Here is a 288,358-nt window from a genome sequence, read left to right as displayed (position 1 = left end):
AGCCAAGGGAAGTTCACTCCCTTACAGTCTCACTATTTTCTATCTTGGGAGTTGCAATGAGAAGCAGCAGGGGTCTTTCTAGCTTTGGGCACATGACCAACCGCTGTGCAGAGTTTCTCTGAAGCATCTGTATAACAGATCAGTGGGCGGGCAGTACATTGGCTTGGAATATTGGGTGTCTCCTGCGGAGCTGAACTTTTCTGGAGGCGTGGAGTCATAAAGGATTGAAGCAGGCTGTTGTCCCTGCTGATCAAGATGCCCCTTTTGCCCATATCCCTCTAAACCTTTCCTATCCATGCAATGTCTAAGTGTCTCAGACAATCTTAGAATGATGGGAGGGTTGGGGGAAGGGTCCGATCCCTACTATGGGTGCTGTATGTATGGAGTTTGTACGTTCTCCCCGTGACCGCATGGGTTTTCTCCGAGATCTTCCTCCCACACACCAAGACATACAGGCCTGTAGGTTAATTGACTTGGTTGGCTTGGTATAAATGTAAATTGTCCCTAGTATGTGTAGGATAGTGTGAATGTGCGGGGATTGCTGGTTGGTGTGGACTCGGTGGGCTGAAAGGCCTATTTCTGCTCTGTATCTCTAAACTAAACTAAAGTGAACCAAATGAGCTTGCCTGTGCGGCTGGTCAACTCTGCCTGATTTGAGGAACCTCCATCTCCACAACCCAAGCTCTCTCAGGTGATAAAGCGGTCAGTGCCAATCATTCTCTGAGTCTTGAGTTAAAATTCAGGACCAACGTTCATGTTTGCACGGTACTGAGAAGCTCTTGGAGTGGGTGTGTTCGTTATCACGATACCCAATAACCTGGGAAATAATCAAAGGGCTGTGGTAAATGAGTAACTGATAGCCATCAAACAACTGCAATATTTTACATCTTCTATTTGGCCCACGTTGCTTTCACTTTTTTTTCGTCTAACTTCATAAAATTTGGAATCCATTTTCGAAGCATCATTTTGGAAAACCACAGGTAGCAGAACAAAACTCAGCCTAAACATCCCCAGAATCTCCCAGCACAAGAGCTCGTCCATGCCTGAGAGAAATAGGAAAGGAGCACACTGTCCCTCTACTCACGCCCCACCTCACCCCCATTCTCTTCCTACTCATTCAGCTATGATCACCTTTGTAGAATCTATGTACAAAATGGTCGCTGTCAGTGCAGCGACGGCACAGGGTACTGGCACCTTTAGAAGTGTAACATTTTGTTTTTAACTTTTGAAATATTCCCAAATAATGGCTAAATTAAAAAAAAAAAATGTTTTTTTTTAATCAGGCAGTCATGCTCTTAAATAGCAAGTTGCTTAAATGACAATGAGCCACCATTTATACCAAAAGCAAGGATAAATATGCATTACAGGCACATTTTTGGCCCCCCCCCCCTCCCCAAAAAAGCACTGGCTGTTGTGATAATTCAGTGCCCGAATATCATAACAACCTCATTTATTTTAAGGAATGTGAAAGTCGCTAACTAAATGCAAACCTTTTCCTTACACAGCCCCTCTAGCTTTTTCCTTTCTGTGCACTTCCATGTGTCCCATTCCAGTTTGAAAGTTGCCCTTGAATCAGCTACTTCAAGACAACAAAAACATTCATTTGAGCTAATCCTTTCACCAATTACCGTAAATCTCTATTTCCTGGTTCCTGTCATATCATCCAGTGCGGACGGTTGCTTCTCGTTAATTTAGGGCTGATAAGCCTGTTTATTGCGTTGTTAAGTGATAAGAGAATACCAAGATTTTTGAATCGACCAATGGTAATTGTTTTTCTTTATCACCTTTATTGATGCAGTTTCGAATATTCCCATTGTGTTCCACTCTCAGGTCTGGCCTCTCCCTATCTCTGGACGTACCTTCAATCTGATCACTATACTCTTTCGATTGTGATCCCATGCACTCCCCTGGTGTCTATTTTCTCCCCATTACTGATGGAACATAGAACAGTACATCACGGGAACAGGCTCTGGCCCACAATGTCGAAGCCCAACATGACGCCAAGTTAAACTAATCTGCTCTGCCTGCATGTGATCCATATCCCTCCATTACCTGCATAACCATATTATGCTTGTCTGGTAGCCTCAGCCACTATGGTATCAGCTTCTATTACCACCTTCCAGGTACCCACCACTCTGGGAGTAGAGAAATGGGTATGTCCAGGTGATGCACAGGGTAGGGGGATGGGAATGGAAGAAAAGGTTGCTTGTAGATTAGTTAACTACAATTGGAGAATTCAATGTTCATACCATTAGGTGTAAGCTACCCAAGTGGAATATGAGGTGCTGATCCTCCAGTTTGTGTGTGGCCTCACCCTGGCAATGGAGGAGGCAGAGGACAGAAAGGTCAGTATGGGAATGGGTAGAGGAGTTATAACAGTTAACAATCAGGAGATCCAGTAGGCCATGGTGGACCAATAGCGAGTGTTTGGCGAAACAGTCACATAGTCTATGCTTGGTCTCGCCGATGTAAAATAGGCTACATCTGGAAAACCAAATGTAGCAGGTAAGGTTCGAGGAGATGCACGTGAACCTCTGGGATGGGAAGATGTGATTACTGGCAAGATCACATTGAATGTGGTGGAAATGTTAGAAAATGATGTGTTTGAAGCAGAGGCTGGTGGGTTGGTCTAGCGGATGCGGCAGAGGCAGAGAAATTGAGAGTAGGAATAGCATTTTTGCAAGAGACAGGGTGGGAGGAGGTGTAGTCCAAATAACAGTGGGTGTCGGTGGGTTTGTCCTAAACATCAGTTTATAGTCCCTCCCCTGTAATGGAGACAGAGATCAAGAAAGGAGAGAGTGGTGTCAAAGTCCAAATGATTGTAAGGGTAGGGTGGAAGTTCGTGGTAAAGTTAATGAAATCAACGAGTTCAGTATAAAGAAGGGTCTCGACCCGAAACAACATCCATTCCGTCTCTCTAGATGCTGCCTGTCTCGCTGAGTTACTCCAGCTTTTTGTGTCTATCTTGAGTTCAGTATAGATGCAGGAGACAGCCCTGATGCAGTTGCCGATGTGGTGAAGAAAGAGTTGGGGGATGGTGCCAGGGTACGTATGGAACAAGGATTCTTGGACATAACCAGTAAATGGCAGGCATAGCTGGGGCCCGTGCGAGTGCCCATGGCTACACCTTTAACTTGATGAAAGTGAGATGAATCAAGAGAAGTTGTTGGCAGATGAGGACAAGTTCTGCCACGTGGAGCAGATTATTAGTTGTGGGAAATTGGGTTAATTTATAAGGGTGTATGTGGAATGAGCAGTTTTGAGAATGGAAGCCACAAACTCAGGACTGCTAAAAGCTTTTGTCTTTAAAGTGCACATTTTCTTTCACCCTTTTCAAAGCATATGTGGAGCTTTTTGAAGGGAAAGTCTTTTCACAGCAAAGCTGAAGTCCAGGATTATCTCAGCCTTTTGACAGGATGAGGTCAGAGCAGTCAGTGCTCTGATGTGGACCGTCAGCCAATCAGCTTTGTGGGATGGGTGGGGCAGTCAGTGAGGGAGGGAAGGAGGGAGGGAATGAGACAGAGAGAGAGAGAGAGAGGTTTGTGGGTGGAATAGCTGTGGGATTGTCACTTGAGTGAATCATTCCAGCAATTCCAGCCCGCTGTAGAAAACGTGCATTGTGAGCTCGCTGCTCTGAAGCGAGGGGTTGAGGTTAAGTGTGTTGTCAAGAGACTTCTCTGACTTAACACTTCAGAGTTGTGGAAACTTCCTGCTGAGCTTGTAATTTGCCCAACAGAAGAGGGTAAGTTCCCTGTGATAGTGATTTTTCTGCATGCTTTTCAATTCCACATTGCTATTTTAGAGTTGCATTTAATTATATTTCGAATCTCTCAGTCACAGAGTGCTGTTTAGTGGCTGGTCTTTCTGAGTGCACAGCTAGTCCCTAGGAGTGGGATTATCTCTTCAGTCATGCTCCACTTCTTGTCAGGGTCTGAGATGGAGCAGGAGGGGTGGACGGGCATCTTGCCCCCCAGTCTCAGCTCCAGCTTTGAGATGTAAAGTGCAGAGAGTGAAGAGGCCAGGTCTTGCTGTAATCTTGTCTGGATTATGGTGGATCCCAGGTGTGAACGAGGTGGGTCATGGTCAGGTAATGTTTCGGGTAATTCCTTGCTCCTGGAAAAAATCCCAAAGGTGTGTGGGTTTGTAGGTTAATTGGCCTCTGTAAATTGCCCTGAGTGTGTAGGGAGTGGATCTGAAACCGGCATAATGTAGAACTAGTGAAATGGTTGGCATGGACCAAGGGCCTGTTTCCATGCTGTATCTCTAAACTAAACTAAATTAAACTGCTTTTAACATCCCATTGGATGGGAAGCAGTACTAACATGTTATTTGTTGGGAAGTCAGGTGACCTGAACCTCTTGTCATTAATACCTCACTTAAGTAGTGCCACCCTTCATGGTTGTACCCATCCATTGGCAACCATGCCCCCACACTATCCGCAGACGCAGCCCCAAGCTCTGCCACTCCCCTTTTAAATTTCACTGTTGATTTTAAAGGTGTTCTTTTCAAACCTCCCTCTGTGACTGCTCCGTGTACCTCTGGGCTTGGGGTTGGATCTTGTTCAATGACATTCTTCTTTGGGACATTCTGCTACCTTGATGCAGTCAAATCTAAGCTGTTTTTATGTTTGTGAAGTGTTAGAAATTTCTGCCAATGTTTTGCTAAGTGCTTTTCCATGCCTTTAAAGTAGGTCAGGACCATCTTGCTGTAACACTTTATCAATACAGTACAAAGAGCTGTAGTGTGTGAATTGGATTGTTCCAGTATCTGTAAATGTTAACTTAATAGCCAATTTAGGAGCAGGAGTTGGCCATTTAACCCTTCAAGGCAAGACTGCCACTCAATAAGAACATGGTTTTGGTCTCTGAATAACTTGTATTCAGGTCTTTGACATTACATTCAAGCTGTCAGTGAAGCCCGAGACCCACTCTGGAAGTCCCAAGGCTGGGTGGATGTGTGTGCAAGACTGAGAGAGTCAGAGCTTTTTCTTCCAGAGTCTCGATAACCCGGAACGTTTCGTAAATTACTGTCTCCTTGGCCAAGTCTAGAGAGATGACTGACATAACAGTGGAAAGCGCACACCACAAGATTGTGTTGTGGTTATATTGCTGGACTAATAATGCCGGGAATGCGAGTTCAATTCCCATCTTGGCTTTTGGAAAATTTGACTGCAATCCTAATGCTATTTGAAATGAAAAATCTGAACTTGGTAATGGCATTGGGGAGCTGGTGGATTGATGCACGGCTAATATCTGTTGAGCCAGCGAGCTGCTACCATAACCCAGTCTGGGCTGCAAATGATTCCATTCCTGCACCAGCGTAGTTGATTCTTAAATGCATTCTGAAGTGTCAGAGAAAGTTACAGCTAGATCCGCTGCTATCTTCTCAAGCTGACCAAGGAATGGCAAGCATTATGCCAATTAGCAGACAAAGTTGCAGCTGAAAACTGTATCAGTCAGCAAGTTACATGTGGGTTAGGATATTTGACAAGAGTCACACCACTTCATGTGCGCTTGAAGGCAGAGTCGGTTAACTCAGTCAGACTGGAAGACAAAGTTTGTGAAAGAAACTATGGCGGTGCTGGCTCGAAGGGCCAAATGGCCTGCTCCTGCACCTTTTGTCTATTGTCTATGGCAAACATCTTGCAATCCAAGCCAGGTATTTTCATAAGGAATGTAGGGAATGGATGATAGTCACACACAAATGACGCGTTCCAGTTCAATCCCGGTGATCTGCAGTGATGTGGTCAGCAAGTTTGCAGGTTAGTGGACTAACCCAGTCATATCCACTCTGTTGTGGAAGAACATTGTCACTACTTGCACAGTAGAGGTGAATACATGAAGCATAAGGATTGTAAAACACGAGCAAAGTCAAAAGATGGTGAGCAAGTGTTGGCTCCAGTGGGCGAAGGTAGTGGAGGAGGAAGGGAGTGGAAGTGACACTGAGCCGAGAGAGAGAGAGATGGCTGAGGTGGGAGATAAACAGGGAGGCAGCAAGGGCAATACATGTGCACAATAGAGAAGGGAAAAACTACAGTGTGGAAGAACAAAAGGGCAAACTTAGCAAAAATAAGGGTGAAGGGAATAAGGAGGATGTGAGGAAGATGTGGTCAGTTAATAGTTAGAGAACTGAGGCTTAATGAAAATAATTGTAAGCAACAAAGCACAAGATCATTTTTACCAGTGAGAGAAGCAAAGATTCAACCTGGGCCAAGAAGGAGGAATAGTTTTTGAAGTTTGTTTGTCTGCCAGTTGAAGTATGCAAAGGGAGTGTTACTCTGTGCACAGACCTGGCCAGCTCTCATTATAGACAAGATCAGTGTAACATGCTGAATCTGAAATCTGCATTAAAACACATAGTAACAACAATGTTTACTTCCATCACACCTTTAACCTTCAAAGGTTGACAGCAATGGGCAGAGGAGAGTGAGTCTGGTCATAGACGGAGATATGGACAACAGCAGAACGGATAGGGGAATGGCGTTTGAAGGGCAAGGGTTGGGACTGAGGGAACGCCTGACAGCAGTGGAGCCACTGGAATCCAGAAATGTTGGAATTGCAGGAGTGTGGGTGAGGATGGGGTTATGGAAGGGGTCGGGGGAGGACCTTGATCAATTTCAACTCAAAGCCAGGAATTTTAAGTGTAAATGTATGGGGATAGAATGGATAGGAAGGAACTGCAGATGCTGGTTTACACTGAGGATAGACCCTGAAGAAGTCTGGAGAAACTGTAAAAACATCACCCATTCCATATCTCCAGAGATGCTGCTGGTCCTGCTGGGTTACTCCAGCATTTTGTGTCTATCTTCGGGGATAGAATGGAGTGCAGGGGGTGGTAAATGGGCAAAGCAAGGATGGGGGCAGGGCGGGTGGGGAGGCCCTGTGTGCGGGGGGCAAGGATGGGGGCAGGGCGGGTGGGGAGGCCCTGTGTGCAGGGGGCAAGGATGGGGGCAGGGTGGATGGGGAGGCCCTGGGTGCGCGGGGCAATGATGGGGGCAGGGTGGGTGGGGATGCCCTGGGTGCGCGGGGCAATGATGGGGCAGTGGATGATGGGTGAGTGGGTCAAGCACGGGCATGCGGATGCAGTAATGATGGAGGTGATTGGTGAGTGGGGCAGGCATGCAGGGATGTGGGGAAGGTGGGGACACACAGTGCAAGCTTGGCCGCGGTTTATGCTACAGCTCCAGCAGGACCCACAGTGGAAAGGGACCATGCCATTAGGGATCATGACACTGGGAAAAGAGGATCTCTTTAAACTATTGCTCGGAAGGCAATTCTATTGGAACGTTTAGTATGTAACCCTGTGCTTGCTGGGCGGTGGCCTGAGTGAAACCCTGTTCTCAAGTGATCAACAATTTATGTCTTTAGCTTGCCATTGCCGTAGGTAGTGTTAAATTATGTGTTGTATAGGTAGGCCCAGAGGTACCAGGACATATTAAATATCCTGGCCAAAGGTAGGCACAAAATGATGGAGTAACTCAGCGGGACAGGCAACATTTCTGGAGAGAAGGAATGGGTTACGTTTCGGGTCGGGACCCTTCTTCAGACTGATATCAAGAGAGTGGGTAGGACATAGATAGAATGTAGTCGTAGGCAGACAATAGACAATAGGTGCAGGAGTAGGCCATTCGGCCCTTTGAGCCAGCACAGCCATTTACTGTGATCATGGCTGATCATCCATAATCATCGGGAACATGTTTCCTGCCTCTAGCGTGTCTAATCCCTTAATAATCTTATATGTTTCAATAAAATCTCCTCTCATCCTTCTAAATTCCAGAGTATACAAGCCCAGTTAGTTGCTCCATTCTATCAACATATAAGTCCTGCCATCCCGGGAATTAACCTCGTGAACCTACGCTGCACTCCCTCAATAACAAGAATGTCCTTCCTCAAATTTGGAGACCAAAACTGCACACAATACTCAGGTGTGGTCTCACTAGGGCTCTGTACAACTGCAGAAGGATTTCTTTGCTCCAATACTCAACTCCATTCAGATAATAATCTGCCTTCTTGTTCTTGCCACCAAAGTGGATAACCTCACATTTATCCACATTAAACAGCACCTGCCATGCATTTGCCCACTCACCTAACCTGTCCAAGTCACCCTGCATCCTCTTAGCATCCTCCTCACAGTTCACACTGCCACCCAGATTTGTGTCATCTGCAAATTTGCTAATGTTACATTTAATCCCTTCATCTAAATCAATTAATGTATATTGTAAATAGCTGCAATCCCAGCACCGAGCCTTGCGGCATCCCACTAGTCACTGCCTGCCATTCTTAAAGGGACCCATTAATACCTACTCTTTGTTTCCTGTCTGCCAACCAATTTTCTATCCATGTCAGTACCCTACCCCCAATACCATGTGCTCTAATTTTGCCCACTAATCTCCTATGTGGGACCTTATCAAAGGTTTTCTGAAAGTCCAGATACACTACATCCACTGGCTCTCCCTTGTCATTTTCCTAGTTACATCTTCAAAAAATTCCAGAAGATTAATCAAGCAGGTCCTTCGTAAATCCATGCTGACTCGGACCGATCCTGTTACTGCTATCCAAATGTGCCGCTATTTCATCTTTTATAATGGACTCCAGCATCTCCAGAAGTAAGACTGGTGGGAGAACTGGGAAGGGGGTGGATGGAGAGAGAGGGAAAGCAAGTAAGAGAAGTCAATATTCATACCGCTGGAGTGAAAGTGAAATATGAGGTGCTGTTCCTCCAATTTGCGCTGGGCCTCACTCTGACAATGGAGGAGGCCCAGGACAGAATGGGTCAGATTGGGAATGGGAGGGGGAGTTAAAGTGCTGAGCAACTGGGAGATCAGGTAGGTTAAGGCGGACTGAGTGGAGGTATTCAACAAAACTATCACGTTGCACCTCTGCTGCAGTTAGTTTGAATGTAAGACAAACACAAATATCCTGGCCACTGGATTATGGAGGGGGAAAGGGTCAGAATACTAGCCCTGATCTCAAATCAAAAGTGACCCTGAATTAATCTGCCTTCTGTTGAATAGCCAAGAGCTTTGTGAATATGGAGGGCATATTTTAGTCCTTGGGCTTAAGCATGTTGGCAGTGGGTATCGACTGAATCTAAAGGGTCAGGGATAGCTTACAAAATATATCTCTTGCCTGCCTGTAGAGTGCCAGAGGCTGCCGTAGCCTTTGCACTGTTTCAGACTATGCAGTGTGTGTGTGCACCTGCTTGCAGTAAATCTGTAAACACCCACCCTGCATTGTGAATATGATAATGTGAAAGTTAATGTTTAATTTACTGGATCAGAGGTGTACATGCGAGAGTAGTCGTGCTCGTGAGCCTTGGTTTTCCAAGGTCACCTTCCAGCATGACGGGACTAAGTCACTCAGTAACTCACAGCGTGGTCTCAGCACCTCTGCGGCAGTCAGTTTGAATGTAAGACAAACACAATTATCAATGCTCCATCTGTCTCACTCCCTCTGCCTCTGCTGCTGTGTAAAATACCGATGGGCTTGAAGCTGCGCCACAAACGCTGACCTGGGAACCACATGATCTTACTGTGAGGAGACTCCCTGCCCTAGACTGCCAAGGGCAATCTCCTAACCATAATTGCTAACTTGAGTTTAGAGTCTTGTCTTGTGTTTAGAAGGAAGAGGGGTAAACCTAATTGAAACTTACCGAATAGTGGAATTGGGTGCATGGATAGGGTGCATGTGAAGAGGATGTTTCCACTAGTGGGAGAGTCTAGGACCAGAGGCCATAGCCTCAGAATAAATGGACATACCTTTAAAAAGGAGATGAGGAGGAATTTCTTTAGTGAGAGGGTGGTGAAACTGTGGAATTAATTGCCGCAGACAGCTGTGGCGGCCAAGTCAATGGATATTTTTACAATGGAGATTGACAGATTCTTGATTAGTACCGGTGTCAAGGGTTATGGGGGAGAGGGCAGGAGAATGGGGTTGAGAGGGAAAGATAGATAAGCCATGATTGAATGGCAGCGTAAACTTGATGGGCTGAATGGCCTAATTCTGCTCCAAAAACATATGATGCTTTGGGCACTCTGCATGCTTGCCACCATTCGCAAAGCTGTTTAATTGTTAGGTTAGGTTAATTGGCGACTGTATATTGCCTCGAGTGTAAGTTAGTGGTGGGATCAGGTGAGGAGTGGGAGGATGGGAATGTGGAGAAAATAAATTGGCATTCATGTAAATGAGTCAGCGTGGACTAGGTGGGCCAAAGAGCCTGTTTCTGTGCTGAATGTAAAAGCTCTGGATATCTTGCAGGCGTAACGAATTCAGGTTTCCTTTTTTCTCTGTAAAACAAAATTGGGAAATATGGAAATATCTTTTGCATGGTGTTCATGTGGCAAATATCATCTGTACATTGTGTGTCTCTAAAATGTAAATGTGTTTAAAATTAGAGAACAGTTGACTATCTCAAACAAAGCTTGTCTACCTTCCTACTCTCTGGCTACTTTCCAGATCCGGGGTGGGGGGATGAGGAGGAGAGAGGGGAGAGTAGGGCAGTTCACCCGCAAAGGGTTGGTGGTGCAAATGATGGGACACTGGGCTGATCTTTCCTGACCGGGAGTTATCAGGCTTTGTTGCTGGGAAAGCCTGTGGGGAAATGCTGAGTGATCTCCCCTCCCCTCGATCCTGTAGAGTCAGCAGGAATTAGAGATTAGTCTCCTGGATGTTGCGGTGAGCAACCTCAGCCCAAATGTTCAATTAAAGGAGGAAAAGATGTTTGACTGACTGCCAAGCTTAATCCAATTGGCAAACAGAAGAATGCTTGGTTTCTTGTTGGCCCAGGATGGTGAATATCTTGGCAATGGGCTTGTCGGATGACCAGTAACTGGGAAGTTGCTGGGAAAATGCCTGGCCATCAGAGTTATTGGTTCTGCCTGGCATCTGGTTCAACACCAGATATGGGCATTGCATTTGGCCTGAGATGTAGAAGACCAGTGCAACAAATAGACGGCATGTTCTCTAAATAAACATGTTGGGCAAGACAATGATGACACACGAGGATGATGTTGTTGGTCTAGTCAGATGGACAGGAAGGGTAAAGTAAAGGATTTGGGGAAGTGTACTCAGGCAGGGAATGGCAATCAATGGGAGAGTACATAGGAACAAGGATAGGATTATTAACTTTGGCGTGTACGTCTGTCGATCCTCAAAGACAGCAGGATGGGTTAACAAGATGGTCAAAGAGCAAAAACCAAATTGCTGGTGGAACTCAGTAGGTTGAGCAGCAACCCAGGTGAGGGGAAATAATGGTTGACATTTCCAATCAAAACCCTGTATCAGGACTCCTGCAGGGTTTTAACCTTTTACCTGTCACCACTTTGCTGGGAAAATGTGATTGGATTGGAGAGAGTTCCGAAGGGATTCATGAAGATGTTGCCAGCACTGGAAAACTGTAGCTATGAGGAAAGATAGAAGAGGTGGTTTCCTTTGGGGCAGAGAAATCTGAGTGAAGACTTGCCTGAGATGCATAAAATCATTGGGGACCTAAGAGGCAATAGGGACCTTGGGATATGCTGAAAGTGAATGGTTAGAGGGAAGAAGAAGTGTTTCTTCACTTTAATGGTGATGGGAATCTGGAACACTTTACAAACAGGCGGTACAAACAGCAAGTCTCATCACATTTAACAGCATCGGTGAATGTGAAGAGTGGTGCACTAACCAAGTACTTGAAGGTGGGATCAGGAAGGCAACTCATTCTCCACCGACTGAATGGCCACTTTCTGTCTCATATGTCTCATATGTCTATGTTCAACCCAGTGATAGCATGATAGCACTCCCAGCCCTGGGGCCGAATACTCAAGCCTTCATCCAGAAACTTCAGCACATAATTTCGGCAGGTTCCTTTGATTTTAGATTTACAGCGTGGAAGCAAGCCCTTCGGCCCACCAAGTACGTGCCAACTAGTGATCAGCACGTACACTAGCACTATCCTGCACACTAGGGGCAATTGACAATTTACAGAAGCCAAGTAACTTACAAACCTGTATGTCTTTGGAGTGTGGGAGGAAACTGGAGCACCTGGAGAAAACCCACGTGGTCATGGGAAGAACGTACAAACTCTGTAGTCAGGATTGAACCTGGGTGTCTGGCTCTGTAAGGCAGCAACTCTACCACTACGCCACTGTGGCTCCCCCTTTTGCACTGTTGCAGACGCTGACATTTGGACGCAATATTAAATCAAGGGCTTCTCTGGTCCTTCAGCAAATCCCATGGCCAGGATTTGAAAAGCAGAGTAGTTCCTCCAGGTGACTGGTCAATATGCATCCCTCAATTTTTCAAGCTGGTTAACCTCAAAGGATAGTCCCTGGTCCACGGCCTATATCTGAATTACCAACTATGTTTCTGATGGAAGTGATGGAAAACCACTACAGGACTTGCTGAGGTTCTTAAAGATGCTTTATAAATTGGTTGTGTTTGTTGTCGTAATTTTTTTTTTTGAAGAGGCACAGGCATGTTGAAAAGCTTGGAAACCTGATAGCTTTGTAAATGAACCTCACTCTTTTTGGTTATTTCACACTTCACAGGTCCTTTCCATTGGGTGCGACTGGCTCTTGGAAGTATCCTTTCTCTCTCTTCTCCTTCTGAATTGTAAGATGTGCACAGCATGTTGCATGCGATTGAATGCAGCCCTGTCTCAGTCAGAATGCTGGGCTCAGTCCCCTCTTAACTCCATTTGCATGCACCATGTGACACCTGACAGAATTGTTGTTACTCTCTGTGCTCTGCGTTCTGGAGTTCCCCAGTGCTTTGACCGGTTTAGTGGACGCCATGTATCTAAACCTCATTTGGAGCATGCAGAGAAAATCTAATGAGTCCTCCGCCTCACCCCAGAGTCGTGTGGAAAAGATTAGTTCAAGGGAACTTATTCAATGCTGCACAGAAAACAAAACGGCAACGTAACATCAAAACTTTCCCAACAGCAAAATGTTCAGCCTCGTTAGAGGCAGTGGGAAGATACATTTTACAGCTTTTGTTTATTGTCTGTGATGTGTTACTAGTCAGATCAGAATGGCCACTGGGAGTTTACAAGTCTGAACACCTCATTAGTGCAGGCAATGGACACTGCAGCGTTATCAGCATGACCTCCATCACTCGCCCACCCCTTTCCCCAGACAGCTCTCCCATCAACTATAAGAGAGTAAGTGACTTGAGTGTAGTTCAGTGGTTCAATGGTTTCTTTATTATCATGTGTACCAAGGTACAGTGAAAAGTTTTTTTGCATATAGATTAGCAACACTATCACCATACATAAACACAATACCACAGTCAGTACAGAATGAGTCCATATGCAAGAGGCGCCATTTTACAGTCCTAGCTGCAGCTCATTACAGCCGTCGCCTCCATTCCGCTCAACAAGGGCTGAAGGATATCGAAACAAAGAATTGCAAATGCTGGTTGATACTCAAAAGGACAAAAAGTGCTGGAGTTACTCAGCAGGTCAGGCAGCATCTCTGGAGATCATGGATAGGTTACATTTTGGGTTGGGACACTTCTTCAGACTCTTCTAGGAAGAGCTGTGTTTCGGGCGAGATCCCCTGTTGCCTGCTGGGGTGGATGTAAAGGATTGCATGCACTATTCAGGGAAGAGCAGTGGAGATCAATAGGTGCCCCGAGCCACCTTGTTCTCCAGTCGATGTATTTAAAGCAAGTTCTCTCAGGTGCACTCAGCAAATCCATCAGCTTTTAAGTCAAGTCTGATTCTTCTCATCGACTTACCAGTGCCTGTACACTGACACCCATGAGCTGAGTCTCTCCTGCTGTCAAAAAACCAGGCTCAGGGCAACTCTGCAGAGTTCAGTTAACCTTGCAGGCATGGGTGGGTGTGAACAAAGCAGCTGATGTAGTCTTGGCTCAGACAAGCTGAGTAGGTTTTGAATAGATGAAGAATGTGGAGCACAAAGACTTCTCATTGTACTTCATCCTTTGCTTATGTCAGTTAATGGCCAGGAGAAGGCAGGCAGTCACAACTCGCAACTACACCAAAGGACAGACAGCCCAGTTGTTTGTAAAATTGAGCACTGATGTAGAGGTATCTTGCTGCATATTGTTTCCACAGGAGGAGCGTAATGAACAACAAATTAAGAGGCCGGTCATTTACAAGAGTGTTTTATTGTCATATGTCCCAAAACAGAACAATTAAAGTCTTTCTTGCAGCAGAGGTGTACTGTGGTGCATAAACATGTCTCCTCTTGGAGGATACAGTCACGGGATTCTCTGCACCTGAGGGTGGTGGAGTCTGGATTTTAGGCACATTTAGGTGGAGATATTTGGAAAAAATATATATTTGAAGAATTGAGGGTTCTGACCATCTGGCCCAGAAAGGCCGTTGAGGCCAGCATAGACTGGTCATGATCATCGGTGGGGCAGGGTTGAGGGGTCCGGTGGACTAATCCTGGTCCTATTTGCTTGTGTTCTTGTGCAACTGCACAAGGTTTGGTAAGAGTACAACGTCCAGTTTTGGTCGTCTCTTTTGGAAAGGTGGATGTACGTGGGGTTAGTGAGCAAAGTTCACTGGATTGACTCCTGGGACAAGTGGGCTGGATCTGTGCTCAATAGATCTCACTGAACATGGCCGGTAGATGCTGAGGGGGTGATTCTCTCAGTCAAATGCATCAGAATAAGGGCTCACTCATCTGAGAAGTGCTGGAGAAGTTTCTCATCTGTCAAGGGTTGTGACTCTTTGGAATCCTCCTCAGGGTTAAGTCAGTTTTACCCTTGAGGGGAATCGAGGGTTATAAGAACAGGAAGGAAATGGAGTCGAGGCCAAGATCAGGTCAGACATAACATTATTGAAGATAGGTATGGCCTACTGCTATTTCTATGTTCAAAGATATGCCAGTGCATTATTTAGTGGAGAACAGGGTAATTATTGCAACTGAAATACAAACGCACAGATTCAGAGTAGGAGTTGGACTCTGCTAACAGATTGCGGATCTTCTGTCTGTAGCTTCAACTCCCATGCTTCGCCTCCCCCTGGTAATCTTTCACCCCCCCCCCCCCATTGCTTATCAAGTGTCTACTTACCTCTGCCTTAAAAACATTTTTTTTAACTGCTTCTCTTGTATACAAAATAAAAACACAAAGTGCTGAAAATACCCATAGGTCAGGCAGAGTTTGGTGACTAGAGAAACAGTGCTAACGTTTCTGATCAACAACCCATGCCTTTCAATTACTGAAGTATATTTGGTTATTGCTGTTTGTGGCAGCTTGCTGTGCATGCATTTTTTTTCTATCTTTGGCATGCAGGAGGCTGAAGGGTGACCTTATTGAGGTGTACAGGATGATGAGGGACATGGATAAAATGCTTACCCCTGAGCAGATAATTCCAAAACTAGAGGCGAGAGATTTAAGTGGGACCTCAGAGGTAACGTTTTTCATTCAGAGGGAAATCCATATCTAAAACAAGTTGCCAAAGTAAACTATAGAAACAGGTACAATAAAGACATTTAATTGACGTTTGGACAGATAAGTGAATAGGAAGGATTTAGAGGGACATGGGACAAATACAAGCAAAGGGGATTTGCCCAGAACTGCCCAGAATGCCAACTTGGTTGGCAAGAACAAGATAACCTATTTCTATGCAGTGCACTCTTTCACGCTGTAAATTGTTGCCCATATTTCCTTCATGGGGACTAAACTATATGTGCACGTGTTGGCTGTAAAGTGCTGTATTGAGGCTGTGTGAGATGCTGCAGAAATCTACCTTCATTCTTCCTTTCCATCTCACGGTACATGAGATGTGTGTGAAGACAGGATTGCAGGCCCTGTTGTAGATTTTGGCACACAGACCTGTGGCACTAACCCGCCTGGTTTTGGAAACAGCCTAGTGAGCTTGCAGTGCAGATTCCAGCTTGTGTTTCAGGGACAGTGTTCCAGGCCTGACTGCTGGTGCAATCATAGTTATACAACACAGAAACAGGCCATGGCTTAACTCATCCACGCCTACCTAGATGCCCCATCTAAGTTAGTCTCATTTGCCCGAGTTTGGGCCATTTGCCTCTAAACCTTTGCTCTCTGTATTACTTGTTCATTTGAAAGACATCTGGACAGATACATTGAAAGATTTAGAGGGATATGGGCCAAATGCAGGCAAATGGGCTAGCCTGGATGGGGCATGTTCATCGCCTGGACGAGTTGGGCTGAAGGGCCTGTTTCTGTGCTGTATGACTATGAATGCACCAACCATCAGGCTTGGAATGCTATCCCTGAGACACAAGCTGGGTTCTGCCTCAGTTTCCAAACCCAGGTGATGGTGGTGCCTTGGGTCTGTGTTCCAACATCTCTGACAAGTCTTTGACCCTGTCATCAGGCAAGTCACTTGACCCAAATCTCCAGCTCTGCTCCTTCCCCCTGCAGGTGCCACCAGACTTGGAGGTGTTCTGCAAAGCTGTCACTCAGAGTGTGTTCGCTTTTTCTTCAGTAGATGAGACCGTATTGTGAGTGACAAAACCATTGAAGATTGTTTCAATGCCATTTTCATGATCAATGTGTAGAAAGATTATTGCATTATCTGTATTGAAGATGCAGCGATGCTTACAGAAGATAACTGTGATCCTTACGTTAGCCATGTATGATCAATATGGAATGGTGCTAAACCCTTTGATATGTTCCACTGTTTGAACCGTTCAAGACATGTCCTGCACCCAAACTCCATCTGTAATGAGCATGTGACAGTGGAGACATTTGTTTGGCTTTACTAAAGAGCTGTCATGGACGCGATGGGCCAAACGGCCTCCTTCTGCACTCCCAAGATTCAGTAGATAATCTTCAGTGCGAAACTTTAATTAATTTTAATGATCTGTTTTTGGTTGTCAGGCACCTGGATTCTGCGAGCTTGGAGAATAACTCGGAGGGACGGCATTTCCAGTTGGAGACAACGTGTGAGGAGGCCTGGTCGGAGAGGAATGCCCAGAGGAGTGAGCATCTGCCTCAGGAAAGACATGGCCATCCAGTCGGCATGATGAGCAGGCACCACTATCCCGAGGAGACCGAGGTCCAAGGGGGAAGGCAGGCTGAGGCGGACAGTCCGGAGTCCTGCCCCAGAGGCCGGGACCTGAGCAAGAACTGGTCAGCAGCCGAGGATCCGGAGGACCCGCCGCCGGCCAACAGGAAGCGAGGGGCCCAGACGAGAGCGGACAAGTGCCGGCAGCAGGACCTCCCGCCTTCGGGGGGAGCCGCAACGCCCCAGCCAACGATGATTCTGCCCGACCAGACGTGGGAGGGAGCGGCCCAGGCCTCAGCCGACTGCACCGGCCTGGTGCCAGGCTGTGTGACAAGCGGTGGGAGTGACGGGTCGGGGACTGGGCTGGCCGAGTACTCCAGCCGCTCTGAGATCGCACAGGGCAAAGTGGACAGCGCTGAAACCTCTGCATTTCACTGTCCGCACAGGCCAGTGCTGGATACACCTCGCTCTCCCTCTCCGCAGTTTGCACCGCAGAGACTGACCGATAAACCACCAGTAACTCTGGAGGACGACGGCCTGACCAGGTGAATGTTCATTAACCACTTGGGTAGAATTCATTTACAGGGGTCAGTGCTGACATCCATTGCTGGCACCTTCATGAGCTGCTGCTGTCCTTATATTGAATGTCCTTGCTTGGTGGGTCCACGACTTCCACAGCTGCGACGCTGTGGTGATCTGTTTCCACGATGGAAGGACTTGAATAGACACAAAGTGCGAGAGTTTAACTCAGTGAGTCAGGCAGCCTCTCTAGAGAAAAGGAATAGGTGACATTTCAGGTTGGAATCCTTCAGACTGAAGGGTTCCGACTTGAAACGTCACTTATTATTTTTCTCTAGTGATGCTGCCTGACCCGCTGAGTTACTCCTCCATTTTGTGTCTAGCTTCGGTATAAACCAGCAATTCTTTCCTACACATGGAAGGACTTGGATACTGTGGCGTGGGGGGGTAGATGGGTGGCTTTCCTGTACACCCACTGCCCTCCCCATACAGCACAGAAACCGGAAGGTACAGTCCAGAAAACCTTGCTTGGGTCCATCTCAGAGATGGTTAAAGGCGCTCTCTGGTTCTCTGCCCCTTTTAGCTTGGGGAAAATCTTGTGAAATACTTTAGGATATTTTGGTGTTGAGAGGGTCATGAGGAGATGTGGGTTAGGTTGCCCCCTAGTGTGTAGATGAGTATTAGAACCTGCAGGGAGTTGATTGGAAGGTACACAAAATTGCTGGAGAAACTCAGCGGGTGCAGCAGCATCTATGGAGCGAAGGAAATAGGCGACGTTTCGGGCCGAAACCCTTCTTCAGACTGATGGGGGGTGGGGGGGAGAAGGAAGGAAAAAGGGGAGGAGGAGGAGCCTGAGAGCGGGCGGGTGGGAGGAGACAGCTAGAGGGTTAAGGAAGGGGAGGAGACAGCAAGGACTAGCAAAATTGGGAGAATTCAATGTTAATGCCATCCGGACGCAAGGTCCCCAGGCGGAATATGAGGTGCTGTTCCTCCAATTTCCGCTGGTGCTCACTCTGGCAATGGAGGAGACCCAGGACAGAGAGGTCGGATTGGGAATGGGAGGGGGAGTTGAAGTGCTGAGCCACCGGGAGGTCAGGTTGGTTATTGCGGACTGAGCGGAGGTGTTCGGCGAAACGATCGCCCAACCTCCGCTTAGTCTCCCCGATGTAAATCAACTGACATCTAGAGCAGCGGATGCAGTAGATGAGGTTGGAGGAGATACAGGTGAACCTTTGTCGCACCTGGAACGACTGCTTGGGTCCTTGAATGGAGTCGAGGGGGGAGGTGAAGGGACAGGTATTGCATTTCTTGCGGTTGCAACGGAAAGTGCCCGGGGAAGGGGTGGTGCGGGAGGGAAGGGAAGAATTGACGAGGGAGTTGCGGAGGGATCGGTCTTTGCGGAAGGCAGACATGGGGGGAGATGGGAAGATGTGGCGAGTGGTGGGGTCACATTGGAGGTGGCGGAAATGGCGGAGGATTATGTGTTGTATTTGCCGGCTGGTGGGGTGAAAGGTGAGGACCAGAGGGACTCTGCCCTTGTAGCGAGTGCGGGGATGGGGAGAGAGAGCAGTGTTACGGGGTATGGATGAGACCCTGGTGTGAGCTTCATCTATGGTGGCGGAGGGGAATCCCCGTTCCCTGAAGAACGAGGACATTTCCGATGCCCTGGTATGGAATGTCTCATCCTGGGAACAGATGCGGCGTAGGCGGAGGAATTGGGAGTAGGGGATGGAGTCTTTACAGGGGGCAGGGTGGGAAGACGTGTAGTCCAGATAGCCATGTGAGTCAGTGGGTTTGTAATGTATGTCGGTCAGGAGTCTGTCCCCTGCGATGGAGATGGTGAGGTCAAGGAATGGTAGGGAAGTGTCGGAAATCGGTCCAGGTGTATTGGAGTGCCGGATGGAAGTTGGTGGTGAAGTGGATGAAGTCAGTCAGTTGTGTGTAGGTGCAGGAGGTGGCCCCAAAGCAGTCGTCAATGTAACGGAGGTAGAGGTCGGGGATGGGGCCCTGGTACGTATTGAACAAGGATTGTTCAACGTACCCGACAAAGAGGCAGGCGTAGCTGGGGCCCATGCGTGTGCCCATAGCTACGCCTTGTGTTTGGAGGAAATGGGAGGAGTCAAATGTAAAGTTGTTGAGGGTGAGGACCAACTCCGCTAAGCGGAGGAGAGTGTCAGTGGCTGGGTATAGGTTGCTCCTCTGGTCGAGGAAGAACCGGAGGGCTCCGAGGCCATCCTGGTGGGGGATGGAGGTGTAGAGTGACCGGACATCCATGGTGAAGATGAGGGGGTGAGGGCCCAGAGAGTGGAATGCGTGGAGGCGGCGGAGAGTGTCTGAGGTGTCTAGAACATAGGTGGGGAGGGATTTGACCAAGGGGGATAGGATGGAGTCAAGGTATGTGGAGATGAGTTCGGTGGGGCACTGACTGGAATGTGGGAAGAACGAAATGAGATCAGTGTAAATACTGTTGATGCTTGATGGTTGGCATGGACTTGGTGGCCCAAATGGCCCGTTTCCAAGCTGTGTGACCTAATAATTTTAAGGAACTGTGTTGACCGGCCCTCGGCCTGATAATTAGGGAGATGCAATGCCTGGTTTTGTAATTTCAGAGCCCAGATTTGCATAGGATGCCAAATTCAGAAGGCATTTGTGTAATGCCGAACAGGTGCCTCTGAAACATTGACTTTTTATATTTTCACAGATGCTGCCTGAGTTTACCCATTGTGTTTTGCCTTACATAATTGCACTCCATTTGATTAAACTAAAATTGCTGCTTAACAATGTCAGTGACCAGGGTTCGATCCTGACTATGGGCGCTGTCTGTACGGAGTTTGTACATTCTCCCGTCTGGGTTTTCTCTGGGTGCTCTGGTTTTCTCCCACATTCCAAAGACGTGCAGGTTTGTAAGTTAATTGGCTTCTGTAAGGTGCCCCTAGTGTGTTGGATGCAAAACTAGGATAACACAGAACTAGTGTACGAGTGGTCTGTGGTCAGCGTGGACTCAGTGGGCGAAACAGGACCTGTTTCTACGCTGTGTCGCTAACCTAAATTAAAAAATCTAAAAGGTCTTAACAGATGAGCTCCCACGCCATGCACAATTCCTCCAGGGTGCTTTTCAATGAGCCCTGGACTTGCCATCACAGAGCTTCTGCATATAGAAAATTATTCCAGGCTACATAAGTTATCACCTCACTCTCAGCCCTTTGGCTTAAATGAATTTTGGTTCATATCAGTTTTATATCTGATACATTTTTAGAGGATAGCACAGTGACACAGCAGCAGCGTTGTTGCCTTACAGGTACCTGGGTTCGATCTTGGCCTCGGGTGCTGCCTGTACAGACTTTATACAGACTGTTTCCATGCTGTTCCAGGTCCTGTTTCCACGCTGTATCTCTAAACTAAACTAAAAAATAACTAGGCAAATGTTGGCACCCCTTCACCTGCGAGGATATCAGGGCAGATTAGATTGCGTATTATGAGCACAGGACCAACTAGAGTTGCTCTCTCATGGCTGGCTAGTTTGTTTTCAATCTCAGAGCATCTCTAAGATCTGCCAATAAAGGCATAGAGCGGTCGCTGTTGCTAAATACCAAATACAGCAGCATGTTTGCTCACAGGAAGCTGCTGCCAACGTTCATAAAATAGATGGCCAGGTCAGCTTTTTCCACCAATGGTGTTTTGGGGTAAACATTGGCAGTGGTAACGGAGAGGGCTCTCTGCTCAAGGTTCAGTGCTCATGTGCAAGTCTCTGCCACTGCTGAGGTCCTTATCTCCGGTGAAATGGCAAGTTTCAGGGCTTGAGTCTCAATAGCAAGAACTCTACCTGAGCTGAGGAGAGGGTACTTGCATTCAACAGCCTCTTTAATAACGACAATGGGGTTGTCTGGAATTTCGCAGGTTCACAGAGGCCCGGATTGTGTCTGTAAAGCTGCTAAAAAATACAAATTTAATTGTTCCATTCCCAATTCATATGTCAATTAAATATTCTTGACTTTGAGGAATCCCACGGTGAACATATTTTCTCGGAGTTCTCCAGTGTGTTCCTGGAGTTTGGCGAGTTAGGCCATAAAATGAGCACCTTTAGTTCATTGTCCTTGGGGAAAATGTCCTTTTAAAATCAGCAACCTTCCTGTAACCTCTCCAAAAGGTGAGCTGCCCTTTTATCTTTCATGCATTCTTCACATTTCCATTTATCCCACTCTATCTGCTCACCATTCAGCAGATAAGGATCTTATCTGTGGACTCTGCCCACAATGGTTATTCATAATGTTAATGGTTAGGGTTTAGCAGCTAATCACAGCAAAGAACCAGGTGTCCTGAGTGGCCAGTCAGTTTGTAGGTGGATCTGCATCAGAAGGATTTGTGCATTTTACTGTGGAGTGGAGCCAGTTGGATGGTTTTCACAGCTTGTTCTTTCTGACGTGCTCCCTTCTGCTTCCTTTCTGATCAGCAGTGCTTTCCTTTTTCTCCTTGATAGGATCGAGAAAGTGACTGAAAACAACAAGACGGTCAAGAAGGTGCCGATTAAGATAGTACGGTCGGAAAGCCAGACTGAGAAGGAGAGCCGACACAACCTCCTGAACAACGTAGACCTCGTCGGCTACCCCAAGAAAGAAGAGCAGCCCAAAGCCCTCGGGAGCCGCGAGCATCCTTACTCCCTCTTTGCCGCGTATTCCCGGCAGGAGCAGGAGCAGCCGGCTGAGGCGGATTGGAGGGCCAGTGAGCACACAGGGGCAGGTGACTCGGGGCCCGGTGAGGAGGCCTCTTCTGTGTCTGATTGCCCAAACTCGAGGGAGAAGAGCGTGGAGGACATCAAGTCTGAAGAACTGGTGAGGGAGATTGTCGTCAAAGACCGATCCCTGGCTGACATTTTGTACCCTAACTCTAAAATGAAGACCACCATGGACCTGATGGAAGGGATATTCCCCAAAGATGAGACCTTCATGGAAGAAGCCCAGCAACGCAGGAAGCTGCTTCCTCGACCGCACTCGCCCAGGGTCACGGAGGAAAGGTAAGATCGCCTGTTTCACGGTAAAGAGCAGGAAAAGACCACGAGAGGTGTGTCTTTTAGTCCCCTAGATTATTGAAATGGGCAGAACAGCAACGACCTCCAGAGCCTCCTCCCACACCTTGTGACACAACCTTGTCATTCCAACAATAACTGGAGTTATTTGTTTACTATTGTAGTCTTTTATCCTATTCTATGTTTTTTTTTTAAATTAAGGACAAACCTCAGATACCAGGGATACGTGTACCAGACTGGGGTTGGGGACATGTCTTGAAATATACAAATTGGGCTCCAATCATCCTCTACCCCCCCCTCCATCCCCCTCCTCCTTACATAAACTCCCAATTTAATCAGAGGCTAAAACGAAGAGAAATATTCCCAGGCCCTTCCACCCACACCAGCCCCCTCACCCAGCTCAGTGTCAGAAGAGGTCCAGGCAAGGACAGTTTCAAAGAAGTATTGTTGCGGCTCCCTTCAGTTTCCCACTGAATAGCCCTGCGACACTGACATAGACACAAGACCCCAGGAGTTTGTTGGCGACTCAGACAGAACAATACCCCTCTGCAATTAAACAGCTACCCCTGTGGCTCTGGTGAGCTGCAACCGGGGAGGGTGCCTACTATGATGATGTGCAGGCTTGGAGATAAATGCATGTTAGGTCTCAGTGCTTCGACCAACCTCAAAACATTAGAGATCTGCCTAAGTGCAGTCAGACCTTTGCTGCTGTTGATGGTCAAGTACTAACATTGCTTACTTATCATAACACAGGAGGCGGCTCAGACCTTTAGGTCCCTGCCCGCGCCTTCCAGCAGAACAATTCCATCATTTCTATTTCCCTTCTCCTGATTTTCAGTAATTCTCTCCCACATTCTCTCTCACGTGCACATCAACGTTCTACCCTCTCGCTACTTTTTGTCTCCTACCTGCTCTGTGGCTATTTCTGTGAGGCGGCTAACCAACCTGCAAGCCAGGAAGAAACTGGATTGTCTGGGGGAAACTCACTTAAGCCTCAGGGAGAAGGTGTAACCTTCACACAGACAAGACCAGAGGCCAGGATTGAACCTGGGTCACTGGAGCATTGAAGTTTAAAGACCGCATGGATGAATTCCAAAAATTGTTCATCCCTGTCTGGCAAAAAAATAAAACAGGGAAAGCTGCTCAACCATGGCTAACGAGAGATATCAAGGATAGTGTTAAATCCAAGGAATAGGCATATAAATTGGCCAGAGGAAGCAGCAAACCGGAAGATTGGGAGAAATTTAGAACACAACAGAGGAGGACAAAGGGATTGATTAAGGGGGGGGGGAGAGCATGAAAGACAGCTTGCGGAGAATATAAAAATGGACTAAACGGTTCTCTAGATGTATAAAAAGGAAAAGATTAGTGAAGACAAGTGTAGGACCCTTACAATCAGAGGCAGGTGAATTTATAATGTTATAAATACTGTTCCATTGCCAAGATAGAAACATAGAATATAGGTGCAGGAGTAGGCCAATTGGCCCTTCGAGCCTGCACCGCCATTCAATATGATCATGGCTGATCATCCAACTCAGTATCCTGTACCTGCCTTCTCTCCATACCCCCTGATCCCTTTAGCCACAAGGGCCACATCTAACTCCCTCTTAAATATAGCCAATGAACTGGCCTCAACTACCTTCTGTGGCAGAGGATTTGGATTTTCGAGAACTTGATAGTTGTAGGAAAGTAGCTGTTCCTGGCCCTGGAGGTGTGGACGTCAAGTATCTTTACCTACTGCCCGCAGTGAGAAGAGGGTATGCGGATGGTGGGGAGGGCTGGGGAATCCTTGATGATAGATGCCAGTTTCTTGAGGCAGCACCTCATGTAGATACGTTTGATGGTGGGGAGAGTTATGCTCGTGATGGACTGGGCTCCACTCCTGAAACAAGAATCTTGGTCATAATGTTCATCTATGATGGTGTGGATTGATGTGTGGAGAAGCAGCTGTTTAAGACGAGTGGCACGCTTGGACTAGCCTCAGTCTCCACTCTCATTGATGTTGACCAATCTTACACTTTCCCAGCTTATACATGAATGGGTGCTGGCCCACTGTAGGCCACAAAGCTCTCAACCCTTGACTGATAGTGATTCTGTCAGGTAGTAGTGATGGGGAGAAGCCCAGCAGCACACAATGGCTGCATTTTATATCGTAGGACTTCTGCCGTTGACTCAAGGTCATTTTGAGTACTGGAATAACTCAGTGGGTCAGGCCGTATCCCTGGATGACAAGGATAGGTGACGTTTCGTGTCGTGGCCCTTCTTTCAGAAATGCGCCTCCAGAGATGCTGCCTGACCTGAAGAAGTCTGAAGCAGGGCCCTGACCCCAAACTTTGCCTATCCATGTTCTCCAGTGATGTTGCCTGACCTGCTGAGTTACTCCAGTACTTTGTGTCTTGTTTTTTTTGTAAAGCAGCATTTGCAGTTCCTTGTATCTTCATTTAATTGCTAAGTTAGTTTGCTTGTGGTGCTCAAGTACTGTAATAATTCTAGGCCATGTTTCACCAGGGAAGAGACCATACCCATTGGAGTGTCCCTAACCACAAGCTCAATATACTACAGCACATCTGCCCCAAAGGCCGAGTTGCTGAATAAGATGAAGGACATGCAGCAGCAAATGGAGGAAGTGGAGGACTCTGAAGATGAGCTGAACAATGACCTCACCGAAAAGAAGGTAATCCAGTCAAAGATAGACAGACACAAAGAGAAACACAGTTTGCACGTTCTCTGGGGTTTTTTTCAGGTGCTCTGGTTTCCTCCCACACTTCAAAGACATACAAGTTTATAGGTTAATTTGCTTTTGTAAAATTGTAAATTGTCCCTAGTGTGTAGGATAGTGTTAGTGTGTGGGATGATGGTGGATGGCGCTGACTTGGTGGGCCGCAGGCCCTGTTTACCCGCTGCATCTAAAGTTTAAAGTCTATTTTGCAGTTTGCGATCAGCTGTGATCTCAGTGAATGGTGAGACAGACACAAAGTCACATCTTGCTTCTACATTATACATATGGTCTTTTATTGAGGAAACAAACCAGCTGCTCAGTGGCTCGAACTGGAGAGTCATAAGCTTCTGCATCCAGCTTGTAAAGAATCACAGAATGGTAACGGGAAGAAGAGGCCATTCAGCCCATTGTTTATAGCTGCCCCATGCAAGAGCTATACCACTTCTACACTATCCACATCCACCCTGACAATTACTGACTTTCCTATCCAGCTTCTTTTGAACACAACAAAGGAAGTAATGCATTCGGGACCATAACCAGACAGAATGTAAACAAAGATTGTCCATGTATTTGCTGATTCCTTTGCCAATTTATCCCCTCTCGTTCTTGACCCCACCACCAATGGGAAGAGTGTCTCTTGTTATTGCCCTGGGGAGTGCCCTGTGAGCCGGATTAGATGTGACAAAATGTTCCCTTTCTAAAATGAAAAATGGTGTCAATCCCCTCCCCCATATTCAGTAGCCCAGTGCGATCCAAAGATAGTCACTAACCAGCCACATCTGTGGCCACCACGACAATGTGTCCACTAATTTTAATGGAACCTCCCTTGCACAGCCCATATAAATATTGAGATCACAACCGAAGGTATCTATGAATGGTTGCTTATTGAATTGACCAGAAATTCAGTTGGCAGTACCTGGATTCCCAGTTGGTGGCTGTTGGTTAAAGTATTGGTTTAGTTTAGAAACGTCCGATATGAAATACATTAAACCAGATGATAAAACTGGGCCTGATGCATTGATAATAGATGCCAAACTATTTTCAGTATGCCTCTTTCCCTGTAACCATAAGGATTTTGGTTTAGGGTCTGTCAGCCCCAAGGTCTCTAATACTTTGGTCCTGTTTGTGTTCCCGCAGCAAGAGCTGATCGACAGTATAAGCAAGAAGCTGCAGGTGCTGCGGGAGGCACGGGAGAGCCTGCAGGACGACATCCAGGGCAACAACCAGCTGGGCGACGAGGTGGAGGACGTGGTGAAGAAGGTCTGCAAGCCCAACGAGTTTGACAAGTTCAGAATGTTCATCGGAGATCTGGACAAGGTGGTCAACCTATTGTTGTCGCTGTCTGGCCGGCTGGCCAGGGTGGAGAACGCCCTCAACACCTTGGAGGAGAGCGCCTCTCCCGACGAGCGGGTACGTGGCTTTGTGTTCTTCTGCCCCACACATCTCTGTACACCTGAGCCAAGTCTGGCAAGCACCATGTGATTGGATGCAGTGCTTGTGATACTGGGCTGATGGTCCAGGGCTTTGACTAATAATCCAGGAGCCATGTTCCCATTCTGTCCAGTTGGTTTATTCAAATTTAGTTTAAAACAGCTGAGGCTGAGGGAGATCTAAATATGCAGGACTGTAATCTTGGTGATTTTGTCATTTGGGCAAGTAAACTGACCCCTCAAATCTCACCTAAACAAAAGGCTCAGCAGGTCTTGCTTTGGACAGGATGCAAAGATATTTTTACTGCCGATGGTACTTTGCTCATTGACTTCAGTCAGCATTATTCATTCAGCTAAAAACAAAGTGCTGGAGGAACTCAGCAGATCTGGCAGTAACTGTGGAGGTAAATGGACAGATGACATTTCAGGTCAGGATCCTCCTTCAGACTGATCAGCCTGAAGGCAGATACCGACCTGAAACATCACCTGTCCATTTTCTTCCACTAGTGCTGCCTGACCCACTGAGTTCTGCCAGCAATTTTTTTTGCTCAAGATTCCAGCATCTGCAATGTCTTCTGTCTCCATTGTTCCTTTAGCCTGTGTGCCTGACGGCCCAGCAGGTAGTTCTGCTGCCTCACAGGTTCAGAGACCCAGGTTTTATACAGATCTTGGCTGCTGTTTGTGTGGCCTTTGCACACACTTGGGCCGTGTCCCTCCCCCCCCGTGCTCCACTTTCCGCCCGCAACGGCATGCTGATGGGCCGTTTAGCCACTGTAAATTACCCCTTGTATGTGGAATAGACAAAAGAACTAAAAGGAGGACAAAAGAGATTGCATAAGGTGGGATCTTGAACGAGGAACTCAGTTTTAAGCAGCAAGATGAAACAGGAAGTCGGGTCGATTTTTTAAAAATCCGTATTTTACACGCAAATCCGTACATCTGTATTCTTATCGCATTTTCTTACAAAATACGGAAAATCCGTACTACTTGGCAGCTCTGCTAATGGCCTTTGATTAAAATCAGAATGTATGTAGGCAGATAGGTGGCACTGTGGACAGCTAGTGGAGCCACTTGGAAACACTGTCAGTGATCCAGGTTTAATCCTGACCTCTGATGTTGGCTGTGTGGAGTTTACACGTTCTCCCTCTGACTGCGTGGGTTTACTCCAGGTGCTCCACTTTCTTCCCACATCCCACTGACGTGCAGCGTGTTAGATTAATCAGCCACTGTATATTGCCCAACAGTGCATAGATGAGTGGGGGAAATCTGGTGGGAGATGATGGAAGTGTTGGACACAACAAAACAATGAGATTTCTAGTGTAAACGGGTGGCTGATTTGATGACTCAAAGGGCTTGTATCTCACTATAACCTGAGACGACAGGTGAGTTTGTGCAGTGCGTTCAGATGGAGGGGATTTACCTGGTGTAGGAAGGAACTGCAGATGCTTGTTGAAACCGAAGATAGACACAAAAAGCTGGAGTAACTCAGCGGGACAGGCAGCATCTTTGGAGAGAAGGAATGGGTGACGTTTCGGGTTGAGACCCTTCTTCAGACTGATTTACCTTGTGTTTGTCTTTCTCAGCGGACCCTCACTCAAAAGCAGAAACTCCTCACGAGGCAGCACGAAGACGCGAAAGAGCTGAAGGAGAACTTGGACAGGAGGGAGCGGCTGGTGTTTGACATCCTGTCCAGCTGCCTGACCGACGAGCTCCTCCAGGACTACGAACATTTTGTGAAAATGAAATCGGCCCTCACCATTGAGCAGAGGGAGCTGGAGGACAAGATCAAGCTGGGGGAGGAGCAGCTGAAGTGCCTGCTGGACAGCCTACCCCTTGACTGCAAACCAAAGTAGAATCCAAAGGGTTAACCCTAAATGGACATTGAAGTGCTTTCAGCCTGTGTTCCCCATTTCCTGCCGGTGTGAGTGGTATAGCTGGATCTGTACACCCGGGGAGCTGAGAGCTCGCGACTAAATGCCTGAAGGACTGAGATACTGAGTTGAAGCTTGAGACCCTGTCATTGAAACTGTAATGTTCATAAGCTTCTGGGTGTTCAGTCACAAACACTAAAATTCTCTATTCTGTTTCCACCTTCCCTCCAAAATTGACCAAATCTTGAATTGAAAAGAATGCAAAGAACATCTTCGTTATGACTGTCGAACAAGAATCTGGTACTTTGTCACCCTGTATTCTAATCGGTACAGGATGTTTCCTTTACGTAAATATTACACATTCATTAAATGATGTGACGACTGAATTGTTTTTAAAAAATGTGCATAAAATTAATTTATTGTGGCAAAACTAAATAAATAGGTGGTTACAGAAGCCAACAGTGTTGCTTTAGGGTGTAGTTATTGGAACAAAGCATTTTATTTTGTTTTCCTTGGTCTACAGATTCTTATACTCTGACAGAGCAGACGATGTAAGGTTATTGATTCTTTTTGTCTCGACTGTTCTGACTTTCATGAACTCTGCTTGGGTTTCAGACCACATTTTTAATCCTGAAGATGAAAGCTCAGCTCTTGAAGGAACTGGATACGCGTTGAGTCTCAAAGAGGTTCAGCTTTCATTTCTAAAATGCGTTTGATCTTGTGAAGAGTGGGAGAGCAAATTAACTATGTTATCAGCCGACCACTGATCAGGATCTGCTTGCACCCAGATGTTGAAGAGAAGGTTTTACTTTCAGTGACTTACAATATACTGCCAGGAGTTTTGCAATGCTCTCGAGCAATCTTGAGCCGATAGACAATTTGGATTAAAAAAAACCCAGAATGAATGATGGCTGATGCTAGTCTGTTATATTTCAGAATTCTGTTGACTCCATATAGTGAGACATTTTGTTTTGGTGCTTGGTGTGATTATGTGCATACGTGCAAAGAAGCTGCACCCAGCATTTATGCAGAATTTTAATTCTGGGAATGATCCAAGTTGAGAGAAGCATGGATATCTGATGGAACGGAGGAAGGAAGGGCTTTTATTTGTACATGGCTTCTCTTTGCATTAACAAAGGCCCTTTAAGTATATGGCAGCTGTTTGGTGGTAGGGAGCCCCCACATACACCAGTGACCAAACACAAGATATCAATGTGGATTCCTCTTGAGAGATTACAGAAAATGCAGCAACTAATTTGCCCACAAAACATTGCTACAGATGTGTATTAAATGTGAGAGGGTTAAATTTCAACCACAACACTTTTGGTCCTCTTCAAAATAGTGGCATGGAGTCTATGGCCAGTTCAAACAGTGGGCTCGGATTCTGCAAAAGGTGTCCCGACCCGAAGTGCAGTCTGTCCATTTCCTTCGTCCGATGCTGCCTGAACTGCTGAGCTCCTCCAGCAGTTTGTTTTTTGCTCATAGGGCCGGCAGGGGGGTTTAATGTTTCATGGGAGTGACCTGCAGGGCGGTGGGTTAATTGGTCACTAAATTGCCTCGAGTGTGTAGATGAATGGTTGAATCAGTAGTGAGGAGTTTGATGAGAATGAAAGAGTATTGGTATAGTTAGTGTTACGGGGGGGGGCTTGATGATTGGCACGGATCCATTGGGATGAAGGGCCTATATATGTAAAGTATGGCTCCATATAGAATTGGAAAATACAATGTAACCTAACAGCGCAACCCTGTGGCTGCAATAAAATCTGCAAACATACGTCAATGTTACTGGAGCCACCTGCCTATACCGGATTTCATGGGTTAATAGCTGTACAGTGGCGAGCATGGTACATTAAAGCGGTTCATTAGTCTCATCTCCTTCATGGTTGCCCTTTAAAAGCTCCTATTGTTCAGCCATAACGTCAATAACGTAAACTAAATTGGAATTAACATATTGAATGCATGTTAAATCAAATGAAATTTTAATATTTGGAGAAGTCGTAGTTTGAAATTGCTATGTCTCTAACAATCTAATAAATTTCATTGAGATTATGGTATTCGAGTGGGATTAGAGGGAGGAGATGTTGTCCTTGTGAGGAAATGAGGCTGAATCCGACCACTACCACTGTGCCATCCAAGCACTGGGATGTTTGCATTCAGAAAAACTCCCTCTCTCCCTTCTACTCATAGTCAACCAGGCGAAATAGTGAGGGTGCCTTGCAATGCACTAAAGAGGCTAAACCGGAAGATTCAGAATCATCTTGCGGCATTGCTTTTAGAGAGCACAGTGGCACAGTTAGTAGGGTCTCTGCCTCAGAGCCCAGAACCAGAGTTCAATCCTGATCTTCGGCGCTGTCTGTGTGGAACTTGCACGTTCTTCTTGTGATCACCTGTGCTTCCTGGCTTCACCCTTCATCCCAAAGAAGTGGTGGTTGGAAATTTAATTGTAAATTGCCCAGAGTGTGCAGTGAGTGGTTAAATCTTGGGGGGGGGGATGAGAATATGGAGAAGGTAAAAAATTGGATTATTGTAGGACTCGTCAGCATAGACTCAGAGGGCCTGTTTCTGTTCTGTATGACTCCATGTGAAGGAATTAAAGCGTTAATCGCTCCTACTTTAGGGTAAAGGGGAAGTAGTTAGTAGCTGAGGTACTTTGGAGCTACAGGCAGTGAACCTCAGGAACTCACAACCTAAGCGGGTGGTGGAGGCTGGATCATCAGTTTCAACAAACAATTAGATTCATTTTGAATAATCGAGGGATTGAGAGCTCTGGGGTATTGGCTCAGAAGAGGCGACAAGGCCAGAGGCAGATCAAGCAAAATCGTATAGAATGGCCTGAAGGGCTGTGGCTTGCTCCTTTATCTCATTTTATAGCTAATATTCTCTAATCCAGGCAGCATTCTGGTAAACCTTCTTTGCACCTCTCCAAAACCTCCATATCCTATAATATTATGACCAGAACTGCACTTAATACCCAAATGTGTCCGGTGCTGGGCCCGTTACTGTTCGTCATCTACATCAATGATTTGGATGAGAACATTAAGGGCAAGATTAGCAAATTTGCTGATGATACAAAAGTGGGTGGTTTTGCAGATAGTGAAGATGGTTGTGAAAGATTGCAGCAGGATCTGGATCGATTGGCCAGGTGGGCTGAGGAATGGTTGATGGAATTTAATACAGAGAAGTGTGAGGTGTTGCGTTTGGGGACATATAACAAGGGCAGGACCTACACAGTGAATGGTAGGTCAACTCTAGATTGTGGGCAGTGGGTTTACTTTTCTTTTATCTTTTAAGTTTCCCCCCAACATCTACTAGCCTCTCAAGTCACCCCCCTCCCCTTCCTGCCCATCACCCTAACTCATTTGTTTCCACTTCCGCCTCACCCCTGCCTCTCACTTCTTTCCATTGTCTCTTTTCCCTCTGTACTCTCTCCTGTTGCAGGGTCCTGATGTAAGCTTTTGTCTCCACACAGGCTGCTTGACCCGCTGAGTTCTTCCAGCAGTTTGTCCTATTGCTCCAGATTCCAGCATCTGCAGTCTTGCGCCTTCGTCATCTATGGATTGTTCAATGTTCGGATGAAGCAAATGTCGGTCATTAACTTGGTGAAAGGCGCTCTCTGGTGCACCTGGAACATTTTGTCTTCCAGTGCAAGGTGATGCCTAAAGAACTACTTGGAATTGCCGACTGCACCTTCCTGGTATTAGGACCACATCCTTGCCAATGTGACTCAGTAGGCAAGGTGCTTCATGCCCTTCAAAACTGTCCTATGGAGTATAGTAGGGGGCTGAGAGTGCATCCTTGCAGGGCACCAGTGTTGAGGATTATTGCAGAGGATTATTTGTCACATATCCTCACTGATTGTGGTCTGTTGGTCAGGAAGTCGAGGATCCAGTTGCAGAGGGGAGTGCTGACTCTATGTTTCATGAGTTTGGAGATGAGCGTGGTTGGTATAATGGTATTAAAAGCAGAGCTGTAGTCCATGAATAGGAATAGTCTGAAGAAGGGTCTTGACCCGAAACATCACCCATTCCTCTCTCCAGAGATGCTGCCTGTCCCGCTGAGTTACTCCAGCATTTTGTGTCTACCGTCTAAATAGGAGTCTGATGTGGGTGACCTTCATATCCAGGTGTTCCAGGGATGAGTATAGGACCAGGGAGATGGTATCACCTGTTATGGTGGCAGGCGAACTACAGTAGATCATGGTTGTTTGTTAGGCTGGATTGAATGTGTATCATAACCAGCCTCTTGAAGCACTTCATGACGGTGAATGTCAAGGCCACTGAACAGTGGTCATGAAGGAATGAGATCTTACTTTTTTTTGGCACCAGGATGATAGTGGACTTCTTGAAGTAGGTGGGAACCTCAGAACGGAGTTAGGAGAGGTTAATGATCTTCGTCAACACTCTCGCTAGTTGGGCCGCGCAGTTCCCAAGGACGCGGCTTGGGACTCCGTCCGGGCCTGTTGCTTTTCATGGGTTTACCCTCGGAAAGGCCAATCTATATGCTGCAACAGCGACCCTGGGAAAAGGCACATTCGAGTCTGACGGGATGGATGTCAACACCCTGTTGACCTTCTGCTCAATGCGAGCATCAAATGCAATAAATTCATCAGGTAAGGCTGCACTATCGCCAGCGATGCTGCCTGACTTTGCATTGCAGCCAGTTATAGTATTCAGACCATGCCACAGTCTGCAGGTGTTCTGGCCTGCTGGTGGGACATGTGACATGCTGATAGTATTTTGGTAGTATGCTCCAGAGGTTGACTTGATTGAATCCCTGGCAACAATGACCACGGCTTTGGGATGTTTTGCATCTAGGCTATTGATTGTGGAGTACAGTTCATTCAGAGCAAGCTTAACATCAGCATGGGGAGGCATGTAAACTGCTGTCAGGCTAGCTGAGGTGAATTCCCACGGCAGGTAAGTCATGATGCAGTTTCATAAGATTTTTGTTAGGCTGCATTTAGAGCCATAGAGTGATACAATGTGGAAACAGGCCCTTCAGCCCAACTTGCCCACACCGACCAACATGTCCCAGCTACACTAGTCCCACCTGCCTGCGCTTGGTCCATATTCCTCCAAACCTGTCCTATCCATGTACTGTCTGTATCTTAAACGTTAGGATAATCCCAGCCTCAACTACCTCGTCTGGCAGCTTGTTCCATGCACCCACCACCCTTTGTGTGAAAAAGTTACCCCTCAGATTCCTATTAAATCTTTTCCCCTTCACCTTGAACCTATGGCCTCTGGTCCTAGAATCCTCTACTCTGGGCAAGAATCTCTGTGCATCTACCCGATCTATTCCTCATGATTTTGCTCTCCAAGGAATAGAGACCCAGGCTACTCAACCTTTCCCTCTAGCTCACACCCTCTAGTCCGGGGAACATCCTCGTAAATCTTCTCTGAACCCTTTCAAGCTTGACGATATATTTCCTATAACATGGTGCCCAGAACTGAACACAATATTCTAAATGCGATCTCACCAACGTCTTATACAACTGCAACATGACCTCCCAACTAATCTATACTTTATGCACTGACTGCTGCAGGCCAATGTGCCAAAATCCTATATGATCACCTAATCTACCTGTGACTCGACCTTTAAGGAACCATGCACCTGTACTCCTTGATTCCTCTGCTCTACAACACTTCCCTAGAAATGAGTCAACTCTAGGTTGTGGGCAGTGGGTTTACTATGCCTCTAGCCAGTTTGTGGTCATGTTTAATATTCCCTCTAATGCTTCTTCAGTTTCACAAAATGGACCAGTCCAGTGCCCAGGGCAATGGAATCCAGGTTACTTAAGGAAGTGGCTCTAGAAATCGTGGACTCAGGATCAGTTCCTGTGGATTGGAGGGTAGCTAATGTTATCACACTTTTTAAGAAAGGCAGGAGACAGAAAACGGAATTATAGACCAGTTAGCCTGACATCGGTGGTAGGGAAGATGCTGGAGTCAATTATAAAAGATGAGATAGCCGCACATTTGGATAGCAGTAACAGGATCGGTCCGAGTCAGCATGGATTTACGAAGGGGAAATCATGCTTGACTGATCATCTGGAATTTTTTGAAGATGTAACTTGGAAAATGGACAAGGGAGAGCCAGTGGCTGTAGTGTACCTGGACTTTCAGAAAGCATTTGATAAGGTCCCACATAGGAGATTAGTGGGCAAAATTGGGGCACATGGTATTGGGGGTAGAGTGCTGACATGGATAGAGAAGTGGTTGGCAGACAGGAAACAAAGAGTAGGGATTGACGGGTCTCTTTCAGAATGGCAGGCAGTGACTAGTGGGGTATCGCAAGGCTCGGTGCTGGGACCGCAGCTATTTACAATATACATCAATGATTTGGATGAAGGGATTCAAAGTAACATTAGCAAATTTGCAGATGACACAAAGATGGGTGGCAGTGTGAACTGTGAGGAGGATGCTATGAGAATGCAGGGTGACTTGGATAGGTTGGGGGAGTGGGCAGGTGCATGGCAGATGAAGTTTAATGCGGATAAATGTGAGGTTATCCACTTTGGTAGCAAAAACAGGAAGGCGGATTACTATCTAAATGGGGTCAAATTGGGAAAATGGGGTCCTTGTTCATCAGTCTATGAAAGTAAGCATGCAGGAACAGGAGGCAGTGAAGAAAGCGAATGGCATGTTGGCCTTTATAACAAGAGGAATCGAATATAGGAGCAAAGAGGTTCTTCTGCAGTTGTACAGAGCCCTAGTGAGACCACACCTGGAGTATTGTGTGCAGTTTTGGTCCCCTAATTTGGGGAAGGACATTCTTGCTATTGAGTGAGTGCAGCGTAGGTTTACAAGGTTAATTCCCGGTATGGCGGGACTGTCATATGCTGAGAGAATGCACAGCTGGGCTTGTACACTCTGAAGTTTAGAAGGATGAGAGGATATCTCATTGAAACATATAAGATTGTTAAGGGTTTGGACACGCTAGAGGCAGAAAACATGTTCCCGATGTTGGGGGAGTCCAGAACCAGGGGCCACAGTTTAAGAATTAAGGAGTAAGCCATGGAGACGAGGAAGCACCTTTTCTCACAGAGTGGTGAGTCTGTGGAATTCTCTGGATGCTTTAAAGAGAGAGCTAGATAGGGCTCTTAAAAATAGCGGAGTCAGGGGATATGGGGAGAAGGCAGGAATGGGTTACTGATTGGAGATGATCAGCCATGATCACATTGAATGGCGGTGCTGGCTCGAAGGGCCAAATGGCCTACTCCTGCAGCTATTGTCTATTGTCTATTGAATCATTTTGTACACAAGCCTTGAGCTGAGAAGCAGGCATTTTGCTCCATCCATTTCAGTGTTAGTGCAGAAGTTCCAAACAATGACTGTAGAGTTAGATTGGGAAACACAAACATTTAGTGTAACAGTAGATCAGTGATTGCTCAGATTATAATTGCACCACAGTATCGCAGGGCTGTACTTTGAAGCTAGGCAGGGTTGGTGTCCAGCATCAAAGAGCTTACAGTGTTACATGGGCGCTTGACCAGGGACAACATCAATCCTCCCCTTTGTTACCTCGAAGGTGATGTCATGTGATCTCACAGTTAGAAACCATGGTAACCCAGAGGCAAGAGACCGTCACCACTTGTTGAGGTTCAAATGTTGGAAACAGCTCAAGGAGGAAGCCACAGCTCAGCTAATACTCCAGACATGGCAGTGGGCATAACCTTGAGGGGATAGGTGGAACTCCCTACCCATTTCAACCTGGTGTGAGGTAATGGATGTGATACAAGTCATAACCCCTCACACTCTAGTGGACATTTTTTAGAAAGGAGATGAGGGATTTCTTTAGTTAGAGGGTAATGAATCTGTGGAATTCATTGCCACAGAATGTGGTGGAGACCAAGTCATTGGGTATTTTTAGGTGGAAATTGACAGATTCGTGATTAGTAAGGGTGTCAAGGCAGGAGAATGGGGTTTGAGAGGGAGAGATAGATCAACCATGATTGAATGGCGGAGTAAACTCAAAGGAGCAAATGGCCTAATCCTGCTCCTGTGACTTATGGCAGGCAAAAATTCCTGGGTGTATTCTCCAAGGAGGAAACTCGAGTGCATTGGCACATCGTATGTGAATGACTTGTTTATTGGCACCATGAAGGTTGGGGAAGATGTGTTTCAACAGTACTGCCTGTATATATTATGAATCTATTTTTGTAATAGAAGAGATTAGGGTGGCACAGTGGCGCCGCAGAAGAGTTGCTGCCTTACAACGCCAGACACCCAGGTTCGATCCTGAGTATGGGTGCTGTCTGTATGAAGTTTGTATGTTTACCCTGTGACCAAGTGGGTTTTCTCTGGCTCTGGTTTCCTCCTACAATCCAAAGACTTGCACGTTTGTAGGTTAATTGGCTTCTGTAAATTGTCGCTAGACTGTAGGATAAAGCTGGTGTACATGGGCACTCAAACGGGGACAACATCAACCCTCCCCTTTGTTACCTCGAAGGTGATGTCATGTGATCTCACAGTTAGAAACCATGGTGACCCAGAGGCAAGAGACCGTCACCACTTGCTGAGGTTCAGATGTTGGAAACAGCTCAAGGAGGAAGCCACAGCTCAGCTAATACTCCAGACATGGCAGTGGGCATAACCTTGAGGGGATAGGTGGCCACATATCCATCTTCAGTGTAAAGCAGCATCTGCAGATCCTTCCTACACATATCCTTTGTGGGCATAGCTCAGTTTCCTATATATCGGCAACTAGCGTTCATCACCGCTTGCCTCCAGAATTCAGAGCACAAACTGGTCAAACCTCTCCTGGTCAATGTCACCCAATGAACCTTCCGGAAAAGGGAAGCAGGGAGAGATGTAAATCAACGAAAAAATTGGAGTGAGATTACAGGGAAAAGAGTAAGGTAGTGCGGAAGATTATATCTGAATGACGTGGAGAGATCAGCAACAGAACACGAACCAGCTGAAGGTTTGAAGAGATGGGTGAATGGTGAGTTTTGCAGGATTCCTCTCCTGGATAGGTCAATGGGATACATTGCAGTAAAGATCTAAAAGGCTGTAACTCCAAATGACAATTAATGTGGCTGCTTTCTCACTGTGGTGACACAGTTAGGCAGGGTGGTGAAGAAAGCCTTTACTATGTTTTTCTTCATTGGTCAGGTGCACTGGGTACAGGAGTTGGAACAACATGTTACTGCTCTCTGTACAAGACATTGGTGGGTTCACGCTTGGAATATTGAATGCAGTTTTGGCCACCCAGTTGTAGGAAGGATGTTAATTAAGCTGGAAAGGGTGCAGAGAAGAATGGCATGTACTGTACGTCACCGGGACTGGGGAGCTTGAGTTAGAGACTGGATAAGCCTGGCCATTTATCCCTACAGGGTAGAAGCTTGAGGGGTGGGTGATCTTACAGGTATGCAGGCATGTAAAATCATGCAGGGCCCATAAAAGGTGAATAACAGAGTTTTTTCGCCTGGATAGGGGAGTCAAAATCCAGAGGGCGTAGGTTTAAGGTGAGAGATAAGATTTACAAGGCACCTGAGGTGGGTACGTGGAGCGAGCTGGCAGAGGAAGTGACATAGATTGTACAATCACAAGTTTAAAAATACATTTTTGACAGGCTCAAAGTTTAGAGTGATATTGACCAAACACAGGTAAATGGAACTAACTTGGGTAAGCAACTTGGTCGGCATGGCCAAGTTGTGTTAAAGGAGCTATTTCTTTGTTGTATAACTAACTATGATTTTACTTCGGAGTCACGTGAGTGACTATGTGAAGAACCCCGCCACGACACATGCGTGTCATATCGCTTCACGCTTGCGAAACGACAGGCGGGGTGGAGTGTCCCCCGCAGCGGTAAGTTTGAAACCGCGACCTGCAGGTAAGTGATTTACTCTGCGGTAGTTTTTGTCCCCGCGCTGTTTTTACACGGGGGGAAGCTGGACAAAATAGTGTCCACAAGTGCTGCGAGTAAAGCTGGCTGGGGAGGACCGCGAAGTTGCGGGAGCCAGCAGCAGCTGAAGGCACAAGCCCCGTAAGGGATCAGCTGTGCCGACTTTTGGTCCCGCGCCGGTCAGAACACCACGGCCGGGCGGGAGACTATTCAAATGGGGCCGTCGACTTTTTGGACAAGTCGAAAACGGCAGGAGACGGGGTGGAACGACGTTCCCCCGTAGCGACAATTTTAACTTGGACCTGCAGGTAAGAGCTGCGGTCTTTTTGTGTTTTTACCATGCTAATTACAGGTGGAGAAACCAACGGGCTGCGACAAAGCTGGTGGGCTAGATGGGATCAGCTGTGCCCAATGTCGCCTCCGCACCTGCCAGATCCACTCCACGGCAGTAAGGACAAAGCTGGTGAGGGAGGACCGCGGAGCAGCGGGCAGCCAACGGCACTCGGATCACCGATAGTCGGATCAGCTGTGCCCGATGTCGCCTCCGCACCGGCCAGATCCACGCAGCCGGGCGGAAAGGCTAGACACAAAACAAACAAGGTCGTGGACTCAGAGGAGTCCAACTTTGAACAACCGCGGGCGGCCAGCGACCGAGAGCGCTGGAGCCGGTTGGAGCGGTGTGTGGAGCATTTGCTCCAATGTGACAGACTCCGGGAGATGGAGTCGGGTCACTGTGGGCCCTATGATAAACCCACAGCAGTACCTCTTGAAGGGCTGCACAGTGCATCTACCTCATCAGAGGGGAGCACTGCGGGTCAGTTCTGGGCTGACCTGGAAGAGGGGTCCGCAGAAGGAAAGACAAGTGTGCAAGGGGTGCAGGAACAAGAGAACCTACTGGACTAATAAAATGGACTCCAACAAACACTACAGCCAAAGACAGCACCCCTACGCACCCACCAGCAGAACTGGTGAAAGCTCGAAGGCCCGGTATTCAAAACATGAGTCTTTTTAAGCCATGGCCCAGGCCGGCCTTCTTGGAAGATGCGGGGACCTCCAACGCCAACCAAACCGAAAATCCAGACACCAGCGCAACAACAGCAGCGAAGAACCTACAAAAAGAAGTAAACCTGCCACTGGTAACTATGGAGGTAGGTGGGTCTGGTTCCCTACAAAATACAGGGAGCATGGAGGTTGGGGGGAGACTACACTCTTTTCTGAATGTATGGAGCATGTTAACAACCGATACTTACATCTTAAGCAGTATCCAGGGATATACAATAGAATTTATACACAAGTACAGCCCTCCAGTTCAACATATACCAAACCGAATGTTCGTGCCTTCTGATAAAGAAAAATCAAAAGCGCAAGCTGAACTGGAGCGGCTTTACATAAAAGGTGTAATTGAGAAAACTCAACACGAACCATTAGAATTCGTGTCCAATATATTTATCAAAAACAAAAAAGATGGTGGTTGTCGCATCACCATAGATCTGACAAAATGGATACCTTTGTTACTGCTAAACAATTAATTTCCAAAGGTTACTTCATGGCCAGCATCGATTTAAAAGATGCTTACTATTCAGTGCCTATACGAGATGACCACAGATGTTACTTAAAATTCAACTGGATGGGCAACTCTGGCAGTATAAAGCACTGCCAAATGGGTCATCAGCCCCAGGCTGTTCACAAAAAATTTGAAACCAGCCCTAGCGTTTCTACGGAAACGTAAACACATGGTCATGGCATATTTAGATGACATACTCATTGTGGGCAAAACTTTGGAATTGGCCAAACAAACTGTAACAGCCACAAAACAGTTATTTGAAAAACTGGGATTTATTATCCATCCAGTTAAATCTAAACTAACGCCTTCCACTACTATGAACTATTTGGGGGTTTCACCATTGACTCAGTTCACATGTCGGTGACTCTGCCTAAGGGAAAGGCTAGAGATTTAATAGAGGCTTGCATAACCTCATTGACATCAGCAAACCATCCATCAGATTGGTAGCAAAAGTAATTGGCAAATGGTGGCTGCCTTTCCAGCCACACAATTTAGACCTCTACATTACCAAAACTTACAGAGAGCAAAAATACAAGCACTCTAAATTAATGCAGGTCACTTTGACAGACCTATGAAACTACCAATCGAGCTCAAATGGAATAAAATGGTGGATAGATAACATCTGGCTTTGTTCCAATCCAATCATTGTCAGTAACCTTTCCATGGTACTACAAACTGATGCCAGTGCACTTGGGTGGGGAGCCACCAATGCCATCACCAGCTGTGGAGGTAGATGGACTGCTCAGGAGGCATCATTATTACTCACACTGGGCATAAACTACCTGGAAATGTTGGGTGCATTCCATGACCTAAAGTCATATTGTACTGGATCATATCACCAGCATGTTAGACTACATGGGTGGAAACAAATCGACATCATGTGACAATCTGGCTAATACAATTTGGCAATGGTGTATCCAGAGAGATATTTGGATATCAGCCACTTGCCTACCAGGAAGACTAAATTAAGTGGCAGACACCAGGTCACGCAAATTTAATGAAAACACCGAATGGATGTTGAATAAAAAAGTAATTGCTGATATTACAGCAAAATATGGAACACCAGATATCGATCTATTCGCATCCAGACTTAACCACCAGTTATCAAATTATGTTTCATGGGAACCAGACCCTGGGGCAGCGGCGACAGATGCATTTTCGCTGCATTGGGGGAATTGTTTATTTACGCATTCCCTCCTTTCTGCCTCATCAGTCGGGTATTAAGAAAAATACAACAAGACTCTGCGTCTGGTATTGGTAGTACCCGATTGGCCTGCTCAACCATGGTTCCCAGTGGTATTAAACATGGTATTAGAACCATGTATCACCATCCCACATAGACCAGATTTATTGCTACATCCAGTAACAAGGGATAGCCACCCATGCCATAAACATTTGAACTTATTAATTTGTAGAGTTTTAAAAACACCTCTACTACAACTGGGACTGACGGACCAAACAGTGAACATGATCTCGGCGGCCCAAAGACAGTCAACCAAAAAACAGTATCTGGTCTATATCAGGAAGTGGGCGATGCACTGCCATAAAAACAACATCACCTACAGAGACATGAACATCCCGTCTGTTCTGGAATATCTGGCAGGCCTCCACTATGATGAGGGGCTCAGTTACAGTGCCATCAACTGCGCCAGAAGTGCCCTATCGACTTACCTATGGCAGGGGACAGAGCGTTACTCTGTTGGGACTCACCCACTGGTAACAAAACTTATGAGGGGAATTTTTAATACTAATCCCCCAAGAACCAGGTACTCCCAAATATGGGATGTAAGTATTATCCTGAAGATGCTCAGGAATTGGTCTCCATCAACAGCTCTGTCCCTACACAGACTGACATTAAAAACAGTCATGCTAATGGCATTGGTCACGGCACAGAGGGTACAGTCATTGCATAAACTAAGACTGGACAACATGACTTCCTCAACAGAAAATATTACGTTTCATATCTATGAGTTAGTAAGCAGAACAGACAGGGATCAGCAGGCCTCAATATACAATTTAGGTCATACCCAAACAGATGACCGTCTGTGTATAATAAGACATCTGTCGTTATACATGGAGAAAACGAAAATCCTAAGAGGCAATGAGAAGGCACTTTTTGGTCAGCCACTAGCAACCACACAAAAAAAGAGTGACGGTCCAGACCATCTCAAGATGGCTGAAACAGGTGCTAACACAGGCTGGGGTGGATACTAATATTTTTTAATCTCATTCCACCAGGGCTGCAGCTACATCGGCAGTGATACAGTTGGATGTACCAATGGACCAAATCCTCAAGGCAGCAGGATGGTCTGGGGGGAAAAAACATTCCAATTATTTTACAATAAACCAGTATTGAAACCTGGAACGTTTGCAGAAACAAATTTAAGTTCTGTAAATTAATTTAAACCCATAAAAAGAGGTTATAAATTTGTGTTAATAAATTTTATGATTTCAATGTCGAATTCATGTCCAAATTATGTTAACACAATTCCTCCTACAATCATCAAGGCAGACGTGATGCATGGACTCGTTTCCACGGCATGAAATCACAGAGCTTTAAAATCTTCACGTAGTCACTCACGTGACTCCGAAGTAAAATAGTAAGATTAAACGAGAACTTACCAGTTTGAAGTTTGATCTGTATTTTATGAGGAGTTACGATGAGGGATTACGTGCCCTCCGCTCTCACCCTTGATCATATACTTAACTGGTATCTCTTCTTTAATCTTACTATGTTTAGTCATTACAGTTATCTGTGATTTCACACCGCTGCTTTGAAGAATGACACGCATGCGTCCTGGCGGGGTTCTTCACGTAATCCCTCATCGTAACTCCTCATAAAATACAGATCAAACTTCAAACTGGTAAGTTCTCGTTTAATCTTACTATTTAATGGCGCATCGATCCAGACCACATTCATCTCATGTCTCACCAGGGGCCCTAATTTTAGTATAAGGGGTTGTACATTTAAAGAACAGATAAGGAGAATTTTTGTTTATCCCTGAGAGTCATGCAACTTTGGAATTTGCAGCCAGAGAGCTGGAGGCTGTGTTATAAGTACGGTCATGTTAGAGATAAACAGGTTTGTGGACTACTGGGAGATCAAGGGATGTGGAACTTGTGGGGATCATATGACCAACTCGCCTCCTATTTGTGATGCCATAATGCTTATGGTGACCCGGCAATGCAAAAGCATTGGTAAGGATAACATGGTCAGCCAGGGTCAATGGCCAAATCGAGCTGGTACTGACCCCACTCACGAGCCCTGAGATGCTGGAGAGAAGAGCTACATAAGTAAGCTACAGATTTAAATATTTTTAATTGTTTTACTTTTAATTAATTTAAATACATTTATTTCATTGAATCGCGGCCCTATAAAGGATTGAAACAGGCCATTTGGCATTAATCATCCATGCCATCCTGTGGGCACCTGTCTGTATATGTCCCATTGCCCAGCACTTGGTCCTTAGCCCTTTATTCTTTATGGTTTGAATTTTTGATATTTTCAAGTATTTATGTTTTTTTTATTGTATTTCAAATGTTTCGATCAGGGACACTTAAAAGCAGCTCAAAAACCTTTCATAATGATGAGCTGCCAAAGACTATCAATGGGATATCAAGGAGATGTGAGAGAAAATGGTGAGGGAGAGAGAGAGGAGCGGGAAGGGTGAGGGGCAAGGTCTAGAGAAGGAAGGTGGGCCGAGAGGATAGACACAAAATACTGGAGGTAACTCAGTATCTCTGGCGAGAAGGAATGGGTGAGACCCTTATTTGAAATATCATCCATTTCTTCTCCCCGGAGATTCTGCCTGTCCCGCTGAGTTACTCCAACATTTTGCATTTATCTTCGGTTTAAACCAGAATCTGCAGTTCCTTCCTACACAGGGTCTAGAGGTGTTGGGTCCAGGATGTCTTGGTGTGGCTGCAGAACATTCTGAAGGGCCACATATTAGTGAGGGCATAATTAGAAGGACAGGCCAGATGAATACATGGCTGAGGAGCGGGACAGGGGTACAGGCTTTTGGAACATTGAGATCTTTTGGGGTCAGAGGTGACCTGTATAAGATGGATGGGCTGCAGCTGTATTGGAGAGGAATCAATATCCTGAGAGGGAGATTACTGGTGCTCCCAGGCAGGGTTTAAAGTGGATTAGCGGAGGGGAGGGTCACAGAGCAAACAGGTGAGAGGGTGGTGTCAAATATTGCAGCCAAGGAGAGCAACTTGCCTATGCCATCCAAGATGCCCCAGCTACACTAGTCCAACCGGCTCACATTTGACCCATATCCCTCAACCTTTTCTATCCATGTACCTGTCCGAATGTCTTTTAGATTTTGTTATAGTCTCTTCCTCAACTACCTCCTCTAACAGCTTGTTCTATATACCCGCTACCCTCTGTGAAAAGGTTTCCCCTCAGGTTCCTATTAAATCTTTCCCCTCTCACCTTAAACCTCTGACCTTTGGTTCGAATCCCCTGCTCTGGGTAAAAGTGTGCATCTAAACTATCTATTCCCCTTGTACACCTCTATAAAATCTTATCCCCTTGTACCCCTCATCCCCCTGCTTTCCAAGGAATAAAATCCTACCCTGCCGAACCCCTCTCTTATAGCTCAGGACCTAAAGTCCGGACAACATCCTTGTAAATCTGTTCAAGAAGGAACTGCAGATGCTGGAAAATCGAAGGTACACAAAAATGCTGGAGAAACTCAGCGGGTGCAGCAGCATCTATGGAGCGAAGGAAATAGGCAACGTTTCGGGCCGAAACCCTTCTTCACACTGATAGAGGGTGGCGGGTAAATCTTCTCTGCACTCTTTCTAGCTTAACATCATCCCTCCTCTAACTGGGTGACCAAAACTAAATTCCAAATGTGGCCTCACCAACATCTTGTACAACTGTAACAGAACATCACCCACAAGCCTTTATAACGCATCTATACTTGTAGGGATGGGCAATAAAGGCTTGTGGGGTGGGTGATGCTCAGATTCAGGAAAATGAATAAATAATTATTTCTTGACATGAATACATTGTACTAAATGACTTCCTTCAATGATTCAATGGCAAATCAGAGACAAGGTGTTGTGCTGGTGAGGTGGATCTGAATGCCTCAGTGTGTTATATTATAGATGATGCATTGGATTAATTGCATATTATAATAATTTGGGCCTGTCACTTGTTGTGGTCGCTGTTACCCTCTTTTGGCCATTATCAAAGTGTGAAGCACAGCAATGCCCTTGATGTGTGGAAGAAATTTCTCCCGGAGGTCCAATTTGTCCAAGACCAGTTTGGATCAGTCACTAAGTTGGAGCCACATGGGTCACACCCACCCATATCCCTGAGTTTGAAGGAAGCCAGCAGACAACACACAAATGCCCAAACCCTGACTCATATACACAGTAAAGACTAGTTGATGACTGCTGATTGTGGGGATTGAGCTTGTCACACCAACCCTGTCTGACAATGAGCAACAAAATCAGGGGCTTGACTGCAGACGTGGTGTGTGCAACAACATTTCTATGAGACACCAGGAGCTCCAGATGCTGTTTTACACAAAGAGACACTAAGTCCTGGAGTAACTCAGCAGGCCAGGGATGCAGAGCATGGATAGGTGAAATTTCGGGCTAGGACCCTTGTTCAATCTGCAGAAGTCTAAAGAAGTTCGATAGTTCCTATTATCACCACCAGACTCAAATATTTATGCTTATAAGGTGCTTTCTGAGGTGTGCTGACATTTGCAAAGTAGGGGCCATTGAGACCAGGTGGTGGTAATAGAAAGAAAAATCCAGTGACAACTCACCCACCCTGTGAATGGTGGCATGGAACACCCTCCATTCCCCTGGAGGGCCGCAGTCCTGGCCGTATCCTGAAGATGGCGCCTCTGCCAGTGCCACATACGCTGGCAACTGCGCGGGCAGGCAACCCCTGATAACTTTGTGTCTTGGCCTGTCTTTTGGGCAGCAGGGAATTAGACTGTACACAGCAGAAGGAATTAGGCTGCTGGATGAAAGACATGCAGGCAGCTGGGATGCAGCCCTGTTGGGAGAAGAGGTGAATGGAGGGCCATGGACTGAAGGGAACATATAAGCAGGAATTATAATAAAAATAATAAATAATAATAATAAACTTTATTACAGACTCAAGGTCCAGACAAGGGGCAACATTACATTAAAAATGCATTGCATATGAAATATCATAAATATATATAAAATCATGGTATCTATCTTCTATCTATCTATCTATCTATCTATCTATCTATCTATCTATCTATCTATCTATCTATCTATCTATTATATAAAAGTCTCGCCCCATCCGTCCGGCTGGCGTCCGGATCCCTTCCTGCCTTTCGATTCGTTCCCGCCGTGCGATGTCACAATGCCCGATGCTCGCAGACGTCCAATCGCGATGCCCGACGCTCGCGGACGTCCAATCGGAACGGATCCATTTACATGTACGGCTTCCGGCCGCATTTCTTCCTTTGATTCCCTGCAACTCCGAAACCGGACGCAGAATCGCCGACGTCTTTTCCATTTCGGTAGAGATTTCACTTTTCTTTCTAAGTATCCGCACCTCATTACATTTCGTCGTGTTTAAGTACACGTTTTTAATCAAATCCTCCCCCCCCCCCAAAATTTCAAAACTAAACTGGCTTCTCACCCACAGAAGCTTCACCAGCCCCAGCCCCTGCTGAACGTTCCATCGTGTGATGTCACAATGCCCAATGCTCAAATACATCGTTGCCACAAAACTGGCTTCTCACCCATACAAGCAGCCATTTCGGTAGACATTTCACTTTCCCTTCCAGCTATCCACTCCTCATTACATTTCGTTATGTTTATGTCCATTTTTTTCATTAAAACCTTCTCCCCCCCCCCCCTCACTCATTTTGTCGCCTCCTGCTGGCCAGCGACCATAACGGCTGCTGGCGCCCGCAGCACAACCTCAAGCGACGCCATTTAAAAACGGCCTTTCGGGAACGGCTCTACTTCGAGGACCACGTCTCCCGTGGGGGCTGCGGGTAGGCAACGGCTGCGTTGGGGCATTACACTTTTAAGGCTCTGTGTGTGGGGATGCTTCGTGTGTGTGATGCCGCCCCGCCCCGTGGTCTTCGAAGTTGGGGGCTACAGGTAGGGAACGGTGTTTATACACTTTTCCAACTCTGTGTGTGGGGGGTGGTTAGTGTGTGTGATGCCGCCCCCCCCCCCCCCCCCCCAGTGGGGGCTACGGGTAGGGAACGGCTGCGTTGGCTAAAGGGATCAAGGGGTATGGAGAGAAGGCAGGTACATCACTCTCCCTACCCCTCCCTCCCTCCCCACTCTTCCACTTCTCTCCCCCTTCCCCTCCACTCTCCCTCCCCACTCTTTCCCCTCTCTCCCCCACCCCTCTCCCTCCTCCCCATCTTCCCCATCCCCCCTCCCCGACATCTCTCTCCCCATCTCTCACCCCCTACCCCGCTCTCCTTTCCCTCCCAAATCTATCCCGTTTCCTCCTCCTCCTCTCCCCTCCCTCCCCTCTTCTCAACCCCCCCCCCCCCCGCAAACGCCATTGGGGAAACAGACCCAACGGGTCTGCACTTGGTCTAGTTATTCTATAAAACTCTCGCCCCATCCGTCCAACATCCGTCCGGCTGCCTTTCTGCCTTTCGATTCGTTCCTGCCGGGCGATGTCACAATGCCCGATGCTCGCAGACGTCCAATCGCGATGCCCGACGCTCGCAGACGTCCAATCGGAACGGATCCATTTACATGTACGGCTTCCGGCCGCATTTCTTCCTTTGATTCCCTGTAACTCCGAAACCGGACGCAGAATCGCCGACGTCTTTTCCATTTCGGTAGAGATTTCACTTTTCTTTCTATGTATCCGCTCCTTATTACATTTCGTCGTGTTTAAGTACACGTTTTTAATCAAATCCTTAACCCCCCCACCCCCAATATTTCAAAACTAAACTGGCTTCTCACCCACAGAAGCTTCACCAGCCCCAGCCCCTGCTGAACGTTCCATCGTGTGATGTCACAATGCCCAATGTTCACATATGTCCAATCGGAATGGATTCATTTACATATGCCTATGCAGGAGCCCCAGCCAATGGTGAACGTTCCATCGTGTGATGTCACAATGCCCAATGCTCAAAGACATTGTTGCCATAGTGACAGTACAGAGAAGGTTCACCAGGCTGATTCCTGGAAATGTCAGGACTTTCATATGAAGAAAAACTGGATAGACTCGCCTTGTACTCGCTAGATTTTAGAAGATTGAGGGAGTATCTTATAGAAACATATAAAATTCTTAAGGGGTTGGACAGGCTAGATGCAGGAAGATTGTTCCGGATGTTGGGGAAGACCAGAACAAGGGGTCAAAGTTTAAGGATAAGGGGTAAAGCAGAATCGCCGACATCTTTTCCATTTCGGTAGAGATTTCACTTTTCTTTCAAAGTATCCGCTCCTCATTACATTTCGTCGTGTTTAAGTACACGTTTTTAAACAATTCCTTCTCCCCCCCCCACCCCCCAGTTTGGCTTCTCACCCATACAAGCAGCCATTTCGGTAGACATTTCACTTTCCCTTCCAGTTATCCACTCCTCATTACATTTCGTTATGTTTATGTCCATTTTTTTCATTAAAACCTTCTCTCTCTCCCCCCCCCCCTCACTCACTCATTTTGTCGCCTCCTGCTGGCCAGCGACCATAACGGCTGCTGGCGCCCGCAGCACAACCTCAAGCGACGCCATTTAAAAACGGCCTTTCGGGAACGGCTCTACTTCGAGGACCACGTCTCCCGTGGGGGCTACGGGTAGGCAACGGCTGCGTTGGGGCATTATACTTTTAAGGCTCTGTGTGTGGGGATGCTTCATGTGTGTGATGCCGCCCCGCCACCCCCCCCCCCCGCGTTGCCGAGACGGACCCGACTTCGACGACTTCAAGATACGCTATTTTAAGACGGCCGGGACCCAACTTCGACGACCACGTCTCCGCTGGGGGCTACAGGTAGGGAACGGTGTTTATACACTTTTCCAACTCTGTGTGTGGGGGTGGTTAGTGTGTGTGATGCCGCCCCCCCTCCCCCCCCAGTGGGGGCTACGGGTAGGGAACGGCTGCGTTGGCTAAAGGGATCAGGGGGTATGGAGAGAAGGCAGGTACATCACTCCCCCTACCCCTCCCTCCCTCCCCACTCTTCCACTTCTCTTTCCCCCCCATTCCCCTCCACTCTCCCTCCCCACTCTTTCCCCTCTCTCCCCCAACCCTCTCCCTCTCCCTCCCTCCTCCCCATCTTCCCCATCCCCCCTCCCCCACATCTCTCTCCCCATCTCTCACCCCCTACCCCGCTCTCCTTTCCCTCCCAAATCTATCCCATTTCCTCCTCCTCCTCTCCCCTCCCTCCCCTCTTCTCACACCCCCCCCCCCCCCCGCAAACGCCGTTGGGGAAACAGACCCAACGGGTCTGCACTTGGTCTAGTATCACATAAAAACATCATAATTTATATTTAACAAAAACCCACAATACTTAAGTTAAAAATCCAGATTAAAAGATGATCAATGTCCTACAACGAGACAACGATACCAGTATCTCCACAACTGGGATTCGTAGTGTGTAGTGCTAACCCTTATGTTTGTCAAGAACACAATAAGCACATTTACACAAGAGCAATGGGTGATGTATGATAATAACACAGCAGTCAACCTAATGACCAGCTTCTACCTTCCATCAATGACCCTGCCACCCACCTCACCGATGCAGATGGCTTCCTAACATGCCATAGTAACACAATGAGCAAGAACTCACAGCAGTCTGATATCTTGCGTAAATAATTGATGGTCACATGTGGTGACCACACTGTGGACATATATGGGTGTAGTGTAAGCACCGCATGGTGTACTGAGTCAGAACAGCCTCAAGTCTACAATGTGGCGAAAATCTCTCCCCCACCAACCTAGATGACAACATTATCCGGGACAAAGTAGCTCATTTGATTCCCCCTAATCATTCTCTCTAGCACAGACGTGCAGTGGCCACAGAGTGCACTGTTGACCAAAGGCATTGCAGTCACTTGCTCGGCACCGCCCAGGAGAGTACCATACAGATGCACCATACCTCACCTCTACCGTCGAGAAGGAGTAGGGCGTGAGATCACCACCGCCTGCAGATTCCCCTTCAGGTTACACACCATCCTGATATGTAAATCTATCACGGTTCCATCATTATTATGAGGTCTAAGAATTTTGTTGGTTTGTTTCAGGACATATAACACTAAAACACTCTTGACATTTAATGTTGTGGGGACAGCATAAGAACTATAACGATTCAAGAAGGCAGTAGTTCACCACCACCAAGTGCAATTAGTACATAGTGGAAAATAAATGCTGAATTTTGCAGTGACGTCCAGATCTCCAAAAGTGAGACAATAAAAGGAACTACCAGAACTGTTAGAATCTCCAGAGTTCTGCCACTATTACTTTGCACAGAACTTTGTTACACTCCAGTATGTGCAAAACCTGTGCTTTTTTTTAATAAGAGAGTAATTGACAGGATAAAGTCAGATCTGCAGGGGGTAGTACATGGATGCCGGTGTGCATGGACTTGGCTGAGTGAAGATACCCACCCTCCCTCACTGATAATGGCGCATGCAGGATTGTTCACTAAAACCCTTGGCTAGATTGGAGACCACAACCTTTTCAAAGCACCTTTCACCAGAGGAGAAACACTGAGAAGCCGCCTGCAGAATCAGAATTGCCAACCTCACCCAGCCAGTGTCAGTCTTCAGACTGAAGATAGACACAAAAAGCTGGAGTAACTCAGACAGGCAGCATCTCTGGAGAGAAGGAAAGGGTGACGTTTCGGGACCCTCTTGAGACTGCGAACTGCTGGTACCTCACTGTGGCAGTGAGCCACAACCTTTCTTCCCTTTCAGCCACCACCACTTGGCTCCCAGACTGGAATTCCATTGACCCCCACTCAGTCCTTCCAGGACAAGTGGCCTTGCGCCTTCACACACAGGGGTTGCCAGCTCTCTCGAGTTATCCTGAAGAAGCGGTGCTCTATTTCCTACACACACCCAGCATTGGAAATCCATCAGCTGACAGCAGAGGTCAGGGACATAGCCACTGAGAGCAAGGCTTACATGGTTCCCGAGGCACCAATCAGAACAGCCGATGGCCAAGGTGTAGGAGCTCGGAGTGTCAGCTCAATATGCCACAAGATGGCCGACTGGCATATTCCTGATATGTAAATCGATCATGGCTCCATCATTATTGTGTGGTCTAAGAATTAATGTAAGAATTTAATTGGTCTGTTTCCCAGTGACATCTATCTATATTATGTTACTAAATCTCTCATCTTGTTTGTTTGTATGCGCGAGTGTGTGTGAGATCCCAAAACCCTGCTAAAAGTACAGGATAGCGCTACAATGTTTGGCCCACCTTATTCACCATTGACCTGTGATGTAAATGAAACAAGTTTCAGATTGATGTTATATTTTACATTTTAAACTTTACAAAAATCATTTTTTAAACCACTTTTCAACTTGCCCTGCCCATCAGCCGCGTTCGATGTCACAATGACGTCACAATGGGATCCCATTCGCCGTCACAATGACGTCATAATGGGATCCCGAATCTCATTTACATTAAAAAATCGCGATTTTCAAAAAAACTCAGTTTTAATCAAATTACGTTTTCATTAACAACTAACATTGTGTTCAGGTTACTTTAAAGAAAAAACACGATTTTCATTGAGAATTTCATTTTTTTTTTTTTAATTGCGATTTTCATTCTGGGGGTGGAGGAGGGCTGGGATAGATTAGATTATACCTTTAATAATCCTTTACAGGAAATTACAGTGCCACGACAGCTTCAAGACAGACATAACACCACACATTTCCTCAAATGGCTTCCATACTTAACAAGTTAAAATACAAGTTAAAATACAAGTTAAAATACAATTAATTTAAAAAAAAAAAGATAGGAGGGAGGTTTCATTAAAAAATGCGATTTTCATTGTGGGGGGTGGAATAGGGGGAAGTGAGGAATGGGGGGGGAGCAGGGGGATAGAGGGAGAGGAGGGGGTAGGGAGAGGGAGGGGAAAGTGGGGGAGGTGAGGAGGCAGAATGGGGGAGGGGGAATAGAGGGAGAGGAGGGGGGAATGGGGGAGATAGGGAGTGGAGGACAGAGGGAGAGGAGGGCAGTGGGGGGGTGAGGAGGGAGAGTGGGGGAGTGGCATAGGGGTGAGGTGAGGAGTGGGGAGCAGGGAGATAGGGAGAAGCGTAGGACGGTAGGGGCTATGGGGGTAGAGAGGGAGTGACTGATGGTAGGGGAAAGGAGAGGGAGGGAGAGGTGAGGGGAGGGAGTGGGGGAGTGGGGGAGTGGAGGAGGAGAGGGGAAAGAAGAGGGAGGGTTGCGGAGGGAGAGGGTGCTGGGGGATGAGGGGAAGGGTTGCCATGACTCGCATCACAACGGGGATCTCTGGCATCACAACGGGAACCCCTCAGCCGCAGTTGGGGGCTATGGGTCAGTGGTGGAATATTACCTTGGGAGAGACGGGCTAAACGGGTCCGCACCTGGTCTAGTATGACAATAAAACACTTTTGACATTTAAATCCTGGAACTCCCTACCAATTTCAACCTGGTGTGAGGTAATGGATGTGATACAAGTCATAACCCCTCACACTCTAGTGGACACTTTTTAGAAAGGAGATGAGGAGGAATTTCTTTAGTTAGAGGGTAATGAATCTGTGGAATTCATTGCCACAGCATGTGGTGGAGACCAAGTCATTGGGTATTTTTAGGCGGAAATGGGTGCTGTCTGTATGAAGTTTGCATGTTTACCCTGTGACCAAGTGGGTTTTCTCTGGCTCTGGTTTCCTCCTACAATCCAAAGACTTGCAGGTTTGTAGGTTAATTGGCTTCTGTAAATTGTCGCTAGACTGTAGGATAAAGCTGGTGTACTGGTGATCGCTTATCAGCATGAACTCGGTGGTGCTGCATAACTAAACACAAACTAACTTTATGCTAATGCACTGACATGTGCTCTGACCCCCAAACACACCTGCTCGCTTGTGTGCACCCACACACACACCCACACACACGAACGCACGCACGCATGCGCACACACACATGCGCATGCACGCACGCGCACACACACACACACACACATGCACGCACGCGCACACATACACACACACACATGCACGCACACACACATACACACACACATGCACGCATGACGCACACACACACACAGACACATACACGCGCGCACACACACACGCGCACACACACACGCACACACATACACACACACACACATATACACACACACACGTGGGCCTTCCCATTCTTTGTCACTGCCTTGGTGTGGCCCTGAATCCGCCCAGAGGCCAGACCAGGAGGGGACATCTCATCTCTTGGCGCGTTGCCATTCGGTGCAAGGTTCGTCTCTTTGCGCGTTGCCATTCGAGTTCAGATTAAGATTCTCAATCTGCATCTGAGCGGGATCCGAACCGTGGATGGTTAGACCAGGGAGACAATGGCTGCACCCTCCCACTCTTTGCCTGCCCTTGTCCGCCTGGCGTTAAGGGTCTGTCCCACCTCCACGACCTATTTCACGACCTCTGCCGAGTTTGCCCTTGACTCATACTTGCAGCATGGTCGTCACAAGGTCGTAGGAGGTCGTAGGAGATCGTAGCAGGCCGTGATGCTAGTAGTAGGTACTCGTGGCATCAAGTAGGTCGGGGCGTTTTTCTGGCATGATGAAAAATGTCCACGAGTAAAAAAGGTTGTGAATTAGGTCGTGAAAGTGGGATAGGCCCTTTAGGGAAAGGCAGGGAGCAGCAGCTTCAGTTTCACTGCTCCTGTCCCTACCCTTTGGGCTCATGTAGCCAGAGTCAAGCACGAAGTTGTGTCAGGTTGAAGATAGATACAAAAAGCTGGAGTAACTCAGCAGGACAGTCAGCATCACTGGAGAAAAGGAATAGTCTTTTTCTCCAGCTTTTTGTGTCTCTCTTCAGTTTAAACCAGCATCTTCGGTTGTGTCAAGCTATCCGGTCAGGCCAAGGCTGCTCCGCACAGCTGAAGGGAACTCTGACTCCCACCAGCCTAACAGGTCCCTCAGCTGTTTGAAATGGGCTGTACAATTTGGCATGAAGGGGACCGGCCATTATAGCATGGCAGAGCACAGGAAGAGCCTGTCATCTTCAGAGAGGCAATCGTCCAATGGAGCTCCAGTCACCTCCTCCATCTGCCAATGGTTCCTGTCAATGGCTAAATGGTCTTTAACCTGTTGTTGACATCCCCACCCAAGCTCACCGCCTGAACCTGCTTCCACCAGACCTATGGCCTGGGCTGCTGCTTCATATGGAGGGAAAGCCTGTAATTTGCCACCACTCATTGTCATGGGTGCGGCCACAACACCAATACCAGCTTGAGAAAACAAGAGGCAGCATTAACAAAGCTCTGTGCGGTGGGCGGTACATGTTTGTAGCGTTTCCAGGCAACCCGCAGCTTAGCATTCAGCCTGTAACTTCTCAGGTTGTTCCAGCAGTGAACCGGCATCACCACTCCTGCTCGCTCTGTCGCCGGGTTGGTGTGAATCCAGGCCTCTACGACCCTCCCCTCACCTCCCCTGCCTGCTGACCTCCAAGGTCATGGGTCAGCGGCCCAGCGGCGCCCCGATCCAGCTGGTGGGGTTTGTGCTGGGAGCGTTGGGCTGGATCGGAGCCGCCATTGCCATGGGGCTGGTCCAGTGGAGAGTGTGGCACGTGAGGTCGACGGAGGTTGACTCGGGCGTGGCCTGGGTGGGCATCTGGAGGGCCTGCCTCTGCAGCAACCGGCTGGCGTCCCCGCCACTCCGCCTGATGTCCTGTCAGGCGATGGGCGCAGGAGAGGCCTTTGTGCCGTGGGAGATCGCCGCCGCCCAGCCGCTGATGGGGACGGCCGTCGTTGCCGGTGCTCTGGGGAAGGCGGCGGCTGTCTCTGGCCTGTGGAGCGTCTACATGGGCAGAGGGTGGGCCGGGCTGGCCATGAGGGCCGCAGGGTGCTTCCACCTGTTGGCTGGAGTCTGCGCCATCATCCCTGCCAGCTGGAACCTCAGCTCCGTGACTGGCAACCGCTCCATCACCTTCCCGCCGCGGTTCGGCCTGCCCAGCTCCCCACAGACCCAGGATGTGGGTGCGGGCATCTACGTGGCCATCTTCTCTTCCGGCCTGCTCCTCCTGGCTGGTCTGCTGCTGCTCAGTTACAAGACTCCTGCGTTCTTATCCAACAACAAGATCCACCCTTCCACCCTGGATCCATGGGATAGAAACAGCCTGGTCTCTGGGGCCACCATTTTAACGGAAAACCGCTTGCATGCAGACAGTTTCTCGGAGTATTCCCTGGCCAGCTGTGGAACGGACAACCCGGCATTCCGGACTGAGGAGTGCTGAGGAGGTTGGAAAGCCCCAATGAAAAATGGCAAAGCCTCACAATTCCTACACCTTGTGCAGTATCTGCACCAATGAGGCGGCCTGAAGGAAAGGTTGAGTTACCTGTTCAGACCAGAACACCTGAGACCTTGTGATCTGTTGGCTGGTGGTCGAAGGCGGGCCACGTGGGACTCGGAGGATGTGCCGCAGGGAACAAAGGAGGACCCAGCGTGGTGGGACTTCCGTGAGAAGTGGGGGGGGAAGAACATTGGAGGACTGGTGGGGAGAACATACAGTCGGTGGATCCGGTGCAGGATACTTTATAACTTTGTCAGCGTCTTTTATGCGGTGACTTTCAAATAATTTTACTGTGACTTGTCACATGTAACAATAAAGTATTCAATTCAATTCAATTCAATTCAATTGTTGGATTGGACAGTGCTGATAAAACGTGCTTGATAAACTGTGGCTATTTTGTTTGTAATCAAAGGTAAGAAGGATTTTGAAGGGGCAGGTGTGGAAAGATGATTCCATTTATGACAGAAGGAGTGGAGAGTAAAAGCCCAAATCATAGCTGCAAGTAGTTAGGACTAAACCCGATAGGGGATGGGGGGCAGTGGACATGATCCCCATATTGCGTGTTTGTGGAGAAGCCGGGTAAACATTTGTAGGCAGAAGGCAGCAGGGGAAAATAAAGATGTAATTCTTCTGAAAAAGACTCAATGGATCAGATCAGGAGAGAGAACTGGACTCAGGAGCACAGTAGGCGTGCATTAAATCAAAGTAATTGGTGTGGATAATGTATTTAAATAAAAATTTCCCTCATGTTTTGTAGAAGAAAGCCAATGTTTTTTTTTGAATAATGTTTTTTTGACCGGGTTTGTTTATTAACTTGAAACATATAATTCAGTTGGTTATTTAATTGAGCACGACAGCTTGGAGTTGGAGGTCTTGAGGTGGAACCACCTGGGCTGGTGACTAACGTGATGCCCCCACAATCCAAGCAGCGAGCAGGCAGCTGGTTTCCTGTTCCGTGCCTATGTTGTTCCACTCTCATCCACTAGAGGTGGCTCTGGAGTAGCATGAATACAGATTGATGCCTGAATATGATGTGGATTACAAACCAGACCAATTTTGCAGTGGGGTTGATCCAAATAATAAAACGTTATGTTGTCCTTGGACATCTCAGACTTTTTCAAATGTGGATTAAAAACAGGGAATCTGGTGAAAATGAGTGCCTCAGAGGCAGGGCTTTTCAGTTCAAGTTTCTCAGGCTGAGTCCCACAGAGATTGTTATCCATCCCCTCTGTAGCTACTCCGGTATCCTGCACCCAGGACTTACTTGACAACTGATGGTGTTACAGATGATAGACACAAAAAGCTGGAGTAACACAGCAGGACAGGCAGCATCACTGGAGAGAAGGAATGGGTGACGTTTCGGGTCGAGACCCTTCTTCAGATACAGATGACCTCCCCTGCAGAGGTGTGACCTGCATTTGTCAATGAGATCAATGGCAGGTTTCCAATGCCCCCCCTGGGAAGCACCTGAAAACCATCGTTTGGTTTGAGCAGACATTTATAATGCCATGTTGCTTTAACCTCTCAAAATGATAATTCATTGTCATAGTCTGTCGATGATTTCCATAACTTAATTAATCGTGAATATTCTAGCTGGGTGCAGAAAGTGACTTGCATTTCTTCCTCCATCTTCCAGAGGTTCTGATGCTCCTCAGAAATCATTGTAACCTTTGTAATCCCATTAATTACCACTTCTGCTTACTCCTAACCTGACCTCATCTGACTCATTCATCCACACGATTGCTCTGGCAGACAGCAGCTGACATATGCATAGAAGAATCCCAGCAATGATGGTTAGCCGAGCCAGCATGAACGGAGGAGAATTTTAGCAGGGGTTCATGCTTCTACCCTTCCCAACTCCATCACAAGATCAGTTGAGAGGCGATTATGCAGGACCTCGGGAATGGGGGGATGGAAATGTAGACAAGTGTAGACGCTACATCTTGAAGATATGAGACTCGTCTTAGCAGGAAAATCAGCAATTTTTAAAGATATGGTCTCCTTTTATTGATTCATTACAAGTATAGTATGGTGCAACACAACTCTAGAATTAAACCGATTCACAAACAGGGTGATGGGTGTGGTGAGAAATGAAGCAGGTATATCAACACATAAGGGTCTCTTTTTTTTTCTTTCTTTGTTCTTCTATAGGCTTTTACTCGTTCACTCCTGGACTGCACTATGCTAGTCTAGGGGTTTACACATCACTATTTCTTTCACTCTCTCTCTTTTTCATTCTTTCTCCCTCGTTCTATTTTTCTCTTGTTAAATTAAAAATAGAAGATGTACATTAAATGTATTTTGTCATATGCCGCACTGCTAATAAAAATACAAATAAAAAAATATTAAAAAAAGGAAATGTAGACAAGGAAGAAAAGGTCTTGTTCTGGGTGAAACTAAAAAACACTAGTAGGAGTAGTTTATGGGGTTCCTGATGGTATTTGTAACGTTGGGCAGAGCGTTTATTAGGAAACCAGAGAAACATAATAAGCGTTATACAGTAATCGCAGGGTGCTTAATTTTCCTGTCAGCAAACAAACCAAATTTGCAAAAATGTCGTGGCTAGTGCTCACAAGAAGGCACTCAAGTTAGTTTTCAAAATCAGTAGATTAGAGATATGGTGTGGAAACAGGCTCTTTGGCGCTCTGTGATACTGCGAGGTTAAATATGAAATAGGTCTTTTTTAATCGTTATGTATATGAAAGGGTTAATGAATAACATTGTTAGGTGATCATAGCGTGATAGAATTTCGAGGGTAACCTTAGTAGTTCAAAATTAGAGCCTTACAATAGAACAATGAAAATTCTGGGATGAATTCTTAAATCCTCAGCATGATGATTCTTTTTCAAAACATTATGACCATCCTCATTCACTCTAGTAATAGTAATACCTAATATTTCACTAATCACAGTTGTATCATCTTGTTTCCCACAGGATTTTTATTCCTTAAATCTTGTTTATAGAAAAATATATTTTTTAATGTTTGCCTTTCCTTATCTGTCATTGTATCTTTTCATCTAACTCTAACCCTAACCTCATCTGCATATGTGCCTCCAGATATGAAAGGAATCTCTAATCTTCAAAAAGTGTACATTCCCCTCAGGAGTAAAGATCCCCTGGGAAATGGATGAGGCCATGGCAAGTAAAGTATCAGGTGCATCATAGGACTAGATCAAAGAAGGAGCTAGAAATGTCATTGAAAAGGTTACACCAAGGACTGTGATGATTACGGAGTGTATAAGTATGATTGACAAATTGATTAAAAACAAGAAAATGGACCATGAGAATAAACATGTATTAGTCATAAAAACACAATGTAAACATTTATTTTGTTATTTAAATAGGAAAGGATTAACAAAAAATGTGGACCAATCTTTCACCAACTGGTCATTATGTGGAACCCTGCACATCTCCTCCTTGAGCAATGGGCAGACCTACAGTGTAGCACAGTCTGCCCTTCACCACAGTTGTATGTGTCGGGTATTCACACAGAGCCCCATTTTACCATTACCCATCAACTTGTGTAGGGGGTGGTTGGAATCTTCTATATCCTCCTTTTTCTATCGGGCTAGCACAGTGATGTGGTGGTAGAGTTGCTGCCTTACAGTGCCAGAGACCCCAGTTTGATCCTGACCACAGGTGCTGTCAGTATGATGTTTGTACGTTCTCCCTGTGACTATGTGGGTTTTCTCCGGGTGATCTGGTTTCCTCCCACATCCCAAAGATGTGCAGGTTTGTAGGTTAAGTGGGTTCTGTAAATAGACCCTCGTGTGTCGGACAGAATTAGTGTATGGCTGATCGCTGGTCACCGTGGGCACGATAGGTCAAAGAGCCTGTTTCCACACTGCATCTCTAGAACTAAACAGTGTGTCCATTTGCCCTCTGACTCTGAAGGAAACAGCAAGGTGATTGATTGCACGTGTAAGTCGCACCTTCCACCGCACCTTGTGGGTGGGTTCAGTGGAAGTGCCGGCTCCCTGTTTGGTCCTGAGCAACTACAAGTAGTTTTCCGCTGTGATGTGACAGTGCAGAAGCATGTGCCATCCTCAATGCTGCTTCCTCTCACCCTGGCTGACCAATTTTCTGCTGTGATAGATACACTGATGAGATGCAGACATTGTTGGGTTAAGGTACCCAGCGATGATATCATGGCTTCACTCAGCACTGAGTGAAGGAACGGATAAGAAAACTGCAGAGATACTTGACAAATATTTTGTGTGTTTCTTGGCAGGAGAAAGCATGGACATCATTCAGGAAAGAGCAAGGCACCAAGAGTACAGTGAAGCCGAGGAACCAAAGAAAAAATTACTATCAGTGGTAAAGTAGTACTGGAGACTAAAGCCAACTGGGTACTTGACCACACGTGAAAGGTGGGCTCACCAGATGCATAAGGTTCGATCTTCCAGAATTCTGTAGATTTTCAAATGACCCATAGTATGAAAAGAACAAATCTAGCAGTGTAACATTTTCAAGAAAGTTGGGAGAGGGAAGGCAAGTAACCAGAGGATAGTGAACTTGATACCAGTAAGAGAGGAGATGTTTGGATGAAGTATGAGAAAAATGATGATAAGGTATGTGGAAATTCTAACATGATTGATACATCCTTTCTTCATTATGTTGGTGCTCCTGAATTGTCCAACAGTGAAAACGTTCCAACCCTCGAATCTATGTGTGGCCAAACGTATGTGTGACCTGGACCTTGGTTAGTAGAGATACTTCAGTCTCATGGTGGAGCCCAAATCGAGCCACCTATATCATCTTTATATCATCTTTTGTAGACAGGAAGAAAGAGCAGGACATTCATCTCATCCACTGTGGCATTCTGTTACATCATTGCTGATCTGCCGCTTGCACAGCACCATCCAGGACTAGCCCAGGCTGCTCCGACACCACCCCCCAAACCTGTGGCCACCACCAAAGGCTGTAGATTCATGGTACATCATCACCCACAGACTCCAAGTCATGCACCATCCTGATTTTGAAAAGTGTAGACGCTTCTTTATGAATGAATGAATGAATGAATGAATGAATGAATGAATGAATGAACGAATGAATGAATGAATGATGCGTTATTGTCATATGTGACAAGTCACAATGATATTCTTTGTTGTCAATGGGTATAAATATTGGAAGGTACCAAGCAATAGCACTTTGGGACAGTCTTCACCAAAAGGGGTGAAGCAGTTCAAAAAGGTACACGACCATCACCTTCTGAAGGTGGTCTATCACAGTGAAGTCCAATGCTGGAGTCCCATAGTCACAGGGTGAGCGCTTGGGTGGGAGAGTGATACTTAATTAAGTATATCTTGAGTTAATAATCAAACCCAGTATTTTTAAATAAAACCAGATTAAAATACTCAACAGGTCAGACTGCTTGTGTGGGAAGAGAAAGAGTTAACTGACATTTTTGCTTAGTTTCAGTGGATTGGACCAATGTTGTTTGCGGGTGCAGAAAGGGAGGCAGAGACACATGACAAGGTTCTTCTAAGTGGATCTAGGAAGATGGGTTTGATGTGTGCATATTATGACGTTACATTTTTCCTAATGGCCAAAGCTACTAATATTTCCACTTAAATCTTTACTAACTGTTTTCTTTAATTGAACCTTGCTGTTTGGGGGTAAGCAGGGTAAACACAGTATCTTGAATGAGGACCTCCCAACTCCTTGGTAAGTGAACTTGTGACCTTTGCAATAGATGTCAATTAATTAATTTCAGCTGATTGGGCCAACAGGATAAAAAGGAAGGCACATTTATTTTTCACAGCAGATCTCAGAGAGTGTGAGGCCTTGGTGGGGATTGTCTGTTACATTGTCACAATACTGGCCTTTGGTTGTGCTGTGTGATGTTGGTGCCAGCCAGCAAGGTAGGTAGGTGGTGGGTCAGTATGTTCACTGTTTTATTCTTCATATAAAGTAGGAACAGATTGAAGGGGTGCTCTCAAAATTAAAAGTGTGGCAAGTGAGCTCAGTCCTGGATGTTTTATTGCATGGGAAAATCCTGGGATGCCCCCTATGGTCTGGATGACTATCTATGACTGGTGTCTCCAGCTTGCGCAACAGGTTTCTGAGCCTGAGTGTTGGCTGGAGGAACTGTAATAAAGGTACCTGGATAGCAGGTGTTTACAAGTTGTCACCTTGCAGCTTACAGTGGGTCAGGGAACAAATGTGTGACCACCAGACAAAGGAAGGAAAGCGGGCAAATTGCCAGGAAAATGTTTGAGTGCATCTTGCTCCAAAACCATTTCTCTGGAAAAGGTGGAGGTGAATATCCCAGAGGAATTGAGCCAGAACTAAGATCACAGCATTATTGGAGGAAAGATGTAAATCTCCAATAGTGGTAGGAGAATCAATAGTGGTGTTATAGATGTGCTTCTGCATTAGTTGTGAATCCATTATGGCATGTTGCCTTCCTGATGCCAGAGACCAGAACGGGTGTAGGACATTCTAAATGGAGAGGGCGATCAGAGGCTGTAGTCCACATTGGTAAACAAACGACATAGGTAAAAAGAGGGAGGAGGTCCTCTTCTTTCCATAACCAACAGGAAATTTATGGTTACATTCAGAGAGTTTTTTTGACTGATAATGGGAGCATTACTGGAGCTAATTCTAAGGAATGTAGCTGGGCAAGTGGTTGGAGTGTCAATGGGAGAACATTTTGGAGATGGTGACTATAAATTTCCAGTTGGTTAAGGAAAAAAATAAGGATGATCTGAGAGTTAATATCCTGATTGGGAGAAGGCTAATTTTGATATTGCATCACAGAACTGGTAACAGTAGACTGGAAAGATTGAGGGGGGATCTTATAGAAACTTACAACATTCTTAAGGGGTTGGACAGGCTAGATGCAGGAAGATTATTCCCGACATTGGGGAAGTCCAGAACAAGGGGTCACAGTTTAAGGATAAGGGAGAATTCTTTTAGGACCGAGATGAGAAAATCATTTTTTACACAGAGAGTGGTGAATCTGTGGAATTCTCTGCCACAGAAGGTAGTTGAGGCCAGTTCATTGGCTATATTTAAGATGGAGTTAGATGTGGCCCTTGTGGCTAAATGGATCAGAGGGTATGTAGAGAAGGCAGGTACAGGATACTGAGTTGGATGATCAGCCATGATCATATTGAATGGCGGTGCAGGCTCGAAGGGCCGAATGGCCTACTCCTGCACCTATTTTCTATGTTTCTATGAAACATCTCCCCAGCAACGACTAATTGACTTTCAGTGCATGAAGCTTTTTGGATCGGAGAGTTTCACACTTCCACTATCTCTGGGAGAATATTTCCTGATTTTCCTCCTTTTAGCTTTCTTCATTTAAGATTGTGCCAATTCATCAGTAACTCCAGCACTAACAGTAGTAGTTCCTCTGCCTCTACCTTTGGAATACTTCCTGTATTTTAACCATCTGGATTAGCTGATTGCCCAATCGGCTATATGCAGTGTTAATATGATGCATATTGTACTGCACTTTAAAGCATTCTGTTTGGGGTAAATATCTTTTCACTGTTTTCCATTTTCACTGTTTCCTCGCTGGCAGGAGATATTGGCACAATATGAACATTTGGCATTGTTGGGTCCCTTGCATCTATGCATCAAGAGCACCCCAAAGCCCTGTGTATACAGCAGAGGCAGCACAACACTGCTTACCCATTACTCACCCACCTGCCCCATCTGTGGAAGAATTTGCAGTTCCCTCGTCAGTCACCTCAGAACCCATAGGACTAGAGTGGTTGTTGCAAGCTATCATTGATCCCGAATGACTGCATGAGAAGCAGGTTGTGGATTCCAACCAGAACCTTCAATACTGAGCTCAAGTCTACAACTCTCAGCACTGTGAATGGGATGTTACATCAAGACCGAGCTTATTCACTCTGGTGGATGTAAAAGATTGTATGGCAGCATTTCAAAGAAGAGGATGTTGTCCCCATGAACCTTGACAATGAACCAGTCTTATCACATTTGCAGTTTGTAGGAGGTTGGTGTGCACAAATTGATAGTACAAAATAAATACAAAAATATTTAATTGTGTTGCTCTGCCTCCAGTTTGTGCAAGGTTCCATGTAGATGTAGAGTTTTCTTTATTTCATTCAGTAAAAGCTCAGTCATCCCACCGGTCACACCTAGCCTGCTGGTTGTGTAAGCGTAAATACCAATCTTTCTCTATCACATACTAGAAAACTAATCCTGGTGCTTTGTAGATAGAGACACTAGGTGTGCTTCATCAATATTTTTACCACCGCATCCAATTGCAAAACCCTTTTTGGTTGCAGAAGACAAAAATAAATTTGGGATGTGTTCGCTTTCCTCGAAGGATATCCTGCAGGCTAGAGAGGCTAAAGAACCTGGGAAGATAGAGTGCTGGAGTAAAGTCAGGCAGCATCTTAGACAACATGGATAGGTGATATTTCAGTCTGCAGACTGATTGTAGGGGTGGTGGAAAGAAACCTAAAAGAGAGGGAGGGGCAGTACAAAACATGCTGGGTAATAGGCTGGCGCAGGTGAGGAGGGGTATTTGATCGGCAGATTATTGGCAAAAACCATGGATGAAACAACAAGGTTTTTGACAATAGGATTGAAGAGGTGCAAATTGTGAAGCTAGAGGTAGCAATGTAGCTGGGAGAGAAAGATGAATGGTCCATGTGGAGCCTTGGAGGAAGGAGAGGGGGACAGTTAATGTCGTTACCTAAAATTGGAGAATTTAATGTTCATACAGTTGGGTTGTAAACTACCCAAGCAGGATAGGAGGTGCTGTTCCTCCAGTTTGCATGTGTCTTTACGGGCAATGGAGGAGGCTCAGAACAGTAAGGTCAGTATGGGAATGGGAAGAGAAGTTTAAATGGATAGCAACTGGAAGATCCTGCAGGTCTTGGCAGATAGAGTGTAAAGGGGCTGTCCCACTGCGGCGACCGAATTGGCGAGTTTAGAAGAGTTTGCCCTCAACTCATACTTGCAGCATGGTCGACACAAAGTCCTAGGAGGTGTTTGTAACTCTCCTTCATGCTCAGATTCAGATTCAGATTCAGATTCAAATTCAACTTTAATTGTCATTGTCCGTGTACAGTACAGAGACAACAAAATGCATTTAGCATCTCCCTGGAAGAGCGACATAGCATATGATTTGAATAAATATTTACATTAGCATATATACAGACATAGTGTTTTTCCTGTGGGAGGAGTGTCCGGGGGGGGGGGGGGGGGGTTTTTGGCAGTCACCGAGGTACGTTGTTGAGTAGAGTGACAGCCGCCGGGAAGAAGCTGTTCCTGGACCTGCTGGTCCGGCAACGGAGAGACCTGTAGCGCCTCCCGGATGGTAGGAGGGTAAACAGTCCATGGTTGGGGTGAGAGCAGTCCTTGGCGATGCTGAGCGCCCTCCGCAGACAACGCTTGCTTTGGACAGACTCAGTGGAGGGGAGCGAGGAACCGGTGATGCGTTGGGCAATTTTCACCACCCTCTGCAATGCCTTCCGGTAGGAGACAGAGCAGTTGCCATACCATACTGTGATACAGTTGGTAAGGATGCTCTCGATGGTGCAGCGGTAGAAGTTCACCAGGATCTGAGGAGACAGATGGACCTTCTTCAGTCTCCTCAGGAAGAAGAGACGCTGGTGAGCCTTCTTGATCAGAGTTGAGGTATTGTGGGTCCAAGAGAGGTCATCAAAGATGTTAACACCCAGGAACCTGAAGCTAGAAACACGTTCCACCTCCGTCCCGTTAATGTGGATGGGGGTGTGCGTGCCGCCCCTGGACGTCCTGAAGTCTACAATGAGTTCCTTGGTCTTCTTGGAGTTAAGGGCCAGGTTGTTGTCAGCGCACAATGCTGCTAAGTGCTGGACCTCCTCCCTGTAGGCAGACTCATCGTTGTTGCTGATGAGGCCAATCACCGTTGTATCATCTGCATACTTGATGATGGTGTTAGTACCATGTACAGGTGTGCAGTCATAGGTGAAGAGGGAGTAGAGGAGGGGGTTCAGCACACAGCCCTGTGGAACGCCTGTGTTCAGGGTGAGGGTTGAAGAGGTGTGCTTGTCTAACCTAACAGACTGTGGTCTGTTGGTTAGAAAGTCCAGTATCCAGTTGCAGAGGGAGGGATCGATGCCCAGGTTACCGAGTTTGGTGATCAGTTTAGATGGTATAATGGTGTTGAATGCTGAGCTGTAATCGATGAACAGCATTCTTACGCAAGTGTCTCTGTTGTCGAGGTGGGAGAGGGTGGAGTGAAGTGCCGTTGAGATGGCATCCTCCGTACTCCTGTTCTTGCGGTAGGCAAACTGATAGGGATCCAGTGTGGGGGGTAGGCAGCTTTTGAGGTGTGCCAGGACCAGCCTCTCGAAGCACTTGGTGATGATGGGGGTAAGTGCAACTGGGCGAAAGTCGTTGAGGCTTGCCGCAGTGGAGTGTTTTGGCACTGGCACGATGAAGGTGGTTTTAAGGCACGTGGGGACAACTGCTTGGGCAAGTGACAGGTTGAAGATGTCAGTCCAGACGTCTGTCAGCTGCGCAGCACAGGCCCTGAGCACGCCCCCGGGGATGCCGTCAGGGCCAGCAGCCTTACGTGCATTAGTCCTACTCAGTGCCACGTATACGTCGTAGGGGGTGAGTGTGAGGGGTTGGTGATCGGCAGGGAGCACAGCCCTGATGGCTGTCTCTAGATTGTCCCTGTTGAAGCGGCCATAGAAGTGATTAAGCTCCTCAAGGGAGGAGGCGTCGCTGGATGTGGGGGTGGTGTTGGAGGGTCTATAGTCCGTGATGGCCTGGATGCCTTGCCACATGCGTCGGGGGTCGGAGTTGTTGTTGAAGTGCTCCTCAATCCTGAGCTTATGGCAGTGCTTGGCCTTCTTGATGCCCCTCTTCAGGTTAGCCCTGGATGAGCTGTAGGCTCGAGCATCGCCTGACCTGAAAGCGGTGTCCCGTGCTTTCAGCAGTAGCCTGACCTCGCTGTTCATCCATGGCTTCTGATTCGGGAATATGGTCACCTGTTTGAGGGAGGTGACACTATTGATGGTGGAGTTTATAAAGTCCAGAATAGAGGATGTGTAGGAATCAATGTCCGTGTGGGAGTCAAGGGTGGCCTGGGCTGCAAACGCCTTCCAGTCAGTGTTTCCAAAACACTGCTGAAGTGTGAAGTCCGCTTCCTCTGACCAGACTTTAACTGTCCTCACAGTTGGTTTAACCCGTCTGATGAGTGGGGAGTACTTAGGGAGCAGGAACAATGAGACGTGATCAGACTGACCAAGGTGGGGGAGGGGGATGGCTTTGTAAGCTTCAGCCATGTTGGTGTAGACTTTGTCCAGTGTCTTGTCTACTCTAGTGGGGAAGGAGACATGTTGGTGGAATTTGGGGAGTACAGTCTTCAGGTTAGAGTGATTGAAGTCACCCGCAACAATGAAGGCTGCCTCGGGGTTGTGCGTCTGTTGATTGCTAATGGAAGTATGCAGCTCTTTCATTGCAAGCTTGGCATTAGCATCAGGAGGGATATAGGCTGCAGTCACAACAGTGGAGGTGAACTCTCTGGGCAGATAGAACGGTCTGCATCTAACCAAGAGGAACTCAAGGTTAGCTGAGCAGTGACTCTCGATGATGGTGGAGTCCGTGCACCATGCTTTATTTACATAAATGCACGGACCCCCACCTCTGGTCTTACCGGAGTCTGATGTCCTGTCCGCTCGGAGTAAATGACGCCCCGTTAGCTGGATGGCGCTGTCAGGAACGTCAGTGTTGAGCCAAGTTTCCGTGAAGATCAGGATGTTGCAGTCTTTGATCCAGTTGTGGGAGGTGATCCTTAGCCGGAGTTCGTCCATTTTGTTTGCCAGTGAGCGCACGTTGGCGAGGAAAAGGCTAGGAATCGCCACCCTGTGTGGGGCTAGCTCTAACCTGGCCTTTAACCCACCTCTGCGTCCCCGGCGGTGCTTTCGTACGCGTCGCCGTCTGTTGGTGCTTCTGGTCGGCCGAGCTGGCTTGGTGCGCGCTGGTGTTCTGCCGCTCTGTTGCTCCGCATCTGCGTCTCCGTGGCTCCACAGGCGTTCTACAGCCCCGCAGCTCTGCTGATGGTCTCGAGCCCCGGGGCTCACCTGGCGTTCTCCAGCCCAGCGGGTCGGGTGGCGTTCTCCAGCTTCGCGGGTCGGGTGAGCTCCACGGGTCGGGTGGCGTTCTCCAGCTCTGCGGGTCAGGTGAGCTCCATGGGTCAGGTGGCGTTCTCCAGCTCCGCGGGTCAGGTGAGCTCCACGGGTCGGGTGGCGTTCTCCAGCTCTGCGGGTCAGGTGAGCTCCATGGGTCAGGTGGCGTTCTCCAGCTCCGCGGGTCAGGTGAGCTCCACGGGTCGGGTGGCGTTCTCCAGCTCCGCGGGTCAGGTGAGTGCCACGGGTCGGGTGGCGTTCTCCAGCTCCGCGGGTTGGGTGGTGTTCTCCAGCTCCGCGGGTCAGGTGAGCTCCACGGGTCGGGTGGCGTTCTCCAGCTCCGCGGGTCGGGTGGTGTTCTCCAGCCCCGCGGGTCGGTTGAGCTCCGCGGGTCGGTTGAGCTCCGCGGGTCGGGTGGCGGTCTCCAACCCTGCGGCTCACCTGGCGGTCTCCAGTCGGGTGCTCTGTTGCTCTGATGAGCTCAGACGGAAGACGGAGATCGCCCAAAAAGTTGTTGCAGCCGCAGGAACCGAAGTCCAGAAGTTCCTGTCGACTGTACCAAATGGATACAAGGGGAATCGTCGCTATTTTTCCCATTTTTGGGAGACACAGGGCGTCGCGATGTGCCCGCGCCACCGCCGTTTTAAGTTTTGCTCGAGAGTAGTCCCCGCCTACTCGAGGCCTCAGCTAGGTCATGGCGTATTTTTCAACATGCTGAAAAATGCCCGCGAGTAAAAAAAGGTCGCCATGGAAAAAAATCTATATTTTTTTTACTCGTAGGTTTAGTCGAAGTAGGTCGTCGTAGGTCGGCATGATATTCGTAGGTAATCGAGGGTAGTTGAAGGTAGTCATAGATAGTCTTCAACATAGTCGAAGGGAGGTCGAAGGAGATCGAAGGAGGTCGTCTTCACTCTCCACTATTCGGTGTCTAATTTTCCCTAAGCTAGTCTTCAACATAGTCGAAGCTGGTCTTCAACATAGTCGAAGGAGGTCAAAGGAGGTCTTCTACAGTCGAAGGAGGTCTTCAACATGACACTTTTCAAACTTGCCTAAACTCTTCTAAACTCGCCAATTAGGTCGCTGCAGTGGGACAGCCCCTTCAGAACAAGGGGTCACAGTTTAAGGATAAAGGGGAAATCTTTTAGGACCGAGATGAGGAAAACATTTTTCACACAGAGAGTGGTGAATCTCTGGAATTCTCTACCACAGAACGTAGTTGAGGCCAGTTCATTGGCTATATTTAAGAGGGAGTTAGATGTGGCCCTTGTGGCTAAAGGGATCAGGGGGTATGGAGAGAAGGCAGGTACAGGATACTGATTTGGATGATCAGCCATGATCATATTGAATGGTGGTGCAGGCTCGAAGGGCCGAATGGCCTACTCTTGCACCTATTTTCTATGTTTCTATGTTTCAGTGTTTGGTGAAATAGTCATTGAGTCTACGCTTGGACTCACTGATGTACAGGAGGCTACATTGGGAACACCGGATGGATTAGATGAGATGCATCTCCAATATGATCCCACCACCAGTCACATCTTCTCATCGCCACTCTTCTCCGCCTTCTGCAGAGATTGCTCCCTCTGCAAATCCTTGGTTCACTTATCCCTTCCCACTAAAACCACTCCGGCCCCAGGTACTTTCCGCTGCAACTGCAGGAGATCATGAGATGTAACATCTATCCCTACACCTCCCTTGTCTCCATCCAGGGACCCCAGCATTCCTTCCAGGTGAGACAGATGTTCACTCGCACCTCGTCTAACCTCACCTACACCATTTTCTGTGTCCAATGTGGCCTCCTGTACATCCGTGAGACGAAGCATAGACTCCATGACCATTTTGCTAAACACTTGCTCTCAGTCTCCAAGGCCTGCAGGATCTACCGGTTGCTATCCAATTTAAGTCCTCTTCCTATTCCCATACTGACCTTTCTGTCCATTTCTTCCACCCCCCTCCACTTACATCTATTAGAAATTAGAAAAGCTAAAAGAAGATATGAGGTTGCTTTGGCAAGTAAGGTGAAAGTAAATCCAAAGGGTTTCTATAGCTATATTAATAGCAAAAGGATAACGAGGGATAAAATTGGTCTATTAGAGAGTCAGAGTGGACAGAGAAGAGATGGGGGAGATATTGAACAATTTATTTTCCTCGGTATTCACCAAGGAGAAGGATATTGAATTATGTGAGGTAAGGGAAACAAGTAGAGTAGCTATGGAGACTGTGAGATTCAAAGAAGAGGAAGTACGGACGTACGGAAGACATATTTTGAAAAATATGAAAATGGATAAGTCTCCAGGTCCTGATAGGATATTCCATAAGAGATTGAGGGAAGTTAGTGTAGAAATAGCAGAGGCTATGACAGAAATATTTCAAATGTCATTAGAAACGGGAATAATGCCGGAGGATTGGCATACTGCGCATGTTGTTCCATTGTTTAAAAGGGGTTCTAAGAATAAACCTAGCAATTATAGACCTGTTAGTTTGACGGCAGTGGTGGTGAAATTAATGGAAAGGATACTTAGAGATAATATATATAAGCATCTGGATAAACAGGGTCTGATTAGGAACAGTCAACATGGATTTGTGCCTGGAAGGTCATGTTTGACTAATCTTCTTGAATTTTTTGAAGAGGTTACTAGGGAAATTGATGAGGGTAAAGCAGTGGATGTTGTCTATATGGACTTTAGTAAGGCCTTTGACAAGGTTCCTCATGGAAGGTTGGTTAAGAAGGTTCAATTGTTGGGTATTAATACAGGAGTAGCAAGATGGATTCAACAGTGGCTGAATGGGAGATGCCAGAGAGTAATGGTGGATGGCTGTTTGTCAGGTTGGAGGCCGGTGACTAGTGGGGTGCCTCAGGGATCTGTGTTGGGTCCACTGTTGTTTGTCATGTACATCAATGATCAGGATGATGGTGTGGTAAATTGGATTAGTAAGTATGCAGACGATACTAAGATAGGTGGTATTGTGGATAATGAAGTAGATTTCCAAAGTCTACAGGGAGATTTAGGCCATTTGGAAGAGTGAGCTGAAAGATGGCAGATGGAGTTTAATGCTGATAAGTGTGAGGTGCATCTTGGCAGGCCAAATCAAAATAGGACATACATGGTAAATGGTAGCGAATTGAGGAATGCAGTTTAACAGAGGGATCTAGGAATAACTGCGCATAGTTCCCTGAAGGTGGAATCTCATGTGATAGGGTGGTAAAGAAAGCTTTTGGTGTGCTGGCCTTTATAAATCAGAGCATTGAGTATAGAAGTTGGGATGTAATGTTAAAATTGTACAAGGCATTGGTGAGGTCAATTCTGGAGTATGGTGTACAATTTTGGTCGCCTAATTATAGGAAGGATGTCAACAAAATAGAGAGAGTACAGAGGAGATTTACTAATTTTCAAGTCTTGCCAGAGATTCTCAATTGGATTTAGGTCTGGACTTTGACTGGGCCATTCTAACACATGAATATGCTTTGATCTAAACCATTCCATTGTAGCTCTGGTAGTATGTTTAGGGTCATTGTCCTGCTGGAAGGTGAACCTCCGCCCCAGTCTCAAGTCTTTTGCAGACTCTAACAGGTTTTCTTCCAAGATTGCCCTGTATTTGGCTCCATCCATCTTCTCATCAACTCTGACCAGCTTCCCTGTCCCTGCTGAAGAAAAGCATCCCCACAGCATGATGCTGCCACCACCATGTTTCACAGTGGAGATGGTGTGTTCAGGGTGATGTGCAGTGTTAGTTTTCCGCCACACATAGCGTTTTGCATTTAGGCCAAAAACTTCAATTTTGGTCTCATCTGACCAGAGCACCTTCCTCCACATGTTTGCTGTGTCCCCCACATGGCTTGTGGCAAACTACAAACGGAACTTCTTATGGCTTTTTTTCAACAATGGCTTTCTACTTGCCACTCTTCCATAAAGGCCCGATTTGTGGAGTGCACAACTAATAGTTGTCCTGTGGACAGATTCTCCCACCTGAGCTGTGGATCTCTGCAGCTCCTCCAGAGTTACCTTGGCTGCTTCTCTGATCAATGCTCACCTTGCCCGGCCTGTCAGTTTAGGTGGATGGCCATGTCTTGGTAGGTTTGCAGTTGTGCCATACTCTTTCCATTTTCAGATGATGGATTGAACAGTGCTCCATGAGATGTTCAAAGCTTGGGATATTTTTTTATAACCTAACCCAGCTTTAAACTTCTCCACAACTTTATCCCTGACCTGTCTGGTGTGTTCCTTGGGCTTCATGATGCTGTTTGTTCACTAATGTTCTCTAACAAACCTCTGAGGCCTTCACAGAACAGCTGTATTTATACTGAGATTAGATTACACACAAGTGGACTCTATTTACTAATTAGGTGACTTCTGAAGGCAATTGGTTGCACTGGATTTTATTTAGGGGTATCAGAGTAAAGGGGGCTGAATACTTTTGCACGCCACACTTTTCAGTTTTTTATTTGTAAAACAATTTGAAAACCATGTATCATTTTCCTTCCACTTCACAATTATGTGCCACTTTGTGTTGGTCTATCACATAAAATCCCAATAAAATACATTTACGTTTGTGGTTGTAACGTGACAAAATGTGGAAAAGTTCAAGGGGTAGGAATACTTTTGCAAGCCACTGTATATGGACGGGAAAGGAATGGAGGGTTATGGTCTGAGTGCAGGTAGATGGGACTAGGGGAAAATAAGTGTTCGGCACGGACTTGAAGGGCCGAGTTGGCCTGTTTCCGTGCTGTAATTGTTAGCAGCGGCCTCTGCAGTCCGTCTGCGTTTTTATTATTTTATGTCTATGTTTTTATGTAGTTTTTGTTATTTTTTGTTGGGGTATGTGTGTGGGGGGGTGGGGGGTGGGGGTAACTTTTAAATCTCTCCCTGCACGGGAGACCCGACCTTTTCTTTGTCGGGTCTCCGTTGTCGTTGAGGCTGCAACGAGGAGCGGCCTCCAACAGGAAGACCGGGGGCTCTGGTGCCGACTACTCACCTCACCGTCGCGGAGCTGGCCGAGTCCAGAGCGGGTGGAGCGGTGGTGGACGCTGCTGCAACCCAACCCCCGGAGATTCGGAGGCTGCAACTGCGGGTCTGGCGGACGGCGGCACCGGGAGCCCGCGGGTCCCTGGAGGGAGACCGCTTTTCAGGGCTCCCGCAACGGCGACTTCTCCCGCCCGAGTTGCGGGGTTGAAGAGCTCCTGGAGCGGGGCCTTACACCATCGCCCCGCGCGGCTTGGAATGGCTGCGGGACTCTGCGAGCGCCCGCAGGGGGCTCTAACATCAAGAACCCGCTGCGCGACCTTGCATCACCCGGCGTGGCTTTAATGGCCGCGGGACAATCGCCATCGCCCGCCGATGGCTCTGACTTTGACTCTGACATCGGGGGGGAGAGTGCAGTGGAGAGATAAGTTTTTTTGGCCTTCCATCACAGCAATGTGATGGATGTTTATGTAAATTATGTTGTGTCTTGGGTCTATTTGTTTGTAATGTATGGCTGCAGAAACGACATTTCGTTTGGACCTCAAGGGGTCCAAATGACAATAAATTGAATTGTATTGTATTGTATTATATGGTTATGTTCCTTTCCCTGGCTTCACAATTTGCACCAATCCTTTTGCCTCACACCATCTGTCTTTTTATCTCTGATCTTTGTTCACCCATCTCCCTATCAAATAACCCTCCTTACCTGTGACAGCCTATTACCTGCCAGGCTTTGCCCTACTCCTTCTAGTTTTCTTCCCTCCCCCCCCACCTCACCCACCCCACAATGGGTTTGAAGAGGGATACCAATGTGAAACATTGCCTATCCATGTTCTCCTGAGATGCTGCCTAACCCGCTGAGCTGCTCCAACACTTTGTGTTTTCTTTTGTAAACTATCAACTACAGTTCCTTGTTTCTACTCTGAAGAACGTGGAGCCTTGGGTGTTGAAGGCATAGCCTCCATTAACCAGAGGAGGCTGAGGGGTGATCTTATAGAGGTGTAAAAAATCATGAAGGTAATAGATAGGGTGAATGCACAATCTTTTACCCAGAGTAGGGGAATCAAGAACCAGAGGGTATGGGTTTAAGGTGAGAAGGGGAAGATTTAATCGGAACCTGGTGCAACATTTAGTTGGTGCAGTGATATATGGAACAAGCTGCCAGAGGAGGTAGTTGAGGTAGGTACTATAACATTGAAAAGACATTTGGACAGGTACATGGACAGGAAAGGTTGAGAGGGAAATGACCAAATGCAGGCACATGGTGCATGATGGTCAGCATGGAGGAGTTGTGCAGAAGAGCTTGTTTCCGCATTGTATGAATCTATGATGGTGTGACTATAGCTAGGGATCGTCTGAGGATTCACCACAACACAATAAGGGTTGGAGCACCACTTTCAAAATGGCCTTGATATGGCCAAAATAGCTGTGATGTAGAAAAGTAACCAAAGGTGTTTTGCTGGGCCATTATAAAATGAAGTAGCAAGATATTGGGTCAGATCATCAAAGGAAAGAAGTATGAAGGCAACTATTTGTTGAGGGAACTCTATTAAAGAAACACAAAGTACCAGAGGGGGTGGGAGATTGCAACCACCACGTGGTCCGCCCTGTGTCTACAAATGCAATCAACCTGGTATGCACAATCAAGTAAGATCAAATAGAACAAGAAAGTACCGTAGGAACCCAGTGAGTCAGGCAACATCAGTGGAGTAAATGGATACCTGATGTTTTGGGTTAGAACTCTCGAAACAGTGCCTATCCGTTCTCTCCACAGATACTGCCTGACCAGTTGAGTTCCTCCAGAATCTTATATTTTACACAAGATTCCAGCATCCGTAGTTCCTTTAGGCTTCCAGATTTAAAGAATTTGGCAGTAAAGGTTCAGCCACCGATGGTGGAGTGATTAAACGTGAGGATGCTCAAATTTGGAAAAATAAAGATCTGATTGTGGTATTTACAATGATAACTGAGTCTAATAAGGGTAACTAGAGGATGACTATTGCCTCCTGATGGGGGGAATCCAGAATAAGGGGAATCCAGGTCATTTAGAATGAATTCAGCAAGCACATCTTCAGTCTGTAGTGCAGTGCATCAATTGTAATGTTAAAGACGGAGCTCAATTGATCATCTTTATTGAAGACCCAAGATTTACGTAGGATGAGTAGCCTTTCCATACACATACCTAATCTTAATTTTTTCCCATCTCTTCGACAGTAACATATCCTCGTGACATTGAAATCGCAAATGATCACAACAGCTTGTATTTGTGCATGTGCACAGGTAGTTAGTAATGCTAATATGGGTGTAAGGTTGCAAAAGAGTATTACATTATTGGTTCTGGGTCATAAAGGAAAAGATTCAACTCCCAAGCACGACAATGCTGGTTATTGTAAGAGCAGAATGTAACAAATAGCTTCAGTTTGTTGCTGTGCTGTACCTGTCTGAATGTTCTGAGAATAGATTAACAAGCAAAGTTTGGCACAGAACAGATTTATAGTGAAAAAGGGGGGGGGGAAAGAGTCTTTTTGTTTTCAAAACATTGCAAACCATTTGAAGCACGGATCAAACCAAGAGCAGTTCTATCAAGTGTGTTTTCCTGGAAATGAAATCACATCACATTGTTCTGCATTGTATAATACAATTTCTGTGAAATTTAAGATGACAATGAAAATCAAAAACAAACAGCATGGATTGCTAAATCTGATATTTCTGTTTTGGATTACACTATATGGTTAACCTGTAACGCACAGAAAATCACAGACAAATAGAATGGCGTCCAATGGTGTGGAACACTTGTCTGGGTGATGGTTTTAGGGGCTACAGTCATGATGGAATGGTCCCACAGAAATATGTTTCCATAGTGCTTGGGACCTGCTCTGCTGACTTGGGTACCTCTCTGAGCCATGTCCCAGGCTAAATCTCAGAAACTAACTCAGTTAGGTCCTCCTTAGGTTATTTAATGAATGGCTCATCTTCAGGCCTTCCACATAAAGCCCTCCCCACCCCCCACCTCGCCAATGGCACTGACCACAATACACCTCCAAATTCATGCCCACTGCAAACACCCATTCCACGAATCGACCAACCTGATCCACAGGCGGTAGGCACTTGGCACCTGACCCCTCTCTCTGCCCCCACACACTGATCACATGACCACCAACCTCACCCCCAACCTTCCAAGTGGTGATTGTAACCCCTAAATCTGCCAATCCACACCCTCAAAGAGCAAGAGCAGGGTTCCCACACCAATTGGACTGCCGTCAACCAAACCCCTCACTGCTGGTGCTTGGCCTTCATCTTTGCACCCTCCCCCCCCCACCCCACACCACCCTCCCCCCCCCCCCCCCCCACCCCCCCTTCCCCTCACTTGGATCTCTCTCTCCTGCAAATGCCTGGGCCTGGACAACATTTCCAATGCACTGGGGAAAAGAACTTACCTTGGATAGGGCCAATTCAGTAGCGTCCGAGGCCTTGGAGCTCGGGTGCTATTGAATGTCCAAACGGTGGTCGGCCCTGTGACAGTTTAATATGCTGTCACAAACTAAGAGGAAGTTTAGGCTAACTGCATTGTAAAGGAGACCACGTTTACACTTAGACGTACTCCACTTTATACCACAGTTGTCTCCTTGCAGTTTGTAATGGTGGCTTCAGTTGAAGCTTGCTCTTGGGTTTTCTGAAGCAGCACTGGGCAATGATCAGCAAAAGACCACCGAGCGACAGGAGAAAGCCACCAGCCCAACCAACAAACAAAGCCTGGCCAAACTCCCAACGTGGGACAAAATCGGGAATGTCAGTATTCCAGAACTTCAGCACTGTCAAGTGCGCTACGTAGGACACCGGGATGAGGGTCGTAACTCCAGCCAGAATAGCGAGGACTCCACCGCAGACCATTAACCTCCCCTTTTTGGCATCATCACCACAGCAGGTGACAGATGTCGACCCGGACAGGGAGAGCACCAAGCTCAGCAGGCCAAAGGCAATGGACGTGCACATGAAGATTCGAGCCAGTTGAATGTCCTCTGGTAGTGTGAAGATACTATCGTAGGCCTTGCACTGGACATTCCCTTCCTCTTGAGCAACGCACGCCTCCCAGATGCCAATGAAGAACTCCTCTGTCACCAGTAAGTCGTTGTTCATTGACATCCAATCGCGTAGAACCGTGGTTGCCAAAGAGCACATCCAACCAAGGAACGATAGGCAAAATCCTACACATTGAAATACACAACTTCTTGACTTCATCCTGTTGTCCCCATCTTCAATTAAAGCATTTTTAGCTCCTGCAAGGCATGGCTCAACGACTGTGTACATCCGCTCCTTATTAGCGGACAGCTCTTCTGAAACTTGAACCCGAGGAGGAGGACTGAGGTCGCTGCGAGCTCTTGACATTCCCTCTTTACTGCTTCTACTGTACGTACACATGGTGCCTCTTCGAGGGGAACTTGGAATGGAATACCTGCAATCAATAGCAGACATTAGTTTTAAACAATGCTTTTGGTTAATGTAACTTTATAAGATTAATCATGAACACTAAAGAGAGACAGCTCAATATCTGTGCGGTATGAAGTTGTCCAAATTGGGAATTGTGTTCGAAAATTTTAATTGACTTACCAGACATTGTATTATTTATACTTCCTTAATTTGAAGTATCAATTTCAAATGAGTTTAATAGAATAAAAATAACTGTGCACACATGTCGAACCATGGTTTCAAAGGGCATACCCAACCAAGGAACAACAGGGAAAACCCAACATGTAACTTCTTTACTTCATCCTGTTGTCACTGTGTTTGTTGAAATACTCCTGCTAGCTGTGCCGACCAGCTAGCAGTAGTATTCACAGACATATCCTCTAAACATAAAACCCTCCCTAAATATTTGGGTTCTTTCAATTCTGGCCACTAGGTCATCCCTTAACAGTTCTTAAACAGTCCCTGATCTTAAACAGCTTGTCCCCTCAGTTGCTAAGGACCTAAGCTCTGGAATTCTCTTTACAAACCTGCACTCTACTTCACCTTTCTCAGGACTGACTTTTTTGGCCAAGAGCTTGATAATCCGGTATTTCCTGATGTAGCTCACTGTTCAATTAAAAGGAAAATAATCTCTATGAAACACCGTTGGACTTCATTGCTTCACATTAAGAAATCTGCAAATATATTCATTGATTGTATGTAAATCCCTTTGAGACGCTTTAGAGCAAGCTCTTGAACTAAAGTGGGATGGTTTCATACTCGGTTGGGTAAGTGAGATAACATACTGGAAGCTGAGGTGCTAAGCAGGAGGTAATTGTGGTTTATCCATGAAGTGAACCTTGGAGGGTCAGGAATCTGTGCTGAAAAGTTTCAGAAAGTTGTCCTTGCACTTTGTCCATGAGGAACATAAGGCAGAGTTAAGATCCAGACTTGTGTGTCAAAGACCCTGGGAATGTCAATGAAATGGAAAACAATAGTGGAGAGTTGGCAATTATGCAATGAGAATAATGCATGACTCATTGCCACTGCTCCTGCCTCTGACTCAGAGGATCTAATTATTTCATTCATGGGTTGAAGCTTCACTGATGAAACCAACAATTGCTGGAAATCCTTAGCAGCCCTTGAACAGAACATCTTGCTGGACCACTTTAGTCAGCAGTTGAGTCAATCATTCGGCTATATTGAAGAGCAGGGTGGCAGGTTATGAGTGAAGCAGATGGGTCTTCATGACAATGCCGATCACTTTCTCCAACTAGATGCAAGGAACTGCAGATGCAGGTAGATCTCTGCAGTCAGTCTGATGCTGCCAAACCCACTGAGTTATTCCAGCACTTTGTGTTTTGTTTTACCTACCTTCTCCAATGATAGTCTTTCATTAACTCTGTTTACGTTTCCCAATTGCTGTGGTTTGAACCCTCGCCCTTGGGTTACAAGCTCATTCACTTTTATACCATATCTCCCAAGATCAAGCCCTGGAATGGGACTTGCTGACATGTCAATAAGCTTGCACTTGAGTGCAATCCTGTGGAAGTGCTGTGGTGTCACCCTTCAGGTAACTTCATAAGTCATAGGAGCAGAATTAGGCCATTCAGCCCATCGAGCCTACTCCTCCAAGGCTGATCTATTTTTCCTTTCCAATCCCATTCTCCTGCCTTCTCCCCATAACCCTTAACATCCTTATTAATCAAGAATCTGTCACTTTCCGATCAGATGCAAGACTGAGATTCCATGGGTCTTGAGCCAACCAGAAAAGTGAAGCCAGATTGGGGAGATCAGTGAGCCGGGGATACACCTCATCAAGGCCTTAGTCTGACGCAGGAATTAGTAAAATCCGGTCCTTATCAATGGAGAGCAACACGTCTCCTAGAAATTCAAGCCAAGCCTTTACTACTTTCTGCCCCATCCCCAGTGGTCAAGCAAAGACACTGAAGGGAAGACATTAAAGAGAAGGCGGATGTGTGAAAATACTACTCTTAAGCCATAAATTGGGAGCAGGAGGCCATTTGGTCTGTTGAGCTCTGCCATCTATCTAAATCACGCCCAATGTGCTTCTAACCTGTTTCCCATCTACTTCTGGTAGTCTTTCACCCTTTTATGAAGAACGTGTCTACCTCTGCGTTAAGAATATTCAGAGAGACTGCTTCCTTTCATGAAGAAAATTCTAAATGCTCATGATCCGTTGAGAGGAAAAAAAAGTATTATCTCAGTCTTGAAGAGGTGTATCTAATATTTTTAAACAGTGATAGCTAGTTACAGATTCTCCCTCGAGAGGAGATCCATCTTCACATCTACCCTTCAAAGCTGCTCAGGATCTTATTTCTTTTCATCAAATCACTTTTTACTATTCTCTTCTTCAAACGAATACAAGCCCAGCCGATCTAACCTTTCTCTATTAGACAACTTACTTATTATGAGCATTGGTCGAGTGAACATCTCCTCCATACCTATCCTCTTAATACCTGTCTTATATCTTTCAACCAAGTCTCCTCTCACTTTTCTGAAACCTGTCCCTTCAAACCTTTCCTCATAAGGCACCCATTCCAGATATTAGTTAAGTAGAGGATTTCAATTCCACAAATTTAGACGAGAGACACTCAAATGTACGAGGGACAGAATTTGCTAATAAAATGCCTAACTGTTTAATGACACAGACCCATCAAATGTTGTGGTTCAGCTTTTGTAATTGTCTCTCCATTATGTAATTGCCCCTTCTAGACTAAAGAAGAGAGAGGCAGAGACATCGCCAGGTGTCTGCAACCATAAGATAAACTACGTAATATAATATTAGTTCCATCCTTGCTTGGGCCAAGACTTGGGTATATGATTTATAAAGTACAATCATAAAAAAGGCAGCAGGAAGAGATAAAGCAGATCAAAGGAAGAAAGTTGTTTGGCAAAACCTCAATTAAAAGTGTAAATGGAATAACTTCCAAAGCCCTTTGTTTAAGTGAAGGACACATGGCTTTCAATAGAGATGTTCAGCATCATGGATGGTTTTAATAATTAAGGATAAATTGTTTCCAGTGTCAGAGGGATTGGTAACCAGAGAACATAGAATGACTGGAAATAGAATCGGGGAAACATGAGGAAATACTTCTCCTACAGAGTAAGTTGTTGTGGAGTGTGCTGCCTGAAAGGGCAGTAGAAGGAGATTCAATAGTGGTTTTCAAGACAGAACTGAATAAATACTTGACAAAAAATACGAGGATCAAAGAGCAAGGGAATGAGATTCATTAGATAGCTTGTGCCAACAGCGATGTGAATTGGGCTGAATGGGCTCCGATGTTATTTGATCCATTGATTCACAAATTTTGCTTTAAAGTCGTGCAGGGAGGTGAGTATTAAAATTCCACGTTGGCAATGGTGCCCAATTAAGTGCCCAATTATCAGTTGGCGTGGATCATGTCCGACCAAACCCCGTCAAAGCTAAAACTCGTGCTCATACTTTCAAAGGGGGGGGTATTTTCAACACAGTGATACTTGGCTTTGAGTAACCTTTGATTGGCAGGTCCTCAGATACAGAATAAAGAGCAGAGACTAAGACATCCGCTGAAGCACCAGCAATATATTTTAGGGTTCAATCCTGGTGAATGATAACTTAGACCTCATGATAAGAAGGACCTTTGCATCGGGAGAGAATTTGCAGCTTGTGATATACTCCATATGCCATCTGCCCTTGTCCTAATAGAGAGTATGCTTTAACAATCCAAATCTCGAAATGGTGGAAAGACTTTGGGAATTCAGGCGGTGAGTCATTTAAGGAGTCATTTCAGTACTGTACACAGGCTCTGATTTGTTTTTATAGCCATAGTGTTGAAGGTTCTGGTTCATGTAATCCTTAGGATGTGGACAATGAGGAATTTGGTAATGTCAACTGAAAGTATTCACTCTTGTTTACAGGAGCTGGTTATTACTTTGATTTTGTGTCGTGTGATTGTTGTTCTGATGAGCAAAAGAAAAGTGCTGGAGAAATTTGGAAGGTCATGCAGCATCTGCGGAGAGAAATGAACAGACAATGCATCACTGGGACCGACTGACAGTGTCTGAAGGGTCCTAGTCTGAAATATTATCTGTTCATTTTCAACTACAAATGTTGGCTGGCCTGCTGAGTTCCTCCACCAGTTTGTTTTTTTGTTCAGAATTCCAGCATCTGCAGTCTCTTGTGTTTCCAAATAAATTATGAATTTGCTTTAAGCAGTCAGGGTTGATTGCAAGAGGACTTTGAAAGTTTCCAGTATGAACTGAGAGAACATATTTAAAAAATGCCTTGATTTTTTCCCTCAAGGGTGGAACAATTTTTTTTCATGTTATCACAGATGTTGAAGATGAGTGTAAAATTTACATGACAATCAAAACATTTTAAAGATTATTTATGACAGCTATGAGTGCCAGGGAGAGAGATACATACTGGCAGAATGAGAACTGTGAACATTTAGCTCTGCAGATTTGAAAATGTCAATTGTTCCACCATGAAATTTACAAACGGTTCTGATATTTGAAGAGGTGAAGGGAATGTAAAACTTATTATCCCTCCACATGTGTTTACAATTGTGCCAGATGTTGAGTTTTGCATAACAAATAGGTCTGGATCATGAGCTATCTCCATGCCTGGAGAATCTTTAATCTGATCTGGCTCACCATGCAGTGTGTTTGAAATTTGCTGGTAGAATTGCAATTGCAGAAAAAAGTACAAGGATTTACAGGTATAGTTTGAACCAAAATAATACCCGAAAGTTGGGCTGTGTATACTTTGCAAGTCTCCATTATTAACACCACTACTTATCCGGGCAATATACCAGGCTCTTTCCTGCTATCAACACTATCATGGTGAAGATCACAACCTATGCTCCATCCCTCAACACTCTATTTTGGATCCAATAACAACATTCTCCAGTTAACCTATTTCTTGAATCTCTTAGTATTCTATAAGTGATCCAGTCGGTCTCACAACATTCCACAATGAATCCACTCAATATTCTAATATTCCACTCAATAAGATAGAGATCAGCCCCCTCATCCAGCCTAAGCACCACATTTTCAGGGGGACTTCCTGGGGGGAATTTCAAGTGTGCTCTCATAATTTTGTCCTGATTAAAGGAGGTGCCAGACCATCAATTAAACATAGAAACATAGAAAATAGGTGCAGGAGTAGGCCATTCGGCCCTTCGAGCCTGCACCGCCATTCAATATGATCATGGCTGATCATCCAACTCAGTATCCTGTACCTGTCTTCTCTCCATACCCCCTGATCCCTTTAGCCATAAGGGCCACATCTAACTCCATCTTAAATATAGCCAATGAACTGGCCTCAACTACCTTCTGTGGCAGAGAATTCCACAGATTCACCACTCTCTGTGCGAAAAATGTTTTTCTCATCTCAGTCCTAAAAGACTTTCCCCTTATCCTTAAACTGTGACCCCTTGTTCTGGACTTCCCCAACATCAGGAACAATCTTCCTGCATCTAGCCTGTCCAACCCCAATTGCCGGAAAATCGGTGGTGGACCTGCATTGATTTTCAGAATGTGATTGTAGCTGACAAGGCTGATGTTTAAGGTCATCCCGAATTCTTCTTGAAACTGGTGTGTTTTTCGTTCACTTCAGAGGCATGTCAACATCAACCATGTTGGTGTGAGACTGGAGTAACACAGAAGCCTGAGGACAGCATGTTTCTGTCCCTGAAGAATGTAAGTGAAGCAATTAGGTTTTATGACTAACTAGACCAGGTGTGACCTGTTGGGCCCTGTCCCCCAACGTGGGGGGGGGGGGGGGGGGGGCGCGCGGCGTCACAAGGGAGGGTTGGTCCCCGAACGTGGCGTCGGAGCTCACCCTCCGCGGAGACAGGCGCTCCCCGGAGCCAATCACCCCCCTCACCCGTTCCCCCAACGTAACCCATTCGCCCAACGCAATATTCCACCATTCACCCATAAGTCCTAACTGCGCAGGTGCGGCTCATTTCCCCTCATCCCCTAACACTCCCTCTCCCTCCTCTTCACCCTCCCTCTCATCTCCCCTCACCTCCTCCCCTCCTCCACTCCCTCCTTCACCTCTCCCTCCCTCTCCTTTCCCCTACCCTCAGTCACTCCCTCCCACCCTCCATAATCCCTCACCCCTCCCTCATCTCCTGACACATTGGGCTCTGTTTTCCCAACACAATATTCCACCACTCACCCGTTCCCCCAACACGACCCGTTCCCCCAATGCAATCAATCCTTCCCACGTGGGGGGGGGGGGGGGGGGCAGTAGGCGGTTCCCGGAGCCTATGAATGGACTCGAATTTTGGGTCGGCGTCGGCACTCCCTGGAGCCAATCAATCCTCCCCAAGCAGGGGAGGGGGGGGGGCAAAAATCTCACTCTCTTCTTACTCCTCTTGAAGCTGCTGATCCCATTGTCCCTCTGTCACCTCTCCCTCCCTCTCCTTTTCCCTACCCTCAGTCACTCCCTCCCTCACCTCTCCCCTTTCGCACTCCCCCACTAAAGACAATGTTTAAATAACATTTCTTCTCCTCCCATCTCCCACTCGGTCAACTCTCATAGCTTCTGTATTGGCAGCAGAGATCACATTGTGATGTCATTTTCGGGTGTCGGAATGTTCACTGAAGCTTGTGTAAATGAGATCCCATTGTGATTGGACGACTGTGAGATGCTATTGTGACATCATCACTGGAAGCTGCTAGAAAAGTCTCACTCTCACAGGCAGTTATTATTTTCAAAGTTGGCTTTTTTTAAACTTTAAATATAACTTGTGAAATATAACATCAAATGTGAAGAAACTTGATACTAATGACCACGGGAAAAAGTTGAGTAAGATTCTGCAAAACGTTTGCGCTATTGTGTACTGTTTTGGCATCGTTCCTTGATCTCACAGACAGTCAGACAGACAGACAAACAAGATGAGACTTTTAGTATGATATAAATGGACAGGTTAATTTAATGGATACCAGATTGAGTTTCTAAATTTAAAAAAAAAACTAAGTTTGAAATCCCAAACTGTTGCAGTGGGAAATTGGACTCAACATTTTCTGGATTATTAGTCAAATAATTTCAGACTGACGGACAATGACTGGAAGTACGTTAGAAAATATTGATGGAGATTGGGCAGAAGAGTGGACGAGACCCAAAACAGCCATGATACATGGAGTTAAGCTCAAGAGGACACCTGGCCTCCAGCTGTGTCTCTTTCGAGTGTTCATATAACTGCTACAGCATTGCACGAATGACAGGATCTAGAATGGAGTGAATAGAATTGGGTGGGTTTTGCAATACAGGTGGAAATTATAACAATACGGTACAGAAGTCTGACATTCCATGCCACCAGGATCAGGAACAAATTCTTACCTACAAATATCAGGTTCTTGAATCAATGCGCACAACCCTAATCCAACTTCGACAACGGAACACTACTTACTATCTTTTGCACTGTCGTGGACTTTTCACAAATGTCCTGTTTTTTCACATTGTCTTTTTTTCTTTTTACTGTTGTACAGAATTTTAAATGTAATTTATGGATAATTTATGTTTGCTGTGCCTGTGATACTGCTGCAAAGATTTTCAATGTACCCGTACTTCACCTGTACTTGTGCATAAAACAGTAAACTTGACTTGACTAATGCCCATTATCCAAGTGCTTTAGTACAGGCAATAGATCCATCACACTTTTTCTACAGTACATTAAGCCAGTTTTCCCTCTTCATCCTACCAGGCTAGAGCAGCAAGGACTGTATAGACGCCAAGATCAAATTCTATGTTGGGTTCTATCTGCGGTTGAATATAATAGTTAGAGATGCAAATCTAAGCCAATTATCAATGCATTGCCACATCGAATGCTTTGGGATCAGATGGATTCTCGGTAGGGGAACGGATGAATAGAACCAGAAATAATGAGTTAATTCTATCAGGAAGAATAGTAAAAGGCTAGAAGTGTAAAGAAGCTTGGATTGTTTTTTGCTGCTGTCGTTAATAATATAAAACAGGTTGCATTCTGAGCCACATGGTTGATATCAAGATGATCATATGTCATCAACCAACTCACAGTGTCTCACCATTGTGTAAACAAGAGTTTCTTTCTATTTAGGATCTTCCATTCTCTCTAAGTTTACATTGAGTTTTGGAACTTCAATCAACCTGTGGGTAAGTATTGAACAAATCATAAATATAACATGGCTATTATTTAAATATTTAAGAGGAATTCCTTTTCACAGGCTGACTATGCTGTTTGAGCATTAAGTAGATCAGAAATTATGAATTTATAGGAAAGGTTGCAGAGGACAAAAGGAAATGGAGGGGGAGAGTGGGGGTAAAATAATTGTGTTTTAGAAGATAAACACTACATGGTCTAGATGAGCTGAATGGCCTGTTTCTCCACTGTGGATTCATTCCGTAAAACATTTACCGTGATCTACTTAAATATTTGTCTAAAATACATTAGTTGGGGAACCCGCCATCTTTTAATTGTCTGTAAAATTTGCACCCTCTTTTAAAGAATCTAAAATTAGCAAAGGACTTTTGGAACGTTTTGTTTTGCTTTACAGATTGAATGTCTGAATGGTAAACATAATTTAAAAAATCTAATGTTTACTTTTATTATTTAAAGTGCTTTAGATTTAGAAGAAACAGTAGTGGGAAGATTGAGAAGATCTACTTGAAGCAGGTAGGAAGCATTAGATTTTGTCCGATTATCCTTAACAGGCATTGAGATCTGAATGCTGATCTTGAATATATGTAAAGCAGTGAAGTGGGAGTAATTGGACAGTTCTGATAAAGAGGTTGTACAGATATGATGGGCCAAATGGTAAACTCATTCTGTTTTTGACATGATACGATAAGCTTGTGCATCTCATAATAAGCTATGCATTGCTTATTGAATCTTGCTTCATGTTCATAACTCAAAATAAAATTGCATCTACAGATCCACATAATAAAATATAAAAATAACAATTCAACTATCAGTCATATTTTTGACCCAAATCTGTATATACAGCATTATCGAGTCAAATCATTCCTATCATGAAGATTTTCTTCCATCAAACAGAAGTTACTTCTTTCATTGTTTGAGAAATTCAAAAATTAATAACTACAATGTCAAAGATAACCAGAGACAATTCAACCCTTCCATTCTCTTCACTCTAAGCAGATACCTTCCCATCACCCGTGAATGGGTTATGCCTGCTTTATTTTTGTCAGTTCAATTTTTACTTTGAAATGAACAATCCCACACTATTTTTTGACAGAATGTATCCTTTCAATGTACTACGTAAGGGTGCATTAGCCAAGTCCTTGTATGTAGAAAGGTACCTTGTAAATTTGGAAAATTAGGTTTCCTCTCCTTGGAAATCTGTATGTGGAAAATCATGCACAGTTGTCCCATGATACTTTAATGCCTGCAAGCATTATGTCAGGAATATAAGAAAGACTGGTATTCCTCCTTTCACAGCCTCGGGGTTTCCCAAAGGACTTTACAACCAATGAAGCACTTGTGAAGAGTAGTCACCATTGACAGCATGATACATGGTGGCCAATTTGTCACAGAGCTAACTCCCAATACAACATAAGATCGCCTGTTTCAGAGGTTGAAGAATACATGCAGGGGATGTGATCTTTGCCATTGTGAAACAGGGCTCCAGATTGATGTGCCATGCCGACAATGGCACCTCTATGCATTGTACCCTGAACCCTGCACTGGAGTATCAGCTTGGGTTATGTAACCAGGTCCTTTAAGATGTGATTGAATAAAACCTACTGGTTTAGAGGCACGAGTGATATCGCCCACTCACAGGAGGCAGCTTCCCTTTGTGGAAACACTTGAGTTCAGATTTACCCTGCAAAGATTTTTGCACGTTTAGCAGATGTGATGGAAGACAAAATTCTAACCCTAATGTCAGTAGTAAATCTAGACAAATGCATCTGTGAGATTGTACGGCACTGTTGTCTCACTGCTGTACAGAGGCTTTGACAGACTAGGCGTACATGGGACAGCACAAGAGCTGCTGCCGCACACTACTGTGACCTGGATTCTATCCTGACCTTGGGTGCAGATTGCACGTAAAGTTGACATCATTGTTTCCTTACTATAACTTTCTCTTCCTCCCCCTGCCTGTGAACATTTTTCTTTCTAGTTCTCCCACTCCCATCACACAGTTACCTTCCCTTCCTCTACCTCTTCCTTCCACTCATCTCCCTGCTCCGTCCTCTATTTTTCTCCTCGACCTCCCATTCCTTTCTTGCTACCATTTCTCCCTCCGGTTTTACATTTCACTACACATCTTCCTTTCTTATCAGCTCCAATGATCTTCACCCTTTCTTCTTCAGCCTTCATTATTATCCCCACCCTTCACTCTCCCACCTGTCTCACCTATCAGTCAATCCCTCCATCTTCAATCACCTATCACTTACCAGTTCTTTTCGCACCTCTTCCCCTCACCAGTTTCTAGCAGCCTTTCCTCTCCTGCTCCATCAGAAAGAGTTCCCCTAGAATTTGTATTTTTTTTCCTCAAGATTTTACCTTCTGCTCTCATTTTTTAATCTATCCTCAATTTCCTCTGAACTAAGCAGCTTGCTGAGCCATTGAAAGCCAACAGCGTTGCTGTAGGTTGGAATTTAATATATGCTAGACAGAGTAGGGGTGTCAGATTTCAATCCCAAAGAACATTCATAAAGCAGATGGGTTTTTTAAACTCTCCAGTAGTTTCATAGACACTACGGTGGCACAGCAAGACAGTTGCTGTGCCACCCGAGACCTGGGTTCGATCTTGACTATGGGTGCCGTCTGTACGCATTTTTTACATTCACCCTGTGACCGAATGGGTTTTCTCCAGGCACTCCGGTTCCCTCCCACATTCTAAAGACGTGCAGGTTTTTAGGTTAATTGGCTTCTGTAAATTGTCCCTAGTGTGTGGGATAGAACTGAGTGCTCCTCAGTCGATGCAGTCCCGGTGGGCCAAAGGGCCTGTTTCCATGCTGTATCTCTAAAGTAGGTTTTTATTGCTCACTAGACCAAGTGGGACCCATTGGGCCCCGTCCCCCCCAACGCAATATTCCACCACTCACCTGTTCCCCCAATGCAACCCGTTTCCACCACTCACCCTGTTCCCCCAACATAACCCGTCCCCCCCAACGTAATATTCCACCGCTCACCCATAGCCCCAACTGCACGGGCGCGGCTCATTTCCCCTCATCTCTCCCCTCTCCTCCTCCACTCCCTCCATCACCTCTCCTTCCCTCTCCTTTCCCATACCCTCAGTCACTCACTACTCTCAGTCACTCCCTCCCATCCTCCATAACGCTTCTCCCCTCCCTACCCCCCTGACCTGTTGGGCCCCGTGCGAAGCAATATTCCACCACTCACCCATTCCACACTGATGTCTAATAGTGTATTTTACAAATGTAACAAGTAAATTTATATTTTGAATATATTTCACCAGACATTAAATAATGTATATATTTACCTAAAGCTTAAAAAAACTAGAACCATTAAATGGGGAGTGTGATTTATAGACTAGAATTAATAGTGCTTATTACAATTGGTGAATAATTAATGACACCTGGAGTATTTTGCAATCTGATTTCCCACTGAGAGCAATTTATGGGTCTGTAAGGCTCATGAGTACAAATGTGTGTTGGCACACACCCAAGTTACTGTCAAAGTACACAGCTTAAGTCCTACAGCCTGGATATGATTCCTCAGACCCATGGTTATTGAATAACTGGATTTGCTTACGTATAAAAATAAAGATCTACTGATGTACAATTGCAAAGGTAAACTAAGGTCACAGAATTCTGACAGAGTAGGGAGGCGGATACAGGGACGTTTGGTCATAGTGGGGAAATGGGAGTGAAAGATGGATGCAACAAATCACTGCCATAGTCATTCTCTTCTCCATAATTTTCAAAGGTAGTCTTTCATTTGCACCCCCTAACTCTAAACTAGATGAGGCAGAATTATTGGGAAATGGGGGGGAATGTTGTGATGGGGGTATGAATTGAGACTTTTTCATTTCTACTAAGCCTGCTATCCAAATTTGAGTTCTCCTTGGTTATGCGTCAGGTTGCAGGTGCTAACCCTGACCTTAGATCACCTCCCAGTGGAGGCTCAACACTGCTTTAAAGAGCTTCCACAGATTATGAACACCCCATTTATGTACAACCCACACGTATGAATAAGTGTTTGGAAGTCCGGAGGGAAGGATTTACCAGCTGCTGTGGGACTGCAGACATCTTCTGCTGTGTAGGAACTCGGTTTGTGGCATTCTGTCCTTGATTGGCCTATGTTCTCCCTAAGGTTATTTCCACAATGACCGCATTTCCGTCGTGAACTATTCGGGTTACAATCAGTTCTCGGGAACGGAACTCCGTCGTAACCCGGGGAGGACTTGCATACAGTTTTGTGGCAGGTACACAAAAATGCTGGAGAAACTCAGCGGGTGCAGCGAAGGAAATAGGCAACGTTTCGGGCCGAAAACCCTTCTTCAGTCTGAAGAAGGGTTTCGGCCCGAAACGTTGCCTATTTTCTTCGCTCCGTAGATGCTACTGCACCCGCTGAGTTTCTCCAGCATTTTTGTGTACCTTCGATTTTCCAGCATCTGCAGTTCCTTCTTAAACAGTTTTGTGGCATTTGGATGGCTTTTGTGGTAGTGGGTGCTACACTACACTGCAAGGTTTCCTCCTAAGGGTTTAAGGTTCCTGGGCAATTCTGCTTGCAATGTTGTTTCTGTGAGAAATGTAGCACTGCTGCATACAAAGCTGTACACTCACAGAACCGCTGGGCCAATTCTTGCCAGCCCACTTCCTTCTCCTGGAACCATTGATCCCCCGGCCTCCCAGCTCCCAGTGTCTGTGCCTACCTGGCTGGTTGGGCTTAGCCAAACTCACTGGCCTGACACCTTCAGGCCTCCAGTTGCAGTTGTGGCTGGAGTGCCAGCCATGAAACAGAGATACCAAAATGCTTTGAAAACTTGGGCAGCCAACATTGCAGATCATTGACCATAAAAGCTGTGATTTTAAAAATTGTGTTGAACATCTCTGATATTTAAAATTATAGACATTTAAAAGGAATAAACACAATTCCAAATAATATGAAAGTTCACTAAATAATACTTAAAACTACAAAGTAATTAAAAAAATATTAAAATAAAGAAAAATAATTTAAGTTACCTTCCCTTTTTGCACATTTGTCCAGCACGACAATCCCTATTGTTATCAAAAGGGTTTTGCGTTTTTTAAATTGTTCCCCTACTGCCTTCCCTCCCTCTGTTTTGGGTGTTATAGACCTCCATAATCACTGGCAAAGAACAGCCTGAACTGTTCTTACAAGTGAAGTTGTTCTTCATTAATTTAATATGTTCCCAAATCTGAGGAAGGACATTATTGCCATAGAGGGAGTGCAGAGAAGGTTCACCAGACTAATTCCTGGGATGTCAGGACTGTCTTATGAAGAAAGACTGGATAGACTTGGTTTATACTCTCTAGAATTTAGGAGATTGAGAGGGGATCTTATAGAAACTTACAAAATTCTTAAGGGGTTGGACAGGCTAGATGCAGGAAGATTGCTCCCGATGTTGGGGAAGTCCAGGACAAGGGGTCACAGCTTAAGGATAAGGGGGAAATCCTTTAAAACCGAGATGAGAAGAACTTTTTTCACACAGAGAGTGGTGAATCTCTGGAACTCCCTGCCACAGAGGGTAGTCGAGGCCAGTTCATTGGCTATATTTAAGAGGGAGTTAGATGTGGCCCTTGTGGCTAAGGGGATCAGAGGGTATGGAGAGAAGGCAGGTACGGGATACTGAGTTGGATGATCAGCCATGATCATATTGAATGGCGGTGCAGGCTCGAAGGGCCGAATGGCCTACTCCTGCACCTAATTTCTATGTTTCTATGTTTCTATGTCATTAAGAGGATATCTGCTGGCAGACACTGCAGAGCAATTGTAAACAATTATAACCAAGTACATACTTCTTCCCAGAAGTCAGAATATCTGGGTGTGGAAATGACTATCAAATAGTCCAATAGCATTTCACTCACATGTCTATTTGCCTATCTGACAGAATTCGTGCCATGTTTAAAGTTCTGAAAAGCACACAGATACAATAAAAAGTTCTTACCTCCACTGTAAGTAAATTATACGGCTTTAAGGGAAAATCGGAAAATTAGAAATGGAGCTAATAAATGGGCCTAATAGCCACTCAGCACTGTGAGATTGTGTTATATGAGTGTCAATTATAATATTTCAGAGGGATGTATACCTCTCCACTTTGTTTCATAACATGCACACTATGGAGATAAAGCAAATATTGACTGTTATAATTGGAAAGTGATATTGCAACTATTACCACAGAGTCTTCAAGTATAACAAACAAACTACAATGAATCTGAGATACTGCATAGTTTTATAAAAATAATTATTTTTCAGATGAAAATTTCCTGAACAAATACTGCAATGAACACCAATCAGACACCTTCTTCGAAAGCCACATAATCTCTGAGTCTCAGTCTTTCTCCATAGCTGATATCCCAGCGTCAGATCTCATAAGGTCATAAGTGACAGGAGCAAAATTAGGCCATTAGACGACATATCTGGTTGAGACCCTTCTTCATACTCAGAAATATATTTAATTGTTAACAACTCGGGAAAATGGAAATATTTTTAAAAATATCAGAAAACATTTAAAATCCATTCAATGCATTTAAATTAACAGAAGGAGAAAATTGTAAATTACTTGATACTTACCAAGTCTACTTCACCATTCAATCATGGCTGATCTAGCTCTCCCTCCTAACCCCATTCTCTTGCCTTCTCCCCATAAACCCTGACACCCGTACTAATCAAGAATCTATCTATCTCTGACTTTAATTCTGGACAAGAGAAGTTGATGAATTTTGCTGGATTAAATGCAAGAAGAAAGTGCACAGTAAATAACAGAACCCTTGGGATCATTGATGCACAGAGGTATTTTGTGGTGCAAGTCCACAAAGTCAGACTATGGCAGAAAATGTCAAATATTAGAGGACATATGTTTAAGGCTTCAAAGAGAAAGTTGAAAGGAGGCGGCATTTTTTCCCCCCTAGAATGGAAGATGTCTGCAACGAGCTGCCTGGGGAGATGGTGCAAGGAGGTAAGAAAGAAATGTTTAAGGGACATTTGACAGACACACGAATAGGGACGGAATAGAGGGATGTGGACTACGTGTAGGCAGGTGGAATGAGTTAAATTGATATCATGGTCTTATGGTCAGTGCACATATGGTGAGACAAAGGGCCTGTTACTTTGTTGTACTTTTCTATGTAAGTCTATAAATATGGCAAGGGGTGGGGGGATGATGATGGGAGATGTCAAAGACTTCCATGTGAATGTGTCGAAGTGCAATAGTTCTTAACATCAATGGTTGACCAGCACCACCTCTACTGCACTTCGACACTGGAGTCTAGTGGTGCAGCATTAGCTTCTCAGTTTCTGAGCATCTGTATTGGGGAATCTGCCTCCTGAGCAGTGTTCACTTAAACCATGTGCAGGTTCAGTGACTTTGTTCATTTCAATGGAGATGAATAGTTGGAAGAGAGAATGGTAAGTTTCAAGTAATTTACACTTTTCTTCTGTTATTTTAAAGTGCATTCAATGGATTTTAAATATTTTCTAGTACTTTAAAAAATATTTCCATTTTCCCGAGTTGTTAAAAATATTCTTGAGTATGAAAGAGGGTCTCAACCCAAAACTTTGTCTATCCATGTTCTCCAAAGATGCTGCCTGACCTGCTGAGTTACTCCAGCACTTTGTGTCCTTACCCATTTTTAATAGGTTCTGTTGACGAACAGCTCTTGAAATGTTGAAATTGATTGATAGTTAATTCAACCTGGGGCATAGTTTAGCAGGTGATTATAGCCAATTGCTACTCTGGGAGTCTTGTCCAATATTGCTCGAGCTGTTTGGATTGAAGGCCATTTCCTTGTCGAAATTTGTACCAGCCTGGAATTCCGGATTTACATCTATCACTTACAGTAAATCAAAGAAATTTCTTTGATTACTGTTTGATAATTGGGAAAAAAATCATATTGAAATTTTGGAAGGGAACATTATCCCCCACAACCAAAATGTGGGCAACAGAGATGATGGAGACGTTACATCTGGAAAGAATTAGATTTGTCCTATTGGACAAGTATAATTCTTTTGAACAGATATGGTCTCCATATATACAGTATTTAGAGAAGTAGCTGTTCTTGGCAACACAGCTCGGCGTGCACCCTGCGGGATTTAGTGAGAATAATTCATTTTTATATTGGAATTCACATATATGTCTTTATTGATACTATCACTTGTAGTAGTGTTATTAATAATACATTTTGTGGTTTATCAATTTTTTTTTTTTTTTTTTTTTTTTCGTTTCTCTTTTCTTTCTTATATATAATCAAATTATTATTTAATCACTCTCTTAATGATTTATAACTGTTCTATTCTTTCTCTATCATTATTTCTAAAAAAAATAGTAGATAAGTATTACTAGTGTTTTACTTAATGCAAATTGAATTAATTTGATATAAAGTTGTTTGAAGCATTGTAATTGATTACCTTTAATAAAAAAATATATTAAAAAAAATAAATTTGTACCAGCCTATCCACTCCAGGTAAACTTTGATTGGTGAGCAAGGGCAGCAATTGTGGGCCATTACTGGCTATTGACTGAATACCTTAATGACTATCTTGATCACTGCTGCTCAGTGGTTAAATATATTTCACAGCGAATCCATGAAGCTTGGCCTTCTCCATTGCAAGAGAGAGGGCAAACACATTGTAAGAACAACATCTTATATTCCGCTTGGGTAGCTTATGACACAATGGTATGGACACTGGGAAAATAGAAATTTTAATTTATTTTAAAATTCTAATTAGAAAAATAGAAATTTCTCATTTCAGGTAGCCCACATCTATGTTCTTTTCCCACACACAACCACTTGTTCACCTTGGTTTCTTCTCCCTTTCTTCACCTTTCCCACCCTGTCCCCCCCTTTACCACCTGGCTCCATCTGCCCATCATCCACCCCCACCATCTCATCTGATTCTACCCAACACCTACCAGCCTCTGTCCATCCTCCCCTCGCATGTCTGTATACTGGCAACTTTTCCTCATCCCAGCCAGTCCTGATGTGGATACGTATCGTTTCCCTGCAGATTCTGACTGATCTGTTGAGTTTGTCAAGCGTTCTGTTTTTTGTGTCAGCAACCGCAGTTTCTTTAGTCCAAACTCCTAGATTTCCTTTTTACGTCTTCCTTAGCTATTTGAGCTAAATATGAAAATGTATTTTATTTATTTTGTTCTTCTGATGTGTGGGACTTATACTGGTAAATTCCATCTGCCATTGTCCTGCCCACTTGCATTCCTCAATACATTTTGTAAATGTTTTTAAACCACCTCCTCTTACTCCATGGCATATATTCCCTGCAAATATAACCACTTTCCATGGAGTTTCCAAACCAAGTAGTGCAGATTTAATGCTACCCTATCAGCTGCAGTGGAAAACTAGCATGCGGCTGCTTTCAACACAGAACAGCTTTTGTAACTATACATCTCCTAATCATTTTTTATTTTAACCCATAAGATTTTGCATGTAGTTGAGTGTCCACGTGAATTAGTAAGTAAGTAAGTACATTTTATTTATATAGCACGTTTTAAATCAACTCCCGTTGAAACCAAAGTACGTTATATAGAAAAAAATTATTAAAGTTTCCGTACATCCATAGAAAAATAAAAAATAAAAATAAAAATGACACAACACATTATAGAATTCAACATGAACGTCCCCCCACAACAGAATCAAATTTTTCCACTGTGGGGAAAGGCATCAGAACGTTTCAGTCCTCTTCCTCTGTGATCACCCGAGGTCGGGGCCTATTTGTGGCCTCCGCAGCCAGTCCAATGTTTTCAGGCCCTCTTGCCGGGAAGATGGAACTCCGGCGTCGGGTGAACAGTCCTCAGCGGCTTGGAAATGATCCGGTGTCTTATTAATTTGTGCAGATGTGGATCCAGTAATGTCAGTCAGTCGTTAAAGAGACTCAGTCTAAAACATTGTCTCATGAGGGTTATAAGAAGCAGGACTGGGAACACTGTAGTCTTGTCTGTCACTAACCCCTTCTATGTCAGATGGGCAGCTAAAGGCTTCCTGACCTTGGCCAGTCTGCAAGTGCTCTGTGGCCTATTCTGGGTTGGAAGTATACAAACAGCAAATAACTGAGGCCCCTTGGACTTCTGCCATTGAAATCCCCAAGCCTGAAAGTTAAGTTAGTAAGTGCTCTTGTCCTGGCCCTCACCTATATAATCAGCTTCAGGTTAAAGCTAATCTCAATAAAAATCATAATTAATTTGACACTATTATCCACTCCGAAGTAACATGGCATCATCGGTGGTCACTCGAAACGATTATGACTGCCCACTTTTGGGAGGACGCCTGTGCGTGACTTGGTTTAACGTGGGGAGACTGATGCATAGACAGCCACCACATGGTTCTTGACAGATCTGGGTCAGGATCTAGTGGCATGGAGTCCAAGACGTCCGGGGGGACCCTTTTCTGCTGCAGCCTTCATCCGCCTTCCCAGCCGTTGTGACGCTCCATTAAAGTCAGCCATCATCCCCCGCCTGTTCCACCGTTGAGATCTTGGTTGGATTGCTCTTTGTCAGGGACCTCTCCCTCCCTCCCTCTCCCTCAACCTTACCACCATGTGGCCGGGTTGAAGAAGGGTTTCGGCCCGAAACGTCGCCTATTTCCTTCGCTCCATAGATGCTGCTGCACCCGCTGAGTTTCCCCAGCAATTTTGTGTACCTTCGATATTCCAGCATCTGCAGTTCCCTTTTGAACACCATGTGGCCCTACCAGGAGCATAGCTCCAGACGGCATCGCTCTCAGGATCTCAGGACCACACAAGCTTCTCCACCATGACAAGGTGACAAGCTGGTTAGTCTGAAGAATGGTCACGCATTCCTTCTCTCCAGAGATGCTACCTGTCCCGCTGAGTTACTCCAGCATTTTGTGTCTCGCCCCAGTTTGATGTGTTTTGTTCAGAAGCAGTGGCACCTCCAACAATAAGGCAGAGCTCAGGTTATATGCTTGGACCAGAGACTTAAAGGCAGACACGATTTCAGTGGTTATTGAGCTTCATTATATGCTCACAGTGAAAGCAATGCAGCAACTGTTATAAAGCAGGAAACACAACATCCACAGAAGCATTGAGATAGATTACCATACAGTATAATATGTTCAACAATTAGCTGAGAGCCAGACACACACAATGCTGCTCCTGCTTTTATTTGAATGTAACTCTGGCATCCTTTGTGTCCACCTGAGAGGCCAGATGGAGCTTCAGATTAACATCCTATAATCAGAGAACCAGTTCCTGTCTCTGTTGTAAACTGTCTTCAGAACTGCTCCTTGCAAAGTGGGTACATAGAACATTGCAAGATGGAGTGTTAATGTCATCTTTCTGGCAAGGAGTGTCATTTCAAGAGAAAAAAAACATGTTTGAATGTACGCCTGCAAGGACTCACGTCAGCAGTTTGTCCCTGCTAAATTTATTTTGCATTTTTCTCGTCTGCTTGATAACTCAGTGATTATTTAATGAGGAATTGCATTGCCAAGAGGTTCCTGTCTTAGAAATTCTTTACCGCCACAAAAGGTATGTTGAATTGCACAGCACAGGAAGCCCACACCCATAGTTGTGCTTGGCTGCCTGCCAACTATTCTATCACAGGCAAGGTCCAAGACTTTTCCATTGAAGAGCAAGCAGTGGAGAACTGTTAGCCCTTAGATAGCAGACAGGAAGGTTGGGTGTTGTGTGGGAGGATGGGGAGGTGTTGGGAGGGTCCTTTGGAATGGAATGAGCAGTCACACCCGTTGGGACTGAGTAGTTTGGAACATCAAGGGTTGGGTCAAACCTCTAAAGGTCATGGACATGACTGGGTGGGGATGAGCATAGTGTGGTAGTAGGTTGTGCCACTGCTTCACAGCTTCATCAGCTCCCATTAAATCCTGAACTCTGGGCTGTGTGCATTGAGTTTGCACGCTCTCCCTCTGATCACTTGAGTTTGCCCCAGGTGCTCTAATTAGTTTACTTTAGAGATACAGCACGGAATCAGGCCCTTCAGCCCACCGTTCACTGACCAGCGATTCCCGCATATTAACACTATCCTACAAACACTAGGGACAATTTACACAAATTCCAAGCCAATTAACCTACAAACCTGTTTAAGAGGGAACTGCAGATGCTGGAAAATCGAAGGTAGACAAAAATGCTGGAGTACGAAGAAGGGTCTCGACCCGAAGTTGCCTATTTCCTTCGCTCCATAGATACTGCCTCACCCGCTGAGTTTCTCCAGCATTTTTGTCAACCTACAAACCTGTATGTCTTTGGAGTGTGGGAGGAAACCGAGGATCTCGGAGAAAACCCACGCAGGTCATGGGTAGAACGTACAAACTCCATACAGACAGCATCCATAGTCTGGTTTGAACCCGGGTCTCCGGCACTGCAAGCACTGTAAGGCAGCAACTCTACCGCTGCGCTACCATGCTGCCCCTAATATTAATATTAGGAAATAATATTATCCCATATTCCAAAGACATGATATGATGTTTGATAGATAAATTACCCCTAATGTAGGTGAGTGGTATGGGAATCAGGATGTTAATAATAATATGAGACGGTGATTATAGGAAAATAAGTGGGGGAATGGGGTTGAAGGAATTGCTTTGAGATCAATAATGGACGAGGGTCCGAATAGCCTCCTACGTTCTAAAAAATATAATATAAAAATATGAAATTATGGTTTAAGCTTCTTTGGTTCCTGAATTCATACAATGCTACGTGAAGTTTATGTGATGCATGTGTTTGTATGTGGGATGATGCAGTGTCATTACTGTATGGCTCTTCAGAACAGAGGCTCAAAGACCTCATCAATTCCAAGGTAGTGGGCCTATTTCATTGTCCTTAAGTTAAGGATGACTTTTAATGCCTCGGGAAATGCGGTGGTGGTACTGGGCATAAATATTCTCAATGCTCAGACTCCAAGAATTCATAATTTGGGCAACAGCATCAATTTAAATTTGTTCTATTCTTAATGATTATGCACTATATTATTTTAATGTGAAAACATAAGAGCCTTTGACCCCATCTCAAGGTAGCTAATTCGGTCCAGCTTTGCCACCACTCCTGAGTGACAAGCAGTCAAGAGGACCATATCCTATCTGAAAAATAACAGGGCCTTAGGAGCAGACAGGAAACTATCTCAAATTCTAAAACTTAGCAGCGAAGTGCTTCGGGCACAAATTCATTGTTCATGTCTGGGAAGAGGTGGGTAAATCAAAGGGATTCAGAGATGCGTTAATTGTCTGGCAAAGGGAAAGTCCGGCTGAACTGCCTTCTCTGGGTATGAAGTTTCTCTTTGAATCAAAGAGGTAATCTGTACACATTAGGCTCAGTGAACATGAATTTTACTAAGCAACAACTCCAAGAGGATTGCAAACCGCAATACTGGCCAGTATACATGGCCCTTCTCAATCACACTACAGACTTTGACGTCGTCAACCAGACGATATCATAGAGCTTTCAAACCGTGTAGCCCAGAAAATTCATCTCCATCTTACATTTGTTTTGTCAACCTACAAACCTGTATGTCTTTGGAGTGTGGGAGGAAACCAAGGATGGCATATGAACCACAGCCATCAGGCTATTAAACTTGGCTCAGACAAAACTCTGAACATTAATAGCCCATTATCTGTTATTTGCACTTTATCAGTTTATTTATTAATGTGTGTATATATTTATATAATGGTATATGGACACACTGATCTGTTTTGTAGTCAATGCCTACTATGTTATGTTGTGCTGAAGCAAAGCAAGAATTTCATTGTCCTATCAGGGACACATGACAATAAACTCACTTGAACTTGAACCCTGATCCTCACCAATGGCTCTACAATGGAGACAATCTCATTGAAGAGCGGTGGGCATTTCTTTACCCATACTTGTCTCAATCTTTCCCATTGCAAGTTGCACCACACCTTCTGATCGTGCTGATCGTGGACTTTAGGAGGGCACATCATCCGAGGACGTACACACCATTGAGGATAAATGGGGATCCTGTGGATAGGGTGAGCTGTTTTAAATATCTGGGCGTCCACATCTCTGAGGATATGACATGGACATCACACGCCGCAGCACTCGTGAGTAAGGCAAGGCAGCGCCTTTACCACCTCAGGCAATTGAGGAAATTCAGAGTGTCTCCGAGGATCCTCCAGTGCTTCTACGCAGCGGCTGTGGAAAGCATCTTGTCCGGTAATATTACCATCTGGTTTGGGAATTGCTCTGCCCAGGACAAGAAGGCTCTGCAGAGAGTAGTGCGTTCGGCCGAACGCACTATGGGAACTTCACTCGCCCCCCTGCAGGAACTATACATCAGGAGGTGCAACTCCAGAGCCAATAAAATCATGGGAGACCCCTTCCACCCATGCAACGGACTGTTCCAGCTGCTACGGTCAGGCAAACGCCTCCGTTGCCATGCAGTGAGAACGGAGAGGTTGAGAAGGAGTTTCTTCCCAGAGGCCATTCGGACTGTAAATCTCACCAGGGACTAACTTTACTGAACATTTTTCCTTCCAATATTCAATATGTAAAAGAATATGTGTGTGTTTATGAGTGTGTTTATAGTTTGTTTGTTTGTCTTTTTGCACAAAGTCCGCGAGCATTGCCACTTTTCATTTCACTGCACATCTCGTATGTGTATGTGACGAATAAACTTGACTTGACTTGACCTCCAACCAACCTCCTCTGGTGAGCCAATAATAGAGCTACAGCAACAGGAAGAGAAGCCACAGAGGGTGATTGCCTGGCCTAGATAATGTAGGCAAGGATGGAACTAATTCCACTCAGCTGGACAACAGTGGAAAGGCAATAGAGGAGAAAATGTGTAGGAAAGAACTGCAGATGCTGGAAATGGGTGACCCTAAACATCACCCATTTCTTCTCTCCAGAGATGCTGCCTGTCCAGCTGAGTTACTCCAGCATTTTGTGTCTACCAATGGAGAAAGTTCTATTCAGAAGTTCCACACTGGTTAATGAGGGAATGATTACCGTTGTAACAATCGGGCAGAATATCATCAGTGACTAAATAAGAGACTGTTTGGAAACAATGGAAGACTAGAAACCCGATCGAAGGAATTCTAACAAACTGCTTTGGAAAAGGGAACTATTTCCCTTTGTGCTGACACAATAGCCAGGATTGGGATTGGTTGCTCAGCTAGTGGAGAGGAAATGGAACTTGAATCACCGGTCTGCACAATTTTACAAGGGTTAAGAACATCAAAATAGGAGGACACCAACATGGAGATGATACTGTCCAATTAATATTTGCACGGCGTGCTTTGAGACTCTTCAAAGGCATGAGCGTGTTCAGAGGGGTTGAATGATTGATCAATGTTGAACTATGTGTAACTTCCCCCTTCTTGCCATGGGAGCATTCTGGGTCAACTCAGAGGAAACTAGAAAGATGGCTCCCAGGGCAGTGCTGCAGTCCCTCAGTGTGGACTGAAATAGAAAACATAGAAACATAGAAAATAGGTGCAGGAGTAGGCCATTCGGCCCTTCGAGCCTGCACCGCCATTCAATATGATCATGGCTGATCATCCAACTCAGTATCCTGTACCTGCCTTCTCTCCATACCCCCTGATCCCTTTAGCCACAAGGGCCACATCTAACTCCCTCTTAAATATAGCCAATGAACTGGCCTCAACTGCCTTCTGCGGGAGAGAATTCCACAGATTCACCACTCTCTGTGTGAAAAAAGTTTTCCTCATCTCGGTCCGAAAAGATTTCCCCTTTATCCTTAAACTGTGGCCCCTTGTTCTGGACTTCCCCAACATCGGGAACAATCTTCCTGCATCTAGCCTGTCCAACCCCTTAAGAATTTTGTACGTTTCTATAAGATACCCCCTCAATCTTCTAAATTCTAGCGAGTACAAACCGAGTCTATCCAGTCTTTCTTCATATGAAAGTCCTGAAATCCCAGGAATCAGTCTGGTGAACCTTCTCTGTATCCCTCTATGGCAAGAATGTCTTTCCTCAGATTAGGAGACCAAAACTGTACGCAATACTCCAGGTGTGGTCTCACCAAGACCCTGTACAACTGCAGTAGAACCTCCCTGCTCCTATACTCAAATCCTTTTGCTATGAATGCTAACATACCATTCGCCTTCTTCATTGCCTGCTGCACCTGCATGCCTACTTTTAATGACTGGTGTACCATGACACCCAGGTCTCGTTGCATCTCCCCCTTTCCTAATCGGCCACCATTCAGATAATAATCTACTTTCCTGTTTTTGCCACCAAAGTGGATAACCTCACATTTATCCACATTATACTGCATCTGCCATGCATTTGCCCACTCACCCAGCCTATCCAAGTCACCTTGCAGCCTCCTAGCATCCTCCTCACAGCTAACACTACCCCCTAGCTTCGTGTCATCCGCAAACTTGGAGATGTTGCATTCAATTCCCTCGTCCAAATCATTAATATATATCGTAAATAGTTGGGGTCCCAGAACTGAGCCTTGTGGTACCCCACTAGTCACTGCCTGCCATTGTGAAAAGGACCCGTTTACTCCTACTCTTTGCTTCCTGTCTGCCAGCCAGTTCTCTATCCACATCAATACTGAACCCCCAATACCGTATGCTTTAAGTTTGTATACTAATCTCTTATGTGGGACCTTGTCGAAAGCCTTCTGAAAGTCCAGATATAACACATCCACTGGTTCTCCCTTATCCACTCTACTAGTTACATCCTCGAAAAATTCTATAAGATTCGTCAGACATGATTTACCCTTCATAAATCCATGCTGACTTTGTCCAATGATTTCACCACTTTCCAAATGTGCTGCTATCCCATCTTTAATAACTGATTCTAGCAGTTTCCCCACTACCGACGTTAGACTAACTGGTCTGTAATTCCCCGTTTTCTCTCTCCCTCCCTTTTTAAAAAGTGGTGTTACATTAGCTACCCTCCAATCCTCAGGAACTACTCCAGAATCTAAAGAGTTTTGAAAAATTATCACTAATGCATCCACTATTTCTGGGCTACTTCCTTAAGTACTCTAGGATGCAGCCTATCTGGCCCTGGGGATTTATCGGCCTTTAATCCATTCAATTTACCTAACACCACTTCCCAGCTAACCTGGATTTCACTCAGTTCCTCCATCTCATTTGACCCCCGGTCCCCTGCTATTTCCGGCAGATTATTTATGTCTTCCTTAGTGAAGACAGAACCAAAGTAGTTATTCAATTGGTCTGCCATGTCCTTGTCCCCCATGATCAATTCACCCGTTTCTGACTGCAAGGGACCTACATTTGTTTTAACTAATCTTTTTCTCTTCACATATCTATAAAAGCTTTTGCAGTCAGTTTTTATGTTCCCTGTCAGTTTTCTTTCATAATCTATTTTCCCTTTCCTAATTAAGCCGTTTGTCCTCCTCTGCTGGTCTCTGAATTTCTCCCAGTCCTCTGGTAGGCTGCTGTTTCTGGCTAATTTGTACGCTTCATCTTTTGTTTTGATACTATCCCTGATTTCCCTTGTTATCCATGGATGCACTACCTTCCCTGATTTATTTTTTTGCCAAACTGGGATGAACAATTGTTGTAGTTCATCCATGCAGTCTTTAAATGCCTTCCATTGCATATCCACCGTCAACCCATTAAGAATCAATCGCCAGTCTATCTTGGCCAATTCACGTCTCCTTGGCCAATTCACGTCTCAAAAGTGTTGTATTATAAAACCAGCACAGTAGCCAGAATATTTAGTGTTTAAGAAGGAACTGCAGATGCTGGAAAATCGAAGGTACACAAAAAAGCTTGAGAAATTCAGCGGGTGCAGCAGCATCTATGGAGTGAAGGAAATAGGCAACGTTTCGGGCCGAAAGCCTTCTTCAGCCAGAATACTTAGTTGCTGGAAATAACACAAACAGCCAGAATAAAGCAGCAAATCTATCAAATAAATTTAAAACCAAACCCCAATGATATGCCCTGGTTTCCCTTCCCTAAATGGCATTGCAATTTCCAGACAAGACACGCTCCAAATTCCAACTTTTTTTTTTTGTTTTCCTTCCAAAATGAAGTCTTTTTTTTTTTTTTGCTGTTAATAATCACAACTTTGTGTCCAAGGATAATTTAAGACTACACAGGAGAATGGAAAAGATGCATTTGTCAGAAGAAAGGCGGTTTAACAGGAGGCTTTCCTTGCTTTGGGATTGGCTCTGGCAGGCTAACATATTAATAATTAATTACCTCACGGAGCGAGAGCGAGAGAGAGGAAAAAAAAGTTTTATGCAAATAGCCATACCAATAGGGAATGAGGCAACGATCCCGGCCCGACAGCGACCCAACATGGAGGAGCAGGGGTAAAGAGCCATGAAAGCGGCGTCGGGCGCCTGGCGAGCGCTGAGTGCAGCCTCGAGAGCCGGCGGTTGGGGCCGAGGTGATTAGGGGGGGCAGCGAGATGCCGAGGAGGAGGTCGAGCGGCGAGCTGCCCCTGCCCAACGGCTGGGAGGAAGCCCGCGACTTCGACGGCAGGGTCTTCTACATCGACCACAACACCCGGCTGACGAGCTGGATCGACCCGCGGGACAGGTAGAGGCGGTGGCGGGGAAGGGGTGGGCTCGGCTCGAGCGAACCCCGCGACATGGGACAGGGGGGGGGGGGGACACGGGGCTAATGTCACCTAAAGTTGAGGTGTCCACAAACTAGGTATATGGGGCGGCGGGGTTCGTACACGCCAGCGATCGGCTCGCATTGACAACTCCCACCCAGGCTGTCACTGTCGGCCGCTGTCTCTTTAATAACTTCTTTTCCAGCCAGACTTCCATTACATTTTTGTTGTTTGGTCACTTTCTGTCTCTCTGTCTGTCTTTCTGTCTCTCTGTTTCTCTGTCTCTCTGTCTATCTGTCTGTGTCTGTCTATCTGTCTGTGTCTGTCTATCTGTCTGTGTCTGTCTATCTGTCTGTGTCTGTATCTGTCTGTCTCTCTCTCTCTCTCTGTCTGTCTCTGTCTGTCTGTCTCTGTCTCTCTGTCTCTCTCTGTCTGTCCCTCTCTCTCTATCTCTGTCTGTCTGTCTCTGTCTGTCCCCCTCTGTCTGTCCCCCTCTGTCTGTCTGTCTCTGTCTCTGTCCGTCTTCCTCTGCGCCTCTGTCTGCCTCTCTCTCTCTGTCTGCCTCTCTCTCTGTCTGCCTCTCTCTCTGTCTGCCTCTCTCTCTGTCTGCCTCTCTCTCTCTGTCTGCCTCTCCCTCTGTCTGCCTCTCTCTGTCTGCCTCTCTCTGTCTGCCTCTCTCTCTCTGTCTGTCTGTGTCTCTCTGTCTGTTTGTGTCTCTGTGTGTGTGTGTGTCTCTCTCTCTCCCTCTGTCTCTCTCTCTCCCTCTGTCTCTCTCTCTCCCTCTGTCTCTCTCCCTCTGTCTCTCTCCCTCTGTCTCTCTCTCTCCCTCTCTCTGTCTCTCTCTCCCTCTGTCCTCTCTCCCTCTCTCCCTCTGTCTCTCTCTCTCTCCCTCTGTCTCTCTCTCCCTCCCTCTGTCTCTCTCTCCCTCCCTCTGTCTCCCTCCCTCTGTCTCTCTCTCTCTGTCTCTCTCTCTCTCTCTCTCTCTCTCTCTCTCTCTCCCCCTGTCTCTCTCCCCCCTGTCTCTCTCTCTCACCTGTCTCTCTCTCCCCCTGTCTCTCTCTCCCCCTGTCTCTCTCTCCCCCTGTCTCTCTCTCCCCCTCCCTCTCTCCCCCTCTCTCTCTCTCCCCCCTCTCTCTCCCTCTGTCTCTCTCTCTCTGTCTCCCCCTGTCTCCCCCCCCCACTCTCTCTCTCTCTCTCTCTCTCTCCCCCTCCCCCCTTCATTGGCATTTGGCTACATCACCCTTCCCTTCTAACACTAACTTCTCCCTTCACTTTGGTACAAATGTTTCTAATTGTTCGTGGCGATTAGCCTCTCTGCCCACTTTTTTAACAAAAAAATAGTTTCTCTTCCCTGTTGAACAAGTTTCAAATTTTGCTGGAATTACCCGTTATCACGTTGTCTGATCTGTTCTGCCATTGCTGAGTATTGTTTGAAATTTTTCCTCTTCCCCACTACCCACCCAAATGGAGGAAATTCCACATCCACATCCTGCTATTTAAATTTGTGTGTGTTTATTTTCTCCCCCTTCTGAATTCTGTGCTATTCATATTCAGACTGGTGACAAAAGTTGTAATGGGATTAGAATATTCTGCAGTCTTTATTGGGAGAAAGATTGGGAATGGCCCACAACAACTCGGGCACATTCTCAGCCTGTCCGTTCATTGTTAATTTTTGGATCTAAAACAGATTTAAATTCTTTATGCTGCTTACACTGGCCAGTTTTTTTCCTGTGGGGTGCGGTGGGGTTGTGCAGAGATTTCCTGTGGTAATCCAATCTTCGGGGCTGTCTGCAAGATTCCTGCTATCTGTGTAGGTGCAGATTCCATTCCTGACAGAGAGAATTTATTGCAAAACTGAAGAGAACTATTTGTTCAGAGAAACCAAAGTTATGAACAGTGTGTACAAATTGTCTAATGTACATGGAATACTTTGAACAATGGCAACCGTCCAGCAGATGTTTTCATATCAGTTATTTCATGTTGTCAGCTTGTCAGCATGTAACATGGTACAATGGAATGGTATGTTTAAAAAAATAACAAATAAAAATAAAGGACGTTTTATCGTTCAACGTGACCTTGGGATGGCCTACAGCTCTTAACAGCGAATTATTTTTTTTAAGTATGTTTAACTTTTTCTCATTTGTTGTTAAATGGGGCATGGGATTTTATTGAGAGTTCATATTTAGTTAAATTCATTTACAGAAGCTGCCTTTCAATATTTTGGAGGAGGTTGTGATTGTTTTCAGCAAGCATGCTGAATTAGTTTGTGCATTTTCTCCATTTTAGAGCATCATATAATTTGAAAATTAATTTGTTAGATTTGGGATGACTTCAGGTTGTGAAAGTTATGGTGCAATAAAATTACTTGAAAATATAACAAAAATACAAGTTCAAAATAATTCTTCAATTTGCAGCATTATTATAACAACCATTCATTATTGTTGCGGACCTATTTCAATGGAAACTGAGGACATTATATACAGTGACCAAAGACTGTTGTCAAGTGGAAAATATATTTTAAATGTTATCCCTGATGAGAACAAGTTGTCTCTCTTGCTCATCTCATGGGAAATCCTAATTAATTGGAGATAAGTTGCAGATAGACTTGGAAAGAACATTTAAATTTAGTTGTTGTATTTTTGTCTAACTTTTCTGAGTTAAATACAGCTTTATCGATTCAATTAGTCTCTTTCTACATGCCATCAACTATAATCAAAAAGGGATCTGAACGAATTATTCAGATCAATAACTTACCTAAACTTAGAAATGATCCTATATTACATTTCAAAAAGCAGATAAGCGGTTTGTTAAAAAACTGTGTCCCTATTTAGCAATTTAAAAATAATACATTAACCCAATGCTTCTACCCCTTTTGATCATACATATTACATCTATAAAAAGAAACATAAGATAATACATGTGTGTAACATGCAATGAATTGTGAAATTGTATCAAATTACATTCAATTGTTTTGTGAGTTTATTGGTATTTGTTTAGCTCTACTGAACAGAAATAAATTTCCATCACATTATTAACTGTATTCAATAGACAATAGGTGCAGGAGTAAGCCATTCGGCCCTTCGAGCCAGCACCGGTGATCATGGCTGATCATCCCCAATCAGTACCCTGTTCCTGCCCTCTCCCCATATCCCCTGACTCCACTATCTTTAAGAGCCCTATCTAGCTCTCTCTTGAAAACATCCAGAGAACCGGCCTCCACCGCCCTCTGAGGCAGAGAATTCCACAGACTCACAACTCTCTGTGTGAAAAATTTGTAATGAATTATGTTTTTCCAAGATGCATTAATAAACAGTTTGAAATAATTTGGGGATGTATTTTTACGGAGGGTTTTGCATGTCACATGAGTGCTGCCGGGTGGATGGATCGTGGATCTGTAGTGCCGGGAGCAGGATATAAAGGCCTTGAAGGGGCAACATTGGCAGGGCTTGGGCTCTTTCCAGTTTTGGCTTGAGGAAGCAGATGGGTAAGATGGCTTCTGGACCAGTAGCAGGCAATGTAAACTCACTGTGGTTCAGGCTTGTTTGGAGGAAGGAGGTAAGCGGGTGATGATGTGTTCACAGAGAATACTGGTTAAATTTGGGACCTAAGGGACGATTGAAACTCTGGTACTGAGGTGGAGAGGGTGAGGAAAGGGGTTTGCATTCTGTACTGGCCTAGTTGAAAGTGGTTAACCAAGCAGCAAGGTCCAGAACGACCAGAAGGGTTGATGAGCGGGCTCAGCAAGCTGGCTGGGAGTCTCCCCGGTTCCTGATCTGATTGGTTCCAGCTGACCGTGCGGCTGATGAGATTACACACAAATTTGTCAGCAAAGCCCAAGGGGGATCCCTGGTGTGGGACACAGATACACATTCCAACTGGCGAAAGACTTTCAAAAGAACCGATCTGCCCGGAACCCCTGTGCTGTAATTTGGAAGTTATCAATAGTCTGTTGAAGAATTTGTGAGGAATTACCCTTCATTACTTTGCAGGGTAAAAACACAATGTTGGATGGTGTCTCCCTTTCCATGTCACTTTAGTAGGTGGGCCCTGAAGATTACAGTAGTAAAGCCACACACAAAGAAGTTGTGATTTAATTTCCTTTGTGGCTTACATTCAGTTATTTTGAAAGCAATTTTTTGCATACACTTCGGAATATTGGTTCTTCAACGACAAACAATTGCCCGTGAGAAGCCTTAACCACAGCTTTAAAGGTCTGCTTTACAAATACTTTTACTAATTTGCAGCTTATAAGCAGCAGATGCTGATGAGTGTTCACTGGTTACCAGGCAACGGGATGTATAGTATCTGATGTCATGGTTGCCTGTGCGTGAAGTGAAGTGTGCATTTAAATGCATGGCTTTGGTGTTTGAGGCCATCGGCTCGCTTTGACAGCTGCTAGTCTGGCCTCGAGATACAGATGTCACTATAATAGGCCAGTGTCATCATTTACAATGATCGTAAACAGGCCGGTTGAAGGGACATTGGAACAGAAGGCCATTCAGCCCGTTTCCAAGGTGCACCCAGCCAGGACCACATGTGGCAAAGCTGCGCGTGAGGTTTTGTGTTATGATGGTGAAGTTGATGAGGTCGGCTGTAACTGTTCCACAATATAGAGCATCTCAAAAATATTTGGTGCGTTACAACAGCACCAGATCTTCGCAAACACTTCCCAGTAGCAATGACTCAGGACATCTTGAAAAAGCAACATAATCATGACCCCTATGCCAGGGAATTGCCATCTCTTTTTATGACCATCCTGTTCTTGGTATGGGGGGGGTTGCACGTAAGGTCATCGGGTCAAAGGGCATGATGCACGAAGCAGCTCAATCCTTCTGGAGGACATGGCAGCCTCCCGCATACACTGTTTACACACGAAACGTGTACTTTCTTACCTGTTTAAAAACTGCCGAAATGGTAAATGTTTGTGCTGTAAATAATTGTGGAGGGTGACTGAGCGTTCGGAACCAAATGCTCCAGTATCTTTGCTCTGAACCCGAGCACCCAGGTGTAAGCAGCCGAATGAGCGCATCCCTCGGGACAGCCCCTACTCTCCCCCCGGGGTCAGCACTGTCCGGCCACGGCCGCCCTCCGCCCCGTCTCCCCCTGTGGGCCGCATTGTCACGGGCTGTGGGTCGGCAGCGCCCACACATGGGGCCGGGGTAGAGCGGGGCAGCGGACACACGGGGACGAAAACCCGGCAACGTCCCCATCAGCTGCAGCAGAGTTGGGGACAGTCTGGTCCCTCCGCCCACCCAGAGTCACTGACTGCGCTGCACCGGCACACCCGACCGGCACCCGGACTCCGCACTGACCCCCCCGGCCATGGGGACAGACGGCCCGGGGTCCGCGAGCATGAAACCAGTCAGCGTGGAGTCAGGATGCTGGGACAGAAGACGGGCCCACCACGTGTACTCCAGAAGGCGTTGCGTGGCAATAGTACAGGTCACGGATGTGACCTCGACTGCCGTGCAACCTTCCTATTGGTTTAATATTACAGATACAATATAAAAGTTTCAACATATTTCAACCTGTGTAAGAAAGAACTGCAGATGCTGGTTTAAATCAAAGATTTGCTCTATCAGAACATTCTGTCTCCATTAAATGCCACATAGAGTAGACGTTGTCATCGAATTAAATGGAAAAAAAAATTATATCCTGATATGAATGGCTTCCATTATCCATTGCAAATGATAACCTTTTCCCACATGATGCTGTTTTGTCCACTTACATCCATCCTGATGTTCTGTTCTGGCCTTTGTCACATATCCCAATCTTTAATTGATCTTTATTTATATTGCCTTTGCCAAATCTATACATGAATATCTTTCTTCATTCATGCACATAGTTCAACTAATATCTTTGAAGATTTTTCAGGTGATTATTTTTTTGTTGTGGAAAATGCTATCTTAGTTCAAAATTCAGCAGTGAGTGTTTAACCTTTGTGAGATTCTTCCATTTTCAAAGGCAAAATAAGGTTTTAAATAGAACATTTTCCAAACTACATAGCTTTCGTATAACAATGGAAATGTATGGATTTTTCTTTAATTGTTGACTGTAATTGGAGCTCCTCTTATGTTCTTTTACTGTAACATTTCAGGCAAGTTGTGGTTTCGTTTTGCCTAATTCAAAACCCTTTCACTTGGTTTTAAAAGATGTTTATCCACTGAGGAGATTCTCGACTCGTCCAGGTGGTTATCCCCACAACCAATGGCATTTCATTACAGGCGACCCCTGCATAATGGCCTTTCTAGAGATTCACGCTTCCAAAATTCACCCGTCGTTAGTTACCCTGACATTTATGAGATAGAATAACGTACGCTCTCACACAGAATTTGTACAAAATCCTTTTTACAATCAGTTTCTGCATTTATGTGCATATGTGTGTATTGTTATGCCTTGGGGTACAATCTCTGCACCTGAAAAGTGAGGTCCAAAGCATCTTGCAAGTCTACTTTCATGAAATGTTAACCAATGCAGTTTAGAAATAAATCACTTGGCACATTTATTCAGCACAATTAACATATAGGTTGGTGTGTACATGGAACGAGCTGAGAGATGAAGTGGTAGAGGCAGGTACAGATTATGACATTTAAAAGGCAAAGGATGTTGTGAGGACTTGAAGGTCTGAGCTACAGAGAGAGTTTGGGCATGCTAGGACTTTATACCTTGCAACGCAGGAGGATGAGGGATGATCTTATAAAGGTGTATAAGATTACGAGGAGAATAGATGGGGTAAATGCACAGAGTATTTTACCTTGAGTAGGGGAATTAAGAACCAGATGACATAGGTATAAGGTGAGGGGGGGCAAAGATCTATAGGAACCTGAGGGACAAGTTTTTTTATACAAAGGGTAGTGGGTATATGGAGCGAGCTGCAGAGGAAGTAGTTGAGGCAGGTACTATCACACCATTTAAAAAAAAAATTTGGACAGGTACATGGGGAGGTTGGGGCTGGAAGTGTATGTGCCAAATGCAGGCAGGTGGGACTAGTGTGGATGAGGTATGTTGGTCGCCATGGTGCTGAAGAGCCTGTTTCTACACTATAACTATGACACTTGGACAAGTACATGGATAGGGAAGATTTTGATGGATATGGTCAGCAGGGACCAGCTTGGTAGTGAACATGGTAGCATGGACAAGTTGGGCAAAGGGCCTGTTTCTGTGCTTTATGGCGCTTGGACTCTTAAGCTTCCTCTGTGGTTGAAGAGGAATCATTTATTGAATCAGGAGAAATTGAATCAGCATGGAAACAGACTCCCTGGACCACTGGTCATTGCTATTGGCTTATTATTGTCACGTTAAAAAGCTTTGTTTTGTGTGTTATCCTATCAATTCATACCATACAATGAGTACAATCAAGCCACGCACAAGCACAACAGTGCAATGAGAAAAATGACTAGTGTCCAGAATATAGTGCTTTTGTTTCACAGTATTGCAGCTATAGAGCAAATATTGAATAAAAAAAATGAAAAGACAGCAGTGAGGTAGATTGGAATTAAACTCTTGGATTATGATGATTGGAAGTTTGAGATTCCACTCTTAGTTTATGAAGATTGGGACATTGGGATTACACCCTTAATTAATGGTATAAATGCTCTGTTTGCACTGTGCTCCTCTGCTGTCCAGTGAGCTGGATCTGGCCTTCTTATGACGACAATGCCCTTTGCCCATGCAAGTGAGAATTTGATGTTGGTTTGAATGCCCACTAAAAGATTGTTTTGTTCAAAAGGTCCTGGTCGCATTCAAGAAAACCAGGTTTATGTTTTTTGTAAAGTTTCAGTTTTGGGGATACAGCGTGGAAACTGGTCCTTTGGCCCAAAGAATCCAGGCTGATCATTGATCACCTGTTCACACTAGTTGTATGTTAGCCCACTTTTGCATCCACTCCCTACACACTAGGGGCAATTGACACTGGACAATTAACCTACAAACCTGCTTGTATTTGGGATGTGGGAGGAAAAGGAGCACCTGGAGCAAACTCACATGGTCACAGGTAAAATTTGCAAACGCCACACAGACAGTGCCCCCAGGTTCAGGATTGGACTCTGGTCTCCGGCACTGTGAGGCAGCAGCTCTACCAGATGTAACACTTTGCCACGCCTATGTGTGGCCTTACAGGTAGAAGAGACTATTTGAAGAGCCTACTAAATCCCTCTGATTGATCAGGTAAATTTAAAGTGTGTAAATAAACTGATCCAAATGAAAAGCCAGGAAGATCAGATGTACTCATTTCACAAAGAAATGTGCAGCTAGCCTAAATAATGTAACTAACCTAACCTAGGCTGCGTGCAGTAATTGTATGACAGTCTAAGAGTCTTTGTGTTAGAAGGCAAATTAGAATGAGTGGACGTTACTGAAACCGTGGCACTCCGAATCTGCTGTGTTCAATCTAAATGGGATGTCAGTGAAGTTAAAAGCTCCAGAGAATGCCTTCTGTGAGTTGCAATAGTTAATTGTTTCCAACCTGAGAGGGAGGTAGTGTCGTCTGTCTGTCTGCGAATGCAGTACCTTGAAAGCAATCTGCCGGATTTCAATCACGCTTTCAGCACTGTTTCAAGAGTCAGAACCTCAGATAGGCATGTTTCTGGACTGTGTCCAATAACAACGCCATGGCATGTGATATCAACATATATGGGAGGTTATTGTTTCTTTGATTAATCAAATTTTGAGTAGTGACATGTTCTTGTTACCCCGTTAGTGGTCCATAATCTTTTCTACTCTTGCCAGGTTTTTATTTTAATAAGGGAGTACTTGAAGATATGTTGAGAATGTTACCAACCCATCCATGACTGATACTGGCTGGGAAGTGTCACAGATTCTGCTCTAAAGCCTGTAACAAACATTGCATTGACTTTCATTGTGAAATGTCAGTGGTTTTAATGCTGATACAGGCCTTTTCCATTTACATATCAATCCTCAACCATGACATTACATGGAAATGTTTAAAGTCTAAACCTTTTTCAAAATATCCATATGCTGAGAGAATATTTTTTGCATCTTTTACTTTATACATACTAGTTATATAAAGCCACCGTTATGGTTTACATCACCAGTTTGGACTTAAGCTTAATTTTATTTGCACATCCATTAGATGTCAGCCTAGACCAAATGGCTGGACCCTTTTTTGAGTCGCAGAGAAGAACAGCGTGGAAACAGACTCTTCAGCTCACCAAGTTTGTGGCCTCCCCACATTCCCATCATCTCCCCTAGATTGTACCACACTCGTAAAGACAATTTACAGGGGCCAATTAATCTATCAACTTGCACATTTTTGGGATGTGGGAGTTTGCTGGAGCACCCTGGGGAAATCCACGCCGTCACAGGGAGAATGTGTAAACTTCATGCAGGCAGTGTCCGAGGTCAGAATCGAACCTGGGTTTCTGACACTGTGAGGCAGTGGCTCTACTCATTGTGCCATTCTTTTGCTTTGAGTTAAGAACTAATGGGAGTAAAACCTCTTTGATTAACAAGCACATATTCCAGACTGAAACTCTGAGACGTGACACTATCCGGAGTAGGTTTAAGGTAATTGTTTCCTCACCACTATCTGGTGTGGGTTTGGTGTAATTCGGTGCCTGAGATAATATTGGAATAAGATGCAAGGGAACAGCTTGGTCCATTAAGCCTACCTGTATTTATGAAGTCTAGACCATCATGGCAAATGTCTCCTCACTTCCACAGTCATCTAGTCTCCAATGAGGAGCAGTAGAACTATTAAAAAGTGAAGTAATGAAACTTGGCGGCAGATGGAGTGAATTTCCAACAGGCTTAGGTGATTCCAACCAAGCCTATCAATAGTTTTGAAACAGCAGCATGCATCTATTGCAGTTCATTTCATAAGTTATTTGTGATGATATTTAGATATCTGTGGAGAACAATCAGGCAATGACCTTGCATTTGTTGTTGTAGTCAGATATTTTATCATGTAAAAGCTGCCAAAAGATGCTTTGATCAGGAAAACATTGTAATTGGTTGAATAATAGATGGTCAGATTGTTTAATGATCAATTCAGTGCTTCACATTTTTGTGTTTCTGATACTTTTGGTAAACCATGATCTAATTCAATGCGTTTCTGGCCCAAGAGTTTGAAAGCTTTGGGGGAAAAATACGCTATTGGTAAACCCTGTGGATGTAACTCACTCAGGACACTTCATGGGTAAATTGACGTATAAACCTTTTGAAGAATTTGAGGGATTAAAAAAATATATTGTTTATTGTCTATTCTTGCAGCTTCATTTATTCGGAGAACAAACTTCGTGAGCTGATATCTTCTCTAAATCTAATCTTTTTCCAGACTCTCAACTGTGGAGGACCTTGCCTCCCTCAAATTTACTTCCCTGTTTGTACAGGTTGTGTGTACAGGATAACTTGCAAATCTCTGGGGACATTACAGTCTTTCAAGGAGGGAATGGGAACAGCCTTTTTCCTCCGCCAAGCTTTGCCATGGCAAGAGATTTCAATACAGTGTCTATTTTAGAAGTCTGCTGATGTGCAAGCCGGCAATGTGATCTGCCCATTGAACGTCAACTGAGTGCATGTAGGATCCCTCTGTTGTTGCTACAGTTGGATTGACCTCCTTTCTTGAAGGATGTGGGAGATGAGGTTGTGTTTCTGCGACTGAGGTTCCTTTCTATGTTTTTAGACCTTCAGCAGGAATGCTCTCTGCTCTTTAAGACTTGTTTCCCATGGTGCAAGGTGCTTCCGTGAGGTCTTGTGCTTATCAAATTGTGCACCAAGCCAGGAGGTAGATAGGGGGGTTAAAAGTGCTGGTGTATGTTCTCCACCCAGAGGCTGTTACTGTCGGCTGTTCTGGAACACAACCCAAGGAATGCCGCTCAAAGATGGCACTTGGCTGGAGGGTGGGCTATTGATGGAGAGTGAAAGACGACTTGCAGAGGGGTGGGTTGCTGAAGTGGGACACAGAAGGTGTGGTGGCTTGACAATTGTACATCATTACATTTGTGCATAAAGCTGACGTGGGTGTTGAGAGAGCGTGTGTGTAAGGTTTGGAGGGAGTAATCTGAGGGAGACTGAAAGCTGATTTGGGGGCGGAGGGGCACACTGATGGAGAGATTCGGGGAAAGGTTCGAGTCAAAGAAGGAGTCCAGCAGGAATGGTTGCCAAGTGGGTTTGGGGAAGCTGAGAGGTGGCAATGGATAGGGGGTCTGTGCCTGCACATGCTACATGTATGCACATGTGTGTGTTTCTGAGGACCAGTGCATGCATGCTGAGGGAGGCCCATATACATGCCTACATAAAGGTTAATGCCCATGGAGCAATGCCTGATCTGCAATCAACTTCAATCGCCTTGTCAGGGGACCTGACCCGACTCTGTCAAGCCTCCAACTAACAGACATCTCATGCTACAATAAATTGCCTACACGAATCTTCCTGTCCGCCGTGTGAAGATCAGTGGTCTTGTGGACGGTCTCAGCAGAGACAGGGTTGCACCTGCCTTTGTTATTGTAGCCGAGGAATCTGGATATTCTGGCCTCATCATAGCTGCCCAGAATGACCTTCTCAAAAGAGTGCATCTTCTGGAAGGATAATCTAGAAGAAAGACCTGTGCGGTTAGTTTTGCGATCAACAGTGATCTAGACTGGCATTTCACAAACCTCCCTGTGGGATGTGAATGACATGTATACTTTTGTATACTGTGTATACTTTGTAACTTCGTCAGCACCCTTTTGTGGCAACTATTTGCATACCTTGTGTATGCAAACACATGTGACAAAGTATTAATTAATTAATCCATTCATTCATTGCATCCCCATCCCCCTTCACTCTAAAATATGGATCAAGCATGTTAGTGCCATCAGTGGATGTGCTCCAACTCCTGGGATACAGATGTGGTCATGGAGTACTTCTGTCCTGATCTACATCCCAAAGAGCAGCAGACTGACTCTCCTAAGATAGACACAGAAAGTTGGAGTAACTCAATGGGACAGGCAGCATCTTTGGAGAGAAGGAATGGGGGACTCTCCTAGCCTGCTTCGTCGCCAGGTTGAGGAACAATCTAGTGCTCCATGACATACCTGCTCTGTCAGTATCTTTTGAATTAGGTTGCTTAGTTCCAAACAATGGGTGGAAAACATTGATGGGTTGGAAGTCATGAACCATTGACATGGATTTGTAGAGAACTGAATCAGTCCTGTTTGGATTAATTTCCTAGCTGTCAGTTAAGAGATTAGTGTCCCACTACTCCGGGTTGAATTTCTCCCAGGGATTTGCATTAATTCACTAGAATCACTTCATTGAATTTGAAGTGAAATAGCTGGCACTTGGTTAGAGTCAGGCTGTGCGCCGGTACTTGGTAGAAACTTTGTAAAAGTACATGGTTTTAAATGGGACATTTTTGGATGGAAAGATGAAGATGCTGGGAATCTGGAATAAAAGTGAAAAATGCTGGAAGTGGAAGTGCTAGTTAGTCAGCATATGCGAGGAGGAAGATCATGCATCTCCTGGTCAGATTAATCATTGTGGTCTGTTTTTCCTCCTCCCAGCTGCTATGCATTTTCACCGTTTTATGTATGTGCTGCAGACTTTATGTACTTTGTAAAATAAAGATATGTTCCGGCATAAATGAAGAATGCACCACTGAGGAATAAAATGGGTGAACAAAAATATTTGCGGTATAGAGCAATGATTAGGAATTGCTTACATACTGGAGAGAAGGAGATATACCAACAGTTTTGCAATCACCGAATTACTGTTAAAAGAGGCAAGTATAGCAAAAATCACGTTAATTGCATCATAGGGCATTGCATATATTCATGGAGTTGCACAGAACAGGCCCTTTTGCCCAATTCTGGGCCATGCTCATTGTGGTGCTTATCTATGCTAATCCCATTTGCCCAAATTAGATATGTGTAGCCCTTATCTCTTTCCTTTCCAGGTAACTGCTTTTTAAACATTGTAATTGTATTTGCCATCACCATTTCCTCTAGTAGCATGTTCTATATTAAATGTTTTATGTTACTGTGAAAAACTAGCCCTGAGATCTAATTTTCTCCCTTTTCATTATAAACACGTGTCCTCTGGTTTTAGATTTCCTGCCATCCTAGGATAAAGACAATAACTATCTATCCCATTTATGCACCTCATACTTGTATAAATCTCTATAAAGTCACCTGTCCTATGCTTCAGTGAGAACAATCCAGCCAACCCAGGAATTCAGTGAGTCAGGCAACACTTGGAAAGAGGAACGGACAGTTGACTTTCAGGTCAAAATTCTTCATCTTGACTGTCTCGGTAAAGAATCTTGACCCAAAATGTTGTCTGCCCATTTCCCTCCATAATTGTTGCCAGATCTGCTTAATTCCTCAAATGGGTACCTTTTGTTCCAGCATTTGTAATCTCTCAGTTTAACCAATCTCTCCCTTTAACTAAGGCTCACTCCATTCCTGCAAACATCCTGGTGAATCTCTTTGGTATTCAAATGTTACAACGTCCTTTCTTTAGTGTGGTGATCAAAACTATATACAATATTCCAAGTGCATCCAACCAAGGTTTTGTGCAATTGCAACATGACATTGCAACTCTCATACTCAGTGGCCTGGCCGATGAAGGCAAGCATACCATGTGCATTCTTCCCTACCCTATCCAACAGTGACACCATTTTCAGGGAGCTATGGACTTTCACTCTAAGGTCTCTGTACCTCAACGCTCCTGAGGTCTCTGTCATTTACTGTACATGTATTTGATGTCCCAAAGTGCATTATCTTCCACTTTTCTGGATTAAATTCCCTGCCATGGCTCTGTCTTATTTTCCAGCTGATCTCCCCCCCTCTGTAACCTTATTGAACCTTCCTTCTGAACCTTCTGAATTTTGTAGTCGGCAGGGCAGTACTCTGCATATCGCCAACTTGGACAATTTTATATTTTTATCAAGCCAATTAAACAAGCCAATTAACCTACAAACCTGTACGTCTTTGGAGTGTGGGAGGAAACTGAAGATCTCGGAGAAAACCCACGCAGATCACGGGGAGAACGTACAAACTCCATACAGACAGCACCCGTAGTCGGGATCGAACCAGGGTCTCTGGCGCTGCATTTTGCTGTAAGGCAGCAACTCTACCGTTGTGCCACTGTGACCGCCCGCCACCGTGACCTTCTTCACAATATACAACTCCACCTATTATCATGCCATTGGCAAACTTACAAATCAGACCACCTACATTCTCATGCACCAAACCTTGCTACAAATCAATATTTACAGACTTTGCGTCAGAAAAATGCTCCACCACCACTAACCTATGACTCCTATCAACAAGCTAATTTTGGATTGCCAACATTACTTCAAATCCTGCAAGCAATCTACTGGAGGAACCTGAGAGGTCAACCAGCATCTGTGGGGTGGGGATGGAATCTTTGGGTCAAAACCCTTCAATGGTACCTGAAATGTTGACAGTACCAATGCCCACCCCCCACGACAGATGCTGCTTGACCCTTTCAGTTCTTCCAGTAGACTGTTTGTTGCTGCAAATTCCAGCATCTGCATTATCTTGTGTATCTTATGCTTTAACCTTCCGGACCAGCCTTTGGTACAGAATTTCGTCAAAAATCTATGCTGAGTGTTTCTACTAATTTATGTTTAGAATGGTGGTGCATCCAATCCAGCTTTAATCTGTGGGCATTTGACTGGGAAGATGGGGAAAAGGGCAGGTAAGATTTTCTGTGCTCCACAATGTTGGGTGTGGTAATCGGAGAAGATGTGAAACTTCAGAGCCAGGAGATTCTTTCTGGATAGATTTGGTATCTGTCTGTATTTTGATAATATGTGTTGTATGAATGGCTTACACACCTGTTGGTTTACATTGCATTTTACAAGTCTCAACTATTCCGATTGCATAAATGACTCCTTTCATTTAGCATTGTACTGATTTGTGAATGTTTTTTTAAACTTTATTAGTACCTGTGCGATGCTAGTTCCATATAGCTGGGAAAATTGTAGTCATCCTGCAGGAATGTGGTCAAATAGCATTTTATCTCTTGTCCACAGTTGCAGTATGTGTTGTATTTGCATTGCTTGCCAAGGCTGTGGTTGTTACTCTAGAACGTGTGCGTCACAAGGACATAACTAAGGCATGATTTCAGCACTTCTGCACCTTAAACAACTGCTCATTGTCAGGATGTGGTTAAATCAATGATTCACCTATAGAGATGTATTTGAAATAATCAGCATATTTAAATGTGCAGGTGCAGATGGTTCCCAAAATATTTTCCTTGTGAAGACCATCCCTAAATGCCCATTTACAAATTAGGGTCTTTGTCAGGCTGCTAATCTGTGCAATCGAATGGTGTACGGTTATGTAGAGTTGCCAGTGATCATACAGTGCTATTAACCCAGAAAGACATTCAGATGAGATGCAATAAAAAAGGAATTAAAAAGTGGACATTAAATTAGTGAAGCACAACAAGCACTAAAACATCTTATTTTAATATATGCCCTTTCTAACTTCTAACATGCGCTTTTTTTTTTTAATTTGCTGGCCGGTTACATTTTGTTTTGAGGCAGTAAAGTCAGTCCCAAAAGGCAAAGCAAAAGTGGAAAAGTTAAGCCCAAATACCAATGTGAACGATGAAGCAATGATAGCTGCTGGGACAATGAATAACATAGAGAACAATAGTTGCCTGGAAATTAAATGCAAGTGGTTCCGGTAATATTGTAAACAGTCGGAGTTAAACTGTTGCGTGTGTGCATGCTTTCATACGATTGATTGAAGCTCCGGTCAACTGAATAGAGGACAATGCGTTTAGTTTGCTTGACCTGCATCTGATCAATTTGTCATTTTGTGCAACAACTTGACTGAGTATATCCTTTAGGTCAATGTGAACTCCAAGATTTCAAAGTAAAGACATATTAATTATGCTTTGCCACCAATGAGATAACGGTGAACAACTGTTATCCTGTGGGGCTGGCCACAAGGTCTGGCTTGGTAGGTTAATTGGTCACTGCAAATTGCCACAAGTGTTTGGGTGAATGGTAGAATCTGGAAGAATCAATGAGAATGAGAGTTGAATAGAATTGAAAAGTAATGATTGTAAACGGGTGGTCAATGATCAAGCTGGACTGGATGGGCCAAAGGGCTTGTTTACCTGCATCTTGACTCTGACCTCCCCTCTCTATCCTCTGAAGTGGAACTAATTGATCCAATTGCATGCCTCAAAAAAAGAGAAGAGTTAACCAGATGCCCTAGCTAACATTACAAATCATTGTGCTGCCAATGTGCACACAGCTACGTGGCTGTGAATCTTTGCTGTGTGGAAGTTGGCAGTGTCATTCCTAGTTTAGTTTATTGTCATGTGTATGGAAGGACAGTGAAAATCTTTTAGTTGCATGCTATCCAGTCAGCGGAAAGACAATATGTGTTACAATCAAGCCGTCCACAGTGTACAGATACAGGATAGTGCAAGATAAAGTCTGATTAAAGATAGTCCGAGTATCTTCAGTGAGGTCGATGGTAGGTCAGAACTGCTGACAAGTTGGTGATAGGATGGTTTAGTAGCCTGATAACAGTTGGGAAGAAACTCCCTGAATCTGGAGGTATGCGTTTCCCACTTCTGTACCTCTTCCTGAGAGAGGGGAAGTAGGAATGTCAGGGTGAGACTCGTCCTGATTATACTGGTGATCTTGCCGAGGCAGCGTGAAGTGTAGATGCGGTCCATGGCAGGGAGAGTGATTTATGCGATGGTCTGTATTGGGTCCACAATTCTCTGTAATTTCTTACGGTCTTATCTGGGGATATGCTGAACTTCTATAGTCCTAGAACTTTTGCAATTCTAAATGATGTTTTTAGAAAACTGCATTGAGTATAGGGAACTTTATGATTGTAAAAGCCGTTCTATAAAACGCCCCACTGAATGAGCTCCCTGCGGTAAGCACAGTCTATCTAGGGACTACATCCTGGGCAGTAAATTATACATACCAACACTCAGCCGTGTGGTCAGGGCTGGCTGCTCAGCGTTTGGATCAGAAGTGCAAGTTAGCATCCTCTGTTGCAAGTACAGTTTCTGCTAAATGTTTTACAGTAAAGTGTGCAATTTTATTAGACCCTATTTGCTTTTCTTTTAGAAGGTGCATTCAGAATGTGCTTTGGTAAGATGAGTTTGTTTGGTTTAGGTTTGGATGACAAAAAGAATGGCATTTTACGCTGTGATGAGATCACAGACACGACCCGGAAAACTGTAGGCCTGGACATGTGACTGGTTTGGTCATTAATTGCTAATGTCTACATGTAAACATTGCTCAGCAGAGATGTCTCTTTGAAAATGTCTTGTGTGGATTAAGCATTTAATAATGTTATGTTTGCAGTTGCAATCAGGAACAAGAATAGAAGCCTGAATCTTGGTGTTCTGCACAAGGCAAGTGGTGTGCTGTTCCAAACTAATCTCACACAGTGACGCACAGAGATTTTGGGACTTGAATCGGTATTTGTGGGACATTGCTATTCAGTAACCGATTGTGTTCCAGCTGCTTTCTACATTTTGAGTAGTCGGTTTTGTTTAAGTAAAATTTGTATTTGAAAATCCGTCATTAAATTTTACTTTTTAAACTAACCGTCCATGTAAGTTTAAGTTTGGATAGTTTTAAGCACATCGTACTGCATTCATTTGTGAAACTTGAATCTTCATATATCCCCTCCCAGCACACTCTCTGCCCGGATGGAAGTGTATGACCTGCATTCTTGAAACACTGTAGGGGTGGGAGGAGAGTCGGAACAAATGTTTAACTATTTGAGAGGAGGATTAAATCAATAATTTAAATTTTTTTGAAAACTTATGAAGATCTAGCCTCCACAATCCTCCTGGATGGAGAATTCCAAAGATTAGCCACTCTGCAACATGTTCCTACATAGTTTTAAATACACAAATAGTAAAAAAATGTGGTTAAAGCAGCTTGATCTATAACAAATGTAGTTGTAGTCACAGCAATCAGAAATCAATTGGATTTGCATGTCATGATTGTATAATTTTGAGACAGTTATATTTCAGGGCAGCAAAGCAACGGTGCCTTCCCCTCCTTTCTAAAAGGATAGGCGTTCACTATTTATTTCAGGATATTGAACATACTGCAGCAATTACACTTGATAATAAATGCTATTGTTAAGCAAGGAGGTGAGAACAGAAAATAAGAAAATTAGGAGCTGTAGTAAGCCACTCGACCCCTCACTCCTGCCCCACAATTCAGCGTGATAGTGGTTGATCTGACCCATGCCACATCTCTTCTGAGCCTGTTCCCCATCGCCTCAATTTTTCTGATCTTTCAAAAATGTATCAATTTCCTCTTTAAAATTCCCAATGATCTCGCCTCCACAACCCTCCCTGGTGGAGATTTCCAGAGATTCCTACGTTGTTTTAATTTTCTAATCTTGGGTCTCCTTGTTTGAGATTCTCACACAAGTGGAAACATTTCAACATGTAACTGGTTGTGGCCCTTATCCTGGGTCCTAAATGTTTCAGCCTGTGTGCTGAGGTACTGGATAAGTTCATGTGATTGTGATAAAATAGCTATTACAGAAACATGGTTGAGGGATGGGAACTTGGAATACTGTGTGTAGTTCTGGTCACCAAGCTATAGGAAGAATGCTATTTAGTTGGTAAGCGGACAGATGAAATACACTAGGATTAACGTTATGTATGAGTGCCTTCATTTATGTTTTGCTGATTTCTGCTGACTATCTGGACTATAAAATATCAAAGTGATCACTCCTTTTATATCTGTTCTATCCACATGACACCAAAGGAGGAGACCCTTCATCAGAACTAAAAAATAAACCTGTAAAGCTGCAGTGAGGTTGGGTAGGAGGATGTCTCTGACAGGGAAAAACAAGGGTGACCAACGTGACATTGACAAGTTAGACGTTACCATTTCTCCATTATCGTCATCCAGACAGCCATGGAGCTCATTTCATCACGTGACCTTCCCTCCACAGCTTCCGACAGTGTCCTAGCTCTGCACAGCCTGTTTCCATCTCTTGCCCAGAATCTACAAGCAGGACTACCCTTGCTGATCCATTGCTTAACTGAATTTATTTCTTCCGATTATCTTTAAGTATCTTTTCTCCTCTGGACCAGTCATATGGAATGTAGAATAGTACAACGCAAGAACATGCCCTTCAGTCCACAATGTCTGTGTAGCCCTTCATTTTGTGGAGCAGAGGCCCAATTATTTGCCCTGTACCAGCAAACTCATTTGGCTGAACTTGTCTCACATTGTATAACCTCCTTCAACTCCACTCACTTCCTTCAATTCAAAGGTGTTGGTTACACCTGTCTTGTTTTGGGATATGTGGAACAGTCTATGCTTCGTCATACCTGGGCCCACTCCCCAAACTCTTTTTCTGTACATCGATGACTGCACCTGTGCTGCCTCCTGCACTCATGCAGAACTAAAAAGTTTCATTAGGCAGCATCGCTGGAGAGAAGGAATGGGTGACGCCTCAGGTCGAGACCCTTCTTCAGACTGGTGCTGCCTGTCCCGCTGAGTTACTCCAGCTTTTTGTGTCTACCTTCGATTTAAACCAGCATCTGCAGTTCTTTCGTACACATCATAAGTTTCATTACTTTTGATGCTATTTTCTACCCTGCTCTCATCTTTACATGCTCAATCTCTGACTCTCCTCTTCCTTTGCTGGATCTCTTTCTCTCTATCTCGGTAGATAGGCCAGCTACAAGCATCCATTGCAAGCCCACAGACTCCCACAACTTTATTAATTACTCTTCAAGCACTACCCTTCTGTAAGCACTCTATTCCATCCTCCTAGTTCCTCTGTCTCCATCAAATTTGCAACAATGATGGAACTTTCTCTCTGGGTCCCTCACAAATGACTTCCTTCTTCCAGAACTGTGGCTTCCCCTCTACCTTTGTTAACAACACATGATCGCATCTCATCCATTTCTCGCACCTCTGCTTCTGCTCATTCTGAGACAAAACATTGATAGAGTTCCTCTGGCCTTCCACCCCAATGGCTTCCACTTTCAACAGGCCCTTCTCCACAATATCCACCACCTTCAAAGGGATTCCACCACCAGAAATATCTTCCTCCTATCCTCCCCTTTCTGCATTTCACAGAGACAGTCCTCTTTGTAACTCCCTGGTCCATGCTTCCATTTCCACCAGCCATGCCCCTTCTTGTGGGACTTTCTTCCTTGCAACCATTGGCGATGTAACACTTATCCTTTCACCTGATCTCTCACCATGATGTAGGGACCCAAACAATCCGTCTGGGAGAAGATGTTATTCGCTGGCACTTATAATCTAATGTACTATTATTGGGACGACAGATGGCACAATGGGCTAAGTGTTCGGCTGGCAACCGGAAGGTAGCTGGTTCGAATCCCGCTTGGAGTGCATACTGTCGTTGTGTCCTTGGGCAAGACACTTCACCCACCTTTGCCTGTGTGTGAATGTGTGTGAGTGATTGGTGGTGGTCGGAGGGGCCGTAGGCGCAGAATGGCAGCCACGCTTCCGTCAGTCTGCCCCAGGGCAGCTGTGGCTACAGAAGTAGCTTACCACCACCGAGTGTGACTGAGGAGTGAATGAATAATGCGATGTAAAGCGCCTTGAGTATTAGAAAGGCGCTATATAAATCCCATCCATTATTATTATTACTATCTTTTGGAGTGCACAATGTGGTCTCTACATTGGGGAAACCAAATGCAGATTGGGGGATTGCTTTGTTGAGCACCTGCATTCAATCCACAGGGGCCACCCTGAGCCTCCTGTTGTCCACCACTTTAATTATCCAACCCACTCCCACTCTGACCTATTGGTCTGTGGCCTCCTGGTGCAGTGAGGCCCAACACAAGCTTGAGGATTAGCACCTCATCTATTGTCTCGGCAAGTTGCAGCCTTTTGGGCTTAATACAAGCCCTGGTAACTTGATTCCTCGGTATGGATCAGTCGGCCATCTCTCACATTAGCTCAACTTGTTTGTTTCTTCCCCTTTTTTATCTTCTGTTTTCTCTCTGGGAGAAGAAGACATGTTTCTTCTGTCTATCCAGAAGTCTGTCCTTCTCTTCCACATTTTGCAACTTTTACATTCATTTGTCTGGGTTCTCCTGTCTGTGCTCTCGCTCTCAAACTGCTCCCATTCCAGCATTTCTCAGCATTTTTGTGCTCCCATTCACTCATTGATCAGATAACATTGTTAACAAGTTATCCCCATGGTCACCTGGTTTCACTCTGTCAAAGGCACTCTCCACCCCCACCTTCCCAGCAGGTTAACAGCTTTTCTCTCCTTTTCAATCCTTACAGATGGTCCCTGACCTGAAATGTTGATTCTGTTTCTCTTCCCACAAACACCTACTGAGTATTTCCAGCATTTTCTTTTAGATCCTGTTTTCATGTCGTTCTGGTATAGTTATTACTGTGGTTAGTGCTAGTAATGTAGAAAATTAATTGGATATGTCCTGTTTACACAAAGCAGGACAAATGCAATATCATCAATCATCCATGAATCTACATTCAGTCATCAGCAAATTGATGAGTGTTTGTTGACAGTGCCACCGAGTGCAGCCCATTCACTGTAAACCTGCTCACTAATCCTCACCTAGTGTCCCCAGGACTTTTCAGCACCATATTACATCTACAGCCTTGGAAAATTTGGAGAAAGGAGCTGCATTCCAGAGTGAGATCAAAGTGACTGCCTCTTGACATCTGTAGCACCAGGAGTTCTGGTAAATCTGATCACTGTGAAACGAGGAAACATTCCACTGGCTGATGCAGTGTCTGATGTGGTTGTGGATGTTCGTCCTCGTTGTGCTGGGGCTAGGACGGCCATCTTCAGTGCTTCATTAATAACCACAAGTAAAGAAAATAGAAGTGGGGTGTTTGCTGCCAATTACACAATGTTTAATCCCTTTCCCTCCATCTCAAACTATGAAGCAGCAGTAAATAACATTTGCAAGTGACAGGAAATGCCTGTCTCCCACAATGTTCAGGTCTGAACACTGATTTTGATTGTTATTAGCGTCAGAGAATTCAATGCCATCAATGTTTTAGGGTTTAATGTTGACCAAAAGCGTAACTGCACCAGTCACACAAATACTGCTGCTCCTAGTGCATGTCAGAGGTTTTAATCTGTAACTCATTACACCACCCTCAAGGAGCCTGACACCAGCCAGGACAAGGTGCTCACTTAACTGGCCACACATTCATTGCCCTGAACGTTCACTCTACCACTGCTATATCATAGTGTATCATCTGTTTGGCACCTTCCAAACCCACAACCTCCATTTAAACCAGCATCCGCACCTCAACTACCTAAAGAGACAACAGCAATAGCACACAAGAGCACCAGATATTCTGGCAATCCATACTCCATAACTTGGAGAAATATTGCTACCAGTTCACTGATGCTGGGTCTGAATCCTATGGCTCCTACCAGTGGGATCTTCATGGTTTCCAATCCCAGTATTGAGTGCATTGAGCATTACATGATGGCCTTGCTTTTGACACCTCATCCTGTAACTTAATAAAATTACATGCAGCAGTAGAAACTAAATAATTTCTACCTTATGATCTTGATCATTGGACTTGTTTTACGACTGAACTTTAGCTCGGCACTGCAGCAAAACGATAAAGGGACTGAGAATATTGAAAGCAAATACTGTTTTGGGGTCACTGATGTTGCTCGCATTTGCACTGGCTGCTTGATTTACTCATTGAGACGCAAAAAGAGGCTGTTTGGCCTTTCAGATCCATGCAGGTTCTCCATTGAGCAATCCCTTCAAGCACATTCCCACGCTGATTATTTCCATACGATCTGACAACTTATTCTCTTCCACACATGCCCATCAATGCCCCTGTGATTTGTTTTGCCACCTGTCTCCACTAAGGGATGTTTTACAATGGCCAAATAACCTACCATGTGGAAAGAGATGAGAGATCCCAGAATAAACCCACACAGTCATCGGGAGCAAATTCAAAGTCCACGCAATGGAGGTCAGGATCGATCCCATGTCCCAAGAGTTTTGGGCAACAACTAACTGCTGTGTTGTTCTAGTGATAGTTGGAATTAAAACTCTTTGAATACATCACATTCTACTTTTAAGTTATCTTTGTTGTACAATAAACCACACAAATGCCTAATTTCCATATTATATCATATTTCAAAACAAATTGAAGCGATTGTATTGTTCAATGGTTTTTATCTGCTCCTTATTAAAATATTAGACATTGTCCAGGTGCCCTGTGTTAGGTGTTTGTGTTTGTTATATATGTGCAAATTAAATCACATTCTTGAGCGGTCGGCCTGATTTACATACTCATTTCCAATGTATTCAGACAATCAAATAATAGATCTGCCGATCAGCTAATGTTTAGAGATTCAGCATGGAAACAGGCCCTTTGGCTCACTAAGCCTGTGCTGACCAGCGATTTTTTTTTCCTCCCTTTTCCCCCCTCATCCCGATGCACTAGTTATGTCCTACACACTAGTTCTATCCTACCCTCCCTTGAGGGACAATTTACAGAAGCCGATTAATCTTCAAACCTGCACATCTTTGGAATGTGGGAGGAAACAGGAGCACCCAGGGAAAACCCAGGGAGAATGTAGAAACTCTGTACAGATAGCACCCGTTGTCAGGATCGAACCCAAGTCTTTGGCGCTGTAAAGCAGCGACTCTACTGCTGCGCCACCGTCCTTCTCACTCTGCAAGATCGCTGAAGTTGAGATCTGCCCTGTGGTGTTGAGGAATGGCTTTGCTCGGGACAAGACTCGGCCATTCAGTCTCTCCAGCCTGCTCCTGTACGTGGTTAGATCACATTCCTGGAATTCATTCATAAACTTTGCTCTGTACCCCTTAATGTCTTTTGCCCAATAAAAACTTAGAAAGCATACTTTTGAAGTAATTAGTAATTGTCAACGTGACTCAGGTGGTTTTGAATTAATTTCATTCTCATTGTTTGTTTTGCGATTTGCCCATTTCTAGAAAATTGCAAAATGCAAACGTATCATTTTCCAAGTAAAAGCAGCAGCACCCTGTTTAAATACAGTTTCGTTTAACAGAAGCCTGGATTTAAATTTGTTTGTGATTAGCAACTGTGGGTTTATTAAGGCCTGATTCAGCAAGGCCTCTGAGTTATTCATGGTTTCTCATGACTGCAGCATTTAATACCATTATTTGTGCGGTCCAAAGCCATATGGTTCGCACTTGCCTCCTGCTAACTCCCAGCAACTATGCTGGAATAGTAGCATGAATACAGATGCATTAACTCTGTTTATGTGCAACTGAATCTTTGGAAAAAATGGTTAAAAACTTTTAATGAAGAAAAGTGTGGAGTCAAAATGCTTTATAATAGGCAATTTTAGGTCCATGAGATAACTGCAGGACTTCTACAGTAAAGATGGAAAGTAATTAATACCGTGGAAAGTCTCAAAGCGATTTGCAGATAATGATTTGCTTTAGAAGTGTAGTTGTAATAATGCAGGAAACTTGACTGCCAGTTTGTACCCAGGAAGGTGAAGCATACAGGAATCGGATACTTGTAGGCAATGGAGATCGGTGTGGGTATGTCTGTTATGTAACATGTCCCAAAGTAATCCCGGACTGAGAATGCTAGATATTTTGGAGTGGCTCATTTTTATTCATAGGTGTTCTATGGTATATCTTCTGTTTTTCTAAAAATTTGAAAATTGATTAAATTATTGAAATAGATTGCCTATTATTTCTTTAATGTTCCTCTACTGATTTAATTAAGCTTTGTTTTAGAGCTGAGGGGATTATCATCAAGTGCTGCAGGATGGGTGCTGTAGATTTTTGTGAATGCTGGAATTTTACTAAGAGGACTTGCCTGCCAAGAGAGCTAGCAGATGTCTCAGGCATTTAGTGATACAGGTACTGGTTGGGGAATGTTTCGTAATGCAATCATGCAAAAACCCTCCACTGGGAGAATTTTAGACATTATATATATTGGTTGTACCACTGCCATTCTTTCTAGTAGCTTTAACTTTTCAATATAGTGAAAGACTTTTACCTCAGACTTAACAGGGTGAACGGAAGACGGGATTGGCTTCCACGAGTAAGGTAATGCTTTCATTATCATTATGTCATGCATCTGCCAGGTGAATTTGGTGCACGAGTATTTTTATATCAACCATTAACACACAGCTGTACTTTCCTCCATTGTGCCAAAGGCTTGTTTAAAACCCTTGTGTACCAGGCAGCAATGCTGCAGCTTGGCAATGATGGAACTGAAGTTGTTCCATTTTGCTCCCCAGTGGAATCTCTAGCATTCCATTCCATTCATTTTTAATTCAAATCCAAAGGTAGATTGCCATGTCAAATTTAACACCAAACAGAGCCTTCACAGATCTGTTTCAACTGGACTTCCTCATTCCATCTGCATGGCATCAGCTATGCAAGCTAGCTCACACCATCGGCCTTTTGGCAGGCATGCTATTCCTTCTACTCCAAACCCTATCCTTCACCATCCCTATCCCCATCATTTCTTAGTCAAGTTCCAACTGCTTGCATTCATTCCTTTGGTATAAAGCCATGTCTTGTATCATATCAACCCTCTGTGGTTGTCGAATGCATCCCAAATATATTTTTCATGGGCACATTAACTCCTCTTGCATTTTTCTCAAGTTGCATTTGTCACAAGTCTCTCTATTTTATCTCATGCTTTAAGATTGGTAAAGACTTCAGCAGCATTGCTCAGGTGCTTTGGAATATATTTCGGAAAAGCTCATGGCTTGTCTCCATTCCTCCAAAGTCATTCTGCAACCACCACAGTGTGTGTATGTCATATTCTGGACTGAACCCCCAATAATTATGTGTTGTAAATAAGATGAGCAAATTTTAATTGCAGATTCAATATTTGAAATATTCTGTGATCTAATAATCAAAAAGAAAATACTTTCTAAATTGAGAATAAATTAGTATATTTGAAAGCATGTAACTCTGAGCAAAGCTACATGTCTACAATAGTTTAAGAAGGAACTGCAGATGCTCTAAAAATCGAAGGTAGATAAAAATGCTGGAGAAACTCAGCGGGTGTGAGGCGGCATCTATGGAGCGAAGGAATAGGTGATGTTTCGGGTCGAGACCCTTCTTCAGACTACAATAGTTGTGCATTCTGTTATTGAACTTGTTACAGTAATTAATATGAATTTGCATTTTAATTTATGATTTAAAATAACATGAGAAAATAGCATTTTGGGAGAAATGGGATTTCTTCATCTTTCAAACTAAAATATTTGAGAAAATGCCACATGTTTTGTAAACATGAAGGGTCATACAGCCCTGTTATTTGTGATGGAATGTTTTTGTTATTAAGGTAACGAGGGAAAACTGAACAAATATGGTATCTGGAAGATTTTCATCGACAAGACAAAATGGAAATTTTTGTATCCAAATATCTCATTCATATGCTGTAATAAAGTTCGTTTTTAAGTGTAGGGGAGAGAGAATCACTTAGTGAACATTTGTGAAAGGTTAGCAGCAGCCAGTCAAATGTGACACATCTATGTTAATTCCTTTACAATCTGTTTCACATTTTCATGTGCTAACAGTGACAAACTTAGTGTGTGCACGGTTCAATGAAACACAGCTAGGTTATCTAGGATAGACACAAAAAACTGGAGCAACTCAGCGGGTCAAGCAGCATCTCTGGAGAAAAGGAATAGGTGATATTTCGGGTCGAGACCCCTCTTCAGAGGCCCTGAACTCCAGTATATCCAACCTATTTGCTGAGGAAAGGTGATATAAATCTAGTCTGGCTAAATTTGTATGATCTATTCACCCATAAAATGTAATTGGCATAAATGCCATAATGCAACTTCAGATGGGACAAAGAGTACTTCAAAAAGTATTGCAAAATTAATGATTTCAGAATGAATCACCCACCGTAGATCTCTTACACAGATATTTTACAGCATATGTTGGTATTTTAAACAGTTCCCTCTGAAAGCTGAGAATGTCATTAAATGTGAAGCTGTTCCAGACTACAGATTCAAAGAGGACAGTTATCCAAACTGCACTGGTTGTATCCAAACTTTCATTAAGCCCCATTCATTGCTGCTGTGCTCACTAGCCTCATGTGCACTTTAACCACATGATTTTTTTCTATTACAAATCTCAAATTGTAGAGTACAGAGGCAAATAAATAAATGATGTGTCTTTGTCCCAAACATTATGGAGGCCACTATGTGGTAGCTATTAAGGAAATATGTTTGAAAGATGGAGACTTGGAGTCTGTGTGCAGTTCTGGCCACCCACCAATAGGAAGTTAAAAGGCTGCAGAAGAGATTCACCAGGATGTGACTTGGCCTTATAAGCTCGAGTTATATGGAGAGATTGGATAGGGTGGGAGATTTTCCTTGGATCACACTGAATCGCAGGTGGGTGACTATCAGGACGGGCGTGGATAAAGTGAACGATCGGTCTTTTTCCCAGGGTAAAGGATTCTAAATCTAAAAGGCATAAGCTTCCAGTGAGAGTGGTGGGATTTAAAAGGGACCTCAGTGGCAACTATTCCACTTAGTCGTATCTGGAATAAGGTGCCAGAGGAAGTTATAGAAGTGGATACAATTACAACTTTTAACTGACATTTGGACAGATATATGGATAGGAAGTGCTTAGATATATGGGACCAGCCCAGTATGGCATGGATAAATTGTGTCAAAGAATCTGTTTCCATGCTGTATAGCTCTGACTCCCTGATTCTATGGCTCTGTTACCACTTCCAGCCCTATAATCTTTTAAATGCAATCTTTCTCTCTTCTATTATCTCATTTATAGTTTATCTCATTTCTGTTATTGTGTTTGTGTCCAGACCTACAGTTCTGGTGGACCTTCTAATATTTGTATATATTTTCTCTGCTTTTTAAAACCTGCGTTATATGTTTTTGGTCACATATCCCAACACCAGTTTTTGTTTAGCATTGCTCATGTCAAGTGCCTTGGGGTATTTTTGTATATAAATGAAGCTATAGCTATGCAAGTTGTTTGTTTCAACATGTCAGGATAAAAAGAGCATCTAAACTTTATCATTTTGTGTATCAGTCAATATGTGTATTATGGAGCCAAAACACCATGGAGGAACAATGGAAAATACTGCTATCATAAAGACACGGAGACGTTCTCCTTCATTCTCTTCTCTCCCTGTTCAGATTCAGACTAAATGGAAGATGATTCCATTATACAATTTTGGTTTTCATTGTGTCACTTGACATTAAAACAAGTTCTTCAGCCCACCAAGCCCTCATAACCAACAAACACCATTTCCTCTAATCCTGCAATTATCCTATTTTATTCAATCCATACTTTCATCAACTCGTTCCAGATTCTATCACTTGTTTCCACACTAGGGGCAACAAGAATTTACAATGGTTAATTAATTTACCAACCTACACGTTTGAGATGTGGGAAGAAACTGGAGCCCCTGGCGGAAACCCATGCAGTCACAGAGAGAACATGCAAACTCTGCACAGATAACACTGGAAGTCAGGATTGAACTCTGGTCACTGAGGTTGTGAGCTGCACTACTGTGCCGCCACAATTTTCTTCTTATTACTTCCTTCTTTCACTCTTCTGGCCCAGCCAATTGAAGTTGAGATGAAAATATATAATTTTGGTGTTATTCCTTAAACTTTAGACTTAGAGATACAGCATAGAAACAGGCTCTTCGGTCCACCAAGTCCACGTCGAACAGCGATCACCCCATACATTAGCACTATCCTGCACACTAAGGAAATTTTTCATTTTTATCGAAGCCAATTAACCTAGAAACCTGTATGTCTTTGGAGTGTAGGGGGAAACCAGAGCACCCGGAGAAACCCCACGTGGTCACAGGGAGAATGTACAATCTCCATACAGACATCACTCATAATCAGCATCGAACCCAGGTCTCTGATGCTGTAAGGCAGCAATTCTGCTGCTGTGCCACTGTTCCGCCCAATGTTCTGGTTGTGGTTGCTGGTGGAGTAAAAGTAAATGTGTTGTCTAAATTAGGTCTAGCCTGCCTTTAGTTTGGACAAAAGCTTTTATTCAGAAATCTGAATGGCAACGAGATGACTGTGGATTCTGCACCTTTCTCAGTTGATATCATCAGCTGACATCAAACCGAGGCTCAGTTTGTCCTCTGTGAGGTATACAAAATGTCCCATGGCACAATTCAAAGAAGCGCAGGGAAAGTCTTGCTGGTGTTCTTGCCAATATTTATCCCTGAATTAACACCACTGCAACAACGGAGCAAGCACAGTGGCACAGCTGGTAGAGTTGCTGCCTCACAGCCCCAGAAACTTCAATCCTAACCATGGGTGCTGAATGTGGGGAGTCTGCATGTTGTCCCTGTGACTACGTGGGTTTCCTCAAGGTGCCCCAGATTTCTCCCTCATCCCAAAGATATACAGGTTTGTAGGTTAATTGGCCTCTGTGAAAAAATAAAATTGTCTCAAATGGGTAGGGAGCCAATGAGAAAATTGGATGATATAGAACTTATATGACTGGGTGATCTGTGGCCGGCGTCAGTTCAGAGATAAGGAAGTGTAAGATATCAAAGGAGACGAAGCTCAAGAAATTGACCATTGTTAGCTAGAAGAAGGTGACAACAAAGCAAACAGAGACACAATGTAATCGAGGGCAGTCAGACTGGTTGGAGAACCGGGAGGGGAGAGGGATGGAGAGAGAGGGAAAGCAAGGGTTACTTGAACTTAGAGAAGTCATTTCAAACCGCTGGGGGTGCCCAAGTGAAATATTTGTTCTTCGTCCAATTTGCACTGGGCCTCACTATCTATTCATCGCGACTCGATACGTCACCAGAGATGCTGCCTGTCCCGCTGTCTATCTTCCAGGCTATTTCCATGCTGTGTCACTAAACTAAACTGAACCAAACCACTGAAACTAATTACCTCATCATCAGCACAAAAGGTTTTGTGGAATCTTACTCTATGGAAATTGACTGTCCTTTTTGCCACATTATTACAGTGAATACATCTCCATAGTGGTATTGGTTAAGTGCATTTGGATGTGGTGAGATGGTAAGTACAGAGATGAGGGATTTCAGCACCACTATTAAAATGGAGAGGCTGGGGTCGTTCCCTCTGGGGAAGGAAAGATTGATACGGGTTTTTTTTAAATTTTAATTTTTAATTTTTTTTAATTTGTTTATTTTATTAGAAGTTAATACAATACAAAACAATACAGTGGCACCTAATTTTAGGTGCCAACTATGTCATACCGTAATCCATTCTATGTACAACCTCTAGTTTTATGTTATGAGAAGGAAGTAAGCAAGACAAGAAAAAGAAAACAATAGAAAGGGGAAAGAGTGGAAAAATAGATGGTAGAGAGTAGAAAAACGTGAAGTGTGTATATAAAAAAAAATAAATAAAAAAAATAAAATAAAAAAGAAAAGGTGGAAAGTAGAAATAGAAGAGAAGGCCCCTTAAAAGAGAATTTTTCAAATCTATATTCGGAGATGTAGACCTATCCACGTCATGAACTGAAATCAGCAATCCTTATGGTACCGCTGCATCACATGATTCCAAAAAGTCGATGAAAGGAGACCAACTCCTTAAGAATTGGTCATATTTATCTATTAGTCGGAGTCTCATTTCTTCAAGGCGTGCTATGTCCATCATATTCCTAATCCACATTTTAACAGTTGGTATGGTTGTATTTTTCCAAAATGTAAGTATCAATTTCTTTCCAATTATTAACCCATAATTTAAAAAAACATTTTGGTCTTTATTTAAATTGGTATCTTCTCCTATTATTCCAAATATAATCCATTCCATTTTGGGTTCTATTCTTGACTTGAAGAGCTTTGTAAATATATCAAATATATCACTCCAAAATGTATTCAACTTTGTACATCCTACAAATGAATGTGTTATATTAGCGTTTTGAAACAAACATTTATCGCATCTGGGAGAGACGTTTGGATAAAATTTATTCAACCTCGTTTTTGAATAATATAGTCTATGTAATAATTTGAATTGAATTAAATTATGTCTTGTATTAATAGAACAGTTATGTGTATTCATCAAATACTTTTCCCATCTATCCTTCGAGATCTTTATCATTAGCTCATGTTCCCAATCTTCCCTTAGTGCTTCTGTTGAGGGTGATTCTCTATATAATATATTATTATAAAAGTATGATATTAATTTTTGTGAATCAGCCTTAATATTCATTGCTTCTTCTAAAGGGTCTAAAAATATAGTTTGAAATCTATGTGTATATTTCTTCATAAAGTCACATACCTGTATATATTTAAAATATTGATTATCCTTCAATTTAAATTTTAATTTTAATTGTTGAAATGATAACAGTTTACCCAATTCATACATATTAGACTTTCCTAATCCTCAGTCTATCCCATTGTTGATATGTGTTGTCGATGAGAGAAGGTTTGAATGCGGGGTTGTTCAATTGTGGGGTTAGTACTGATAAATTATTTAATTTCAAGGATACTTTTATTTGTTTCCAAATTCTTATTATATTGTGAATAATTGGGTTCTTATATATTATACTATTCAATTTTATCGGTGAGAGCAGGATCGTTCCTATATCGTGCGGATAGCACTCTTCTTTCTCCATTCTTATCCACTCCAACTGCTGAGTGGAACTATCCAGCCAGTACATTATGTTCTTAATATGCACTGCCCAGTAGTAATACATAAAGTTAGGTAATGATAAACCCCCAACTTCTTTAGATTTGCACAAATGCATTCGTTGAATTCTATGTGTTCTGTAATCCCATATAAAATTAGTGATAGTGGAATCTAGTTTTTTGAAAAAATATTTTGGAATATATATTGGGATCGCTTGAAACAAATCTATTAATTTTTATAGCGTTAATTCTACCTATCAATGAGAGCGGAAGTGTTTTCCAAAATTTAATCATATCATTCAGTTTATTTAATAGTGATATAAAATTGGCACTAAATAATGATTTGTGTCTTCTCGTAATTTGAATACCCAGATACTTGAATTTTTCTGTTGCAATTTTGAAGGGGAATTTTAGTAAGTGTCTCGAATCCTGTGGTTTTAAAGACATAATTTCGCTTTTATTCCAATTTATTCTATATCCTGAAAAAGAGCCGAATTCCTCAATTAGTGTTAATAAGGTGGGTATACTCGTTTGTGTATTAGTAATATATAAAAGAATATCATCAGCATATAGTGAAATTTTATTCTTTGAATCCTTAGTGTTATATCCGTGAATATTCGGGTGATTTCTAATCTTTTCGGCCAACGGTTCTATCATAAGGGCAAATAGCAATGGTGATAAGGCACACCCTTGCCTATTACCCCTTGATAAGTAAAATTTTGGAGATAGCGTATTGTTAGTTAATATTCTTGCCGTAGGTCTATCGTAAAGTAGTTTAACCCATCTAATAAAATTCTCTCCCATATTGAATTTTTGGAGTACCTTGTATAAATACTGCCATTCTACTTGATCAAATGCCTTCTCTGCATCCAGCGTGACAACTGAAATATCTTCATTGTCCTCATTATGAGAGTACATTATATTGAAAAGCCTTCTCAAATTATTAAATGATTGTCTTTTGGGTATAAATCCCGTTTGATCCGTATTTATTAAATTGTTAATATAATTATTTAGCCTTCTAGCTAGAATCTTTGCTAAAATTTTCTGATCCGTATTTAGTAGTGAAATAGCTCTATAAGAACCCGGTTCATCTACATCTTTATCTTTTTTTGGTATAAGTGTTATTGTTGCTTCTGCTAGGGTTTCTGGTAGTTTATTTTCGGTATAAGCCTGCGTGTATAAATTGAATAATCTTGGTATAATTGACTCCTGAAATCTTTTATAAAATTCATTACTAAAACCGTCTGGTCCTGGGGTCTTCCCATTTTTCAGTGAGTTTATTTATGTTTTATTTCTTCACTAGTAATCCGTGCTCCTAATTGCTCTTGTTCTAAACTATCCAATTTTGGGAGCTTGCAATTATCTAAAAAATTTGTAATTTTACTTACATCTGTATTTATTTTAGATGTATATAAATTGTGATAAAATTGGGCAAACCTCTTATTAATATCCTTAGGCAGTGTTAAAAACTTACCCTTATCCCATTTAATTTTAGTAATAGTTTTTTCCTTTTCTCGTTGCTTCAGTTGCCTCGCAAGTAGTTTATGTGGCTTATACCCAAATTCGAAGTGTGCTTGTTTTGTAATTTGGAATAATCTTATTACTCTAGCCGATAGTATTCTATTGACTATATATTTCAAAGATTGATACGGGTTTTGATAGAGATGTACATGATACAAGGCTGTTGTGAAAAAAACAGCTGGAGTAATTTACGATCTGGAATTCACTCAGTGGTGGACACAAAATCACTCTGGGGTTTCATAGGGGAATACAATAGATATGGTGAGAGGGAATAACTTGCAGGTTTATGGAGACAGAATGGAAGAAGGGACTGACTAGACTGGGATGCTAAGTGTTGGCATAGATTTGATGGACCAAAGTACTGTCTTCTGTATAGTAACCACTCTTGACATTGTTGAATATTTTGGCTTCATTATAATTGATAAACTTTAGCTCGTGCAAAACAAATAGGATGAATTTAAAATTGGTCAGGTTAGAGAGGTTGGAGCTGTGGGATGTTGATTTTCACACCTTGTATTTACTGACCTCTTCAACCACCGCCATCAACATTGAGCCTTATTATCCAGTTCATTGTAATGAGCTTTCTTGGCTGTGCTCACATCTCGATGCCTTTAGGACTTTATCATTTTCATTTCTTCTGTGTGGGTTTTTTTTGGGAGGTTTATGATGTGCCTTGACAATACTGTTCAGATTAACAGCTTGCAAACCTTCAGGATCATATTCACACTTATTCCATCTCCCATATCTATTGTATTCCCCTTTTAAACCCCAAAGTGATTTTGATTTACACACTTTGGGACTTTTCTGTAGGTTTAGTTGTGTGTGTAAATGTGTGTGTGTGTAAGAGTGTGGGTGTTAATAAACAGCTGTTTGCTAATAAGCTATCTTTTGTTCTGTGATGGTTTGTTCCAAACCTCTTAAATCAAATAGCGAGTGGTGTTTTGTCCACTTAACCAGAAGGCTGGTGTGGTATGCACAATGGACTGAGGAAACTCTGGAAATGAACAGCTTGGATGTATGCAGTGATCAAAACAAAGGAAATTCCAGCAGTGACTTCAGCATTGTGGCTTTTTCAGGTCAAACCTGGAATCATTTTTTTTCTCTGCTGTAACAGCCAAGAAATGAATTCCTCCCCGCTCCACATTGCTTCCCTGACAGGCAGTTTGACGCAAGCTAATTATTTTGCATTTAACAATGGAATTGTGCAGTTAGCAAAATATACAACTTAATAAAGTTGAAAGGTTGAACAATGTGCATGGCTGTATTAAGTGAAACCATGGCTGTATTTTATATATTGAGTGAGCAACTGTGCTTTTATTTTGGGATGTCATATTTCCGTTTAGCAAGGGCTTCCTGTGAGATGGTTTGAGATTCTGAGCAGACAGTGCACATGAGGAAATGGCTATCGTATTGAATTATTGTGGAATTGGTGAGGGCAGTGGAGGTGCAAGAAGTGCCTCTACTCCTTCCTGTTCGGGGGAGGGGGGAGGAAAGAGGAGGATGAACAGAGAAAAAATGGTGTTCTTCAAATGTGAATGCAGCAGAAAATTGTTTAGAAGTCTTGTGTCTTTTAACAATGAACTAAACAAAATAATGTGCAAGTAGGAACTGCAGATGCTAGTTTTCATCGAAGATAGACAAAATGCTGGAGTAAAGGGCCTGTCCCACTTGGCCATCATTTACACGACAGGCCGGTAGTGACTGACGCTCGACAGTCGCGCGCGTCATCATGCGTCCGCACAGCCGTCTGGAGTGCGTGACGTTATTTGAAGATACACACACAATGCAGGAGTAACTCAGCGGGACCGGCTGCATCTCTGGAGAGAAGGAATGGATGATGTTTCAGGTCGAGACTCTTCTTCAGTCTGCCGGTCCCGCTGAGTTACTCCTGCATTTTGTGTCTATCTCCAATCGTCTTGGCCCCACTCTGGGAGTAGGAGTGGGGGCGGATCCGGATCCGCATTGGCCATGAGCCCCAGGCCGAGCTCGGCGATCGCTTGCCTGCTTCTGCTGCTGTTGGAGGTGAGACGTTGCGCCACGCCAGGGTGTCCCACATGGCTATCATTTACATGACAGGCCGGTGGCGCACGAAGATTTTGTGCAGAACGAAATCCTGGAGCGCTGCGCGATACCGCGCACAACTCCACACTCCACGCCACTCCATGTGCCCGTCCCACGCTACTCACACGTTATCAGGTCGCGTAAATGACGCGCAAATGACGGCCAAGTGGGACAGGCCCTTAACTCAGCAGGTCATGCAGTTCCCCTGGAGAAAAGGAATAGGTGGTGTTACGGGTCGAGTCTGATGCAGGGTCTCGACCCAAAACGTCACCTATTCCTTTCGCTCCAGAGGAGCTGCCTGACCTGCTGTGTTACTCCAGCATTTTGTGTAAATCGATCAAAATAATGCTCAGGTTTGAACTAGTTGCATTGGGACTATGTTTGTTCTTTTTTTGCTTTATGATAACTTCCTAATGTTTCTCAGACAAGCATTCTCAGTGGTACCATTTTCTTGTTCACAGCTCTGCTGCAGAAGAGTTCATTCAAGCTGTTAGTCCCAGTGTAGCATTGAGGATTTGTGAGTTCTGGCTTCATCTTTACTGAGATATTAAACTGAGATCCACATGTCTGCTCACGTGGTTACAAATGATCCCATAGCACAGGATATTTAATTACTTGGCGAGCAACAATGCTAACTGTGAGAACATGGTGTGTGTCTTTTCATTAAGACAGCGAGTGGATATTAAAATGGGCTTCATTGGTGGTAAATTTCTTTGGGATATTATAAGGTTGGGAAAGGCATATTATGAATTCAAGCCCATTCCTCACGTGGATAAAATAATGTGCAAGTAGGAACTGCAGATGCTGGTTTTCATCAATAAAACTCTCTTGAACTTGAACTCTTGGATTGCGCTGCAGTTAGTTTGATGAAACAGCACCAGAGAATGTAACATTTGCAATGTTCATTCAGTGGTGTGAACAATGAATTGTATTTGCCAATCTATTTGCCCACACCTATTGGACGTTAATTAGCAATGAAGTTGACTCTGCTTGGGAGCTTTGTTTAGAAATAAAGCGCGGAAACAAAATACAGCCGTCGCTGTTCTCCGTACACTAACACTATCCTAGGCACTAGGGATGATCTGCAGAGGCCAAATTAACCTACAAACCTGTATGTATTTGTAGTGTGGGACGAAATCGGAGAACACGGTCACTGGGAGAAAGTACAAACTCCTTACAGGCAACACCTGTAGTCAGGATCGAACCTGGGTTTTGGCGCTGTTAGGCAGCAAATCTACTTTTGCCCCATCTGCTGTTATATGTGTTATAGACTCATAGAGAGTGAATATAGTGTGGAAACAGGCCCATGTCCCGGCTACACTAATCCCACCTGCCAGCATTTTGGTCCATTTCCCTCCTAGCCTGTCCTATCCATATACCTGTCTAACTGCTTATTAAATGTTGGGATAGTCCCAGCCACTCCCTCCTCTGGCAGCTTGTTTCATGCATCCACCACCCTTTGTGTGAAAATGTTATCTGCAGTCTTTTGTCTGAGACACCCTCTTTGATTTATGATCTTTTCGGTTTTCGGGTAAATTGGGTGGTTGGAAATACAGTAAGATTCCCCTAATCCAGCATCCGATTGTCTGAAATTGTGATGGTTTGACATCTGGCTGACTCGTTAATCCAGAATGTGAGCCAGAATGCAAGTCAGATTTGCGGCCTGAACTGGAGATACAGAGTACAACCGGGGCTGGAGTCCGGACAATGGGATGGATGTACAGCTGGAGCCGGGGTTGGGGTCCAGAGCACCAGGAATCAGGAACATGGGACGTTTGGCAGCTGGAGCCAGGGGATGGAGTGTCGATAGAGTCTGACTGCTCAGAAACCAGCCCTTCAGCCCAACTCATCTCTGCCAACCAAGATGCCCATCAGTGCCAGTCCCATTTGCTCACGTTTGACCTGTATTCCTCCAAATCTTTCCTATCTCTCAAATGCCTTGTAGATTTATTTATTTTTCCACACCTTTTAAATTTGCCAAGTTTGCTAGAAAATTTAATGTATTATTCTACTATAAAACATGTAAAAGGAGTGGAGTGCAATAATAGTGTGTCTGCGTTTTTAGAGGAGTTATATCCAGTTGTCCAGAAAAATCTACTAACAGTGGCTGGCATGGTGGCGCAGCGGTAGAGTTACTGCCTTACAAGCAACCAGGTTCGAACCCGACTACGGGTGCTGTCTCTGTGGAGTTTGCACGTTCGCCCTGTGACCTGCGTCGGTTTTCTCCGAGATCTTCGGTTTCCTCCCACACTCCAAAGACGTACAGGTTTGTGGGTTAATTGGCTTGGTACAAATGTAAATTGTCCCTATAGTGTGTAGGACGGTGTTAATGTGCGGGGATCGCTGGTCGGTGCGGACTCGGTGGGTCGAAGGGCCTGTTTCCTCATTGTATCTCGAAACTAAACCAGTGTCCCAAGGGTGCATGATTATCAGGGTTTCACTGTACTTTACTTTGAATGTGATTATTACATTTGCCAATGTGGCTTTCTCGAAATTCGGGCCAACCTTTTTGGTGAAGAGCAGAGTCCTTGCCAGTTAATCTGCCCATTCACCCCCCCAACCAAAAGAGTTAAGAAGGCTGCTTGGTCATTTATTTGTTAGTGTAGAGTTCAGCTGTGTGTCGGGACCTGAAACAGCACTATCCACGTTCTCCAGGGCATGACCCGTTGAGATCTTCCAGCATTTTGTATCTTTTTCTGTTAACTAACATTTGCAGTTCCTTGTTTCTACTCGTAAAAAAATACATTAGTGTAGAAACGGGCCCTTCGGCCCAACTTGCCTATACCGACCAACATGTCCTATCTACACTAGTCCCACTTGGCTGCGTTTTATTCCTCTAAACCTGTTCTATCCATTTACCTGTCTAATTGCTTCTAAAACATTGTGATAGTCCCTGGCTCAACTACCTCCTCCGACAGCTCGTTGCATACACCCACCACCCTTTGCGTGAAAAGGTTACCCCTCAGATTCCTATAAAATCTTTCCCCCTTTACCTTAAACCTATGCCCTCTAGTTCTCAATCTCCCCCATTCTGGCCAAGAGACTGTGCGTCCACACGATCTGTTCCTTTCCTGATTGTATACACCTCAATAAACATTGTTAGTGAAATGCTTTGGGACCGCCTAAAGATGTAACATGGTGTTACTAAAAGACAGGTCTGTTTGTTCCTTGGCTGAAGTATTCCATTAGCTAATGACAAACTAATCACCATGGTTAGATGACTGTTTTTTACATCAGTATTTATAGTCGAGCAGCGATACTTTTTTCAGAGCTATGGTATTTCGAAATTCCTCCGCTTTATGGGTGTGTATACAATGCAAGAGTTTTAATGGTATAGATGCAAGATAGGTTGATGTAATAATAATAAGCAATGGTTTATAAGTCATTAATCAATCTTGAACTGGACTGATAATAATTTCCAGCTAGTTCATTTATTACCTTGGCTCCACTATAAGGTCAGGAAAGGGATAATTCCGCTTTCACAGCTCCACGAACTGTCATGTCAACAACAGGGCTTGCGAGACTTGCAGACTTTACTATGGGTCCCTCAAAGCCTATCGATTGTTTGCAGTGGATGGTTATAACTTTTCTTGGTGGGGGCATCTAGGTATTCTGAATCCTTTTACACAAGATCCTTGATGGAACTTGCCACTTTCATTCTGATCACATTCCAAGAGCAGACTCCACATGCGGTGCTGTGGGGTGGAGCACCAACTTCCTGCAGCAGGAAATCTGTCGGCTAAGTTTGCTTCAACGGAGAAGGGTAGCTTTTTTTTTTTTAACTCATTGAGTTAATTTTGTTCTATCAAAGCATGTTCGATGTATTTGTTTCAAATTGCTCTGCAGTGCTTAAGTGTTTTGAGGCTTTTACATTTTCAACAGTATTTTTGATGGTTTTGGAATGATTTTCGATTTTTGTGCATGTCAGAGATACACATAGACATTCATTTTATTTGACAGCCAGTAAGCTGAGGGCAAACATTAATTTAGTGATGGACGTCTTTCCGCTGGGTGGTGGAGACCTGACATTTAAATTGGAAGGAACATTGCCAATTAGAGGCTAAATCCAAGGACCACGTTGTCTCTGCAGATAGGTGCCGTAGGGTAGGGGCAAGTGTGGGTGGCTCATCTTTTCTGAAACAGACCAGATGTAAACATTTGAGTGCCATCTGTTGTGTGGAGCTCTTCTGCAACTGCACAGCCATTTACATGGTGGCATGCCTCAAGCCATCAGGGATAGGAAGCCCAACGCAGTAGCAGTTGGCTAACAATAATGCCTTAACCTATATGGCTGCAGTACTGACCCAATGCACTGTGGCAGTTTAACAAGTTCACTCCTTGGGCAGCAGCAAACCCAAGCAGAATAAGAAGTGAAATGGAGAGTGGGAGACCTGTCTCTAATTACACCTGCAAGTTCCCTCCCAATTCAAACACCAGCTTATTTGGTATGTGCCTCAGTCCTGTGTCAAAGTGATGGAAATCCCCTACTATGTGCTAAATCTACTACTATGGTGGGCAGCAGGTGGTTAAGGAGCATTACCAGCAACTGAGCCAGACCATCAGTGGAATACTGTGAGCAATTTTAGGTAATCTACCTTTACAATAATACATTGGCCTCGGCAAGAGTGCAGTTGATTAACCAGAATGATCCCTGTACTCTAAAGGTTAAGTTACGAGGAGAGATTACAGAAAATCTAGTTTTATTCTGTTAAATCTAAAAATTGAATGAATTTTTGAAGATTATGAAGGACTGCTAGAGGAATTGATTCCTTTCCACTGTTTGGTGAATGTAGGAAAAAATAATATAGTCCCCAAAAAATACGAAGCGAGCTCTCGAAGTATGAACTTGCGTGCAAACCGTGCAGAGTGTCGGAAAAAAATTATAACTGTTACGCAAAGGGCAATTGATACCAGGTCAATAGTTAACTTGCAACCGAGGCTGATGGCCCAGGTTATTACAGGATATGGAGAAAAGTGGGTACATGCGGTTGGGTCGCAGGTGAAAAATCATCTTTCAGTAGCGGAACAGGCTTTGCCTGGGGTCAGGGGGCTTCTGCTCTCCATCATTATGACTATTGATAGATTGTAAGATTGGGTTTTCCAGAATTGCTTACTGCTCAAAATTAACTCTCATCTGCAGATTGAATTGCTGACCAGGACTATCAGTCTAGAAAAAAAACTCTTTGAAGTTCTGTTTCACGTAACTACAAGATACTGACTTAATATAACCTTAAAGTGCCTCATCTTGACTCATAATAAAGCAATCATGTACAGTACATGGAGAAAGGCCAGGGTGTCGCAGGCTGCAGTCAGGATGTTGTTGGGTCGTGTCTTCATAGGGTAGAAACAATGAATTTACAGATGCTGGTTTACTCAATAGAAATGAGCGCACAATCCAGTGGATTATTGACGGAAAGCTTAGTCACTGCACTTGAAAAGGTTTAATGTTTAAAATGGCAATAAATTATTGTGTCCAGCTTAGAACTCTAATAGGACTGATTAAGTTTAATTTGTGGTTAGGACATTGTTTATCCACAAATTTCTGTTGCTCATCACTGTTCTTATCATTGCAACAGCTGTGTTTTGGTTCCAACAGGGATTTCCATTTCTTTGTGCTGACTGTCGATCGCAGACATGCCATTGTGAGGTTGGGCACATCGGCAACATTTTCCGGAAACCATGTCGGAAAAATATACAGTGCCCTCCATAATGTTTGGGACAAAGACCCATCATTTATTTATTTGCCTCTGTACTCCACAATTTGAGATTTGTAATAGAAAAAATCACATGTGATTAAAGTGCACATTGTCAGATTTTAATAAAGGCCATTTTTATGCATTTTGGTTTCACCATGTAGAAATTACAGCTGTGTTTATACATAGTCCCCCCTGTTTCAGGGCACCATATGTTTGGGACACATGGCTTCACAGGTGTTTGTAATTGCTCAGGTATGTTTAATTGCCTCCTTCATGCAGGTATAAGAGAGCTCTCAGCACCTAGTCTGTCCTCCAGTCTTTCCATCATCTTTGGCAACTTTTATTGCCATTTATCAACATGAGGACCAAAGTTGTGCCAATGAAAGTCAACAAAGCCATTATGAGACTAAGAAACAAGAATAAAACTATTAGAGACATCAGCTAAACCTTAGGCTTACCAAAAATTAACTGTTTGGGACATCATTAAGAAGAAAGAGAGCACTGGTGAGCTTACTAATCGCAAAGGGACTGGCAGGCAGGGAAGACCTCCACAGCTGATGACAGAGGAATTCTCTCTATAATAAAGAAAAATCCCCAAACACCTGTCCGACAGATCAGAAACAAGGAGTCGGGTGTAGTTTTGTCAATGACCACTGTCCACAGAAGACATCATGAACATAAATACAGAGTCTCCACTGCAAGATGCAAACCACTGGTTAGCCGCAAAAATAGGATGGCCAGGTTACAGTTTGCCAAGAAGTACTTAAAAGAGCAACCACAGTTCTGGAAAAAGGTCATGTGGACAGGTGAGACGAGGATTGACATGACATGATCAGAGTGATGGCAAAAGCAAAGTATGGAGGAGAGAAGGAACTGCCCAAGATCCAAAGCATACCACCTCATCTGTGAAACATGGCAGTGGGGGTGTGATGGCTTGGGCATGTATGGCTGCTGAAGGTACTGGCTCACTTATCTTCATTGATGATACAACTGCTGATGGTAGTAGCATAATGAATTCTGAAGTGTATAGACACATCCTATCTGCTGAAGTTCAAACAAAGTGCCTCAAAATTCATTGGCCGGCAGTTCATTCTGCAGCAAGACAATGATCCCAAACATACTGTTAAAGCAACAAATGAGTTTTTCAAAGTTAAATGGTCAATTCTTGAGTGGCCAAGTCAAGTACCCGATCTGAACCCAATTGAGCATGCCTTTTATATGCTGAAGAGAAAACTGAAGGGGACTAGCCCACAAAACAAGCATAAGCTAAAGATGGCTGCAATACAGGCCTGGGAGAGCATCATCAGAGAAGACACCCAGCAACTGGTGATGTCCATGAAGTGCAGACTTCAAGCAGTCATTGCATGCAAAGGATATGCAACAAAATACTGACTACTTTCATTTACATGACATTGCTGTGTCCTATTCATTATGATGCCCTGAAATTGGGGGACTATGTATAAACACTGCTGTAATTTCTACATGGTGAAACCAAAATGTATAAAAATGGCTTTTAGTAAAATCTGACAATGTGCACTTTAATCACATGTTACAAGTCTCAAATTGTGGCGTACAGAGGCAAATAAATAAATGATGGGTCTTTGTCCCAAACATTATGCAGGGCACTGTTGGTATGTCGATGCTTCTTGGAATGTCTAGAATTCCGTTCATCAAAACTTTTACCCTGTTTCTCCTCAAATGCTGCCTGACCTAGTGAGTGTTTCCATCCTCAGATTTATTTTGGGTTTCCAACATCAGGAGTCTTTTTGTCCATCAAAGTTAAAACGTCCTTTCTCGTGCAGTAAGGATTTCAATTGCACGATCTGTCTTTTGGATGTTTTGATCATTCAATATCTGATCTATCAATTGACCCACTGTAATTGATGCATTCAATTTATTTGAATCACATTGAAGCTGTCCAAAAGTGATAGTATTAAACTGACCGCAGTTCAAAATATAGGTCTCATTTTATATGCGCTCAATACACCTGCACATCTGTAAAGTGCGCAACTTCAGTTTTCAACATGACTATTACAAAGAGAATAAATCACTATGGAAAGAAATAATTTATAGCTCTTTCAAAGAGCTGGCACAGCCTGCTTCCTGTTTTATATCATTCAACATGATTTCATGTTAGCAGAATCCAGTTCCTCCCACTATTACTCTTAAGAGGCAGTTATCTAACTCTTAGAAGCATTTCTACAGGATACATTTGAGTTGTGTCTTACAAGATCAATGGTTGAATTGATGACACTGCTTTGAATTAGACTTCTACCTCCAGACACAGTCCCAGATTAACACTAAACTTTCTTCTGTATCCTGATGTAGTGCAGATGTTGTGAGTGGATCTGAAAAGTGCAAGGACTGTGAATAAAGATAGCTGGTGGCTTACGGATGAATGGAACATTTTAGGGACTGATGTGGGTCATCTAGTTGCCAACTCAGTTCTTCTATGAGATCACAATGAATCTATATCTTGCGTCTATTGATATACCTGGTCTACCTTTGAATTGCCTTGGCACCAAGTTTAGTTTAGAGATACAGCGCCGATACAGGCCCCTCGGCCCACCGGGTCCGCGTCGACCAGCGATTTCCGCACGTTTTTTCTTTTTTTTCCTTCTTGGTCCTCCAAAATATTCCAAATGGAATTTAAACTGGAGGTGGCAGAGGGTGGACTTAAGCAAAAAAGGGTTCTTGGAGAAGAAGAGCTACCTTAAATTTAGTTGCGTCTGGTTGGGTCACTATGGCAGGGTGAAGACTATTCCATGCTTTAATTGTGCTGGGGAATCTCAGCTGGACTATTCCATAATCTTTCATATACATGGAACACAAACTTAGATGCCTTGCCCTCATAATTTGATTTGGGCTTTATCATTTTCTGGATTTTTACAATTTCCAGCTGTCCTGAACATCTTCACTATGTGCTTGAAGCATAATGTTGAAGGACATTTGAATGTTTCCTGAGATATTGTTGTTCCCAGCTGTTGATTTATTCATTTCTGACCACACTTCCCTGTAGGCTTCACTAAGTAGGTATTGTCAGGTGATGTCTTTAAAAGTGAGTGTCACTTTTTAGTGCAGATACTGCAGCGATCTCCATTATGTGCCATTATTTCACCATGAAAATTATTGAAGTTCCAAAGTTACTTTGATGCTGCTGGATTAGTAATTCTTATGTTGGATGAGACTAGTATGCCCATTTAGATTGTGCTTGCTCCAGTGGAACATTTCCAATCCTTTATAGACACAAAATGCTGGAGTAACTCAGCTGGATAGGCAGCATCTCTGGAGAGAAGGAATGGGTGACCTTTTGGGTCGAGACAAGACCCTTCTTCATTTCAGAGACCAGCATCTGCAGTTCTTTTCTACTCATTTCCAATCCCTCAATATTTCCCCATTGTCCAGCAAACCCATCTCTTCTTCAAGCATTTATCCATGGATCCCACCATTTTCATAGACATTGAGTTCCAGATTCTAGTTGCATTGCTATCTTTTAGTTATATTTAAAAGTTTTTCCTGGCATTTGTCCTGGCATTCCTAAATCAATCACAAATGGGACAAGCTTCACCTCTGCCCTATCCTCTTGACTCCTGATCTTGAATGCTTCCATAAAATTTCCCTCCAAACTTCCCTGCTCCAGTGGTAACAACCTCAATCTAGCCAAGCTTCACCTTTGAGATTGTGCTAAATTCCTTCTGCTGCTGCTTTGGGATCTTCATACTCTTTCTTAACTGTGGTAAACAGAGTAATCTGGGTGTGGCTTTGTAAGTGTTTTTTGTAGCTTCATTTATATCTTCCCTGATTCTGTACTCTATTGGTTTGTTTATGAACCCAGCGTGCCATGTGCTTTACTATTCACATTTTCACAAGTGTCCTTCCACTTTCATGCAATTGCGCTCATCCGGCCTCTCTTCTCCCAGACTCCCTTAAAAATTGTATCACTTGGTCTATCTTATCTATCCTGTCTCTTTCTGCCTAATGGGCCTGTCCCACTTAGTTGGAAAGTGGCACTGAGGTAATGGTTCTGCTGCATTGAGCCAAAAGGTCGCTTCTATTTGCATGTTTGCTATTTATTACGATTCCCCTCATCTACACACAGTTTTAAGCTTTATACCATTTGCAGATTTGGAATTTCATCCTGCTTATTCATGTTTAGGTCATTAATTGTACCCGGGCAACACCTACCATTGTCTCCCATTCACCTGCCTAAAAACAACTATTATTCTGCCTTTAATTGTTCTTATCCATGAAACTAAGATTTCCAATCTCAGTTTTATTAATCAGAGATTGTTTTGAAATTTTTATCTCATGGTATTTGAAAATACATGTGGATGGTCTCTCTGTTCCCTTCATTTACCTTCGGATTATTTCATTTATAACCATTCAGGTTAGTTATACAGGAATTTGTCTTCAACAAATCTATGCTGGTTCTACTTCATCAGCTCCACGTTTACGTTCATTATTGTCATGTGTACCGAGGTACAGTGAAAAGCTTTGTTTTGCATGATAGATTGGATAATACCAGACATAAAGAGAATTAAGCCAAACTCAAGTATGATGGGTAGAGCAAAGGAGAACACGCAGCATGCAGTATTTAGTTCTCAGCATTGTAGCACATCAGTTCCATAGACAAAGTCCAATGTCTGCAATGGGGTAGAGGGTGAATTGGACAGTACCCTAGCGTAAGAAAGGACAGTTCAGAAGCTTGACAACAGAAGGGAAGAAACTGTTGCTTCTATCTTTTCTCGGTGTCCATCAATATTTTTCTTGATTATTATTGTTTTTTAAAAGCATCCACCTAATTGAGGTTAAATGCACTGCCCTGTTGTAGCTTTGTGAAGCAGTTACATTATCATTTTCTAGTCCTCGGGCACCTCTTTTGTAATTAGGGAGGTTTGGTAGATTATGGCAAGGCTCTCCCTTAGGAACCTCGAATATATCCCATCCCCAGCTTGTAACTTGTTTAGTTTAAGCAGAGTTTGTGCTTCTGCTAGCCCCACCTTATCTATTTTCATCCCGTCTATTATCTCTGCTCCTGTTCTACTAAAACATTGACAACATCCTCTTGATAAGAACTGATGCAAAGTATTTCAGCTGTGCTTTTTGTCTCAATCCAATCATGGACCCATCCATCCTCTTGCAACCCACTTACAACTTGCATGCCATTGGAAGACTACAACTTTATTTTTATATTAATTATCATCATTCTGTTCTCATACTTTCCCACTATGCTAGTTCCATTTCACTTCTCCACTAGGATTTCCAAACTCAGCCTGGTTTCACGGAAGTTATCCATCGTCCCATTTCTTACATCATCACCTCTGTTGTGACCCCATGAGCTGTGTTTTTGGCTCGCTCCCTCTTCCCCCTTGTGAAGAACATAACCAGTCTGCACCCAAAATGGCCCCCTTTTCTCTTCCCCACAATTCCCTTCCACCTGCAACCATCCCTCTGGCTTCGCAGTTCACTCCTCTTCTCTCCTTCCAACTCTTACCTATTGGTATATGCAGTTTACTAATCTCATTCATTGTGTATCAACTGTGTTTATATTCAGCATATCCTCTCTTGGTCTGCTTCAACCTGTTTGGATACTACTTTATTTTCTTATTGTCAAACACTTCCACTCCTTTGTACAAATTATTCCTCTGTCACTGTTCAGTTGCACCCTATCTCCCTCCCAATTCAGTTTGAACCTTGCCCAATCAGATAGGCGTACCTTCCTATTAGACCTTCCTGTTAAGGTGCAACCTGCCACTTTGAATAGGTTCGTAATTGCTCCAGAACTGGAGAATGAAACGTGTGAATAGTCCAGACTGAATAATTCTTTTGGCATATGCAAATTGTTGAATTAGCATTTATCTTTAGTATAAAATAATTTTTAACTCGGGCATTTTCCACGATCTCATTTATTACATTGCAGTTAATTAAGTGAATTTGAAGCAAAATCAGTTCTGATTAAGGTTTTTCACTCTGAAAGGTTATCTCTTTTTATAGATGCTTCCCTGCATTTTCCTTTTTTATTTCAGTCTTGTAGCATCCACAGTTTTTATGATATGTAAATCCAAATGGTTGTGGCTGTTGTAATTTGGGGAACACAAGGGTCAATTTGTTCAGGAAGACTCCTCAAACAGAAACATGATGGTCAGATGGGAGCACACAGCTACAGACCATGTTTAGCTTCATCTGTTAGTAAGTTGCAGAACATTCGCTCCATGTTCTGCTGGTGTGATGACCTGGATTTTGTGCCAACATTTCTGGCTTAACAAGACAAATAAAATATGATACAGCCATGTGTTAGGGAAGATTACCAACTATTTTGTGAAAAGCAGCAAAGATGGGAAAGAAGGGGAGATAGATGTTCATGAAGAAAGATCAATGCTCGGAAATGGCAGTCTATATTGTGATTGTTGTAAATTTCATAGTTTGGAGGGTATATTCGTAGTTATACAGCACAGAAACAGGCCCTTCTGCAGACACATCCATGTTGTGAAAACTAATCCCATTTTCCTGCATTTGGCCCATATCCAATTGAACCTTTCGTATCCATGTACCTGTCCAAATGTTTGTAAATGCACATGTCTCTACCACCTCCACTGGCAGCTCATTCCATATACACACCCAGAGAGTTGTGAATTCACCCAGAGTTGTGAATTTGTGGAATTCTCTGCCACAGAAGGCAGTAGAGGCCAATTCACTGGATTAATTTAAAAGAGAGTTAGATAGAGCTCTAGGGGCTAGCGGAATCAAGGGATATGGGGAGAAGGCAGACACGGGTTACTGATTGTGGATGATCAGCCATGATCACAATGAATGGCGGTGCTGGCTTGAAGGGCCAAAAGGCCTCCTGCACCTATTTTCTATGTTTCTAATTGATTGAAAGATACAGCATGGAAACAGGTCCTTCAGCCCACCGAGTCAACGTCGACCATTGATCACCCATTCACACTGATTCTAAGTTTTCCCTCTTTCGCCTCCACTCCCTTCCTAGAGCAATTTTACAGAGGCTGATTAACCCATAAACCCGCGCATCTTTGGGATGTGGGAGCAATCGGGAATCTGGAAGAAACCTATATATCCATTTGTGCAAACGCACATACAGCACTCAAGATCATGATCGCACCCAGGTCTCTGGCGCTCTGAGGCAGCAGCTCTACTAGCTGCAGCACTGTACAAGGAGGGCATTGCTGAAATGCAAATCCATAGCAGTAATGTCTTACTAGGTGCTTGTATTTGTCATTGTGCATGAGCCGAAGTGTGTACAGGACCTGGACTTGGGCTGCAGAAAGCTAGATTTTGTAGGCTTGCTGTTGCTTGGTTATCACACTCTTTACCACGGTGTTGATATTCTAGGATTTTCAACCAGCTGCCCGCCTTCTCAGCCAGTTTCACTGTGTGGGAAATGGCAGCTTGACCAGACATCTGCACAGTTCCCCCAGCGTTTCAGATAGCCTTGAGGCCCTCGGGCTCTGTCAACAAATATATTAACTTCTTACAAAAATAAATTATTGTGCAGTTAGAAATGTGCCAGTTGTAAATACTATTCATAGAGCATGCAGTGCTTGGATGGCATGACAATCTTGAAATACAGAACATTTCTAGAATTTAATAATATCTAGTGTGAATGATGCCAAAAGGAGAGAGATTATTTTTATGACTGTTACAGTGCAGGTTACCAATTTTGTGTTGACAGAACAGTGACTGTTAGCGTAATGTCATTTGTGCAATAATGTTGAGCATTCATCGATAGCTCAGAAGGAGACCTTGAAAAAGCTATGTACTTCACTGCACTTGCCACTGTTCTTTCTGTTATAGCTATACAAATGTTGTCGATTTCCTAACGAACACTCTTTCAAAAGTTACGGTTGAATCTGCCTCCGCCAACCAACCCTTTCATGCATAGTATTTCCAATCATAACAACTTGCTTTGTAAACACATTTTTCCTTGTTTCCCTTTGGGTTCCTTTGACATTTATGTTAAATCTTTGCCCTCTGGGTTACCGACCCTGCTGCCAATAGAAACAATTTTATCTTATTTACTCCATCCAAATCTGCTGTGACTTTGAACATCGCAGTTAAATCTTCATTTAGTATGGAAAGCAATCACAATCTCTGCAAAAATTCCCTTTAAACCAACCTTCAAACATAACTCCATCTATTCTGATTTTTAACAAGTTTGAAATTATTTGGCTTTTCTTTTAGAAAGTCTAGGAACTATGTTGATTTTCACCAAAATAATTTAATGTTGGGCACTTTTATTTTGAGAATTGGGAAGATTTTCATTCCAGCATCCTGGGGCCAGTTGTATTGACATTGTACACTTGATAATGTGGGTTGATGCGCTCATGTATCCTGGCTTATAAAATGTGGTATGTGGTGACCGAGATTCAGGAACTTGCATATCCATCCATCATATAAAAAATGGATCCCTGTGGTCCGGTGAAATGGTCCTGTTTGGACCTTTCATGATGTAGCTGGAATACTAGAGAGCATTCCTCTGGTCTGTCTCAAAATACTGCAATGGGATAGTTTTCATGCACCGACTGGAGAGGGCAAAGGAGGGTTTCCGTTCAATGTAATAACGGCCCCTGCAACAGGGCCCAGTTGTATTGACATTATACACTTGATAATGTGGGTTGATGCGCACATGTATCCTTGCTTATATAATGTGGTATGAGGTGACCAAGATTTAGGAACTTACATATCTATCCATCATATAAAGATATTGGTGAAACCATTAGTAAAATCAAATTAATCTTGAAAGAATTATAAAGATTGCTGTGGTTTATATTTTTCATGCAGCTGCTTTAAGGATTTAAGCATACTTGTTAGTTGGTATAGTGATTAGTTTACTATAGTGATTACTATACTACACTTCACTTTACTATAGTGATTAGTTGACCTTTACTGTTTTTTTTGTCCAGAACCTGGGCTCATAATTCCAATATGAAGTGTGTTTTATGGTGTTAATCCAGTCTTTTTAATAATATGTAAATAAATGATGGGTATCATAACTGTGATCATTTAAGCTGTCAAAATTGCCATTAAGCACTATCCACCTGTCCACCATTTCTTATTTGTCTTTGGGGAAGAAAACATGTTTGGTCTGGCTTTCATGTGACATCAGTCCTACAAGAACATGGTTGGCACTTAACTGCCCCCACCTGGCCTGCATTAGCAAGCTGCTCAGTGCTAACAAACCAGCAACTGGAGTGAATATTGCGCTTCCCAGCAATGATCACATTCCCAACGTGCACAAACGCATGGATATATATATACATATATATATATATATATAGCTTAATTCATGACTGACAGATATAGCAGAATTCACCACAGCCAATGTTTTATTTATGATGTGCAGCCTCTGAAGTAGCAGGGTAAATTAATGCACAGCAAGGTCTGACAAGAAGAATCGTGGTCCTGTTTGGACCATTCATGATGTAGCTGGAATACTAGAGAGCATTCCTCTGGTCTGTCTCAAAACACTGCAATGGGATAGTTTTCATGCACCGACTGGAGAGGACAAAGGAGGGTTTCCATTCAATATAATAACGGCCCCTGCAACAGTGCTTTTACTGGGCTGTTACAGTGCTGGGAAAGCCCCTTGTTACTGGGCTGAAATATCGGCTTTGAATTAATTTCTTATCCCGAGAATGGGCCAAAACCACTGAGCTACTACAGAACATTGCTGGCACCCAAGGGATATTGAAATAGCTAGTTTTGTCTTACAGCTTTCCTGAGGTTCAGAATACTGCTGTACAGAAAGAGGTAGGAAATAGATTCACAACGGCAATAAGGTTACATGGACCTTGCATTGTTTCAACTTGATCTTGCTGTTTGGATGGTGGGAGACACCAGTTTTTGAACATTTGATGTCTCTGCTTCATAACATGAATTAATTGTAACAAAGTTGACCCTCTGCACTAAACGTGCAACCCAATTGCATCGGGCCGCCAAGAGTTCTACATATACTAACAGCACAAGGTCCACTTTTTTCCAGATATCACAATTCTCAAATAAATTGGATTGATCAACTTACTGTTTGCTGCTGGTTGAAGATCTCTCGTCACCTCTGCCACGGTTTCTGTTTTTCTCCATAATTGCAGTGATAGCGGTTGAATTTTTTAGTCCCAGTATCTCGATGCTTTTTAAGGTTAAATATCTCTGTTACCGTTCTTAGAGGTTTATGGTATTCTCAATCTCTCAACTCTGCACTTTGAGTTGGAATAGTAGTGTGTGAGCTAGTATCGGTGATCCTTGTGACACTGATTGATTGACACCCGTAACACTGTATCCGAGTGCATTATTGGTCTGCACTAAGTTTTTCGACCTTGTTAAATCCTGATTGCTCTGTTGTGATGCAATATTGGTTGCCTGTGAATATATGACAAGGTAACTGCGTTTTGTATTTTTTGCTTTTGGGTTTCATTCCTTTAAAAAAAAAGTTATTTTCTCGATTGTTTAAATTATTATACATCATGAACATTTATGTATACTTTTTGGAACTAGGCACATCACTCCAAAACGGCATGACAATGTTATGAACTATGTATATTATATTAAGTCTTGTCTTCTTTGTCTGTCTGTCTTTGAGATCAAGGAACTACGCCAAAATAGCGCCAACATTTTTTCAGAATCTTACTCGGCTTTTTCCCACCGTTAGTATTGTTTCTTCACATTTGATGTTATATTTCACAAGTTATTGGTATTTAAAGTTTAAAAAAAAAAGCCAACTTTGAAAATAATAACTGCCTGTGAGAGTGAGACTTTTCTAGCAGCTTCCAGTGATGATGTCACAATGGCATCTCAGTCGTCTAATAACAATGGGATCTCATTTCCACAAGCTGCCATGAAGATTCCGAAAACTGAAAATGACATCACAATGTGACCTCTGCTGCCAATACAGAAGATATGACAGTTGACGGAGTGGGAGATGGGAGGAGAAGAAATGTTTTTTAAACATTGTCTTTAATCGGGGAGTGCGAAAGGGGAAAGGTGAGGGAGGGAGTGACTGAGGGTAGGGAAAAGGAGAGGGAGGGAGAGATGATGGAGACAATGGGATCAGCAGCTTTAAGAGGAGTAAGGAGTGAGATTTTTGTCCCTCCCCATGTGGGAAGGATTGATTGGCTCAAGGGAGCGCCGACACCGACCCAAAAGTCGAGTCCATTCATTGGCTCCGGGAAGCGGCGATTGCTCCCTCCCCCCCCATGTGGGGAGGATTGATTGCGTTGGGGGAATGGGTGAGTGGTGGATACGGATTGCATTGGGTGAGTGGTGGAATATTGTGGTGACGGAACGGGTTACGTTGGGAGAACGTGTGATGGGGGTGATTGGCTCTTGGGGGTGCCTGTTCGTGACGCCGCGTTGCCTTCCTTCCCCCTCCCGCGTTGGGGGACGGGGCCCGATGGGTCCCACTTGGTCTAGTATATCTCTAAAATTGAGAATAAATTGAGATTTATTTTCTCAGTGGAGTCTTTGAATGAAATATCAGGAACAGCAGTTAGAGAGGTAAAAAAATAATGGAGTTACTTTTACGATGTTAGGATGCCCCAAAGGGTTCTGCAGCAGATGAAGCACTTTTTGTAATGTAGATACTGTTAGAGTGTTTAACAATGCCAATTGGCACACAGCAGAGCTCCACAGTAGATCACCAGAGGTAAACTGTTATGATGATGTTACAATACAATACAATACAATACAATTTATTGTCATTTGAGCCTCAGTGAGGCTCAAACGAAATTCTGTTTCCACAGCCATACAAACAAAGACAATTCCTAGACATACACACAATTTAGTTCACACAAACATCCATCACAGTGGACCTACTGTGATGGAAGGCAAAGTCTTTTCTCTCCCCTGTTCTCCATGTCTCTCCCGATGTCGAAGCCCAGGCGGGCGATGATAAGTCCCACGGCCATTTTAGGCCGTGCCGGGCGATTTACGGCCCCGCTCCCAGTCTAGAAGTCTCGAAGTTGGAGCCCCCGGCGGGCGCTGTAATGTCCCACGGCCATGAAGCCGTGCCGGGCGATGTATGACCCCGCTCCGGGTCTTTCCAACCCTGCGACACGGGCTGGAGAAGTCGCGTTGCGGGAGCTCCGGGAAGCGGTCTCTCTCTCCCCCCGGACCCGTGAGCTCCCGATGTCCCAGTCCACCGGACCTGCGGCTGCGTTGCTGGAGCCTCCGAGCCCCAGGAGTCGAGTCGCAGCAGCGAGTCACCACCGCTCCCCACGCTCCGAGGCTGGTGAGGGAATGGGTACTGACCTGTAAGAATTTCTCTGCTCTTCTTCAAAATCATATGTGCAAATATTCTTTAACATTTTTGAGGATAAATGTGGTGTGGGGATGATGGGTATTGTAACGCCATACTGTGTGGAGACAATCTCGTCCGCTCACTGACCACCACGTACACATTTATGTTTAATTCTTTTGTACTCCACGAGGAGCAAATTACAATGCCCATTAACATTACAGCAGGTTTTTGGAATTTGGGAAAAAATCAGAGCACCCAAAAGAAACCCACATGGTCATAGGAAGAGCATGCAAACTCCACAGAGATGATACCAGAGGTCAGATTTGAACCTAGGTTGATGGACCTGTCAGACAGTAGCTTTACTAATTGTGTCTCTGTGCCACCTTCGGCCGTGAGAAAACTTGGTTTAAGTTCTCACCTTAAAGACAATAACTTTGAAGTGCAACTGCAGGAGACACGTCCCTATACCTCCTCCCACGACTCCGTCCAAGGACCCTGACAATCCTTTCAGGTGAGGCTGAGGTTCACTTGCACCTCCTCCAACCTCATTTATTGTATCTGTTGTTCCAGGTGTGGACTCCTATATATGGGTGATGTCTATCTTTTTCCTTGATCATCGTCTGCTCTGATCTGTCGTTTTCACACTTTACCCTTCCACATCTCGAGTCTCTCATTCCCCTGATCTCAGTCTGAAGAAGGGTCTCAACCCACAACGTCACCCACTCCTTCTCTCCAGAGATGTTGCCTGTCCCACTGAGTTACTCCAGCATTTTGTGTTGGCCTCTTGACATGGTTATTCTAATGCTTCACTGGCCATCTTCCCACCTTCATCCCACTAAACCCCTGTAAAACTCTGTTGCTGAATTCTCATTCTTGTCTGCTTCTCCTCCCAGTTACATGCATCATTGCAAGTTGTAGTAATTTCATGGGATTGTTGAGGACAGAATATAGAATAATAATCAATAAGGGTAAATGTGCCTGAATGGGTAAGGGGACCACGAGGGAAGTAACTGCTGGAACCTTGATAATTCCAATAGACGTCAGTGGGGGAGACTTTGTTGATGGGTAAATCTTCAACCTCATGCTGGCTACGACCCATTTCATTGTCATTTGCATTGAAGCAAACTACATCTGTCTTGGAGCCACAATTTTAAAGGCAGGTTAACCCCACATAAACTCGTTCTACCGAACAGGCAGCTGGACACCTGAGAGCAAGACAAGTCATCTAATCGTCATAAGCCTATCGTTAGGATCCAGAAAGTGTGAAGTCTCGGTTTCCATAATCATTTTCCATTTGTGAAATTCCAGCGAGCTCTGTTACAACCAATGAGAAGAGCTGCCAGCTGCATTTGAGTGAGTCAGGCTTGCCCTGTTCCACAGTGTACACCAAATCACCCACTGGCAACAGGTCAAATGGAGCTCCAACAGTTGGAAAATCAGACATCTAACTGCAGTGGCGAAGGACTTGCAAAGATTGACTTGACTTTGTGCCAGAATTGTACAGAACTCCAAACAGGATAGTGTTAATTGTTCTCTGATGAACAAACAATGCCGGCTGCACTGCTCCGAGATTGAGTCCACGTTCTTTCTCCTCCTGAAATATAACAACACAGAGAATAAATGCAGTGTTTTGCAGCTTATCCTTTCGATCGTGGTGTTGAGAAAACCCAAAAGGATAGAATCATTATAGGCAGCAGATGATCTGGATCCAGTGAGAGGGGCCTTGTGCTGTTGGCTCAGCCTCTTTCCAGTGGGATAGGAATGAGCCAGGAATCATTGTTCCACAAGCTTTTCAGGAATTTTTTCACTTTGCAACTGTTGCAACATCAGATTAAAATAGAATGTCCCAGATATAGGATGGATTAATTCAAGACCTCTTTGACAATAATCATTAAAAAAATTATTATGAGCCTGGGTATATTATGCTTATGATTATTTTTTGTATGAAATTTGTCTATTGTGAAAGTGAACTAGATAATTCAAGTGCACTCCTCATTAGAGCGCTTAACATTTGTCTGTGACATTACTGTTTGCCTGGTGCCCATTTCTTCCTTTTCCAATGACGGTTGTCGTGGGGGCTAAAAGGCCAGTGCCTACAGTTGTTTATTATCAGGAGTTAAATACCTACTCTCGGAGTCATAGGAATGCCTGTTTGGCTCTTGGCTGGACTTGTACTGGACTGCTTTCAGTGCTGGTACATCACATCTTGCTTCTGTTTGGCTGGCACTTGCGACTGTGCCCTGTCGGACTGATTCCCTTCTCTCCGCAATAATCCAAGGAACGTTGTGCATCTTCACTCAACTGTGTGTGTGTGTTGTTGTTGGGAAAAGCCCCTTTTCCCCTTGTTACAGACGTTTCTGGTGTAACCTGCTCTGTCTGCCTTACATATCTTTTTTGGCCAATTTCCCAATTTTATCTGGTGGTGGACTCAAATTAGTAGTCAGGCAAAGAGCAAAGACTATTTGGTGTACCAAAAATAGGGAACTCCAACTTCCAGGGAAAATTTGAATAAACAATGTTAGTAACAGTGTATAAACGTATTTGGATAGGTTGAAGAGAAGATACAAAGTGCTGAAGTAACTCAGCGGGTTAGACAGCATCTCTGGAAAACATGGATAGGTGACATTTTGGGTTGGGACCCTTCTTCAAGGTGTCTGGATAGGTTTATTGGTTTATCAAATTCTAATGAGTTATTCTTATTTTCATGAATATTATATCTAGAATGGCACATTAGCAGGTTGTGCATGATGTATTTTATGCACAGGAAGATCCCTGTAGCATATGAATAGTTGGGATGGTGTTGCAGTGCGTGAAGTGGTGCTCTCTAGACACAGACTCTACATGGGCATGAACTATCACTTTCTGTACTGCCTTGCCGTCATAACCATCTTGCAGTACAATCAGAGGCTGGTGTAATGCCAGCAGTCTGCCTCTCTGCTGGGTAACTTGGTCTCCTGATGCAACATAAAATGGCCACCATTGACTTCTGTGGCCAAGTCTTCAAGCAGAAAATTCCCTTGCTTCATCTTGTTGATGCATTGGTTTGAAATCTTTCCATCCTGTTGACATTAGGTCTCATCTGGTAGAACACTCATTTGTCAGTTTTGAGGTCCGATTATGTTAATTGTGGATGAAGTTCACTGGTAAATTGCCAATTCCTCAAGTTTGGATGTAGACATGGTTGCTATAAGTGTGAGGTAGCTACTTATTTAAGCAGCTAGCAGCTGTTGGCTCGTTATTATTGGCAGCTATTAATATTGGCATAGTTTTGTCAGTCCCTGGAGCCACCTTCTTCTGTCATTTATCATGGGCAGATTCCTTACAGTTTGGAATTTGCTATTACGGTGCAGAACTGAGTTGGATGCAGACAGCGCTAGCTACATTGGGCTACTCCACATCTTCTGGACCTTCCTCCTGATACCAGCTTCTGTCATGTTCAGAATTATATTTTTCCTCTCTTGCCAGGCCTTCCATTTCCTTGCAGTTTTTAGTTGGAGCATCTTCTGCTGACTATTTTACAGTATTCTCCAAAGGTATTGCAATCTAAGGTTGCAGGGATGTAACTCTCTTGTAGCTCCTTAACGTAGCTGTTAAGTTCTGCAGAGGATTCTGTTTCTGGATTCTGATGAAAGATTCTGAAAAGTGTTTTGGGGAATGGGTTGCGTTGGAGGATCAGGCCTCCCGTGTGACTGGGACCAAACGGGTCCCACTTAGTCTCGTCTATTTATTTGCCTCTGTACTCCACAATTTGAGATTTGTAATAGAAAAAACCACATGTGGTTAAAGTGCACATTGTCAGGGTACTTTTACACATTTTGGTTTCAACATGTAGAAATGACAGCAGTGTTTATACATAGTCCCCACCATTTCAGGGCACCATAATGTTTGGGACACATGGCTTCACAGGTGTTTGTAATTGCACAGGTGTGTTTAATTCCCTCTTTCATGCAGGTATAAGAGAGCTCTCAGCACCTCATCTTTCCATCACCTTTGGAAACTTTTATTGCTGTTTATCAACATGAGGACCAAGTTGTCCGACAACTTTAGGCTGTGCACGCCATACGCAAGAAGAAGAAGAACATGAGAACCAAAGTTGCGCCAATGAAAATCAAAGACGCCATTATGAGACTGAGAAACAAGAATAAAACTGTTAATCATCAGCCAAACCTTAGGCTTACCAATATCAACTGTTTGGAACATCATTAAGAAGAAAGAGAGCACTGGTGAGCTTATTAATCATGAAGGGACTGGCAGGCCAATGAAGACCTCCACAGCTGATGACAGAAGAATTATTTCTATAATAAAGAAAAATCCCCAAGCACCTGTCTGACTGATCAGAAACACTCTTCGGGAGTCAGGTGTGGATTTGTCAATGACCACTGTTCGCAGCAGACTCCATGAACAGAAATACAGAGGCTACACTGCAAGATGCAAACCACTGGTTAGCTACAAAAATAGGATGGGCAGGTTACAGTTTGCCAATAAGTACTTAAAAGAGCAACAACAGTTCTGGAAAAAGGTCTTGTGGACAGATGAGACAAAGATTAACTTATATCAGAGTGTGATGGCAAGAGCAAAGTATGGAGGAGAGAAGGAACTGCCCAAGATCCAAAGCATACCACCTCATCTGTGAAACACGGTGGTGGGGGTGGGGTGTTATGGCCTGGGCATGTATGGCTGCTGAAGGTACTGGCTCACTTATCTTCAATGATGATACAATTGCTGATGGTCGTAGCATAATGAATTCTGAAGTGTATAGACACATCCTATCTGCTCAAGTTCAAACAAATGTCTCAAACCTCATTGGCCGGCAGTTCATTCTACGGCAAGATAATGATCCCAAACATCCTGCTACAGCAACAACGGAGTTTTTCAAAGCAAAAAAATTGTCCATTCTTGAGTGGCCAAGTCAATCACCGGATCTCAACCGAATTGAGCATGTCTTTATATGCTGAAAAGAAATCTGAAGGGGACTAGCCCCGAAAACAAGCATAAGCTAAAGATGGCTGCAATACAGGCTTGGCAGAGCATCACCAGAGAAGACACCCAGCAACTGGTGATGTCCATGAACTGCAGACTTCAAGCAGTCATTGCATGCAAAGGATATGCAACAAAATACTAAACATGACTACTTTCATTAATATGACATTGCTGTGTCCAAAACATTATGGTGCCCTGAAATGGGGGGGACTATGTATAAACACTGCTTTCATTTCTACATGTTGAAACCAAAATGTGTAAAAATACCCTTTAATAAAATCTGACAATGTGCACTTTATCCGCGAGCCGGCGGCCTCGCCAGCAGCTGTTCGTCGACTTTTTAGTTTTTAGTATGTCTAAAAGTGTGTTTTAGTGTGGGGGGGTGGGGGCGGGAAATTGGGAAACTTTTTTAGCCACTTACCTCGGTGGAATGCGACTTTTCTCCTAGTTGCATTTTCGCCTTCCATCGCAGTCTAGCAGCTTGGATTGGTGTGGCCTCTCCCGGAGTCGGGCCCAGAGCTTCAGCAGCGGGTGCAGCACGGACTTTCCATCGCAGAGCCGGGCGAACCCTTGCCGGGGGTCGCCAGAAGAAATGCTCCACTCGCTGGCCCGCAGATTATAACATCCTGAAGCCGCGGGGGTGGCGTGGACTTTCCATCGTGGAGTCTGGGATCCCTTGCCGGGGATCGCCGGTGAAGAGCTCCGACCGCTGGCCTGCGGCCTATAACATCGTGAAGCCCCAGTCTCCAGTAGGAAGCGGCCGATTCGGGACCTCCAAGCTGCGGAGTGTCCGTCCGTCCTGACGTCGGAGTTTTGTGCATCCCGACTCCATCAGTGATACGTCCCACAACTTTGGTGTCATCAGCGAACTTGATGATGGATTTCGCACTATGACCGGCTACGCACTCATGAGTATAGAGTGAGTACAGCAGGGGGCTGAGCACGCAGCCTTGAGGTGCTCCCGTGCTGATTGTTATTGAGGCTGTCACATTTCCACCAAAGGAGGAGGACTGACTGAACGTTGTTGCCTTCCACCACAGTGAAGAATGTTGATTCCACTGTGGTGGATGTTCATGTTGTATTCTATTGTGTATAGTGCTCTTTATGATTGTGTGGCTGCATGGTAAATCAAATTCCACCGTACCTTAATTGGTGCATGTGGCAATAAATCTGAACTTGAACTCGAACTTGAACCACGTGATTTTTATGATTACAAATCTCAAATTGTGGAGTACAGAGGCAAATAAATAAATGATGGGTCTTTGTCCCAAACATTATGGAGGGCACTGTATGTACAGTGCCAATGGAGAAGATTGAATGGGATTGATTTGTCTTCCTCTTTCTAAGAGCCAACTCTGGCAATAATGGAGAAAGACTGAAAGTTCTGATTTTATTGTTATTAAACCACTCTGCTTGTGCTGTGCGTTAATGGTGTAATTATTCAATTTTTAAACATAATCTGAATGGGGTTTGAGACACAATTTATTTGACAGTGAAAGGTTATTGCACAGAGTAATTAGTTCTCTTATCATAGCATTGTATTATAATTTTCACAACTACTATTTTCATTTCTCCCTTAATTGGTATTTTCCTTCTGGTAATTCCCCGATACAGCTTTGCAGCTACTTGCTTTCATGTTCATGTGTGTCATCTGCTGACTCTTCAGTAAGATTTGTTCCCTTCCTGTGCCTCTTGAAATTGCTCCACTGCTACTACTGGTCTGTGGCCAGGTCTGTTCTTTTATCAAGGAAAAATTGCTGTATTACTTGTAAAGGAGACCAGTATTGCATCAGAGAATGGGATGCACCGACTAGGCCGGGAGTTAAGTTGAAGAACAGTTCAATTGAGGAGTTAAATAAATGTTAAATAGAGCAAATTAATCCATAACAATTGGACAACATTTAAAATGGAGCTAAGCTGTTCAGAAGAAAAGCAGGAAACAGTTCCTTGTGCAAACAGCGTTGGACGTTTAGAATGCTTTTACCCAAAGGACAATTCACTGGGAGTCAGAGCCTTCATTGAGGATCAAGATTGATGTGCTTTTACTAAGCTATGTATGGATGTGGAGCAAAGGAGATTAAAGCTAAAGAGGAAGCATGATGTGATGGAATGTTGGGGCTACTCTGAAAGAATAAATGGCCTAACTGTGATTTGCAACTTATCTATGTGTAGGAAGGAACTGCAGATGCTGGTTTAAACCAACGATAGACACAGAATTCTGGAGAAACTCAAGTTCAAGTTCAAGTTTAAGTTTATTGTCATGTGTCCCTGATAGGACAATGAAACTCTTGCTTTGCTTCAACACAGAACATCATAGGCATTGACTACAAAGTGCTCTTGTACTCCAGGGTTGTGGTGGCTTTCTTTCAATCTCCTTCATTTGTATCTTCTTCCAAACGCTCAGCCACAGCCTTCCCATTTTCACACTTGCTACTCACATTTTTTCCCTCGACGGGATAGACATCTTCCCGTCGCATTCCCCCTCCCTCTCTACCCCCTTCCTTCAATGCCCCCCTCCTTCTCTGCCCCCCACTCCCTCTCTGCCCCCCCCCCCCTCTCTACCCCCCCCCCCTCACACTCTACCACCACTCTCTCCCTCTCTAGGGAATGGTGAGTATTGGGACCTATGGGTGAGTGGTGGAGTATTGCGTTCGGGGACAAGCCCTCCCCTGTGAGGCCATGCCCACCTCACCCCTCAATCGCTACCTCCCTCCCCCTCCCTCTACCCTTCCTCTCTACCCCCCTCACCCTCTTTCCTCTTTATCCCCCTCCCCTTCCCTCTCTACCCCCCTCCCTCTCTAGCTGCGCCTGCGCAGTTGGGGGCTATGCGTGAGTGGATAGGTAAGGGGGATGGGGGAAAAGGAGCGAATGAATAATATTGATATAATATCAAGGGGAGGGGTTAGTGTCTGTGTGTGGGGTGTGATGAGTGTGTGTGACACTGCAGCCCCCCCCCCCCCCCCCCCACACACACACAAGTGGATGGGACCCAACGGGTCCCACTTGGTCTAGTAAGCATCAAAGCTGAGTACTGGATTATCCCAAGGGTAGTTCATTGGCCATGTGTGGGACTGACGATTGCTCCGTGGTACAGGAGAGATACCATATCCACCAACCTTTTTCAGTGCAACTCTTGCCTTCGAAGCCTATGTGGACCCTTCCCACGTCCCCAACCTTCTCAAAAAAACAAGTCCATTGATATCAACCATCCACTCATATCTAAATGTGGTTATTGTGTTAATGTAAACTTCCCTCACCGAAGCAGACGATGGCTGCAGCCAACACAGAGAGAGCAAGAGAGAGAGAGAGAGAGAGAGAGAGATGCAAGAAAGCAGCTATGACATATAATACACAATAAATTATATTATAAATACATAAAAACAAGTTATGCATTCTTGTACTCTTACATGGGTATGACTGCACATAAAAAAATCCCCCCCCCCCCCCACCCTTCCTTCCCAACCTCAGCCTCACAGACCTTAGAGTACCCCTAGTTCCTAAAACCCATTTCCATCACTGGTTGCACTGAAGCTATAGAACCTTCCTGGTCAATGGGTGAGACTGGTGTTCTGTGACTATCAATGTGTCTGTCAAAGTGCAGAGAAGGGCAGGTGAACAGCCAGAGGTTTTGGTTCATGTCAGTCCAGCGACCGGGATGGGGCGGTGGGGGAGGATGGTTGAGATTCTGCGGTCAGGGAATATCGTGGGCTAGGACAAAGTTAATATAGGAATTAGAGGGCAGTAATCCCTGGATTACTCCATGTGCTGAGGGATTGGGCCAAGAAGAACGAAGTGGGTAAAACTGCTATATTTGTGCAGCAGGGTCTGGTGTCCATTCGTGCTGGGCCTCCGTGCCATTAGACCAGGTCCTCATTCTGTTGGGCCGTGTGGTACAACCTGTCCCACATAAAAATAATTTGTGTTCAGGCAGCTTCCACTGCTCTGAACTGGAGAGTAGGTGAGTGATCCAGAGGGACAGTCTCCGAGAAGATGAAATGTGAGACCAATGGATTTCAGTAGCAGGAAGTGGGAATCTGGGAGTGAGAAGGCAGAATGGAACCATTATTCATGTATATTTGTGCCAAGACCTTCGGACTATTCAAGTATGTGTGTGAGAGCGAAAGAGAGAGAGAATGAGTGAATGCTTTGGACAGCTTTTAGAAACACAATTAAATGCAGCTGCAAATTGACGAATATAAATGATATAATAAATAATGGTCTTTGACCTTCCAGGCCTCCCCTAATCAAATCCTTGCTGCTCAGAGCATTTAATAAGGCTCTAACATGGTCTGGAATGTGAGGTATGCCAAGCATTCCTTGCACCAACACCCCCAGGCCTGGGTATTTCCAATGTACCAGACAGAACTGCTGCAGACACTGTCGTAATATATCTCCTGTGTGTTGGCTGGGGCCAGAAAGAAGGGGGGCTTGGTAGTAAGGGAGCGTTTAAAATAATTCCAAAAGCCTAAAGGGCAGCTTCCACACTGGGTGGGGGGCGGAGGGGGGGAGGGGTAGCGAAAGTAGAGGCATAATATGTGCTGTGAGGAACGAGTGGCTGGAAACTCTGCACAACACAGTAATCCAGTTGTAAGCAGAAGATGCCTGGACTCTTTGGCGGGGCAGGTTGCCTTCTATTGATGTGGGTGTTGCCAGAAGTAACCAGCTGCTAAACTCGGTGTGCCATGTAAACGCCCCGTCCAGGCGCAACGATGGAAAACTCAAATATTTTTTTGTTTTGCTCGGCATTGCAGGACAAAGCCGACTTCGCCAGCAGGGAAAACAAGCGAACCTCTGTTGTATGGCAGCTGGCAGAATCTCAGCAATGTGCACTGCAGATTGGGCAGATTGTACAAAAATAAACACCCAGGGCACTTGTGTTAACCCAGAGTGCGCCCGAGTCCCTGCTCACTCAGTTCTAATAATGGAAAAGAATGGATGGGATCGAGAAAGAACTATCCAATTTTGTCCTGCAGTGATTGTATGTTATTATTCCTGTTTTCATTGTTACTTTGAACAAGAAAACTACTGTGATCTCTCTTCCCTCTGGGGAGGCGAGGAGGAAGAAGCTGCCACTCATCCAATATTTTAATACAATTATGGTCCAAGTGAGTTTTTAACTACGGAATGACTTTTTATTCAAGGGACCAGAGTAAATTTTGTTGCAATGGCTTCTTGCCAAAGTAAGACATAATTCATATGTTAAATGTTGTCTCGTAGCGTAACATCTCTTTATTTTTCTCTTTTTCTTTCACTTTCTCTCTCTCTTTCACTCTCTTTCCCTCTCATTCTCTTTCCCTCTCACTCTCTCATTCCCTCCCTCACTCTCTCTCTCTTTCCCTCAATATTTCACTCACTCCTGCTCCCTCCCCTTTCTCTCTCACCCCTGCTTTCCAGCCCCCCTCTCTCATGATCATGAAAGCTTCTGGTTTCATAATCTCCACTATCCACTTCTGAGGAACTTGTAAAAGCTTCACAGATCCTCAGCTCCTGCTCTTCCCCCAGTGAGTGAGAGAGAGAGAGAGAGAATATCACACTCCCACCCAGCCCAAAAACCTGCAGTAAAAGAATTTCACCCCCATTCCCCATAGACAGGATAAAATAATGTTTGTCATTAGTTGGACCATAATTGAGATTTACCACAGCTCAACACAGAGGGCATAATAATTAAGCTAAACCCCACCATAACAAGGACTTGTATACAAGTCAGTTCTCATAACCACATCTCGCCTCCCATTATCCACCACCTTGCATGCAGTTATGTAAAAGAGATTCTACAAATGTTGGTCTGAAGCAGGGTCAACTATTCCTTTTACCCAGAGATGCTGTCTGACCCGCTAAAGTTACTCCAGCTTTTTTGTGTCTATCTTATACAAAATAATGCAAATTGGATTCCTCAAACCCTGAATGACACCTATTACATCCAAGGCTTGAGATGAATGTTGTTTTTTATTTTAGTCTTTTTGAAAATGCAGTCAGTTGGAAAACTTACAGTATGGGTTACTGAGATGACACCATTTTGAGCAGGTACCTCTACTTCAAGTTCAAGTTTTTATCCATTGTCAGAATTTGGATGAAAGTGCGGAGGAGAGAGAGAGAGAGAGAGAGAGAGAGATAAGATGCGTGAATGGCCAAAATCGTGTGAGTGGACAGATAGCGGCATGCAAAAAATGTGTAGAGTGAGAGAAGGTGGATTTTCTGAAAGGAGTGAACATACAGTAAGCATAGGAAGGATTGAACAAGGAGGGATAGAGTTATATAGTATGGAAACAGGCCCTCAGGCCCAACACATTCATGCCCACCAAGATTAAAACGGCACAATCCAGTATAAACAGTTTGAAACCGAAGTCATTTAGGGTCAGGTTTCTAAATTAATTTCTTGCCAAGTTTGTTTGTAGTTATATTGTGTGTAATGAGTTGTTATCTGTTGCAAATAAGGAAGCTGCTTTACAGAGTAAAAGGTGCCAGGTCTATGCAATATACCTACTACTTAATTGTTTCCAGTTGAATAAGTTTATTGTTTTACCACTCCTTCTGTACAGGTGCCAGTGGAATATGGAAGTGCAAACCATTGCTCAGTGAAGGAGTTGTACAGACATGAGCGGGAGTGCAGGGAAGAACAGTTGGACTGAATTCTTGTGCCTAGTTGAGAGTAGCACTGACAGGCTTCAGCTTCTCAGCCTAGAAAGGAGGTCTAAGTAGAGATCCCATCACAAAGACAATTCCTCTGTTTTATAAGGTATTCTTCAGAATATTCCAACACGCAGCACAGCCCCTGATGAGCTTTCTGTGGTTACTGCAGTGACATAGCAAATGCTGCAGCTTGTTTTTGGATGTCAAACTCCCGCAGGTAGTAGTATACAAATGCTGATAGACCTCGACACGGGGTGCTCTGCAAGGATGCATTCTCAGCTCCCTTCTTTACTCCTTGTACACCCACGGCTGTGCAGCCTTGTACAAATCTAATTCAATTTTCAAATTTGTAGACAACACCACAATTGTGGGCCGGATATCAAATAATGATGAGTCGGAGTATGGGAAGGAGTTTGCGAACCTTGTGTCCTGGTGTCGAGACAACAACCTTTCTCTCAATGTCAGCTGGACAAAGGAGATAGTGATCGACTTCAGGAAGAGTAGCGACACACATATCTCAGTTTGCATCGACGGCGCCAAAGTAGAGATGGTTGAAAACTTCAAATTCCTAGGAGTAAATATCACAAACAACTTCTCCTGGACCACCCGTATTGAAGTAACAACCAAGAAAGTGCACCAACGCCTCTACTTCACAAGAAGATTTAGGAAGTTCAGCATGTCCTCAACAACTTTTAGGGATGAGCCGTGGAAAGCATTTAATCAGGATGCTTCATAGCATGGTTTAGGAATAGCTCCATCCAAGACTGCAAGAAATTGTAGCGAATTGTGGACGGAGCCCAGGCCATCACACAAACCAACCTCCCTTCCAGTGACTCCATTTATACCTTACGACGCTTCAGCAAGGCCAGCAGCATAATCAAGGACAAGTCGAACCCTGGCCTCTTCTCCCCTCTCCAATCAGGCAAAATGTATAGGTGTGAAAACGGACACATCCAGATTCAGGGACAGTTTCTTACCAGCTGTTATCAGGCAATTGAATCATCCTACCACAACCAGAGAGCAGTCCTGAACTATTATTTACATCATTGGTGACCCTCTGACTATCCATGATTGGACTTGCTGGCTTTGGCTTGCACTAAATATTATTCCCTTATCATGTATCCATACACTGTAAATGGCTCGATTGTAACCGCTTTCTGCTGACTGGATAGCACGCAACAAAACCTTTTCACTGTACATGTGATAATAAAGTAAACTAAACTAACTAACTAACTGTTTTTGTGATATTAGTTGGGGAAATAAAGATTCATCAGGGTATCGAGGAGATGGCCTCTGCTCTGTCAAATAATACTGCAGAATCATATCAACCTTCCAAAGCTCAGTTTTGTTTCTGCTTAGAAAGATGGCACTTCTGGCAGTTCAGCACTGCCTCAGAACTCCAGTGAAGTGGCAGGCTTGATTAAAAACCTATTTTGGGGCTTAAAGCCACAGTCATCTTAACTCGAAGAGAGTGTGATTGCTGAAGCACAACTTCAGTGTGTTGTCTAAGGTAAATCGAGGGCAGTATTTTCCATTGAATTGAGCATTTGGGACAAGACATGGGTGCAGGCTAGCCTAAGTTACCCTGGTGACTTCAGATCAAGCAGTTTCTTTCTGTAAGAAGATTATTCAATGTAAGGTAAAAGGTTACAGGAATAGAGTGGTGATAAAACGCCCTGAATCAATTCAAGTAAACAATACCACATTGGGCCAGGATATTTTGGGTCTTGTTTTAGAGTTGGTAAATTGCAATGGCTTCTTGATATCTCTATGGTTTCCTAGAAAAATACAAACCATAGTACATTGTAATTTAATATAATTTCAGTGTACAGTGCAAATGTTCCAGGTCATAACCTAAATTCTCAAGTACCTTTCCATTCATCATTTGTACAAGTCTACATTACAAACCATGGAGGATTTATCCCGTTTCCGTTTTCTTCTCTAAAAAATTCCTTGATTCAAACAATGATTGATGCTTTTACCAAGGAAATCCTGGAAATTTGAGGTTGCATTTCCCAAAAGTTGCCATACCTCCATGGATCACCTCCATAAAAAATTCAAACTCTGCACCAGTAAAGTCGGGTCAGTAGAGCCATTCCAAATGATATGGAAGTTTTACAGGCAAGGAGGGAGAAACTTTCTAGTGTCAGGGGGACAGAAGCTTTCCATTGTCTAGACAGCATAAATTTAAGGTAATTATCAAAAGCACCGGAAAGAGAAGATAAGTTACACAGAAGCTTGTTCATAGCTACACTATACTTCCTGGTGGACTACTGGAAGCAAATGCAAAAAATAAGACTGAAAAGAGAGTTATATTTGCATTGAATTGAAACTCCAACCCATGACAATGAAACCTCGGAACAATGAAATTCTTACTGTAGCTTAACAGGACTGTAAATGCAATACAGCACAGACAATATGTAACAATTAAAAATACAATAAATGAATAACCGTAATATTGCAAAGACGGAAGAATTTTGCAGTCTGAAGCCCAGTTGTTTAGTGCTTATTGCTTGCCGCTGCGAGTTCAGGTATGTATGGTGTTTGATGCACCTGCACGCGTTGGTTGTATGAGTCATTGTATCGGGAGGGGTGCCATTGGATTTGATGCTCTATCGTGCTGGAAGTGCCAAACTGGCTCACAAACCGCAGTGGAATAATGAACCGTATAATACTCTTACCCTATGACTGAGGCATGGGAAAGCAGTGAACTCTGTCCACATAAATCCCCCAATCTCTACATTTTAAGACAGAATGTTGTGGATTTCCCCCACTTCCCACACTTTTATTTTCTCTAATTTTATATTGTGCTTTCACACTCCATGATAATGTAATCGAAACAGATTACAAGTTCTTGATGTATAAATTATAATTGTTTAGCAGGGCTATGGGTGCTGGTGATCAGCACTCTTTGATTCAATAGGTTACAAGTTCAAATGCTATTCCAGACCCTTGTAGACAGGATGGTAGTTTCAATTCACTATTAAATTTCTGCACTGTTGCAAGGGCATATTGCACTAATATGAAGTGAGATGAGTAGTTAAAGACAACTCATTGAATGTTAAAGATGTAGTGTCATTATTTTTGAGAACAAGAGAGGTCTCTCTTTGACCCCAGCAGGTATATATCTCCACTAATATCTCTGAACGAGTATTTGGGTTCACTTTCACATTGTTTATGGGGGCTTCTTCACAAAGTACCTGTGGAGTGAGTGGTGGTAAAGTGCTTTGGAATCACTTAAGGTAGTGAACTGTTAAAATAGTTGAAAATAAATCTTTCAAAACAAAACAAATCTAGATGCAGATACAATTACAACATTTCACAAGGCATTTGGAGACGTTGTTAGGTAGGAAAGTCCTAGCGGGATACAGGACTAATGCGGTCAAATGGTATTAGCATAGATGGGTTTCACACTTGACTTGGATGAGGTGGACTGAAAGGGCCGGTTTCTGTGCTGTCCGTTTATATAATTCCATGAAAACTGCCCACGTTTGCTGCTTGTCCCGTCCCAAGCTTGTTTAAAATGTTACAAATGATAGCCATCTAATATATTTTGCTCTTGCGTTCTGTAAGCTGTCAATCAATGACCAACATATTGTATTGACTACTCCTGCTTGCAGTGTGTGCTTCTGACTGATTGTCACATCCTTTTCTGCTGCTTAACTGATTATGATTTGGAGCCGTAACTTTACAATTAATATTTAGTTTGATTGTATGGCATAAAGACATTTGCCTTGTTCAGGTCTCTGGTATGCTGCCAACGGCTATTGGATTTCTTTAGGTCTTTCTGTTAAGCCAACATTTAAAAAAGTCTCCTTCTATGCTCCATGTTTGCAACAATTTTCCCCCGTAGATATGCTGTAACCTATTCTCTTCACAATCATATCAACTCCCACCAGATGGTAACATTCATCTGGACCTTCAGGGTGAATTTACAGTTCTCAATTGATCTACCAACTAAAATGTTCTTGGTAAGTTCAAGGAAACAGGAAAACCCACACAAATCCAGTGAGAACGTGCAAACTCCACTTAGACAGCTGTGGGGGGTCAGGATTGAATCTGGATCACTGAAGCTATGAGGCAGCAGCATTACTAGTTGAGCCACTATGCCTCTAGATATTCCTCTGAATCCATGTTATGAGGTGAATTGGATAGCTGTTTTGGAAAGCCAGCACAGTCACATTGAGCTGAATGGCCTCTTCCTGTGAACTGTTTTGTATGGTGTCCAACACTAACAATGTACAAGGGCTGGATACTAATTTTGTAACTGCACTTCTGTGACTGAGCTGAAACTGTAAAAAAAGTTAACTTCATCTTCTATAATATTCTTATATTATCCTCAAAGTTTTGCTCTCTGAAGGAATCTAGGTCAATGTCTTGAATCTGTTTTCAGAAATCCCAACTTTAAAATGAGTGCCATCACTACAGCTATTAGATATATGTTCCAAAAAGCATTTAATATCCCTTTTGGTAGGTAAGAAATTTAAAACTAAGCACAGTGGTGTAAGAATCTTTCAGATCTATATCATCCACCACGACTCATGGCCCCTCTCCCTCTACATGACTTGCACTCTTGACCAAAACTTCACATTACCTGGAAACGTTCATTGGCTGATCAACAATGATAACCAGTTCCTCTCACAATTTATTTCCCTTTTTTTAGCTGAATGCTTTGTGGATACTGTAGCAAGAATCTCAACGCATTTAAATTCCATGTTAATTTTTTACCCACCCACATAACTAATCTCGATTCCTTTTAAATCTTTACCTGTCTGTAGAGCATAGTGTCGACACCTTTGATTGTACTGAAAGTATCTTGGGACTGATGAAACCTTTAAGGCAGAAATTGATAAGTAATTGTTGGCTAAGCGTATCGAATGAAGAAAAGGCAGATAAATGGAATTGAGGCACAGGTGTCAAAGGGCCTGAGCAGCTGAAAGTCCGACCTACCTGTGTGTGTGTGAGCAGCCAGTGGATACAGAATAGGTTGCCACTGATTTACGCCACCTCCATCCGGCCCTCTGTTGCTCTGCCAGTGGATAACTTGGCTGGAGTCGTAAGACTTGCTGAATTCTGAGCAAAAACAACCTGCTGGAGGAAACTGCTGAGTTTGCATTTTGCGTATAATTCCACTGGCTGACTTGTTGCTAACATATAAACTTCTATCACCATTTGCAGCGCTGCCTCAGAACTGAATCTCCAAGCAGGTTATTTTTGCTGGCGAAGTTCCAGGTGATTATCTCCTTTGAGATTTCCAGTGGGTTTGTGCGCTGCAATCTGTTGCTCCAATAGCCATTGTGACTTCTCTTTATTGCACCTGGCTCTATTTTAGTGCCCATAAAAGATATTCATTAATTGCCTGTGCTACAAATATTAGTCCACGTAGTTTGCAATACTCAGCTTCCTGTGGAATTTTTTTTATTTGCCAATCTAAATTTTTGCTATTCTTCAGTACTCATGCAAATCCCACCTGGATATCTGGTGTGGACAGATGCAAACTGGAGAATGTTTTAGCAGGGTCCACGCCTTTGGAATTCATTTGAAAAGGAGAGCCAGTTGTCATATGCAATGGAAGAGGGTTTTCTCATTCCATGTGCTCGCAGGTCTTCCTTCACTCTTGCCGCAGTTTTGTGGGATGAGCAGAGGAGCACTGATAGTTCCAGTCTGTGGGTGAGTAGGGGAGTCTGTGCATGGGTGCAGGATTTAGGGTTAAGGCTGGGACATTGGTCAAAGGAGATCAGGCATTGCGAGTCAGGTTATGGCATTGAGGGGATAGGTCCATTTGTGATTACTGGCGGCTGAGGTGTTTGCTTGCAGTGCATGATTTGGGTGTATGCCAGTGTCACAATTGGGTTGGAAGTAGGTGGGCTATGAATCCAATGGGGGGAGATGTTGGGGTGCTAAAGGAGAGTTGCTCAAGGAAACAGGTTCATAGATGCTGCACACAATATTCACATCTGGAGTGCAGTTTTGGTCTCCTAATTTGAGGAAGGACATCCTTGCTATTGAGGCAGTTCACGGGGTTAATCTCCGGGATGGCGGGACAGTCATATGAGGAAAGATTGGAAAAAGTGGGTTTGTATTCACTGGAATTTAGAAGGATGAGAGGGGATCTTATAGAAATGTATAAAATTATAAAAGAACTGGACAAGCTAGATGCAGGAAAATTTTTCCCAATGATGGGGGTGTCCAGAAGCAGGGGTCACAGTCTAAGAATAAAGAGGAGGCCATTTAAAACTGCGATGAGAAAAAACTTTTTCTCAAGTTGTGAATTTGTGGAATTCTCTGCCACAGAAGGCAGTAGAGGCCAATTCACTGGAGGAATTTCAAAGAGAGTTAGTTAGAGTTAATCACGCTCTGGGGGCCAGCGGAATTAAGGGATATGGGGAGAAAGCAGGCACGGGTTACTAATTGTGGATGATCATCCATGATCACAATGCATGGCGCTGCAGGCTCGAATGGCCAAATGGCCTCCTCCTGCGCCTATTTTCTATGTTTCTATGCACAAGATGCGGCAGTCTGGAGAAATTCATGAGTTCCTCCTAATTTTGTTCAACGGAAGGAACTGAACTGTGGGCCACAATGACCAGGTCCGTGAGAAAGACTTCTCACCCTTGTTGCAACATTTAGATGTTAATGACAATTTAGGATGTGCACTGGAGTTTTGGACTTCTCACACTGCTGGACATTTTGCGCAGCTTTTTTTCAGCCATACATGAAACTGAAATGACCAGCACGTTGTGAAAAGAAGGGTCTCGACCCGAAACGTCACCTATTCCTTCACTCCATAGATGCTGCCTCACCCGCTGAGTTTCTCCAGCATTTTTGTCTACCTTCGATTATTCCAGCATCTGCAGTTCTTTCTTAAACAGCATGTTGTGAGGTTTTGTTAGTTAACTTGGAGCCAATATTTGTGATTCTTTGAATTGTCCAGTGAATGCTCATACTGTGCTGTGTCCCAAACATTATGGAGGGCACTGTATTTAATAATGTTAAATTATACCTGTGTTCATAAATTCCTGGACAGGAAATAACCAGCATATCCAGCAGTGCCACAGCCATGATAGTTAAAACATTAAACCTCATCCCACAGCCTTTGAATTGCTGGAGAGAGGCATAATTGCAGGGAAATGCTTGGATCAGGAAAGGAATACATTGGGAAAACTCCTCCCTTTTATCGAAGGGTAATCATATTCCACCAGTCAAGATCAAGCTCATCCTTGCCTACCCCATTAACTTATCTAATTGTTTCTTAAATGTTGGGATAGCCCCTGCTGCCACTACCTCCTCCATGCACATACCACCCTTTGTGTGATAAGGTTACCTCTCAGATTCTTATTAAATTTTTTTCCCCTTCACCTTAAACCTATGTCCTCTGGTCCTCGATTCACCTACTCTGGGCAAGAGACTCTGTGCATCGACCTCTCAAGGTGGTCTCATAAACATCCAGATCTTCACAGAGGAGCGTTGTTGGTTGTTCCTGTGCTGTCACGGCAATGCAGTGAGTTTTCTTGATGTAGTGAAACTTCCTGCAGCTGCTGGGGTTTTCCTCACACTGCACTCTGCTCTTAAAACTGGATGTATCACGGAGCAAGTAGCACTCTGCTAGCCACAGGGGAGGTTGCTCGTCAACAAGAACACAAGAAAAATGTGAGGAGGAGTTACTTGGCCCCTCGTGCCTGCTGTATTCATTGTAATCATGACTGATCTGCTGCAGGCCTCAATTCCTCTTCTATTCCCCATTGCCTTCACTGCCATGATCTTTCATGAATGTATCTTGTTCCTCATTAAATATATCCAATTATCTAGAAGAAAAATCAGGAGATTCACTATCATCTGCAAGTACAAACTCGTAGGCACCTCCGTTTTAAATAACCAGTCCCCTAATATTGTAACTACTTCCCCTTGTTTGAGATTCTTCCATTAGTAAAAACATCTTGATATTCACGCGATATTCTTCCCATCTGGATGTTGTTTGTTTCAATTAGCTCCTATTCTTCTAAACTCCAGAGAAAATAGATCAAATGTTGTTACCTGCTTGTGATGGGACATACATGAGGAATGGGTGGGAGAGGGAGTGATTTGGACAGTCTAGTGAAGATCTTCATCAGCCTTGGATTATACTGAGGCAAGTAAGCTGAAGATGTCCATAAACCCATTCCCGATGGGTAGAAGCATAGTCCAGGCTAATTTTGAGATCTCACCAGATCACTGATTTCATGGGGTGCAAAGAATGTAGTTGACTCTCTAGCAGGGTTAGTAAAGCCTTATTATTCCATTTTCAGAGAAGTGGAGTTGAGAATCGTGCTGTAGATTAATTTTGGTCATGGAGAAATATTTGGCTGAAAACAAAGGAACGAGTACAGATGAAATTCTAACTGAGAAGTTGATTCTGAACTTTCCCAGTGGGTGTTAAAAGAGCCTAAAATGGATATAATATTGTTCTACTTGACTTCAGCCAGCTTTCAAATGTACAACTTTGTTTTGCAGTTGTGCAGAGGAATTTCTGGGCCAGAGTTTCTGGCACATGGTTGGTTGTCCTGAGAACCCAGAGTTAAATCCATTCCCAAACTTAGCACTTCTTATAATTTCCATTTTTACACTAAATGGTGACTGAAAATAAAATATGATATTACTACAGTTACTGCCTTGCCACAGATACCAACTATTCTGCATTTGTAAAGATGGTGATATTATTGTCATGATTACTTTGTACAACTGACAGCAGCAGCATCTGTTGATGTGCATACAAAATCCAGAAGCTGCTATCAGTGATTCCCATCGCCAATGCAATGTACTATTTGGCATGCTTCACCAGAGGAATCACCAGTAATCAGTGATATGAAGTGAATCCAAGCCATTTACAAATCTTCTTCACTACAATATTCAGTAATTAAAGTATTATCATTTACACTCATCACTCATGAAATCTTTCACTCTGTAGGCTTACTATTTTGCAATCAGACAAGCGAAAGAGATATATTTACATGTGTATCATGTGTGAATGTGGGCATTGAGATCTCACGCCCAGCACATACTTGTACCTCATGGGTACACAAAAATGCTGGAGAAACTCAGCGGGTGCAGCAGCATCTATGGAGCGAAGGAAATGGGCAACGTTTCGGGCCGAAACCCTTCTTCAGACTGAGTTTCTCCAGCATTTTTGTGTACCTTCGATTTTCCAGCATCTGCAGTTCCTTCTTAAACACTTGTACCTCATGGTTTGTTTATTCATCGGAAGTGCAGTGGGAGTCACCTCTAGATTCCCAGTTATATGTATCTAACATATTGGACCGCTGCATGGAGTTCCTTCCAATATTGAAGTGCTGTGTCTTTATTTATGATGCACTAAGTTTTTGTTTTTTAGTGTACAGATTCAGTATGGAAACAGGCCCTTTGGCACACTGAGTCCACTCCGACCATCGATCACCCATTTGCATCAGCTCTATGTTATCCCAATTTCACATCCATTCCATACACACTAGGGTTAATTTACAGTCGCCATTTAACCTACAAACCCCCACATCTTTGGGATGTGGGAGGAAATCGGAGCACTTAGAGGAATCCCACATGGTCACAGGGAGAACATATAAACTCCACATAGACAGCACCCGAGGTCAGGATCAAACCCGGGCCACCGGCGCTGTGAGGCAGCAGCTATACTAGCTGTCCCACTGTGCTGCCCTATTGAATGACATGTAAATGACCCTGAAAACTGAGGAGATCATGGATTATACAAAGGAACACTAAGTAGGCAAAAATAAATGGAATATTCATAATGCTGGTATTTCCTGCTGAAAGGGGTTATTGCACCAATTGTTTTCAGTTTTATATACAAGGGAATAAAACTTGCTCACCGTGCTAATTCACAACTTTATTTTTAAAATGGGGGATGGGGGTTGAGAATTTGAGGAATGTTGTGCATGTATGGGGCTGCTGACTTTTTAGAACATGCGGTTGTACTTAAATGGAATCCTGCTACATGCATTGCAAACAGACGAAAAAATCATCTCTATTTGCATCCAAGCTGCATCGATACCACATGTATGTGCAAAGTACATTATTTAAATTTCTCCCATGCTCACTGAAAGAAACAGGAATAAAATGTCTATCACATTGAAGGCTGCAGAGTGGGCCTGCATCTGCTCAGCTGAAACTTTCATGCTCTGTGCCTTACAATATTAGGAGCGGTGGTGACACAAGTGTGAGGATAACAGCACAAAGAGCAGCACCAGAGTGGCACAGCAGGTAGAGACACTGCCTTACATGCCAAGGACCGGGTTTAATCCAGACCTTCGGTGTTGTCTGCATGGAGTTTGCATTAGTTTCCTCTGGCTGTTCCCACTTTCTCTCAGCTACATGCTGGTGGTTTAATTCATGGCTGTAAATCTGGTGGGAGAATCGAGGAATAGGTATCGAAAAATTAATTGGGAGAATGGTCTGATTGCATTTCTGTGTGAGCTATGATAAGGAAAATATGATAAAATCAAAGTAATTTGAAGGCTCTTTTAAACGGTTAGCATTGGCGTTAACAATTGAATCCTGTGCTCAATAGTCCTATGACGTTAGTGTAACATGCGAAGGAGAAGCTATTTGCTTGCTGGATAGGTTGGACCATAACAATTCTGATTCTTTTTTGTCTGGATTTATTTCTGACTCGGCTTTCGCAAGATTCAAGATTCAAGAGAGTTTATTGTCATGTGTCCCTGATAGGGCAATGAAATTCTTGCTTTGCTTCGGCACAACAGAATATAGTAGGCATGACTACAGAACAGATCAGTGTGTCCATACACCATTATATAAATATATACACACATGAATAAATAAACTGATAAATGCAAATAAACACATAATGGGCTACTAATGTTCAGAGTTTTGTCCGAGCCGAGCTCAGTAGTAGATCCCCTGTCTCTAGTTCTAAATATATTTTAAAAGGTGGTAAATATTTAGGTAAACATTTTCAAATAACTGCAATATGAATAATAGCGCTATAATTTAAAAAAATTATTAAGTTGGCATGGACCTGGAATTTGCGCTGTAAATCTTTTCAAACTGTTTATGCATGATAGCTATTGAATGGTCACCCAATTGAAACATCATCCCTGTTTACCTCTCCATTGGTGCTGCCTGATCTGTAGTTTATTTGCAGTATTTTCTATTTGAGTTAACATTGATTCATTTTTGCCTCTTGATTATTGGTGTGCGCAGTGATGGCCATTATCATACTGGCTAGGAATTCTAGATTTGGCTAGATTTGTTATATACGTCAAACAGCATGCTTTACTGCTGATGCATTAAACATGCGTGGACCATTTGGCCCTTTTGAGTCTGCTTCATCATGCAATACATGAATCCTCATTCTCTCTTTCAGTATTATATTCTTGCTATCTTCCCATAACACTTGAAGCCTTTTGTGTCCAGTAGAACCCAGGAAGTATATTTATGTGCCTGGGTATGTGCCTGATCAGGAATGAATTTCAGAATCTCAGCAACTTTTTCAAAGTGGCTTTGTGGTGGATTGTTGTGCACGGGGAAGAGATTGGAGTCAGGTTAAATCTACAGCTATGGCTCTTGCTGTCAGCCATGATCCTTGGCGCACTCTTGAAATAAAAACAGAAAATGCTGGAAACACTCAGCAGGTCAGGCAGTGCCTGTGGAGAGAGATAGTTAATGTTTCAGACGTCTGACCTGCTGGGATGTTTCCAGCATTTTCTGTTATTTCAGATTTTCAGCATCTCCATTTTAAACAAATTTTTGGAAAACAATTTTGTTCCAAATCAGAAATCTCTTCCCCCCCCCCCCCAAATAAAATAAAAAGCGGACATTGAGAGAGACTGCAGCAAATAACAATGCCCTTTGGAAATAACTTTTAAACTGCTCTTTTGGAATAACATCACTGAAAATAAATTAAAAAAAATTAATGTCTGTTCTCTTGGTGTCTTGAGTAATATTCATCTCTCAAACCATACCATTCAAACTAATTATTTGGTTGCTGTTATTGAAACGTTGCTGTCAGATTTTATTCATTTCCTTGTCTGAAGTACATTGGGCATTCTGAATTTGTAAAAGGTGTTACAGAAATATAAGTCTTTCTTATATTCCCTTCACTGAATCCCTTTTACTTTGCTTAGAATCTTTCTTAAAATTTGTCCATTTAACCAAGCTTTGGAAACTTTCTGCAAAACTGAGTGTTGGTTTCAAATCTCCTCAGTGGAGTCTCCTTGTGTGTTTTCCTTTGCAACTTCTATATAAATATCCTTTGTGGTTGGATCAAGTGTGTTAAACAAATCTGTCTTTGGGATGCTGCCTACTTTTGATGTACTTCGTGGTTGGATGCTTGGTATGGCATGCTGTTTAAAGGAACATGAAGAATAGGTTGTCTGTAGCCATATGTTTTCATCATTCATCCAGAGCTGCCATCTTAATCATTGACCTCTTAATCATATTCCTCTTCAGCCCTCCATAAATTTGAATTTGTACAGAGCTACTTATATGCTGATATGGCATTCACTAGTGGCACTGTGATGCAGTAGGTAGTGCTGCTGCCTCACAGAGCCTAGAGACCATGGTTCAATCCTGACCTCGGGTGATGTCTGTATAGAATTCCTACGTTCTCTGTGTCTGCAGGGGTTTCCCTTTGGTGCTCTGGTTTCCTCCCACATCCCCAAGATCAGATATTGCATGGCTAATTGGCCTCTATATATTGCCTTGGGGTGGTATGGGTGAGTGAAGAATCTGGAGGGTGAGAAGTTGATGGGAATGAGGGGGATAATGAAGTGGGACTGTTGTGGAATTAATGTACATGAATGCTTGATGCTTGGTGGGGACTTGGGGATGGGGGGGCAAACAAGGTTTGTTTCCTTGCTAGCTGGTGCTATGACATCCATCACTGGTGTGGGTTGCTGATTAAGATTGCCTCTGACCAATTTACCATTTGAAAAAAGGTAAGGTCGGCTTGAGTTTATTGTTAATATCTCAAGTACGATGAGTTGCAGGTAAAATGAAAAACTCTTGTTTGCAGCTGCGTCACAGGCACAGAGACCAAAGTACAAGACCAAATCATACATAAATTACACATAAAATTTCTAAAACAAATAAGACTGCGAAAACAGGACATTAGACTAAAACTACATAGTGAAGAGGTGGGGTGTAATGTATTCCATTGTCGAGGTAGGATTAGGGTTGAAGACCCTGATACTTGTAGAAAACTCGTGGTTTCTGAACCTAGCAGTTTGACCAAAGTCCCGTGTTCAATCTGCACTTCTATCTGAGGGTAACAATGAGTAGAGGGCATGGCCTGGATGGTGGGGATCCTCTGAGAGATGCCGTCTTGAGCCAACATCTTATGTTATCCTTTCAATGGTGGGGGAGGGTCTGTGCCTGTGATGGACTGAGTGGTCCACCACTCTCTCTCGCAGCCTCTTACGTTCCTGTGCATTGCGTTGCTATGGCACCCTCGTCAAAATCTTCTACGGCTTCACTCCCTCCCTATTTCTGGTATACATCCAGTGTTCCTACTTCATAAGAATCTGTTATTTTTGTACCCTCGGCTGTTCACATGTTGTAAACTTCTCAGACTTTCTGCTTTAGTATTGCACACCTTACATTGAACTCTTCAACCTAGCATTTGGTCACCAGTCTGGCCACTCTATATGGCACGGTGTTGGATTGTTTGTACTGATGGTCCAGCGAAATGCCGAGATGCTGTGAAAAAAGGCAAGGTGTTCACTGGAGAAAAAGAGAAAATTGTTAAGAAAGGAATAAAGATTTCTCCTAGCCCAGCAGTTGGGTCATTGCAGACAGAAGTGAACAAACTCCAGTGTCAAACCTTCCACTTTGGGTGGTTCAGGTGCAGTTATCCAAGTTCCTATCGGAAGACTCAGCATCTGCTTGCTGAGCAGCGGGAGGTGATTTGAGAGAATGGAACGGTGCAGGAATGCCTGGGTAACTGAATCTTCTGCAATTATTAAGACAAAAGATCAGGCTTTGGTTGCAAAAACAGATTGACCATCAGCCCAAGCAATGCGAGAACTCCCTAAATATCCATTTCACCATTAATTGAACTCCGCATTTTAATCTTCAATTGCAAACAGCAGTATCCGTGCAGTAAATTAGAAATAACATTGGTTTTGTAATTCTAAATGGTTGTACATCTGCATTCCCCAAGCTTTGGGATTGGATATTCACTTCATTTCTTATGTTAGTAAAATGAAGAAGCTGGTCATAGACTGAAGGAAGTGGGGTAGAGTACATGCCCCAGGCAGTAACAGTGGTGCTGAAGTGGAGATCGTTGAGAACTTCAAGTTCCTATTTATAAACATCACCAACAATTTCTCCTGGTCCAACTGCATTGACGCTAAGGCCAGGAAAGCAAACCAACGCCTCTACTTCCTCAGAAGACTAAGAGAATGTGTCATATCTCCAATAGCTCTTCCCGATTTCTACTGATGCACCTATCCAGATGCACCACAGTTTGATATGGTAATTGTGCTGCCCAAGACCACACAAAATAGCAGAAAGTTATGAACGCAGCCCAGTCCATGTTGCAAACCAGCCTCCTCCCCATCGACTCCATCAATGCTTCTTGTTGCATTGGGAAAGCAACCAACATAATTAAGAACCACTCACCATCGCAGTCATTCTTGATCTTCCAATCTACCTTGTTGCGGCCCTTACATTTTTTTATTATCTGCACTTTCTCTATCACTGTTACATTACATTATAAACATTACTTTCTCTTTTACACTACTGGCGTACCCGTATAGTATAATCAGCCTGGTCAACATGCAAAACGGTATCTCGGTACATGTGACTGTATTCACCTTCAAATACAATTCCAGCTGTTTTTAATAAAGATGTTAACCCGTTTAAATTAAGAAATGATTTTGTTACAATCATAGACAAGAGCTCATAGAAATACATTCCTAGGGTTGCCAGCACCATGCAATGAGATTTGACTCTTTGATAGTGTACGTTGATTAAAATGTTTATATTAAATTAAGACATTAGGAAATTTGACACCAATCAGAATCCTTGTGTAAAATAAACTGCCTAATAATTCAGTTAAAGTACTGCAGAAAGGAATTCTAAGTAAACCTAATAACTAGTGTGTTACCAAATATAGTTATTTATTGCTGCAGGAAAAGTAAACCTATTACCTTAGAATTTTAAGTATGTGGTTTACTGCTTAACTCGTGAGCTTTCAAATTGCTCTTAAACTTTTCCAAGTTGCCGTGTGTTGTCCTTTATACATTCCATGCTTGTCACCCTGTTAGCGTGAGACCATTCTGTGACGCATTAGAGTTCTGAACACGTGCAAGAGATCTCTGAACAGGCTTTCAGTATTGGTACTAACATCTGAGGGAACATTCTGCTTTGCCCCAGAAGCAAATTAGTTCCAATGCAGCCATTTTTTGGAGAGTATAATGCAAAAATAATTGATGTTGTGATAATGGAGGATCCTGAAATGTGTCTGCACAAGAAATAGAAATAGGATAGGCATTCTGCCCATACATCTGCTCTACTATTCATTATGGTCACTGTTGACCTTGTTCCGCATTGCAATTTTCGTGCAATAACCCCCATATCCATTAATCCCATTAACATCTAAAAATCTACTGATTTCTGTATTTTTATACACTGACCTATCCTACACAACATTCCTGGGCAGAGAATTCCTAAGATTCGCCACCCTCTGGTGAATCTTTGGAATTTACCACCTATGGAAGAAATTTATTTCCATCTCTCCATCTTGAAAATATCGGGAATTATCGCGTTTGCTCACTGCATTTCATCAAAACTAAGGCATTATTGATGTTTTGATGAAATGCAGTGAGCAAACGCGATAAAATCCCGATATTTTTTATCTTTATATCTGCACGGCCAACAACTTCCGCTGTTATTTTCCCTTCAGCGCTCTCTTGTCTTTACCTTCGTTTTTCTTTATCTTCTGGACTCTAAAGTAAGATAGTTGTGCCTCGCGGTCACCCCGACTGGCACAGTTATTTACAGCTCAAAAACGGGCCGTTTTCGCGGTTTTTAACAGGTTTGAAAGTTCGCGTTTCTAGCATCAATAACATGTACTGGAAGTGACGTTTGTACCCCAGTTAAATTTTGCGGTCACATGGGTGAGGATCTATGATCCAGTGACCTTTCGTGAAATCACCCTATAGAAGTGTGAAAACACACACCTCCAGATTTAGGGACAGTTTCTTCCCAGCTGTTATCAGACAATTGAAACATCCTACCAACAACTAGAGAGCAGTGCTGAACTATCTACCTCATCTGAGTCGCTCAGACTATCTTTGATCGGATTTTACTGGACTTTATCTTGCACTAAACTTTATTCATGTTATTCCCTTTATCATGTATCTGTACACAGTGGATGGCTCGATTGTAATCATGTATTGTCCTTCCGCTGACTGGTTAGCACGCAACAAAACTTTTCACTGTACCTCAGTACACGTGACAATAAACTAAACAAACTAACTAACTACCACCCTTTTAAAAGACAGATAATATTCAGTACAATATGTGCACTCCCTGAAATTGCTAATCTAATGACCTGTTGTTTGAGGTGAATTGTTACAGTGTCAGCAAAAGCCAAATTCCAAAGCTGCAGGAGCTTTAAGTTGTGATAGCAGAGGTGAAGAAAGTTATTTTATTGCTCCTTCAGGAATGGAATGCGCTTTGACATTTTCTTGTAAACAGACTTCTCACTGCCTCGGATTTTGAACCTTTTCTTTCAGTCGAGAGGAGAAATGGTTTATTTTAGGAAAAGGAGATAGATTGAAATGCAAACAAATGCTTGGATGGTGGTGGAGGGGACGGACAGTGAGGAAAGTCCATGTTGTGTGCTCTTGAGCACAAAGCGGTCTTTCAGCAACGGGCAATGTGGAGAGACCACCTCTTTTCTCCCATCCCCCCCACCCTCCTCCCCTCTCTACCTCAACTCCACCTTCATACTTTGGATTGGAGTAGACGAGGTCAACACTGTCATGAGGCCTGCCTGGGGGCTTGGCAGTGAATGTTTCAGGAATGATGCAACGGCTGACCACACATGGTAGCCATCAGCAACCTGCTTTGGCTGCAGCCTGGCCTAGTTATTGCTCCTTTGCAATGCATCCATTCTTGCCGGCTCAAAAATAATGTTTTGCTCTACCGTGGTTTCTCTGGATACCGTTCCCCCTCCCCCACACCCACCCTGCCTCTCCATCTTATCAAGACACCTGAAGATTCATGCCTGGCACCACTTAGACATGCAGCTCATTGTTTATAAATGCACCTTATCCATGAGAACACATCTATCAATTTTAAAACAATCAGGCTTGGGGTGGAATAATTAAAGCACCATTCAGCAGCCTTTTGGCTCTTTAGCTTGAGTACCAGTGGAAATTTGCTTGATGTCCAAATGTTAAGTGGAGCTGCATAATGGTGCGACAGGTAGTGCCGCTGTCTTATAGCTTCAAGGGTCTGGGTTCAGTTGTAACCTCTGGTGCTATCTGTGTGGAGATTGCACGTTTCCCCTGTGATGACATGAGTTTTCCCTGGGTGCTTCAGTTTCCTCTTGCACCCCCAGGACAGGGAGGTTGCTGGACTTGCTAGAGAAAATAAGTTGCAGGACTACAAGGATATAAAAAGGGTGATGAGAGTGAAGGTGTGATGAGAATGATGCCATTGTTCTGCTTGGAGGCAGAATGGATCCAGTGTGCCAAATGGCTTCCTTGTGTTGTACAAAGTAGGCAAGTGAGTCGCCATAAAATGTTGGGAAAATGGATGTTGCTTAGTGTTGTGGATGTGAGATTTTTCTTGTTCATTTTACTAGCACAGTCTCTTTATGCATTACTAACCTGGAAATTTGATAAAAGAGGGCTGCCGGGTGGAATTTGCACAGGGTGAAAAGGCAGGTAATTGGAGCGATCTTAAAATGTATCTTTTATAGAAAGTTAACTGTGCCGTGAGGGCCAGAGAGACTGCTCAAGGGTGCCGTGACTCAATGATATTACCTTATTTCTGATCTATTCTCTCACTCGGGAGCGGGTTTGGCAAAGCTCGGAAACTAAAAGCACAATCAGATGTGAGAGTAGGAGGTGATGAGGGCATCTGTGACACTAATGTCATTGTCCTTGTGGTCAATCGGGTCTGGCTGTACATCACAAAGAGGTCTTCCCAGTCCAGAAATGATTTATCCAAGCTTTACGTCACAGCATGTACTGTGTTAATAACCCCACAGTCACTGGCAAACAGGTGGTGTCTTCAGAGCCGTGAGAAAATGAAAATGAAAGGGATGAAGTCAAGATTCATCGCATTCATGAGACGATGCAAAAGTATGTTAGTTTCCGACACATTGCATAGGCTAGAACTTTTCAATTGTCACTCTGCTCAATCTGTGAATAATGGACCTTGTTTTGATGGTTACATCATTACAGAAGAGGGTCAGTGAGTTTATGGATCTGCAGAATGTTGCAGTTTGGAGCTGAGGTAGATTTTGACTTTGACGTTTATTTGGCCGAGACTGCGGACAATCATCCCACTCTTTGCGTGCCACTCCTGATAAACAGAAGCAAGGCTTTCTAGAGGAAGAGGCAATGATGTTAAAATTAGAGGAAGGAACATTCTGGGGTACTTGCTTTCACATAAAAAATGGTGAATATCTCAATCCTAATCCAAAATAAGGTTGAGGGGCAGAGAATCGAATGAAAACATCAAAACTCTGATAAGTGATATTTAAGGTTGGTTGAGTTACGATGTAGATTGTCCATGATCCAGTTGAATGCTGAAAATACTCGGGTCAAACAGCTATTCTTCTCCCTGCGAAGCAAAGTAACCTTTTGAATTGATTAAGGTCATTGTATAGGAGTAGAATTAGGCCATTCGGCCCATCAAGTCTACTCTGCCATTCAATCGTGGCTGATCTATCTCTCCCTCCTAACCCCTATTCTCCTGCCTTCTCCACAGAACCTCTGACACTTGTACTAATCAAAAATCTGTCTATATCTGCCTTAAAAATATACTCTGACGGCCTCCACAGCCTTCTGTGGCAAAGAATTTCACAGATTCACCACCCCCTGACAAAATAAATTTATCATCTCCTTCCTAAAAGAACGTCCGTTAATTCTGAGGCTTGAGCTCTGGTTCTAGACTCTCCCACAAATGGAAACATCCTCTCCACATCGACTCTATCCAAGCCTTTCACTATTCTGTATGTTTCAATGAGATCCCCCACATACTTCTAAACTCCTGCGAGTACAGGCCCAGTGCCGATTATGTTTATTTTGAACGTGAATAGTTGGTACAATCCAAGAACCCCGATGTTTACTCTGCATGTCTCTCTTGTGTTTTCAGACTGACCAAGCCACTGACATTTGCTGACTGTGTTGGTGACGAACTGCCGCTGGGCTGGGAAATAGTTTATGATCCACAGGCTGGCATCTATTATATCGATCACATCAACCGTGAGTATAAGTGTGCATTCAACAGAGAAGGGCAATGTTTCCACAATGAATTGTAATGGCAGAATCTTTACTGCCTTGCCATAATCTTCCTTCAATATGCATCCCTTGATATTGGGCCCTTCTTTAAGGGAACACCTTTGCATTTACCTTTTAAGATTGTGAATGCTCGTCTCTTGCAGCTTGAGGCTGTCATCAACTACCCCATCACCCACTCGTGCACACTGACAGGTGGCTCCATTTATAGGTTGAGGATGGCACCAGACCTTTTAAAGATAATAAGATTGAGTAGAAGCAGAAAAAAACATTTCCTCTGCTATTTGAATACAGAGCTTGCAGAATGCAGACTCCAACAAGAGCGGGCGGGACAGGGGTGCGAGTGGTAGAGCTGCTGCATCACAGTGCTGAAGACCCGGTTTTGATCTTGATCTCAGGTGCTGTCTGTGCGGAGTTTGCAGATTATCCATGTAGCAGCGTGGGTTTCCTCCAGGTTTAGTTTAGTTTAGATATACAGCGTGGAAACAGACCCTTCGGCCCACCAAGTCCACACCAACCAGTGATCCCCGCCCATTAACACTATCCTACACACACTAGGAACAATTTTTACATTTACCAAGCCAATTAGCCTACAAACCTGTACTTCTTTGGAGTGATGTTTCCACCCACATCTCAAAGACGTGCAGGTTTGTAAATTAATTGGCTTCTCCGAATTGCTCCTCGTGTGTAGGGAGCAAATGAGAAAGTGGGATAGCATATAATTAGTGTGAACAAGTGATCGATGGTCACCATGGACTTGATGGGCTGAAGAGCCTATTTACATGCTCTATATCTAAACTAAATATAGAGCCATAGAGCTGTACAGCTTGGAAACAGCCACCTTGTCCGTACTGACATTTGCCACCAGTAGGATCATATTCCTCTAAACTCTTCCTATCCCAATATTTCATTTTGTTGGTGGGGTAGGGGAATTGCAGCTATGCAGCAAAGATGGATAAATAGAGCTGAGGTACGGATCAGCCATGGTTTTGCAGACTGCTGGTGGCATATCTGCTGAGTGTCCCTGTAGATTGAGGATATTCACCGACATGTATTGCGGTAAGGAGGATGATGGAGTGTGAGGTGAAAGGTTTCCAGCAGACAGCTCCAGAGGCTGAAGCATTATTCTTACTGCGAATGATCTCATGATCAGCTTTGTTATCAGTCAGCTGCAAGTGGTTTGACTCGAACTCAAGTGGTGGAACTTGTGGGCAGCACGGTGGCGCAGCGTTAGAGTTGCAGCGCTGGAGAACCGGGTTCGATCCCGACTACGTGTGCTGTCTGTACAAAGGTTGTACGTTCTCCCAGTGACCGCGTAGGTTTTCTCCGAGATCTTCGGTTTCCTACACACTCCAAAGACGTGCAGGTATGTAGATAAATTGGCTTGGTAAATGTAAAAATTGTCCTTAGTGTGTGGAGGATAGTGTTAATAGGCGGGGATCTCTGGTCGGCTCAGACCCGGTGGGCCGAAGAGTCTGTTTCCGCACTGTATCTCTAAACTAAGCTCAACTAAGCTTTAAATTCCACACCCTATGATATTTCTTGAAAAAAACACATTTTCTTTCTGTTCATTTTTCCCTGAACATTTTACTCCTTTTTAAGTGGTTTAAGCAGAGTGCAATTAAAGAGTCTCCTCTGTTTATCCCTTTTATAAACCATCACTTGAATTATTTTTGCCCAGTGCTGTAATATCGCTCCAAAACTTTGTTTTAGTGCAACTAAAATGATTTATTTGCATGTGCTCTTTTGAAGTAAAATTACGAATTTGATGTTTATGATAATTTACTGCTCTTTCAAATTCAGAGGATTTCAATGTTTAAAATATTCTCCCCGCTAGATAAACCAAGCTTAAAATGTCAACCAACTGTTGAATTTTATTGCACCTCAGCACTGTGCCTGGCTGATGACTGGACCATGTCTGTTTGTCAAGATGATAAGATCCAAATAAAACTTAAGGAATTGAAATCAAATTGTCATGCAATGCCAGGAGCAAACCCACCTGTGCACAGTAGATTAGAAACCATAGCCTGCAATCAGTAGATTAGCTTTCGTTTGTGGTGCACTTTTAGGCTCGACTTTCGGGTTTTGTGTGTCAGCTGAGCGTAATCAGAAGAGTCCATAACAAAAGCAGCATTTTAGAAAATCATTTGTCCTTGGGGTCCATGTTCAAACACAATGGGGTTTTGACAGTATTCGGGTATAATGAGCTGAGCGAAGGGCTGATACTTGTTTTTTCACTTGTGACTGAACAACGCAATGGAGATTCTGCAAAGTTCAGAGGGCTGTTTTTAAACCCCTCCCCTGCTCAGCCCACAGAAAGCCCGAGTGTATTGGTGCGAGGGCTCATGATACTTTGCCACTTCACGCACCCCTTTTTGTTTGCCTGATCCCACATATATGGAAGTGGTTACCTCCTTTGGAAAATGACCTCATTTAAATGGTGATGTTGCGGGATGTACAAACCATTTAACTGACAACTGCTCTCATTTTCAGGGCAAGGAGTAGGCATCGATGTTGGAAATGATCAAATGTCTATAAAAAAACCTTCATGTTTCCATATGCATGGGAAGGAGCTGGAGGTTGCATCGTAGCTGTGACAATATTTGCCATTGTGTGTCAAAACGCCACATGGACATTGTTCCCTTGTTGGCAATTTCTGGGCAGATAACTGGGGTTCTCCTATGGTACATCCTCTGAAATATTTGAACATATGATTGAACTGGACCTGAGGGAGTGAGTCATCAAACAGAACGCTGGATAGCTTTTTCTGATAATCCTGCTCTGTTCTGTATCAGGTCAGTCTGCATTCTTAGCATGAGAGTTACTCTTCTTTAGCCTCCTATAATTATTCTTGTCTGTCAGCTAATGCGATAAGATGTGATAAATACATATTTCCTGATTTTACTGAACCCAAGCCTTATTTATCCTGCCATCAATTATAGCTGAATGTTCCTCCAGCCATGGCTGAACCTTATTCTTTAGTTTAGGGAGACAGCATGTAAACGGGCCTTCGGCCCAGCACCGATCACCCGTTCACACCAGTTCTGTTATCCCACTTTTGCATCTATACCCGACGCAATTTTTCCAGAGTCCAATTAACTTACAAACCTGAAAGTCTTTGGGGATGTGGGAGGAATCCAGAGCACCCGGAGGAATCCCATATGTTCGCAGAGAGAAAATGCAAACTCCACATAGGCAGCACCTGAGGTCAGGATTGAATCTGGGTCTGGGATGCTGTGAGGCAGCAGCTTGACCAGCTGCACCACTGTGCCACCCCCTTAAGTAATCCTTTTTAAAATATGTTGCAAACAGCTGGATCATTGGGCCAATCACTTTTTTTTTTAAATGATTGCAAAAGGCACCATTGTTAAGCTTTAATTGCTTCAAGAGTGGGGGTGAGTGGGTGGATAGGGAGGAGGACGAAGTATTCAATTAATACAAGAATGCAGGGCTGCCAACTCTCACGCATTGAGCGTGAGAGTCACGCATTTGACAAAATTCTCACGCTCTCAACCTCATCACAAATTTCTCATGCTCAAAAATCTGCAGGTGCTGGAAGTTCAAAATAAAGCAAAAATTGTTTTAGAGGTGAATAAAAACTATGAGAGGAATATATAAGGTGAATGCATAGTCTTATTCCCGGGAAACCTGACTAGAGGGCATTGGTTTAAAGCAGGGCTGTCAAACTACTGGGGGGAAAAAAGTAGTTTAGTTTCTCCCGTGCAGATGGTGATAGGTGAGACACAGCGGTGGTCCCAACACTGTTTCCCCCCCCCCCGAGGCACCGCTCACACCTCGCACCCTTACCCTCTGTGTCCATTGGCCGCTCTGTCCACACCGCATGGAGTTTTAACACCGGCCTGGAGCCAGGAGCGGACCGGGTGAGTGGAGATGTCAGTGCCGCCTCTGGAGCCGCGGGGATGAATCTCGGGCTAAGGCTCCACTCCGATGCCCGACGCCCGGGTCACTGTCCCTCACCTCCCCCGGACCCCAGCTGGACACAGAGCATCTGGGCCGGCCCGCATTCCCGGGGGGGGGGGGAGAGACGGGGGGTGGTGGGTGGTGGGGGCAAGGCTCCCCGGCATCGCCAAGCCTCCGCTCACTCCGGGTGTTGTTGCCGCTTCACTGACACACACTCTCACACACAACCTAACAATTACTGACATACACTCTTACACACACACTGACGCACACACAAGGTTTAAAGGGATATGGGCCAAATGCGGATAAATGGGACTATTTTAGATGGGGCATCTTGATCTGCATGAACAAGTTGGGATGAAGGGCCTGTTTCCTTGCTGTAAGACTATGACACATTGTGTAATAGCTCTGGAGAGGATCCAGCGGCGATTTATGAAGATGTTGGCAGGGTTGGAATTTTCTTTTCACTTTGAAGAAAGATTTGATAACTGGGATTGTATTCTCTGCAGCAACGGAGGTGAAGAAAATACTTAGTTGAGGTGAATAATGTTATGAGAATAGGACCTGTTTTGCTTAACAAAGAGTGTAGGAAGGAACTGCAGATGCTGGTTTAAACTGAAGATGGACACTAAAAACTAGAAAAACTCAACAGGACAGGCAGCATCTCTGGAGATAAAGAATGGGTGATGTTTCGGGTCGAGACCTTCAGACTGAAGAGGTTGAAAACCAGCCATAAAACACAATGACTGGAGATGTGTGTTATCCAACTAAGGGCAGAAATCAGAATCATTTGTTCATCTTTACTGACGTGAGACCATAAAAATATATTATAGAAAAAATAATTTAATGCGGTGGCAAGGTGGCGCAGCGGTAGAGTTGCTGCCTTACTACCACATGGGTTTTCTCTGGATATTCTAGTTTCTCCCACATCCGAAAGAAGTGCAGGTTTGTAGGTTAATTGGCTTCTGTAAATTGTCTCTGGCATGTAGGATGGAACTGGTGTATGGTAGATTGCTGGTAGGTGTGGACTTGGTGGGCTGTCGGGCCTGTTTCCATATAAATGTTTTACATATATATCTTAATTTCATTGAATCATATACGATTGAATATGTGGCATTATTTTCATCTTGTTTCTATAGTCAAAGGGTAAAGTTGATTGATTTATTTATGCAGAACAGTGATGGAAGTCCGACTCTTGCCCAGTTTCTCTGTTTTTCTCTCTGTATATGCATAACAGCATGAATTATAATCTGATTTCCATACATGAATATAGTCATTCATGTGTTGCACCTGTTGATCAGAGCCTGGCTCTACTGTGGAATGTAATTGTGGTGTCCTTGAGACTCTTGAAAGGCGCCCATAAATAAAATTTATTATTATTATTATTATTATTAATTAGGAATGTAATTTAGCCGAATCTTATTCATACCGAATCCAATTTAAAGCATAAAAGTTGCTTTCAAGTGTAAGTTAATAGACTCGCTACAGTATGCACCAGATTGCCCAATTTCAAGCTGAAAAATGCGAAAGCTCCCTACCGTGGGAAGGGGGACATCCCCCCTTCCCACCCCCTCGGTCGCTACGCTCCCCCACAATTTCTCAGTCTCAGCTCTCACCCAATGTTGGCAGCCCTGAGAATGTGATAATTTCCCATGCTGGTATTCGTATAAAGGTCACTGTGCCAGTGCTATCCGTGAACAGCTGGGGCTGTATTTTGGTGTAGGATTCTGTAACAGTGGTAACTGATTTACGGTGACAGGTCTTGCAGGAAGAAAACTCATACCTTACTGCCTCATGACCTTGTGAGCCCACATCTAGCTTTCAGAGGAAACTAATCTGCCCTGGCATGAAAGTCTTTTTGTTTTTTTTTCAAAGTTTGCGTGTACATCAGATAGATGTCACAACTTCTTTTGTAGCTGCGTATTTATGAAATCACCCATTCAATGTTTCCTTCCTCACCTCATTTGTACATTCCCAGTCATCCAGCTCCATATCTTGCTCGTGCAAGCATTTGCTACTGATATCAAGCATCTGATCATCTCTCCTGCTCCACAAGCAGTGAGGACAGTTTTATTTCTTGACCACCCCACCCTCCCTCCCTCCACCACATGTTAATTCACTATGCAAGTAGATCCCCATTATTTTTGTTTCAATTTAGTTTGATGTCTATAACAGAGGAAAATTATAGAAGCTATTTTTTTTAATGTTTTCGCCAGGCACTTGGAAAAATTCAAGGTAATTGTGCAGAGTCAACAGGGTTTGTGAGAGGGGAAATTGTCTTTAATCAATTTATTGGATTTTGTGAAGAAGTTGCATACTGTGGATGAAGTGGAACAGGTGGTCGTACAGGTCCACCATCGATGTTCGATCCACAATCGATATTTGAGAAAGTGCCATATTGAATCTTAGAGCAGAAAATTATCTTGCCTTCGATGAAGTATTAACTGGCTAAGGTTTATGTCTTTTTCTGGTAAGCAAAATGTAAGGAGCACTAGGATTGATGCTGGGGCCCCTACCTTTTGCAACTTATAACTTGCTGAAAGCACTGATGACCTGGTTGCTAAATGTATTACTGCCAAAAAGATAGCTAGGGGTGGAAAATAATATGTTTAAATGCATGTTCTAGTAGAAAATGCTAGAAGCACTTGACCAGTTGGGCAGTTTCTATGGAAAGACAAACAGTAAACTTTTCAAAGACCATTTGCCAGAACTGGGAAGGAGAAAAAGATAAGTTAGTATTGTTAGTCGATGTTAACGCCCAGGAATTTGAAGCTACTGATTCTCTCCACCGCCAATCCACCAATAAAAACTGGATTGTGATCTCCTGACTTCCCTATTCTGAAATCAACGATAAGTTACTTTGTTTTGTTGAAGTTGAAGGAGAAAAATGAGTTATGATCATGACAGGGCAGTTTGCAAGTCCAAGGACCCAAATGTTTTTTTCTGATAAAGGAGCAGTTTATTCTTATCTATTTTGGTCACAATCATCTTTCCTCTACACCAGCGGATACAAAGCTCTTTGAAGTGCCTCTCCTCTCACTCACCGGGGTAACCCAGTTGTTTGTCACTTTAATTCTCCACCTGAATCCTGAGCTAATGCTTCTGCCTTTGACCTCCCCCACTTTTCCAGTGAAGTTTAATGTTAACACAAGAACCAGCATCTCATTGGCTTGGAGTAATGACTTGCTAATAATGTCCATAAATACGTTGACTCAAATTTAAAAATTTGGCCCCATCACCACCATACAGTATATAGTTTCTTCTATCTCCTATTCAGTTCCTTTTAAAGAGCACACAACATGTATTGATCTCCAAGCAAACATAAACCTGGACTGCACAATATCTGACCATATAATTCAACCCCTTATGTTACCTGGTGTATTATAACTTCACCTCTTCCAATACCCAGATGGCTTCTCCTAAAGTAAATGCAGACTGGGTCTAATCAGAACTATGTGCTGCTGAAACTCGCCTTTCATGCCTCTTTAGATGTAGCTCAACATTCCATTCATCTTTTTTGTAATTTGTTTTATATCTTTCCAGTAGCTTTCAGTGATATATCCTTACTCTGAACCTCCGTTACATGAGCAATCCTTTGCTCCCACGCAAATTTTCATTACAGAGAGCACTAATCTTTCGACGGAGGTGGACGAAGGACTTTCAGTCATATATCATTTATTAATTCAACAGTTATCATTATTGTAGTTAATAACGTTTTCCTGCATTCCTCAGTAAATGAAAGTAATAAGTGGACTACTTATACCAGCTTATCACTTCAAAGCAAAGCTGACAGGCTTTAGAGGACACGACCTTTGGATGATGTTGTGAAATCCAGACACACGCACACCGAGACTAGTACAAGCTTTAAGGTTGAAGTCTCTGTCTGCTGAGTTGTCGATCAGAATGGGTTTGAGTCACTCGGGTACCAATCGCTTTCTTCCGACTGGCTCAAGGCAATAACTATCTCACAATGGAGTCACCTTTCTCTCTGCGGGTTAGCCAAAATACCTCAAACGACTGAACTCAATTAGTTTAGCGATCAGTTCCTGTAGATGGCCTAAAGATGCTGGAATGTGAATGCATTCCCAATATTTGGCCCTTGTTATTTGTTGTTGTACACTGCTTCATCAATGTGTTGCTACAGTGCCCTCATAATGTTTGGGACAAAGCCCCATCATTTATTTATTTGCCTCTGTACTCCACAATTTGAGATTTGTAATAGAAAAAAATCACATGTGGTTAAAGTGCACATTGTCAGATTTTAATAAAAGGCCATTTTTATACATTTTGGTTTCACCATATAGAAATTACAGCAGTGTTTATACATAGTCCGCCATTTCAGGGCACCATAATGCTTGGGACACATGGCTTCACAGGTGTTTGTAATTGCTCAGGTCAGGTTTAAGTGCCTCCTTAATGCAGGTACAAGAGACCTAGTCTTTCCTCCAGTCTTTCCATCACTCCAAACTTTTATTGCTGTTTATCAACATGACCAAAGTTGTGCCAATGAAAGTCAAAGAAGCCATTATGAGACTGAGAAACAAGAATAAAACTGATAGAGACATCAGCCAAACCTTAGGCTTACCCAAATCAACTGTTTGGAACATCATTAAGAAGAAAGAGAGCACTGGTGAGCATACTAATCGCAAAGGGACTGGCAGGCCAAGGAAGACCTCCACAGCGGATGACAGAATTCTCTCTATAATAAAGAAAAATCCCCAAACACCTGTCCGACAGATCAGAATCCCTCTTCAGGAGTCAGGTGTGGATTTGTCAATGACCACTGTCCGCAGAAGACTTCATGAACAGAAATACAGAGGCTACACTGCAAGATGCAAACCACTAGTCAGTCACAAAAATAGGATGGCCAGGTTACAGTTTGCCAAGAAGTACTTAAAAGAGCAACCACAGTTCTGGAAAAAAGGACTTGTGGACAGATGAGATGAAGATTAACATATCAGAGTGATGGCAAGAGCAAAGTATGGAGGAGAGAAGAAACTGCCCAAGATCCAAGCTGCCTCAATCATTTCATCTGACAGCTCGCACCATATACTGACAAACATCTGTGTGAAGAAGTTGCCCCTCTGGTCCTTTCTAAATATTTCTCCTCTGACCTTGAATCTATGCCCTCTAATTTTTGACTCCCCTTTTCTCTAAAAAAACTGCATTCACACAATGCCCCTCGTGATTTTATACACATCTATAAGATCACCCTTCAGTCTCATCTTCTCCAAGGAATGCCAGTTATAGCCAGCCCAACCTCTTCCTATAACACAGGCCCTCAAGTCCTGGCAACATTCTTGCAAATCTTCTTTGCACTTTTTCTTGCCATTTTTCCTATGGCAGGGTAACCAAAATCGTACACAGTACTCCAAAGTACGGCCTTACTAACATCTACAACTGCAACATAATATCTCACCACCTGCACTCAATGTACTGTGAAAATCCTACCCTGGTTTTTAACTTCTCAAAATGCAAAACCTTGCACTTACCCAAGTTGAAACCCTTTTGCCATTCCTTTGCCCAGTTACTGAGCTGATTGAGATCCCACTATAACGTTGGACCACTTTCGCTGACAACCTTCTTCACTGTCTACAATACCTCCTATTTTAGTGTCAACTGAAAACTTACTGATCATGTCTTGTACATTCTCATCCAAATTGTTTGTATAAATGAGAAACAATAATGGGCCCAGCATCGATCCCGGTGGTACACTACTGGTCATAGGAATCCAGTCCAGCAAACATCTTCCACCATCATCCTCTGCTTCCAACTATCAAGCCAATTATGTATCCGATTAGTTAGCTCTCCCTGGATCCCATGCGATCTAACCTTCCAGAGCAGCCTACCATGCAGGAAGGGACCTTGTCAAAGGCCATGCAAAAGTCCATATAGACAATGTTCAGTGCCCTCTTCAGTCCCCTTGGTGACTTCTTTGAAAATAACATCTATGTGATACACAAATTCCCACACAGACATTTGTGCTGACGATCCCTAATCAATCCTTGTCCATTCAAACGCTGGTAGACCCTGTCCTTCAGTAACTTACCCACCACTGATGTCAGGCTCTCGAGTCTGTCTTCTCCTTGCTGCTGTTCTTAACTAATGGTGTGATATTAGCCACCCTCCAGTCTTCGGGAACTTCATCTGAGAATAAAGATGAACCAAGTATCACTACTTGAGAAGGCCTATGCAATTTCTCCCCACAAGGTCTGAGATGCACTTCTCAGGACTTGGTTATTCAGCCAAATACACTAAGGTGATAAATAACCCCTCTTTGGCAATTTGTATATGGTTCAAGACATCATAACATGCTTCAATTCGTTAGCTTCCTTGAGCTTCTCCACAGACAGTAGTCTTTTGAGAAATATTCATCACCCACCTCCTGTGGCTCCTCACATAGACTGATATGCTGATTTTTAAGGGGACCTATTTTCTCCCGCCACCCTTTTAAAATCCCTGTAGAATCTCTGAGAATTTTCCTTTACCCCACATGACAGATCTGTGTCATGTCCTCTCTCTTTGTCCACCTGATTTCCCTCTTCTATGCAAGCCTACACTTCGTCTACTTGTTGAGGGATTTGCTTGTTCCCGTCTGCTTAAATCTGTTATATGCCTCCTTCTTCCTGACCAGATCCTCAATATACTTATCAACCAGGGTTCCCAAACTTACCAGCTTTATTCTTCACCCTGACAGAAACATGTTGTCCCCTCTCACTGTTATTTTTAAAGGCTTCCCACTTGCTGGATGTCTTATTAATTCTAAATAGTTTTGCTCAATCGACCTCTGCAAGTTGCAGTCTAATGCCTCAAAAATGAGTCTTGCCCCTATTTAGGATCATAACTTGTGGACCAGTCCTATTTTTCTCCATAACTGTTTTAAAACTAATAGAATTATGTTCCCAAATTGCCTCCTTGGTTCCCCTTCATATTTCCTTACGACATAGACTCAGTAGATGAAATGGACTACTCCTTTCAAAGCAATCTGCCTACTTTCTGCTCTGCAATCTATTCTCCCTCATGTTCCTGTTCTCTCTCACATTCCCACATTTCATTCCCACCCCATTCCCACATTTCACCCACCAGTACCAGGGCACTTTACATTGGTCAATTAACCTACCACCAGCATGTCTTTCTGATGTGCATGGAAACCAGAGCATTCTGCAGATCAGAAGAGCATGCAAACTCCATAACTGCAGTACCAGGGTTTGGGATAGCATCCACACTGAAGCTGTGCGGCAGCGGCCCTGCCAGCTGAGCAATTCTGCCATTTCAAAATAATTCATGATGCCCATGTTCATGTTTCGTCCATTTTTATTTCTGTGACGCAGAACTAATAGTTAAACAGCATGAAAATAAGCCCCTCAGCCCACCGAGCCGGCACTGACCATTCCACCACTCACCCACACAAGGACCAATTTACAGTGGCCAATTAACCTACCAAGTTGCATGTCTATTGAATGTGGGAGGAAATTGGGGAACCCGCAGGAAACCCATACGGTAAAGAAAGTACAAACTTCACACAGACAACACCAGAGGCCGGGATTGAAACTGGGTCTTTGGAGCTGTGAGGCAGCAGCTCTACCAGCTGCTCCTTAAAATCTTAAAGAGATGGTGCTATGGTTGTGAACTCATAACAAAGAATAATGAAACTCCCTACACTCACCATCGCCTCGCTACCCGTGAGTGCATTTTTTGTGAATTGTTACTGTGCAAAAAGAGAAGTAATCTTCTGGATCAGCAAATCAAGTTTGAACAAACTATGGCTCATAACATGAGGTCCATAAAGTATGTGAATGGTATGCTGGTGCAGAATATCTAGTTAGTCAATCAGAGCTGGAGTACAAGGAATAAGGATGCTGGGTTCTTTAATGTAAAATTACAAGCAGGCTTCATTTCCAATCCCTGCAATGTTTAATGAGGACTATAATGCTCAGCACTTCAAAAAATTATCTTGGACAAACCTAATGCAAAACTTTCAAATATTTTAATACATTGGAAGTCTTATCACATCATTCTTGTAAATAAGTATGTAAAGTAAAATGAGGGGGAAAACACTTTGAGGAGACAGTGATTACTGCAATGCAGTTGCCACAAGTTAGTCTGTGCTTGATATATGCGAAATGGCTAATCGTGAGAAAACCCATGCAGTCATAGGGAGAACGTACAAACTTCATTCAGAAAGCACCCATAGTCAGGATCGAACCTGGGTCCCTGGCCATGTAAGACAGCAACTCCATCACTGTGCAACAGTGCTGCCCATTGTCTTGCCATAAACTGTATACTTTTCCCTGGCATTCAACCTCCCCAAGTGCAACACCTCACACTTGCTCGGATTGAACTCCATCTGCCATTTCTCTGCCCTTTTCTGTTGCTGATCTACAGTATATCCCAAGGTTCTTCTGATTCTTCTCAGTAGAGTTAACACAGAAAACTGAGGTCTTATCACCATAGTTATTTTTAAGTTTCTTTTGTGACCTAGAAATATGATTATATAAAGGCACTTGCTGTTAAGCATTATACATATGGTGATCGATCGTTCCTTTGAGCTAGTTGGTGTCTAGGTCCTGAGTAGTTGCTCTAGAATTACAGGCTCGCACTTTCCACTGTGAATCATGGACTGGCCGGTTTCCATATTGGTACACATGTAATGACATTACTCAGTAATAATGCAAAGTTACAAGCACTCATTTCTTCAGACAACAAAAACATTGGAAGGAGATGTTAAGTGGAAGTGGTTCCAAGTTATTGGTGCACTCGTTACAACCGGGCATCGAGCTCTGCTTGTCAAGCTCCCCTCATGTAGAGGCTTTATTTACTGCCGAGCCTTTGGGTCCTCACCACTCCCCAGGTTGAGGAGCCAGCTAAATGATGTCCCATGCCTCACTCGTCCGGAACCAACTCTCGGATCCTCCACTCACCACTCCCCTCGCCCCCTTTATTCTATGTTTTTTGTTATGTTTTTTTTTTGGCAAAAGAATCATCTTATTGAAGCTAATAAACGTTCCAAAAACTAAGAATAATTAATAGAAATACTTGCTTGTTAAGCCCTTCAATAAAAGCACAACTATGTTGTATTGATTGAAATGGGCATTGGAATTTAAATGGTTTTGAGTGAGTACAGTGTTCTCAGTAATATGCAGTGAACAACTGATATGAGATGGCTGGAATCATTTTCCTCCCAAGGATTGTTCTTGCTCTTAAGGGCCTGTCCCACTTAGGCGATTTTTCAGCGGACCGACCGCCAGCGAGTGTCAAGTTCGCGGCACTCGCCTGAAAAACCGGGAACTGGAATGCGACTGTCAGAGTGGAGCACGCACACACACACACACACAAACATATCGCAAAGGCAGGGCCAGGGAAAGCGGGGGAAGCGCAGACTGAAATTCACACGGTGCAAAGCCAAGGTGATACAGACACACACCGCGATGAACAGGAAGGTTAAGACGGCAACCACCAGCGAACATGTGGCGACCATGTGGCGATCATGTGGCGAGTGCAGTCTCCTGCACTCGCCTAAAAAGTCGCCTAAGTGGGACAGGCCCTTGAGGTTGTCAAGTGTCTTTTGTTGATGTTGCAGAGAACATGCTTGACCTCCCTTTAGCCTGTGGGAAATATTGCGACCGACAAATAATGCAACTCATTGCAGCCATCTTTGATATCTATTCCTGAATGCACGTTCCAAGAACGATCTATTCATCCCGTTTTATATGTTGCACGTGGCTTCATCAATGGGAGTGTAAAGCTAATAATTCCGTGCCTTTTCCTCCCACGGTTAAGTTGAATCTACACATATCATACATGCTAGACTTTTGACTCATTTCAGTGCAGTCCTCCCAGCTGCACGTGCCCAAAATGATACAGAGCGTCTGCATTCTCTTGCTGCCAGACAGAGAATGAGATCAGAATTCTGCCTGAGGCTTTTAGTCGTACATTCATCCCTTGCCTCACCTCCCTCACTCTCCCCAAAGACCAGCTCAATAGCGTATGCAGCTGTTTAGTATTGAACACTCTCCAGGTGTAAAAACTAAAACGTGAGGTTCTCTCATTTATAATTTGACACAACCTTGAACAATTTGACATGTTTAACTGTGGTCTTGCTTGCTCCTGTATGAGTTCAAGTTTGTGATGCTCATTCCACTCATGATGAGAATAGGAGACCATGCAGTATCTGTTTATTTACCTGCAGTAGGGTTCTTTTCTTCTTGTAATGTGGCATGACCCTTAATTATTGTCACTCCGTTATTCTTGAGAAGTTGTGGTGTTGTTGGGTTAAAGGTTCTGGGTTTTTTTTACTGACTGACAATGAATCCTTGAGGAATTGGTTTATGCACCTACGCAGGGTATGTTAAAAACCTTGATTTATTTATGCAGGTAGCAAATTTCTTTAAATATTTGTCCATGAGCAGTACCTAACATAGTTCAGCAAAATGAATGTTATTTTGTTGTCCACCATCCTTTAAATATTTGTGATGAAGAGGAGGAAGCACGTTTCCTACGTGTTTCGTACGTTTCTTCAGCAGAATCCCCTCTGCTGCCTGATCTAGGTTGGACAAGGGGGAAGGAAGAAGTACTCTGATCTGTTGTTTGCCGTCTAAACCTGCGGCATAGTAGAAGCCATTTGGCCCATCGAATCTGTGCTGTCCCATCTATTCCTTAACCTCACTGATTTCCTTGGAACCTACTCTCTCTGAGATGTACATTAACTCCCCCAGATTATTCTTGCACCCATCCACACTACAACCGATTTACAGTTTACCGAGCAACCCGCAAGTCTTTGGGACGTGGGAAGAACCCGGAGCACCAGTGGAAAGCCACGCGGTCACGGGGAGAATGTGTAAACTCCACACATACAGCAGGATCAAAGCTGTGTCGGTGCAGCCATGATGCAGCAGCTCTACCTGCTGCACCAAGGTGCCATCTCTATTGTGCTTTAATGTCAGATGTGTGTCCTTCAGATTTCTTCACTGACAAAATTGTGTTTTGCAGAGGTGACGCAGATCGAGGATCCCAGGGCACAATGGCGGCGGGAGCAAGAGCGCATGTTGAAGGAATACTTGGTGGTAGCCCAGGAGGCTCTGAATGCCAAGAAAGAGATCTACCAGGTGAAAAAGCAGCGGCTGGAGCTCGCTCAGGAAGAGTACCAGCAACTGCATGACCTGTGCGAAAATGACAGCATCTCCTACGTCAGCAGTGAGTACTTTCCACTGGTATAAGTAGCAGCCACTATCTTTAGCAATAAATGTTAGTTTCACGTGTTATCAAAGGTCTCTAACTTCAAAGTCTCTAACTTCAAGTAACCCTTGCTTTCCCTCTCTCTCTCTCTCTCTCTCACCGTCCCTCCCCCACCCTCGTTATCCGATTAGTTTCAATGTGCTCCTGATTAATTTTGCTGATGGTATGCCTTGTTTTCACTTCTCCTTAGTTAACAATGAACCATTCTACATTTCCTTGAGCAGCATCTGCTTTGATCTGTCCTTTTCACACCTTACCCTTCCATATCTCTATTCTCCCTCTCCCCCTGACTCTCAGTTTGAAGCACGATCCTGACCCAAAACGTCACCCATTTCTTCTCTCCAGAGATGCTGCTCGTCTTGTTTAGTTACTCCAGTATTTTGTGTCTATCTTCGGTATAAACCAGCATCTGCAGTTCCTTCCTACACATAATAGAGTCATAATCATAGAGTGATACAGTACGGAAACAGCAGCCCAACTTGCCCACAATGGCCAACATGTCCCAGCTACATTAGCCCCAACATCAAACATCATCAAAGTTCACTGTACCTTTAAGCTAAAGGCAGAATCCACTGCCCTGAATATGGATTCAAAATGGCCTGTGTCTGGGTGTTTACATTTATGGATTAGTAGTTTGAGCTAATTATACACACTCTCTTCCTACACCACCCATCCCCTACTAGCCATTCCATTATCTCCACATGTTTTTTTTCTCTTATCTGTTGGCATTTTATTAGTTGCGTTCTTACTCTGGGGAGTTTCTAGGAATGGGAATTGTTCAACTCTACAATGGTAGCAAGCTGGAATGTTGAGGATTACTGCACAAACAGAAACACAATCTAGGCTCAACAAGTTCAGATTGGCACTAAAAGGTAACAATGTAGTCATTTTAATGCCAGTAACTTGTGGCCTTTGTTTCCAAAGTCTTTTCCTTCATGCAACTCGCAGTACATTCTAATGCTGCAGGACTGCTCCACATTGCAGGCTCTGCTCCTATCTATAGTCATGTAATACACAGGGAAGATAGAGGGACTAGGTTTGACTGGATTTCACCGTGACAATCTTAAAATTGTACAAGAAACTCAGCGGGTGAGGCAGCATCACCTCACTGAGATGCTGCCTCACCCGCTGAGTTTCTCCAGCATTTTTGTCTACCTTCGATTTTTCCAGCATCTGCAGTTCCTTCTTAAAATTGTACGTTTAGCTATAAGGATTCAATTTTACTTTATTAGACAGATTTAGCCATTTCTCATCTTCATTCACGCATTTGCCTTTTCCCTCTGTCTCCCTCCTGCGCTGCTTGTCTCCCTTCCTCCCCTGCCTCCATCCCTGCCTGCCTTCCTCCATCCCTCTCTGCTTCCCTCCCTACCTCCCTGCTTGCCTGCCTCCTGCGCAGCCCGCCTCCCTCCATACTTCCCTCTGTCCCTCCATGCCTGTCTGTGTCTGTCCCCATCTTTTAGACCTGAAGTCCTAGCTTTTTGATGTTTGCTTTAAAAAAAAAAGTGTGGTCAATGGGTTAATTGTGATAGCTTCCCAAGTATCAAGTATCCTTTATTGTCATTCAGACTTTTCAGTCTGAACAAAATTTCGGGTCTTGCAGCCTTAACATAGAATAAAACAACAAAACACACAATAAACACAGATTTAACATCCACCACAGTGAGTCACTGTGATGGAAGGCAAAAGTCTTAAAGTACTTGTCTCTTCCCTCCTTGTTCTCCCTCTGCGTTGAGGCGATCCAGGCTTCCGATGTTGCGACCCCGCCAGGTGATGGTAAGTAAGTCCCGCAGCTGAATCCGAGCTCCGCGAATGGGCCGGTTCAAACTCCGCGGCCCGGGGTGGTCGAAGCTGCCGAAGCTACTGCCCTCCAGTCCAGCGGACGCAACTCTTGTTGCGGGAGCTCCGGAGAACAGGTCCCTAACCTGTGACCTGCGAGCTCCCGACGTTGTCGTCCACTGGGCCCGCGGCCGAGTCTCCGAGGCTCCGAAGTCGGGTCAACGCCGCCACAGCCCCGAAGTCGGCCAGCCTCGCATTGATAAGTCCTGGCTGGCTCTGCCTCCGGAGCCTCGAGGTCGGTCCCAGTTGGATGCCGCCAGCTCCGCCATTAGGCCTCAGCGCAGACAGAGACGGAGACGGGGGATACGACAAGAAAAGGTCGCATCCCCCCGAAGGAAGAGACTAAAACAAGTTTCTCCCCCCCCCCCCCCATACATACACAACTAAAATAAACTGAAAATAAAACTGTAACAACGGGACAAGAAAACAAAAAAACAAAAAAAAACAAAGGGACTGCAGGCGAGCCGCAGCTGCTGGGGCAGCGCCACCACTTCTGCCGTTGCTTTCTCAATTGCTTTGATTTGCTGCTCATTGTAATCACAGATGCACACCCCTGGCAGTGAATTGGGAGGTGATGACGGTGGATGCCAGTGATGTTAAATGTCATCTGGTCCATCCACTTTGTTTGTTCCATGCAGACATGATGCCAGTTGGATCACAGCCCATTCCCCAACCTATCTAGTGCAGTGTCGTTACCAGCGAGAAGCAGAAAGCTAGATAAACCCCGGCTAAGTAGTCAGAACTAAAATTTGGAGAAAGGACGTTGATCTGAAAGGGTAACTGTTTCTCACATTGAGTTTTTTTTGCAATGATACATTGGGCAGCACAATGTTAGAGTTGCTGCCTTACAGAGCCTTTGAGAAGTGAACAGTGGGAGCATCTGCTCAAACCATTTTAGTTGTATGTTGAGGTTCCTCTACTGTGCTAGTGAAATCTGTAATCTGAGGTATTTGTTTATTCTGGTGGAGCAGTTAAGGAGTCGTGTATAGGCCAGATGGTATAAAGATAAGAGAATTTCTACCCCGATTAATGTTGATGCACAAACTATATGCTTACATTAATCGAGTCGCACCTGACTTGTTTAAACTGATACAGGAATTTCATTTCCGAAACCTCTAAGTCATGCAGAGATCTCCGGAGAAAATTATATTGTGGCGGAATATTTTTTTTTAAAGCACCAACACTTAAAATATTGTAGAGCTACAACTACGGATGCTGTGCAAGACAAGGTGTTCTTGGTTGCCTTTTAATAGAAGACCTCTGTTAAGTTATTGTGCTGCTTTGCAATGGTAGAGCCAGATTAGCGGTCAGATGAGTCATGACCATTTTCCCACCTGCACCCATCAGCATGGCTTTCCCTGAACCTCCACCTTCCCAGCTACCTCTCCACGTAAACAGCTTTCTCACTGCCTTGATCACTTTCACCTTGTAAGTCATTTGGTCTTCACACCCGGTAGTTGTGATATTCTTTGGATCTGTTGTGTAATTGGCCATTTCTCCCATTCGTCCTCCAGCCAACTTGACACATTCCCTAAGAACTGGACCAGCTTTCCCAAAGCTGATTTATGTTTGATTTTTTTTTTCAGGTTGTTGGAACTTCATGTGCTTCATTAATTTCATATTGCTGATTTTTTTTTAAACAGTGTATTCAAGTTCATCCTCCAACACAAAGTATGATCCTGACCAGATCAAAGCAGAAATTGCAAGTCGAAGAGAAGGGGTAAGTGAGTGGCTGAATGTGGTTATGGTAGTAAACCAATCGCACTGTCTCTGACCTCTCGTGTCAAATCTGTGGAACTGCTTAGAGAAGGTTAAAGTTTTATAATCTTTATCTTTACTACATATTTTCACCATATATTTAGTGATACTGCAAATAGTTGGACTAGAACCTCAATGTTTACCTCAGTTTTAGAGGTAAGAGGAGGATTCTTGTCAGTTCACTAGATGGATCACTTGGCATCCTCCTGCTACAAATTGCTGGGATTTATGATGGAAGAACAGATTACGGAACAAATGGAGGAAATGGTAAATTAAAGCCAAAGTGCGTTAGTAACATGAAAACAACCCACCATGGATTGTGGAAGACTGAAATAAAAGTAGAAATTGCTGTTACTCGACAAGTCATGCAGCATCCGTAGAGAGAAAAATGGAATAATAGTTCCAAAATCAGGAGTGAAGATTGTGGAGGAAAAGAGCATTTGAGCAGTGGCATAGCTATGGAAGAGCAAGGCGGTTGTAGGATAGAAGAAGGTATGGTGACATTGCAAAAGGGTTGCTGATGTATGGCAAAACAAAGTGAAAATAAGTCACATTTGGAAGCAGAAGATGAGTTTGTAAAGCAGGGATAGTTTAACTTAACGGCATTCTTTTCACAAGGTGAATGTAGTTTTGTATCCTGATTTAATTTGGTACACTCCTTTACAAAAACTGGTGAATGAAATAAAGGGTTACAGAATTAAGCTGGAAATATCTGCTTCATATCAATAGGAACAGTCTGTAATGTTGGTTCAAGTCAAGTCAATTGTCTATACACAGTACTATGAGGTACAGGTGCAATGAAACACTCGCTTGCAGCAACATTACAGGTGCCTAGGGAAGAATGAAAATTGATTGGTGTTGGGTGAACAGTATAAAGTGGTGTATTGTTTTATGAGTAATAAGCTTCCATATATAAAATATATTTAAAAAAAAGTGGACAATCACATGGTCCAGTTCTCTCTGATGAAAAGGCAAATAGTATTGACAGGGTGAAAGTTACATGTCAAGCTTAACAAAGGGAATTGTGAAGACAAATACAGCAGTTACCTGGTTTGAGATGCAGAAACTGCAGTGTATTTTCAAAAATGGGAATCATGCCATAATTTTAATAATTCTTTCTCATAAATCTTACAATTTTAACAAGACTTCCACCATAACTTGCATGTGGATTTGATCAAATTTCTAGGCCCATGTTTCTGCTCATTTATAGTGAAAAGTTCCAGGTTTAGTGAGTAATTGGTGACCAAATTTCTATCCATCCCAAAATAATCGCAAAGCTTATCAGTCGGACTGCGTGAATAACAGCATGCAGAGTGCAGCCGACAAGGTGGGAGGTGACAAAGATGGACACAAAAAGCTGCAGTAACTCAGCTGGTCAGGCAGCATCTCTGGAGAAAAAGAAAAGTTAACATTTGGGTCAAGACCCTTCTTCAGACCTGAAACGTCACCTATTCCTTTTCTCCAAAGAGACATAGATCCAGAGATCCAAGATGGATGGTGGTGCAGCTGGTAGTGCTGCTGTCTCACAAAACCAGTGACTCAGGATCGATCCTGACATAGGGTGCTGTCTGTGTGGAGTTTGCATATTCTCCCTATGATCTTATTGGTTTCCTCTGGATTCTGTGGTTTTCTCCTACATCCCAAAACCGTGTGGGTTTGTAGGTTAATTGGCCTCTGTAAAAAAATAAAAATAAAAGTGCCCTAGTGTGTAGGGAGTGGATGCAAAATTGGGCTAACATAAAACTGGTGTGAATGGGTAATCGATGGTGGGCGTGGACTCACTGGGCCAAATGGACAGTTTCCATGTGGTGTTGACCCCTTCCACCTCTCCACCCTCATCTCCATCCCTTGAGGGAGATAGCATCTTTCCTAATGGTTTGCTGGATCCAATAGAAAGTCCTTTATATTATATATTAACATGACCCCAAATTCTTTGTCCCATGAAAGTGGTCAGTAACTAACGTGCTCAGGTTTAAGAGATGAGATGAGGTGGATTGTTTAAAATTGTGATATGGATTATGCAAAAGGCAAGGATGGTGGAAGCTGATGGATACTATATTACAAAATTAAGGCTTAGAAATTAGCAGAGCTGAGGGAAAGGTTTGCTCATCGGAACCAAAATGGATCGATTTTTCAAAGATCTGGGTGGAATAAACTCAGTGCTTTGTTGGTCCTTCTATGAATAGTGTACCTCCACAGATGGGCCCTCTGTTAAAGGTGGTTTTTCCAAGGATGAGAGAATACCATGAGCATCTTTTAAAAAGTTTATTTGCAATTCTGAATGGCATAATTTTGCTAAATTTTTAAAGTAATGTGACATCTTAAACTAATGCTGATACACCTCCACCTCTCACTCTCGTTCAAGTAACTTGGTTCAAGGTTATTGACTAATTAATACATTTCCACTGGCTGATTTCCGGAGGAATGTCGCTGATTTACTGGCCTGACATATTGCCATTTGCTGAATTAGAGTGGTGCCAGTAAAATTTTAAGTTCCTTTGGGGTAATTTGTTTTTCGTCTTATTATTGCTAATTCATCAGGCTGGTTAAACATGCAGAAGTATTAAATGTTAAAGAATTTCTTCCCCACTTCCTTTATTGAGTTGCACAGTTTGCTCACTAAGTTAAGACTCTAATAAGATTTTGATCTCTCTAGGTTATTGCAACTATATCTTCCATTTCTCCATCACTGGCCCCCGTGCATAAAGGTGCCAATTGTTGGCTCCTGCCTGATACCAATATTTTAACCCTCCTCCTACCTCCCCAACCATCTTCAACTCTACCTCCAGTTAACCCTGCATTATTTCCTACCACACATTCATAGTTTGTTGTGAATGTAACCTAATCAAGGAGTTTGGAAAACTAAAGTTACCGACAAGGGGCAATCCGGTTATGTAATCTGTGCCAAAGATGCAATTCACAATGCTTGCAATGTCAACTTCTTGTTAGAAGGAACATTGTCTGGGTGCCAGTGGACATATTACTCTGCCCCACCCAATATCAGTTGGAAAGCTGCCAGCACCCTTTACTGGCAGAAACTTGTGGAATCTGGACAAATAAAGCCAACTAAATTATCTAACTTACTCAAGATTACCCAATCTCTTTTTTTGTTCAGTTAATGCAGCCAGGAATCTTTGCTGAACAGTTTTGACATATTCTTTGTCACTACGAATGAATGCTGTTGCACTACATTGGGGCAACAGTGAAACGCGAGCACTGGAATAGTTGTCACGATTTGCTTGTTAGGCTGCAGAATGTTTTGATTGCTATGGCCGAAATTAAACTGATGGTTTTTGATATCCCAAAGATGAATGAAAGTGGCTGTTTTTTACTCGCATCCCAAAAATTATGAAGTTGGCTGTTTTTTGCTCACATTCCAAAGATGTATGAGGGTGGTGGGTTCTGTGGTGGCAGTAAACTGCACCCACATAGTGTGCAAGAGGATGGCAGGCTCTAAGGGGAGTTGGAGAATAGAAATGGGATTAGTATAAACGGCACTTGATAGTCAGCATAGGCACGAGCTGAAGGGCTCGATTCCATTCCGTATGATGCAATGAGCATGATTACTCAGTAAGTTCTCCAAATCTGGTAGCGTTTAATGGAAATTACTTTATTTGCTTTTAGGTTTCCAGATTGAAAAGGGAGCTGGCACAGATGAAACAAGAGTTGCAATGCAAGGAGAAAGGCGTGGAGACTTTACAAGAGTAAGTGTGGTACTTAACTGGAGTTATAACAAATATTTTTTGAAAGATGCATTTTATTTTCAAATCGACGCTCCGTTTAAAAATAAAAATAAAATCCCGTGGTCACGTGCGACAGAACGAAGATTAGACGCAGTTCTTCTACAATTGACTATCATTAAAATGCAAATAGGACCTCAATGTATCGAAACGATTAATATTTGGAAGCACAGAACAACAATGTCACGAGTATAATAGTTCCTTTTTTTCTCAACATGCCCTCTTTCTCGTTTTGTGATGTGATCTGCTTTGCACGTTTTTAAGATCAAGGGTTGGTGCAATATATTTGTTTTAGAGTGGTGGATTAGTGATGATGCTGAGTTGTTAAACTGATCGATCATTCACTTGGAAATCATCTTAATCGCTGATGATATAGTTGCCAGAAAATATTTTTCACTATTGTCGTAAAATTGAATTTCCTTTGTATGATTTGAGATGATCTCCATTGTTTGTCCCTTGCATATTGATTTACCATCCGTCTAACATGTTGTAATATTACAACTATACCTTTCCCGCCAGCAGTAGTTCTGATTTGCCGTTACAAGTCACCTAAAACTGGCGGTACTTTTCAGTCTGAGGGAGTCTGCTGATGTTAATTTTAATACAAACACTTTCTTGTCTCCAGTGAGTAAAGAGGCTGGTACAATTTTCTGTTTTTAAGATGCTGGCACTGAATAGTGCCAAATATTTCTACAGACAGGTTATTTACCAAAAGGAATAATAGGTGACCTTTCTGCCATCCCTGTCATCTCTGTGATGTTTAGTAAGGGATTGCAGATACTGGTTTAAACCGAAGATAGACACAAAAAGTTAGAGTAACACTCAGCAAGACAGACAGCATCTCTGGAGAGAAGGAATGGGTGATGTTTTGGGTTGAGACTCTTCTTCAGACTGGTTAGGGATAAGGGAAATGAGAGACATAGACGATGATGTAGAGAGATAAAAAATAATGAATGAAAGATATTTAAAAAAGTAATGATGATAAATGAGACAAACCATTGTTAATGTTTGTTGGGTGAAAATGAGAAGCTGGTGCGACTTGGGTGGGGGAGGGATAGGGAGAGGGAGGGAATGCCGGGGTTACTTGAAGTTAGAGAAATCAATATTCATACCACTGGGCTGTATACTGCCCAAGCGAAATATGAGGTACTGTTCCTCTAATTTGCATTTAGCCTCACTCTGACAATGGAGGAGACCTAGGACAAAAAAGGTCTGTGTGGGAATGGGAAGGAGAATTAAAGTGTTTAGCAACTGGGAGATCAAGTAGGTTCAGGCGGACTGAGCGAAGGTGTTCAACGAAACAGCTTGGGCTGCTTACAACCCCGGCATTCCCCCTCTCGTTATCCCTCCCTCACCCGTTGCACCCATCTTTGGAGAGACATTAGAATAGCAGACTTCATCAGAGTCAAATTCTTCTGCTGACCCCTTTTACCACTTAAAATAACCCACTGGGTTAGAAATTCATTCTGTCAAACTGCAAACAAAACACAGGCTTTGTGCTGCTGAAAACTGAGAATGAAATAATTCTGTGCAGGGTTCCTGATGTCTGTGCTCACTCCCAATGTCTTCTGTTTTTAGGTGAGATTTCATAGTTCTTAGGTTCATAATGTGTGAGCACACTATGCCCAGAGTGAAACTATGGCCAAAAAATAACTTCAGTGCAGTGCCAAAAAATCTTCCCTCAGTGAGATTTACAACCACTCACACTGATTCCTCAGAAACACCAGTATTTAAATGCAAGTTGCATTGCACTCACTGTGTGCTGCACACCACTCCATACCCATGGTCTACTTTGGGCACTGCTCATTCTGAGGGAGGCCATACAGGGGGAAGAGAGGACAATAAACCACAGTGAGGGAGAGTTCATGTTAGCGTGGGATGTGCATTGCCGTCTATTGTGTTTTCCAAAGACACTGGTGGCTTTGTTTCTCTTGGACACTCAACTCCCTGAAAGATGGCTTCAGTGAAAGAGTTTAGGAGTCTATGAATTATATTAGCTTTGGTTTGTTTTTATTGATGATATTTATAACATTCTATTTAAATGAAAATCACAAAGACTTTAGTCAGAACTCTTATCAATAGTGTTTTGTTGAATCAGTGGAAAATACTTGGTGTTTTCTCATTGCAGGGTGTGTTGTAGAAATAGCACAGAGGCTGTTTTCATTTAGACATTGCATCAAATATTTCCATTCTTTGATTTATGAATTGTGTTGTTCAGCATACTTAAAATGAGAAAACAAATATTCGGGACTGGATGGAAATGAGACATTCCCTAATTTCAAGTAACCCTTGCATTTCCTCTCTGTCCCTCCCTCACCCTAGTCGTCCCACTAGTTTCACTGTCGTCCTGCTTAGTTTCACTGTTCGGATCCCCTCGTCATCATCTCTTCCACAAACAACAATAGACCATTGTGGGCTCCACCTTTCCTTGATCTTCGGTGGTGGCTTTGATTTGTTCTTTTCATACCTTCCATTCATTTGTTCTTTGTTCCTTCTCATACCTCAAGTTTCCCTCTCTTGAGACATTCAAGTCGAGTAGAAGCTTGGACATTTGGGAAGCAGTGGGGAGATACGATGCAGGGAGTCATAATTTGAGAGGTGGCAACTGATCAAAATGATCAAATATCATATGATCAAATCTCCAGCAAAAATATGCTTGCATTTATATAGATCTCTGAAGACCTCTATTCCAAAGTGCTTTACTGCTCGGGAAGTACTTTTGAAGCTCGCCTCTGTGACGTTGGAGTGCGTACATAGAAGATTCACTGGACATTGACTGGATTGGATGACCAGGTAGCGGGGAGAGATTATATAGATGGGGCTTGTTTTCACTGGAGCGAAAGAGACAGAGGAGTGACAAGACATGCATTTATGATTATGAAAAGCATAGAGAGAGTAGACAGTCAAAATTTGTTAAAAACATTAAAAGATGATAGAATGGAGATATAAAAGAGATCTCAGTGGTAAGTTTTTTTCAATTTCCAAATAGAGTGTTGATATCTGGAACATACTGCCAGAGGAGCTGGTGAGATCAGATACAATTATGTATTTACTGCATGTACTGTAATTACTGTAAGAGACATTTAGACAGACACTTAAATAGACAATTCACAGAGGGATGTTGTCCTAATGTGGGCAAATGGGATTAGTGCATATGGGCAAAAAGGTCAGCATGGACATGTTGGGCTGAAGGGCCCATTTATGTACAACTCTATGACTCTTTGGTTGCCTCAGTGTAGAAAGGGCATGATTACTCTGGAGAGGATGTAGCAGAGATTTACCAGGATGTGGCCTGGGATGTGGTCTCAGTTACAAGGAATGGCAGGATAGATTAGGTTTGTTTTCCTTGGAGGAGAGGAGGATGCAACTTGAGAGTTGCACAAAAATATGAGAGGCATAGAAAGGATAGACTGTAGTAAACATATACCACATTGCCAAGGTGTCCATAACCAGAGAACAAATGTTTAAGGAAATAGTAAGAGGTTTAGAAGAGATATAATGATGATTATTTTCACCAGGGAGTAGTTAGAATTTGGAATACTGTCTAAGATGGTGGTGGAGCCAGGTGCTCTTGGATCACAAGGCCACACACTTATCTCCCCGCTACCTTCAGGTAGAAGGTACAGGAGCCTGAAGACTGCAATGTCCTTTATAACAAGAGGAATCGAATATAGGAGCAAAGAGGTCCTTCTGCAGTTGTACAGAGCCCTAGTGAGACCACACCTGGAGTATTGTGTGCAGTTTTGGTCCCCTAATTTGAGGAAGGACATTCTTGCTATTGAGGGAGTGCGGCAGCGTAGGTTTACAAGGTTAATTCCCGGGATGGCGGGACTGTCATATGCTGAGAGAATGGAGCAGCTGGGCTTGTACACTCTGGAGTTTAGAAGGATGAGAGGGCATCTCATTGAAACATATAAGATTGTTAAGGTTTTAGACACGCTAAAGGCAGGAAACATGTTCCCGATGTTGGGGGAGTCCAGAACCAGGGGCCATAGTTTCAGAATAAGGAGTAAGCCATTTAGAACGGAGACGAGGAAACACTTTTTCTCACAGAGAGTGGGGAGTCTGTGGAATTCTCTGCCTCAGACGGCGGTGGAGGCAGGTTCTCTGGATGCTTTCAAGAGAGAGCTAGATAGGGCTCTTAAAAATAGATGAGGTGAGGGGATATGGGGAGAAGGCAGGAACTGGGCACTGATTGGGGATGATCAGCCATGATCACATGGAATGGCGGTGCTGGCTCGAAGGGCTGAATGGCTTACTCCTGCATCTATTGTCTATTGTCCAGATTCAGGAATAGCATCTTCCCCACAGCCATCAGGCTATTAAACTCAACGCAAACAAACTCTGAATATTAATAGCCCATTATCTGTTTATTTGCACTTTATCTGTTTTATTTATTCATGTGTGTATATATTTATATAATGGCATATGGCCACACTGATCTGTTCTGTATTCATGCCTACTATATTCTGTTGTGCTGAAGCAAAGCAAGAATTTCATTGTCCTATCTGGGACACATGACAATAAACTACCTTGAATCTTGAATATTTTAAAATAATCTAGAGATGCTCTTGGATCACAAGAGCATAGAAAGCTACAGATCAAGAGCTGTTAAATGGGATTAATATACGTGAGTTGGCATGGCTATGGTGGGCCAAAAGGCCATTTTCTGTGCTAAACCATTTATTATGACCAGTGTGATGAAGATCACATGATCTGATTTTTTTTTTTGTTTTGTTTTTCTGATATTTATTGAGCGATAAATACCAGTCAGAATTCTGAGATTAACTCCCCTCCTCTTAATGCGATTGGTACTTCACTGTTGCCTGAGAGGCCAGATCAGGCCTCATCTGACAGGAGGCTGTCTAGCAAGAAAAGTTATTGCCAACCATTCTACTTACCGAGGTGGTAGCCGAGAATGTTACGCTCAAGTGTCTGGAGAAGGGTCTGAACCCACTGACAGGTATAGGAATGCAGGAGTTAAATTACTGGACTAACAGCCACATACGAGGCCCAATACCACAAGAGCACCCGGAAATAATCAGTGATAAAATATTAGTATCAGTCATGATTGTCAGATGATCATAGTAACCTAATTCACGAGCTTGCACGGGCAAGGACAACTTCTGCCATGGCTTGGCCTAGTTCTAGACTTACCAGTTCTACATTCACATGTTCTCTGAAATTATCTAGAAAGCGTGATCTCTATATTTAAGTAACATTTGGACAGATTCGTGGATAGGATAGGTTTTGACGGGGATGAGCCAAACGCAGGTAGTGGAACTAATGTAGATGGGGCATATTGGTTGGCGTGGGCAAGAAGGGCATGTTGCCACGCTGTAAGACTCTATCACGAAAAGGTAATTAGGGATGGACAACAATAAGAAGGATTGTCGCATATTGTGAAAGGAAAGGTCGTTCTAAGCTGGAGAAGCTCACAGAAATGTCAACAGCTTCATAAATCCTACTTTGTAACATTATATTATGCACAGTTAGGTTGTACTCCTGTTTGGATGTTTTACCTGGATAGCACACAAAACAAAGATTTTCACTGTATCTCCATACATGTTTCAATAATATACCACTACTGCCTGGTATATTGTGCGTGTCCTGCAAATAATAGGCCAAGAATCGGTACAGGCATTCATGCTGCTTTTTTTCCCGAATTACTTCTCCAAGCAGTTACCCCATCTGACCTCTCACCTACCACCCTATGCTTTTTGTTGCTGGTCTCCTCGACTTGCAGTTGTAGCTGTAGAAGGCCATTCTCCCCATAATGCCCTTGCCAACTCTGTATGGGCTGCTCCCATTTTCTGTTTAGCCCTGCAAATTTCTTCCTTTGACATTTTGAAGTTGATTTTCTTTTTGTCCAGTCACTAAACTCAACAGAACTGGCAACATTCGAGCTTGTGTGCAATCCCCTCCCCCTCCGCCTTCCACTGCTGTATGAAGTTATTCAGTCTTGAAAATCCTGACATACTTCCCAGACAGAATGCTATTGTTAGTTGGCACCTCAACAAACCTCGATTAAATATATAATGCATGAGGCAAGGGCAGCACAAATACACAGAAATGGGAGGAAGGGTGGGGAGGGAGTGAAGAAGCTAGCATGATCTTAAGATGACAAACATTTATAAGGATGTTAGAACAAAGAGTGAATTGTTTTTAGGTCCTGGGCAGGGTTGAGTAAAATCTGGCTGCTCTAACAGTACCTGCTGTTGATGGAAAGCTTTGCAGGAAACAGGCTGTGGTTAAGTAAGGGAACATAGCCAGCAGCCGATGATGCAAAAGGCAGCAACCGTAACAGAACTTTCCATTCTTTCAGGATATGCTGCATATCTTTTCAGGGAGGATGGTTAGGACGGCTGGTGCTCGCCTTCCACAAGATGTGAAGTAAAATAACATTTTCCCTTTCCTGATCCAGTTTGCTTAGCGCACTGAGACTTCATTAATGCCACTGAAAGCCCTGTACAGATCCCACCATCTTGCCTCTAGAATATCTCGTTACCCTGAGAAACTGGCAGTTGCTTCTGGACCTTCCCCGGCACGATTTTGCGTAATACTCCCCAGTTATATCTGTTCTACAACCTCTTGCACCCTACAATCCCTGGAGATCTGTGCACGCACACATCTGGCCTCTTGCCCCACCATTGGCAGCCGCGCTTTCCACTGGCTACATTCTAAACCCCAGAATTTCACTTTAGGTGTCTCTGCCTCTCCACCCCTTTGTCATTTGTGACGTTCCTTGAGACCTGTGTCCTCATGTGACTTGGTGTTAAATGCCTAGTTACACTCCTTTTCCATTTCCCTGGGATAAAGACACTATAAACTGTAGTCGGTATTTTGCCTAGTGATTTGGTTCAGAATGTGATGTGTTTCCGATTATGTGTGGGGCATGTTTACACAGTGTGGTGGAAATGGGTGTCATCCACAACATGATTTCCTTACCACACACCTCCAATTTTTCAGATTCAGTGCCGGGTTGATGTGGAATTCTGAACTTTCCACCTTTTAGGTTTAGGTTTATTATTATGCTTGAGTGTACCGAGGTACAGTGAAAAGCTTTGTTTTGCATGCCATCCAATCAGATCAGATAATACTATACATAAATACACTGAAGCCAAACTCAAGTGCAACAGGTAGAGCAAAGCTGCACGGTGACATTGCGGTAGAGCTACTGCCAGAGCTATGGTCACAGCGCCAGAGACCCGGATTTCAATCTTGACTACGGGCGCTTATCTGTACAGGTTTGTAGGTTAATTGGCTTGGTAGACATGTAAAATTGTCCCTAGTGTGTGTGGGATAGTATTAATGAGCAGGGATCGCTGGTCGGTGCAGACTCGGTAGGCCGAATGGCCTGTTTCCGCGCTGTGTCCTTATTTATTTATTTATTTATTTATTTAAATAAAATTATTTTTATTAGAAGCATATACATATCATAATCAAAACACATTTTATTTATCAATTACATATTGTTAATAGTTGGGATCCCAGTTATCAAAATAGTTGTCATTTATCAATTACATATTAACACAGCTTCTATCTGTTTATTTGTTTTATAGATAGGAAGAAAGGAGAAGATAAATCTGATTAAAAATAATAGAATAAATTACCAATAATACAACTTTGGAGATAGGTCCGTAGATTATAAAACATAACTATTCATCTAATCCTGAGTTCAAGTTTCAGTCAGGCTTCTGTGCCGGACCAATTTATCCTTTCAGAAAATCAATAAATGGAGACCATATTCTAGCAAATAATTCTTGTTTGTCAATTAAGACAAGTCTAGTTCTTTCCAAATGTAAGGTCTCCGACATCTTCATAATCCACATTTTAATTGTGGGGGGGGCGCTGTGTCTTTAAACTAAACTAAACAGGGAAAACACAGAGTGCAGACTATAATTCTCAACATTTTAGTGCATCAGTTCCACAGACAAAGCTCAATGTCCTCATATTTGAAGCTAACTCAAGCTTGAGGAGAACAAAGACAGTGAGGTAGAGAAGCTGGCCTGTTCTACTGCCTAATGTGGAGATCTCCTCCAGAATAGTCAGATGTGTTGAGTACCATTTCTCATGGTGTGGGAGAACAGGGTGCGGTGAAAGATCAACCTAGACAGTGGTGACTGACTCACCGTCTGAGGTTGCTCCCTAATATTTTGACAGTTAATTCGAAGGCTAGATCACCTGGAGTTAGTGGCCCTTTCTTATGATGCGATGTATCAGCTGGGAATGTCTCCTGCCAATGCTTCCATCCAAGCGCAAGTCTAATCACACAGTCATTTTTTTAAAAAACTCACTGGCTCAATGCCACCATATTTTGTCTCAGCTGCTCGATGAGCCACTTCGAATTTAAAAGTCCTCAGAAATTTGAACCGTGTCATTCGCTGATTACTTTATATCAGTCTCCCCATATATTCAATGCCTTGCTTTGCAACTATTGGTACACTCCTGAAGATCCCATTCAAATACAGTGATATTCCAGGGGATCCATTGTGGTTATTCCCAAGAGACAGTGCCCGCTACCTGACGGAAACCTTGTTATTCTGTGGCAAGTTTCATTAGTGCATAATGATAGGAATAAGATGGTGCAAAGGAGAAATTGTCAAAAGTACATTCTTCAGACATCATTCACTTGTGCCATTTTTTTCCTTTAGATAAAATCTGATCTTCTTCAACTCAAATCATGTCCAGCTTTAGTCTCCTCACCATCAAAAATTAGTGAATGTTGGTTTGAAAACTTACAAACGTACATGTTGGTCTGAAGAAGGGTCTCAACCTGAAATGTTACCTATTCCTTTTCTCTAGAGATATGCTATCTGACCCGCTGAGTTACTCCAGCTTTTTGTGTGTATCTGCACTTTCTACTCATTTAAGTTGGTTCAGATAAAAGGACTTTGCATTCATTTATTTTGCCCTCCAATTGTTTTTTATTTGGTCCTTTCTCTAGTTTCTTCACGATCTCTGCAGCCCTAATGGAACACAGTATGCATTAAAAAAAAAAATTGTTTATTTCAAGGAGCTGGATTACTCTGGACTCTTGAGACTTTGATCAGTCCTCAAAAATAAACCTTTTCTTAAACCAATTACATAAACAAAGTCGCAAGTAAAATCTCAAAATCTTTGTTCCCATGCTAACACTTATATTGTAATCTGTTGTGATTGAGTTTAACTTGTTGACCCCTAATTCTGCATTAAAACACATGGTGGTAATGCCAAACAACACGTTATCAGCATCTGTATGATCAAATGGCATGCAAAAAAATATCAGTGCATCTAAATCCTAAGCTTTAATTATTAAAATTCGGTAAACCTGTGGATACGAATGAATTATTTTAATATAGCTAACTAGAAATCTCAATCAGGGTTTTGTTTACCATGATCTGAATATATCGCCCCAAAATCGTGCTGATTCATAAAGGGGGGGGGTAAAGTGAAACACACTATTGAATCATTCCATTCTTTCTTTTGGCTCAGGATTGACCGAAAAATGTCAGATAGTCAAACCAACTATAAACTGGATGAAGCCCAGGAAATAATGAATGAGCTGAGAACCATCAAGAAATCAATTACTTTAGGAGAAAAGGAAAGGCAGGACCTTATTCAGGTAAGGCATTTCTCTTTGCATAACGTCAAAGTTAGCAAACAACCCAGATACATAAACTATTATTACATTAAAAATACATAAAATTACGGTTCCGGCGTCGCTGAGAGATGGCTGCCTCGCCTGCAGCGGGTTCATTGCTTCACTTTTTTTTAGTATGTCCAAGATTATGTTTTAGTGTTTCTCTGTATGTCTTGTGTTGGGGGTCGTGGGAGGAAATACGGGAAACCGTTTTCAGGCACCTACCTCGACGGAGAGACGACTTTCTTCCTTGTCGCTTCTTCGCCCCCCTCCTCGCGGCCTTACGGTTGGTTTGGTGCGGCCTTTCCTGGAGTTGGGCCCAGAGCTTCAGTGGCGATGCAGCGAGGACTTTAACATTGCGGACCCCCTTGCCGGGGGTCGCCGGAGAAGCGCTCGGACCGCTGGCCTGCGGCCTATAACATCCTGGAGCCTCGGTCTGTGGAGCTTCTGGCGGCAGGCGTGGAGCGGACCTTCCATCGTGGAACGGGCAATCCCTCGCCGGGGGTCGCTGGAGAAGAGCTCCGACCGCCGGCCGCCAGCCTACAACATCTGGAAGCCGCAGTCTCCGGTAAGGAGGTGGCCGATTTGGGGGCTCCGGGCCATTTATGTGCTCGACCTGTCCCGACGTCATCGTTCGGACCATCCCGACCAGAGGGCCTGAACATCGGGCCGTCCGTAGCGGCAACTGCGGAGGGTCAGGACCCCCGCCACAGGTGAACAAGGGAGGAGGAGGACTGTCTGAACTGTATTGCCTTCCACCACAGTGAAGAATGCTGTGTCTGGATGTCTGTGTTGAATTATGTTGTATATTATGTCCTTTTTTAATTCTAATGCTGCATGGTAAATCACATTTCACTGCACCTTATGGTGCATATGACAAATAAATTTGAACTTGAACTTAATAATATAGTGAATGTGAGTTAAAATGCCACCATGGCAATTTGTGAATTAGAATGCAACTTGTTTTGTTTTAAATTCCAAGCTGGTTTCAATTAAGAAAAAAAGTGGGTTGTCATAAAAAACATAATTGGTTCTCTGATGTCCTTTTAAGTAAATCAAATTCCAGTTGGTCCTGAACTGCCCTCTAAAGTGGTCCAGCAATCCACTCGGGAAAATAAAATAGTCCTCAACCACTATCCCTGTAGAAGAAAAGCTAAGCTCCCAGCCTGAAATGAACTCTCTTTTAAATAGTGGTCTTTTTCCACTCATTCATTAATTCATTATTTTAAGTTGAGTAATGGGACTATTGACAGGAAGAAGGAACAAGACTACTGGGACATGCCTTGCCTGCAGGGTAGGGTTGCAGTTTTCTTTTGAAGCATGGGTTAAAGAACAGAGTAGAACAATTTGCAATCTGCATTGTTGGATTTAACATTGTACTAGACTAAGTGGGACCCGTTGGGTCCCAGTCACACGGGAGGCCTGGTCCCCCAATGCAACCCATTCCCCAATGCAATATTCCACCACTCACCCGTAGCCCCTAACTGCGCAGGCGCGGCTCATTCCCCTCATCCCCGAGCACTCCCTCCCCCTCCTCTTCATGTGTGGGAGGGGCGGGGAGGGGGGAGGGGAGGGGGGAGGGAAGTGGGGTGTGTGGTGGGGGGGGGGGGGGGTGTAGCGTCGGAGGGGAGGAGGTGTGTGGGGCGGGAGGAGAGGAGGGGTGTGTGTGGACGGGGAGGTGTAGGAGGAGGAAAGATGGTGGTGTGGGAATATGGTGGGTATTGGGGAGGGGGGTGTGGGGTGGGGGGGGGGGTGGAGGTGTGTATGTGGGCGGGAGGGGTGTGAGAAAGGGGGAGGATGGATGTTGGAGGGGGGGGAGGAGGGATGTGTGGGGGAGGGTGTGTGGGCTGGGTCTCCGACTCTGGGCTGGGCTGGGTCTCCCACACTGGGCTGGGCTGGGCAGGGTCTCCGATGCTGGGCTGGGTCTCCCACGCTGGGCTGGGCTGGGCAGGGTCTCCGATGCTGGGCTGGGTCGGGTGTCCAACGCTGGGCTGGGTCTCCTACACTGGGCTGCTTGGGGCTGGGCTGCTTGGGGCTGGGCTGCTTGGGGCTGGGCTGCTTGGGGCTGGGCTGCTTGGGCCTGGGCTGCTTGGGCCTGGGCTGCTTGGGCCTGGGCTGCTTGGGCCTGGGCTGCTTGGGGTCCCACCGAAAATTGTGTCCGGTTGGAAACCTCCGCCGGCTATCCTCAGCTCCGGTAAAGACACGATGGCGCAGGAAGGGGTGGACCGTCCTGGTGAGTGACAGGGGAAGAGACTAATCCGCACGGTGCTGAACGGCAGGAGAAGAGATCGATCTGCGCACGCATGGTTTTTAAGATTTTTTAAACCTCGCTAACTTTTACGACATTCAACCGATCGGAAGGAAACTTGGTGCAATCACAGCATAGGAGAACGATGAGTGAACTGGCGAACAATTGTAGCGCTATCGCGAACCGTCTTTCCGCAAATAGAAAGACCGCAAAAACCGGAAGATAACAAGATCAGAGTTTTAGTTATGTATAGATACATAGATAGATAGATTGCACTGAGATGTATAGGAGCCTGGGACATTTTAATATCCTACAGTGTACTGCATCAGTGGGGCAGAATTCAGCTAAGGGCAGTGGCTTCTGACATAATGTTGGCATATGTCGCACCGTCTCCTAGCTGGCTTGATCTCTAATAGTGAGGCTCAGTAAGGCAGAGCAATTCCACAGGTCCTCTCCCCTCTCTTACTTTCCTGTACACCGGTAGGTTATTGTGTCTCACATACCCACCAACAACCCTTTTTTAATTGATTGCTTTGCCACATACATGCACGAAGCATGTGGCACAGTGGCATCTAATCGAGCTGCTGCCTCACAGGAGCTTCGCTGCCTTCAAACCTGACCTCGGGTGCTGTCTGCTCTTGCACATTCTCTCTGTGACTGTGTGGGTTTGCTCCGAGTGCTTCAGTTTCCTCCCATATCCGAAAGATGATCGAGTCATTGGGTCCAGATCACTCTCCTGAATTGATTCTGCATGGATGTACTGGGACTGGGATGACAGACATCCAATAACCACAACCACCTTCCTTTGTATGGCGAGCCTGTGCTGGTGCTCACAGCAATTGCATCAATCCCCTTCCCTCATTTATTTTCCTAAATCCTCAACTCCCACCTTCCCCTTCACCACCCAAATTTCTCCGATGCCATTCTCTGCTCGGAGTAATGTGCAGTGAGCAACGGACCAGAAACCTTCAGGTCTGACCTGTAAATGTGCCTAAATTTAGTACACAAAATACTGAAGTAAAATGGTTGAAATTGCACACTTAAAATGTTCAAAGCTGTAACAAATGTGACATTGGAATGGTTGCATTGTGGGTGTCCCTTTGCTGTAAATTATGCCAAGTTGAAATCTGTGTTTCTTTTGTGCTGCTTTTCAGAGCCTGGCCAGGCTAACAGATGAGTTCAGGAATAGCTGTTGCATTGAGAACTCTCTGCAGGATCTCCAGTCAAATGCCGGCTTGTCTTCCGACTGTCTATCACGGCAGTACTGTGAAGCGGGTTCACAGACTGACATCATTGGAGAGGTATGTTTTTGAAACGCTTAGACCTATTTATAAACCCTTTGGCTAGCAAAGTTGTGATTTCAGTCCACATTGACAGAATCCATGGTGGTTATGGGCTTGCAGAAAGCAAAAGTAAAAACCTGCGTTTCTAGTTCCCTGACCACAGGAGAAATTTGGCAAAAAGTCGGCCATTTTCATTCGAATCTTTCCGAATGTGATCTAACAGTAGAATGGCTCTACAATATTACCTTCCCGGGAAATAAACATTTCTATAACATTATCTTCCTGAAATAAAACACATTAAAATCTGCAGGGGAATAATAGCGTTTTTATTACTGGTGTCAAAATCCAAAGACCCAGACTAATAATGCATTAACCAGTTCAAATCCTTGTCCACATATTTTGGGAATTTTAGTCCAATTTTTTGTAAATGTGGACATAAAATTCTAATAACACTGAAGTTACAACATTCCAACTTGTTGGTTGATATCCTTCTGGGGAAGGGAGTTGGTCATCTTCACAAGTCCAGTCTATTTGACTCTGGTCTCACAAAATCGTGCCTTTTGGAATGAGCTAGGAAGATGCTCCTATCCTTTCCCTAACTCTGCAGGTTATCATACACTGCCATCTTATACCATGTGTGATCCTATTAAATTATATCCTAAGAGTGCGAGGGATAGATACTGGATTGTTTGTCCCCCTTGGGAGTATCATCTCAGGATGACATGTGATTAGTTTTCTCTTGGGGTTATAAAGCTTTGACGTATTCTACATTATTGATGCTGATTAAGGATATTCTTACCCTATTGATATCCTTAAGGATGTTTAAGATTTATATAGATTGTTGGACAATAAAGGAATGGGGCATGAAGGCAGAATAAAAGCTGTTGATCAGGGCAACTATTAAACAGTGTGGGAGTGTGAGGACTGATAGCTCTCCCCTGCTCCTCTTGGTGGTGGTGGTGTGTCATGCTCTTTGCTGGAAGGTGGAATCAGCAAATTTACCTACAGTATAATTTCTTCCAGCTGCAAGTTTTGCACCCATTCATGTCGACACATGCATAAAGTCGCTATCTTGATATCTGCACGCACTACTTGGGTAGGTTACAGTGACATGCAAAGCCGGGGGAAGCATTGTCTAAACTGCCATGCTGTTGTTGAATCTGGCACGTCTGGATCATAAGGTCCCAAACTACGCACATTCGCTTTTGATGGCTCGCAGAGTTATTTCCTGCATCAATTACATTTTTGAAAGCAAAATTTCCTTCCAATCATTAGTGAAATGTGACCATGCCAGTGTAGTGTGGAGATTATATGAAATGAAAGTGTCCAGCACTAAAGTTGAGCAAGCAGTGCAACGTTGTCCCAATTCCTTTAATAGAAATGGTACAATTTACTGTTTAATTATGTTGATGTAATTCATCTAAATTTAAAGATGTTCTGAAGTATTTCTTGTGTGGACACTGTGCCAGCATAGGGAAGGGTGAAAGGAGGTTTAGCAGTGTCATCAGAGCAGTTAATCAACACTCGGGGCACTTGCATGGGAATCTGCTATGCCTATTTGTTTTGTTAGTAAAATTGAACATAGAAACATAGAAAATAGGTGCAGGAGTAGGCCATTTGGCTCTTCGAGCCTGCACTGCCATTCAATATGATCATGGCAGATCATCCAACTCAGTATCCTGTACCTGCCTTCTCTCCATACCCCCTGATCCCTTTAGCCACAAGGGCCACATCTAACTCCCTCTTAAATATAGCCAATGAACTGGCCACAACTACTTTCTGTGGCAGAGAATTCCACAGATTCACCATTCTCTGTGTGAAAAAAAAAATTCCCATCTCGGTCCTAAAAGACTTCCCCCTTATCCTTAAACTGTGACCCCTTGTTCTGGACTTCTCCAACATCGGGAACAATCTTCCTGCATCTAGCCTGTCCAACCCCTTAAGAATTTTGTAAGTTTCTATAAGATCCCCCCTCAATCTTCTAAATTCTAACGAGTACAAGCCGAGTCTATCCAGTCTTTCTTCATATGAAAGTCCTGCCATCCCAGGAATCTGTCTGGTGAAGCTTCTCTGTACTCCCTCTATGGCAAGAATGTCTTTCCTCAGATTAGGAGACCAAAACTGTACACAATACTCCAGGTGTGGTCTCACCAAGGCCCTGTACAACTGCAGTAGAATCTCCCTGCTCCTATACTCGTCCATTTGCTATGAATGCTAACATATCATTCGCTTTCTTCACTGCCTGCTGCACCTGCATGCCTACTTTCAATGACTGGTGTACCATGACACCCAGGTCTCGTTGCATCTCCCCTTTTCCTAATCGGCCACCATTCAGATAATAGTCTACTTTCCTGATCTTGCCACCAAAGTGGATAACCTCACATTTATCCACAATATACTACTTCTGCCATGCATTTTCCCACTCACCCAACCTATCCAAGTCACCTTTCAGCCTCCTAGCATCCTCCTCACAGCTAACACTGCCCCCTAGCTACGTGTCATCTGCAAACTTGGAGATGTTGCATTCAATTCCCTTGTCCAAATCATTAATATATATTGTAAATAGCTGGGGTCCCAGCACTGAGCCTTGCGGTACCCCACTAGTCACTACCTGCCATTCTGAAAAGGACCCGTTTACTCCTACTCTTTGCTTCCTGTCTGCAAGCCAGTTCTCTATCCACATCAATACTGAACCCCTAATACCGTGTGCTTTATGTTTGCATACTAATCTCTTATGTGGGACCTTGTCGAAAGCCTTCTGAAAGTCCAGATATAACACATCCACCGGTTCTCCCTTATCCACTCTACTAGTTACATCCTCGAAAAATTCTATAAGATTCGTCAGACATGATTTACCTTTCATAACACTCCTTGTTCCAAATATACGCTGGTATTATCCCCCAACCCTTTCTCTGCTACATTGGTGACTGCATCAGAGCTGCCTCCTGCATAAATGCTGATCTCATAGATTTCATCAACTTTAAATTCCTGCCCTCAAACTTACATGGACTATGACACCTCTCTCCCCTTTCTCACTCACTATATCCATCACATGGAACAGACTATCAGCTAATGTTCACCATAAACCCATTGACTCACATATTGACCTTTCACTGCATCTCCTCCCACCCTACCCCCCTGCAGGAACGCCACCCCTTTCTCTTGATTTCTCTGTCTGTGCTGCATCTGCTCCCAAGATGAGGCTTACCATTCTAGGACTTCCAAGGCATCCTCTTTCTTCAGTAAATGTGGCATTCTCCTTCCCTGCCCTCACCCATGTCTTCTCTGTGTCCTGCAGTTCTGCTCTGATGCAGTTCTTCCTCTCACCACAAATGGGACCAGGATAGAGTTCATCTGGTCCACACCTTTCATCCCACCAGCCTCCGCAACCAACCCATCACTCTCTGACATTTCCGCCACCTTCAAAACAATTCCATCACCAGTCACACCTTCCTTTCTGCTTTCCATAAAGACTGTTCCCCCTTCTTTCACTCACCCCGTCCCACCTTACACACCCCCTCTCCTGCTATATTTCCCTGCAACCACATAAGCTATAACACCTGTCCCTGCACCTCGACTCTCACTTCTATCCAGGGACCCCCAGCAGCCCTTCCAGGTGACACAGAGGTTTACGCTCACCTCTTCCAACTTGCCTCTTGCAATTGTTGCTCCGATGTGATCTTCTTTATCAAGCGTAGACTAGATGACCATTACTCCAAACACTTGTACTCTGCCTGCCAAAGCCTGCTGGAGTTTCAGGTTGCTCACCATTTGAACTCCCCTTCACATTTCCAAACTGATCTTTCTGTCCTGGACTGCCTCCATTGTCAGAGTGAGGCCACACACAAGCTTGAAAAATAGCACCTCATATTCCGCTTGGGTGGCTTACAACCCAATGGTTGGAACATTGGATTCTCCAATTCCAAGTAATACTCCCCACAACCTGCCCCCCTGTCATGTGTGTACTCGTATTAACAATAGTGCTCGTTCAACTAAGTGATCTCAGGAGGGCAGAGATGTTACAATTAATTAACTCAGACACATGAGGCACTTTCACCTAAGATCTAATATTTACCAATGTTTATTCTTGATAAATTTGTTGTTCCTTCACAGTTTTCATGTGGCGGGAGATCCAAGCTTGCTGACAAAGTTCGACTTAGTTGGCAGTATGAAGAAGCCAAGAAGAGGTGTGTAATAAGAAATGTCTTCCAGACTGACCTTTGCTTATTGATTATCAATTCTTACCTGATCCTATCTTTTTCTCCTTTTAGTATGTTTACTTAATATTACTATTAAGTTGTACTTTTAACAAGGATGTTACTGCATATTTGCTGGTTTTCTAGTTCTGTGCAGTTGAACACATGATAGTTAATATATTTTCAGTTCAGTTCTAGTTGAATACATGACAAAATAGAGAAAGGACTGTTTGGTTCTGCAGCTTGCAAACCAAGAATGTAGAATATTGCTTTAAAGCACTTGTAGTTATACCTGCCATAGTTCACAGGAGCCAAAGTAGGCCATTTGGACCATCATTTTTGAGAATGTGACAAGTAAAATGGATGAAGAGGAGCCAGTGGATGTAGTGTATCTAGACTTTCAGAAAGCCTTTGATAAGGTCCCGCACGGGAGACTGGTGACTAAAATTAGAGCACGTGGTCTTGGAGGTAGGGTGTTGACATGGATAGAAAATTAGTTGACAGGAAGCAAAGAGTAGGAGTGAACGGGTCCTTTTCAGAATGGCAGGCAGTGGCAAGTGGAGTTCCGCAAGGCTCAGTGTTGGGGCCGCAACTGTTTACCATATATATTAATGATTTGGAAGAGCGAATTAGGAGCAACACTAGCAAGTTTGCGGATAACACAAAGCTGGGTGGCAGTGTGAACTGTGAAGAGAATGTTAGGAGGTTGCAGGGTGACCTGGACAGGTTGAGTGAGTGGGCAGATGCTTGGCAGATGCAGTATAATATAGATAAATATGAGGTTATCTGCTTTGGTGGCAAAAACAAGGGGGCAGAATATTATCTCAATGGGGTTAGGTTAGGTAAGGGGGAGGTACAGCGAGACCTGGGTGTCCTTGTACACCGGTCACTGAAAGTTGGCGTGCAGGTACAGCAGGCAGTGAAGAAAGCTAATGGAATGTTGGCCTTCATAACAAGGGGATTTCAGTATAGTAGAGAGGTTCTTCTGCAGTTGTATAGGGCTCTGGTAAGACCAATTCCAGATTATTGTGTACGGTTTTGGTCTCCTAATTTGAAGAAGGACATCCTTATGATTGAGGCAGTGCAGCGTAGGTTCATGAGATTGATCCCTGGGATGGCGGGACTGTCATATGAGGAAAGATTGAAAAGACTAGGCTTGTATTCACTGGAGTTTAGAAGGATGAGGGGGGATCTTATAGAAACATATACAATTGTAAAAGGACTGGACAAGCTAGATGCAGGAACAATGTTCCCAATGTTGGGCGAGTCCAGAACCAGGGGCCATGGTCTTAGAATAAAGGGGCCATTTAAGACTGAGGTGAGAAAAAACTTTTTCACCCAGAGAGTTGTGAATTTGTGGAATTCACTGCCACAGGGGGCAATGAAGGCCAAATCACTGGATGGGTTTAAGAGAGAGTTAGATAGAGCTCTAGGGGCTAGTGGAATCAAGGGATATGGGGAGAAGGCAGGCACGGGTTATTGATTGGGGACGATCAGCCTTTATCACAATGAATGATGGTGCTGGCTCGCTGGGCCGAATGGCCTCCTCCTGCACCTATTTTCTATGTGTCTATGAGTCTTTCGCAATTAGTGCTCCAGTGGTGCTTCACAGATATCTCTTCCGAAATGTAGGTCAAGTTTGTTGTAGTAAAAATCACTTCACAACTACTCTCCAGCACCTCTGGAGCTTAATTTTAGATTAGTTCATTGCTCTACCTAATGATGAGAGCAGATAATTTTCTTCCAATGAATCTGTTATATTTTTGGTTCCTTCCTCAGATCCCCCGAGGAAGTATTTATCATTTGGTTAGCATTATCCTGTAGAGAGGATTTAGGAAGTCGGTCCAACCTACAAGTGGCTGGTGTCCCTTATAGTTATTGTTGACACTTAACTGTGCTCTGCATTATGCAATGATCTATCAAGACCATTGACAGTGGTTCGAGGAGACCCAACACCACCAGCCCCTTCGGGGAGGTTTGGGACGGACAATAATAAAGGCCTGGACAGTGAGTGCATCATGACACATCTTGTTGGTCCATCAATGAGATGCACCAGACTAATGTGGTTAATGCTTGAAATCCATGAAATATGTTTTGTAGTTGGTATTGGCCTATTATTGTAGCCTGTACTGAGATACAGTGTAAAACTTTGTTTTGCATGCAATCCAGTCAGACCATACCAATTGGCTGCTTTTCTGAGGCAGTGCAAATTGTAGATGGGAGTCGATGGAGAATGAGGGGTGGGGGGGGAGGGTGGTTTGCGTGATGGACAGGACCGTGTCCACAACTCTCTGCAATTCCTTGTGATCTTGGGCAGAGCAATTCTCCAGCAAGTTGTGATGCATCCGCATAGAATGCTTTCTTTGTTGCATCTGTAGTATTCTGCTCCTCTGGCCTAATTAGACGATACCTGCCAAAGTGCTTAGATGGTGGATAGGCCAGACACTGGTGCCTCAGCAACCGTAACCTCCATTGACCAACCATTGTGAATCTAAGTAACACCCGAGAACGTCTGAAAGGGCTTTAGACTTTCCAATGCTGATAACATGCGGCGAGAGGCTGGTGCCACAGGGTGTGGGTCTCCAGAGGATGGTGAGTAGGTAAGAGGTTGGGGTTTGATGGGAGAGTCTAAGAGATGGGGAGAGGTAAGGCACCTGATGGGAGCATTGAAGTCAGGGTCAGGGACCCAGTGACCCTCTGTAGCAAATATCTTCCTTGTTGCCATTCTCTTCTCGCATGTGACCAACATGTTGGTGAATATCAAAAAGCTGGAGTTACTCAGCGGGTCAGGCAGCATCTAATGCTGCTTGACCCGCTGAATTACTCCAGCTTTTTGAGCCTATCTTTAGTTTGAACCAGCATCTGCAGTTCCTTCCAACACAAGTTGGTGAGTATTTGCAGGCTATTTAACTCTGTGACCATCTCAGCTGAGTTGAGGTAGGCAATCATCCACTGTCCAAGTAGGTTTCAAGCCAGGAGTTTCTTGGTACTGCCAGACTCACTACTAAATGTTGAGTGTCTGCATCCACCTATTTAAAAAGCAGCAGAATAATTTGGTGACTGAAAAATACATAAAATGCTGGAGTAACTCAGCAGGTCAGGCCAGCGATAAACCAACATCATCTGCAGTTCCTTGTTTCTCCAATTTAGATGACTGATACTGATTTCCATTTGTCACTATAGTGCTGAGCAGTCATGCCACGCAGAAACAGGCTATTTGGCCCATCGTGTTCATGGCAATCATCAACCACCCATTTATTAACCAACGTCTTGTGTTAATCCCATTTTTTGTTCTCTCTACATTCTCATTAATTCTCTCCAGATCCTACACTCTTGGGGCAATTAATACTGGCCAATTAACCTACCAATCTGCACATTTTTTAAGATGTGGGAGGAAACGCATGCGCCATGGTGAGAACATGCAAACTCCACACAGACAGTATCCAAGATCGCGATTGAGCCTAGACCTCTGGTGCGCAGTGGTAGTGCTTCTCCTTGCCACTGTGCCACCATTAGATTGATCACAAGTGTAATAATTGTGCCAGTGATGGGAATGTGATGCTTATCTTTTTACTGTGGAGACGTAACAGAGAACACCAAAAATTGATGGATTAAAATCCCAGAAAAGAATGAGTGACTGCAATCAGAAAACCACAGCACCATAGAATGCTGTTCTATAGGCTTGGGATGTAGACCAGCACCGTTGCATTGAACCATGCCTGCGTGTTACACAGTGTGAAAAATCCTTCCATTCTTTTGTAATGATTACTCAGCAGAATTCACCAAATTACAAGTCCCGATCCGAAACGACACCTGTCCATTCTCTCCACAAATACTGCTTGATCACTTAGTTCCGCCAGCACTTTGTGTTTTACAAAACAAGTTTAGGATCAGCATGATGGTGAATGGCCCCGTTGGGTTAAAAGATAAATTGTTTGCCCTTCCTCCTGTCTGGATGGATAACTGCTTTGTTGTGCTGGAGGAAAGTTGCAATGATGTGTGTGGGTAAATGCATTGAATGCTTTGCCATAGCTATTATCTTTGTGGTCACATTTCTTCATTTATCATACATTCCTGTCCTCAGCTTGTTGGTATTACTGAAGAGCCTTTGTGTTTACATGCAATGCAGTTTTTTTCCTTTCTTCAGCTCTCTGCGCCCAGAGCTACATATAGCATTCTGTGGGCAAGAGAATTTGCTGTGTTGTACAGATCTTTTCATAAAAGAATAACTCTCCAGTTGATAGAAGCATTTTTTTTTTTGTTTGCCAGCTAGTTTTGCCGTACTTTATTTAAAGGCTGTACTTTATGTTAGAAAGAATTGTAGAGTGGTGTCCATTTATTGTGAATTTTTTTTAAAGAACCAATTTCTTAAGATGGTGGTACTTATTATGAAGGAAATACATGGAACAGAGGAAATATTAAAACATTAGTGTCTATAAACCTGTCAAATACAGTGCTCTCCACAATGTTTGGGACAAAGACCCATCATTTATTTATATGCCTCTGTACTCCACAATTTGAGATTTGCAATAGAAAAAATCACATGTGGTTAAAGTGCACATTGTCAGATTTTATTAAAGGACATTTTTATACATTTTGATTTCGCCATGTAGAAATGACAGCTGTGTTTATACATAGTCCCCCATTTCAGTGCATATTGGCTTCACAGGCATTTGTAATTGCTCAGGTGTGTTTAATTGCCTCCTTAATGCAGGTATAAGAGAGCTCTCAGCACCAAGTCTTTCCTCCAGTCTTTCCATCACCTTTGGAAACTTTTATTGCTGTTTATCAACACGAGGACCAAAGTTGTGCCAATGAAAGTCAAAGAAGCCATTATGAGACTGAGAAACAAGAATAAAACTGTTCGAGACATCAACCAAACCTTAGGCTTACCAAAATCAACTGTTTGGAACATCATTACGAAGAAAGAGAGCACTGGTGAGCTTATTAATCACAAAGGGACTGGCAGGCCAAGGAAGACCTCCACAGCTGATGACAGAAGAATTATTTCTATAATAAAGAAAAATCCCCAAACACCTGTCCGACAGATCAGAAACACTCTTCAGGAGTCAGGATTTGTCAATGACCACTGTCTGCCGAAGACCTCATGAACAGAAATACAGAGGCTACACTGCAAGATGCAAACCACTGGTTAGCTGCAAAGATAGGATGGCCAGGTTACAGTTGGCCAACAAGTGCTTAAAAGAGCAACCAAGTTCTGGAAAAAAGGTCTTGTGGACAGATGAGATGAAGATTAACTTATATCAGAGTGATGACAAGAGCAAAGTATGGAGGAGAAAGGGAACTGCCCAAGATCCAAAACATATCACCTCATCTGTGAAACACGGTGGTGGGGGTGTTATGGCCTGGGCATGTATGGCTGCTGAAGGTACTGGCTCACTTATCTTCATTGATGATACAACTGCTAATTGTAGTAGCATAATGAATTCTGAAGTATATAGATGCATCCTATCTGCTCAAGTTCAAACAAATGCCTCAAAACTCATTGGCCGGCGGTTCATTCTACAGCAAGACAATGATCCCAAACAAAGGAGTTTTTCGAAGCTAAAAAATGGTCAATTCTTGAGTGGCTAAGTCTATCACCCGATCTGAACCCAATTGAGCATGCCTTTTATATGATGAAGAGAAAACTGAAGGGGACACGCCCCCAAAACAAGCATAAGCTAAAGATGGCTGCAATACAGGCCTGGCAGAGCATCACCAGAGAAGACACCCAGCAACTGTTGATGTCCATGAATTGCAGACTTCAAGTGGCCATTGCATGCAAAGGATATGCAACAACATACTAAACATGACTGCTTTCATTTACATGACATTGCTTTGTCCCAAACATTACGGTGCCCTGAAATGGGGGGGACTATGTATAAACACTGCTGTCATTTCTACATGGTGAAACCAAAATGCATAAAAATGGCCTTTATTAAAATCTGACAATGTGCACTAACCACATGTGATTTTTTCTATTACAAATCTCAAATTGTGGAGTACAGAGGCAAATAAATAAATGATGGGTCTTTGTCCCAAATATTATGGTGGGCACTGTCTTTGAAGTATTTGGAAAGTGCATGATGTACATGAAGATTTGAATTTAAACAGTGCTGTTCACAATCCAGGGGCACCCAATGTGTTTAACAGTCATTTTTGAAGTATGATTACTATCATATCGTAGGAAGTTAATTGCCATCAATGTTGGTGATGTGTTAATGTTGGAACTCATTGTCTGATGAGCTGGTTTCCTTTTCAGGAACCCAAAAACCAATGAGTTAGATCATCTGAACAACGAGCAAACCAATCAAAACACAAATTTCTGACCAGGTCTCGTAACTGCCTCAGATGCACAGGAGGCATTGGGAAATTAATGTTATGGGATTATTGTTATATAACAACCGTGACTAAGTCCAAAAGAAACATCAATTATAGTGCAATTTCAATCAATCTAAAGTTGTGAAAGATGCCAGGTATATCCATTCCATTCTGTCAGTGTATTCATTCCATAATTGATGGGTATCCAGTATTTGCATTCATTGTGTGCCCATGTGGATTTGTACATGGTGGCGGGATTGGCTGGAGATGGCGGGATTTCCTGGGATGGCGGGACTGTCATATGTTGATAGAATGGAGCAGCTGGGCTTGTATACTCTGGAATTTAGAAGGATGAGAGGGTATCTAATTGAAACATATAAGGTTATTAGGGGATTGGACACGCTAGAGGCAGGAAACATGTTCCCGATGTTGGGGGAGTCCAGAACCAGGGGTCACAGTTTAAGAATAAGGGGTAGAACATTTAGAACGGAGATGAGGAAAAACGTTTTCATCCAGAGAGTTGTGAATCTGTGGGGTTCTCTGCCTCAGAAGGCAGTGGAGGCCAATTCTCTGGATGCTTTCAAGAGAGAGTTAGATAGAGCTCTTAAAGATAGCGGAGTCAAGTTCAAGTTCAAGTGAGTTTATTGTCATGTGTCCCTGTATAGGACAATGAAATTCTTGCTTTGCTTCAGCACACAGAACATAGTAGGCATTTACTGCAAAACAGATAAGTGTGGCCAGTCAAGGGATATGGAGAGAAGGGAGGAACGGGGTACTGATTGTGGATGATCTGCCATGATCACAGTGAATAGCGGTGCTGGCTCGAAAGGCCGAATGGCCTACTCCTGCACCTATTGTCTATTGTCTAGTCATTATGCACGTAACATAGTTCACTGCTCCAGTGACCCAGGATCGATCCTTGCCTCTGGTGCTGTCTATGTGTCTGTTTGCATGTGACTGCAAGGGGTTTCCTCCTTGTGGCCTGGTTTCCTCACATATCTCAAAGGTTAATTATCTAATGTAAATTGTCCCTCATGTAGGTAGGCACGATTAGAATTGGGTGAGTGGGGGGGGGGGGGGTTATTTGTATTTGAGAATAATAGGTTACAAGAAAATAAGTGGGGAATATGACTGATGGATTGGCCTAGCCAAGATGTGTGAAATAGCCTCCTATGTCATTATGGAAATAAAGAAAATGAAAAGGAAATAAAGAAAACGTCTGAGGAAGGGTCTTGACTCGAAATGTCACCCATTCATTCTCTCCAGAGATGCTGCCTGACCCGCTGAGTTACTCCAGCATTTTGTATCAATCCTGGCAATGGCGGAATGGCCTATGTACCTAAAGAAAATGATAGATGTTTAGTTTAATGATACAGCATGGAAACAGGCCCTTTGGTCCACACCAACCATCGATCACCTATTCACACTCTATATTATCCCAGTTTTGCATCACCTCCCTACACATTAGGGGCAATTTACAGAGGCCAAAAAACCTACAAACCAGCACATCTTTGGGAACGGGGGAAAACCAGAGCACAGGAGGAAACCCACGTGGTCACAGGGAGAACGTGCAAACTCCACACAGACGGCACCCAAGATCGGGATAGAACCCAGGTCCCTGGCGCTGTGAGTCAGTGGCTCTAAGGACTTTGCCACTGATTATGGTGAGGATGAATTACCAGGTGTTCTTGACTTCAGTACGTTCTCTCCATTATCTGCATCTCCCACTTGCAAATGATTGCAGAGACAATATCACGGCACTTTTGTTGTATTTCTGCAGAGCACATACTCTGCAAAGTCGGCACTCGTATCAGACCTACAGACCTTGCAGCGTGCCTTGTGGCCCTGACGTAATGTGCCAACGTTTGGTTTCCAATATGACCCTGTAATCAGGGGGAAAGCTAATTAGATGAAAGGTTTCAAGGCGATAAGCACAATAAATCTTCCTGATTAGTGTTGGCAGAAGGGCGAGAATTATGTGCCAGGATCATAACAGATGCAGGCACCATCTGCTGGCCATGTAGGGGTTCTGCCCCTGCACTGTGACACCCCTGTGACAAGAGCAATGCAACAAAGTTTAGGACTGTGCCAAACTCAGTGACCCCAATTATCTCCTCCTTCAAATACCTACTTTATTCTATGTTAAAGTTCAACACTAAATGCGATAGATCTTGATTTTTTTTTTTGCCATTTTGTAAATACTCTTCAGGTCCTCCCCAGATTATGTATGCCCATCTTGTGTACATCCCTTTCACACAACTGGCACCTGAGAGAGGGCGGAATGGATTTGCCAATTTTTACCAAGCCAATTAGCCTACAAGCCTGTACGTCTTTGGAGTGCAGGAGGAAACCGGAGCACTCGGAGAAAACCCACACAGGGAGAACATACAAGCTCCAGACAGCACCCTTGGTCAGGATCGAACCTGGGTCTCTGGCGCGATAAGGCAGCAACTCTACCGCTGTGGGTCTTGTGTAAAGTCAGTAATAATCTGCTCCCAGTTTAAGTTGTTGGAGGAACTCAGCGGATGCAGCAGCAGGGACCCTCATCAGTCTGAAGAAGGGTTTCGGCCTGAAACGTTGCCTATTTCCTTCGCTCCATAGATGCTGCTGCATCTGCTGAGTTTCTCTAGCATTTTTGTGTACCTTCAATTTTCCAGCATCTGCAGTTCCTTCTTAAACACCCAGTTTGAGTTGACCTGGCCTACAAATCTGCATAACAATCCTGAAGCAGCCAGGGTACTCCTGCACGTGGCCTGTGGTGGTGTACTGATCATGTTGCCCTTCATCTCCCCTCCCGTCCCACTTCACAGAGTTTCCAATATCCAGCTGCAGCTCGCTCAGCTGGACAACGAGGCGTGGCCGGGAAGGGCGGAAGCTGATTGGGACCGGCTCCAGCTGATCCGAGAGAAGGAGGCGTTGCTCCAGGAACTGCAGCTCATCAGTCAACAGAAGCGCCTGCCCGAGGCACTGGCTCACCTCGAGACTGAACGCCAGCGACTGGAGGATGACATCCATTGCGCACAAGCTATTCCCTGCCAAGAGTTTGCTGAAAGGTTCGTGGTTCTTTGGTTCATTTGCAGCACATTTCATATCCAGCAAGTATAATGTAAACCACCTTTATGTTGTTCCCAAGGCTTTATTAAACTGGGCAGTGCTATCTGTTGCTGAATGGTCACTATTATTCTTGCCCGCATTCTGCCTGTGGACATGCTTCTTTCTGTGGTCAAGTGGACCTCCATTGCAGCACATTCTATTGTGTGATATCACACGTTGTTGTTTTGCTCCATGGTTTCCACTTGTGCAGGAGACTGTCTACTGTATGCATTACTTGAGGTGGCAGGATCTTCTTGTACATTGTCAGGTTATGGCTTCAAACTCCACTTTTGAAGTACTCGAGTACAAAACTTGGGCCACACAGGAGATGTGCTGTAGATAAGGGTTTTTTTCTGGTGTCCCAATCAACATTTATCACATCAGTATTTTGAGTGCTTGCTTCCTGTAAATTATCTGCTCTATTCACTGCATTACAAATATGGCATTACTTGAGAAGAATTGCTGAATCAGAATCAGAATAGTATTTTATTTGGCAGGTATGTTTTGCAACATAGGAGGAATTTCATTTGCCAAGTCAGTCATACAAATAAAAAGCAACGGAACACCCAAAACACATTTTAACATGAACATCCACCACAGTGACTCCTACAGATTCCTCACTGTGATGGAGGGCGAAATAAAGTCCCTTCCCTTTGTTCTCCCGCTGTCGGGGGCCTCGAGCCCTCCGTTGACGGGACGATCTTGACTCCCGTAGGCGGCGGCGTTCGGGCCCTCCGCGTCAAGGCTATCAGCTCCTGCATCGGGGAGATGTCAGCTCCCCCGCGCCAGGCGATCGAACCTCGTGTCGGGGCTGGTCGAACCTTCTGTGTCGTTGGAGCTTCCCGACTCGGCCTCTCCCAAGACTGCGAGCTCTTGATGGAAAGTCCGCAGGCAAGGGATCAGCTCCGATGTTAAGTCCACGCCCCGCGGTGGGGCTCACAAGGAGGCCTCCAGCTCCATCGATGGAAGACCGCAGAGCGCCCAGAGAATGCGATCCGAAAATTAATCACATCTCCGGCAAGGTAAGAACTTGAAAAAAAGTTTCCCCCAATCCCCTCCACCTCCCCCCACATAAGACAAACCGGAGAACATTAAAACAAACTTTTAACATACACTAAAAAATTTTAAAAAAATGAAAAAACAAACAGACTGCCAGCGGAACTGCCATCGTACGGCGCCCCTGAAGGGAGTGCTCTGGTCACCATCTTCCATTTTCTGTTACTTTCTGATAATCTTGCCTGCTTTTTTTTTCTCTGGTATCAGCTGAGGTGAGTTAGAGTTACCGTGTAGAGACTGTCCCTATTGTTCCTTTCTTTTTTTTTCTTTTTTTATTGTTAACAATTGTTACCTATTGTTCCTTTCAATGGTAACATATAAAGGTTGCTAGGGCCACTGATCTGATGAAATGGTTTTATTTAACACCTATCCTTTGTTTGCTCTGCTCAGTCTCCGCAAGGGATCTTTGAAAGGCTTTGTATAATCTACAGGCTACCTATATTTGAGCTAAGAATGAGGAAACGGGTTCCCCTCTTCCATTATAGATAAGGCTCTCACTAGGGTCTTCTCGATATCCCTCAGCTCCGCTCTTGCTCCCCCTCCTCCAATTCGCAACTAGAACAGAGTCCCCCTTGTCCTCACCTTCCACCCCATCAGCCGTCGCATACAGCATATAATTCTCCAACACTTTCGCCACCTCCAACGGGATCCCACTACTGGCTACATCTTCCCATTTCCACCCCTTTCTGCTTTCTGCAGAGACCGTTCCCTCCAAAACTCCCTGGTCAACTCCCCACCCAAACCACCCCCTCCCCAGGTACTTTCCCCTGCAACCACAGGAGATGCAACACCTGTACCTTTACCTCCCCCCTCGACTCCATCCAAGGACCCAGACTGTCTTTTCAGGTGAGGCAGAGGTTCACTTGCACCTCCTCCAATCTCATCTACTGTATCCGCTGTTGCAGGTGTCAACTTCTGTATATCGGCGAGACCAAGCACAGACTCTGCGATCGTTTCGCTGAACTCCTCTGCTCAGTCCGCCTTAACCTACCTGATCTCCCAGTTGCTCAGCACTTTAACTACCCCTCCCATTCCCAATCTGACCTTTCTGTCCTGGACCTCATCCATTGTCAGAGTGAGGCCCAGCGCAAATTGGCGGAACAGCATCTCATATTTTGCTTGGGTAGCTTACCCAAGCGGTATGAACATTGACTTCTCTAGTTTCAAATAGCCCTTGCTTTCCCTATCTCCCCTCCCGTTCCCAGTTCTCCCACCAGTCTTACTATCTCCGACTACATTCTATCTCTGTCCCGCACACTCCCCTGACATCAGTCTGAAGAAGGGTCTCAACCCGAAACGTCACCCATTCCTTCTCTCCAGAGATGCTGCCTGTCCTGCAGAGTTACTCCAGCATTTTGTCTCTACCTTCGATTTAAACCACCATCTGTAGTTCTTTTCTACACTTCTTAGCTCTTCGGGTGACTTGGTTCCACCTTGGTTCTGGGCTGGTTGATGAGACCGCTGTGAGACCATAGGCTCTGGCAAAGATGAGGTGGGCAGGTACCTGACTTGCGATGTTCTGCTGCTATTGACTCAAGGTTCACAGTGCCATTGTAAACGTTCCTCTTCCATCTTGAGTTATTGTCGCCCAAGCGTTGGTGAAAAATTACAACTTTTCAATCGTTTGCAAAGAATATAAGAAAGAAGGATAAAATAATTCAACAACTTGTCTCAGTTCTGTCGTTCAATAAAATCATTGCTGAAGTTTGGAGTCCTGTAGGTAGCCCAAGCCTCAGAAGTACATATGGTGGCAAAGATCGTGGCTGCCATTAGCTTATGAACTTTTTAACCAGGTTTGGGATCGTTATCTTCAGAGACTACAGATGCACAGAAGGTGATGGTGAATGAAGTGACAGAGTCTCGCAGACAGCCAGATAATTCCAACCAACAGATACCATGGAGGATCCCCATATCTGGACAGCCCTAATGCCCACCATCCATGAAATCTCAACCAGAAGATACCTGTTCTGGTTTTATGATGATGATCAGGAGATCCAGGAATTTACTAACCACAAACAAGGAAATCTTAGATTGTGAACTCTGCTCAAAGGGAAAGAAACTGATCTACAGATACATCAAAGTCGAGGTCCAACAGAAAATCCGACCTAGAAAATAGATGGAGTGAAGGAAGAAGTCAAGAGATCCAACAACGTAATAACCGTGACGTGGTTATTATTTTTGCTGAAGGACACAAAATGCTGGAGTAATTCAGCTGGTCAGGCAGCATCTGTGGAGAAAAGGAATAGGTGATGTTTCATGTCGTGACCCTTATTCAGGTTGTCTGACCTCCTGCATTTTGTGTCCTTCTTCGGTGTAAACTAGCATATGCAGTTCCTTCCTACATATTTTTGCTGCTCTGAAAGACATCAGCGGCCTGAATCTTCAACAACTCTCACCACTGAGAGCCAAGAGTGGGGGTTAATTTACCAAGCAGAAAGGCTGGAAGGAGTACCTTGAGGATCAACAATGATTCTATCCTTGACAGCAGAGAATTAGATCAAGCAGCCTTTTTTCCTGCTGAAGTATTAACATTTAGTGACTTGGAGCTCTGTCTCACATTCACATTTTCTTGCCATTCATGCATGGGTAAAGATATGCCAAGGATATACCTCATAATGGGATCTCAACCAGTAATTATGTTTATTCTTTGGTTACTGATCAGAAATGCTATTTGACAAATCTAGATTTCCAACTGGCTGCACAGTATGAGGGCATCCCGTCCAATCTCGATTTCCCCTTCCTGTTTTAAAGCAAATGTTTTCACTTGGTTTTATCTTGGGGAAATCTAGCCTGTGAACGCTGATATTTAGGATATTTAAATGGTATCAGATATGAATGGTGGAATGTGAAATATTCCTTTCTTTATCCTGGCAGCCTGTCCACACATGATGTTTCACTTCAGTCCTGATGTTGCAAGTTGCTGCTGTGTAATTTAGTAGTGGCCTCCTGCAGAGAGTCCGTGGGCAAGCAGCCTCTGAGCTGAGCACATGCTGCATGCGTGAGAATTTGCAAGTCATATACTTGCATGCGGCCTCCCATTGCCCACACCTCTCGGTTTCCAATATGATGCAAATTTTGACTGTGGGAGCAGGCTTGGTGACTCCTACGTGGTCAAAATATTCAACAGTTTGACAAAGAAAAAGAGGGGTGTTCTCTCAGCTTACTTCATCAGAATATTCTAAACCTCCTCTCCCCTAACCACACTGTAAGGCCAGTGCTGTGAGAATCATGCTTTTAAAATCTTTGTCTCCTTCAGGAGACGTTGTCAGAAGGAACATTCTGTCAACTAAGTGAAGGGTTAGCGTGATGGATGTACGTTTGGTCAGGGAAACTATGTTGAATGCCAAGCTGTTAAGGTTCTCAATTTCAAAGCAACTTTTAATTCTATTTTGTTTTGTAGGCTGCTATTGCAAGATAAGAGAAGCTGTTTGCTGAAACAGCTGGAGGAAGCTACACGTTTAACCACGTACTTGCACTCCCAGTTGAAGAGGTTAGTTGCTGTGTCATGCAATTCTTGCTTGATATACTGTGGATGGATCTATTTAGTAATGACCATATTATGGTGTTTCTCCTTGTGCAGTGAGATATATGTACATGTTATCCACATCTTTTGTGTACACAAGTATTGGTTATGGTCCGGAATAAATACAGAATGTGAAATCCAGAAGCACTTTAATAACTGAAACAGCTGGAAATTCTGGGTGACACGGTGGTTCAGCAGTTCCTGCTGCTACTTCACAGGGGGGGGGTCTATGTTCGATCACGACATCCAGCACAATTTGTGCAGAGTTGGCGCATTCTCTCCCTGACCCATTAAGTTTCCCCCCACACCCAGAGCCATGCTAGCAGATTAACTGGCTGCTGCAAGGTGCTTCTTGCTGTACTACAGTTTAATGACAAGGGAAGAATCTAAGGGACGTTGATGGGCATATGTTGGTGGCATTGTGGCACAGCGGTAGAGTTGCTGTCTTAGAGCGCCAGAGATCTGGGTTTGATCCTAACTGTCTGTCTGTATGGAGTTTGTACGTTCTCCCCGTGCACACGTGGGTTTTCCCCTGGGTGCTCCGATCTCCTTCCACATCTCCAAAGACGTGCAGGTTTGTATGTTAATTTACTTTGGTAAAAATTATAAATTGACCCTAGTGTGTAGAATAGTGCTAGTGTGCGGGATCGCTGGTTGGCGCAGACTCAGTGGGCTGAAGGGCCTGTTTCCACTCTGTATCTCTAAACTAAACTAAACTAGTATGTGAGAGAAAATAAGTTGTGAGGATACAGGGAAATGGGACATTGGTTAGGCCACATTTGGAGTATTGTATGTATTTCTGGTCACTCCATCACAGGATGGATGTGGAGACTTAGGGAAGGGTGCAAAAGAGATTTACCAGAAAGCTGTCTGGATTCGAGGATATTAGCGATAAGGAGATATTGGACAAACTTGGATTGTTTTTCTCTGGAGTGTCAGAGGTGGAGGGGAGTCCTGATTGAAGTATATAAAATAGACCTTGTTTACAATCAAACTTTTTTCCAGCATGGAAATGTCAAAGACTAAAGGGAATAGCTATAAGATGAGAAGGGCAATGTTTAAAGGAGATGTTAGGTTTTTTTTACAGATGCAAGTTTTTTTTACAGAGAATGGTGGGTGCCTGGAATGTACAGACAGGTGTGGTGGTGGAAGCAGATATGATAGTGGCATTTAACAGACCTAAATAGGCACACGGATATGAAGGGAAATGAGCAAAATGGATCACATGCAGGCAGAGCAGATTGAATTTGGCATCATGTTGGGCTGAAGGGCCTGTAACTGCTGTACTGTTATATATTTTAGAGGGGGGAAGTTCTGCAGTGAACTCCAATAATCCGGCTGCCTCCAAACTTTGGTGCCAGACAGGCAGTTTTTCCAAACTGTTGGATGTTATTTCTATTAATATCCCTACGCATTTTTAATTCACTTTTTTGAAAAGGTGCATAGTGAAACAGATGTTGACCCATAAGATTTCCAAACAATCAGAGTGCGGGTTATTGATTTTATTGTAGTGGGATTGCTGCTCTGGCAACTGGAAAGGAGCCGATGTGCCGAATTGCCGCCTCCTGGGTCATTTGAAAGCACAGTACAGGTGCACAACCTTTTATCCGAAGATCCAAATAACGAAAACCTCCGAATAGCGGCCATTTTTTCGGTCCTTGAAGAAAGGTCCTTGAAAACGTTCACCGAGGGCGGCCCGCAGAGGTGACAGCGGAACCTCCGGTCGGTCCTCGAAGAAAGGGGAACTAAATCCCCATTCATAAAAGAGAAGATGAGGGTATATTGCGCGGGAGGGTTAATAATTGACAATATGCTGCTGCCTGCCCGCTGTTAAAAAGTTCCCACGGTAGACTCACGATATACAGTGTTTCGTGAGTCTTGCGTGGGAACTTTTTAACTCAGCGGGGCAGGCAGCAGCAGATTGTCGCTCGCTTCAGTATCACCCCACCTACACCCCTCTGCTTCCCGGCCATGTGTGTGACCCCTTCCCTCCCCTCTCCAGCTCCCCGCCCATTGCACCGGCGCGGGGGCTTTGCACTTTCTTCACGTCGGCGATTGCAGCAGGACCGTGTCAGGACCAATTGGACACCGACCACCAGGCCCACCGCAAGCACGGAGATCCCAGAGACCCACAGCCAGCAGCAGCCCAGCCCCACTCCAACTACAGAGGAACCTGGGTTGCGGATGACGGGGCGCAGCTCGGGGCGTCGTAGGGGCCCATCGGGGAGCGGCCACTCAAAGCCACGCCGGGAGATGTAGGGCCCTGCCCCGGTCTTGATGTTGGAGCCCCCGGCGGGCGCTAGCAAGTCCGCGGCAATTTACAGCCGCGCCGGGCGTTGTAAGGCCCCCCTCCAGGTCACTCTCAACCCCGTAATTCGGGCGGGAGAAGTCGCCGCTGCCGGTGCCCCGCAAAGCAGTCTCCCACCGGGGACCCGCGAGCTCCCGGTGTCACCATCCACCGGAGTCGGGTCGCAGCAGCTCGCCCCCGCAGCTCTCCCCGCTCCGAAGCTGGCTAGCTCCACGGAGGTAGGTCCGTAGGTCCACAGGCTCCACAGCTCCACAGCTCCCACCGCCGCCCACCGACCCCCAGGCCCACTGCAAGCACGGAGATCCCAGAGACCCACAGCCAGCAGCAACTCCAGCCCAGCCCCGCTCCAACTCCAGAGGAACACGTAGGGGCAGAAGCTGATGGTGTGCAAGGTACGTCTTGTTCTTGGGGTGGCGGATGAGGGGGCGCAGCTCGGGCTGTGGGCAAACTGCCACTTGTCGCTGTAGCGGCCAAAGATCATAGAGGAGCTCCTCTATGATCTTTGGTAGCGGCCCATCGGGGAGCGGATTCCTCTGGAGTTGGAGGGGGAGGGGGGTATTGTGCTGTTTGATCGCCCCCTGCTATCCCAGGGACAGGGAGACACAGCGGCTTTTTAGACTGGTGGGCAATCACTTCCAAAGTTCTGCCCACACAGTCAGTACACTTCTCCTACACTGTATTTCATACAAACATTTATTCTGCAAGAAAAAACGACATTGAAGACTCAAACTCACGATCGAGTAACTGCCAGGATCAAGGCGCAAACTCGCGACCTTGCGGATATGAGCCGAGCACTCTACCACTGAGCCAGCCATTAAAATCTACGCTAAAAAATTTCCATTCCGAAGACCGACAAATTCTGAATTACGAAAAGTGTCTGGTCCCAAGGCTTTCGGATAAAAGGTTGTGCACCTGTACAAGATAAGAAGTTGGAGTCAGGAACAGTTGTTGGATTGTCTTGCAAAAACAAAACTGACTCCCTTTATGGGAGGAAACCTACCCTTACCTGATCTGACCTTTGTACATTCAGATATACAACAATGAGAGTTAAACCTAAATTACTCTCCGACTTCAGCCAATGAAGCAGTTCAGGTACACTTGTTGGCAGACATGTGCCTGATGCTGCCTGTCTCGCTGAGTTACTCCAGCTTTTTGTGTCTATCCCTGTATCATCTGGTTGGGTCAACAGGGTAATTCCTCCAGCTGCGCGATGCAGGCCGTAAATCGGGGAGGGCAAAAATCCGTCAAGTTGCATGTCCTAACTGCTCAATTCTTGCAATGTTAATTATAGCATCCAGTTACTCTGTGCTAAATTACATTAGATGTGTCTTGATGCAAATGACTAATCCCTGAATTCCTCAGTAGAGTGAAGGGATGTTGAATAAGTTATTATCCAATGGATAACTAAATGATATTCTTCTTGTTGCAGCTTAACAGCTAGTTCTCTCACGGTCTCATCTGGCAGTAGCAGAGGCTCGCTTGCATCCAGCTGTGGATCACTGGCTTCCAGCAGAGGCTCTTTAAGCTCAGTCAGCTTCACTGATATTTATGGGCTTCCACAATATGAGACTGACCCATCGCTGGATGTGGGATGCTATCTGCAGTTTGATCTACTTCCGCTCGATACAATAACGAAGGACCCTTCATTTATCGACCATTTTGGAATGTCTAACTCGAACAAGCCGAGGAGATCACTAGATCCCCCGCAGTCCCTGGCATCGCTCTCCTCAAGGTCTTCGCTGTCTTCCCTCTCCCCGCCAAGCTCCCCGCTCGACACCCCGTACTTGTCCGCTTCTCGTGATTCTCCACTGGCCCAGATGAATGAAGAATTTGAGGAGCTGGTCGGTAGATCAGGGTCGAACAGTCTCCGAATACAAGCCCAGGCTGTCTGTCAAGATTTGCAGGAGGCCGCATCTGGAGGTGCCTTGGGAGATATCAAGGTATCACAAGAGCTGGGCCCCAGAATGAGGCCACCAGTACAGGGTAAGGTAACATTTTTAAGTTGCTTTCAACTCTCATCCTTTGGTCTAATCTAGATTTTGCCATAACTGTTTGAATATTGAGTTTAGACTTTACTTCAGACTTTAGGGATACAGTGAGGAAACGGGCCCTTTGGCACACCGGGTCCACACCGACGAGCAATAGCACTATCCTACACACTCGGGACAATTTACATTTTTACCAAAACCAATTAACCTACAAACCTGCATGACTTTGGAATGTTGGAGGAATCCGTAACACCCGGAGAAAACCCATACGGCCACAGGGAGAGCGTACAAACTACGGCTGCGCCACTGTGCCAACCCCGATATTTTTATTTGAATTGTATTTTTATTTGATGTGGACTTTCCTTGTTGCGCAATACATTAGCTTATTCATTGAATTAAATCCTTTGAATTAACAGCTTCTGTTTTGGGCCCTCTAGTGACTGTGGCCCTCATGCCAACTCGTGATTCCCGCCACAGTAAAATTTCACCCTTGGAGGTAGAGGGAATATTCCAGTATCTCCAGGCTTCCTCCGATTTCCTTCTCAGGTTTTTCCAGTAGTGAATGTGGAGATGGATGTTGCATCTCTAATTTCTACTTCTAACTTGATGGCTGCAGTCTCATAGCTTGTGGGAGCAACGGAATGTTAAAACCTTTGATGACAAAGTTGGCTCATTGGAGCTGATGACCAAAGATCCAGAAAGACAAATTTAATATTGCCTGTTTCACAAATCTCCTAAACTCAAAGATCCCAGGTTGTTTAAGAAGGAACAGCAGATGCTGGAAAATCGAAGGTAGACAAAAGTGCTGTAGAAACTCAGCGGGTGAGGCGGCATCTATGGAGCGAAGGAAATAGGCAACGTTTCGGGCCGAAACCCTTCTTCAGATCCCATGTTGTGTTATCATAGTGACTGTAATTTGTTGTATCCTTGGATTCTCATCTTTTTACTCTGTAAATCGGATGGTATCTGTGGAGGGACACAGTATAAATATATTATGGGATCATGACTATGCAACTAGCTGCCTTCCAGCAGAGGTTATTTAAGCTCAGTCAGTTTCAGGGAAAGTGGTGAGGGTCGGAGGATAAAAGGGTGAATAATAGGAGAAGACTGAAAGACACAAGTGGTAGTGGTTCCGGCTTAGAGAAAGAGGATTTATATTTGGTTCATCCTCTGAACATCTGGATGAGGTGTAAATAGAAAGAGAAGATTAAAATTTAAAATACCAGGAGGGACAAACAATGATTCTGGAAATGACAGACAGGTTTAGAATGGCAGATCAAAAAAAATGCAGATGATGTACTGTGTCAACATTTTAGAAGATGAGGTGGTGTTTCTTGAACTTGCTTTGAGACTGGGACAGTTAGGAGGCCAAAATCTGCATGGTCAGAGTGTGATGGAGAATTGAAGTGGCAGACAATTGGAAGCTCATGGTCACCCTTAGTGACCTTTTACAGATCAGACTGACGAAGTATCCTGACGTGAAAACTTCGTCTGCCTAATTCTCTTCACAGATGATGCCTGACCTGCTGAGATCCTCCAGCACTTTGTTTTTCGTTCAAGGTTCCAGCTTTTGCAGTCTCTTGTGTCTGCATTGGGTTTACGCTGTGGATAGGAAACGCCACACTGAACATTAAATGCAGTTTACCAAACTGGAAGTAATGAAGTGAATCTCTGCTTCTTCTTTAGAATCTTCTGCATCTGTACTAATTTGCTTTAAGTAATAAGTGGAAGTGTCCAAGATATGTGTACCAAAAGTGTCTATGAAATGAGTGTATGGTCAGAAAACAGACTCATTAGGAGTCTGAAGAAGGGTTTCGGCCCGAAACGTCGCCTATTTCCTTCGCTCCATAGATGCTGCTGCACCCGCTGAGTTTCTCCAGCAATTTTGTGTACCCTCATTAGGAGACATATCTTGTCTCTGTGACTGGAAGTTCACAAGGGAAACCGTTGAAACAGATTTGATCACATTTATACATTCCTGGCACATCTTTAACTCTCTAGGAAGCAGCATTGAACGTGGAACACCTGGGGCAGTGAGATCACCACCGGGAGCGAACCATGGCCAAGATTGTGACACTGTTGGGGGAGAACCTGGGGCTGATATGGTCAGATTAACCACTTCATTCCATTAACCAGCACTTGTCAAGTCAGATGCCAGATAGCTAAGCGTTTGACTGGGTAGACAAATGGTCTGAAGAAGGGTCCTGACCCGGAATATCACGTATCCATGTCCTCAAGAGATACTGCCTGACCCGCTAAATTACTCCAACATTTAGTGTCCTTTGCCATACCTGCAGGTTTGTTGCCACCTTGTGGCGGTCCTGCACAACTCTGTGAGCAGTGAGGCCTGATTTTGATCAGTTCCTACAGAAGAGGCTGGTTGGTTAATGTGGTGATCGAATGTAGGACCGGGAAGGGGGGGGGGGGCATTTGAGAGAAGACAGACAAGCTTGAAAACAAACACCCTGCCATTGCTGCGAGCACGGAATAAAACCGAAAACACTGGAAACAATCCCTGAAGAAGGGCCTCGACCCGAAACATTGCCTATTTCTTCTCTCCATAGATGCTGCCTCACCAGCTGAGTTCCTCCAGCATTTTTGTCTACATCAGATCAGGCAAATCAGTATAGTATGGGGGGTTATAGTTATAGTGTGTGAAAATCTGTGGATTTGACATTAACTCTTATACATTCTGGCCCAGCTGAAGTCACTACTTTCTTCATGGATGCTCTCTGAAGTACATGTGACTGACATGTTACTACAGTTGGGGCAGGCCACGTAGACATGTTTTATTGATGCACGGATCCCCACGTTCTGGTGCCGACATCGTCACTGATGATGTGGCTTCTTGATAACCAAATGAAAAAGATTTGAGCTGCCATGTGTTTTTGCCGAGACTGCGTTAACATGCTGTGCCTCCTTTCTCTACTCCAGTGGTAACTCTGCGTACAGACAGTGCCACCAAAGCAGGCAGAAGGATGAGAAGAGTCTCTACAGGGTTATCAGATGATTCTCTCGCTACAGACAGCGGAGTCTTTGAAGCATTAAATAAAAGGTGATAATATTTATCTGAAAACTGGGGAAAGGAATGAGGGGGAAGGACTGGACCAAGTGTGTATGGCTGGTATTACTTGTATATACTCATGGGGCTTTACAAATGTTTTGCCCTGAATTTTGATTACTTATGGAAGTGTCAAGGTGAAATATTTCCTGTGACAATCTCGCCAAGAAATGTTCTCACATTTTGCAAATTATCTTGCACCTTGACTTGTCACTGGCTTCATCTCGAGCACTTAGAACATTGGCCTCTAATTCATTTAATTGGGATTTATAATTATAATATGTACTCCCTTTCTCAACACGCCCCCTCTCATTGTCTTTGTTTTCTTTATATCTTCTTTCCCCCTCTTTCCCCTTATCTCTGTTTCTTTTGTACTGTTTGACTCGGCTTTTTCACCCTCTCTGTCTCTCCCTCCACATTTTCCCTTTCTCATTCAATCTCAGCCCACTCTCCGCTTCTCACACTCCCCGTGCTCCCCTCTCTTCTCTCTTCCCTTTTCCTCTGCCCCATTCCTCTCTGCTCTCCCCCTGTTCTCCCACCCTTAAATCTTGGAGAGTTCAGTTAGAATATTGATAATTTGAGCAACTTTCAGGGCCACCATCTCTGCACTATCATCTCAACCCATCTTCTTGAATTTTGGTGAGATAGATTCTGTGCAAAGACAAATATCAGGCGTTCAGTAAAAATCTCAAAAAAAGGGGGTCAGAATTCTATCTCCTTCATGTATCAAGTAAGATGAAGATTCACGTTTTTTCCCCAATGCTTAATAACAAAATGAGCCTTTCCTAAAGTCTGATCATGCTGCACGAGTCAATGTGCCTAGTTTTGGTCACCATATTTTAGTAAGATTGTGTGGTTTAAGAGAGATGCGGAAAAGATTTACTGAATTGGGTGCAGAGCTGAGAGATTTCAGCTACATCATTAGAATGAGGAGACCCTGCTTGATACCAAAAAGGGTCAGAGGAAATTCTCTCGAGGTGTACAAGATCATGTCAGGTTAAAGTAAGGTAAGAGTGTTGCCACCGAGTTCGGGGTTGTTGCACATCTTCAAAGAGCAGTTCACAGTGCAAGGACACAAATGTAAATAGTCATTACTCTAAGTGTGTAAATTTGTACTTTCTAATATTGTGTATTAATGTTCAAATGTTTTTATTTGCAGGCCGGAGGATACTGAAGAAGCTCTGTACAATAATAGTTCCACAACATTCGATTTGCCACAGATAAAAATGGGACTTGTGTAAGTGTCTGACTGATTTATTATTACCCTTTAGGGAACGAGATTTGTCATTTTGTTTTGTGACTAACCCCTGATACTTCTCATCTGCATTACTGACTGGAGTGGGCAGTAAATACCAGCTTCAACAATGGTGCCTACATCCCACGATTAGATGAAAACAGATGATCTGGTTATTAAATTGTTTATGGATCAGTTTGCAAATAAGCACCCTAATGACATCACTTCTTTGACTCCACTAGTTGCCAAATATACTATATAAATACAAATGCCTTCTTTGCCAAACACACTTACAAAATCTTTGGATCCGCAGGTACGATGACCGTGATGAAAGCTTGCTCATTCACGTGCTGCAGATGAGGAATCTTGCTGCTCTACAAGTGAAAGATGGGAACAGAATGTAAGTTGAAAACTAGAGCAACAAACCTGTGAGTCTTGAGGCCCATGTTCTATCACTGTTGTGTTTATAAAGCTGGCCATTCTGTTTGTATTAATCAGAGCCAATGTTGATTGTGCATCCATTTTTTAATCCACTCTCAAATAGATTTTAGTTTAAATCTTTTTATTTGAATTTTGAATTTAACCGCAATTTGCATACATACAATGATAACAGACAGTGATAATCAGGACATAATTGTACAACAGTATGTAAACGACCCTCAAAACCCTTACCCTTACCCTTACCCACCCTCGCCACCCGGGAACAAACAACACTCACATACGTACACATCCATACAAATACGATAATAAAAAAAATTAAAAAAAAAAATTAAAAAAAAAAAAAGGAGGAAAAAATAAATAAATAAATAAATGAATAAATAGATTGTGGGGAGGGAGGGGGGGGGAAGGGGTTGAGGGGATAGCAGCTGCAATAAGACAGAGCTGTGATAGAGGACACTCAGTCCTCTTCCGAGTCCGGAAACAAGTTAAGAGAGTTAACAAGTTCCAGGAAAGGGTTCCATGTATCTAGGAATGTCTTGGTAGAGCCTTTGAGAGAGAACCTAAGTTTTTCAAGCTTTAAGTTGTAGAGCACCTCCTTGATCCAGCGGGCGTGTGTCGGGGGACGGGTAAGTCTCCAGTTAAGCAAAATCAGTCTCCGGGCTAACAGGGTTGTAAAAGCCAGGACCCGCTTCAACGCAACAGAGAGGTTGGTGTTGGGGGGAATACCAAAAATAGCTGACAGTGGGTTTGGAGGAATAGTCTGGCCATAGGCTCTGCTTAGCACGTCGAAAGCACTCCTCCAAAAGGTTGCTAGCTTAGGGCAAGACCAAAACATATGACTATGGTTGGCAGGGGATTGATTGCATCTGTTGCAGGTGTCTTTAACAGCGGGGTATATTCTAGATAATCTTGCGTTTGTGTAGTGGACTTTGTGAAGGACTTTGCATTGGATTAGGCCATGACGGGCACATATGGAGGAAGAATGGATCAAATCCAAGGCAGAGTCCCATTGCTGGTCTGTTAGTTTCATATTCAGCTCGCCCTCCCACGCAGCTTTTAATGAGGTATGAGGTTTCAATATAACCGACCCTAATAAGTTGTACAAAAAAGAGATGCATTTCTTCCGGTTGGGATCTAGAGCTAGGATGGAATCGGTCAGGGTTTCAGGGGGACGATTTGGGAAATGGGGGAATATCTTCTTCACAAAATTCCTAATCTGGAAAAAACGAAAAAGGTGGGAGTTTGGGAGGTTATAGTTGTACGAAAGCTCTGCAAAAGACGAAAAAATACCATCCTTGTATAGGTTTTTGATACTACTGATGCCATTACTATGCCAGGTTTTGAATGCGGAGTCTGTACTTGAAGGATTAAAGATGTGATTTTTAAGCAGTGGGGTCAAGATGGAAGGGCCTTGTAAACCAAAGTTTTTCCTAAATTGACTCCATATCTTGAGCGAGAGGGACGCAATTGGGCCTGCACCCGCAGATGTTATAGAAAGGGGGAGTTGAGAGCATAGGACAGACCGCAACGGGAGATGTGAACTCGCCTTTTCCATGTGTACCCAGGTCGGTAGGTGGTCGCAATCATCATTCATCCAGTACAGGATTTTTTGCAAGTTAGCAGCCCAGTAGTATCGCCTAATCAGAGCCAATGTTGATTGTGCATCCATTTTTTAATCCACTCTCAAATAGATTTTAATGGAACTTCTGAGCAGAGGACATTTACACACCAGGCAATTGAATGGTGCACCAGTTCTCATAGTTTGCAGTCTCACTGTGTTTCAGAACTCTTCCAGTCAGTTGTCTATTCAGCAATGCTCCAGTTCGCAGTGCAGACTGGGCGATCGTTTCGTTGAACACCTTCGCTCATCCCGCCTTCAGACTATATCCCGGTTGCCAAACATTTTAACCTCCCTTCCCATTCCCATACTGACCTTCCTGTCCTGGGCCTCCTCCACTGTCAGAGTGAGGCCACATGCAAATTGGAGGAGCAGCACCTCAATATTTTGCTTGGGCAGCTTGCAACCCAGCAGTATGAACACTGACCTCTCTAATTTAAAGCAACTGTTGCATTCCCTCTCTCTCTCCCTCGGTCTTGACATAAATATCACGTATTCCATTTCTCCAAAGATGCTGCCTGACCCGCTGAGTTAAACCAGCATTTTGTGTCTACAACCAGTTCATTGCTGGATGTAAGGGTGAAACGTTCAGAGCTAATGGAAATGAACTGAAAACTTTATGGGCCTTGAGAGAGCAACTGAGAAAGGGGAGAGAGATTGGGTGACAAAAAGCTAATGGTGTTGTCTTTGAAACTCTAAATGTCAAATTGTGAATTGTGTTAATGTTACAGATACATCAGGATTTCGTTGCTCCCACTTGACCCTGGCACAACATTTACTTTCTGCTCCAAGGCCGTAGATTTCCAGCCAGTCACCACATTCAATGAATCGTTCCAAGTGCCAATTCTGCCCAGTATGTTGAAGTTAAAGACTCTGCAGTTGGATGTCTGTGCCATTGACCAGCAGATACAGGAGGAGCTATTGGTGGGTACCGACTACTTGCTGTCTGACATCCTCGTTCGCACTGCAAGTTTGGAGCAACTGTGAAATGACCTTGGTTTTGTGTTGATATTGAACTTGTGTAAACCCGATGCGAAGTCTCAAACTTTAAGTTTGAAGAGCCACTGCCGCCAGGCAGATTCTTTCCACATGCAATCCTATTGCTGTATTCAGACACTATTAGACTGCTGCTGATGGTTATGGTTTTTCCCCATATTGCTTAATTCCTTTCAATCAAAGAGCTAAATCTAACTCTTGAAAACATCCAGTGAATTGGCCTCCACTGCCTTCTGTGGCAGAGAATTCCACAGATTCACAACTCTCTGGGTGACATTTTTATTTCCCTCATCTCAGTCCTAAATGGTCTACCCCTTATTCTTAAACTGTGGTTCTGGACTCTCCCAACATCTGGAACATTTTTCCTGCATCTAGCCTCTCCAATCCTTTAAGAATTTCATATGTTTCATATGTTTCTATAAGATACCCTCTCATCCTTCTAAATTCCAGTGAATATGAATCCAGTCGACCCATTCTTTCATCATATGTTAGTCCCGCCATCCTGGGAATTAACCTGGTGAACCTACGCTGCACTCCCTCAATAGCAATAATGACCTTCCTCAAATTAGGAGACCAAAATTGAACATACTACTCCAGCTGCAGTCTCACCAGGACCCTGTCCAACTGTAGTAGGACCCCCTTGCTCCTAATCTCTATTCCTCTCGCAATGAAGGACAATATGCCATTAGCTTTCTTCACTGTCTGCTGTGCCTGTATGTTTACTTTACAAGCACACCCAGGTCTCACCCTGCAGCCTCATAGCATCCTCTTCGCAGCTCACACTGCCACCCAGCTTTGCGTAATCCGCAAATTTGGAGATGTCACATTCAATTCCCTTGTCCAAATCATTAATATATATTGTAAATAGCTGGGGTCCCAGCACTGAGCCTTGCGGTACCCCACTAGTCACTACCTGCCATTCTGAAAAGGACCCGTTTACTCCTACTCTTTGCTTCCTGTCTGCAAGCCAGTTCTCTATCCACATCAATACTGAACCCCTAATACCGTGTGCTTTAAGTTTGCATACTAATCTCTTATGTGGGACCTTGTCGAAAGCCTTCTGAAAGTCCAGATATAACACATCCACCGGTTCTCTGTACTCCCTCTATGGCAAGAATGTCTTTCCTCAGATTAGGAGACCAAAACCTATACTCAAATCCTTTTGCTATGAATGCTAACATACCATTCGCCTTCTTCACTGCCTGCTGCACCTGCATGCCTACTTTTAATGACTGGTGTACCATGACACCCAGGTCTCGTTGCATCTCCCCCTTTCCTAATCGGCCACCATTCAGATAAAAGTCTACTTTCCTGTTTTTGCCACCAAAGTGGATAACCTCACATTTATCCACATTATACTGTATCTGCCATGCATTTGCCCACTCACCCAGCCTATCCAAGTCACCTTGCAGCCTCCTAGCATCCTCCTCACAGCTAACACTGCCCCCCAGCTTCGTGTCATCCGCAAACTTGGAGATGTTTATTATTACATCTTTAATAATCGACTCAAGCATCTTCCCCCCATAATTCCCTGTTTTCTCTCTCCCTCGTTTCTTAAAAAGTGGAGTTACATTGGCTATCCTCCAGTCCACATGTGCTGATCCAGAGTCTATAGAACATTGGAAAATGATCACTAATGCATCCACGATTTCTAGGGGCACCTCCTTGAGTAATCTGGGATGCAGACCATCAGGCCCTGCGGATTTATTTGCCTTCAGTCCCAATAGTTTACCTAACACCATTTCCTGACTAATGTGGATTCCCTAAAGTTCCTCCCTGCCACTAGATCCTCAGTCCCCTAGTATTGTTTGTGTCTTCCTTAGTGAAGACAGAACCGAAGTTTCCTTGTTTCCCATTATAAATTCACCTGTCTCTGACCTACATTTGTCTTCACTAATCTTTTCCTTTTTACATATCTAAAGAAGCTTTTAGAGTCCGTTTTATATTCCCCGCAAGCTTTCTTTCATGCTCTTTTTTCCCCACTCTTAATTAACCCCTTTGTCCTCCTCTGTTGAGTTCTAAATTTCTCCCAGTCATATGGTTTGCTGCTTCCTCTGGCCAATTTATATGCCTCTTCCTTGGATTTAACACTATCCTTGAGTTCCTTTTTAGCCACGGTTGAATCGCCTTCCCCGTTTTATTTTTTTGCCAGATAGGGATGAACAATTTTTGGAGTTCATCCATGCAGTATTTAAATCATTGCCATTGTATTTCCACCATCAACCCTTTAAGTATAATTTGCCAGTCTATCCTAGCGAACTCCCGTCTCATACCTTCAAAGTCACTTTTCTTTAAGTTCAGGACCATAGTCTCTGAATTAACTGTGTGACTCTCCATCCTAATACTGTTGCCCAAGGGGCTCTGCACGGCAAGATCACTAACTAATCCTTCCTCGTTACACAATACCCAGTCTAGGATGGTCTGCCCTCTAGTTGGTTCTTCTACATATTAGTTTAAAAAACCATTCCGTCTACATTCCAGGAAATCCTCCTCCTCAACGCTGCCACCAATTTGGTTGGCCCAATCTATATGTAGATTAAAGTCACCTATGAAAACTGTTGTACCTTAGCTACACGGATCCCTAATTTCCTGCTTGATGCTATCCCCAACCTCTCTACTGCTGTTTAGTGGTCTGTGTACAACTTCAACAAGCGTTTTCTGCTCTTGGCTATTTCACAGTTTTTCCCATACCGATTCTACAGCATCCAAGCTAACGTCTCTCCTTGCTATTGCATTAATCTCCTCTTTAACCATATAACCATATAACAATTACAGCACGGAAACAGGCCATCTCGACCCTTCTAGTCCGTGCCGAACACGTATTCTCCCCTAGTCCCATATACCTGCGCTCAGACCATAACCCTCCATTCCTTTCCCGTCCATATAACTATCCAATTTATTTTTAAATGATAAAAACGAACCTGCCTCCACCACCTTCACTGGAAGCTCATTCCACACAGCCACCACTCTCTGAGTAAAGAAGTTCCCCCTCATGTTACCCCTAAACTTCTGTCCCTTAATTCTCAAGTCATGTCCCCTTGTTTGAATCTTCCCTACTCTCAGTGGGAAAAGCTTATCCACGTCAACTCTGTCTATCCCTCTCATCATTTTAAAGACCTCTATCGTCCCCCCCTTAACCTTCTGCGCTCCAAAGAATAAAGCCCTAACTTGTTCAATCTTTCTCTGTAACTTAGTTGCTGAAACCCAGGCAACATTCTAGTAAATCTCCTCTGTACTCTCTCTATTTTGTTGACATCCTTCCTATAATTAGGCGACCAAAATTGTACCCCATACGCCAGAATTGGCCTCACCAATGCCTTGTACAATTTTAACATTACATCCCAACTTCTATACTCAATGCTCTGATTTATAAAGGCCAGCACACCAAAAGCTTTCTTTACCACCCTATCTACATGAGATTCCACTTTCAGGGAACTGTGCACAGTTATTCCCAGATCCCTCTGTTCACCTGCATTCTTCAATTCCCTACCATTTACCATGTACATCCTATTTTGATTTGTCCTGCCAAGATGTAGCACCTCACACTTATCAGCATTAAACTCCATCTGCCATCTTTCAGCCCACTCTTCCAACTGGCATAAATCTCTCTGTAGACTTTGAAAATCTACGTCATTATCCACAACCCCACCTATCTTAGTATCATCTGCATACTTACTAATCCAATTTACCACACCATCATCCAGATCATTGATGTACATGACAAACAACAGTGGACCCAACACAGATCCCTGTGGCACCCCACTAGTCACTGGCCTCCAACCTGACAAACAACCATCCACCATTACTCTCTGGCATCTCCCATTCAGCCACTGTTGAATCCATCTTGCTACTCCACCATTAATGCCCAACCATTGAACCTTCTTAACCAACCTTCCATGAGGAACCTTGTCAAAGGCCTTACTGAAGTCCATATATACAACATCCACTGCTTTACCCTCATCAATTTCCCGAGTAACCTCTTCAAAAAATTCAAGAAGATTAGTCAAACATGACCTTCCAGGCACAAATCCATGTTGACTGTTCCTAATCAGACCCTGTTTATCCAGGTGCTTATATATATTATCTCTAAGTATCCTTTCCATTAATTTGCCCACCACTGACGTCAAACTAACAGGTCTATAATTGCTAGGTTTATTCTTAGACCCCTTTTTAAACAATGGAACAACATGCGCAGTACGCCAATCCTCTGGCACTATTCCCGTTTCTAATGACATTTGAAATATTTCTGTCATAGCCCCGGCTATTTCTACACTAACTTCCTCAATGTCCTAGGGAATATCCTGTCAGGACCTGGAGACTTATCCACTTTTATATTTCTCAAAAGTGTCAGTACTTCCTCTTCTTTGAATCTCATAGTTTCCATAGCTACTCTACTTGTTTCCCTTACCTCACATAATTCAATATCCTTCTCCTTGGTGAATACCGAAGAAAAGAAATTGTTCAATATCTCCCCCATCTCTTTTGGCTCTGCAGATAGCTGTCCACTCTGACTCTCTAATGGACCAATTGTATCCCTCGTTATCCTTTTGCTATTAATATAGCTGTAGAAACCCTTTGGGTTTACTTTCATTTTACTTGCCAAAGCAACCTCATATCTTCTTTTAGCTTTTCTAATTTCTTTCTTAAGATTCTTTTTACATTCTTTATATTCCTCAAGCACCTCATTTACTCCATGCTGCCTATAATTATTGTAGATCTCCCTCTTTTTCCGAACCAAGTGTCCAATTTCCCTTGAAAACCATGGCTCTTTCCGATTTTTACTATTTCCTTTCAACCGAACAGGGACATAAAGATTCTGTACTCTTAAAATTTCACCTTTAAATGTACTCCATTTCTCTTCCACATCTTTCCCATAAAACAAAATGTCCCAACTTACTCCTTTTAAATCCTTTCGCATCTCCTCAAAGTTAGCCTTTCTCCAATCAAAAATCTCAACCCTAGGTCCAGTTCTCACCCTCTCCATAATTATATTGAAACTAATGGTATTGTGATCACTGGTCCCGAACTGTTCCCCAACGCATACCTCTGCCATCTGACCCGTCTCATTTCCTAACAGGAGGTCCAGCACCGCCCCTTCTCTAGTAGGTACTTCTATGTATTGCTGCAAAAAACTATCCTGCACACATTTTACAAACTCCGACCCATCCAGCCCATTTCCTAACAGGAGGAACAGCACCTCATATTCCGTCTGGGGACCTTGCGTCCGGATGGCATTAACATTGAATTCTCCCAATTTTGCTAGCCCTTGCTGTCTCCTCCCCTTCCTTAACCCTCTAGCTGTCTCCTCCCACCCTCCCATCCGCCCGCCCTCGGGCTCCTCCTCCTCCTCCCCTTTTCCTTCCTTCTTCCCCCCCCCACCCCCCATCAGTCTGAAGAAGGGTTTCGGCCCGAAACGTCGCCTATTTCCTTCGCTCCATAGATGCTGCTGCACCCGCTGAGTTTCTCCAGCAATTTTGTGTACCAGCCCATTTACAGAATGTGTTTCCCAGTCTGTGTGGAAAATTGAAATCTCCCACAATCACTACCTTGTGCTTACTACTAATATCTGCAATCTCCTTACATATTTGCTCTTCCAATTCTCGCTCCCCATTTGGCGGTCTATAATACACCCCTATAAGTGTTGCTACCCCTTTCCCATTTCTCAGTTCCACCCAAATAGCCTCCCTAGACGAGCCCTCTAATCTATCCTGCCAAAGCACTGCTGTAATATCTTCCCTGATAAGCAATGCAACACCTCCACCTCTTGCCCCTCCAATTCTATCACACCTGAAGCAACGAAATCCTGGAATATTTAGTTTCCAATCACAGCCCTCCTGCAACCATGTTTCACTGATCGCCACAACATCATACTTCCAGGTGTCAATCCAGGCTCTAAGTTCATCCACCTTTCTTACAATGCTCCTAGCATTAAAATATACACATTTAAGAAACCCACCCTCTCTTATTCTCTGTTTATTGTCTTTTTCTTCTCTCTCCCCTACATTTTGGGTCAGAGTGCTACCATTCTCTGCCTCCTGCCTCACACACTGACTGCTAGCTTTCCCAATTTGAGTCCCTCCTCCCAACCATACTAGTTTAAAGTCTCCCCAGTAGCCTTTGCAAAACTCCCCGCCAGGATATTGGTCCCCCTCGAGTTCAAGTGCAACCCGTCCTTTCTGTACAGGTCGCACCTTCCCCAAAAGAGGTCCCAATGATCCAGAAACTTGAATCCATACCCACTGCACCAGTCCCTCATCCACTCATTTATCCTCCACCTCGCTCCATTCCTACTCTCACTGTCGCGTGGCCCAGGCAGTAATCCTGAGATTGTTACCTTTGCAGTCCTCCTTAACTCTCTACCTAACTCCCTAAATTCTTCTTTCAGGACCTCTTCTCTTTTTTTACCTATGTTGTTGGTACCTATATGTACCACAACTTCAGGCTCCTCTCCCTCCCATTTCAGGATTTCTTGGACCCGTTCAGACACATCCCTGACCCTGGCACCAGGGAGGCAAACTACCATCCGGGTCTCTTGTCTGCGTCCACCGAATCGCCTATCCGACCCCCTGACTATAGAGTCCCCTATTACAATTGCCCTCCTCTTCTTTTCCTTACCCTTCTGAGCAACAGGACCGGTCTTTATGCCAGAGGCCCGGCCGCTGTCGCTGCCCCCAGGTAGGCTGTCTCCCCCACCCTTACTCAAACATGAGTACTTATTTTCAAGGTGTACAGCCACCGGGGTACTCACCAGTCCCTGCCTCTGCCCGTTGCCCTTCCTAACTGTGACCCAGTTTTCTGTCTCCCGTGGTCTTGGAGTGACCACCTCCCTGTAACTCCTATCTATGACCTCCTCGCTCTCCCTGACCAGACAGAGGTCATCGAGTTGCTGTTCCAGGTTCCTAACATGGTCCCTTAGGAGCCCCATCTCGACGCACCTGGCGCAGATGTGGATGTCTGGAGGGCACTCAGACTCCATGACCTCCCACATCTGACATCCAGAACAGTAAACTGCCCTGGCCCTCATTCTCCCCCTTAACCGAATACAATAAAGCCTTACCCGGGATACAAGCCAATCAGCTGCTTCCTCTAGTCCTGTAACGGCTGCTTCCTCTAGTCCGTTCGACCAATCAGAGGCTTCCACCAGCCCCCTTAATTTGAAGTGTGATCTGCGAATGGAACGTTGCAGATTTTGATAGTCCTCCCTCTGTAACGGCTCCCGGGCCTCTGTTGAGACCAGCCCCGCGATGGGTTTTTTAACTCACCACACGAAGGTCGCTCCTCCCTCTGTAACGGCTCCCGGGCCTCTGTTGAAACAAGCCCCGCGATGGGTTTTTTAACTCACCACACGAAGGTCGCTCCTCCCTCTGTAACGGCTCCCGGGCCTCTGTTGAGACCAGCCCCGCGATGGGTTTTTTAACTCACCACACGAAGGTCGCTCCTCCCTCTGTAACGGCTCCCGGGCCTCTGTTGAGACCAGCCCCGCGATGGGTTTTTTAACTCACCACACGAAGGTCGCTCCTCCCTCTGTAATGGCTCCCGGGCCTCTGTTGAGACAAGCCCCACGATGGGTTTTTTAACTCACCACACGAAGGTCGCTCCTCCCTCTGTAACGGCTCCTGGGCCTCTGTTGAGACAAGCCCCGCGATGGGTTTTTTAACTCACCACACGAAGGTCGCTCCTCCCTCTGTAACGGCTCCCGGGCCTCTGTTGAGACAAGCCCCGCGATGGGTTTTTTAACTCACCACACGAAGTTCGCTCCTCCCTCTGTAACGGCTCCTGGGCCTCTGTTGAGACAAGCCCCGCGATGGGTTTTTTAACTCACCACACGAAGGTCGCTCCTCCCTCTGTAATGGCTCCTGGGCCTCTGTTGAGACAAGCCCCGCGATGGGTTTTTTAACTCACCACACGAAGGTCGCTCCTCCCTCTGTAACGGCTCCTGGGCCTCTGTTGAGACAAGCCCCGCGATGGGTTTTTTAACTCACCACACGAAGGTCGCTCCTCCCCCTGTAACGGCTCCTGGGCCTCTGTTGAAACAAGCCCCGCGATGGGTTTTTTTAACTCACCACACGAAGGTCGCTCCTCCCCCTGTAACGGCTCCTGGGCCTTTAACCAGCAATGCCACCAACTCCTCTTCCTTTCTGTCTATCCCTCCTGAATATTGAATACCACTGCGTGTTTAGCTCCCAGCCTTGGTCAGCCTGGGGCCATGTCTCCGTAATTCCAACTATATCATATTCCTTAACTACTAACTGCACATTCAATTCATCCACCTTATTACGAATGCTCCTCGCATTACAGCACAAAGCTTTCAGGTTTGATTTTCTTATCTCTCTTCTACCTTTGGCTTCTGTCCTAACCAAAGCTTGGAGCTACAAACCAAAGCTTGGAGATTTCCTTCAGTGCATCGTGTAGGTAGTACACACTGTAGCCATGGAGTAGAGTGAGGGAATATTCATGCTGGAGGATAAACTCCCAGGTATGTAACTGCTTTGTCCACAATGACGTAAAAATGACGCTGAATGGAACAACTAAGAATGAGGCTCGCAAATAGGCTGCTTTTATAACTTGCCATTGTTATAATTCCTTTGATGTCTTTCTTTTGACCAGGGAGTCCTTCAGATAAGTCTAGCTGACTTTGAAAGACCGAGTGAAATGTTGCTTCAGTGGTATCAGCTGCTCATCTTTAGTGGCATGGGGGTAAACCCCGAGCGGAATAGCAGCCAGTTCAGCGGCCCCACAGCTGTTGGAAATCCATCTGACAGTCAAACCAAGGTATTACTGAGTACACATTGATTTGTTTCAAGGATTTGTGCACTAACCTACAAGCCAACCCATTGTCTCCTTTTATATCCCTAACCTTTGTTCCACCTGTATCCACCTATCACTTACCAGACTTTGTCTCACCTCCACCTCTTTTCCAACTTTCTCTCGCCCCCCCTCTACAATAACTCTCAAGAAGGGTCTGACCTGAATTATCATCTATCCAAGTCCTCCAGAGATGCTGTCTGATCCTGTGTTACTCCAGCAATTTGTGTTTTGTTAACAATAACCATATTGAGTGTAACTAAATTGAAAATGCTGGAAATGCTCAGCGAGCCAGGTAGTGCCCATAGAGGGAGAAATGGTCTGAAAGGTTTTAGATCTGTGACCTTTTCTCAGAACTGACTCTTGTTATTTTCGTGTGTATCTCCATAGATACTTTCTGGCCTGGTAGGTTCCCTGCATTCCTTTTTGGCATTTGCCCATTTTGGCTTTGCTGTGTGTATTGGTTGCTGTGCTTACAATCATGCAATCATTGTTTAGGAAGGAACTGCAGATGCTGGTTTAAACTGAAGATAGACACAAAATCCTGGAGTAACTCAACGCGACAGTCAACATCTCTGGAGAGAATGCTGCCTGCCCCGTTGAGTTATTCCAGCATTTTGTGTCCACAATAATTGTTCATATACTGCATTGGACCTGCAAATGTGAAAATTGATGCAGATAAATGGTCAAGTCAAGTTTATTCGTCACATACACATACGAGATGTGCAGTGAAATGAAAAGTGGCAATGCTCGCGGACTTTGTGCAAAAAACAAACAAACAAACTACAAACAGAATGGAACAGAATCACATACCTGTATTCTTTTACATTTTACATATTGTGGGAGGAATGGGAAAAGGAAAAAAACAGCAATTTTAAAAAAAACTGTAGAATGGTACAGTAAAGTTAGTCCCTGGTGAGGTAGGAGTTTACAGTCCTAATGGCCTCTGGGAAGAAACTCCTTCTCAACCTCTCCGTTCTCACAGCATGGCAAGGGTCACACCCCCTTGATCTCAGTTCTGCTTTCGCGATGGAAATTACCTGTGTGTTAACATATTTGTTTTCTTCTGCTGAAGGTGTCGATGCTGTTAGCAAGAACTACTGCCCAGTTGGAAGCAGTGGAGAAACAGTTAGCAGAGGAGAGAGTGAAGCTGGAATGTAAGGAGGAGGAAATGAAGGAAGGGAAACTGCAAGCAGTGTCAGAAAGGTAGGGAGAAATATTTATCTTGTAGTGTCTGAGATTCCACACCATTTTTAGTTATTGGTAGTTTGTAGAGTGATAGATTGAGATTTGATAATTTGCCATGTATGATCTATGACTATTGTTATGGCATCAATCAGGATGGTATATGGTGAACAAGAACACAGAAAAAATGATCTGTCATATGCTAGAATGGACAACACAGGTGAATGAGTTATGGTTAACTGGCCTGGGGCCTTTGTCGCTGTACAATGTTGTCCTGATGCCATATCTGAAGTGGTGGTTACTGTAGCATGTGTCAGATAACCGGGCTTTTACTGTACCTTGATCTATTCTCAGTAAATAATTACTAATAATGTACTAATAACCAATTCCAGCTAGACTTCCTCAGTTTAACGGTGCTACTGGCTTATTCACACCACAGTGGCATAGCGGTAGCGCCAGAGACCCGGGTTAGATCCTGACTACGGGTGCTGTCTGTACGGAGTTTGTACGTTCTCCCCATGATCAGCATGGATTTTCTCCGAGATCTTGGGTTTCCTCCCACACTCCAAAGATGTAGAGGTTCGGAGGTTAATTGGCTTGGTATCAATGTAAAATTGTCCCCAGTGTGTGTAAGATGGTGTTAGTGTGCGGGAATCGCTGGTCGGTGCGGACTCAGTGGGCCGAAGAGCCTGTTTCCGCACTGCATCTCTAAACTAAACTAAACTAACAGGTTATTTTGTAACTAATTGAAATGTGCTAATGCCTACAAGTGGATGTTGATGGTGGTGGTGATTTTCCTTTCTCCAGGAGCTGGCAGGCAGAGTCGGTTGATAGTGGGTGCAGCAATAGTGCCCAACTCAGCCCGCAGTATCCTCAGGTGGAGCAGTTAAGCTGTGTGGATGGAAATGTGGGCCAGTTGCATGAGCTGGTGGATAAAGTGAGCCAATTTGCTTCCATCAAAATGAGAGTTCCACGAATGAAGGTAGGCATTCTTCTTAGACCAGGAATAAGTTTTCCATTCATTTTATCTGCTTTTCGACTTCCAAAGGTCCATGTAAGACCACTACAATTTTACAACAGTGAACTTGGAATGGTGTACCTATTTTTAAGGTAGGATCTGAGGTTGGCACTTGGTAACGTTTCAAAATGTCTTACATGCAGAGCATTAATTAGTCTCAAACTTAATAGCCAGTGAATCTGTTTAGATTAGGAATGTTACAAAATTTTGAGTTTAAAAAAAATCAAGCCTGTAATTTATCCTTATCAGATAAAGCATAAAAATAACTTTAATTTGATACCTAATTCACTTTCATATCTTCAGTATTAAAAAAGCTATGGTCATTTTCATACTCGGAAATTAGCATCTTGTTCCCTATTGCTTTTCCATTAACTTAACACAAAAGCTGTGATCGAGGACAGTCAATTGACATAAAAGCCCATAACTTTCTTAAAAAATAAGAGAACTGAATGAAATTTTCAGTTATTATAGATTGAAGCATTCTGAAACAAATATGATACATCTTACTTGGATGACCTGAAATTAAAGCATATAATTAGTTAGTTACCTAATTGTAGATCATTACAAAATTGACTGTTGTGACAGAAATAGTAATAAACACCCAGATTGCCTCGAAAATTCAAAAATGTGATATTCTCAAGATCAGAACTTTAGTATTATTGTATTCTCCCCTCACCCTAACGCCATCCAGTCAGTGAATCTTCCAATTCCAGCCTCTTTTATTTATTTATTTATTTATTTTTAAATCAAAAATATTTATTCAAATATTAAAATAGTATTTACAATACAACAAAACAAAACACCACCATAATACAAGACGAATCAAATATGCTAAGTAACTGCTAAACAACTATATTGCAATCCTTGTCCAGGATACATTCAACCCCCCTCGGTGCCCAGCGGTCGCGGAACTCCCTCAGGGTGCCCATAGACAGGGCGTATTCCCTTTCCATCCGCACCCGGGCACGGACGTATCCCCGGAAAAGGAGCAGGCAGCTGGCTCGGGTAGAGCCCTCCACCGTCTGGCGCCTTGACTCGCGGATGGCCAGCTTGGCCAATTCCAGCCTCTTAAGAGTTCTCAATCTCAGTGACATTAGTGCCATGCTTTCGCTGTAAAGCCCTTAACTCTAGAATCCCCTCCATCAACCTATCTATGTCTCCATCACTGTTCCTTTCACACACATTAAAATCCTCCAACTTCTGATCACCTAACTCATTTATTTCCTCTTGTCATGTTTTGATTGATGATAGCTTGGGGTGTTGTACTACGTTAAGGCATTATACAATACAGGATGTTGTTAGATCCAAATATGCGACAGCGCTAATCACCATTGTTTGTCCTTTCATTGCTCTAGTGAACTGGAGGACCAATTGAAGAAATGATTGGAGGAAATGACCATAAACACAAATTTGACACTGCATGGTCATAGTTCCACAAGGGTAGAGGTTTAATGGAAAGAGGCAGTTTAATTCCTGTTATAGATGGCTGCTGTTATGCAGACAATCCTTGTGACCTTTCTTTCTCTCTATCTCTGTGCATTCTGAGGGAGCTGATGAAGCCAATGTGCGGCCTTCTGGTCTCTGCCACAGGTGGGCAGGAGGTGCTTGACCTGGTTTGAGACGCTCTTTCTCCATTGGGCCAAGATTTCCTGAGTTAGTGAGATTGTTACATTTTTTGAAGGAGAATTTGAGAACTTACTTGGAACATTTTCTCTGTCCTTTTGCAAACATTCTGGCATGATTGAGCTTGAAGTAGAGGGCCTGGTTAGGGTGTCTGGTGCCAGGCTCGCTGATGATGTGTAACTAAAGCCTTTAGTTCATCTATCTTCCCAAACGATTTCAGGTCAAAACCCTGCAACAGGACTCTATGAGATGTCTTACTCCGATTGCAAAGCCCCTGATGAGACCTATGTGCAATATAATATTTGGGTATCTGCATCTAAGGAAGGATACCCTTGGAACCGAGAACATGAAACATAGGTTCTACAGATTGAGTTGTGGTATGTCATGGGAGGAAAAATTAAGCAGTCTGGACCTATGGTCTCTGGAGAATAGAAGAATGAGAATGAAATGTACAAAAAAAAGTATTCTGGAGCTTTGCAGGGTAGATAGAGGGATAATGTTTCCACTTGGTGTAATAATTAGAAACAGGGGTCTTTCTCAAAGGGGTTTGGCTACTCTGGACAAATGGGAAGACATTTATTTAACCGGAGGGTATTGAATCTTTGGGCTTTTCTACCCGAAAAGGCTGTGAAGGTGAAGTTGCTGAGATTGATAGGATTTTTGGTATGAAGGGAAGTGAAGGATGTGGGGCTAATAGAGGAAAGTGACACCTTGAGGTGAAAGGTCAGCCAAAGAAAAGGTAGGAGGCACCAGTTTATCTGCACCTGATCCAGTTTGTTATGGTTGAACTTTACACACTACTACACATTGACCCTTCGCATCTCTGCGGCCATGATCTGAATGACAAAGTTTACAATTTTGTCTCGCCGATGGTTACAGTCAGAGCAGCAAAATAAAATCAGTACCACTTTGTACTCCACCATTGTTGTCAAGGTAAAACTGGGTGACCTGTTGTTTTCATTCCTTGCAGGTTGATAAGGAGACCAACACTGAAGAACCTTTTCCTGAAGAGGTTATGATTCGATCAAAAGAAAGAAGCAGCCGTCGATCACGTGGATCGCCTTTTGTTCGTAGTAGCACCATTGTCCGCTCACAGACATTTTCACCAGGCGCACGGAGTCAGTATGTCTGTAGGGTAAGTAGCCTACCCCTGCTGTAATACCAAGAATGCACCATTCACCAACTGTAGCCTGAAAGGTTATGCTACCACTACTTGTTGTGGGGGAGTAAGCAAATCTCTCCCGGGCTGTCCGAGAGTCTCCTTGAATAGAGGGTTAACTCGAAGGGAAACAACAGAGGAAATACAAATATCACGAGGAAATAAATTCGTACTCATTTCCTATTTAATCCACCTTCAATATTTTTTAGCATGACTATGAAGTTATTTGTTCCTTGATCACACAGGTGAGTCTATTTGGTATCCAGTTACATTGGAGGATGGTGTCCATTGGGTAGCAGACAGCTAGCAGACCAATGAGGCAGGGTGACTACTCAGCGAATAGGTCTGTGGAGATTGTTTAAAGTCATCCCTAAGTCATAATTTACTAAAGGTGGAGAAAAAGCTTGGAAGAATTCAAGGCTGGAGAAGGTTACGGAACTAGGGAGGGTCAGGGTCATATAGATATTTGCACACTATCACTTCAATTCCATTGTCAGGGCATGCACCAATATGAGCATTTCAATAAATTAACTCATAACCACTTGAAATTCCTCTCCTTCAAGGAATGAGGATATGTAACCTGGTTCTCTCATTTCCATCATAATATAACACCAGAGGAGTGCAGTTAGCTGCTGGAAAAATGATCAAAGTTCATGAATGAAATCAAAAGTGACCCTTTACTGGTGTATTAAGTCTGAAAGGTGCTGTTGTCTATAACTTTGTTCCTGTTACAGCTGTACCGAAGTGACAGTGACAGTTCAACACTTCCAAAAAGATCACCGTTTATCCGGAATTCATTGGAGAGATGCACTCTGCGATATAAGCAGGTAAACAGTCTGGATAATTTGGGGCAATTGTCACTTTCAGGACAGAATCATTGTATTATATCGTTTTTTTAAAATACGCATATACATTCCCTCTGCTGCCACTGGTGGTGATAGTCTCAAATGGATGATAGTCCTTTCCTCCACCACCCCTGCCAATTGGAGCACAGGACTCAGTTGGCTTTAACTCTACGGCCTAATCCTACATTGCCTTTACCCCCATGACAGCACAGCAAGTGCCAGCAGGTGGGAACTGAAACTGTATTTTCATGAGTCAAGGATGTCAGGCTGCTGATGGTAATGATCCCCAGTAATGCATCTACTTTTAAGGTAAAAGGGTACATTTGATTATGTTACTGAGAGCTAGCCGTCCTGCTGATAAACATCAAACGAACTTTGACAGCCACTTGATCTGGTGAATGGGACTTCAGTTTAATGTTCCATCCTGAAGGTGTCACTGCCAACAGTTCAGTATTCCTTTGGCTCCGTGCAACTAAAATGTGTGTTTCTAGTCCTCTGCTACCTATAGCTATGAAAATACCTACAAGTTAACACGTCCATCATTTTGCAGACTTGTGCTCGATTGCCTTTATCCCGTTGTTCCTCTAAAGTAGATCAGTTCTTTCAAACTATTAGGATAACTGAGATTCTTTAAAATATGATTGTGTGGTTCTATCTTGAATGTTTTGCTAGATCACTATTTTAGCTGACACTTGAGGCGAGATTGACTTGCTTCCCTTCTAGTTCTGTGCACTCTGAGGTGGTTGATGAGGCCAACATGGGACTAGCAGACTCCATTGCAGATGGAAAAGGAAGTGCTTGATGGGGCAGGTGGGTGGGGTGTTTGGTTAGTGGTGTCCTCCCCCTCTGGGCTTTCAAATGCTCCCATCAAAGATACTCAAGCATGACCTTGATTACCTTCTCCATTGTGAGATGCTAGCCAAGTCAATGGAGGAGTTAAACCCCTGTCTCACGGTGCAAGTCCACCCACGAGTGATCCCGAGTTAAAAACAAATCAAACTCGTGGTAATCACGTAGAATTAACGTAGCGGAAACGTCGGAACTCGTGGACGTAACTTAGCGACTCGTAACGCTAACGGCAGGTACTCGGGAAACTTATTAACTCGTGAAAATTTTTCATCATGTTGAAAGATTTCCACGTGTCAAATTTACTCTTGAAGGAAAAATTTGAGACTTTTAAACTTGTTGTAATACCGTAGTAGCCCGTGAGTTTACCGTAGTTACTTGTGAGTAACTCGTGGGTTTGGCCTGAGTGCCAGAAGTGAAATGTAGAAGATTAGTCAGATCTTAATGGAATATTTTCAGTGAAGGAGCAAAATGCACTCATTGGGGATTTGAGAAACAGTGGCAAAAAGAATGAACCATGCAGTGTGGGGAAAGCTGCATTGCGAGAGTTAATTTACATAGAAACATAGAAAATAGGTGCAGGAGGAGGCCATTTGGCCCTTCGAGCCAGCACCGCCATTCATTGTGATCATCCACAATCAGTAACCTGTGCCTGCCTTCTCCACATATCCCTTGATTCCGTGACAATAAACAAAACTAAACTATACATCTTGTATCTGTGCACTGTGGACGGCCTACTTCTAATCATGTATAGTCTTTCTGCTGACTGAAGCACGAAACAAACAAAAACTTCTCACTGTACCTCGATTTACGTGACAATAAAATAAACAAAATATTCATCACAGTGCTGATCTCAGGCAGCTGATGATGGGAAATCCAAAATACTGGCACTGTGGCCAGCGGTGGAGTTGCTGCCTTACAGCTCCAGAGACCCGGGTTCAATCTTGACTACCGGTGCTGTCTGTACGGGGTTTGTATGTTCTCCCCATGACTGTGGTTTGTACATTTTCCCCGGGAGCTCCAGTTTCCTCCCACACTCCAAAGACGTACAGGTTTGTAGGTTACTTGGTTTGGTGTAATTGTAAATTGTCTCTAGCGTGTGTAGGATAGTGTTAGTGTGCGGGGATCACTGGACGGCACGGACTTGCTGGGCCGAAAGACCTGCTTCCGCCCTGTATCTCGATACTAAACTAAACTAAACTAAACTAATCCTCAAGAGAAAAACGTACTTTGCTTTTGTAATGGGCAGAGTCTGTGACATTGTTCACACTCTCTTGTGTCTCTGTTTTGCTTTGTTTCCATGCCTGTGAACTGGCTAGAATTTGCAAAGGTCAGCAGTCAGGAAATACTGACTAAAAATGAGGGAGGGGGGTGGGGGGGATTCAGCTACTAGTCTATGATGTATGAGGGCAAGTTTCTTTGCAGATGCAACCTTCTGCCCCGAGCTAAATGCTTCAGATACTCTTTTCAAAAATTCAGGTTCATAGAAAGAAATGTGAGCAACTTTGGTTAGTTTACGGAGTGTCAAAATGAACTGCAGATACCTGTTTACACTGAAGATACACACAAAATGCTGGAGTAACTCAGCAGGTCAGGCAGCATGCTAGTTGAAGGTGGTTGCCGGAGGTTGCAGGTAGTGGAAGGTCTTACTTTCCACTACCTGCAACCTCCGGCAACCACCTGCAACCTCCGGCAACCACCTTCAACTAGCATCGCAACCGGTTAAAAATTACTGATTTTTAAAACGGCAACCTATTTTTAGTCACGGCCGGTTTTGAATTTTTTGAAATAATCGGCGGAACATAGAAGAAGTGGAAACCACTTTCGACCATTAGGGAGACTGACAAAAACCACCGGGAACCGCACGGAAACCTTGGGTGGGGGCGCAAAGTCTCCAGAGGTTTCCGTTCAGGTTTCCTAAGTGGGACAGGGGCATAACTCAGCTGGTCAGGCAGCATTTCTGGAGAAAAGAAATAGGTGATGTTTCAGGTCGAGATCGTTCTTGAGGCTGGGTCTTTTTATAGTGTAAAATAAAACTGCATGGCATCATTTTTACTATGTGATGATTTTTCCACACGTCGATAGTCGTTGTTGGCTTAAGAGTAACTCGGGAGAGGAACTTGGTACATCGCAGAAATGAGAAGTAAACGGAAAACTTAGACATACACGTGGGAACTCGTTTAAACTCGTGAACATAAACTTGGAATCTCGTAGACAACCACGAGTTTGATTTTTTTCTTTCACTCAGGATCACTCGTGGGTGGACTCGCACCGTGAGACAGGTCTATAACACTTTTTCAAGAAGGCTTTGAGAATCTCTATGAACCATTTCCTCTGGCCATTTGGCAGTCCCTTGCCATGACAGAGATCGGAAAAGAGTGCCTGTTCTATAAGTCTGTCCTCAGGCAGGTGGTCGCTCTGGCCAGCTGATTTTAGTCAACTGGTTGTAACTAGAACCTCAGTGCCCTGGGAGAGGGCACTAATGTGGCTAGCGGATCCTGTCTGTGTATTTTGGGGGGTTTTGTGGTGACCATGGAGGTGGTATCTCTCCAATGATCACTGCTGCCTAATGGACCACCAAGGCCACTATATCATCCCCTGTGGGTGTAATTTGTCAGATGCAATCTAACCAACAGGCTGAATAATAGAATAGTGTCTTTGATTTCGTGAATGCTCCCATTAATAAAACATACGTCTGTTTGCTTAAAGAATCCGTTTTCCTTGGCAACATGCTGAGCTTCAACCAATATGAATTATAAAGTTTCCGAGACAGCCATTTGTCAAACAATAGTAATTTGAAGTAGATTTAAGATAATTGAGAGTATTGATGGACGATATTTGTAACTTGCAACATTGTTCGGGAGTTGAAATTTTGATTTTAAAATGCTCATTAATAATATGATTCAATTCTTGGAAAATTCTACTGAATTTTTGTTGGCACTTTTCAGCCATCCTTCAAAACCCCACTAGTTGAACATCCCACACGGACATCCCTGGACTTGGAGCTGGATCTCCAGGCATCCAGGACAAGGCAGCGGCGACTGGATGAAGAACTGAACGCACTGCGGGAGCTGAAGCAGCGGCTGGAGGAGAGCAGGAGTCGGGGGCAGGTCGACCTGCCTCAGTGGATCTTAAGAGACGAGCGATTCCGCAACCTATTGAAGGAAGCAGAGAGACAGGTGTGTGGAAATTGCTTCATCAGTACAATGGGCCTTGCTTATTGTCATTTCTTGAAATGGATTCAGAACAGCACAGTGACGCAGCGGTAGAGTTGCTGCCTTACTGCGCCAGAGACCCTGTTCGATCTTGACTTTGGGTGCTGTCTGTACGGAGTTTGTACTTTCTCCATGTGACGACGTGGGTTTTCTCCAGGTGTTCTGGTTTCCTCCCAATTCCAAAATCCCGAAGGTTTGTAGATTAAGTGGCTTCGGTAAATTGTCTCAACTGTGTAGGATAGAACTGATGGTGGGCCGAAGGGCCTGTTTCCACACTGTATCTATAAACTAAACTAAACTGGCTTGCCCCTAGAAAGCAGAGGGAGGAGTTCAGCGGTGTTATTCTGGCTGGAGGTCTGTGACAAGTGGTTTTCCGCAGGGATCTATGCTGGGGCCTCTGTAGTTTGTGATAAATATAAACAGCTTGGATGTAAATGGAATTCTGCCTGGAATAGAGGTATTAACTATAAGGACAGATTGGATAAATGTGGATTCTTTTTTCTGGAGCGAGCGTCAGAAGTTGAGAGGAGATCTGATAGAAGTATATTAACTTATGAGAGGTGTAGATGGGTTAGACAGCCAGAACCTTTATCCCAGGTGGACAAGACTAGAGGGCATAGCTTCAAAGTCAGAAGCGAGAAGTTTAAAGGAGATGTGCAAGGCAGTTTTTATACCCAGAGAATGGTGGGTGCCTTGGACATGCTGCCAGGGCTGGTGGTGGAAACAGATATGAGAGTGGCCTTTAAGTGGCTTTTATGTAGACACATGGAAATGCAGGGAATGGGGGGATATAGATCATATGCAGTCAGAGTAGATTAGTTTATCTTGGCATCATGTTCAGCACGGGCATTGTGGACAGAAGATCCTGTTCCTGTGCTGTATTCTATGTTCTATGTATGGCAGTCTAGATCAAACAGCTATAGAGGGAGCTTTGTAGTGATGAAACATTAACTTGTTTGTCTTCTTTGCAGAAGTGTTCTTGTCATTTTCTCTTTTTAATTTAGGTTTGTTGCCTCTCTTAAACATTGTACTGTAAAAGGATGTCAAACACGAGAACAGCATGACATGTTGTACTTCATTACTTATTTTCTGGGTAGAATGAAATGTGGACAATATAGCTGAAAGTTAATGTCTACAGGTATGCATTGACCTTGAGAGTTTGAAGGTCGTGACAAGTGTAATTGAGGAAACAAACGAGGGGGGGAAGATTGCCGATTCTTGGGCAGGCCACTGTAAAACCTAATAAGAACCACATACCCTTTCACAATATGGAGGAGTATGGCAGGATTGTCTGCAATGGGCCTGGAATGCATCATCCAGAGTCAAGAGTGTCCCAGATAGAACAATGACATTCTTACTTACTGCAGCACAACAGAATATGTAAACATAGTACACGGTAAACAATATGATAAACGAGAGATAAAGAAAAAGAAAGAGAAAAAAAAAACTCTGTAGCCGAGCCAAAGCTATTGTAGCTGGCATAAAAATTGGATTCCATTTCAAATGCAGCATTACAGTGTGTTTACTTGCAGTGAAAGAAGTGCATTCTCTTTTACAATTGTTTGCAGGCAAAGCAAACAAAGTCGGAACAGCGCCAAGAGCAAGCGGCTGAAAAAATGTTGAAAAAAGCAGCAAAAGAAGTATATCAACTGCGAGGACAAAGCCAAAAGGAGCCTTTGCAGGTTCAGTCTTTCAGGTACGAAGGAGCACATTTTAGTGAATGGTTATGTGTGCATTTGTGGTACAATATTTGTTACATCGAGGCATCACTAACAGTTCCTGAAATGGCAAAGGTTTTGGTCTCAGTGGGGTTGACTAAAGTTCAGTTAAAGGAAGCAAAACATCCTTTCAGTGCACTATGCAGCCAACATTAAGACATGCAAGTGCCCGTGGCTACACCTTTCATTTGTAGAAAGTGGGAGGAATTGTTTGATACGATACGATAGAACTTTATTTATCCCAGGAGGGAAATTAATTTGCCAACAGTCATAAAAAAACACAAAATACATGAAACATGAAATTAAAGTGACAAGTGGAAAGACTTTGGGGATGTGCAAAGATTGAGGAGGTGGGGGAAGGAGAGTCAGTCTACCCCATATAGAAACATAGAAAATAGGTGCAGGAGTAGGCCATTCGGCCCTTCGAGCCTGCACTCCATTCAATATGATCATGGCTGATCATCAAACTCAGTATCCTGTACCTACCTTCTCTCCATACCCCCTGATCCCTTTAGCCACAAGGGCCACATCTGACTCCCTCTTAAATATAGCCAATGAACTGGCTTCAACTACTTTCTGTGGCAGAGAATTCCACAGATTCACCACTCTCTGTGTGAATTTTTTTTTATCATCTCGGTCCTAAAAGACTTCCCTCTTATCCTTAAACTGTGACCCCTTGTTCTGGACTTCCCCAACATTGGGAACAATCTACTTGCATCTAGCCTGTCTAACCCCTTAAGAATTTTGTACGTTTCTATAAGATACCCCCTCAATCTTCTAAATTCTATTGAGAAGTAGTAGTACCCATGACAGAAGGGGGAGGAGTTGTAGAGTTTAATAGCCACAGGGAAGAAGGATCTCCTCTGGCGTTCTGTCCTGCATCTTGGTGGAACCAATCTGTTGCTGAAGGTACTCCTCGGGTGTCTTGGAGGGGGTGAGCTGTATTGTCCAGGATGCTCCGCAATTTAAGGAGCATCCTCCCCTCCAAGATCGCCTCCCATGAATCCAACTCCACCCAGAGGAAGTAGCCAGCCTTCCTGATGTTTGTTGATCCTATTGGCGGCCGCAGCCTTCTCCCTGCGGCCCCAGCACACGGCAGCGAAAAAGATGGCACTGGCAACCATTGATTGGTAGAACATCTGCAGCATCTTCCTGCAGATGTTGAAGGAGCGGAGCCTTCTCAATAATCCAGGCATCTCTGTCCCTTCTTCTACAGTGCCTGAGCGTTCCTGGGCCAGTCCAGTTTACTGTCCAGGTACACTCCCAGGTATTTGTACTCCCTGGTAAACTGCACATCCACACCATTGATGGGGAAGAACACAATCTGTCAAGTGCATGAGAGAGTTAGTGGAAAGGAACTGGATGGGTCTTTGTCCCAGAAAGAAGACGAGGGCTCTAGAACCTTTCTGGTAGGGGATGATGTGGTTTAGAGACTGGACATTCATCGTAAAGATGAGGCAGTTGCAACCAGGGAATTGGACATTGTCAAAAATGTGGAGGCCACAAGAGGTGTCCCAGATGTAGGTGGAAGAGACGAGACATTGGGAGATAGATTAGAGTCATGGTATGAAGATAATTTCTTGTTCCTTTTAACCCTGGGTCCCTAAATTCTTGGTCTCATTATCTGAATGGGTTGACATTCATTTAGATAACATCTGAATGGATGCCAATCAGTCTAACGTAGGTTGCTGACACAAAACGGCATCTATCCATGTTCATCAAAGATGCAGGCTGGCCCGCTGAATTGCTTTGCATTTTGTGTCCTTTTTTGGATTGGTTGTTTTCTTTCCTGAGTTTCTGACTGGCCTCACATCACAGTAATAATAATAATAATGGATGGGATTTATATAGCGCCTTACTAATACTCAAGGCGCTTTACATCGCATTATTCATTCACTCCTCAGTCACACTCGGTGGTGGTAAGCTACTTCTGTAGCCACAGCTGCCCTGGGGCAGACTGACGGAAGCGTGGCTGCCAATCTGCGCCTACGCCCCCTCCGACCACCACCAATCACTCACACACATTCACACACAGGCAAAGGTGGGTGAAGTGTCTTGCCCAAGGACACAACGACAGTATGCACTCCAAGCGGGATTCGAACCGGCTACCTTCCGGCTACCTTCCGGTCGCCACCCGAACACTTAGCCCATTGTGCCATCTGTCATCCTATACTGTAGTAGTACTGTATCTGATGCTCACTGCACCCCTGCACCACCTATAGTATTGAATTATGGACCCACTCCTTACACTGCAAACATCTTGAGCTTTAAATGTGACCTAGACTTTTGTTTTGTACCACAGAGAGAAGATGGCATTTTTCACTCGAGCTCGAATCAACATACCTCCTCTGCCAGCGGATGATGTATGACACTTTACTCTATTTTAACTATGAAGTATTTATCGGTCTCAATTTTACTTATGTGAAGTTACTAGAAAGAACCAGTTAAGTGATTTTTATTAAACACTTGTTGCAAGGGTTATTCCTATACACAATTTGTAAAAAGAAAAAAGGAAAAAAAATACTATATACTTATAAATATATATATATATATATATATGTATATATATCTTTATATATATATATATAGATATATATTATAATTCTAGAAAAGCAGCGAGGCTCTTTTTTATCCTTGTTGTGGAATTAACATCTCTGAAGGAATGGTATGATGTAAAAGATCTAACTAAGCTGTTGTATACTGTTTTTCAGTTTCTGTGCACTCTGATGTATGTGAGCTTAAAAGGCTGGAAGATAGAAACAAGGTCAGCTTAATCATATCCATTGTAATATAGGTTTCTTATTTAAAAAATATTTTCCTTGAAGGAAAAGTCTCAGTTTTAGGTGTATTTTAAGACTATAAAGTTCTGCAGTATTTTTGGGTGCACTGGAATGAAATCTTAAGCTGGCTTTGTTTCTGTTACCTGATGTGAAAATACTGTGCGCTAATTATTAATGTTACTTTAATATGTTTCAAGCCGCATGTATTTCTTCAGCGTTTTATATTCCTCTGTGCCTTTTACACTATGTTGTAACATTGTAATCTTTACCACAACTGTTTATTGTATAAAAAAATTCAGTAGTAACATCTTTCAATATTTTTACTATTAAAATAAAAAATCCTTTATCAGTGATTGTGGAGAGGGTGCAGTGAATTTTACTTGCAGAGCACAGCTTGGATAAAAAAACAAAACGGCCTTTTCACTTTGCAATTATTAGTGCTACCATTGTTTACACACTTTATGCAAAATGTTTATTTGGCATAATATTTACTGCCCGTCATTACATCCATTGGCAAATCACACCATGAAAGTACTTGAGATAAGGTTCTAGGCTAAATATTTTTAATCCAATATCTCCATCGTTGTATCCTTTCCTGGGATTGTCCATTCCTATCATTGTATCCTCCTTGAACAAGGAACAAGAACTGTGCATATGCATAAATTAATTATACCTATCTAGAAGTTCCAGCCATACTAAGGCATTAATGTCTACATTCTAGGCATTTTTGTCTCCCTTCGATGCTGCCTCACCCGCTGATTTCTCCATATTTGTGTCTACCCAAGGCATTAACAATGGTTGTCAAGAATGTTTTGGATATTGGTCAACCAGTAAAATCTTGTACCTGAAGTGGAGAATGTGCTCCTCTCACCCCTACCTCCATCCCCTCCCCCCCCCCTCCTCCTAACATTCCTTTTTTTCCCAAACCACAACGGGTTTTGAACCCATGGTTGAAACCTGAGCATATGGAAGTTGGTGCTGGGGTTGTATTGGAAATCTGATGTTGAGGGAGCACATTGGGGGGAGGGGCCGGGCGACTGACAGAAGGGGAGGGGAGGATCACCAATTGGACTTTTGGGGGGGGTGGGAGTTGGGGGGGAAATTGTGACCGGCGTTTCAATGGACTTAATTGGAATGGGTAGGAGACGAAAAGCAGCAGAAGTAAATAAACTTTGTTGGAAGAATTCAACTGGTCAAGCAGCATCTGTGGAGGCAAGGGGATGGTCACCTTTTCGAGTTGAGACCCTGCATTGACAATCCCTTTGTTTTCACAGATGTTGCTTAACTCACTGAGTTCTTCCAGCAGTTTGATTTTTGATTGGAGTTGGTGTTGGACTGGGGAGATGGAGGGTGGGGTTTGGTGTACTGAAGACAAAGATTATTTAAATACTGGCCAGGGCTGCACTGGCACGACTGTTGTTCCTGGAATACCTGAGGGTGCAAATCCCCAGGACATCTTGGTCCAAATCTACCCATCCTGGCTGAAGGAGGCCTTGCGATGAAAGTTGCCAGTCACACAACACTGATTTTAGTTTAGTTTAGAGATACAGCGTGGAAACAGGCCCTTTGGCCCGCCCTTGGTCCGCGCCGACCAGCAATCCCCGCATATTAACACTATCCTACACCCACTAGGGACAATTTTTACATTTACCAAGCCAATTAACCTACAAACCTGTACGTCTTTGGAGTGTGGGAAGAAACCAAAGATCTTGGAGAAAACCCACGCAGGTCACAGGGAGAACGTACAAACTCTGTACAGACAGCACCTGTAATCGGGATCGAACCCGGGTCACCAGCGCTGCATTCGCTGTTAGGCAGCAACTCTACCGATGTGCCACCGTGCCAATTGTTGTGGAAGACGCATCAAAACGAGGTCTCGCACCAAGATGTACCCGATCGGTTACTTGGAAGAACGTAAAAAGCCCCAAAATGGTAATTATTACTTTTGATTCTAGAAAATAAAATCTGTCTTTTATACAGCGCAAGGAAAAGTGGTTTAAGCAATTGATTTTTTGGCAAAGAGTCTCTGCCTTAAAGCTTGTACTGAGGCAATGCGACTTATTGCAACTCATGGGGTGACTTTCCCTATTTTAATAAATAGAGCATGTTGTCTGACCAGCAATTGAACAGACTAGAATTATTTATTTCCTTAATGTCATGGACTGTTTTTCTCTTACTCGTCAATCTATTGTCATGGAATCTTTTGCCCCCCCCCCCCTTCCCCTCTCCCTCTTAACTCATTTAATTGTGGTGTTAGTCTGCTCTAGAAAATTCTCTTGTAAATGTCATGGAAATCCTTCACCCACTTTTTCCTTCGGACTGTTGGTATCTCAGTCTACATTGGGATAATTGGAGTGCCCTTTCAGAGTTCTTGCATCTTTGTCCAGCTTTTGTTTGTATTATCACCTGCCTCCTTCCCACTATTTGATCTATAATCTGCCAGTGTACATTGTGCACCATTCTCATTTGTACCCACTCAAGGTAATTGTGTCAGCTCACTGTTGGTGGTGAAGGTTCTACATATTTTACTTTGGAAAATATACATAAAACTCCAATTTAAATGTTGACTTTGCAAAAGTCAGCTCTTAATATGATTTAAAAAATTCATTTAGGAGAGGTTATGACAATATGCAAGACTATCTGGAGACAGTTGTTTTTTAAGGTTGTCATCTAGTGCTCCACGCTAATAAATCTCTCTGTTCAAGTTGAACTGCTCTTTATTCTAACCATTCCTCCCATGTCTCAGACATCAGATGCTGGTGATGGAGGAAATATGGGCAGAGTGTGGTGTTTCTGTTGATGCAAGGCTGTGCCCCAGGATCAGCCAACCTTCCTCTCACTATCTTCCCAGTACACGGGAATATTTCCATCATCAGAATTTCCCTGCTGCCTCTTCTGAACTTTAGTTCTTTATTTACTCCATTGTCATCTATTTGCCTTGCATCATGATCACCCCCTAACATTTAATATTTCCAGCCTGCAGCACCCTTTATAGACATTTTCCCCTTTTTACTCCTGCCTTAACCATGGTCTCTAGTTCTGCATTTGCTCAACTGCTGTTCACATATCTTGCTTTGATAATAAAGTTTATTTGAAGTGTTATCTTTGCATTCCTCTTGCTGCTGAGATATTTTGGGGTTTTCTCAAAGAGGTTCAAGTCTACATGTCTTTGAGGTTTTGTTTAGCCAAATGCATTAAAGACGGAGAGCTCAGTTGCGATTTTTCCCTGAGGATCATGAATCTTCTGAACTTTCTTCGTGAAAGAGCATTGGAAACAAACTTTACAAGATTTTTAAGCAGAGATCAATGGATGATAAGCAAGAGGAAGGGAGTGTCTGTGGCTGGATGAACGGTTCCTGTAGTAGGCAGGAATACAGAGTTGAGGATGGACAGATATTTGAGTTTATTATTGTCACATGAACAAAGGTACAGTGAAAAGCCTTTTGATGCATGCTATTCAGTCAACGATAAAACTAGACATGATTACATTCAAACTGTCCACAGTGTGCAGATACAGAATGAAGGATATTATGTTTAGTGCAACATAAGGTCCAGTAAAATCTGATTAAAGATAGTTCGAAGTTCTCAGATGAGGTAGATAGAAGGTCAGGACTGCTCACTAGTTGGTGAGAGGACAGTTTAGTTGACAGATAACAGCTTGGAATAAACTGTCAGGAGAAAGTGACTGGGCTGAGACTGATCTTAGATTATGCTCGTGGCCTTGCCCAGGAAGCATGAAGTATAGATGGACTCAATGGAAGGGAGGTTGGTTTGCGTGATGCTATGCATGCTGTTTTTAAGAAACATATAGGCAAGTGGATTAAAAAATATTTGGTCCTAATATTATTCCAGATACAAAATATAGCCAATGATGACGTTTAATTATGTCTTCATTTTCTCCTGAGATGCTGGGTGTAAAAGATTTTGGATATTTCTGGTGTACTGCTTCAAATTGCTTTATCCAATAAAAAAAACAGTTGTCCATTCTGGGTTGATTATTCCAGTGTTGGAGATATGATTAAATGCATAATGCATAGTTCCATTTATGATAGCACTCCTCATGAATGATGATCTCTGGTCCATTTCTTGAGATCAGATGAACTCCAAATGTTCTTCTTTATCCACATGACATTAGCCACCAGATATGTCCATCCTCTTGATACTACCTTACTCAACTGGATGAGTGTTGGAATCTGTAAACCCGTTAAACATGTTTGATTTGCGTGGGAGTCTACCCTCCAAGGTAAAAACGTGGTTCCACGAGGGAAAGTCGGACCATCCTGTATTTGCATCCCGTCTTAAAGGTGAGTCTAAATTTATTCCTAATATTTGTGCATGGTTACCTTAATCAGATTCACGGTGTACTCCCATTTCACAGTAACCCAGCCTTTCATCTTATGGCTTTGCAAACTCCTGTACCTTTTGATTATTAATACAACTCACTAGGAATGAAAGAGTTTTCCTTAGGCTGTGGTTCCCCCTTCTAAGGCCATTCCTAGCCCCGTGTGGTTGAACTAATGATTTGTTCTATCAAACCATTTCAGAACGAATTCTGCAGATGCAGAAAATATGAAATAAAATGAATTCCAGCAAATCGGGTAGTGAAAATGTTGATGGTAGGTCATTGACCTGAATAGCTAACTCTGTTCCTCTTTCCAAGTGCAGCCTGGCAGACTGACTGAGTGTTTCCAGCATTCTGTGCTTTACTTCAGGGCCTCTTCAGAAGGTGGTCTGAAAAGGGGTCCCAATCTGAAACGTCACCTATCCATGTTCTCCAGGGATGTTGCCTGACTTGCTGAGTTACTCCATCCTTTTTTGGGATCCAGAACCTACCATGCTGATGTTGCCTGAAATATTAGGAAGCTTCGCTCTCGTTAGTGAACCATTTAAATTTTTGTGAGCATTTGTTAATCTAATGCTACTGCTAACTAATGCTAACTAGTACCAGCTTAATTGCCCTCCATTTCGTTTTTAAACTGATTTAGATTCTCGGATTGGTCTGGTCAGATTCAGATTTTAATTTATATTCTCTGGGTTATTAGTTCAGGGTTCCAGATCAATAGTCCTGTAACATCTCCGATACTACCAGTTGAATATCAATTGATTTATAAGATACATTATTGCATCTTTTGAGTTTTCTAAAGTATTTCATAGACTAAGTTATTTTAGAAAGTGATACATTCGTACATAAGAGACCTTGGGTGAATCTCCAATTAGTCTGGCTTTGTGGACTAGATTAAGTGCAATGTCTTGGCCAGACACTGATAGAGCTGTCAAATTTTGCTTCAAACAGAACTCCATGTTTCAAACAGAACTCATGCTTCTTCAATGGTTCAATGGTTCTTTATTGTCATGTATGCACCACACAGTGTTCTTGCACAAGTCACCATATTTTGATGCCATTTAAAAAGAAAAAGGCTAAACTCCAAATTCCGGTTAACATGCTGGATGTACTGGAGAGCCCGTGATTCAAGTAAGCCCCAGGCTGCTGCAGGGCCTCCTCCGTTGCCCTTGACTGGCTCCATGGGCGGAAATCCCGGGGGAGGGGGAGACGGGACACACACACACCCCCTCCACCCCCATGTTTTGAGAGGTGGAGGACAATCCCCCCCCCCCCCCCCCCCCCCCATGTTTTGTAATCCGGATTTTGAAATTTGGTGAAAAAAATCTATTAAAATCTCTGCTTTCCACGAGACAGTGGGGGTCTCACTGTTAAGCGCTTGTTAAATCTGCATTAACATCGTATTAACACAATCTGTCACCAATTGTGTTTTGACTGCAAGTATTACTGAAGGTATTCACATAGAATTTGTTAAAGCTGTCTGATGCGGGTGCAATTACCATTTGAACTAATTGGATGTATTGGTGGATGGGAAAGATTTAAACGAGTATTGTATTTAAACGGGTCAGGTAATTAAGGGATCCGGTCAAACGGGTTTCCTGGTTGGCTTGCAGGTAAATCCCTCATTCAGGTCACTCATGTTATTTAGTATGTTTTTCCCATCTCTCTCTCTCGCTCCCCCCCCCCCCCCCCCCTCCAAGGTTCTTTGCCTTTATTTGCTTCAGTTTTATTTGTTTGAGTGTTATCTATCACATTGTAGCTTTTGAAAGATTCAAGCGGGTATCAAGACGCTTTCTAAGGGCTGAATCGGCACGTTTACGGTACCTTTCATCGCCCGGCACGGCTTAAAATCAATCTGCTGTATCGAGGCGATCGAGGCTCCCGATGTTGAAGCCGTGCCAGGCGATGAAAGGCCCCGCGAACGGGCCGATTCAAGCCCCACGATTTGGGGCGGACGAAGCTGCTATTGCTGGAGTTTGGAGTCGGTCACCAATCAGGTCAGCTCCCGAAGGTAGACAAAAATGCTGGAGAAACTCAGCGGGTCTGGTCTGAGGAAGGGTCTCGACCCGAAACGTTACCTATTCCTCCTCTCCATAGATGCTGCCTCACCCGCTGAGTTTCTCCAGCATTTTTGTCTACCTTTGATTTTTCCAGCAACTGCAGTTCTTTCTTAAACAGGTCAGCTCCCGATGTTAATGTCCACAGGGCCCACGGTTGAAGCCTCCAAAGCTGTGTGTGTGTGTATGTGTGCGCATGCGCGCGTGTGTGTGCGCATGCTTGTGCGCGGGGCCAACAAGGAATTGTGTGTCCCCATGTTTGATAGCGATTTCTGCCCCTGCCTGGCTCGGCCCAGCATCATGCTCCTCGCCTGACCACCTCTGTGTCCCAGGGGCACCTCCGGCAGCCGACCTTGAAGGCACTGGAGCCAATAGCCTGGTCCCTCTATTACTTGCCCGCTCGTCACGTCTGTCGATGCCAGCGGATCCCTCCTCATCGACTCTCCGGTCTCCAGGGCTGAGCTTGGTGGCTTCTGAGGCAGTGGCTCACTGGGTCCTTCCTTGCAGCGGCAAACTAGGCCTGTGACAGCTGGCAGCCCACTAGGGCTATGTTCACGGCGACCCGCCGGGTCTGTTGTTGTTCGGCTCTGCGGGTGCATCCCGGGAGATCATGGTGAACAGATGGGAATAGTGACACGAGTAGGTGATTCAATTGAATCAGTTGGTCTGTGTTCAGATCTCTTTATCCCCACTACTCTATATCTTTTGATATTCTTACTCAACTAAAATAGATTATTAATCTTAGGGTTTGGAAAAGATAACAGAATTACAGAGATTTTCAGCACGATAATCTGTTCGTACCAGCATATAAAACTCAAATTTATTGCTATATTTCTGTTTACCTTGTGTTCTATCTTCCTGATATTTTGTATAGTTTTTTCTTTAAATACACACATGTTGTTTGCTTGAACTCCAGCATTCTCACTAGTCTCTGCAGGTTCTTCTGATGTCTTTCTTTATTCTCTGACCCATATCCTGTCACTCCATTCTTGCCAAAAGCTCCAATAACTTTGACCTCCTCCAGATCAGAGCAGCACATGAGTTGGCAATCAGGATTTTATAATTGACCTCAGCAGCATTTGGTTGAGGCTGGGCAAACTGGATCAGGCTCATGTTTCTGATACTATCCAATATAATTATAATGCATGGCTGGCAAATGAAGCCAAGAACATTTCTAATATTCCCAAAGGCTGTAAACCCATCATCAAGTCTAACAAGTGAACAACAGCTGCTTGTATGAGGAGGATTTGAAAATAATTGAATTAGAATTCCAAAGATTAATCAGAAAAGACGTAGACAATGGATGCTTTTATTTTACGAGCATGTATTTCCTCTAAAAAGAAAATCGTAGGTTTATAACACATGAAAGAGCTCCTCATCTCTACGCTCCTTGATGACTTTTCTGTAGTTTGAAGCTGGTGCTTGCTCTTCCATATCCTCGCATCTTCTGCTAATTCAGATTCCTCCTCCCCTCCCCTTGTCCCTTTGCTGCCATGCTGCTGGTGGTGTGGTCCAATTGATTCTGTGGTGGTCAACCCATCAGACCAATTGTTCTCTATCAACTTGTTTAGATAGAACTCAAAAGTAATTACCATTGCGGAAAGAGGCTTGTTAAGACAAACAACAACATGAGGTAGTCATTTGAAGACAGGTTTTCACATTGTTTTGCCCCGGTAAGGGGCATCTGTCGGTGGAAGAATATTCTCCACCCTGCCGGGGCTGGTGGTTGGAAGGAGACTTCCTCGTACTCCTGACCATTGTTCTCTGCTGCCATTTTGGCATCTCAGCAATTGGCAAAACTGTTTGTGACTGGTTCACTCAAAATCATCAGATTGTGGATCTTGCAACACATCACTGCACTTCTGGCATTGTCCGTGGCTTCTTGTCACGATTGCAGAAGTTGATGCTCCTTTCTCTAGTTTGTGATTTCCTTCCATTGTCCTTCTATTTCAAACGGGACCCTTGGCAAAGCAACAATGACCAAGAAACAGGTTTCTCCTGCATTACTGCTCTCATCCTTCCACCCAGAGCAAGGATAGGGTACCCCATGTCCTCACCTTCTACTCCACATCCAATGAAATATCTTTATGAAGTTTGATGCCAGTAATACAATGAACACAAATGTTTCGCAAATGGTGTCCCATGTAATTATCTCCAAAATGGCTCACCTCCTATGTTAGGCTGACTGGCCTATATTTGCATGCAGTTATTTCTGAGTTTAGTGAACTGGGGACACTGTCCTCGTGTCCAAGGAGGATTGGAAAATGTAGCCAGATTTTCTGCAATTTCCATCTTGGACTCCCTCCTCAATCTAGGATGCAATCAGTCCGGGCAGTATAGTGAGAAATGCCAACTCACTCTAAATCCATGCTCTATCTGTTAATATTTCCCTTTGATTTCTCTCATCAAACAAAAGTAGTATCTTGGAATATTAATATATACTGTACATCTCTGCCAATGTCCTGTTTAATCTGTGATATATACGCATTGAATCTCATGTTATTTTATAAAGTGTTTCCAAAATGTATTTTCCACTGTCAACTGAAGCCAAACCGAAGTTGTGTAAATATTGATCCTAACGGCTTAGCTCTCTGCGTGAATTACATATTTAAACCCATTGATCCACCTTTTTTACTCTTCAACTTTCTTTTCATTAAAGAGTGAGTCTCCACCAGCCTCTGAATGATGATGCTTTATTGTCACATGTATCCAGGCCGACGTCAGCTCCGACCTGCATCGCATTCCAGGCTGGACGTACTACCGCCACCGTCGGCCCACGCAGCTTCCCAGGCCACGCCTGCCACCACCACTGCTGACCCTGACCTGCACTCCAGCTGCCCATAGGGCAGCGATCAATGACTCTGCTGATCCTCACCTCTTCCCTGACCGACAGCAGCCTGGGGCCCTCAACTCGTCTTGATTCTAGCCCCAGTTCCAGACCAACTGAGTCTAAAGAGGATCCCAACTTGAAATGTCACCTATCCATGTTTTCCAGAGATGCTGCCTGACCTGCTGAATTGATACAGTCCTTTGTGTCTTTTTGTATATTAACTAGCATCTGCAGTTATTTGTTTCTACGACTGGTACATTGATAATCCTTTACTTGATTATTGTGGACAGTCATGAATAATGGACATGATTTCCCCCCCAACGGTTCATTATAACGACAGTTTACTGTACTGCTAACATTTATTATTCTCTGGTCCCCATGTGACCAGTTAGCAGGGGTCAACAGTCGGGACAAATTACATGCGGCAAAGCCAGACAATCCCAGTGTTGTGAAAAAGTTCAGTTACCCTACTCCAAACTATTAATTTTGATGAACGGGAATTCCAATCCCACCAGGACCGTTGAATTTAACTTCAGCTTTTTTAAAACAAAATCGGTAATCAGAACCTGGTAACAGTAAATGACCACAATGCCGTTGGGCTGCCAGAAAATAGCAACTAATTCACTCATTTTGTTCTGGGAAGGAAACTTCCCATCCCTTTCTGCCTTTAAAACCCACATGAATTGATTAACTTGTCATTTCCTCTTGAACCAGCCTGGACCACTGAATCAATGAATTATGTTAAACAGTGCCCTCCATAATGTTTGGGCCAAAGACCCATCATTTATTTATTTGCCTCTGTACTCCACAATGTGAGATTTGTAATAGAAAAAAAAATCATGTGGTTAAAGTGCACATTGTCAGATTTTAATAAAGGCCATTTTTATACATTTTGGATTCACCATGTAGAAATTACAGCAGTGTTTATACATAGTCCCCCCATTTCAGGGCACCATAATGTTTGGGACACAGCAATGTCATGTAATTGAAAGTAGTCATGTGTAGTATTTTGTTGCATATCCTTTGCATGCAATGACTGCTTGAAGTCTGCGATTCATGGACATCACCAGTTGCTGGATGTCTTCTCTGGTGATGCTCTGCCAGGCCTGTATTGCAGCCATCTTTAGCTTATGCTTGTTTTGGGGGCTAGTCCCCTTCAGTTTTCTCTTCAGCATATAAAAGTCATGCTCAATTGGGTTCGGATCGGGTGATTGACAGTATGTTTGGGATCATTGTCTTGCTGTAGAATGAACCACCGGCCAATGAGTTTTGAGGTATTTGTTTGAACTTGAACAGATAGGATGTGTCTATACACTTCAGAATCCATTATGCTACTACCATCAGCAGTTGTATCATCAATGAAGATAAGTGAGCCAGTACCTTCAGCAGCCATACATGCCCAGGCCATAACACCCCCACCACCGTGTTTCATAGATGAAGTGGTATGCTTTGGATCTTGGACAGTTCCTTCTCTCCTCATCACTCTGATATAAGTTAGAGTGGGCAAGAAGGGTTTCGGCCCAAAATGTTGCCTATTTCCTTCGCTCCATAGATGCTGCTGCACCCGCTGAGTTTCTCCAGCATTTTTGTGTACCAGTTGATTGATGATGTTCTTCTTAATGATGTTCCAAACAGTAAGCCTGACTGTTGTCTCTAACAGTTTTATTCTTGTTTCTTTGTCTCATAATGGCTTCTTTGACTTTCATTGCCACAACTTTTGTCCTCATGTTGATAAAGAGCAATAAAAGTTTCCAAAGGTGATGGAAAGACTGGATGAAAGACTAGGTGCTAAGAGCTCTCTTATACCTGCAATTAAACACACCTGAGCAATTACAAACACCTGTGAAGCCATGTGTCCCAAACATTATGATGCCCTGAAATGGGGGGGACTGTCTAAACACAGCTTTAATTTCTACATGGTGAAACCAAAATGTATAAAAATGGCCTTTAATAAAATCTGACAATGTGCACTTTAACCACATGTAATTTTTTCTATTACAGATCTCAAATTGTGGAGCACAGAGACAAATAAATAAATGATGGGTCTTTGTCTCAAACATTACGGAGGGCACTGCAAGTAGCAGATGTCTAGAACGTGAGAATAGAATGAATTTGTGTTTGATTAGACTGTGGCACAGTGGAGTCTGATTGGGAGTAGGACACATGAAGTTGCATGCAACCTCTTTCAGGATGGGGAAACCTTTGCATACTGGTAACCAGGTGATCCTTGGCAAAGCTAAAACAAGTTTCTTGCCTTGCCGGAGGTTCGATTGTTTTCCGGATTGCATCTCCGGTTGCTCTGCTGCCTAACAATGTGGAGCTGGAGGTCTTCTCGGACTGACTTTGAGCCCCACCGCGGGCGCGGACTTAACATCTGAGCTGATCCCTTGCCTCGGGATCACTCCAACTGCGGCCTGCGGACTTTATATCGAGAGCTCGCAGCCTCGGGAGAGGCCGAGATGGGAGCTACAACGACGCAGAGGTTCGACGCACCGTCCCGGGGTCCGATTGCCCGGTACAACACAAGCCACAAAACTGTGATCCATGTTCTGGCTAGCTAACCTGACCTGATCATGTAGTTACAGTTGTTTTCAATTTTTAACACTTCTTTAGTTTGTGTAATCTGTGGTTGGGTGAAGTTCTTGAATTTTTTTCTTTGTTCCACAGTACAGAATTAAACAAAAAAA

At 43.9% G+C, this 288,358-nt stretch overlaps 4 protein-coding genes across 11 annotated transcripts in view; 3 read left to right on the top strand and 1 right to left on the bottom strand.

The window, feature by feature from the left end:
- The window catches only part of shroom2 (shroom family member 2), a 150,317-nt gene extending 121,350 nt beyond the window's left edge, over positions 1 to 28,967 (top strand). For 4 of the 7 annotated variants that reach the window (XM_033032789.1, XM_033032786.1, XM_033032788.1 and 1 more), the window contains exons 5-9: positions 16,818 to 17,489; positions 21,941 to 22,474; positions 24,995 to 25,160; positions 26,343 to 26,615; positions 28,219 to 28,955. In XM_033032789.1, coding sequence (XP_032888680.1) covers positions 16,818 to 17,489; positions 21,941 to 22,474; positions 24,995 to 25,160; positions 26,343 to 26,615; positions 28,219 to 28,488 — 1,915 coding nt within the window. In that variant the 3' untranslated portion in view covers positions 28,489 to 28,955. Of the gene's footprint in view, positions 1 to 3,555; positions 3,743 to 12,511; positions 12,591 to 16,817; positions 17,490 to 21,940; positions 22,475 to 24,994; positions 25,161 to 26,342; positions 26,616 to 28,218 lie in introns of those variants that run through there. The other 3 variants (XM_033032790.1, XM_033032791.1, XM_033032784.1) reach the window with 3 other exon arrangements.
- Positions 28,968 to 54,546: 25,579 nt separating this feature from the next.
- Positions 54,547 to 55,326, top strand: cldn34 (claudin 34). The gene has a single exon (XM_033033504.1). It carries the CDS (start codon positions 54,547 to 54,549, stop codon positions 55,324 to 55,326), a length of 780 nt encoding a protein of 259 aa, XP_032889395.1.
- A 19,238-nt stretch (positions 55,327 to 74,564) lies between these two features.
- On the bottom strand, positions 74,565 to 103,370 carry LOC116980501 (putative claudin-24). 2 transcript variants are annotated; one of them, XM_033032783.1, is made up of 2 exons: positions 103,270 to 103,370; positions 74,565 to 76,901 (listed from the first exon to the last, which is right to left on the bottom strand). In XM_033032783.1, the coding sequence occupies exon 2, from the start codon at positions 76,865 to 76,867 to the stop codon at positions 76,040 to 76,042; it is 828 nt and encodes a 275-aa protein (XP_032888674.1). In that variant the 5' UTR covers positions 76,868 to 76,901; positions 103,270 to 103,370; the 3' UTR covers positions 74,565 to 76,039. The 2 variants fall into 2 exon arrangements, with proteins under 2 accessions (XP_032888674.1, XP_032888673.1); XM_033032782.1 differs by lacking the exon at positions 103,270 to 103,370 and adding an exon at positions 93,974 to 94,209.
- wwc3 (WWC family member 3) lies at positions 103,231 to 276,795 on the top strand. Its single transcript, XM_033032781.1, has 23 exons — positions 103,231 to 103,556; positions 187,625 to 187,734; positions 202,678 to 202,881; positions 206,403 to 206,479; positions 210,142 to 210,221; positions 219,732 to 219,861; positions 223,282 to 223,428; positions 227,524 to 227,597; positions 236,741 to 236,983; positions 241,480 to 241,569; positions 245,340 to 245,893; positions 248,833 to 248,953; positions 250,119 to 250,196; positions 250,507 to 250,593; positions 252,984 to 253,176; positions 261,856 to 262,020; positions 263,129 to 263,259; positions 264,046 to 264,220; positions 266,850 to 267,014; positions 267,773 to 267,865; positions 271,678 to 271,908; positions 273,513 to 273,640; positions 275,965 to 276,795. Exons 1-23 carry the CDS (start codon positions 103,426 to 103,428, stop codon positions 276,029 to 276,031), a joined length of 3,474 nt encoding a protein of 1,157 aa, XP_032888672.1. The 5' UTR covers positions 103,231 to 103,425; the 3' UTR covers positions 276,032 to 276,795.
- The last annotated feature ends 11,563 nt before the right edge of the window (positions 276,796 to 288,358 follow it).

This window comes from Amblyraja radiata, chromosome 14 (genome assembly GCF_010909765.2).
Source record: "Amblyraja radiata isolate CabotCenter1 chromosome 14, sAmbRad1.1.pri, whole genome shotgun sequence".
NCBI classification, from domain to species: domain Eukaryota; kingdom Metazoa; phylum Chordata; class Chondrichthyes; order Rajiformes; family Rajidae; genus Amblyraja; species Amblyraja radiata.
The sequence above is the reverse complement of the archived record's forward strand: the minus strand, read 5'-3'. Positions and strand labels throughout refer to the sequence as shown.

What these genes read in the sequence shown, in the direction of transcription:
- cldn34 (XM_033033504.1), top strand. Translation starts at nt 54,547, where the DNA reads ATGGGTCAGCGGCCCAGCGGCGCCCCGATCCAGCTGGTGGGGTTTGTG.
- wwc3 (XM_033032781.1), top strand. Translation starts at nt 103,426, where the DNA reads ATGCCGAGGAGGAGGTCGAGCGGCGAGCTGCCCCTGCCCAACGGCTGG. An exon ending in TGGATCGACCCGCGGGACAG is followed by an intron (nt 103,557 to 187,624) that starts GTAGAGGCGGTG and finishes TTGTGTTTTCAG; the next exon opens with ACTGACCAAGCCACTGACAT. An exon ending in CAGCATCTCCTACGTCAGCA is followed by an intron (nt 202,882 to 206,402) that starts GTGAGTACTTTC and finishes TTTTTTAAACAG; the next exon opens with TGTATTCAAGTTCATCCTCC.